Below are 271017 nucleotides of genomic sequence, written 5' to 3'. Positions count from 1 at the left end.
TATTGTTTCGAATATTTTAGAAACTGACCTATCATTTTATCTACCTTCTAACCTGGTGGTGACTGGCTATAAGTTCACGCCGTTATCATAAGGTAGCACAATTTATTTTAATCCGTTGTGCGATTATATTATTACTGTCATGTTTGGTTTTTTTTTCGGGTACGTTGGTTGTTGCCACGTTTTGATTACAATAAATAATTTAATACAGACTACCTTTTGTTTCTTGATATTTTATATCTGGCACCAGTTGAAGCATAGTCACCCTGACCAGTTTTGGATTCGGGACCTCACTCAAACAAGTATGTAGTAGAAATTTATTCAATAAACTACACGGTTCATACCTGATTCGTGGAATATCCAAGTTAGTATGAAACGCAACTTGAATCACTGTAATGGTGAAAACATCTTACCGTGTGTGTCAATTCATAGTATCAACGAAAACTTGTAGATAAACGTCAAACGATTTTTTATTAAAAAGTTACAAAAACAATCGGACGGAATTCTCATCATGTTTGTAGATATAATTTTATAATGAAAAAAAAAAAAAAATATGACATTGATATTTATTGGATTTTTTTTACAAGTTTGTTTAACATTTAATTTTAATTTTTTATTTAATTAAAATTAGGTATTATCGAATAATAATAGTACAAAAATAATGACACGAACGTGTACACTTTGATTAAACATTATTTTATTCTATATTTTATTCGGTATTATTTACTTTCAGATACGTACACAAGACTTACAATGGAAATTTAGCGTTTTTAAAATTCCAACTAAAACTATATGGTACCATCACAGATATACATAAGATAACTAGATTGCTAACTAGTATAAATTGACAAGCAACCCTGGAGACGCCTATTTCGCGCTATGTTGCTTGTGGGCTATGGTATTTTATCAATTCTTATCATTGTGATAATACCAGGAGGTGGACACAACACGGCGACAACGAAATAAGCAGCCATTTTAATTGAGGTACTTCTGTTATCAAATTATAATCAGTGATAACTGATATTCGTTATTAATTGTAATTTCAACTATGGTAATTGTTCAATATCTGATCTACCAAACAGTGTGAAACATGGTGACCTACTGGGTACCAAGAATTTTTTACGTGTGTATCATTTTTTAGATAGTATGTCTACCATAATACAGGCCCATTTGCCGGATTTCAGAATGGGAAGTGTTTAAAAAAAAAAAAAAATGTATAAAATAGATTCATTGATGATTAAATAGTATTATACAGGTATTTATATAAATTTTTAAGTATATTAAAAACGTTTATATCGATATAATACTATAAAATGCAAATCATTGTTGTAGTAAATTTATAAATACAATTGTAATACATTTACAAAAACACAATTTATATTCTTTTGGTAATGATGGGAGGTTGGTGGTTGATTCATGGTTATACCATATTATAAGACTTATAAGCCCCCAAATCTCAAACTCTTATTGCACCTAACACCTTGAAAAATAATACTATTATTAGTAACATTTGAAAATGCGCAGTTGCTTATAAAGAATATTACTACCGTTTCATGATGGAATAAAATGTTACTAACTTCCTACTGTACCTCAAATAAAATAGCTGACTGATTTCATTATTGTCCTATGCTGCCCATGTAATTTATTATCAGTGTCCATTCTGTATTATTCTGTGATAATACCACAGATAAGAACATAAAATAAATATTATCAGAACTCTTATTTCTCAATTAGTTTAAAATAATATTTTGTTTATGTATGAAGATATCTGTATATTAGTAATTTGTTTGTTCTGCCTTATAACTGTCTGTTACAATCTTTTAACTTTTTTTTTAAATCAAATTTAATCGGAGTTTCTTTAGCTATTTTCTTTTTTTTTCTTTTAATTCCACAAAAAGTTGTTTGTGGACTACAATCTATTAAAAATTTATCACTAGATTTAAAAAGCTCCCTTTTAGGGATTCTTGTTGGAGAAATCGATGGTAACACATTGTATAGTCCAGTGGCTCTAGGACTGAAATAAAATAATATTTAATATTGTTTGAGAAATTATGTTAGTGCTAATTTTCAGTCATTACAATTATTATTACTTTCAAACTTGGGTTTACTGAATTGGCAATAAGAATGTTCAATTTTAACCGTGTCGACATTAAATTTTTCTTGGCCAATAAATAAAGTAGGGACTGCGGTTTCTTTAAGCCGTTTAATATCTGGCCGTTCTACAAAATCATCTTGGGTAAAATGAATATTTCATATCCTGTGATATGTTGAGATAAAAGTATGACTTTTTATGGCAGCTATCCACTTTTATTTAAGAATGCTATTACTAGGCAATCTATACAAAAATGATTTTATAAAATAATTGTTAAGCTGTAAAATTGAATGTTTAGATGTCCAGGTTAAAAACTACTTTATCCCGACCATAACGATTAGCACATCCAAGGACACAGCAAGTTTGTGGCATTTTAAATTAAAATTATTATTATTATTTTATTCAATTAAAAAATTAAACAAAGTGATAATAAGTAACTTCTAGTTTTTTCCATGCTAAAGTTAAAGTACCATGAGATTTTAATTGCATGTGCTCAATTGTTGATTGTTGTTATTAAGATTTAAGGGTGTTGGATATAATTTATTTTTAGACACATATATTGATAATAGTTTTAGTTTATATCTGTGTTTTAAGATCATATTTACACCATATTTGTTTTTTTTTTGGTACAAGTTACTTTCTAATATTGTTTATTATTAATTAATAACTATAAATAATTTTCATTTATAATTATAAAAAACTTTATTTTTATACAAGCATATTTAAATTTCATTTTAATTAATGATATTATATATAATTAATACTTATTATTTAATTTATTTTGCACTATTTGTAATAGTCATTGCCTCAGTTTAAGACTGCAATAATTCAAAAAAACTTTTATTGAGATATCGATGCTTTAGTTCAAGATAGCAATTACTCAAAAATATTCAGAATTGAGTTATCTACGTGATATTATTTGCAAAGTTATGATGATTTCGAATCCATAACGAATAATTTTTATTTGTATTATTCGCCTCTAGAGGTCGTTTATTTCATTCTAAAATTAGTAGTTTCATAATTTGAGTTATTGCAGTCTTCAATTGAGGTGTCGATATATATGATTTGATTTGAAATACCCGCCAAATGATAAATATATTTGGTATCACATTAAACATGTTATGATAACACTACAGAGTCTACAACCAATGTTTATTGTTATTTAAAATTATAACGTTAAGAAAAATTTTGCGTTATTTAAATTAGCGTAAGATTTGAAACGTTTTCAAATGCAGTATTTAGCAATCAATACTATGTAAAATAACATTACATATTTTAAATATTATATTATATATATATGTATATATATATTAACTTTAACCAGTGGTGTTTTGGTAAATATATTTGTGGGTATATGCACTAAAAAAATATGGATATCAATCCTAAAATAAATTTTCTCACTTCGCTTGACAATTTTTTTCTCTGGATACGTACGAAAAAATTTAATTAATTCTTTGTAACTACATGTTTATAATTTCTATTAAGACTATAAAATATAACACCACAAGATATATACTTTCAGAAAGTTATAAATTGTATGATGCAGATTTAAGAACTATGGACTAAACGTCCACATTCAATACTATTTTATTAAATGTTATACAATAAAGTTAACAAAATACATTAAATTTACACTATAATCTTCAACAAATAAAAATTTCAATCAATTTGATAGTTCATAACAATTTTTTCCAATGTACTATTATAAAAATTAGTATTATTTTTTGTTTGTTTTTCAGTTATTTTAAAAGCGTATAACCATAAAATAATATTTTACATTATTTATACGCCGAAAATCAAAAATCTGATGATGGGTATTCGCCGTATTCCCGCGTATACGTACCAATATACCCTTGCCTTTAACGATATTTTCTTTTTGTAATTCTCATAATATATAACTTATAAATAAAGCAATCATATTTGTTGTAAAATAACAATAAAATGCACATACCACGTAAAATATGTATGTATTGTCAATTTATAACAAATGTATGGTATATTATTAATGTTTCATCGAAGTTCACCGAAATTATTTTTGATGAGGTTCCGCGCCTACAACATCCAACGTAATTTCAGAAAGCATATTTTTAAATTATAATTGTTAATGCCTATTTATATTTTATTAATTGATAAATATATTACTGTTTTAAACATCTTTTGTATGTATTTTATTTAGTTACCAAGTTTGTTATTTTTTTTTTTTTTTTTTTAGAACTTTTATTAAAACTATGATAGTTCGAAAATTATAATACATATACATACAATATTATATAACATATTATAGGTAATGATTAAAAATAATGAAATGAAAATATACAGAATGTTGTACAGATAAGAATATCAAATCGTAATTAGTGAATATATACAAAAATAGCGAGGAAAGATAATGCGTTGATAATGCGATAATGTTTCAATTGTTCTTGTAATTTTTTAATTTAATTGTAATTCTTTTCTGTAATGTTATTCGATATAAATTTTAATTGTTTTTCGTTTCTGTTTTGTTATCCGTTATCCGTTTTCAATCGTTTATCATTTACCGCAGTGTTTCCCAAAGGGTGTGCCGATACAACTTGAACTATTTTTATAAAAAAACATAAAATTATTATTTTTTAAATATTTAAATATAATTAATACAAAATGAACTTAAAAATTACAAAAAAAAATATATAATTATAAAATTTAGTGTGAAGCTTGTGCTTGATGTTGTTTGCATAATAATTCAATTCTATGAGGGATTGACAATAAAAATACCAGCTTTTCTTGTTCAACTGATAAAAGTCGTTCACGTTTCTTATTTTTAATATTCGTTAGTGCGAAAAACCCAAGTTCACAAAGGTATGTTGTAGAAAATGGTAATAATATATTTATTGCAATTTCTGTAATTATTGGATAAAATAAATTTAATAATTTTATTTTATTTTTTTTTTTATTTTTTGGTTAAAAAAATGTCAAAACTGGAACAGTTTAAGTTCATTAAATTTTAATTTCAATGAACGATCAATTTGAAGTTCTAAAAGTTGTTCTTGTTCAACTTATCCTAGATGTGATATTTCATCTGATGTTACTGCAAAATAAATGCGCACCCAATCATATTCGTTAATAGGCAAAGATGGAAAGTATTTTTTTATTTTTTCTTTTAACATTATGTGATGATTTATTATCAAATTAGATGTTACTTCTCCATCTGGATCAACCGGAAAATCTGCTGTTAGTAGAAATATTTGCAGTTGTTTTTTTTTTCTACGTGTGATATCCAAAGATTAATTTTCCGTAATAACCCATTTAATTTATCAGACGATATTAATATGTTTTCATCTTTACTTTGTATATTGAAATTAAGGATATTTAAATGGTTAAAAATATCAGCTAGATAAGCAAGTTTTGCAGACCATAACAGATTATTTAATCTAGTTACGAAATCGCTGTTTGGGTCTTTATTATTGAACAATTGCTACAATTCATTTTTCATTTCATAAAATCTGTTTAAAACCCTTTGCATTACCCTAACCACCGAATTTTAGTATGTAAAACTAAAACTTCATAACGAGAACCAGCTTCTTCACAAATTTTTTTAAGAATTCTAGTTTTAAGAGCTCTTGATTTAATATAATTTACCATTTTAATTACCAAATAAAGAACATTTTTAAGTTCATCTGGAATGGATTTAATCATCAAGGTTTTATGATGTATAAAATAATGGTTTGAAATAATATTTGGAAAATCTTGTTTTAATCTAGAAACAGAGCCTTTAAATTTTCCAGTCATGGCAGAAGCTCCATCTATGCATACGGATATTATACAATTAGTCCATAAGAGTTCATTTTTTTTTTTTTAGATTATAACTGACACAATTATATATATCTTGCCCGGTCGATGTTGTTAATAATTCAGTACAAGATAAAAATTGTTCAATAGTCTCATTATTTTCAAGAAATCGTATATAACTTAATAAATTACATTTTTGACTAATATCGGTCGATTCATCAATTTGTAATGAACATTTTTGGCTATCACATAATATTTCAGAGACGTGTTTTTGAATGTCGGAAGACATATCGTCAATTCGTCAAGATATTGTGTTATTTGATAATGGAACTCGAGAAACTTCTTCCTCAGCAATCTCACCTAACATTGATTTTACAATTTCTTTGCAAGCTGGTAATATTAAATTTTCAGCTATAGTACGAGGTTGCATTTATTTATCTATTAATTCAGCAACTTTATAACTAGCAATGTGAGCTTTATCAAATATATTTGTTAATTATCCAATTGTTTTAATTGTTTTACATTTGATGATAGATAATAAGCGACTAAAATAAGTTTTGTCTTTATTTAACAAATGACTGTATTTAGCAGTAAAATGCCTTTTTTTATTTTATTAAGTACCAAACTTTCATTACTAAGTTTTCTCCAAATACCAAACACTAAGAAATAGGATGAGTTTCTAATCCACAGAAAGTGAAACCAAAATTTAAATAATTATCATGGTACTTACGGCTAGCACCAGAAGATTGTGTACCAGATTTGATGGTTTCAGTAACCGACTTTTTTCTCTCTTATTCTCGCCAATATTTTCATCATATTTGTCAAGCTTTTTTTTTTTATATTTTAAAACTTATCTATATTTATTATATGACGAGCATCGTAAAAGTTCAATAAAATTCGAGCTTATCGTGTTGTAGTTTGAACGTGGCTGTTTTATACGACCAAACGAATTATCATTTAATATTGAAAGGACAAAAATGTATAATATACAGAGCAGTTCTGTGGTATATGTATACAAATATAGCTATCGAGAGATAATAATATTATTACCTAATAACGATAATAATTCTCGACATAATTATATACGTATTTTCCGATAAGTTGATAATATTTTGCCTAAGTGTGTCGTGAATTATAATAACTAATAATAATGTGCCACGATGGGAAAAAGTTTGGGAACCGCTGGTAAAATTAACCGATATGTTATCCGTTATACCTTTTCATCGTTTATTGTTTACCGATATGTTATCTGTTTTTGATTTCAAACGTTTTTTAACAGTTTAACGTTATACTCATAACGTTAATAACTTATAAAAACGTTTTGGCTTTCTGGATCTTATACTTATTTTGGTCTTTATCGATATTCTCCTTTGTTCAATCGTAGATGACGTATTTTATGCCCACACTAATTTTCATTCGAAAGCGAAGTACAAGATTTATATATTTATTTGTCATACTTCGTTTTTATACACACCGCGTTCACAATATTCCAAAAAAACCGAATAATATCGAAATCCCTATTCAATTACGTTATAAATGCATTTTAAGATAGAAAAATCAACTCTAGCCCTTTTGCGTATAACTTGTACATATAAAATTTAATTTTTCGTTTTAATACCGAATTCTATGGTAAAGCTAACTAATTTGAGCGTAAAACGCGTTCAACTGCTGTGTTTCGCGTCACCGATTTCGTACAGTATGATCACTGGTGCAGTGTAGCGTATGGTTCCCATGATCACGTGGTATTTTCGCCCTCTCATATTTCGCACCTCCATCGTAGGTGACGTTATAATAACATCTTTCTCACTATTGAAACATCGCGATCCCGAAACCGGTCAAACGATTGGGCCGACTGATAATACAGGTATCCGAAATCGCTTGTAAAACGAAACGCATTCGTGAGGCGAAAAAGCTTCACAGCAACCTAACATTGGCTGATTGGTTCAAAATCGGCGAAAACCGTTTGCTTGATCAACATTTTTATAAAAGATAAATATATTTTAGTCTATCTAGATATAGATAAAATATGAACACATTTTTATCTAGACGAAAAAAAATAAATAAATAAAGATATAACTCTGTAAAAAAAGTATTTAAAAGGTATTAGTAACTAAGTTAAGTATCAGTTAGTATTATAGTTTTTGCCGATTTTAAACCGATCGGACAATATCGGGATGCTGCATGAAGTTGACATCCTGAAGCTACTCGTATATTCGTCTGTATTACCGTAAATTTTTTTTTTTATTAACGTCGCAAATTGTTGCAAATTCGTTGCAGAAAAAATGATACCAGTTTGGAGCTGATCGGACAAAGTGCCAACTTCACATTCATCGACAAACTGTTAGAAAATAATTATCAATGGTTATCAGTTCTTAGTCTTGGATACATAGCGATATAACTATTGTCTGTTGATGGCGACACGCTGTTATGATTACGGCCGTTTGAGAAATTAACAGTTTCTCTCTAAACTTATTATTTTTTTTTTACTTTAAAAATTCTTAAAAAATTAGTGTATACGTTGTAATGTTGATATTTTCCGTAAAGTGGATATGTTATGTGCATAGTTATGGTACTCCCAAATGCATGATGTTCGCTGCAAAGCCCATACTTTGTTTTCAACCTTACTTAACTGCAGTTCATGTTCACAGAACACACCGATTTCAATAATTTAGAAATTAAAGTTGCCTTAAAAACGTCATTTTAATTTCACGTCGTTATGTGGTTCAATAAATAACGAATAATTTTAAAAATTTTAATTAATAAAAATAAAAAAGATTAATAAATGAAAACAATCAAATGAAAAATAAATGAATAAAGAATAATTTTTTGTTCGACTAATACTCAACTTTGGTCTCGGCATTATTCTTTACTTATTTATTTTTCATTTAATTATCAATAAGAATATAGTAGTTAAATATAAAAATAAATTATTATTTATAATTTTAATAATATTATCATTTTCATGTATTCGGCTTAGACGATTATATACGTAAAAATAAAGTAATATAGTTGTTGATACAAAGTGTACGACGGACGTCAAGAGAGAATGTGTGTCGACCTATTATCAACTGATGGCCTCCGTGATAGGCGACCATGCACGCCACCTCTTATTGTCATATAATAATTATCCATTATCGGGTAGCGATTGTTATAGGATTATATTCATAACAATTATTATTATTATTATTTGCATTATTATAATAATTATATCAATGCATGACCCATATAATTATTATATGGTTGTTATCGTTTTTCTATACAAAAATTGAATATTACTAACATTATTAATTATTAATTATTATTCACAAATTAAACTACAGTGGACGTATTTTATATATTTTATTTAATTCAATACTAAAACTATTTTAAATAAAACAATATTCTTCGAATACAAATATAACAATCGGTTTTTCACGATTTGGTTTTGTTTGTAATTTTGATTTGTTTTTATTCGCATCTAGTCGAGACGGTTAGCGGCTGTACCGATTAGTCTACATCAACATGGTGGCAATTAACCGTAAAGTTACTAACTGCAGGTCAAGTGGACCGACAAAGTACATAGAACATGAATAATATGATTGAGGACCGTAAGGCGAACGATCAAACCCAGAGACTCCACGGATCGAGATCGTAACACATATATAAGGAACACTGTAGGGGGTCGTAGTAGGTTTTAACAGGTCTTGGTGCATAATTTCGGCTGGGCCGTGAAACTATGTTCTCAACCGTTTACCCGAGAACATATTTTTAACTCGATACAACAATTATACTTTAAATCGCAGTACATTTTTCCGAATCGCCCAGGTGAGAATTTTGTTGTTAGAATTTGTATGTTTTGTATGTAACATACGTACGTTTAACCGTGGTAATCTTATTTCGTATGTGCACAGTATCTGGAAATTTCATATGTGACTTACGAAAATATGTAACCTCATGGTCGGTAAATTTGTGACATGATTATTTTTGGAACTTTTAGTTAGTCGAACGAAAATTGTTTTCAAAATGATCCGTGTGCGGTTCATTGTCGTATAAAACCGTTTCGAAAACCTTTTGACTCTCCATCGGACTCTGCATATTGCGCTCTATAGGCTGGGTCCTGTAAACAGTGCGATCGGGAAGAGTACTGCTGCCAAAATATTTTCGCTTGATCGTGTCCCAAAATACGTGCAAGCATCCGCGACCGCGTTGACGGCGAACTATATATTTTTCGTCCGTGCGTGCGTCCGAACCTCGTAACATCAGTCCCGCCGAACAATTTCGATCACCGCGTCGATGCCGTGCACATCGGAAGCGATTTGCAACTTATATTCGGTATACGGTTACACGATGTATACTGTAAATGTATCCTGTATCGATGTGTAGTCCTGTGTCCGGTCATGAATTACACCGTTCTCCACTGTAAATATAACTTCCACCACCTTCTTGTGCGTCTTTTTTTTCTATTTTTTATTTTTATTTTTTCTTTACCAATAACTCATTGCTAAACGGTACAGTTACAGCGGTTGTAATCACCGTATCGTCCGTTTTCATTTTATACTACTTTTTTAAGTTAGATTAAGTTTTCAAGTGTACACAAATCCGCGCATAAACGCACACTGTACAAAGTATGCGTCCAACGTCGGCCACGACGTGTAAGCTGCACTCGTAAGTCAAACATCGATTCCATTGTTCAACCGACGTTCGTCACATCGTGTATTTCATCCCATCCCCCATACATCCACCCACCACCGTTGGACCGTGGTCGGTCGGCACCCGGAGCGTTTGCAGCCGATGGCACTGCGACTGCGCGTGACTTTGCACACCGCGAATTTCAAAAGCACCAAACCGATCGTGACCCGCGTCTCATGTTTTCCGTTCGACTTCCGTTCGGTTCGGCGTGGAACGCTTTGGTGAATCGTATAAATTATACACGATTATCGCATATGGGTCCTAATTGAAAACGGTCGACTACTCGTCGTATTACAAGGGCCATCGGTATTGTATACGCGGTGCGTGTTTACCGCGATTCGCTCAGTTTCTCTTTGATATGCAAACGAATCGAACGCTCGAGATTAATAATAACAGAGAGAATTATTAATTGAACCCGTGCTGTATGTATGTTCATGCTTTACACATAGCGGTCAAACTACTCGAATTCGTCGGTGAAAGCAAGTAATGGCAGGTTAAATCGCTGCAGGCAGCGAATAAAAAATAAAAATGAATTATAATCGTTGTTTCAATCCCCAAATGTAATTCATACAATATTTGTTCGTTGTTATTAAAAGCTGTAGATAAACGCTTTTTCACTTAGTTATTGTAGTCACTCATAAAATATATTTGTAAAACCTTTAGTTCTTTTGGGATTCAGGGAAATATAGAAGTAACCGACTGATGAACTTGAACTTTAAATTTCAGCATATTATTTCCATATTTCATTTTCGTTATACCAAACAATATCATTTGAAAAGTCGAATTTAACACACAAGTTTTGAGTCTTTGATGAGAACAATTTAAGAGACTTTTTAGTGGCCCAGTTGGATAGGATCTGTAGTGTATTCCAAAAATGTCTTTCCCTCCTAAACAGCAAAGGCCTGAAGAATTGATGCTTGATAATTGAAATTTCTTAATTGAATTTTTAAACAATTAAATAAGTTGATTACGACTTTCTACGAAATCTCCCAACAATCCCATAATCGCATTCCCTTCTGCTTCTTTGATGAAATTATACGGGCACCGAAGTGTCACATATTCTACACAATTGCTCAAAAAATATATTTAATGAATCTCCGGGTTATCAATAGGCACTATACAACCACCTAATCTTATGGTACTCCTGGCCTAGTTTTTTAAATGAAACCTTATAATTACGTCTATTGGATGTGTAAGATCGCAAGTTTTGATTGCCCTAAATTACGTCATTTGGAAGCAAGATATTAATTTGCGTGTGTCTTACGCAAAAAAAAAAAAATAAAAATATTGCATTGTAGATTTGCTAGGCAAAAATTTAACTGTATAGGTTTCGGCGGGGTGGGATGAGTTAACAGTACAACATTATCTAATGCGTAACACATTTCGGGTGTTTCATTGCTAAATCTTAACGCCTGACAAAATTGGCATTGTTTGTCCATTGCACCGATAGTAATTTAAGAACTCGTAGAGTAATTAATATCTGGTATATGTTCAAATGCGAGACGAACATATGATACACATGTTGATGCGCGGCTGGTTCGCATTCTCTTTCGATCTCATGTTCTAAATGTGGTTATGTGCTGTTTACGTGCTATCCTTTTTCTCGATATTACACGTGCAGACGTTCATCACGCTGTTATCGAAATACTTGTGCAACATTACCTCCTGTTCTAATAATTTGAGCTGTGTTTGTTGCTATTTCTCGATCTAAGTTTTACAATACGTTTACGTCGTACCTCTTTAGTACTCCGATTAAGGAGGTTTCATTTTTTGAAAATGAAATAGGAATCATAAAACGAAAAGCAAGAAAATAATAATAATAATAATAATACGTTTTTAAAAGTTTTTGGTAGTACTTGCACTTTATTTTTACAGAGATAATAATAAAAGTGTCATTAAACTTATTCCACCGCCATCTGTTTTATTGAATACCGTGTTTCCGTTATCTTCCTGTTATGTTCCAAGTGTAATACATTGGTACCTCAACATACGGAGAAGTTCTTTGCAAATCAATCTCTTGTACAGATATCAAAAAAAGTGGTGTGTATCATTTTTGGACGAGAAGATAGTGGCTCTTAGAAATTATTTTCAGTAAAATAGACATTTCCACCATTTTATAGGTGCACACTGAAGCATTTTGGCATTTTCTAGGTACATATTGATGTGTGTGACGGTCGAGTTCCTCTTCGTATTTCTCGGTTGTTATAGCAATAATAAAATAATAACTGTCCGTTCAAGCCATTTCAAGTGTACTGATACTTCCCTTTCTATATTCTCGTGATATAAGGTAGCTTATGTCATTCTTGGAGGTTTAATTTACCTCTGTACCGAATTTAGTAAAAATTGGTTTAGTATTTTCCACCTTAGGTCCAATTATCGCCCATATTTTATTTTTTTTTTTGAATCCTTTATACGACTACCTGTATATGAAAATCATATATGAAATTAGATTTATCGCTTGTTTTTGTTTAGTTCTAGAACAATTCGATTTCTTTTCGCAAATAAGTAAAATAACTCTACATGAATAAATCCGATTTATGATACAACTTATGTTTTTTTCTTTTTTTAATGAACGGCATATTAATTTCTATGGAAGTAGTAAATTGTTTTTATATTTGACAATTGCAATAAATGGAGATTTAATTTTTGGCTGTTAGACTGAATTATTTTGTTAGAATAATAATTTAAAAAAAAAACACATCCTGTTAAACTTAACTTAACTCACAAGTCCTACTGGAAACTCGCAAAACCAATCCGAATCACTTTATCATTAAAATCATTTATCATTGCGATTTAACTATGAGAATACAAGTATAACTTGGTTACATTATTTACGTGAAGACGAAATTCCGAGAACCGAACACATCTATTAACTGTCAAAATATATATTATGGTTATGGCGAATACCTAACACATATTGCAAAAATTCAATTTTGTAGACAATATATTGATGTTGTAAGTGTAGCAGACTAAATAAATGATTTATCGAATTCAACTTTATCAACCTGGAATAACCACTAAGTTAGGTCCTTTTCACATATTCAACTCCTTCTTAAAAAAGAATTAAACCTTTATAAACGTTTTATCATCCAAATTTCCTATTTTATATTATGTAAACCACAAACCATAAAAAAACCAACTTTTAAAAAACGTCTATAGTTGTTTTATTTTATTTATTTCAATCACGAAATAGTTATTTTGGTTTTATAAACCGATAAGTATTAATTAAAATAAGACTTACTGGATTATCAAGAGAGTTAAGTAGTTAAATCTTTTCATAATACTAAATAACTAACTACATTTTTCACCTTATATGAAATATGTATTTAGGAGAATGGAATTTTTTCCCTCATTTATACATTTTGTTACGATATTCAACGAATTATTAATCATTTTCTAATCTATATTGTTTCATTTCGTCATTGCAATCTTAAATGCAAAATACAATTTTTGGCTGACGATTCGGGCATTTTTATGTTTAAGATTTACGTTTATTAATTTTATAAAAATCAAATTAATTATTAGAACTGTTAGTCTGAATAAACAATGGTACAAAATATCGTGATTTGTTTTGAAAAACTTGATACAGGGTTTGAATGTATAAAAAATAAATGCACGGTTAGTTGACCCATAGTAGTAATGAGATGATTTAAAGCACTAATGATTGTAAATCGATGAATTGAAACTGATAACCATAGAAATAATACGATTAAAGCGGAAAACATATTACAAAAGCTATATTCAAATTTTGCATTTTCAATCATTCGGTTTTAGCAGTTATAAAAATGTACCCATCTAAGTATAAAATCATAGATGGTCTTAACTCTAAAGTAGTTCCGATGGAACTGTATTTAAATGTACAGTAATGTATTGATATTTCTTTGCTTTGCACTTGTTTACGAATAACGACTACAATCAGTAGCATTCTCAGGAATTTCCAATGGGAAGGGGGTTGTGGGTAATTTCTAGAAAAATATCAAAGAGGCGATCGACGCCCTTATAGTCGTACTAGGTGAGGATTGTATTGATGAGACGTTTGCATTTTACCTATATATTACAGGTAGGCAAAAAGCCTCTGTTCCAGATTCATTAATCTACCGAATATATAATTCTATGACGTTACAATTTTTATTTCAATACATTTATTATTTTTTATATAAATGTTATTTTTAATCATAACTGAGAATTGCTGCTTTCTCTGTGTAATTTATATAAATATATACTTAATATGTAGAAAAATATAATAAAATACGTAGCATAATATGCTCTTTTATCTGAAATTTACACGCAAAATTATTAAAACCAATTATATTATTAATAAAAAAATATACGACCAATACATATCAATACATAAAGCCATATTGTAGATTTATTGATGGCAATTTAATTTTATTCGGAGGTTTAAATAGACAAGCAGAAAATTTAATTAGTGACTTAAACAAAATTAATATAAATATTCAACTTACACTCTAAACACAAGTAAATAATAAACTGAATTTATTAGATCTAAGAGTTTTCATAAAAAATGAAAACATTTAATTTAGTATTGACAGGAAACTTACTCAATCCAGTGCAGTAATACTACATGATTCTAATTATCCTTAATCTCAAAATATATAATTTTTTAATTCAATGTTTTATAGGCTCGAACATATTCCGTTAAATAAAAATAATTATTAACAAGAGTTCAACATAATCTATAAAATAACCCATAAAAATCATGTCAATTTAAATACTATTAAAAAAATCTATAAGATAAACCATGACACAAAACTCACAAAATAATATTGTTTTCAATTATAGTATTAAACATTAAATGAATATATCTAAAACTGTCGATAAAATTCCAAACAAAAATATAAATTATATAAAAATCATTTTTAAGACTAATAACAATTTAATCAAACATAAAAACAATAGCTAAAAACTTCAAAAAACTCTCCATTCTTTTTAAAATGCTAGTGTATACAATCGTGAATGTAATTATAATACATTTAAATAGGCAAGACAAATAGATATTATAAAATAAGATAGAAATAATACGTTTCCGAAGTTAAATTAAACAAAACTGCCCTTAGTTAAACTTCACTAAACATATTTTAGAAAATAACCATAAAATAAATTTTGATTTTATTAAAGACTTGGAAATATTAAATATCAAAAATAACATTTATAACTATTGTTTCGAAATAGTAATCATACACAATTTTAAATGTACAAACTAATTTAAAAACAATATTTTATATAATAATAAATAATAACCGAAAAAATATATATACAATAGATTCTCGTTATGTCGAATCTCAAGGGGAACAGAAAAAAGTTCGAGATATCGAAAACTTCGAGATATTGAGTTTTACTAACATTTTCTAGATTTTCTAGTTTAACTTTTCTATTAAAATTTAAAAGCCACTCACTAAATAATAACGAAGTTATCCAAGCCTTTTTATTTGACCTATAGTCAACTGGTAAAGATTTAATTCCTTTAAAACACCTGGCTTCTTTGCTTTACCAATGACAAATAATTTTAGTTTTTTAGTTCCAGCCATATTTGCTCCTAACATAATTGTAATGCGCTCTTTACCGTATTTTCTACCCAAACATTATTATCTTTTAATTTTTTATTTGGTAAGGTTTTATTTGATAAGCATTTAATGCATATGCTCGTTTCATCAACATTAAAAATATCATTAGAAGAATAACATGCTAAGACGTCAGGAAAATTTTTAATCAAATCTGAACAATAATGTGTGTCTACTGAAGCTTTATTTCTAACAAACAGTTCGAAAATCTACATCATTCCTTTATTTTTTTTTCCCCAATTTGTAAGCCATCCACTAGTAGCTATAAAATTAGTGTGTACTAGTTATTGTGCATATTCGTTTGCTTTTCCAAGTAAAATTTTTCCATTTAATGATATGATTTTATCTCGACACTGAATAAACCCTTTTAGCAAACATTTAACAATTTCCAAATAAGGAGTCATCCTCATTTTTTTTATATTTCCACAATTCAACTTCATTATTTTCTCTTTCTGTTTAATAATTGAAGATAATGTATTTGGTGGAATTTTGAATTCATTGGTGATTTTACATTTTTTATGGTCACCTTTTTCAACTAACTATATTAAACGAACTTTTTCCGAAATTGAAAGAACTTTTAATTTACACTCATTTTCTATTTCACTACAAACGAACAAACGAATAAACGAACTACGAAAGACTACAATCATGACTACCAACGTGCTAAATCACAATCGCCATACTGCAAAATGTATGCAATGTACTGCACTAACGTAATAGTAGTTTCAAGGGAAATTCAAAGTAGTTCGTTCGAGATAGCAACGTTCGACATATTAATAATCTACTGTACTTCCTTAAAAAATTATTTCTGATAAAAACATATTTTAGATAACATCTGCTATTAAAATTAAATATCCCTATATAAAACGATCAATTTTTCTTAATATATGCTTTCCTCTATTTTTTCATACTCAGTCGCGATATCGTGACGTTGTGATTTACCTGAAAATGAATTTTTAATACATATTATATTTTTTATAGTAAAATAAAAACCAACAATAGTCCTCGAGTTGCCTATGCGGTGCGCCGCTTAAATACGCTAAGGTGTTTTTTCAGTACTTCGATTATATAAGAAATGCATTGTGTACAATGAAATTATGAAAATTTAAATTCTTAATAAATATTTTTCCAATACTAGTAAATAACCAAGGAACATAAATAAATCCATAATTCTATGACAATAAGTCAATTAAAAAGAAAACAATAATCTCTTTTATTAAAACTATTATTCAATAATTTTGACCAAATTTTCTCTATGTAAAAATATAAACGATTATCGATTGTAATAATGTATTTATAAACAATACGCTAAGCATTATGTAGTATTTCTATCTCAGAGAAAACAATATATCACTTTGATGTATATGATTCGATTTCATGATTACGAATTGTGTACATGTTTTACAATAAATGGATTCGACGTTATAGAAAATTTGATACAGTTCATAATGCTATCGATGACTGTTTGCAAAAGACCGACGAACAAGATGATCAAAAAATAAAATGATGGATTCATAACTTGACCATGATCCAATAGAGCAGGGAAAGAAGTCTAAGGTCTCCGAGGGCAATACCACTGGGCATATATTAATTCATTAAATTTAATTATTATCATATTTCTTAGTTATTGAGGATCTAGGTGTTAAGAAAGTGGCATCCCCATCGCCAAATGCATTAATAATGCTTGCAATAGCCATAACTTCAACCAAAAACGGTTGATGTGTTCTGGTCCTCCATGTTGGGGGTTGGTCACAGGGAAGACAACCCTGCCTCGTAAAAAACACTTGTTATGAGATCATCATGGAATCAGTCTCGGATACAGATAAATGGAGTTAATACTGGACACAGAATTTGGAAAACTGGACTTAATATCGTGACTTAGAATACACTGAACCTTTACTGAACTGGAGCTTGTCAAAATCCTACTGATGAGCTAGAAACGTATGTAATACAGATAATAGGTCTCCAGTAGATAAGATGGTCAGGAAAAGGATATCTAAAAGTAGGAACTATATAGTGTATTTCACTGGTATGGAAAATGGGCACTCCTTTGGATGTGGCTTTGCTGAACATGAGACTCCGAAACCATATGTAAAATAATTTAATCCTATATCAGAAAGGATAACCTTACAACCAGTCGATACAAAATCATTAAATATAATATTGAAATGTGTATATCCATCAATGGAAACCGAGAAAGAGAGGACAAAGAGTATTTTCTACGAAGATATATCACAAATCTATGAAAACCTGGATGTGAGAATGAAACAAAACAACATAAAAATGAAATTATTGTCTTGTTTGTAAATGTAAGGATTTTAAGAGTAGGTACATTGAGACTACTATCGATAATATACTAGTATGTGAAAAAGAGAGATACTATTTGGGGAGAGATAGAACTTTGAACAAAGATAGCCGATCGGCAAGGGCTGCCTCGTTTGAGGATGCATACGGAGAGTGTTCGTAAGTCATGAAAAATCTGGTTGTATTGGACGTGTGAAGTTCATGCGCGAGGGATGGATAAAAGCTACGGTAACCAACTACCTAGAGGAGGAACTCACTTCATATTTGGAGCCGTACGATAGCTGAAGATTAGGCAGTCAAATTCCGAAGTTAGAGCGGTTCGTTTGTTTTGTAAAATATGGTCTAGTCTGGAAGTGTAAGGTTTTGAAGAGTGTGAGACTACTATTATTGTACTTGGATACTTGGATATACAGGATACTTGGACGAGGATGTGAGAAGTTTTTGAGTGAATGGAGCGAAGACACGATTTAAAAAAACCGGCTAATCGGTCTAAGTCTTTAAATGTTAACATTTCGTCTCGTTTATTGGTTTAGTGCACATGCATGTGTGCTACGACTTTGTGCGTGGATTGGGCGCACATTTGACGACCGTCTCTAATTTATCAAATAATAGGATCTTTAAGACATTTTACACATTTCTACCAAGTCCTTCATTTCTCATAATATTGTGCTATTTCCATCTTTATCCCATCGTCAATATCTCTTATGTCCTTAACTACTCTATCTATCCTTCGATGTCTGGGTCTTTCTATTGGTCACTTTTTGTTAATTTTCTTAGTTAAATACATTACGGATAATGTTTTCGTCAGCTTACTCCAGGTGTTTTGAAATACTGTTCAATTATTTTTTTAGTACACAGCTTTTTCATATCCCCATTTTTCTACTTTCATATTCTCCGTTTGGATTTCATTTGGGTCCATATATTTTCCTCAGAATTTTTCATTGAAATGTTAGTAGTTTTTCTTTATCGCCTTGCATATTAAATCGAGTTCCTCGTCTAATCATTGATACAGAGCGTATATAACAGATGTTATGTTTTTCTTTCGTAGTTTTCGATAGCACTCTACAGCTCAGCTTTTTGTTAATGGCAAAGTATGCTCGGTTTGTCGTACTTATCCTTATTTGTATCTTATTATGTGTATTATTTTATCATTGATATTAATTTCCAGGTACTTAAAATTATCTATCTGTTTAAAGAAATATGGTTCCATATTAGGTTAGAATTGTTTATCATATTTTTGGACATTATTAATTGTTTAGTTTTGTCTTCATTTATACTGTGGTCCATAGATTTACTAGAATTAATTAAATTTTTTGTAGTACTTATTTTTTGTTTTTTTGGTATCTTCCAGGACCAGGAATATAACATCCTCTTGTTATAACCTTGATTTTGTCTAAAACTGGTTAGATAGCTTTCCTCGATAATGAACTTTGCAATTTGTATTCGAGTTACAATTCCCAATCATCCTTTCTAACTTTTTCAAAATTTCTCAAAGGCTGTCCATAGTTGTTGACTGTTCACACTATCGTAAGCCTGTTTGAAATCTATAAAAACCATGTATACATTTTGACCATATTCATAGTACTTCTCCATGATTTGGTGTATAGCGAAGATATAGTCTGTAGTCGATTTACTCCTCATAAAGCTGCATTGTTATTCCCCAATATATCAGTGGCGTATTCTTCTTACCTTCTTAGGATTGCCAAAGATAACACTTTGTTGCATGTGTCTAATAGAGCAATACCTTGGTAGTTTTTTACCTTTACTGGATTAACCTTCTTGAATATTGGGCAGATAATAGCCAAATTTCAGTATTTTGGAATGGTCTCATTAATCTATATACTTACAATTAGTTATTGTATTTGTGTTACTTAAGTTACTCCAGTTAACTTGAGCAGTTCTGAATTTGTATTATCCTATCCTAGTGATTTGTTGTTTCTTAATGAGTTAATTATGTCTTAAATTTCATCCTGATAAGGTTCCTTGAACTTTGGCTCTACTATATCGTATACTATTTGTTGGTATTATTACTTGTTTCCACTACACATCTGTCGTTTAATATTCTTTTGAAATATTCCTGAAATAGATTTAGTACAGAATGTATTTCCGTCATTTAGTTGCCACCATGATCTGTTATGATGCAGTTTTACGCTTTATAACCTTCCTTTATGGATTTTATGTATTTGAAAAAAGTCTGGGGTTATTTTTATACTCTTAGATATCATCTACCACTCTTTTCTTTATTAATCTTTTAATATATTTTAATACTGATATTAAATTTGTACTAATATTGGTTGCAAAAAAAAAAAAAATACGACCAATGGAAGAGGCTTAAATCCCATACCCCCCTCCGTGAGTATACCTATTATTCTATTCATATATACAGAATTTTTAATACTTCATTTTTGTAAATTTACTAATTTTGACGGTTACTATCTGTAATATTACGTCATTTTAGTTTAGAGGTAGTTGGGAATGCAAAATGAACCGAGGAAAAACTTTATGTATTTAACTATATAAAAATAATTTTTAATGGAACCTCAGTTGTTACAAAGAGCTTTTGAAAAAAAAAATTAACGATTTATTTTTCAGTGTTATTCTACTGAATGATTAGATACTGATACATTTTATAAACTCAAAACTTCTTACTTTACTTACAAAATTTAAAACTTTAAAGTGATCGTACTGCAGCTTCGCATTTTAAAAATATTTATCATTACACCTAACTTACACCAAATGTCTGCATTGCATAAAATTGTTTGAAATATCTGAAGCTCTGGAACTCCACATTTATCAATAAACATATATACGAAACTTCAATTTTTAAAATTTTATGAGTTAGTCCGCTACGCCTTTCGGCTTCAATCACAAACACTTGATTACTACTGCGTGGCACTTTTCTCGAAAATGTGGCTTCGCCCCAAAGGAAATTATAGTCTATTAGTTCTTTAACTAACTCATCAATCGGGAACATTTATCCGGTTCGAAGAAAGGAAGAAATAGAAAAGTGAAGGATTAACTGACCGCAACAACGATGATGAATATGAGTAACAGATATAATCATTCGGACGTGGTATCGCAGGCGGAACATTATCTACAGCGACGGGCTGATGGGTTTATAGTACATCGTATTTACTCACGATGGCGAATACCTGCGGGACGACGAATCATTGGTCAGCCGATTGGCACGGAGGACAAACCACCAGTGCGGACCCGATCGCTCACGGAGTTATCCGGCAAGGATATAAATGAAAACGACCCTTTTCAAGGCTACCAGATTCCCACCAATCACCGATTATTTAATCGACGATGATCCAGGTCTTTCGGTACGTTGATAGAAACTTATTTAAGTTCTCTGAGCATTTCCAATGATCCCTTACATAATTCTATATAAATATCTCGCAATATAACCAATCTATTGCATTTCATAATTAATTATCCTCGCGGCCCGACTCTACCACTTATTTAAGTCTGTGGATAGTGACCAAGGCAAAATCTTCCCGTGCATTATAAATATATATATATATATATATACTTAAAAAATATAAATAACTTATTATTGAAAACCTTGTTTATTTTATTGACAACAAGTCAGCACGACTAGCACCATTTACCACATTGTACTTTATTCCAAGTTGATGATTAGACCTTAAGACTTTAAATTATAAATGCTGCATCACGTTTATTGTTTGAAAATTCGCAAACAACATTTTCAAATAAATTTAAATCTTTAATTTTCTGTTTATGCATACTAAGCGTTCATAGTTTAGATCCAGTGTCTGATCTGTCGTTGCAGAACTTTACTATGTTCTTATACGATGAAATATACTAAGTTATATCATTAAATATTATCGTAATAAGTTCTATTGAGATATAATCTCGATAGTACTTGTTATATTGGAGGTTTAGCATTGTAAATGATGATACCTCGATCGAAAAAAATCACAATCCTTCATATAGTAAAATATATTATACTCATCATTAATCTTAGTACATATGTCAGTACCTATTATCATGCCATGTTTTACTTTCTTCTAAAATACTATAAAGTGATATACGATTATCGACCTGTATAAATCATACACTTTTTCTAAGGCATTTATGTAGTCACGTTTGCTTCGTTTTACGAGTATCATTTTTTATGGATGTAGTTTATCCATACATAGTAGAATATCATTGGATTATTTGAAATAAGATTATAAGAAAAAATAAAATAAACTATTCTAAGTATACCAAAATACTAGATACTAACAAAACATTAATATTCTTTAGGCCTGACAAAATTATTATTTAATCAATTTTTTTAGTGGTTTAGATATTTTGGAATTTTAATCTCTATGTTTACATCATTGGGAGTATTTTTTAAAATTCTATAAATATTATGGAAATATGTATCAGCTTGAGTTATATGCACATTAAAAATCGTCATTAAATTAGTATTGCTGAGTTAATGTATGTTTAAAGTTTTGAATTGAATAAATTAAACCTAAAAAAAAAAATGAACTGATAACATCATAAAATACTATGTCTTTTAATGTATACAACCAATATTTAAGCCTAAAATAAACATATCATTCTTGTAAAATTTATAATTAATGACTTTGTATTTATATTTTCACATAACTGAGGTTCAATTGAAATATTAGAAATATTAGGCAACATCTTTTGTTTCATAATCGATCTATGATAGTTTTTAAATATCATTAACTTTAAAAAGTTATTTATCCTAAAGAACCAAAATAGAAGGCATTTTCAAACAAATTATTAAGAATTTCACTTTTTTTGTGAAAAAAATATGATAAATTATTTATATGAATAGCGTTAAAAATATTTTACGAAATAGAAATGGATTTAAAATCCAATTTTAAACGAATTCTTTATGATTTGACTTCTCCAATCTAATTCTTAAAAAATTCATAATTTGTTGGCCATCGTGGTTTTTCAAGCACCTCGTACTTGTGGTTAGGTGCATACTTAACAAGTTTGCTCGCAATATTGAACATAACTTGCTACGTACGTGTATATTTATATACATGAATAATTTCAAATGTAGTTCATTGGAGATATTATTAATGACGTGTGATTTTCACATTCGTAGTCTTAGATGCATTTCCCTCGTGTCCTAATTATTATGTATTGTATTCAACGCTGTAGTTACAAAACGTATATTAAATCAAATATTTTTAAACTTTCGACTACAATTGAACTTCAGATGGATCACGTTGGGATTTAATATAATATAAATTTGATTGTTGACTATTTGCCAAATTATCAATGTAATTATAAGATTAGTTAAATAAATGAGAATATAAAAAAAAGTAAGGTCATTGATGTAAGCATGTATAATGGGTAACTAAAATTTCAAACCTTTAAATAAAATGAATGTACCGTGACATCTATCGGAACCGCATATGTTACTATATAACTATATGGCAATATATTGACTAGATATAACAATGAAAAATATTTAATACAGTTTATTATCACGTCTATTAAAGTTGAAACGAGAGGAATCAAAAACAAGGGAAATTGAATAGTTTTTTTTTTCAGTTTATTTCAATAACATTACTTCAAAACGGCGCAAAATTTTAACACAGCAATATAAATGATTTTATATAATATTTGAAATGAATGCACAATTCTTCAATAGATACTTAACATTTATAAATCATTCGTATAATACATAATACAATAGTATTTATATTAAACAACAAACATAAAACCAATCTTCTTAAATATATTTATCGTAAGCATACACACAAGCACACACACACAAACACACATTACATTCGCAACGTCTGATATATATAACATGCATTCTCATATGTGCACTTAGGGTTTTACGGACAAGCCATTTAATAATCATTACAATTTTAACTATGAAACATGAATAAAAACAGACTTGAACGAATAAATAATCATATAATAACAATAAGACAACAGTTTTTAAAATAAAATATTTCTAAATCTGCAAAATAGCACTGACTACATTATTATGATTATTATCATAATATAGAAAACTCAAATCGATATTTCATATTTGTAAACAACTTATTCAATATGTTCTTTACAGAACAAATAAAAAAAAAAAAAACGATAAAACAAAAACTCAAGCCAGCTTACCGCACGAGGAACCTTAACAAATGATTATTATTACCGTCATTATCATAATTACGACTATACAATTTACGAGTAGAAACATTGTGTAACTCGATTATTATGTATTCCTGTTGCTATTATATTCACTAACAAACAAATATAGAATGCATTTCGGAACTTATTGTAGTCACACATTCTAATCTAAACGTTCCCTTCTGGTCGTAAAACCCGCCGCTATACGTGTGATAGAACACGACGTATTGCAGAAGTAGTTACGATAGTTAAGGTGGACGGATTTTGGCACTTCGGGCTCGAGTACAAATTATTATATTATATTTATTATAAAACATCGTGTTAAGCACAACACGACGAGAACGAAATGATTTATATATTTATCAAAACACAGCCAAATCATAGAAATCAACCGAAACGAGCGAGAACATGGAGATCAAATCATACCAAAAACTCGTCAATTCGAGTATGGTGAGACAGGTGCATACCGCCACGATATGATGACGAAGACGACAGAAACGCCTTATTACAAAAATGTCCACACACGCACGCACACACACATACACACACACACGCATGCTATATAATTTAATAATACAATTATATTATGAAATAAAATATTTTTAATTGGTAACATTCGGAAAAACTATCAATCAAATCAAATCAAAACGACAATATTATATATATTACCGTACATTCGTAATACAAATAAACCGTGTTTATTAGGTACTAATAAATTATTATTAATTTAATAACGTCAGCTAGATAATTGAAAAACATCATGATTAAATTACATTTTTTGTATTTAAATTATTATTCTCAGTCAATCGTTTAATAATTAAATTTTGGGTTATGAAGATTTGAAAAGAAATGGAAAAAGTGTCGTGATCATATTAATATAATAATCATTATTATTAAATAATATAATAGAACCACTTAAGTTATAATAAAAGTAGCAGTAGTAGAAGAGTATTAACATCAATAGTAATATAGACTATAACGTAGTCAAAATGTAGTAATTAATATTGTTTACGTATTATTCGTGTTAAGTTTAAAAAATAATAAAGCGTTGACAAAGTCAAAATGTTTTGAAAATTACATATACAAAACTGGAATGTACGTGTTGGTTGGAATTTGCGGGTATTCAAAAGAATAATTCAATATTAAAATTCAACGTCGGTCGGATGAAAAAATAAAATAAAATACGAGATGACTTCGAGCGAATATTTTAGGAATAAACGTTAAGATATTTCTGTAGAAATTAAAACGATAAAATCCAGAGAAATAAAATAGATCGTCAGAAGGCTTAATGGAAATATTTATCAGTCTGCAGTCACCTCATCGGTAGAACTCTTAACGTAAATAGCGATAAAAAAAAAAAAAAATTCATTACAAAATTAACATAAAATAATATTCATCATAAACAACAACATATCTAAAACATTTGCGATATTATATAATATATAAAAATACAATTTTACACAAAAAAAGATCCAAAAAGCGGGACACACATAATAATTTGTTTTTTATTATTTTCTTCATTGATTATTCCTTGTCGTCATAATTTGAAAATAACGAATTTTATTTATGCTATTTAGTTTTCTCTTCGATAACACGTTTGTACATATATAATATAACGTACCTAATAATAAAACACACACAGCAGTGTGAAACTATTTGTAACCGGGGCACAGTGGGAGGAATTGCACTTCTAGCTAGCCAAAAATTTAGCACCTATCAAATAAAGTTCGACACTCACAAATAAATATTTATTTTTTTATTGAATTAATATGCACAAACATTTTCTTACTTTAATTTTAATAACTTACTTCAATACTTATCTCGAGATAGATAACTGTTTAGAAAATACAGTTGAGGCTAGTAAACATTGAAATTATGAAGTTGGATAATATTACAAACAAAATAATTTTATTTTTTAACAATAAACATTTATGTAAGAAATTTAAAAAAAATGCATTATTTTCAAATATTTAATTTATCTGATACTTAATCGGATAACAAAAAAATTAATAAAAATAAAAAATTCAGAATAACTACTACTTTTCACTGTTACAAGTTTCTATTTTTTTCTGTTCTGAGCTTTCGATATCAAGTAAATTAATGGCTTTTAGAGGTAATTTAGTTTTTGATTTGTTAAGTTGTGTTCTTAAACTTGTAATTAATAGATCAGATGACACTAATAAGAAATTAAAAAGATATGTGTTTGTATAAATACGTTATGATTTTCGAGAATGATGTACTCTGAATCGATTATAGTTTTTATTACTTGCCTCTTGGGTATCTTCCCTTGCCTCTAAAGTGGAATTATTTCGCTTATAATAATATTTTCAGGTTATCATCTATCTTTAGCTAACTGAACTCTATCATACGAAGGATATATATCAGCCTCATGTTTTTTAGCACCTAATCTAGTTTTGTGATACGAATTTTTAGTCATGCGAGTATTAATGATAAATACTACATCCTTATCATCTGTGTAAGAACTATATTTATTTTTCGCTTCATTTTTATAAAATTTTCTAATCTTTATCACACGTTGAGGATAATACTTGGTTGCGTGAGAAACAAGATCGAATGCAGCACGTTTTTCTTCAACATACAATGTCAATTTTACTGCACAGATTCATTTATATGATGAAGTTATTTCTCTCGAGTTTTTTTATTTGTCTGCGCTTAGAACGATCACTTGACTTTAAAACAGATTAATGTAGCCTATCAGAACTTGTAAAAGGTTCATACGATTCTTTACATTTCTTTAATAAAAGAATTTTAAATTCTATATCCAACCACATCATTTTTTTTAAAAAAAAAATTTAGTCAAAAAGTGATTTGAGTCTAACTATTTCTTATTTAACTTACTACTAAATTCTTCAACTTTTTTTAATACATTAATCAAATTTCTCATTGCCTTCTAAACTCCCACTTTTCTCCCAGCCTATGAGTTTTGTAAGTACTCATTGCGTTTTGTGATTCATAAGTACTTGATGCAAAAACATTATTTTTCAAAACTTCGAATAAACAGCGATTTTTTACGTTGCTTATTTCATCTAGAAAAATATATTTATTTCAATAAGGGGCAAATTGGGGCAACTTATAAATGTCATATTTCAAAGTGTATATATATAAGCTTAAACTAAAAAAAAATTCACACCTCTAAGAGCCTCTAAAAAAAATGTCTACAAAATGAAAATTAAATAAATTTGAATTTCTTTAAATTCATGATATCTATGAATTTTTATTACGACATTTTAATTAATAAATAGTACTTAAAACAAATGTAACTTAATTATTTCTATTGGTTAATCTATTTTTGATTTAGCAAAAAACAATTAGATTTTTACAATTAGATGGACAAACTAAAATGAAAACTGCGTGAATAACAAGCGATTACCATATGATACGCTAAATTCAATAATCTTTCAGTACTTTTCCTACTCCTATCAGTTCATTAATTAACAATTATTACATAATGTGATATATTTACTATCGTCATATCAGTGGCAATAAATATTCCTGGTTGTAATCGTTAATCACCATACCTAAATTTTCTATTTTTGGCCAGCTAGAAATGCAATTCCTCCCACTGTGCGGGGTCGACATTGATTCCATAATTAATAAATTTAAAAAAAAAAAAAAAAACTTAAATCTAGATTAATATTTCTATACAATTTAATAATATATAATATAACATTATTTAATCCATAATAATAATAATATTTATCTACAATTCGGTTACAAAATTCAGAACCATTTCATTATAAACATACTGGGGAATACCACGTATGTTTCACTAAAGGAATGTATACATTTATAACTTTTTTAAAAGAATTATTATTTTTTCTAAAACCGAAAAGCATTTAATCAACACTTATTTCATACTTAATAGTCAATATAACACTTTATTGTTTACAATTTGTTTTATAAAAACCAATGCATTCTAATCTAAATTTATTCCACTAAACTTTAAAATAATTAATAGAACTAATGCAGTTAATATTTTAATAAGACTAAAATTTTGAATATTTAATTTTTAGAATTGAAAGCATTTTTTCCAAATCATCTAATTTGAAATATAAACTTATCCGAAGGCGAGTGTAAAACGATATAAATTTGTATCGATTGGTAGTTGCAGATGACGTCGTAGAATTGTGTACTTAAAATTTTATGGAAAAATTGAAAATTTGTTGAAGATAGTTATAATATACTATGTAACTGGTAAATAATTTGAATAATTTTGATTCTTGAATGTTTATAAAATTTTATTTATTTTTCTTATAAAAAACGAACTATTCAATACACGGGTGCTTACTTGAATATTACAATAATGACGCATATTATATTTTATTTTGAATCGAAGAAAATCCGGTGGTATTTTTCTATTATAAAATGGATGGATTTTGTAAATAAAATGTTATTTTAACAATTCAACTACCTAGTTGAACAAACAATCGTTTATCACAGTTACTTTGAGCCAATATTTTTATTTGATTTTCCGCAATCAAAAAAAGAAATAAAAATAGACTCTATATCTTTATATATATAAAAAAAAAAAAAAAACTTTTATTGTAATTTTATTTTAAGATAAATTAAACGAATTTATAGAGACAAACATAAAATCACTGGCATAAATTTGTTAGAAATACGAATTTAATCGTCACAGAAAGTTTCTATTGTATCCATTAATTCTAACATAGCGTAAATTAATGTTTTCTTTTTTTTTTTAAACAAACACAAAGGTTGAATTGTAAAGTATTTGTTGAAAATGGTTTAAAATATGGTACAATGATCGTTACGGTATAATATGTACGTGTTATTGTTGCATAAGCTACAAAGGATGACCTCATGGAACAGGGAGAGAACATAAACGGCTACCCACTGTTTTTTATTATTATTATCTTAGGATTACGCTTGTGTTCGGAGATGCGCACGGATTGTCGTTATTGCGGAATCACATTGTTTGCCATCACGTCCGGATTCGTTGGTGAAATGACACGTGAGTAGGCGTGGAAGAGCATTCACTTCGGTTTTCTCACGAGATTGTTCACCCTGTGAAACATGATCGGAAAGCACTTCTGAAGCCGTCGGCAGAAACATTTTGCTCGAAGCATTGGTAATATTTGTATTACTGTGTAAATGCGAAAAAGTTCAGGCTCTCGTCCCAGTCGTCGAAGTCCAACGGCCCGAAACACTCGTCCCAAAAATGCTCCATGGCATGCAGCAGATGTTTCATCGATCCATCGAAAGTGTGCCCTTCATCCGGATACGTCTGAAAATGGTTGGGGGAAAAATAAAAAACAAATGCTCATCATTATTGTTTTGTGCACGGGTGAAAGTGTTCGTTTTTCCTAGAGTTTGTCGGAAGTTTGTACCGCAAATTAACGTAATCATTTGCCATATTATGGCAAAAATATTTTAAATTATTTGCGAAATTGATCGGTGTTCGATGAGAATCTATACTGCGCACTTATTTTCCAACACTGTAAGGAAATACTGGGAAATATCTATTCATCGAGAACGCAATATTAATAACAAACGTTTGTTCATGAATATTAATTCGATTTATACATAGACGTAATAATAAATTATTAATTATTCAGTTTACTTTTTACCGTTAATATTTAAAATAATTGAATGATGCAATATTTCAATAGTATTTTTTTAGAGTTACTTTTTTTTTTTTCTAAATAATTTAAACATTTATTGAAATATTTTATGTTTCGTAGAATGAATAAACGTTTTAAATAATTTTATATATAATATTTTACGCACGAGAACAGCCAAATTATTACTGTTTTTGAAGGTTATGACCCTTTCCCCGGAATATGTAGTTAAACCCAATTAGTCTCATTATTCCTACTAGACACCATCCAAATTTAAATATTTTCAAATTTATAACCCTCCCCTTTCTCCTAAAACAAATTTTGGTTGCGTCATTGAAGGAATAAAAAAGTGATGTTTTTTGAAATTTCAGAAAAATGTAACACAGAAATTTCCCAAATTATAAATCAGTCGTATTTTTATATATTATTTTAATTCCTTCACTTACAGTTATTTTTGTTATTTTATTTCAAAGCTATTATTTTCGGAACAATGACGGACCTTGTAGTTTCACACGATAAAGTTAATAAGTTTAATTCAGCAAACACGATAAACTTAATGATAGTAATATAATCAGATTTGGGTAGTATTCTGAATATAATATTCGGAATACTTTTTAAATACTTTTTTTGAAAGTATTCAATAAAGTATTTGAATACTTATAACGAGTATTCTGATTACTGTATTTTGAATACCGTCAAATCATCTCTTTTTTAAATGATTTTATTACTTCTCCGTCGTATCTTGTATAAGCTAATATCAGGTATTCATTATTATTGTAAACCATAAACTATAACAGTTATGTAATATAAAAATACAATAAAATAACATATTTTTAGTCTACATTTTCAAATATTTCTGTTGAGTGGACATATATTATTTTTATAGTATAAAAACTAGAAGTATTTTAAAAGTATTCGGAATACTATTTTTTGTAAGTATTCAAGTATTTATTCTAAATACTTTTAAAAAGTATTTTACCCAAGTTTTAATATAATAAAATCGAAGATAACGAAGTTTTTTTGTAAAGCGGGCAGTAATAAATAATTTAACAATAATAATTAAAGCAACTAATAAGGTTAGAGTATTTATGGGTTGATGTTATTATATTTCTTTTCCGATAGTATATTTTTGTCTTCATTTGTATACTGACATTTCAAACGTATTACGATTCCAATCAACATAGCGTATATTGAATCTTTGAAGATTTCAATTGTACCGACTACTCTACTTATTTTTCAATCGCTATTTTTATAACTGTTTCGTTATGTTTTGATTGTAACACGCGCCATTCATTGTTTCCTCTTATGTGTTTGTGAATTTTCGTCAGCACACAAAGACGTGACAATATCCGAAAAAGAAAATATTCTATTTGTAATAATTTGTATTATTTTTTTGTTCGATAATAATTTATAAGGATATGTTCTGCAATTAAAAATACAAAAACAATAAGCTTTCGTTATTGTTAGCTATTGGTTTACTCTGCAACTCGTTTGCGCACGTTCAAAATTTTTTACCTGAAAATCGACGACTCGTTTGCACACAACGAAATCAGTCGTTTACTTGAAAATAGATAACTCGTTTGTGCACAACGACATATTCACACATATGACACGTGTATACATATATCGTCACAGAATGCAGTACAAATTATCAAATATATTATCTTATAATCGACTGTGTAGACTATAGATTATATAAATTTGAATTTTCCAAACAATTTTTAGTAAAGTTTCGGTAAGTATAGACTAAGGATATGAACGGTGCAATGGTAACTAGTGTGTTAACAACGTAAAATTTAATATGGCGTAGAAATCTCTAATATTTTTGAATATCGGTTAGAAAAACGATGTTTTAATATTGATAATTATAAATTCAGTAAATACCGTGTTTTAATGACTGGATGTTCAGATTTTAGATGCACTAATAAAAAATGTCCTGTGAGTATTATTGTTAATAAATCGAACAAAATAATAAAATTAACCAACTTTCATAATCATGAGGAGTATAAAAATCAAAGGTAATAAGCAAACGAGTACTGACACTATGGAATGTCGTCATAGGCAGCCAAAATATATGTGCGCAATCGAGTAGTGCATTTTTGCGAAAAAGTTGTAACAAGAGTTGTAAAAAAGGTAAATGTGTGCAAACGAGTTGTAGCCATTAGTTAATGTATATGTAGAAAATTATAGCTGTGTTCCTTTTGTTTTCATTACCATTAAATCATACGATTGTTGAGCAATATAATTTTACGGTGCTTGTGTTTTAAGTTTGTAATACATTTTTTATTTATTTCTTTTATTTACCACGGAAATTATTTCAAATTATAAAATATTTTGATTTAGTTCAAGATTTATTAGCCGGCTATATTTAACTTGTAATATGCGCTTGTGTGATGGATAATTAAAATTATACTACGCACTTGGTGTCTGAATAGTATCCCTTTTTCCGTTAATGCTCTTATCAACATCATACTGTGCTGATAATGGACCGTTTCGTCGGCACTGCCGTGAATTAACATTAATAATTTTTTGTCTAAAGTCGTAGCCTTTTTACTCAAATCCGAGTCTTCGTATCCCCGGTAGTTGTCCGTGACATTTGGGGTGCCCATTAGTTTTTCAGTCCACGCCGAGTCTAAAATACAATTATGATAATTAATATACGTTGTAACGAGAGATGAAGATTATTTAAATGTATGGGTTTAATGTGCGAGTATCAGTACATAATCATCAGATCAGCTGAAGCAATTAAAACATCAACGAAGTAATTTTTTTTGTTTTTAACATTGCGCATATGGCTTTATGTATTTTCTTGTATTTATCAATTTTAATTGATCTATTAAAGGAAATGTCACCAGAGAGTTTATACGCGTGTGCCAGTGAATGTCACACGATCGTACGTTAGTATTTACCGAAATGCGCCCAGTTTGTAACGGGTGACGTGGCTATACCGCATCGAAATACCTCCGGTTGGTTGGCCAGTATCATTCCAGTAGCGTATCCTCCATATCCCTTGCCCCAGATTCCTATGCGGTCCTTGTCTATGAACTTCAGCATGTCCTTGAGATACCTGTCCCCAGACGTACACGCATGATGGTTAACGCAAACACAAACAATAGTGCAAAATCGATTTCGATAATTACAACAAAACTGAGATCTGGTCCTGGATGTCCGTGATTCCCAGATTGTAATATATGGACGTTCTGGACCTGTCACCCTGACCGAGTGTGCCACGGCCATCTATGATGGCGATTATGATATTCTTGTTACTGCATAAGTACGTGGCCCAATCTACCGACCACTCTTCTGTTACTGATTGAGTGCCGGGTTTTCCTTTTCTAAACAACAGAAATGCAAAAATTTAATAAATTCTACGGGAAGTGTTAGGAGACACTATGTTAAAAAGAAGAGCTCTAATCAATGTTAAGGTGGCTTAGCAACTTCATTTATTTCATTTTTTTTTTTATGTAATCTATTGTGTTTCTTAATATGTTTCTTATTTTTTATTATTTATTACCCAACTATTGACAAGTTACCAGATTTTAGTATTTATTTATGTAGATATTTTGGTTACGTAAATACATATAGTCAGAACTCCAACAAATAACAATAAATTGTTGAAAAATGTCCTATACACATTCAATTGGAAATAAGTTATGTTTTTTTTTTTTTTTTTTTTTTTATAGAGAATAAAAACAAAAATGATTCAACAGCCGATAAATTATAACATTGTAAAGATAAAACCAAAGTCAATGATCTTTTTTGGCCTTTTTTCTAACTTATGAGAAATAAAACCCGCAATTAAGTTTAAAGCTATAAAAATTGAAAGAAGTGACTGAAATAGTTGATGACCCCACGTTGTGACGAGGAAAGAATATTCTTTTATTGTTAGTGAACACCCACCTTCTATTTTTCTTTTGACAATTCCAGCAGTAATCTTAAAAATAATCAAAAAATGAAAACATAAAAATAATAAAATTAATATTTAAGAACCAAAATTTCACGAGTAAAAAAAAAAAAAGTATATATAAATATATATATGTATATAGGGAAAATAATGTTGATAATGTTGATTAATTATTTGCAACAGAACGAAAATTTTAAATATTTACTAATTTAATTTTCTGACGGACGAATCAATTTTTGTCACGACAAAATCTAGTTAACAACCAGACCCAAGACAATCAGTCATAAAATACAACTGAGAAAAAAAAACGATTAAGGACCTTACATGTATAAAATAAACGGAAATGCTGTTTCGTCATATTCTTTAAATGCTGGAGGCAGCATGAGCTTCGTTTGAGCGATAAATCCATTCTCAATCTCAACCTGCAATTATTATTATTTTTTTTTAACAAAATAATTTTTCTATCCTTTATAATTGTTTTTAAATCTTACCTGCATAATTTGTACGTTTGGCTTAGCCATAGAAGAATATCTATTCGCTAATGCTGTATAATTGTTTAATATCATTATTTTTTGATCCGTTTGCCAGTTCATTAAGATAACTTTAGGCACTAGAGGGCCTGTGAAAATGACAAGTTATAATATTATTGCATGCCGTCATCAATAGCACTCAGTTTGTTCTGGCTTTTATACAAATGGAATAGTTTAATCAGCTATAATTTTATCCTTAATACTTTAGTATAGAAAATGACAAAGCTAAAAGAAGTTTTAACAAATTAATTAACAGATATTGTCCAGTGATTAATGATTTTTATTTATAATTTTAAGGACTTGAAAAACACCCGAATTCGATAGTAATTTTAAAATCTATTTTCATTTATGTCATGAAAGATAAGTGAAATATGTTATGTTTATGGTAGTTCGTATTTTATTGTGTTGTTGTACACAATGCATGAAAACAAATATAAATCTTCGGACGTCGCTTCAAAAGAAGCTTATTATTAGTATTATTATTAGGTACTATTATTTATTTTGTATTATTACTATCATAGTTGTTTATTTTATTTATAATTTTTTGAAATTCAAAATACGTTTTAAAATTGTATATACATTTGTACATTGTAAATTAAAAATATTCATAAACCTAAACCACCCCTACATTAAACGAAAAATATATTACGAGTACACAAATTAATGAAATTTATCGGCATATTACCAAAATACAACTACCGTTCTTAGTGTAACGACGAAAACGTTCCTAATATGCATATATATTAAAAATATAATATTTCTATTTTAAAGACGGATGTTGAATTTTGTTTCGTTTGTAATTAAATGTTGTGGAATTTTAACGACGAGAAGCAATACGTTAAAAAATATTGATCGTAAATTTTATCATTATAAGAGTATAAAATAATATATTCAGTGCATAATAATATAATATCCCATTTATATACAACTGACGATTCTGTGTACAGCTAAAATTACCTTACCCATAAATTTAAAATGTGGAGATAATGAGAACGTACAGATATACCAAGAAGAATTTTTGAAATTGTATTTTAAAGAATTAAAATACTTTTGGGTTCTGAACTGTATTAACAACTTTTTCAATTTTTTGTTACCACGGAAATATTTTATTTTATTTAACATGTTAATTTTAAAAATTGTCGATTGAGTATACGTATGTGAATTAATACGGTATAAATGAATAAAAATAAATTTTATTAACTTTTTTTATTTATTTATTATTTTTCGCAGGAATAATAATTACTCTAATTTGAAATAGTAAAATATGTAATTTTCTCAGTGAGACTGAATGATTCAAGTAGTGATATTATACTTATAATATTTCTTATTGAATCGTAATTAAATCGACAGTAGCTTGTTTGAACACGACATAATATTAATTGACGTTAAATTCACGAAAAACACGCAATTAATCAGAAAAGGTTCATTTTTACAAAATACCGGAGTGGATTGAACTAGTGCACGCCATATTTTTTACATTTCAGCGTTTCGTACGATCAATAATAGCCCAATTGCGATGTTATCGATATACCTCAGTGGACGAGCGTATAATAAATTTTATTGAAACGGAATTATTTTAAATCGAAGTTAGAAATACGTGCCCATTACTTTTAATGTACTTGAACTTTCACCAAGCGTTTATCATAATAATAAGCAATTTTTTTTCGTTTATCGATCGCATGGAACAAACAACAATTATTATTAGTCTTTTACGTCCAGATTTGCACAGATTGATTTTAACAACAGTTCTGTGTAATTATAAAATACAAAATAAATAAACACAATGTAGGTAAGCTGTTTATATTTTATTTACGTTTTTTATTTTTGTTAGTTTTTTTCGTGTGTACTTACCTAAACATTCCAAAACGTAATATTTGGAATTCTGATACGGACAAAAATGAGATCGGACATATAGACAAGAGTTGGTACGTACTGGCCAGGAGTCCTGTGGTAGTTTCGATGATTCTAATCCTTTAAGACTTAATCGGAACGAGTCACTGTGAAAATATAAATATTTACGCACCATCTAGCGAATAATGCATGAACTACCAATGACATTAAATAAACCAAGAAGAAAAACAACGCGAAGTTTCTTCGTCATGTTCGATTAACTTTCGAGGTGTTTACGATATATGTTATTTATAACGAGATTTTTAAATGAAAATAATATAATCAAAAAAAATATTAAATTTTGAGTTTCAATCAGAAAATGTGACGATTTTATCTCTCGAGTCATAATAATTATCGTACAAAAATATTACAAAATAACTTGTGTTCTACCTGATGTCCGAACTAGTAGAAATGTTGATTTTTGTTGTATTCTTTTGTGGTCCATTCGGTGGACATGTCAGGCACTCCCAGCCCGATGTACTGTTCACGTTATCAGGAACTTTGTATAGATGCCGCTGCGATGGTTTACCTTCTGGTATTGCTTCAAAATATCTGCAAATTAATCACAGTGAACAATTTATAATAATAATCGGAAATGAGACTGCAATCAAATTAGTTAATTAAAATACAAACCCACGCATACTTACAAATATATGGGCATTTTATTTATTTCAGACGGAACTATTGATTTTCTGAATCAACTCTATCAAGAAAGATAAAATGGATATAATCGAATCACATGAAAATTAAGTCCCGGTAAGATGATCAAATTAAATCTTTTGATATACGGAAAAACAAATAAACATTTATTTACATATTGTTTTTACCGTAGCGTTTAAAACCGGCAATATAAAAAAATCGTTCATTGGTGTTACATGTGAGCACGTCATAAAAATGCTAGTGACAATCGATCTAAAATGAACAAGCTGTCATTACAAAAGCGACGTACGATGTATGGAACGTTATATAATTTTATCATATAACATCGCAATATCATCCGAGATTTCAGACGTCCGTATTATTATGATAGCCTCACAAATTGTGTGTCTTTCCCTAAAGTAGTTATCCGCTCGGCGCAGTGTATGGTTAAAATATATAGGGACGCTTAGTTATCTACGTGCAATATGCAAAAATTAGTAACCCAACATTACTAAAATATAATTGATTTTTTTTTTTACAAATTAAATTTTTCGTTTTAAAAAACTTAATAATAAATATTAATGGTAGTCATGTTATCTAAGTAATGCACTTCGCTATAATGTGATTATGCATTGAAATAATGCAATGTGCGTATAGTAATTACACAGTGGATATCATTGTTTCAATTCATTAAAACTACCTATTGATATTATTATTGTAATCATCATATTATACAAGGATTTGATTTTATATTTATAATTACATTTTTAGTATAAATTTCAAATAATATAATAGCAATTTTTCTCGCAAAGTTTAAAATAATCTACACATTATATAGTTTTTTTTTTTTTATGGTATAAATATATTAGCTAGGCCTATTCAGGAAAAGGCAATTTTATGGAACAAATATTATGCTAAAAAGACATCTAGGTGAATAGATATTTTATTTAACGTTTGTTTTGGTTGAATAAGTTGAATAATTTAATATGAATATTGTACCGGTCAAATTAAAGAAGTAAAAAAATAATATTTTGAAATAAATTTCAACAATTTTCATATTCCATAATGTTAAGTCTATTTCATTATAATAATGAATTAAAAATCCAAGACAAAGAAAAATAGGCAAAAAATTGGAAATTTATACAGATAAGATTGGTACGTATAAAAATAAAATGATTTTTCGTTACAATGAATATCGGCTAATACACGTCCAAATAGAAGAATTGATAACATAGCCAAAATAGAAATCAATATCCTAATAGATTAAAGAGAAGACGTAAAATTATTCAAATGAGGGTATAATCGATGACTAATATAATAAAAAAAGAATCTATTTGTAGACGTTTTCTATTATTTAAGGGCATTCAATTAATTTTGACAGTCAACGATCATATCATCTTCTCACGTATATTTCCCTCATGATAGCGGCATATAGTGAACCATGCAAAGGGTCAACTACGGATTTTATTGTCATGCGGACCCGTAAATATGATATCATAGGTACAACTTTACTTACATTAGCTGGTTCGTCTTGTCCCACTGGACGATGCGAACGACGGAAAAACTTCCGCTTGTCAACGGGATCATGATCTTTGTGGAAATATCGACCAGGCAGATGTGCGGATATGTACCATGCGGACCGTCCAACACAGGCAGGATCGCTAAGTAGCTAGTGCCCTCGTCGTTGAATGCGATCTCGGTGTTCTCCAACCATCCCTGACCATCGGCGATTTTCTCCACAAAGGACTACGAACAAACGCAACCATGAATACCGAAACGAAATTTATGTTTACATTTATTTATTCTAATTATGAAGCGTTAAAATAAAACTAAAATTAGTAAATTAATATATTATATTATAATAGTATACGTATTGTAATAAATAAATAAATAAATGTATAGCCTAGAGTATTATTGTATTTGTAATATAAAACTAGTTTCAAATCAAAAATTCATCATTAGTTATATAAAAATTTGATTTGAGTCATTAACTTTGTACGTACCTGACGATGAATTTTTAATCCAAAACGGGTCCTAAATTACAAATATAATAATGCTTCAGGCTAAGAATTTATTTATTTCTATGAATAAATTTTTTTAATGTCAAAAAATTTAAGTTGCATTCAATTATCATTTTATTGAAATCCTTTTTTTCTATAAACTAAGCCTTGTCATAGTTTATCGAAGTACATATTATTACCTTTATTTCTTAATTATTATAACACACTATCTATATAATTTTATCGTACCAATAATAGGTTCTTATTTTATTTCATTATAATGGTAAAGAAATTTTTATTTTTTTTTCTCACAATCATAAAAGCAATAATAAAAAAATTAAAAAGTGGCATGAAAAATTCTCTGTACATTTGTATGACGTTTGTGGTAAAAAACTACTCCTAATTAGTATAATTTTTAATAATTTAACCATAACATTTCGTCTAAGTTTTATTAAATTTAAAACATTGGTTTTATGTCTAGTAAAATTTTTATATGTGGAAAAGGCTTTCAGGAAGCCCTCTAATCAAAATAGTTTATGCGCTCAATCAAATATTAACTACTTATACAACATATAAATGTTTCATAAATGAAATGTATGCTATGCGATTTAACCATTTTGCTGACTAACAGACCGTATTATTTTATATAACCATTATAAAAAAGAAACTTAGTTGTTATTTCTCTGAGATTTCTTTATAAGTTTCATGTACTATTATAATTATTTAATTATTAAAATAGGATTCATGAATTTAGCAATATTAAAAATTAAAGTTTTAAAAATGTTATGTCAAATATATATATAAATAAATAAATATATTCAACAATAATTTTATGTGTATCTTCCGATGGAATAAGAAAAAACAAATTTAACTAAATATTGATCCTATAAAATTATAATTGAGTGATTGAAAATAGCAATATTATAATTTCTTATTATAAATTGTAAGTTTGTAAGTAATATTATTCACGCTATATTATATTACTATTTATCAAATTATTATCGAAATATTCTCTTTATGAATGAAATATTTTTTTATTATTATTTGGTTTTATAATGTAATATTTTCACGACACATTCAAACATATAATTACAAGGATTTAAAAAATAAAAAAACGTACTATACCAACAAAAAAAAAAAAAAGTATAAATCAATGTTAAAAGATTAGACGTTCTATTTTGATATCGTCTAAAAAAAAAAAAAAATGATCTTACAGCTCGGTAGTTTATACCGTTTACGTAGCGATATACTCGTATTTGTTTTGTTTCGACTTACGTCTTGGCAATCCCATTTTGGTTCAGAGCACACAGAAATGACCATTACCGTTTGTTTTCTATTCATCCAAACGATTCCGATTTTTTTGTCATTTGCCCACTTAATGTGCATCAAATAGGGTTCTCTATAAAATCATAATAACAAAAAAATATTAGTCAGTTACCAGATCATAACGATTCAATTATAATCGGTCTTACTTTTCCAATTGTAAAGCTAGTGGTTTGCTTAGCATGGTAACATTTGATATACTGTCGTTTTTCAAATCTTTTATCCACACTGTCACAATTGGATTTGGTGTCCCTGCCTAGAATCAGTAATTATTCAAAGATTTTATTGCGTGAAAAATGAAAAACATAAAAAATTAATATTTTTGAATGAAAACCATATTATGCTTAATCATTTAAACTTTTAAGTTTGAAAAACGTTACATAATAAATATTTTATTAACATGATTACTGAATTATAAATTGTTTAGTTTAAATTATACATACAAATGTCACTGATTCTTTCTGAATTTTATCTATTTTTTATTTAACTATCAAACAAAATAAACATTTAAAAATTATAAATAAATAGTTGTTCTTGTTCTGTTCAACTATTTCATAATTATAATTAATTATAAAAAAGAGCATGGTCAAAATGTAATGGGATATCTTATGGTTATTTATATATAAAAAAATAATAATTTATTGATATTAATGATATATATATATATATATATATATATAGATCAATGGTATAAAAATTAATATTATATGTAGTGTATATTATACCAATCGGACCAAAACGATCAGAGAACTTATTAGACAATCTACATAGAAATAAATAAACAAACAAATACAATTATTTTAAAATTTAAAGAATTTATGTAATGCCTATTATAATATATACATATGAAGTCCGAATGGGTGCCCGGGAATTGGGTTACAATTAATCTTTTTTCAAAAAGGTTTACGCTAATTGGACCCCTACAGTTTTACATTTATAACAGGTAGACCCAATGATTGAGCCACTATTTTCAACTATTTTTTATTATTGTATCAGATAATTAGGCCACTAATAAATTAATATGTCATATATATAATAAATATTGCTACAATATGAATGGGACAGCAGAAATCGCATGAAACATTGGTCGGTGAAGTATTGGCCAAAAATACAGAACTTAGAACTGGGAACTAAAAATATAATATGTCATAATTTAATTGAACCACAAAAAGTTTTATTATTATACCTCCTTTGTACATAAAGTTAGGAATAATGAAGCAATTTGTAAAGGCCCTTGATAAAAATGGACATTGTTTCCAATATCTGTGTCATACATTTCCTGTATTATCTGGAAAAAAGCTCAAAGAAGGTATATTCAACGGGCAACAAATCAGAATACTAATGAAAGATACAGATTTTCAAAATAGTATAACCACCGTAGAAAAAAAATGCATGGTCTAGTTTTAAAAGCGTGGTGTCGAAATTTTTAGGTAATACGAAAAATCCAGATTATAAATCGATCGTAGCCGATTTATTGAAAAATTTACAAGTATTGGGCTGTAATATGAATATAAAATTGCATTTTTTAAATTCGCAAATTGACTGTTTTCCGGAAAATTTGGGTTCATTAAGTGAAGAACAAGGTGAACGTTTTCATCAAGACATCACAGAGATAGAAAGACGGTATCAAGGTAGAAAGGATGTTAGTATGATAGCCGATTACTGCTGGTTAGGTTAGGTTAGGTTAGGTTAGGTTAGGTTAGTTAGGTTTAAAACATGAAACTGAAAAACAAAGCTGCAAAAGAAAATCAAATAAATTTAGTTTTTACGATCCTGCAAAAAAAAAAGAACTAAAAACAAGTTACTTTAATATATTTTTTTTAATACTTTATAAGTAAGAATTAAAATAAACAATTTTTTTTTTAAATAAATTTACTTAGTAATTATTTTAATTTTATTTTAGTTAAATTTATAGCAATTAAAATATTTCAAATAAAATAATAACGTATATTATATATATGTAAATGTTATACTATCTTATATATCTCAATTGTAAAAAAACCTAGACGTGACAGAGACAAAATAATTTCAGATTTGAATTTTGCGCATGAAGATCTATAAGGACCAGGTATTATTATACAAACAACAAAAAAAAAAAATTTTCGCTAGACTGTGATATTTGGATTTGAATTACCGTGAAAATCGACTGTAATGAATTGACATATTTATAAAATTACCTTAGGGTATCGTATCGACTGATAATATGGATACTGATATCTAGTGTTGTAAATTGGATATTTGTATTCTCCAACTAATGAATCGTTAAACGTCACATAAGCTAAGTATCGTCCAGATGGTGAAAACCAAAATGCTTCGTCCGATTTGAATATTTCCTCTGAAAATCAATTTTAAAAAAAAAATCAATGACATTTTCATGATTCTAAATGTAATAGCAAAATAAATATTTTCTACTTTTATGTTTTGTAGAATACCAATGAAAAAAATAAAGTGTTTATATATAAAGTTGCGTAAAAGTTCTCAAGGAAAACCAAATTGGGTTTTTTTTTTTTTTTTTTAATAGATATTGAACAAAAAACATTTATTTGAAATGCAAAATAGTACAATATTTGTTCAACCTTTTCGTATCTATACTCGTATGTAACAAACTCGAGTGTACCGAAGAACGATTTAAATATTTGTTGAAAAAATATTATTGGAAAATGGTGTTTTAAATTTCAAAATATCTTAAAATAAATTATAACTTGAATTTAAATAACATTTTTGATTATATTTTGCCATTTTAATCTTTTTTTATTTCATAATGTTTAACTGTACTTTTTTATTGATATTTATTTTAGCTAACTTCATTCGTGTATGTCATTTATTGGAATTATATTATACGGAACAACATAAATAATTTGTGATAAATATGTATACACCTAAGTGTGATATGGATTTTATAAAGAAGTATTTTCAGAAATAAAAATTATGCTGTGTATACGTTTTTTTTTTTTTTATTTAGTAAGTAATCTACAATCTATACATATGTTTGTACATTAAATAGGTTTTTGAAATAGGTATATATATAAAATAACATGTATGACAGATAAGGGAAGGCACCCATTGGTGACACCCAGCATGTGTTTTACTTTACTATTTAGTTATTATTGTAATGTAGTGTAATGAAATGAATGAGTATGAATGTTAAGATGAAGTTAAATTTAGAGATCTTTGCACCATTTTCTTTTTAGCCTACGAATTGGGTTGTTAGGTTGTTTATTTGAAGACAATTTGGATATGAGAGGGTTCTTATTTGACTGGATTTTATTATGATATTTATTATAGAAGTTTTTTGCGATTTTGTTAAGGGGTTCCATTCTGAAATCCTTGTTTAAGTTTTTATTAGTGACGTACCAGGGAGATGAAGAGATAAGTCGAAGACATATTGATTGAAAGGATTGCAGAGTTGCTAAGTTTGATGGTTTTGCGGCTCCCCATAGTTGGATACCACAATTCCATAGTGGTTTAAGTAACAATTTATAAATAAATGTTTTGCTTTTGATGTTCATTTTGGAACGTAATAGAGGTTTGAAAAGATGAAGACGGGAGTTTAGAGCTTTGCGTTTGTTTTTGATATGTGAGGCCCAAGTCAGTCTCCTATCTAGGATCAGGCCAAGATATTTGGTTTCGGTGTAGACGGGAATGGGGATATTATTAAAAGTGACTGGTGGGCATGTTTCTCTTTTTAGGGTGAAAGTGATGTATGAGGATTTGGACTTGTTTATTTTTATTTTCCATCTCTTAGTCCATAAGTGAATTATGTTCAGGTGTTGTCGAATCATACTAGAAACTATAGTTGAATTTTCGTTAGACGCTGTGATAGCTGTATCATCTGCGTAAGTTACGAGTTCAGTGTAAGAGGTTTTTGGGATATTGTGAGTAAAGACACTGTATAAAAAAGGAGCAATGTCGCTGCCTCGAGGAACGTCGGCTTTATTATTAAAATATTTTGAGCGATTAGAGTTTTGCCGAACTACGAATGTGCGGTCGCTCAAGTAAGACTTTATGAGAAGAAAATAGGGCGCAGGAAGAAATTTTTTTAGTTTGTACAGAAGTCTGTCGAACCAGACTCGATCAAACGCTTGTGCTATATCTAAGAAAACAGCTGCACAAAAGTGTTTCTTTTCTAGAGTCGTTGCTATTGTATCTATTATACGATGAAGCTGATGAATGGTTGAGTAATCTTGCTTGAAACCGAATTGTGTATTTGGGATTATTTTTGCTTCGAAAGCTAAACGAAGAAGTCTTTTTAATAGAATTTTTCGAATATTTTAGATAATGATGGTAATAGGTTTATGGAGTGGTATGATGTAATTTTATCGAGGGATTTGTTCGGTTTAGGAATTAGTATGATTTCGGCAAATTTCCAAGTCGGTGGGTAGTAGGATAGGCGTAGCATTGCATTATAGATATTAGACAAGAGTAAAATTACAATTAAAAAGAAGATTAAGTAAGGTCAAATTAAGATTAGGTCAAATTAAAAAGAAGAAGCCAAAAACATAATCATATTTTCAAGTAATAAGACATCACGGTTTCGTTTACTAGGTTGGAATAGAGTGATCAGAAAGTTGTATGTTGAATAATAATTTACTTTTTCTGAAATACATTATCGAAACGAAAATACGGTTTTGACTGTCGGTAGTATAATGTATATAACGATTATACGTAAATTACATTACTTATTAGTTTATCTACATATGCATACAACAATCATAGTCAAAAACGTTTCGAACAAACGGACTGTGGTGATTATCTCTTTTATTCTTTTGTAAGGAGTTCGATAACGAAAATATTTGAATCAAAAAAAATATATTAGCTTACAAATGTTCAAAGTGAATCACGGTGTTCGTGAAAAGTCGAATTTAACTTCGAGCACTGATAATTTAGAAATATTATGCAGATTTACCATCGTTTTATTGAAATAAGTTGTGGTCGCGTGGATGCAGCCACTAGACGACGCTGCAATCGTTGGCGATCTGTCCAACGAGCACTCAAATGGAAAGGAATGTCAGATTTGTTTGCAAACGATCCCAGCGACGTCTAGCTGCTGCGCCCGCATAGGCGGTACAGTTTTTAATTTTAATTTTAAACGCGCGTACATCGTCGTGATGTCAAAATGATATCCCATCGGACACCACGCTTACCCTGGTACAGCCAGTCCGGTACGCCGTTGAACACGGTGGCCGAACCCGTGTCAGTGATCCTGAAAATCCTGCTGTGACGATTGCCGTGGATCTTGTAGTACAAATCGTTGCCGTGCACGAACACCAGTCCGCTGCCCGTCGGTGTCCACCGTGCCCTTTGGATGTACGTGTGCTCGGCATCATCCACCGTCTTTGAGACAGTCGTTAGCGGCACTCCGTTCCTGGGGGAACAATAACGGTCACATTAGAACTCGACTCGGCCGAACCTGTACGTGTATACTTACTGGGTTGCTACTTCGAACACGTGGTACCTGGCTTCTCGCGTGTTCGTGTAAATCTGAGGAAGAAAGGAAAAAATAAAATTTTTTTTAAAAAATCACTTGTATCCAGAATATTCAAATATCCATGCATTGTCACAAGACGATCTACAGATCTTTTCCGGATGGGAACGGGCTGTTCTCGACTTTCATTCACGAGCGCTCCCCTAAGCGGCTGTTCTCGACTTTCATCCACGAGCGCCCCCCCTAAGCGAATGAACTGAGTTTTTGTGGGCCTTTCAACCGAACGCACCCGGTCGAAGTTTGATTTATTCTAAGCCGATCATACTTTTGAACGTACTAAGAGATACAGTGAGTACGCGTAGGAACTTGGACTTGGCTCGATAATCATTATCGCCTGATGTATAGCGTTGATTATTATACTTTTGTTCGATGGCAGCTCATATGGACCATATACGTTTGAGTACAAATAATTTGTAACATACCTATGCAATCGGGTAAAATATATAGGTACAAACTCATTACGTATGAAACATGAACAAGAAATCTTGTTTTCATGCGATCGACGAATAAAAACGATCAAAACTAGTCCGGTACACACATAGATTGCACTTTAAACGACCAAGTATTATTAACCGACGTGTCCATATATGTAGTTAGTTTTTGCAAGACTGTCCAGAGCACAACAAATGTAAGCTCCGCTTATAAACACTTCTTGACATGAAAAGCTGCAGAACCTTTTATTTAAAAATACATTTTTCTGTTAATTACAGAATATGCGCATAATAACCAATCTAAATTTGCTATAGAAACCTAATAATTTTTTATATAATTTTCTTGGGTGGTTCCCGTGGCCCTGTGCACCATGGGATGAGCCGCCTCTAATGTCGCCAGATATGATATTATTCGTAATAATATTTTATTTATAATATCAATGAAAAAATAACCATATGGCCGATTGTACGTGAATAAGTAAAATATTTATTATTTATATGTATTATACTCAACCATTGTGAATAACCTATAGTATACTTGGGAAATAAAAAAGACAGGATTTTTTTTTTTTTTTTAATTGCTTGGTAACTTAAAGAAAAAACCGTAATCATCGTGCGTACAGTTCAAGCTAGTTGAAGTTTTACTGTGTTAAAAATATAATAAAACTTCGTATGCTGATTATTTTCTACCAACTGAAAAATTTTATATTATTAGTAAATTACATTGTACATTGTATATAATTCAACAATCCAAAATTCAGCGATTTCAACAACAGTAGGTATAAGGTATATATATTTTTATAATCCATTCTTGCCCTGCCTAATAGATGTATGCTTTAGAAGAATTACAAATAAATTACATTCCTTATTATTTAAATTGGATTATAGATTAATGTCTATCGTGAGAAATCATCATATTTGAATTACCTACCAATAGAAAAATAATATTTATATAACATATTATATATGATATTTATATTTATAAATTAGACTTTAAAAATGTTAATGTTCAATATTTATGTATTCTATACTTATTTTAAAAAGTGAAACATTACTTATTCTATTTAAAAAGTAAAATAAAAGAAGGCTAATAGTTAAGGTTAAAACCAGTTTAAACCGAAACCAATAATTTTTATTAACAAGAATCGAAACTGATACCGAAACAGAAATTTTTTTCCCTGGCCAGAACCGAAACAAATTAAATTGTATTAGTTCCAATCGCTGGTCTGTGTATACAATTTCAAGTACAATTATAACTTCGATCACCACCATAATATTTTATAATTCATTATTATCATAACGAAAAATTATAAAATAACGGCATATCGATTTTAAAGAAAATCAGAACAATGTTTTTATTGTAACTCAAAAAATAACAAATGAAGATTCTTGAAATTTTTTTTCGAGGCTTTTATATCATCATTCGCTATTGTTGGTATAGTTTTCAAAATAATTGATGAGTTATTTTTTTATATATTGAAAACTACTTATGTTTTCTTGTTTTTTATTTGAATATGACGATAAAATAATTTTAAATAAACCTAAATATTTAAAAATATAAAACCAATTTTCTCATACATTTATTGATTAATAAAAAAGTTGAATTTAATCAAAAAAAAAAAATAAATAAATAAATAAAAAATGTCCAAATATTTGAATATTAAACCATGCTAAAACTATAAAAATAAAGAAAACCCTTTTGATTTTAATGATTTAAATTCATTAAACTATCAATTTTATATATAAACTTTAAAATTGGAAACAAGGTTTTCAAAAGATTTTCTCTGAAGAAAAAAAAAGATAAAAATGATTTATAATCGCGAAATGTGCAATAAGAGTTATAAAATAAAATTTTAAAGAAATTGAATATATCAATTTCCATTAAATTATTTTCATTATTCAATCGGATATATTTTATAGTCAATAAATTTAAGTGAAACTATTTGTTTATAAATTGAACATAAAATATAATTTGTAAGAACTTGTAGAAACTTAAGTGGATTGAGCATTGAATTTTTTTCTTTTTATTCAATAATGGTTTTTTACTATGTGTTTCTATTGTAAAATGTATACTTTTAAAATCAACTATGCAGTAGGTTGTTGATTATTTTTTTGATATTTATTAATTATATAGTAAAAACATAAATCTTTTTTCTATCTCATAATTGTAAAAATGATTTAATTTTGTAATTTTGAAGTGTAATAAATTTCCATTTGATTAAAATCTTTGCTATTATTTAAATTTATCAGCGTATAATCCTGCAGAATTACTTTTCACGGCATAATGCTAAATTATGTGCAATTTAAATTCAATAAACTAAGCGAAAACTTCTAATTATTCCGTAATTGTTTCTCAAATAGGTGCATGGTAAACAAACAATTAAAATTTATACGCAAAGGAAAAAATATTCGTGTGGAATAAAAATTTCGAAAAAAAAACTCTAAAATGTAAGAAAAAGCGTTTCCATTAAGTGCAATGATGCGTCGTGACTGCATTTAATCGTCACGCGTTGCCTAATCGAGCACGGCTTAGAGTCCATATACCCACGTTCGTAAAAATGTAAATTCGTTCTAGGAAATATATTAAGCTGGCCCACCGGAAACGTTTCTCACAACGCGAACGGGCCTCTGTATAAATTATAAATGTCTGTAATGAAATGTACGTCGACGTGCCACGATAGCAATCAAGGTGCAATGAGTGTTTGGAGCATCGTTGTAAAGGTTGTACATTTCACGAGAGGTTGAACCTTTTTCTTCCCCTTCACTATTTGCAATGAGAAGACATGCGTAAAACAATTGGGTGCGGTACGTTTGGTGTAAAAATAAACGAACACAAATTTAGAAGAAAATATTATTTCCTTTTGAGTACTGCGAAAACAGGGTACTACACATAGTGTTGAATAAGCCACAGACAAAAGGACAAAAACGGTTCAATTTTGAAATATCCAATCCGAGTATACCTTTTTTTATTATATACATATCATATTAATATATGTTTGTCACCGAGATAATAAAATATCGGCAACTAGGCCTTTGACTGGTTCCATTAATAATTTATTAATTTTGCTAAGTGACGCACGCGCATGTCAGGGCGAAACATAAGCATTGAACACCATTGTAATATTTTTTGCACTGTTCCAGCTTTTGTCCTTACGTATTAACATTGTACATTTCATTGTCCACATTATCGAAATACTATTTTCAAAACAGTTACTTGACGTTAAAATAATAAATTAAAACAATTCCCATGGGCAAATATGATTCGACCAAATAGCGTTATGGTACCTAAACATTTCTTGAAAATAATTATATTTCATCAATGTTTTTGTAACAAATATATTATAACGTGTTCAAATAATTTTAATTGTTATTCAAGTTACACTGCCCATAACACACAAGAATCATTTTCATTCGAATAGTTTTTTCAATCCATGTACAGTGAAAAAGAATTGATTTTACAATGTTTATGTGCTTTTTCGGTGATCAAACTTTAAATTTGCACCCGAAAGGGCTTTCTCGCAGTTGTACTTTTGCCGAGAAAAAATAAATGGACAAAGTATACGTTACTCGATCATACCACTACGCTCAGCTTTAACTACAAATACTTCCGTGTAAGCCTTAGCCTTAAATTTAACATTATATAAATATTTTATCGAAATTCATTTGCTATTTAAGCTGCTTGAAGAGCAATTAATTAACCAAAGAAGTTTTTTTAATTTTACGTGTGTGTACTTAGGATTACAAAACAAACAACGGCTGTTGTATTTAAACACTGTAAAGTTTCGTTCGAAAAAAAATGTCTACAAAATAAAATGAAAAAACAAATATTATAAAGTATCCAAATGTACTATTTTAAACTACACAGAAACTCAAATCGATACCTACGCTCAGGATTGTATGAAACAGACTACTCGAGTATGTGACATTGGAAATGGCAGCAGATTAAATTTAAACTTTAAATGTTTGATATAGTATACATTGTACACGAACTGGAAAAAAAAAATGAAAGTAAAAAAAAGTTTCTCGTTCCATTTCAACGGTGCATATAGTTTATTATTTTTTACCGAGAAAAAAGTTTTGTTTTTTTTTCCTTTTCACATTTTCTATTTTCATTTACATTGGATCGCCACTCTTTGGATGTTGAATATATTGAAAAACTGACTTCATCATAAAACTTAGATATGATAAAAAACTTTATCGAAAACTTTGGTTTACGTGTCTATATACATCAAACTCCATGCATATTTCGACTCTTCAAATCTTGGCGTGTCGCTCGATAGTCGCGTTATAAAATGTATTCAAAATAAATTACTTCAATGTTGAATTATTTGAACGGAATCTAAATATTCATATGTTATATATATATATATATATATATATATATATTTATATTATACGTGTTTTGGTTTTATATATTTTATTGAGTTTACTGTGAAAATCATAATTATTCTCTTCAAGGGCGGAGTGGGAAGTTTATTCAGGCCGGGAAAATAATTTCATCCAGGCCACTCAACATTTTCATTTCTGGAATAGAAAATGTATTTCATCAATTTATGTAGTATATTTAGTACGTGAATGTGTATAAATAATAAATATTAAAATATTTTGTTTATTATGGTTTTAATTATTAATACAACTTTAAAACTAAAATCTACAAAAGAAAATATATTTGCATCAAATTGTTTTTGTATACTCGTAGTATTATATTAATACTTTAAATTCAAATAAAATTAAAATTAAAACTTCAACTTACAATGGTCAAATTAATTTAGCATTAATTATAATTTTGTTATTTTTACTTATAATAATAATTTGTTTAATAATTTACTCTTTTCTCCAATGGAGTTTATTATTTCGTCCTAATTAAGTTCGATTAATACCTTTGTCTCGGTGGCTATTAACATGAACGTTTCTAAGTCTTTATTGCTCATTGTACTTCTTATTCGGTTTTTTATATACTTTAATGTTGAAAATGATCTTTTACATGCAACTTGTGTTACGGGCAATGTCAATAAGAACTGCTAACGCTAGTGTCAAAGTTGGATATGTGTTCGAAAATACACTATATTTAATTAAGGCCTTGTAACAACAAAGAGGACAGTTTTGACAACTACTGCATTGTTTTATTTTATATGAATTTGAATCATCGTCATCTTCAGTATCTTCGCCATCCGCACAGTATTTCTTATTATATTTGTCATTTACTGATTTTTAAAATATTTCCTTCAAGTAGAAATATGTAATAATTGTTCACATAAACTACTTTCAATTTTATCTACACCATTGTCTCCTTCAATAAATTATTTAAGTTTCGAAGATAATATAGATAAAGTATAATTTGGCATTCCATTTTTGAATGATTCAACATTTTTTAGCAATAAAAGAAAAAAATTAAAGTACAATGCATTATTTTTAATAAATCTTGTAGTCATACTTTGTATAATAGCATCAAACACTTTATTATCTACCTAAACTTCAAATTTTTTTGCAACATCAATGATTGGGTCGTCTTCGTTTTCATAGTCAGCATCCTTTTTTTTTTCTCATACATTTATTTTCAAACTGGTCTCGAATAATACACATTTCTAAATCCTCCTTAATTTTTTCATCATCAGTATTTTCAATCTCTAGATCAATTAGGCGTTACGCCTTTTCTATGAACTTATCACATGTAATTTTTGTATTTTCCATATCTCGTTGGTGTTTCTTTATTTGTTCTAAATTCCCTTCGACCATTTGTTGACATTTTAATAAATCTAAACCACTTGATTGTAAATATCTGAATAAGGGGCCTGTTATGGAAAATATTTTTATAAATATATGTGCAATGAGAATATTTTCATACTTCAATAATGAAGATAATAAACCGTCAGCTTTAGATTTAATATTAGGTTTAAAACTTTCATTATTGGATATTTTAGATAGAGCAATAATCAACTCGGTATACAAAGCATCGTCAAATTTATCATAAGTACCGAAAATTCTGTTAAGGGCGGTTTGCTTTGCTGTCCATCTTGTTTCTCCGATAGTTTGTAGACGTTTATTTCGAATAATAGCATTATGATTATTATTTATTAACTTCCAAATATTCATACGCTTATATGAATCTTTAAAAAATACAGCACATAAATTAAAGATTGAAAAAAAACGTTGCTACTTTAACTGGGATTTTTTGTAGCGTCACATATTAACAAATTTAAAATGTGACTATAGCACCAAACATAAACTTATTTACGGGTGCTGTTTTGCTAAGCCAAGACAAAAAACCTTTATATATGCCTTGTATATTAGCTGCGCCGTTTGCAGCGTTCCTAATACAACGAGTAATGTGTACGTCTACTTCAAGTAATGTAGATTGTAATAATTTTATCATACCTTTCTCTGTAAAATCGGTACAGAACTTAACAGCGATTAATTTTTCATCTATTTCTCCATTTATTACGTACCATAGTATAACTGAACACTGGTAAATCACCGAAATATCCTGGGTAGTATCAATTAAAATAGAAAAAATATTTGATTGTTTCATTTGATATGAAATTGTCGACTTTATCATTGAAGAAATCGATGCAACAACATTATCTATTGAATAATGAATTAAAAGAGTAACAAAACTTTCACGCCTTTTAGATTCACGTTTATGCATTTTTTCTCTTGTATTTACAATTTTTTTCAGATGTTCATTTAAAACAGCGTCATATTTATTTAATGATGTAATCACTTCAAGAAAATTACCATGATCTATTATAGGATCATTGAGTTAATAAGCAGCTCCATTATTTTTACCTCGTATACTTAAACCACGTTTTCCAATAACTTTTATAATATCAATAATTCTATCATGAACTGCGCTATTTTTTTTTAAAATTCTTCTCTTTGTATTCTTTTAAGATCAACAAATAATAAACTTTCAATATTTTTTTTGTTGAACATGCATTAAATAAGCATCAGAGTACTGTACATATATGGCATTTACTTGCCTCGTGTTCTGAAATACGTTGATAAACATGTTTCCAGTCACTCATACCAATAGTAAATGCATTACTATCAACCAGACTTGGGTAAAATACTTTTTAAAAGTATTTAGAATAAATACTCGAATACTTACAAAAAATAGTATTTCAAATATGTATTCAAATACTATATACAAATTATATTCCGAATACATAATTTAGTATACTTCAAAAGTATTTCAAATACTTTTAAAGTACTTCTAGTTTTCATACTATAAAAATCATAGATGTCCACTGAATAGAAATATTTGAAATTTAAACTAAATATATGTTATTTTATTGTATTTTTATATAAAATAACTATTATAGTTTATGGTTTTCAATAATAATAAATACCTGATATTAGCTTATACAAGATATGATGGAAAGGTAATAAAATCATTTAAAAAAGAGATGATTTGATGGTATTTGAAATACAGTATTCAGAATACTACCCAAGTCTGCTATCAACTGAAAAAGCCAGACAAACCGAACAAAATATTTGTTTTTATTGCTCATTGTATGTACACCAATTTCTATTTAATTTGTTTTTGCGAAAAAATACCTTTTTACTTAAAAGTGGTAAAATTGAATCATCTCATGGTTGTACCGGGTGATTTTGAAAAAAATATAATATATTATGAGTATTTGGTTTCATAAATTTGTTTAATTCTTCAGTTTTTTCTGGATTGATAACCGGAGTATTACGTCGAATTTGAAGTTGAAAAGAACTACTATTTTTGAAATCGCATGATTTTTTATTTTTAATAGCTTTATTCATTTCAGTTTGAATTATATTCATTTTTGATTACATGCAAAAAAAAAAAAATAATTAAAACTGAATCGATATTGACTATCTATATTTTAGAAATGGAGATGTAGGAAATTTTTTATTGACTGAAAATTTTTTTAACAAAATTATCGATTATTATAACATTCATAAAATTTTTTTTTTTTTTAAATATTTTAAGTATAGGCTTTTGTTTTTCTCTCTTTTTTTATTTTAGCAACCATAATGCAAATATAGCATTTGAATTATTCTTATTTGTAATTTTTTTAATTTGTGTTGTTATTTAACTTTATTCTTTATTTAAAATATTTAAAAATACATTTTGTAAACCGTATTTTGAGGATACTTTTTTACATTGCCTTTTTAATAGTTGTGATGGAATTTTACTTGTTTCACAGTCTGCTTGGTACACATGTTAAGAATGATTATATTATGTAACTAAAGTTTGAATAACTTACAAAATTGGTTTTAATAATTTTATTTTTTTAATTTGGTGCAAATTTACCCTTTAACGCAAATTATCTTCAAACTTAAAGTATGTAGGTACTAACGTATAATAGTATCTTTATTACATGTTTTTTTTTTCTGTAATTATCATTGTCACCTGAATGTGCAATAATTTCTCTTATGAATTGTATATTAAGACTATATAATGTTATATAATAAAATAATTGAATTAATAAATTGATTATTTTCCTATTAGAATTATGATCGGTTTCAAATGATAAATCATTATGTCCAGAGATATTTTCAGCATCAGTTTTAAATGTATTTAAATTACTTTTAAAAAAAATTTGAATCCAATTTCACACATTTCTTTCCACTCAATATTAATAACTATTTATTTTTTCCCTATCTCTTTCACCACCACATTTTCTTTTCTGATTATCATTTATTTCGAATAGATATATGTAATTAATAAGATATTTAAAACAAACCTTGTTAATACGTTAGTAAAATATAAATATGTAGATACGCCACTAGTCCATCATATGTATGTTTAAACGATTACTGTAACACTAACAATAACTCATATAAAATATTTTGGTAATCTTGTTTTAGCGTTGATATCAAGACGACTATAATAAAATTTATTAGATTAATCTAAGTTAATTAGTTGTCCGCCTTAATAGTCATTTTTATATTTTAAATACATTTTATGTTTGTCTTATCTAACCCTATTCCCGGCATACAAAAAAATCCCGATACTGTTTATGGTCATCATTACTTATCGACCATATATATATTCATGCGCACGTAAGAATTATATATAAATACTCGTATATAAAAGAAACGATAGAAAATTTTCATATTATCTATGACTACATTATTTTCCTATCTTTTTAATCTATTTACACTCCCGGCTAACAGGCCATTTAGCTTCCAGGCCACCGGTATTTTTCCCGGTATCCCGGTTGGCCCCTGCACCCCCGATTCTCTTAATTTAATATTCAATAACATGCAATTTGCTTTATAACCAAACACTCACATTTCACTTTAAAAACTTGCAGAGAGTTGATAAATTTACTTCATGCAATATCTTCATTTGAAAATAACAGAAAAAGCAGGCTTTGCAAAAATGTTTAGGTATTTTTATAACTATAAAAAAGTATAATAAAACTTATTAGAAATGCTAATCGTAACGTTAAATCATTTTAACATGTAATTTGTATAGGTATATTACTTTTTATAGGTTAACTCGGTGATAGTGTTTATTCCCTAATACTACTATACCGTTATATTATTTAGAAAACATGTCGTTAAATCTATTTCAAAAGTTGGTTAGTAAACAAAACATGTAAAATGTATTTCTCTCGGCTCCAAACAAAAAATAAATAAAAACAAAACAATAGAAATCGGAAGCACGTAAAAGAATTGCCATCCGGTTAAATGTGACTTGGTAGAGTCTGGTGGAAATATTATGTGCGGCGGGCAGCAGCTGCATTATAACATAAACATCGTTACAATCGGCCTTTTAGTGGCCCTAAAAACGCGACGGCGAGTGTGTAGAATATAATAATTTAGTGTATCGAAATTGTACGTGTTAAACGGGGTGAAGTTTTCAACGACTACGTGATCAAACCGAAGCACTCCATCGAAATACCCTTATGTATTACAGTGGCCATACAATATTGAGGAAGATATTTAATATTAAGAACGTTTTTTTTTTTTTATTGAGTTAAACTCGTGAAGACTGAATTATTGGTGTCTGATATTATTTCATTTATTTCATTTAGTTCATAGGTTGAAAGTCGCCTACATGATAGTTTCCATGATTCACCCTGCATTGTATTTAACACTGCAAATTATAGTCTTATATGGTGTACAACAATTGATAGGTTCAAGAAGATATTGAAAATATCTTAACTTATAGAAAATCCAATTTTTACCCAAATTTGCGTGCTTTGAGGAGTTTCGAAGGAGGGGATATTTTACCGAATATTTTCAGCCAATCATCTCCAGACTGCCGAAACCAATAATTAGATTCACAACAATAATGTGATGTATTTATTGACGATAAACCAACTTGGAAAATCCATATGAACGAAAAACTCACACAGGTATATGTACCAGGATGGAAATTCTCTACACTTGTGTGAATGTCAAGTCTTCTGTACTCTTGAACTATCAGATCATCACTGCAATCACTGCAAAATGCGATCGCTTCATTAACTAAAATAAATAAGGTTCAAATTGTTCAATATAAATTTTCATGGATATGCCTAAAGAACCGCGGCTTATGAAAGTTTGCCAAATCTACAACGTTATGAAAAAAACCTCATGAATATCTGGACCAATATTCAATAATTTATGTACATGTCAAACTCAAATATTCGGGTGAAACTCGGAATTACAATCTGGGAAGAAAAACATCAAATAGATAACTGCGTCCTCGGCTACCGGAGGGCATTGTCTACTAATAAATAAGATCTGTCATCAAAAGATAAAAGTCAATCCTATTCACACAATATCATCATTATTCACTAATATATTACTATAACGTTATTATTAAAATTAAAAATAAATTGTTCACTAATATAACTGTTTAAAATTGCATTGATTGCACCTAGTAAGCTGAAAATGTTGATAATTCAAACAAATAAATTAAATCAAAAATAGCACAATAACAAATGATATTATCAACAATATACAAATTATATTGTACCAGTAACATGGTTTTACTTGTGCATGACTCGAATCACACATTGTTTATTAAAAATAAACCTTCAACTGAAATCGTAAGTAACGCTTGTAAAACTTACGTAATACATCTGGCCACTTGAGTCATCTAAGATTCAATAATATTCTGCGAGTGTGTAGCAAAACCATATGTTATTATTTTATTATTCGGCAAGAAAGGGCGGATGGTAGACAAATAATAATATAAGAAAAGTCGGAATAATAATATTTGCATTATTTTTAGTTTTTGTCCATGTAACCGTTACGAGGGACATTTACTGAAAGTAAAACAGTGGTTGGAGTAATATCAGTAACAGTACCCAATAGTTGAAATAATAGTAATTTCAGCAGATTATATTGTACTGCATTATTGATAAAGTATAATATAACAGTATACAGAAGCATCGGCAGTCGGTTTACCATATCGTATCCATCCAGACGACTATTTTCAATCGACCCGAACGTAGCCGACATGGCCGAGTAATTTGTTTCAGACTGCGTTCTCCAATTTCCAATAACCGCACAAACCCGTGTAACCGAAGACCGCACCGCACCGTTTCTACGTTTGCGTTTTATTTTTAAAACAATAACATGCGTTACTTTAACCTTTCGTTTTCTGAGAGGTATACACACGTATATACCACAGTGATGTCCGCATCAATGTTGTTAAGAAGTGTATGCCGACGAGTGTCCGAACATGGACAATGTTGTGATTTAGTTGGTGGTAGGAAAAGGTTGTAAATACTGACGAAAATTTAAATGCATTCATTTTTATTTTTATCCAGTAACAGAAATAAAAATGATTTTAATAGACTGATATTATCGTAAACACATAGTATACCGTCAATAATTACTACATACGCTAATCAATCGTCTGATAAAAAACTGAACGTCTATTGCGAAAAAAATAATGCCAAAATGAAAACCCGTAAGACTAATTACATTTCATAATCCCCCGCGAAGTGTTTGTTACTTGACAGTATGCGTAGTACACTCGTGAATATTCAAAATAATGTTGAATACATACGACGTATACAATATACACGTTTGTGAATAGGTATACGGTATTTACATATATTACAATATTTTCTTCTCCTGTACGAGTAGTAAGTTCCAAACGTTGTCGTATATATTATAAATACGCATATATACGCGTAGACGGACGAGAGAAAAAGTGCCAGTTGCGCGCGTGTGACAATGATCGAAAACTTTCGTTCGGCTTATGCAAATCAAACATCAATTTTAACTTTATCGTCTTTGGGTACAATATCTATCACATCCGCGCCACCGCGGTTTTTAGTGAGACAAATTATACCACCAGAGCCGTTCTTTCCACAGTACATTTTCTTTCGTTATTTTTTCATTCCCGTCCGGTTATCGAATTATTGTTGTTCATGATATTCACGTTTCGTTTGCCGTGAGATAAACGATATGACATTATTACTGCAGTGCATATACACGACTGTGTAGAATATTTTACTGTCGTACATGATAAATATTAATGATATAATACTTCACATAATTTGAAAACAGCATAATGGTATTAATAATAATTTTGTTCTCTTGAAAATTATGTAACATGTCGAGCAACAACTAAATATTATTAGATGTAAATACACGAAATAATATTTATAAAACGCACAATCCGTAAATACCGCCGTTTCTTGCACATGTGTTTCCGTCGTAGACAGTTAATTACGGCAAAACATATTAAATACCGTACTCCAAAACTTTTTAACAATTCATTAAATAATATTATACTTTTAATGGTTATTTGCTTAATGATTTTCTAAATGCATTTTTATAACCGATTTAAAGTGTTATCGGTAATTTATAACGATTTTTTTTTTTTTATCTCCATCAGGTACATTCCATTTCCTACAATTAATTTAAAAACGATTAATCTTATTAGTCCCTCTCCCAGTTCCCTACACAAAATATAATTTCTTTTTTGTATTACGATTTTATTTTTCGGGACAGATCAACTTTACAAAACTCATATTATTCATTCGTTGTATATGTTTTTGTAAAATGTTTCTTATTGACATATTTTCTGTTCATAACCATTATGCATTGTATCGAATTTGTTTTTTCAAAACCACCATTTATTTTAATCTTGGGAGTCTATCCAATTAAAATATAATTGCAGTTTGGTAACCATCGAATGTGTTATTTGACACATTCGACGAGGCCCCCCGAATATTTTCCCCAGAATAATAAACTGTCGATCAAACCCTGAAGCGAAAACCCAGTATTCATCCACACAGTAATTATTTTGTTTCTCGAACCATAAATATAATTTAATTGATACACAACTGTCCCAGGGGTTTAACAGTGGACAATTGTCAAGGGACGTGCAAACATTTTTGAATAGAAAATAGAAAAACAATTGTTATCGCTTCTGTGCCTGAACATCCCCTTCGAAACAAAGGTTTTTCCTCTCCCATTGATAATATATATATATAACCAAGTTCGCATGGTTACGAATGGAGCCCATCAGCCGATAAGTGGGGGTTAAATCGTTCAGAAAACGATAACTAATGATACCAAGAGGGTAACCGGCTAAAAACTTTTGTCTTTACAGTTCATTTGGTAAATTTAGAGTTTGAGGCGTATGGATTTTTGTGTACGTGTTTCCGGGGAATGAGGAAAATAATAGATAGACAGATAGTGAGAGAAAGAGAGATAGAGAAAGAAAAAAGGTTAGTAAAACAGGCGGGTGGAGCGGCCTGTGCAATTTTTCAAGGCGTAAATAACAACGGAAGGAAAAAAATAGGAAAAAAAGGTATAAGTGGCAATCTCTCGGTTCAATTGATGTGACTAGTAAAGGTGCGACGGGCTGAAAATGCGCGAGAAAACAACAAGGATGACGACGAAAAATCCGTCCCAACTTATCAAAAATGTTCAACCCATGTTATCTCGTCGGCTTCTTCCATAAATCAAACTTGGCCATTTACGATGCGATAGGAAGAGGGTTAGACGAAGGAGGAAACCAACGCGAAATCTTTTTTTTTTCATTTTTAAGGATTTCAAAGGCTCTGAGAAATACATATACAAGTAAGACGCGATTGCTTAAACATATATACACTCACATGTAAATTATAATTATCGTATTACACATTGTATTTGTCCGTTGTACATACTTTTTTTTTCATCCGACAATAGCAGCACGTATTTCTGATCACTTGACGTTTGAAATTCGTTCGCGTTCACTCGTTTCTGCACATAAATAACAAAAATATTATGTTTTGAAGTAGCGCGTAAGGCCATTAAAAAAATTTACTATGCTATATCAGCGGAAAGAAACAGTAAATTATGCAGCTACGTTGATTCGAATAAGAATTTTTTTCCCACGAGTTTGTTAAAATAAGAATGGAATAAATCAAACACTTCCAAAAAACTATAAATAAAATGTCATTTATCATAATACTACATAATAATTATATAGAACAAGATTTCATACCTATTTAATTTTTTTTTTTTGTTTTGCCTTGTTATTTTTTATATATAAGATTCGTTTACTTTGAATTTGATCAGTTGTTTTTTGTCTAAAAATGGGTTCGGATAATTAATATGTATTTTAAAATGATTAAATAATTTTTTAACATTAAATGTATTTATTTTTATTCGGATATTTCGTTTACCTACTGCCATAAATCATCGGTCTTAAATATTCAAAAACAAGTGGTTTCTAAATTGATACCGTCCACGATTTATTTTTTAGTATAGCTGTTGAGGGATAAAAATCTTGAATGAGGCAATAGTATTTTAACGAGATTGAAAAGACCGTCAGTTTTTCTAGACGTTCAACGTATAAAAGAAGCGTGATTTTATAATAATAACAAAAATAGTTTTTTTAAAGAAAAAAAAGATCACAACAACAATGTAATGAAAAAACCGTTATAAAAATCTGTTGTAAGGTTGAAAAAAAAACAATCTACACTGTCTTGTAAGATTTAAAATTGAATACAGTATCCGTATTATAACGAGAAAGTTATCACAAGAATTAGAATTTTGAGCCCCAAAAATATACAAAAAAAGCAAATTTTTATCAAAGCATTAAATTTTCTTTAAACATGGCATTAATTTATATTTAACGTTCCTCAAAAAAGAGTAGTAGGTTTGTAAAGTAATACATAAATCAATTTTAAAGCATCATTATAATTGAAAGTATTTTATGTACCAATAGTAAATTACATTTTAATTAAATCAACTAATTTACAAAAATATATTTTTAAAGCTGTGATTGAATGAAAATGCATTAATATTTCCTTTTTTGTATACTTTGCTTCTAATTAATTTTTTTAAAAATAAAAACTATAAATAATACCAATAAAACTAATAGTTCTTAATTAAATATTTTCCGCGTTCATATTTAACAAAAAGTGCTTCAAAAAACTATTTTATATGAAAACTGCATAAAAATAAATATAATATTACCTAGAACATTTTTTCACAAATAAAATTTTGTTTTATACATAAGAAGTATAAAATTTCCAGTACTAAATTGAACTGGAATGAATACGTGCATTGCAAAACTACTGTCCAGTGTAACTATATATCAGGGGCGGCCAAACGATCGATTGCGGAGATTTCAAAGTCGATCATGTTAGAATTTATTTTTAGGCCACGAGCACTTCAACAATGCCCAGATCAACAAAATAAATATTATTATGTTAATTAGACTTAAGTATTTAGATTTTAGAAATTATTTTATTATTTTTAATAATTAGTAATTCATTTGTAATACTTTATGTATTTTTATATACACTTTAAGCAAGTATGTTTCTTAATAATTATAATTATTTAATAATAAATCATTTTTCCAATAAAGTCGATCCTCAAAAGTGAAATATATTTTTAGTAGATTGTGGCCGAAAAAAAGTTTGGCCGTCTCTGCTATATATTATATATTATGAATAAAAAAAAGTAGGTCGATTCCGATTTAAGTTTAAAATATATAATTTTATTTTTATTCGTGAAATCGTGATCGGATTAAATAAAATAATAAATAATTGTCAACACGTTTGAGCCAACCATGAGCACTTATGGCCTATGATATGGACATATTGATGTAGAATCACTTGTCTTGTCGATTCAAGTGAGAGCTTACACGTATCAGGTTTCTTTCTGTGTATTGGGCATAAGTTGTCCTAGGTAATACAACTAACCACCGGTAAATTTGAAGACATGTGATATTTTAAAAATATTATTCGGCAATCATAGGTGTTCTTCATACAGTATGAAGTCGCAAGCGGGCCAAATATCAAAAAAATTTTAAATTTACGTTTTTAGTATCTCTGAATTCGTATTTTTTTTTCTTTAGAATGGTGCCATCTATGTAATTATATTTTTAAATATATATAATTATATAAATAAACTTATTACACTAAGACAGATCGAGAGGTAGCTGAAAACAATAAAGCCGTAATACGAAATGTGGCCTTTGAATTATACTTGTTAATAACAATATTATAAGAAAATGTCTAGTCTGATGTCAAAAATGTCATATTGATATTTAGCAGAAGAAAATTACAAACTTCTATAAATTATCAAACATAAGAAATGCTCTCCTGAACAATTTAATATTTTTGATATATGGCCCTCTTGCACTGATAGCGCGATTTACATATAGATAAATATATATAAATATGGACGTAAACAATATTAGCTTTCAAAAGTTGTGAAACTCAAAATTAGGGAGCCATCTAGAATAATCATCATCCAATAAAAACGGTGAGAAAAATAAGTACTAAAGAACTATAATCTCTTAATCCGTATGAAACATATTCTATCGGATATCAAACTAGGTATATAGTAACGTTTTAATAAGTGTAATGATGTGCATAATTCGATTGTAAAAGACGGCACAAATATTTTATTATGTATACTATTTATATGTACGTGATTTTTAAAACTATTTCAAATAAATAAATAACGGTATCTTCGATACCCGCGCGAACAACATGGGTCGAACAATAAATACTATTGACATCTCTACATTCAAAGGACCGCCCAAGATCCATGCCGCCGCGTGTCCCTATAAAACAGGGACACACACTACCCTTCACAGAGCTCTTGATCTTAGGTCGTCAGTGAATGCGCACCGATCATAAGATCAACGAAGAGTTTATACGTGCGATTTATTTTTGACTAATTTTAATTTTAATCCGTTTGACTTGTGTTCTTCGTACGAGTGTTGAAGAGTATCTGGTTCTCGTGCAATTAAATTCTGCATTTGTCGATTCTTTTTCAACCGCGCATTGACATCTGAAGGTCTACGGTACAGTAAGTAAGTACTACTTTATTTGGCTTGGCAGTCTGCATAATCGCGCTGATCGGCTCTCGAACCTTCTCAACCCTTAGAGCCCTCCCTTAAACAAGGAGGAAGGTAGCAACTCATTAATACCTCACCACCATTCACATAAATACCGTCTCCCCCATCTCATCTTACATCTCATCCTTACTTCTCTTATTTTATTCTTTGTATTTTTGGGTAATTACATAAGGAACCTCATTCTTTGAATGCATATTTTTAAATTTTATAAATTCATGATCATTATACTATCTATGATGATTTCCTCGTTTAATAACAAATAATTAAAGAAAAGAATTAACAATAATGTCATTAGTTCAAAAAGAATCATCTATTTTGAGATAACGTGTAAATTTTTATATCAGTTTGTATATATTTTGTATATTCACTTATATACAAACTATTATACTATTTCCATATCGAAAGTGTCAATTCATAGGCGTAATAAAACAATTTTAAGAAAAAATTCACTACGTTATTATAAAAAAATAGTAAATATTTATTTAAAGAAGTAATCATTTTGATAACAATGAATTTGAATAATTATTAATGTTTAGTTTTTTTTCTTTATTAATATTAAATTTAAAATTAATCCTCAAGACTTATAATACTATTAATTTTAAAAAATTTATTGTTGATACAATTGTAAGTAATTATAAAATACAGACTTGGATAGTATTCTGAATACAATATTCGGAATACTATTTTTTGTAAGTACTCGAGTATTTATTCTGCATATTATAAATATAAAGATAGATATTATATTATTGTTAAGATTTTCATTGTATGCATTTTATTAATTTATTTTACTATAGTTATAAGCCGATATTTCTTTTTATACATATTAAATTGAACATACATGTATTAAAAAATTAATTAATTTATGAGAATTCTGGCCTTCACACAACTATTGACTTGGAAATGATTCTTTTGGTTGTAACGATATATGTTTTATGTAAAACTGTTGTAATTGAATAAATAAAAACAAAAAGTACCGCTTAAGTAAGATATCTTAGCAATTTTCTACGATTGACTGAGTTGTTGATTTTGAATTTGAATAGATGGAGATACCGAAAATCATTACATTTATCGGTAAGTAATTATAGATAATCGGGTGCAAACTCGATTATACATATCACTTTATAACGGTATATCATAGTTATGCACACAATCAGTAACAATTAACTGCATTTCGGTCTAAACCATCTGTTTAAAACTTGTCATTTATGTTCCACATACAAATTGGCGTAATTATTATTTTCTATAAGCCTTTAAGCCAAAATGTAATCGAAAATTGAAAACGTGCGGGTTATTGGTAAACATCATCGATCCTGCAATGTGGTATCACGGAATTAGTGTTGATCTGAATTTATTTTCTTTTATTCTCGTTCATCTTCATTTCTTTTTATTTCTGTCCGTTTCATTTTCTTTCTCTTTCTCTCTCACTCTTTCCTCTCTTTATATTTCTAGATCCAAACCACGAACGTGAACTGGAATCCAAGCAATTCTAACAAAATCCTATTTCGTCGTACGAATTTCTTATTAGGTAGATGACAATAAATCAGTACTTACAAAAGAAGAACTCGTCAGGAGTACCCTGTATTTGTTGGTTTCGACATTGTAAACACTGACGCCACCTTGTGCATCTCGAATCACCATCTCCATGTCTGAAAATAAACAAATAAATGGTGATATTATTCTTTGACAGCCAACAGTTTATGACGAAGGAAAAAGGCAATTAATTTATTTTCCATTCGACGCGTGGAAAAAATAAGAAAAACAATACATATGTTCAAAAGAAGAAAGAAAAAAACGGTTCAAGACCAAATACCGTAAAATAAATAAAACATAAGAGTTTGTTGTCCTTTCGGGACTTGTTTGTACACGTAGTATTGTTTAAAGTTTGTTCGCAATTCATTTGTTCTTATACATACATACATATATACGTATATATAATATAAACTATTGATGTAGTAGTTAGATATAGTTTATCGGATACGAGTGTAATAAATATTTGAAAAATGGGTTAATTTAAAAAATATATATATCTCTGTCGTGCATTATGCAAGTGTTATATATTATATAATGTGGAAACTCACATCGAAAATCAGAGCTGATTGATTTGAAAATGATAAAAAAACAATAATACTTTTCAGATTTCGAATTTAATAATTTAAAGCACAAAATTGTATTGAACTTTTAATTTTGAGGTCGATTTGTGTTTAACTTACTGTTCAATCGTTACTTGGTAATACATTGCATTAAATTTTTTTTTATCCATACATTCCAATATAGACAATATATTGATTCCAAATACAACCGTTTGCTAAAATTTCATTTGGTAAGAATTGATTTAATATTCATTTGGATATAAATGCTCATATTTTATTATAAATAATTGAATAATCTTTATATAATCATTAAAAATATACTTGAATATCTTTCAAAATCTACGTGCTGATTCATTAAATTATTAGGTTATAAACCAACACATACAACTTATGTAATTTTAAAATTTAATTTATTTCAAGTTTTTATAATAAACTGAAATAAAATAAGTAAAAAAATAGTATTTGAACATTTATTTAAAATTAAAAATAACAATTTTATAGTGTTGTTCGTTATTTATGGTTACCATAAAAATGTTTATATATTTTCTTAAAATTATATTCAATACATTTATTAAAAATATATTTTTTTTTTGCAATAGATTTTTTTTTTTTTTTTTGTAGAAATTGTTCTACTCTCGTTAATACCTAAACTATTTTTTTAAACTAATGTTGTACATTTTTAGTAATTTATATCTGCCTTAATTTTTTAAATAAATATAAAAAAAAATATTATGAATAAAATATAAAGCAGTCAGATGTTTTATCATTAATAATAAAACAAATTTGAACAAATTAAGTTAAATTAAGTATTATATTATAAAATAAACTCTTATATGCACGGTAAAACTTGCTTTTTCATAAAAATAAAAAAAGGAATGATCATTAATTCAAATGTAGGATTTAAAACATTAAGTGACATAATAGCACATACATTTATCTTACAGAGGTTTTTTGTTTATTTATTTTTTTTTTTTTAAAGTTGTTTTTATCTAAATTCAACAATTTGATAATGTAATATATACTTAATACGATATAAATGTGCCGATAAAAAAAAATACTTGAACTTTTCATTGAAATGTATTGTTTATAATGAAAACCGATCTTATACCATGAAATTGATCAATATGTCATAAACCAGTGGTTCTCAAACTTTTTTTGTCCACGGAGGCCTTACGTTTTCAAAAAAATTTTCGAAGATCCAAAAATCAGAAATTTTTATTTAAGACAACAATAATTATTAATTTTCATATTGATAAAAACATACAGTTTAAAATTTAATTTTTTTTAAAGTTCGGATTTTGTCATTTGCTGTGAAAACTTTGGTCATTTTACGTTGTATTGATAAATTTACTTTATTTAATTTTATGATAATACCATCCAAGTTATGAAGTCGTAATAACCAAATTTTATCAGAAATCTTAGTTGTAAATAAAATTGGTGTCACTAAAACGTATAACTCGTTGTGTAATTCAAGAAATCATACCAGTGTTTTTCCTCAATAACTAAAAAAATATAATTATATTTAAATTTAGTTAATTAATATATACCCACGGAATCCCTAGACTTCTCCCGCAGAGCCCTAGAGATCCGCGGAGCACAGTTTGAGAACTACTGTCATAAACTATTGATGTGGTTCAACCCGAAATTGTGAAATAATATATTTACCTAACATGTAGTAACTGGAGACCACGGATCACTTACAAATAATGAAATAGGTAACTGTTGTTTACCGAGTATTTAATGGAATGATCAAGTGTGTCAAACTGACTATCATTTTATCTTGCCCAAATTTTAGGTATTAAATATCCAACATTAAGTAGATTATACATGTATTTACGAAACCCATACATAAAATAACCAATTACGAATTTTTTTGTTGAATTTTTATAATACTCGCTTTAACTCTTTGATAATATCGAGTGATTATAACATGGAAATATTTCTATCCCAAACTATTCATATCTCTACTCAACACGCATTAATGCATGCATATTATATATCATAAATGCATAATTAATTTACATAAGACATAAACCGTCTGATTTTTTAACAATATATAATCATTACATTACGCTTTGAACACTTATGAAACGCAAAAAATGTTTTAAATTTTAAATAATTCGTATAGATTATAAGATACCAAAAGTCAGAAATATATATTACCACAGTGTAATTCTAAACAAACATTTATTTTGAGTGGAACTTATTAAAGGCAACTGTAATAAAAAGAAAATTACTATATTATTTGCTAATACTGCAAACATAATCTCAATATTGAACTATTCATATATAAACAAATCCACATGCCCATTTGGACTTATTGCATCCAGCTATGGAGTGCAGGTAAATCATTAGACTTTAAAAAAAATACAAAGGTTCCAATCGATCACTTAATGAATAATAACTAAGATTCCTTTGAATTTTATATACATCTACCATAAAATCACTCAAATCTTCTAATTTCAGCACTTAACTTGGATTCAATAACTTCTAGATGAAGTTAAAAGAAATTATGGTGTTTTAATTTGAACTTTTAACTCTTATAAAAAAAAAAAAAATCATAAAATAATTAATTAAAAAATCAGCAAAAAAATATTGAAGTCTAGTGAGTTACTCATTTTCTCGCGAAATTCGTGTAGTTTTATCCTAAGGATAAATTATTTTTTTTTTGAAAATTAAATATTTATTAATAAAAATAAAAAGTTAAATAATAATTTTTTATCAATACTTTTGATTATAGTCGTAATGTGCTATATAAATCACGAGGAAAAATGTTGAAACTCTTAGAGACTATTTATAATTGTTTTTTTTTTTTTTTAAGTCTACTGTTGTAATAATCAACAATAGCTTGTTAATTTAAACCAAATTTTCAAAGAAACAAGTATAAAAGAAATAAAAATATGTATATAATCATTTTAATAATTATGTCTGTGTCGATAAGAATTTGAATGAAACATTTGTTACAATATGTGTAACTATACTTTTATAATTATGGAAAACCCCAATTGTTACACGTGAAAGTTGAGTTAAACTAATAAAATAATAGATATTTAATTTTTAACGGTTTTTATATTAAAAAAAAAAAAAAAAAAAAAAAATACGACAATTTAGACCAAAAAGTAAAATAAAATAAAATGAAATGTACATATTGATTGCGATTTTAACATTCTACCGATAGCCAAACTAAACTGCTCGAATAGAAATAAAACACACAAACGTGACTTGAACTTAACCTTTGGATTCAAACAAGACCACAAACAAAACCTATGCGTTAACTGCCTATTGTATTATTATGGAACACAAAGCATACGCGTAACTTATACGCCAGATACACTAAACGCGTTGTTGAGAGTATACCGAAAGTAGTGTATCGCTATAATAATGGGGCTTTGAACACGCCAAGTTTCCAATCAATACTCGACAACGTGTTGTGAAATACATCGATGCAATAGCTCGAATGTAATATGCGACATATGTTGCATACAATTAAATGGGATTTAATCAAACTGTAGGTCGATTTAGTAATTACGCGTCGTTTCTCAAACAAAGTGGTCTTCATACGAATTTTATGCCAAATTTACTGTGCAAGTATATGTTTATCGAACTGAAGTGGTATTCTTCAACCTTGGTTTAACGAACGATTTAACGGTCTACTAGAGATTATTTTTATGATGCAGTGGAATTTAATATTATTTTTTTGAGAAACGCAAAAAAACCATTTCAGTATAGTACCCGAATATGTATACAAGCAGACATCAATGGGTACTTTATTTTGAATGCCTGCAAAACACACCATATTTAATGGAATTGTTCTCGAACTCTAAACATTTTAATATTGTAGACACAAAGGGTTTTACACATAGAAACTCGCGTAAAAACTTTTTAAAGTATTATATGATATGTAGTATACGTAGGAATATCGTATTTATTATTTATCCATTCGAATAGAAATTGAAATAATATATTCGAATGTGACCGGATTTAATAGTTTTAAAATTAAGATTATTCAAAAAATCAGAAATTGGTCCTACCTTATAGAATCTAAAATAAATCATCAATACAAATGTACCATCCTCGCTTAAAGTTATTTATATTCACTGTTTGGAACGAATAGATTAATATTAAAAGCAGAGATGGGTAATTTAATTCAATTCAATTCGTATGGTTTATACGAAAAAATGAAATGATTAAAAAAAACTATAAAACGTCAACGTGGTGTACAAAAAGTAAATACGTTAAAATCATAAATAGTGATATCTGATTAAAATAGAATCCTTGACGTTGGCTATAAAAATTACATTCTTATAATGCAACCCATACTTATATTTTAAAGAATATTTTAAATAATTTTATGTTTCTACGGTTTCTCAATTTAATTGTGTACGACTTCATGAAGTGTATGCATATGTATTGAATACATTATAAGAATTATATAATGACATCAATGTTTGGTTATTTTGTTCTTCACGTGCATCGATCAGAGATTTTTTTTTTTTTAATGTGGATTATATGTGTACATTATTACTTAGTAATAATTGTTGGAATCTTAAATCATTAAAATATTGTCCGATCGCTTCAGAAATTTATATGAATTTCGCTTTTAATAACTTATGAAAGGATGGAAGGTCATAGCATTCATCTTTAAATAAATGTTCAAAGAGTTCGAAAAGGGGTCTGTTAAAAATACAGAACACACGCGAAGATTTTATTTATTCGTAAATATTGAATCCGATTAGATGAACTCAATTATAGTTAGATAACTATAATCGAATTCATCTAACTTTTTGTTTAGACCGATTAATAATTTTGAATTATACTTTACTTGAGCAAAAATTTTATAATTTATGATTGAAAGTTTTTTATTTTTTTTTCCCCATTTAATGACTTTTTTTTTAAAATAAATTCCACACTAAAATGTTTAAAAAAAAACCGAAAGCAATGCAATTTAGGGATTTCAAATTTACTCAAAGTGTTATAGGATTATTCCTTCATAATTCACTGACGTTAAATTAAAATTATAAGAAAGAATTGGTTTTTTGGGATTTAAGTACACCAAATGTTTGTTATTTACACACAGAAGGGGTTTATTTATGGCATTTATATAATTGTATTAATCATTACCCAATGCATACATTGAACACTTTTAATATAATCGGAGCTTATGTTCCTACCTGCCCATTTAAATCCAATAAATATATGTGGGTGGTACCAACCTAATTTTAATAATCTATACTAATCAAATATAAATTGAGTTGCGTATAAAAATAGAAATAAAATTTAAGGTTTTTTTTTTTTTTTTTATTTTAATACGTAATATACAATCTATATCAAACGACACAATAAGCATATATGATAAGGGGTACAGATAACATGAGTATACAAAATACAAAAAGTGAATAAAGAAGCCACCCAATGATGACACTTAAATGTTGATAGTTTATATGAAAAATGTAAATGAATTAAATATATTTAATAAGTTAGTATTTAAGGTAAAAAAAAAAAAACACGATATTTTTATTTAGTCTTCATTGGCCTATATTATAGTAAAATATATTTTTTAATACATCTACAAGTAAATTGCAAATAAACATAAACAATCAAAACCCTATTATATTTGTTGCAGATTTATATTGTTTTTTTTTTCTTTTACTGTCGAAAATCAATAAACAATATCTTTAAGTCATTATATACAGCAATTTTCTACTCATGAAGCATGTATAGTAATTATTAATAGTAAAAAATGTGAATTTGTTAAAAAAATTATCATACTCGTTGTTTATGATTAATTATTAGTCAGCTTTCGAACTAATCATAAGCGCTTCTTTAATTGTATAATTACAATATAATAGTAATACTATGAAAAGATTCATCATTTCTAACTACTATACGTTCTCAAATTTCACTTAAAATAGCCAAGCTTCAAAATTTGAATAAAATATTTGAGTTCAAAACATTGTTTTTAAAAACAGTTATTAATTGATCAGTTCGTGCCGAACCGCGATAGCATTCACATGTTGCGAAATCCGGTAAGCATAATTATATAATTTTTCCAACTTAATGCGTGTTATTTTTGATATGTATATTATGTTAAACGAAACAGCATAACATTTTGCATCTAATGCTAGTTTTGTTTTTTATAAAACAAAACAATTGTCTCGTAAAAGTGCGTTTTTTCATATATTCTAATTAACTTGTTCCCGACCTCGAGCCAGCCGCGCTCGCTAGCGCCGCCCGGCCGGCACATAGACGGTCGAAACCTTATCTGAAATAGGTAATTATAACAATGGATAACGACGATAGCAAGTCAATGTCTACTTCCACTGAGCACAAAACGGTATCGCCGATTAAAATTATAAACAATAAAGTCATTAGAACATCTACGTGCAGCGATGATACTAATGACCTACTTTATTCTTCAACAATTTTAAATACCACCAATGACACAGTTTTTTAACAACCAAAAAAATCCGATTAAACGTAGTGCTCCGAATTCTTTAACAACACACCAATCCAAAAAAAACCCCAATATTCATCTCCACCAACAAATTCAACTACCTCACCGTAGATGACAATGTTCAAATAGATAACTCCGAGCAAAACAAACAAACTCAGTCAAAAATTAACGAAAATACTGCCGAAGAAACGGAAAACCACACACAGAGTATTAAAAAACGTCCACCAATATTCGTTCGTGGTATTGGAAATATAACCAAATTAACAAACAAATTATCTAAATTAATTCGTTCGGAAAACTTCTTTTTTAAGGCTTCTCTTAACAGCCTTAAAATTCAAACTTCCATTCCTGACGCATACAAAAAAAACTATCCATTATCTAAAAGAAAATAATGCTCTATTTCACACCTACCAACTACAAGAAGAAAAATCATTTAGAATCGTTGTGAAAAACTTACACCCTGCTACTTGTATAAACGAAATAAAAAAAGAATTGGAGGACATTGGGTTTAATACCCGCCAAATAGTTAACATAAAACACAAACTTTCCAAAGCTCCACTACCGATGTTCTTTGTCGATTTGGAACCATCCGAATTTAACAAAGAAATATTCAACGTTACTGATCTGCTACATACCCGGATGAAGATAGAAGAACCTCATAAGCATCGAAACATTATACAGTGTTAAATCTGTCAGGAATATGGTCTCATTCAAGATCATACTGTGCTTACAAACCTCGTTGCGTACGCTGCGGACAAAATCATGTTTCTTCAGACTGCCAGAAAACCAGAGACACTCCTTCAACTACAAAGGATGCCGCGTGTACAAGGACCTCCAACGTCTACACTAACCAACACAAAAATATGCCAATTTTCCGACACTGCCAGCTTCTAAAAAAACAACCAATGCTCTCCACAGGTAAATCTAACTGACATTAAAAATTATTCAATCCCATCTTTTGCTCAAGTAACTTCAAATAATTCTAGTAATATTAACCCTCAAGACAACAACAAAATGCTCATTGAATTTTTAAATGAATTTAAATCACTAATTACTCCCCTCCTCGCTCTCCTTACCACAGTCTTAAACTAATATCAAAAAATAATAACTAATCACTTAAACCCTCAATATTTCATCATCCTCCGCTGGAACGCAAACAGTCTCTACAACCAAAAAAATGAACTAATAACAACTCTACACGAAAAAAATATCAATATAGCTTTAATAACAGAAACACATTTTACAGATCGATCCAAAATTTCCATACCTGGCTACAGCATAATACATACCAACCATCCTGACAATACTGCCCACGGAGGGGCAGCAATAATTATCAAATCCTCCATGCTATATTACCTCCAAACTCAATTTAAAGAACCTTTTCTTCAATCTGCAGCTATACAAATAACTTTAAACCATGTTCCTATAACAATCGCTTCTGTATATTGCCCCCCTAAGACACAATATCTCTACTATAATGTTTGATGATTATTTTTCCACCCTCGGTCATAATTTTATAGTAGGTGGTGATTTAAATGCAAAAAACATCGATTGGGGATGTCACTCTAATAATCCTAAAGGCATCTCTCAAAAACAAATTTCTCTCATCTAAAACATCTACATAATTGCACCCCCTGGTCCAACATACTGGCCAACGTCAGTTAGAAAACGCCCTGACATATTGGACATTTTTATTTCTAACATTCCCAACCATATTAATACTGAAATCAATAATCTTTCCGATCCCTGCTCCGACCACTCCCCAGTCCTCTTATCATTAAATGCCTGCGCTCTAAGCCGATTCAAATACCTTTCTTTCTTAAATGGTAAAATGAACTGGGAACAATTTAAAAAAAATCTAGATAACAAAATCAATCTTAACATTAGTCTCAAAACTCCAGAACAAATTGAAACGGCTGTAAAAAATTTTACTTCCTCTATACAAACATCAGCTTTGAGTTCCTCTTCAACCCCCACAACATCCATTCCTTATTACTCCATGCAACTTCCAACCTTCGCTCGTGATCTCATCTCCTTAAAACGCCACGCAAAATCCACGTGGCAGAGAACCAGATTACCGCCAGATAAACAAATTTATAATAACCTGTCTAATCGAGTAAAAAAAATGCTATCCGAATTACGGAAAGAATCCTTCGACAAATATACCGCTTCTTTAACAGTAAAAAACTGTTCTCTTTGGAAAGCTACCAAACGTATACTACGCAGTTATAAAACCATACCACCATTGAAAAAAGAAAATTTCAGTTGGGCAATAACTGATTACGACAAAGCGGTGTTATTTGGTACTCATCTTGCTAAAGTATTCTAACCACACAACGACATCCCAATATCTCCAATATTCAATAATATAGATGCCACTTTATCTACTCCATTACCCATGCACCTTCCCCCGAAACACTTTTCTCCCGGTGAAGTATATCAATGTATAAAATCTTTTCCTTTACAAAAGTCTCCTGTCTACAACCTAATAACGGCCGAAATCTCCTGTTAACTCTCTGAGAAAGCTATACTAATGCTAACATATATTTTAAACGCAACCATCCGACTTTCGTATTTGCCCTTACAATGGAAATTTTCCACAATAATACTTATTCATAAACCAAATAAGCCCCAGAACCTATCGTCCTCTTATAGACCAATAAGTTTACTCCCTTTTTTCTCAAAAGTATGCGAAAAATTGGTATTAAAACGCATACGCTCGAATATAGTGAATAAAATAATTATACCAGAATATCAATTTAGTTTTCGTGAAAGGCATTCCACCTTACACCAAATACACCATCTGGTAGATTTAATATCTTTAAGCCTGGAAAGAAAAATGTACTGCTCAACAATAATGCTTGATATAGCCTTTGATAGGATTTGGCATCCTGGTCTCCTCCTAAAACTTCGTAATATTCTCCCTCCCTCTTACTTTATTTTTTTTAAAAATTATCTCGAAAACCGCTCCTTTTCGACCAAAGTAGGTAATGATTTATCTCCTGTCTATCCCATTAATGCAGGAGTCCCCCAGGATGCCATTTCTTCTTCACTCCTTTTTAACATATACACATTTGACCAATCAACCAATCTAAATACCCACGTTGCAGACTATGCCGATGACAAAATATTCATTGCAGTAAACAAAGATCCTAACACCACATCCACTCACCTTCAATCGCATCTCAATGACATACACAACTGGTTCCTGAAATGGCGCGCAAAGTTAAATGAAAGTAAGTCATGTCACACAACCTTCTCTCTCCGTAAAAAAACCCTCCACAAATTTATATTATCAATATTCAAATTCCAACCAACACCCAATCTAAATACCTAGGCTTAATCTTAGACAAGCGACTGACATGGTCTCCATACATCCACTCAAAAAAACTTGCTATAAATCTCCGAACAAGAATGCTCCAAACTATTTTAAATAACCAAATAAAAACTAGTCTACACTCTAAACTAATAATTTATAAATCCTTAATAAAACCTATGTGGACTTACGGTATCGAACTCTGGGGTGCCGCTAAAATATCTAACACCAACAAAATTCAAACCGTCCAATCTAAAATAGTCCGCCGCATACTTAATGCTCCGCCATACATCTCCAACGAAACCATCCACAACGACCTTAACATACCTACAGTGAAACAAACCATCATAACTCGTTACAAACAATTCCATAACTGTCACGTTAATCATCCGAACACACTAATTAACGAATTATCATCCCTCACACTTCCTGGAAATCCTCCTCGCTGCCTAAAACTATCTTGGTGCAGAGATCTACTCTAATAAGTCAGGAAAAAAAAAAAACTTAATAATAAATAACTTAACATAATGTAGTTGTATTATTATTATTAATGTTAGTCGAAGTACTCCCAATGGCGAGCCTCTTCACAGGTTAAATCAAGCTATATTGAAAAAAAAAAAAAATGTCAACAAAAATTCTTATTGTACATATAATATTCATATTGTATTTTTTCTAAATAAAAAAAAATAAAAAAAAAAAAAAGTTATTAATTGAAAATATATAACACTGTTGTGCAATATAAAAAATCTTCAAAATAACATATATTTTATGAAGAAAAAAGCTATAAATATATATATATATATATATATTTGTATTATAAATATATGAATGTATAAGTTCAATGTTGTTAATTTTTTTTCTTTAAAGACATTCGCGGGGATTAAAAAAAAAAATCAACAAAATAAGTTTATACGAAACAAACTTATGGAAAAAAAATAAATAAAACAAGGCAATAAATAACGATTTCCGACCATCAGATATGATTAATTGCTTAACATGAAAGCAAACAATAAACATAAACCATGATATTGAGGCTTTTGGGTAGGTTTGCCGTATACGAAATAATGCATACAACTCGTAAATTACAACACAATGTATTTTAGCAAAACAGTAATGTCTTATTCAAAAATCAAAGAAATGATATATAAAAACAAGCAAACAGCAAAACATTTCTTAAAATAAAGATTTAGATTAAAATGCATTATATTACATTAATATTTAATAATTAATCTACTCGACGCAATACATATGTGTTACATAAAAATAAAATATTTTCAGTAAAAATATATTTCATTAATATTTGACTTTAGCGAAGAAAAGCTAACTTGTAGCGAGGAATGTATTTCATGTTAGTCTTAAATTGCTTACTAAAAACGTATTGTTTAAGATAATAAATAAAGGCATATTTTAAATAAAATAAAATCTTCTATATTTTATATAAATATACTTTTTGTACACATATTATATATAAACCGTATAATATATTGTATACCATTATACTATATGATTTTTATTTTTTCAATGCATCACATATGTATTTAGAACTAATGTTATATTTATATTTAATTCGTAACTCAGGGAATTTAATTCAACTAAAAATAATAACAATTGGTTATTTAATTTCACAGTTTAATAATATTAACATGGATTTTTTCTTGTATACATCCATGAATGTGAATTCGGTTTACAATAATTTAATTAAACCAGTAGAAAATAAAATAATCAGTAGATATTTGCTACTCGTGTTCAGGAGTTTCATGTAATTTACACATCGATAAAGGTATACAATATTTCTTATACAACATTTTTTTTGTTTAATACAAATTTAAAATAAATAATATAAAATTGTGTTTTCTAATAAAATATCGACCTACCATATTTTACGTAATTTAGTAACATCATAATTTATGATCAAAATATAATCAAAAAATATAAACAAAATATTTTATTATAACATATGAATAAGACTTATAATAATAATATATTTGATCAATTATGCATGATTGCGTCTTCCAATACATATTGGCATTGTTTTAGCCTATAAAGACACAGTTCTAATTTTACAATTATTTTTTTAATTTAATTTAGTTATGGTGAGTTAATAATAAATGGCAATGATAGAATTAAATACAGTTCAGCTATTGAGTTTTTAATTGTTTTAGAAAGATAAATGTTTTATTTTTTTATTATGATTATTACTATGTAACTAAAATAAATACCTGAAATAAATTAAATTTAACTATATAATTATTACAAACACGTAAAGTAAAAATTTATTTGATCGCTATGTATGTTCTGGAGTATAATTTAAATCGTAAAGCAAAAACAGTAATCATTAAAAAATGAGCTTTGTACATATAATACAATTTAAACTGATTAAATATGTTAGTTCTAAAATATTTTTTTAATATTCCTTGCATTGTATGGTATAATTTTATTTTAATGTGCTTTTCAACACCAAAAATGTAAAAAAAAAGACCATAATTTTTACTGTTGAAAACTCATAGGTACACTGTTTATAATTACTTCAAAAGTATTTCAATAATAATAATACAATTTAAAACATAGTTTTTAAATATAAAAAGCAGTTTCATTTCAACCGTTAAAATATATTATTGAAGAATATTATCAAATTCTAAAGCACATACTGTATAACTACTATAATATAATTATAATATTTCCTCTTTTTTTTTTCAATTATTCGTTCCAATGGTTTCTTTGTTGAAGTGCATAATATAGTTTATAGTAGGTACATTAATTTATTATATTTTCAAATGTTTAAATAATTTACTTTGTTGCAATTTACGTTTTATTTATCTAATTGTTTTCAATTGCAAATACCTTCATTTTTTAGTATATTTTGTTGGTTTTGTATATATAATATAAATATTCATTTAGTAAAATCAATATGGAAATACCTTTAGTCATCTTAAGCTTAGCTCAAGTTATTATTAATTATATGATTTAAGATACACAGAGGTATTTATGGAATTTATGGGACAAAAAAGGTTGTATTTTTTGAATATATTTTAAGTCCTAACATGTTTTTTACTGACAATATTACAAGCTTATAATGTAAACAGCAATTACATTTTAATTGCATAGAATTGTTCAATGCGAATATTTTTTTTAAATTAAAAAAAAAAAAAAAAAAACATTGAGTGATAAATACGATTTATGTTATAGAAGAGAATAGTTTGACGATGAAAATGATTAAATAATAAAAACAGTAAACTGATCTAAATTTCATGATATCCATGATATTATAAACCATTATTTACAATGAAAAAATAAATACATAACTAACAAATCGGGGGAATAAAGAAAATATAAATTAATGTTTACCTTTTTTTTTACTAAACTTAAAAAAAAAAAAATAAAAAAAAAACATTAATAAGACAAAATACGAGTGCAAAGTTATTGATTTTTATATGTCTAGATTAAAATAAAATATATATTAAATAAATGTTTAACTGAATAAAAAATGATAATATGCTCAAGTTATTTTGTAGAGACAACAATTACACATTTAAGTAACACGTTTGGATAATGTGATAATACTACATCTCAATATGTTGGCTAAAATATTGCAATATCTCCATTAACTCCATGCATTTTACTGATTCAATCCATCTTTTTCTGTAGTGGCCTTCAGGTCTTCTAGCGTTAATATCACCTATCAGTACTTGTTTACAGATACCATTATCTCTTCCGATAAATAGTCTTGTAGTTGGATTTTGAAATAAGTGGTAGATTTCCTCATTCACACTGGTTCAGTATTCTCTATTTTCGTCAATGAACCATAAATTCAACTGAGTACTTTCCTTTCGAAAACTTATCATTTCTATTCACCTATTTTTGTTCCCGACTACGTTTCACATCGATACACTAGAACTGGAAGCAGATAACTCAAATAACAAAAACATACGATTTTATACGAGTTTTAACTGTGTTTGATGTTGCAATATAATTACGAGTACCTGAAAGACGTATGGTGTAAATAATGTATATTTCATGGTGAAATAAATATGTTTTTAAAACTGTTTTGTGGAAAGTTCTAACGATTAAAAATCTATTACTCTAAAATAATTAACAATTTACTATATATTTTCCGTATTGGATAAATTTATTTTGTTTTAAAATGTTCATTGTTTCAGTCTTATACTAATCAAAACAATTGTAGATATGTAATTATCAGCTTTTCGTTTTAACGAAAGTATTGGTTTTTTTTCTTTAGAAAACAGTAAATATGACTAAATGCTTCATTTTCTATTCATATAAGACGAAAAATTACAAAAATAGTATACTAAATATTCTTTTGCAATTCTTTCAATATTCGTCATCAAATTAAATAACTTTTTGCTGCCCAAATGATACATGGAAATTAATATAATGCTCATCGTGTGATATATTTCCACTTTTATGCCTTCAAATTAATAAAAGTGCCAACTTAATGAAAGTAGCAGAAATGAATCATGTATTTTTTCCGGGACACCTTATAATAGCGAAAAAGTTTTCTCAAATTGTATGAAAATCTCGTGTGAATAGAATAACGAGAATTCATTTAAAAATTATCAATTTCATACACACACACACAATACACATACAATTACAAAAATAGTATACTAAATAGATAAATAGATACAATACACATACAATACACATACATCGATTTCATACACACACATACAAATTATATTCACATTGCGGTAGTATTGTGTGAAAAATCGAATTTATACGGCAGCTGACAGCATCGAAGAGACTTTTCCCGTAAACATTCTGCTTGTCAAGCAAACTGTTTAAATTAAAAAAAAAAAGTAATAAAATTACGAAAAACATATGTAGTTGCAGGATTTTCGAAAAAACCAAGATCGTCTGAAACAAAGGACACTTATTCGACGTTCACGACAATCGTATAAATTCATTTCATGCGCGCATAAGTCGTGGAATAAGTTTTCAGAGAATTACGGCTTTAAGGTTTTATTTTATTTTTCCCAGTCAGCAATAGATGTACAGATACATACACGCACACACATTCTCGCGCACAGCCATCGATTTCTCCTTCAGTGACCATCAAATTAACGACAGCGCGCGTATATTCACCCTATATAGGATGATTATTTTAAGTATACCCTTTTTATGCCTAAATAATGTAATTTTTCGAATTCTGATTTGCGCAGAATCAATTTGTACTAAAAGTCTAAATTTTCTGACACATAGATATTTTCTTATCTTGAGAATAGTATCCTATGGCAATTACAATTTTTGTTTTTTAAATGCGAATGTCGTTAGCTTTTACTTTTTTCCCCTCGCAAATAGTTACCATTGAAGCCAATACTTTTAGTATCATTCAAACTTGAACTTGCGTAGGAAAAAAAAGATAATTAGTATATTGTTATTTTACCACAGCAATAAGTTTTTGAGTTAAATCAGCGTTATCTTGAAGCAAAAACCAATAGTTGTTAAATGTAACGACAGTAATGAATTAATAATAATATAAATGTAACTATAATTTTTAGTTTATTACTTTTAATTCAGAGTTATTTTTTATATTATTTTATCTGTTTTTTGTTAGGTTTTACTACACTTATTTAGTTTTTAGTTTTTATCTGATACGTTTCCTTTATATAATTTGTAAAAGGGTATATACCCGTTGATATACAACAAAAATAAAAAAAAAAAAAATAAATCAACAGTTTAAAATAATTTTGCCGTACCGATCAAAAAGATTATATCAAGTCCTTTATAAATAGACTTGAATGTATTTACTGGTGAACATATTTTAAAAAGCACCCTGTATCGGGGAACAAAAAATGGGTACATTGTGCATATATTGCACGCGATACATTACTCAGTTTAACATTCCAAGATGAACGCTTGAGTGCGTTTGAACAGGACTTGGGCGAAAGAGAAATATCGAAACCATGTTTTATGCCGATTATATTAGACAGCCAATGTTCTTCCGAAGTATTACGTTGAGATATTTGATCATTTACCGTTTCCAATACAGATTTTCAAGATAGAAAATGGATTACAAACCAGGTACCGAGTATTGGCAGTGAAAACATTTCAATATTTCACTTAAATTAATAAGGATCAAGTAAAAATTTAGTTTTACGCCGAGTATCGGGTTTTAATTATGATATCGAGTACTTGGCTATCGATTAATTGCCGAGCAGTGCCGGATTATTAAAAATGTGTGGGGGGCTCCTAGGAAATTAACATTTTGGGCCCTACAAAATTATTTTTTTACATGCATCTTTAACATTACTATCCAATAATTAAATTAAACAGCTTTGATAATAGCCAACTATTAATCAATAGAATTATATTTATTAATTTTTTTATTTGCAAGAAAAAATAATTAATTATTATATTATTTCTATTTATTTCAAGGTAATTTTATTATTATTACTGCATATAACACCTACAACTTAATATATTTTATATTTCATACCTAATTACTTTTGTCCCGTAAATTCATAAATAATATACAGGTATTATTAAATAAATAAAAATATAGTTTTCAATTTTCACGGGGCCCCTTAGACGAGTGATATCCTAAGGTGGGTACTAACTTCGCCTAATGGGTAATCTGGCACTATTGCCGGGTACACTGATCATCCTTGGTTTCCACACACGAACTGAATTCTCGATTCAACTGTTTGCGTTTGACGCGGTTTAAAATTGTGACTTAAAACTATTAGATTTTCCCGTTTTAACTCTATGTGTTCTCCAGTGTAACTAATCTACTAGCGAATTTCCAATTCCAGTTATATCACCAGAAATGGTTACTAGGAGTTTTAAACGTTATATAACTTAACTTTGGCTTATAAAATATAAAATCATGAACCACTGTGGAATATATCATTCTAAATACTATTTTTTAATTTTACTCCTAATCGTTATCCTGGATAACTTACGGGACGATTTATATATTCAATAATACAATTAAAAATAATGTGAAAACACTATTGTAACACAAGCGTTCCAAAACTACAATACAATTATTTTTGCAATTCAAATCACGAATGAAATCAGCGATTATCAGTCTTACAATATTTACGATTTAATCAATATGTTTAATTCAATAATGTGAGTGTGTGATTACGAGAAACTTTAATCTTAAGGCAAACAAAACTAAAATTAGATCATTATTTATTTACAACCTACAATATTATACATTTCATTTCATATAGTCAAATATAATAATTTATGTTTTCATTTCGGTAAAAAATTATTTTAGAATTTTTTTAATTTTCCAATTAATTCACAACTTTAAATAATTATTTTACGTGTGAGACTTTCATATACACACACAGACACACAAAAACACACACACACATACAGTATACACTTATTGTAAGTGTAACTGTCTTCGGTAATAATTTATGATTTCCTGCTGAGTAATAAGTCGCTTTACATATATGATAAATCTATTTTGATGTAAGACGCGAAAGTTTACTAATCTTAATACTATTTTTAGGCTGTCTTAACTTACTCTATAATTAAAAATCTCCCAAGTGCGTTCATAAATAGTAAGTAGATTTAAGCACAAACACCGACTTTCCGTCGATTGTATAACCCTACAGTTGGTCCCGTGTGTCGTTTATTGTACGAGTTATCGTAAATCCCGAACACGCGGGCAAAATATAGTTTTCTTTATACGAGCACATATAAATCTCACGATAAATACGCCTACACTATTGTTGGAATACTTACGATACAAGCCATTCGTTTGAATTTTGAACATTAAAACGTTTCCGGGTTTTAAACACTTACTGAACAATACAAGTAGATTTATTAAATCTCCGAATGCTTAATACATAATTTTTCAAAGAATCCAATATGACGATTGCCGAGAACATATCAGTTAGTTTTTGATTTTAGTTTTTGTGATTTAATATTTGTCCAGATAAAAATTATTATGAAAAAAAAAAAAAAAGAAACAATTGCAAATAAGAGGGTATTTTTCACAACTAATTGACTATGGAGTTAATTATCTTACGGAAGAAGAAGCGTCTGTTTAACTATAAAATTTTTTACCTGAAATAACTATTTTATTATGTACAAGTATTTGTCACTGATTTATGAAAAATAAATAAACTTTATAAAAATTATTATAATAGATAATAAATTATATATAATAGACTATTATGTTGAATTGGTAGACATTTCATATTGAAACATCTTAATGTTAATTAATCTATGTTTTAATATAATAATAAATTATTTATTTATTTAAACAGGGCTGGATAAATAATTATATTAAATAAATGTCGAATCCAAATAATTAAATTAGTCCAAGCAATAATTTTAATAAATATAAAAATTGAAAAAATTCAGTACTGTTGATTTTACGATGTTATCAGAAATGTAATAGAGCCGTAATGTGAGCCGTCGATTTCCAATGGGTCTCTAGCAATTTATGCTTATATGCGGCCTGGTAATATGTTCGTTACGCACTCGCAGTCGGCGTCAGCGGGGCAGTTTTACGGATGCCCTTGAATCCTAGGGTACGTGCTCCGATCTTGACGACACGGGCAAGCAAAGTAGTACGTCCCAATCTCGAGCTCCCGGATACCTTGTCGCGACTCGTTAAGTTTTGGTTCTCCACATGACACTTTGAACTCAAAAAAACTTAACGGACGTCTGCACAACAATTATTGCACTGTGTGTGTCGAAAGGCAAGTTTTCGTCGGTATCGAACAATATGGTATTTTTCTTCTTATTTTCTTTTCCAACGGTAAAAAAAATGTAAAATAAAAATAAAATCACATCCCAGCATGGCCAACGCGCGGCAGTCCGTTCTTTGCGTGGCCATGTAATCGTTTTCTATAGGTTTTATTATTATTATTATTGTTATTATTTTTTTTAACAAAATTTTTCCATTGGATGTGCTACTTTCAATTGAACACTGTTTCGTCGAGTTTCAAAAGACCGAAATCGTAAAAAGCTTCAAAAGCACTTGGCTTATATAAAATCAATTATTTTCATTACTTAAAAAATAATCTCAAGTTCGAATAAATATTTAAACTTCAATCAGTAACGTCATTTTTTTTTTTTTTTACATATACAAAATTCAATTTCAATTATTTTTATAATAAGGTATAAAATCAACGTCGTATGCGTGTACAATATGACTTACAAATGTAGTCGCACTGTGTTTTTTTTAAATTCACCGCACAACCATACATTTTATTTCTATCATTTTTCAACGATTTTTTAATCTAATCTTAGTAAATAACATTTTGGCGGAAAACGAACACGGTGATAACGGTTGAATTGATTGGTAATTTTGGCAGAAAAGGGAAACTCCCTTTTCCTCAAAAAATCTTTTTGAATTTCTGTTTTTTATGTAATAAATAATGAGTTTGTTTTTTATGACTACTAAAATACTTATATATATAATATATTTTACATTAGATAGTAAATTGTCTTTCTGTAAAAGTTTTGGATGCGTTTTTATTTTATTTCAATAAATACATAAAGTATAACTGGGCTTGACAATTTCTAATAAGGATTTAGATTCATTCGATCAATTTTTAAGACACACTTCGCCGGACTTTAATGAAAACGAATTATCGTTATTCCTTGTTAGCTTGTCCCAAAAGTTGTACATTCTACCCCTGAAAACTTTATCATTATTTTTCTTTTGAGTAGTTTCCTTTTGAACCTACAGTTTGAAAACATAAATAACAATCAGAACACCATGTTAAATTGATCTAAACGCCAATAACGAATACCTCGATTATTATTTATAGAACAAATTACCCTTGTTTATCCTAGCGTTTTATCTCACGTGCGGCTAAATTTGTTTTAATTTTAAATAAAAATTAAAATATATTAATAATGATAATATTAAATTTGAGTCTAATATCTTATTTTAGCGCAGTTCCATATATTTATAAAAAATAATATCTCCCCTGAATAATCGCTATAAGCTCGTTTAGGCATTATTAAATGCTTAAAATGTGTTAATATTTTTTCATTAAATTTAAAAATTCTTTTTTATCAAAAACTGTAGGGAAAAATATAATATTTTTAAAAGATTATAAACACAGATTTAATTTCTTTCAAAAATATCCAAAGCGGCACGTACACATGATAATATTATGTATTCTAGAAAAAAATAAAATAAAATAAACCTCTAAAAAAAAATATTACAAATTACCCCCTCGCTTATTCGTACTATATATAGACGGTAATTAAGTTTTTGTGGTAATTTTCTTTGCCCGGGAAAAACATCAGATCATATAATATTGATTACGTTAGAATGTTTGTTTGTGGATGATAAATGTCCCGTTTAGTTTCCTTTTTTTTTTTCATTTTGAAGAGGGACACAATTTTATATTATGTTTACTTTCATATGGAGTTATGGCTATCAAGCTTTTAATATACGTTTCCGGTATACGATGTTTGTAGTGTTTCAGTATTTAGGTACTCGGTAGTTGGTAGTCCGTTGTTGACGTCAATTAATTCGCTGTAAGCATTAACTGTTACGAAGACGTAAGAATAAATACATTAGGTCCATGGAATTCGTTTTGAATCGTTTTTTCGGATATTTACTAAAATATAAGAAAAAAGAAAAACTTATCTAATTTTTCACGTATTTAATGCACACCGAATTTATTACTTATTTAAACAGTTGATTTTTTATTACGGTGTGACATTTCCAAAATAATAAAGTTGCAAAACACTTTTCGAAAGACGTGATTTTTTATTATTATATATTTTTATCATGAAAAAATGTACAGATGAAAACATCAATACTGCAAGATAAAAAACAGGTCATAATAAATAAATACAAAATTATAATATCCTACATCAGTAATTTCATGTTTGGTTTTTATTTTACATTTTTTTTTTTTTGTTCATGACTATAAAACAATGGTATATAGCTCAAATCAATTCCCGGTGAACAAATGTCTATATTTTAAGTGATGTACATTCTATAAAATTATCAACTTATTATAAATAATTTATATATTAAAAAAAAAAAAATAGAAAATAGTAAATTTAAAATATTTTTTCATTGCACTAATATTCTAATTTTTTTTCAATTATGTTTTATTTTTATTTGAAAACTGAAAACAGAAAATTTGTAAAAATTAGAACACTTAAACAAGATCAGTTATGTTAGTTTAATTTCATAAAACATTATCCTAATTGCTTATTTAAGTTTAAAAATCAGACGAAATAGCTTAAAATCAATTAGGCATTATAAAATAAATTTTGATGTTTTTGTTGTTTAAATTGGTCAGTAATCGAACATTTTTATAATTAATTTAAATGAAAATGTTTAGTATGCAATTTCATTAATCGTGGATGGTATTTCAACAAAACATTGATTCATCTTTTGCGTTTAAGATTTGGAACATAGTAAAAATACTACATGTTTTTTTCAGGGTGTTTAATTCCAATAATTGTATAGTATTAAAATTCAGATCCTTAATTCTGCACCAAAAACCACTCGGATCAAATATATTGTTTTCACAATTATTGTGTATTTTAATTTTTTTTTTTTTTTTATCGTAAAACTGTGGGTTTTATTATTTTATTTAACAAGAAAAATTTATACCAACATAATTTAGTGTTTTATGTATGTTATTTTACTAAAAACCGTAGAACTTTAAAGTTAAAACTATGTGAAATTGTTTATTGAACATAGTTTATAAACATCCGTCATGTACCTCGTATATTGAGCACAAAATCGTGCTCTGATAATGGCGATACATAATTATTTTATAACTTCTATAAAATCTGACCATCACTAAAATGAGTCTACACATCGAACTTGTAGTGTCTTCAGGTAACTATCGGTTTTTTCAATTTACATAAACATATCCTTACGATCAATACTCGTGTTCCAATCATCTCGTTCGAAGTTGTTATCAAACTGCATTCGATGCGAATCTCGGCATTTTGTTTTCTGTGGAAAAAATAGGTACATAGAAACTTTCTTTTTATCTCGTTCCAGTTACGTGTGCAAATTTTGCTTTTTGTCTGCAGCTTCGTATTATTTACAGGTCATTACAGGTGTTTAAAATATTTAACACGATACAGCGAACACCATGCTTGTGTTTTTCTATGCAGAGGGTTTGTAACCGGCTGCGGAGCTATTTATAATATAATTTCACGGGATCCCATCTCTAAGCTAAAAATTAATGTAATAATTACCATACACCACCCTGGAACACTTCGGGGGGGGGGGGGGGGGGGGGGGGGGGGGTAGGAAAAGGGTATACTTTAATTCAATAATATAAGTAATGATTGTCACATGTCCGTTCATCATCACGTTTTTGCTTCATAACTCGTTATTAATAATTTAAGAGCAGATCACCTTTCTCTATTTCGTATATCCGCCATTACAAGCATTCCATAAGCATCGTATTTCTCCGAATCGTCGACGAGCATAATATTTCAAAAATATTTCAAGTTTCGTAACTGACAATGGAAACAACAAGCTTGACCGATCATACTACGGTCGATTATACAAAAAAAAATTAAAAATATAAAATATCTTAGCTTATTTTGTTTTAGTCAATTTGATAACACAAAATTTGAATAAATTGAATGCATTTTTAGCGAATATCTAGATCATTAAATATATACGATAAACTGCAAGATTGTATTGCATGTATATTGTAAGTTATTACATACAAATAAACAAAAATGTATACAAATTTATATTAAAAAACTAAGTACAATAAAAATATCTAATTTTGAGATTATAAAAATTATAAAATATCAAAATCAGCCTGTAATATAACCTAACCATTACGGCATTTAAATATAATATATTATTGTTTGACTAATTATAAATTATATCCTATTACGTTGACTATTTATTAACATTTTATGTCGTATTATAATAATTGTACGTATATGTGTTATTCTGTGAGTTAATGTGTCTTCAAATACAATCGGAATTCTTATATTTGTGGTTAAATACGGCTTCCTGTGTAAGGACCACAATTGGGCGTCACCCCATCTACTGTCATTTTATAAGAAACATTGTATGATTAATTTTTTGTGTATAGACAGTTTTCATCGTCTAATATATTTATGATATGAATAATATATCTTATATGTTAATCATTCTATGGATTTACATATCATTGAAAACGTAAAAATCTCCTTTTTATTTATTAGACTCATTAGTCTGTGATTTTTTTTTTTTTTTTTTTTTTTTTTTTGTTATAAATAATCAATACACGCATTATGAAGAAACAAATGATTTTTGAATCGATGTGTACGGATAAAATTAATCAATGATTAGTATAAAACTCAACCAAGATAGAGACGAATTAAAAAGATTATATTTTATAGTTGGGTTTTAAAATTATATCATGGCCCATAAAAATCTCAATGTTAAGAATAATTTTCATAATCTCGTCATCGAAAATCTGAAATTGATAACGAATTAGAATTAAGAACTCTATTAGCAATATAATAAATATTAACTGTGTCACCATATTATTTAAATTTGTGTTCACACTATTATATTTCGATAATATCAACTTACCAATTTTATGTGTTAAATGTTGGAAAAAAACTATTTCTTATCTATTTTATGATTCACAAAAATAATTTATTTTTAAGTTAAAAAACCAATCAATCAAATTAATAATAGCCTACAGCAGAGACTCCGCGCAGAACGTATAAGACTAATATCGTATTTAAAATGTCTTGAGAATATTGGAACAATTTAATTATCAACAGCATAACTTAAATCAAATATTTTACCGGATGGACTAAACTAACTTGGCAGTGGAAATTCGATTAGGCGAACACTGTAAAATTTCAACGAATCAAACACTTGATAGGTACATGAAAACAAGTATTATATTATATTACATTGTATTATATTCGCCATGGAATTAATTTAACCTCGAATTACCGTCGTATATTATAAAGTAAAATTTTTCTTTAATACGACTTTTTTGCGAACCAACAGAAATATGAAATCTAATAATTTATGACTTCTCATAAATTGTAACGCATCATTATTTATATGCGTAGATTGGTTGTATTATTGCTCTCGACATATTTTCGCAAAGTTCTTGTAAAAAAAAAAAAAAAAAAAACAAGAACACTTTTTAGTTATACATTTATTTTAAATTGTTTAAGAGTGGTCTATTAAAAACTATATCTCCGACCAAGTGTGTTCCTTGTGAAGTCTGGTAAGTCAGCTAGTATTATAATATAATATAAACCAATAACCGTTAATATTTAAATTTCACTTTTTAAGAACTATTATTTTTTATCGATCAATTGCAATAAAAAATAAATTTAACGTACTAAACAAATATTTTACCTACATTAAATTTAAAAAAAGAATAATCTATCGAATATAAATGAGATTTAAAAAGTTTTATTTTCTCTTTCGTTCTAGTCTGAAATCATCGTTTAAATTGAATTTCATCGTAAGTAGAGCAACGATATTGATGTTGCTAAAATAATAATTATAACTACTTTATTTATAAAGAAAATTCAATAATTTCAACGACTTTAAATTACATAGAATTAGTTAAATCAGTATTTCAATGGTATATAAGAGTTATAAATTAAGTTGACTTCGAAGGGCAATTAAAGACATACTTTATTAATGCAAGAAAATAAAAAATAATCCACAAACCTTACTAATTATTTTTACGATTCATCCTGTATTATTTTCCCAACCCGTTCAGTGGTGATTACTGTATTGGCTAACAAGCGTTTTTATATGCATTCATAAGTAAAGCAACAGTATTTGTCATAAAATCATGCAAAATTCGTACCAGCATAGTTAGTAGGGTTTAAGTTAATAATATTAACAAAACATACACTTTTTGTGATAAATTTGATGTTATTTACCTTTATAAAGATAAAATCAAAAAATACATAGTAACATGGTTTTTTTTTCGGAACAGTAAATATTGACATACATCAAAATTTTTGTTGGTAAAAATAAAGTAAAAAAAATTTATTTATATAAATATGAATGAACCCAGACTTTGGTAAAATAATTCAAGGAACGACTTACATTAAAATGTATTTACAGACTTAAAATACGTTACCTGTCTTATAACAAAACATTTCATTCTTTGGAACAATAGCGAATTGAAGGAATATAAAACCATTCAAAGCTTATTAATAATGTGTATTATATAGTGATGTTTTATAAAATCATGCTTTCAGGTAAATACCTATATTATTAGAGAAGATCATAGGTAGTCAACTGAGCAATAAGAATTAATATATTGTAGACATTATATTTTAGTACCTACGTTTTATTCTTTAAAATTTTAATAAATGCTATAATTTTTTCAGCAAGATTTATAAAAAGTAAAATTATTACATTTATTTATTTATTTATTTTTTTTTTGATTGAAAATATTCCAATTAAAAAAAAAATAATAATAATAATAATTATAATACATTTTGTTAATTTTTATTTTAGCAGTCAAACATATAAGAAAATTAAATAAAAGAAAAGAAAACACTGTATTAATATATTATATAATATATGTTGTTGATATATATAAATATATATACAAGATAAATATGTGATAAATGTGTGACAAAGAGATCAGAAAATTTTGATTTAAACATAATTATTATTTCATAGGTATTTTAATGAATTCGTGTTTAGAAAAATATCCAAATTAGTTTTAAATTTCAGTTAAAATCAAATGCACGTACAGTAAATGCTGTTGTTTATTCGTATACATTAAAACATAAGATAGTTTCTACGATTTTTCAAAGTAAACACATATTGATAAAAATGTAGGAATTAGTTGTAACGACAAGAAATGTTTTTTTTTTATATTTTAAATATTTATCTTCCATCAACTCCGAGATTAAAGAATAGTAGTATATAGTAAAAAAAATATATATTGCAATGATTTAAACTTTATTGTAAAAAATGAAAAATTGGAAGACCAAATTATTTTTAATATTTTATCCTAATTATTTACAAACGATTAAAAAAAAAAAAAAATATTTCATTTAAAAATTATTTTAATTATGATTAATCTAAGTTTATAATTTTATTAATGTGATAATTTGTTTTTTGTTTTGATTCAAAGTAAATATTTTTAAATCATTGGGCAAAATTATACAAATTGACGAATTACAAAAAGTATAAATAAATTTAATATATTAGTTTTCTATTGGAAAAGGTTATAAATTAACATTTATTAACATTTAAGCCAATTTAACGGAAAACAACTACAGAACTAATGAAATTTGATAATTGATATAAGTTGGTCTATTTATACATTGATTTTTGAACTACCGACAAGAGGTTGGTATCTTGAGCGTTTTCCGGAAGTTAAGCTGTCATTTATATGTTATATGATAATGCATAAAAAGGAAAAAAAGAGTGATGATAAAGAGGTTCCTTTGAGGTACCCATTAGTATTTTAAAAGAGTTTGACATAATATTACCATGTTAAACCATATTAATTCTATTCAATATAGAATAAGTGATCAGTAAAAAATTGTAGTCATTATAGTTTTACTGCTGTATAATTATAATTAAGTTGTATAGATCACTGAAATATTCCTGATAGAAAATTGATTTTAAACCGGGTATCGAGTATTAGCTGAGTAAGCATTTCAATATTATAGAGCAGTGGTCTTCAAAATTTTTCGACCTCCGACCCACTTTTCTTACCAAACGTTTTTCGCTACCCATGTCAACTTCGTTAGCCATGAAAACCAAATAAAAAAAGTTAAAATCGCTTAATTTATATCATTGTAGAAGTGCTTTTATAACTGAATAAAATATGTACATTTTGAATAAATTTTATAGCTCAAGATCCACCGAATCGATTTCAATAAAAATGTTAGGGCATATTAAGATTGATATGTAGATGGTTTCTGTGAAGTTTGTACGCTGTGCGATATGTGGTTATGGCCTCTTAAATGTACAATATTAATCAGGCACGCACGTCATATGTGAAATTTTTTTTTTATTGATATTATATTGATGTATGCTACATCGTTGGATGTGCTCTGAACGTACGAACTAAGATATGAAAGAGAATTTCACTATTGTCGATAAATAACGATCTCGGAGAGATTTTAGTTTGCGACTAATTTGATGACGTCATATATGTATTATATTCGTTTGTTGCTAGGGGATCGAAAAAAGAAAGAAGGTAAATAATAAACATCTGATTTAAGAATTGCATTTAGAGAAAGCAATAACTGCACACGGGCGAATTCTATATATGGGCTACGAAGTGCACGGGTTCAGCTGTATTTTTTTTCTAGATATCTAGTAAATATTTTAATTTTTGCTATAGTAATGATACCAAAAAAAAATGCATGTAATGATACCAAAAAAAGTATACGTTATAGTACACAAAATAAATTAGTGCGATATTTGTCTCGGACTGTTTTTACACGAAATACCTCCACCTCAGCTCAATTTCACACAAATTAATAGATTTAATAAGTTAATATATATGAAAAATAAATTAGTTTTATGGATTAATTCGAGCTATACGATTACTTAATTTGATTGTTCATTCTATTTTTTTTTTTTTTTTTTTTTTTTATTTGAAAATGAAGGTTTCAACAGTAAAAATTATTAGTTAGGTATTGTTAGGATGTTATATATTAGATGCATTAGGTGTTAGATTTAAAATTACAATATTTTGTATGACACATTATATAGGTGATGTTAGATGTAAAATTAAGATTTACTAATAATATTTGTGATAGGTACTTAAGAATGTGACAATTTTCAGAGTTTGTTTTTCACTAAGTACTTTTACCATGATGGATGGCATGTTCAGGTCGGTGCGTATTGAGATATATTGTGTACACTCTTACACTACGTAATCAACAGTTAATGATTAGTGGCATGTGTCGCATATTGGTTTTTGTTTTTTTTTTCTAATTAGGTATGAGTGTATAAAAAAAAAAGTGTTCATTCTAATCTTCTACAAATTTAAAATTGTATAAAATAGAACGGTTTTGGGTTTATTCGAAAATATTTTTATGCAATATCATACGACATACATTATATAATATATATAAATAAAAATTTTCTAAATGTTAAACAAAAAATTTATCGCGACCTAATCTTAAAGCTAACGCGGCCCAAAATTAGGTTGCGATCCACCGGTTGAAGACCACTGTTATAGAGTATCGAGTAAGGCCTGAGTGAAAATGTAGCTATGTGATGGGTACTGGGTAAGGGCCAAGACTTAATAATGACATCGAGTATTCGACTATTGAGTAATTGTCAGGTACTCGATATATATCTATAGATTATTAAATATTTGATAAACAATAAGAGTAATTTGATAATTGCATAATCGTTTTACTTCAGATGTTAAAGTAGAGAATAAATGAAAATAAGAGTGCAGTAAAGTCAGTCAAGAAATAAAAATGTACAATATTTCCTGAATGCATCATTTGGTAAAAAGTGTCAGTGTCGTAAATAAAGTTTAAAACTGTCTGAATATGTTATCGATAATAAAAGTAAATTCAAAAAGCAATGAATGATATTTTTTTAACGTCATTATAATAACCAAAATAATAATATATATTTTAGTTTAATTTGAAATCGATACCTCAAAAATGAAAATTGTGTTGTATAATGTACCAAATGATCAAAAGAAAAAAAACATTCGACCACATTATATTTATTTATGAAAAATTAATATATAAAAATCTTTTGGTTCGTATCGATCTAGACAATGTATAGACAACCATAGAATAGATAATACCTAAATAATATTTATATATAGTATTTCATACCCTTTTATTACGGTACTGGTGTTGATAAAAAATAAAAAAATTAAATAATGATAAATAAATAAAAATTTGTTCCATTATACTTTTTCCTTGCAGTGACTTATCTGAGTCGATGGTTTGGTAATACTTATACATATATCGTTCAACCTTAACAATATTTTGAATCGACACGTATATTTACTGCATAGTTAGTAGTAAATGTGATTATATCACAAAAACACTATAATCGTTTACAGTAAGCGAATAACATGTGATTTTTCTCGATTTTTGTATTATTTCCGATTTTTGTAGTATATCATATCACGCGTTTATATTTAGCAGTTTAAATTTGAACTGAGTAAATTTATCATCATGAATCAAATGATTATAATATAGTATATAAGTAAATATGACAGGTACACGTATACTGCAGTCGAGATTACAATACGTCATGGATGTTATTATTATTATATTTTTTTTTTATCAAATACGACGATGCCAATTTATATCATTCGAAGAACATTTTCTATAATCCAAGTATTAATATTATGTTATATTAAATATTGTACTCGTTATAATAACATTTAATAATAGATCAAGGGGACTGCGCGAAAAACTGCAGTACGCAAACTAAAGATAAACTACGCGTATCTCCGACAATTTGACGCGAATTGTGATAAAATATTTGATTTTCACTCTCTGCTCATTTCGGGCTTAACTCGTGCGGTCGCGCGAAGCGAAAAAGCATTTATTTAATTCGATCGAACTTCTTTTGTTCTTTCAGTTTCTCCGTCACGAAACGAAAACAATACAAAACCTAATAACGTTAACGGGTGTACAACTTATGTAACAATAAGTATGTGATGATATTTTAACTCACTGGATATCCATGATCCGTTGAACGAGGGCGCTTTGAATGTGTCCCCGACGATTTGCTCGACCGTAAACTTACTGCCGAGATTCCGAGGACCTTGGTACGGCGGTGACAACAGTACGATGAAGAACACGATCAGTCCTAGCACAGCTACGATGACCAGAAGCGCGATTAGTATACCGCGCCAGTTCCTCTCGTTCGGCGTTATCACGACCAATTCCTGAAACCAGAACATACAATTCAATATTATTGTTCCTTTCCAAACCACCGCAGTATCGTTTAAAACTATATTTTCACGGGATTCATCATACCCCCTCCGACTCAACGTTCATGATACATCCAGACGCGTACACGAAAACATATATCTGGAGAGAGTTTTCATAGTTTTCAGAGGTTACGGTAACAAAAATGGTTCACTAGTAACAAATAACGATGGGAAATGAGATTTTCTTTACATATATATAAAGAAAATCAAATTATATATAATGCAATATCGATTCACGCGGATAAAAACATTTTCATTTATATTTTTGTTTTCTAAAAATTTTATGAAGAAGAGCGTTGAATCCTTGATTCCCTTCCCTTGTTATGCAGCTGAATATATTAACATCGCGAATCTAACGACCACGCGTTTCAATAATCACAAATTCATAATATAATATTATGATGTTTCGTAATCGTGTATACATGGTTGGCTGGATATACATTCAAAACTAATGTTATCACGCACTCATTGTTAAATTATAATACGGGCGCATCCGAACGAAATATTACACCTAGTATGTAAATCGACTATGTTAACCTTCACGCTCGAGTAGAACTCGAAATAATATATACCTATTGATCTGTTTTTAGCCGGATGAATCTAAAACAAATCGAAGTAAAATTCATTGGGCTATTAAGAAATCACGAGCTATCGTCATACATTCAATCGTTTTTGAATATATTTTCTTCACGATTCAGTTCAAATAATAAGTTATTTCAACTTTTACTCAAATCAAAGTATTAATGTGTAATTTATTTAAACTATGAACTCAACAAAAATAAAAATAAAATACCGATCCTTACTGTTCATCGTTATGATTTATTTTTCTCTTATTTTGAATGCATTATATCAATTTCGGAAAAATCTAATTTCTTGCGGTTTAATTATTTCTGTTTCGTATTTCTCGTAAATCAACAATGTATTCATTAGTGTCACTTTATTGAAAATAGATATCAATAAATCGGTCCGATAGCTTTGTTTGAAACATGGTTTTATTGCTTCATTAATAAAAATATAAATTTGATAATCAATCAAACACTTTTATTATTGGGTATTAAAAATTCGTGGTTGTATATATTTTTGTTATACGAATACAAATTATATTACATTGACAATTATTTAATAATGATGTGTTATTTATTTTCATTAATAATATGCTGAAAAAACTATTTGAAAAATGTTTGCATGCAACATCTCTATATAACAGTAACTTATATAAATCAGACTTATGGTATATGGTAATCGTATGCTTTTTGAAATATTTACAATTTTCATCTTGAATGAATGTTTTCGTTCAATCTAATTCAATACTGTAATACAGTCACGTTATACTGTACACAAAAATTATACAAAAATAATACAACTATATTTTGTGTATACCAAGGAAATACGTGATTCGGATTGTTAAAGGGGATTATTATGTGGATAATGTGACGTATTTGGCTAATTTGCTATATTTTTTTGTTAATTTGAAAAATGTATTATTTGATTTTATATTAGTTTAATAGTTTTTATGAGAAATATAATGCGTGATACAAATTTTAGATTTTAATTTATAAAACCAGAAATCAATTTATATGTACATATAGTAAATTAAATATTTCTTGGCAAGTTATTTGTATACGGTGTAGAACGTGTGGGTTTTCACGTATTAAATTTATCGGTACATCGCATTTTAATAACGTCAAACGGGTTATTGTTTAATAGTTTGTGAATACATGCAAATGAACTCGTTAATTTTAATTTCACTCTATATTTTATTTTCAAATATATTGAAGTTTACTGAAAATGTTTCATTACAGGTTAGATAATAATGGGTTATTTTGTAATTGGAACCATCTTCACTCCCGTACGTACTTTATAAAATAAGCTTATTTTATATACTTATTTGTATACTAGTATTCTTAATAAATACATGTTAAAATATTATTTTCTTAATTAGGAAGTTTATATTACTTTAGATGCAATGTACTAAAAGTTAAAATGTTTTGATTATTATTGCATGGTAGTAATATAAGTATAAATGTAATGGACTGTAGGTTATGAATAAAAATTTTAATCTAATATGCTAAATTTTGCTATTCTATCTATACTGATATATATATATATATATATATAATTTATATATCATATATTATACATTTTAAATATCGGTAATCATATTACATATTTATTTATAAATGTATTTGGAAAATCGTAGCAAATCGACGTATTGAAAAGAATGGATTCCTCTGAGTCAGAATGTATGTCATAACATTTAAGTAAAACTTAAATGTTTCATTTTAAATGCATATTTTAGTGACACCAATCATGTATTCCGTGTTACGTATATACGTGTTATGTATACATGTTTCTAATTCTACCACACAAACGTAATGATATTTGAATTGAACTCTAGAATTATAGCCAAGGGATGTCGTGTGATGATAGTGATATTAGTAGTAAAATGTTTTGTTTCTAACACCTTATTATATAATTCATAAGTTGCGTTAATGACATTTATTATTTTTCTTGATTCATAATTTATATACATCGAATGTATAGTGATAAATTGTATTATATCATAATAAAACCACGTAAGTTCATTTTATCAAACAATTATTTTATCCAAAGATATTATGACTGATATTTTTTTGTTGCTGGAGTTTTTCATATTCGTGAAATATGAACATATAAATATACCCTTTCATTGAAATAATCACAGTCATATATTCAATTAATTTAAAAGGAATATATAACTTTTTCTTTCAATGTTTCACTAAATTATCGTAACCTATAAACTGTAAAAAGCACTAAAAAAAAAAAAAAAAGATTATAAACTATTTATCTATCAACAAAAATTGTTAAGGATTCATTATTAATATATATATATATATATATATATATTTATATAAATGTATATCATGTATACCCGTATATATTTAGTGTAGGGGTTGTTTCCGAGAACCATTTATCCGTTGCGCGTAGCTTCGATTACATTAACGGATGCTGTAGTGGTCGAAGCTGGCCAAAAAAAGGACATTATTGTGTACGCGTGCTTGCATTCTTGCCCGTTTTAGTGATACGTACCTCATGATGATGAAAATTACGGCACACGCAAATATATGATTTTATTCGTTGTTTTCATCCGATTGTCTACCATGCATAAATCCACTTGTTTCCACGCGGTTTCCGTCGTGGTTAATTGCACGGCCAGCAATTCAATGTGATCAATTGCGATCCACCGTCCAGGCTATCGTCACAGCGTAGCGGCCGATTTCCTCCGGTTTCAGTGATGACCTGACTAGGGATCTGACGGAGCAACTGTTTGCTGACCAAAACGGGGCTGATAGGTGGTAATTGCGTATGACGAAAATATTCAACAAATAATTTGTGCGCATTCGATGCGAAAAACTATAACGTATAGTTTCGTCTGAACCTGTTAATCTTGATATTCACTCTGAATGTATAACTTTCATTTTGGTCTGTGCATTCGGCACGCGTAACTGCTTCATTGGAAAACGAACTTCCATCTACAATGATGCTCGTCGTGTTGGTGTATTGCGGGACAAATATCACGGGTTCGTACCATTGGTTTTTTTATGATTGGACCAGTCGTTCAAATTGACAATGGCCACGTCTTAAACGGCAGCTACCGGAGACGTCGGTATGTGTGTGATACCATTTACCATTAAACGGTGTAAACCGGTTTTCGACAACAAAAACATAAACTCTTAATAGAAAAGATTAATGGTAATCGTCAAACCATTAGAACGGGTTTTCAACAGTATAACGGGCAACTATTCACATTTTTTTTTTTTTAATAGTTGTTGTTTCCGTTTTTGAAGACTTGTTTTTATCGAGTTGAACGCGAACGATTCACAAAGACATTTTATCGCTGGTATCTCGAAACTGCTACCGATTTCAAAAAACATGTTAGCTATCACGAATCTGCGTGTTATTATATTTTTTAATCAAATAAATCAATATTATTGGGTAAAGTAAAAATCATATTCAAGAGAAAATATCAAACTGACGGTAAATATAAAATTTAATTGTACATTATTTTTTTATAATTATTTTAATCCGCTTAGAGTTACATCATAATTAATAAAATTCCATAACATCAGTTTTATTTTTATTAAATAATTTTTTTCGGTCGTGTGTTACATTCATTTTTGTGCTATGCAGTATATTGTACCCGCTACATGAATGTATTACTTTTGCCTATGCAAAATGCCGTGTTATTAATAATCATTTAATTTTCATACGTTTCAACGCGTGTATGCCAAAATTTACTATGATGTCTTACGATATCATAAAATTGTATGATAAAAACCTTTTTTACCAAAATTAAGCGAGAGCCGTTTGAAATATAACGGGACAAAAACGAAATGCATCCCGAAGGTGCCCTGAGTAAATGATGAAATAACGGACTCGTGTCACGAAGAAGATGTTTGTTATTATTATTTTATAAAATGACGTTCGGTAGGGGTAGTGAGTGGCGTGCGAACGACCGAGAGGTGCAGAGCAAAGGATAAAAACATAAATAAAATTGAAAAATCACAGAGATAAGATTATGTGTGTCCCGTCGAGCCCATCATTAATCTCTGGGCGCAACGACGAAACCCGGGTGTATTCACACGAACTGTTTTCCCCGGGAAATATTGCGTTATTTGAGTCGGACGACTACTATGGTAATTTTTCGATAACAAACGTTTCGGGGCCACTACTCGGGGATGGGAAACGGGCGCGCAACATGGTGTAAACAATTTTTTTTTTAACATCATCACACATAAATCATTATATTCTGATCTCGAATTATTTTCAAATCTAACTTTTTATATGAAGACACTATATTTCAACGTTAGATGGTGCTCAATGATAATTATTATGATAGTATTTTTCAGTAAAGCGCCTTATCAATGCACGCATACACTCAGAGCATCAGGTTTGCCGAGCGTACCTTGCATTATTCGAATAAATAATATTCTGTTCTTCGCTCAAATCAAACGCGTAACTTAGTTATTACTAATTTTTAAAAATTATTATAACATTACAATTTGGGACTAATCATTTTTAATTAAATTAGAAAACAACACCGAGTTAGGATTCTGATCTCATCCGGCTGGCGGATAATATTGTCATCGAAACGAAATAATATGTTGAACTATTGTGATGGAGTGAAATCGAATAAGAACGAATCCGAAATTTCGTTACAGATAACGCATTTAGGTGCGGCAGTGTTATCAATCTCTTTTACGCGGTATCCGGTATTTTTTGCACGTGATCATTTACTCGTGTAATATCATTATTGTATACAAGAACACCATAATTTAATACGCAATGAACTAAGACGTTGTTTCCGGGGAGTGTTGCGTAAGTGCGTTTCTGTGTATACTCGCTCAACCCAACTTGAAATGTTGGCGGCCGTGTAAAATGCAAAACGCCTCTTGTTGTGTATTAAGAAAACATTTTAGGCAATTAATAGATTTTTCTCGACTGGAATTATATTTTAATAAATATTACTCTGACAAATGAGTTAAGGGTTAATTATTATCAACGGAAAACATTAATCGTGATATAGAATCGTTTACGATTAAGAAACTCCTTTAATAAACTGCATATAGTTATACGAGACGAAACGTAATTAATTTCAAATTGGATATTTTTTCTTGTTTTAAATCGGAATTTTTATTTTATTTTATTAGGTATTTAGAAAATATTTTTTTTATAATATAATTAACAATAGTATCTAGGACCAATCACTTTATAACCACGACAACGAGTATTCAATAATTTCAATAGTTAAAACTTTTCAATAACAGTACTATACAATTTAAACAAATATTTTAAACAAAATTACGTCCCTACATATCGCCAACACTTGGCTTAATAATTTTTTACAGCAAAAAAAAAAAAAAATTCGAATTTTGGTTAAATTTAAATTAATTTTTTGATTATATTAAAAAAAGAGCTTTTACATTAATTATAGGTCTATTTTATATTATCCACCAAAAAAATTAAATAATAATTTAACTTAAGGTAATTTTCAACGACTAATTATAATTTCTTTTATAAATATAACAACTTTTGATAGCAACAAAAAAAACAGAACATTTATTTTTTTCAACTACTTAAAAATAAAGAATTATGATATTAATAAAATTACAGATTTAGAGTTATATTTTTTTAGTGTTTTATTAAAATAATAATAATAAGAAAATTTGATTTGTGTCATCAATTAAGGTAAATTATTTTATGAAATACAAAAAGTATAAAAACATAAACACAAAATAATTATCATGTTACTCACTCTCTTGTAATATAGATATGATATATATACAACATTTATTTTGTGATTATATATTTATATTTAATTTTAAAATATTTTTTAGCAATATGAGCAACTCTTTTCATTCTATGAACATAATATTATTAAATATTCGATAATATGAAAATAGACCCATTGTTAATCATTAATATTAAATTGTATTTTCTAAGTAAAAACAAAAAAATATGATGATTTATGATTCCTCGATAACTTATTTTGAATAAATCAACACTATAGTTATGTTTAATTTTGAATTTAATAAATAATATTCAATAAATGTCATTTATATATAATAGATGTTATATTTCACGACGGATTTTTTTTTTTTCTAACTGACAATCAATGCTGTTGCACAGTAGGTAATATGATAAAATAATTGAAAAAATCAAAAAAAAAATATCAGAGCATCTTTTAACCAAGTATTCACTAAAAAGGTTAGCTTTCTTGAGATCAGATATAGCTAAATTACCATTGAGTTTGACTAAAGAACTCAAACTTTAATTCTTATTAAATGGTTCGCGGTTTTTCATTTACATATTTTGTATATAACGACTAATATTTTGAATAAAAGTACTTTGATTAATTGTCTTGTATAAGTTTTTTAATCAGGTTTGATATGTGACTATATATATATATATTTTTTTTTTTATCAGACAATTATCTACTTAGTTGCCAATGAACACCAGCTCTGCGTTTAAGATGATAAGGTATTTTAAATTGTTAGGAAGTTCGGGTTCGGTTGTTTTTGAGAAGTGAATGATTGCTTACTGTATAGAAGCTACTAGATTCTGGGCTACATTTTCAATGTCACTGTTTGATTTTAATTTAATTTTTTGATTCGAAGAGATTTCCTTGCACTTTGAAAAGGAATCCCAATTTATAGGACCTTTTTATAACTAAGAACATGAAGAGTTCCAACTAAATAGGTTGATATGCTTTCGATATTTAAAATGACCAGTGTATGGTCAGAAGCTAGGGCAAATTTATATTTGAGATAGCATAATTAATTTTAGAAAATTCGAATTAAAAAAGTGAAGTGTATTTGGGTGTCTGTTAAGGTGAGTAGACCAGTACGATGGAGATTGTAGTGTATATTTTCTGTAAAATAATATGTTTGTAATCAAACAATATCCAGGACTTTTAGATAAATATCCGTATTGTTGGTGTTTCGAATTAAAATTGCCACATATCAAAATTTGTACAATTTGTTACTTAGTGGTTAAAATATTAAGAGAAAAATAGATTGGCGATATAGTTAAAGGTTTGTTATTGACCTTAATTGGGAAATTAGTTGCTCGAATAATTGGTAGTTGGACATTAATTAGAGGTTATGAATATTAAATGATATAATTATAGTTAATCCGATATGAGCTGCCTCAACGGAATGGTTAACTCTTTTTTATTTATTTCACGGAAAAAAATATTTAGTTATCAATGTGTTATGTGTTTCTTATATTAGAGCTATATATTTTATTTTCAATTAGTGAATGAGGAATTTTTGGTTCATATTATTTTAAACCATTTAAGTTCCACAAAAGAATTTGAGTGATATTAAATTTAGATAGTTAAACATTTTTTAATATGATTTTATTTATAATGGTTGTCAATTAAGTTCACACAACACTGATGCCATGATATTAATTTGCAAGCCACTGTTCAAAATGTAATGCCACAGTGTTATGCGTCATATACTGTTCACATGTATACACTAAAATAATGGTTGTGATAAGGATTTGTTATATTTTTATACTACTTTAAACGCAGAAGTGAATATTTTTGAATAGGAAAAAAAAAGAAAAAGAAAAAGAGAATGGGTTAGAAAATGTATAATAAATAGAAATACTTTAGGTGCATTTGAAAAGTTATTAAATAAATTGCGGATGGATGATCCCAGATAATTTTGTAACTTTTGTAACTGTCTTCGGATTGATTAAACAAGGAAGTGGTTTAGTAAATTGATAATATTTAGTAATTACTTATAACAGTGGCTCTACCGTGGTGTGTCTCACCAAGGTATGCGTATCAAATATTTTTGATCCGCAGAACTATGTAGTGATATCGTCAAATCGAGGCACTATATTTTTAAAATGGTGACACTTCCTGGACATTAAATGTCACGGGACCTTAAGTTACGCTTTAATATCACCTTGTGAAATAGGCTTAATTATGGTTTTAGATGGTTAATTAGATGGTTTTTTATTTGTTTACATTTTTTTAGTAATGATGAAAGTTGATTCATTATATTTTTTATCAAGAAGAGAAATTTTATGTGATTGATATTGGAAATGAATTTTATTTTTGGAATACGTCTGTAATACTTTGAGAGATATTCCAAAAGAGTTTGGTATTTTTAATATTAAGATGGACCATAAAAGGATCCTAACTGTTGGTTTTTCCTCGTTTAACATTAGGTGTTTAACTAATGTTTTTAAAATCATAATTGTGATGTATTTTTTTTTAGATCTCTGTGTACTGAGCTTTTATGATTTGCAAGATAAGATTCTCCACATGAGGCGTAAGTTTTTGGGTAGTTAATAAACTTTGTACATAGATGATTTAGATGATTTCCGTTGAAATGAACACATTTAGCAGGGTGAGTTCAGTAACTTTTAGAATGGACGCAATCCTGACATTTCTTTCATTAAATGATACTTCGGTGCTTATACGGTTATTCTATTTTTTAATTTTTGGATGCACCTATGATTTAAGTTGTAAGATATCTTTATTGATTTCTGCTGATTCCAGATCTATGAAAAATATTGGTAGGATTTTTTTTTTGGTTATTTTATATGCCACCTAAGATACTTGTCATATAGTAAAGCTGATTTCTCCAATTGCAATTCCTAATTAGTTTATATCGGTAGATGGGTATATATTTTTTATTATAACAAAGAATGATTTATTTCTATGAAGTTGATATGTATGATTTTTGATTTAGTTTTCCTTAAAATAACGAATTAGTTATTATTAACTATTACTGCTATATATTCTTTGAAGTTTTAGATTTTTTACAGAAAATATAAAAAAAATTCTGAGAGCCAATTAGAATCATTAGATTGGTTCACAATTTATTTGAAATATCAATGGACGAAAATTAATGATGGAGGTGAATGTGATGGTAATTGATGGTGGTATGTGTTAATTGTTCGTTTTTGGTAATTAACTGTAATTTTGGTGTCATCATTAATAGCAAGAGAAACATATTTGTTAGGAAAGATAAAGACAGTCTTCTTATTGTTATTGGAAAGGAGACTCGATGAGGATAGATTTCGTTTTTATTTGTATACTATTAATTAAATTTGGAATCGTTAAAATTATTATTAAAAACATCGCTTGAGTTGGTCTATATACGATACAAGTAAGTAGAATTATTGCACGTTTTATTGTTAATGACTTGGATTTGTTTGTTTTATTTACGTTAGTAGATGTGTTCTTATTATTGCAACTCGCAGCATACTTATTGTTATTTTATTGACTGCCGTCTGTTAGCCCGAAAAGCCTTCAAAATAAGATTTTGTTGTATAATTGTAACTTTATATCTAATTAACATTACCCAATGGTACGGAATATCCTGCTGGAGGAATATTGAAAACTCCAGCGCATTTTTTTTTTGTATGTTCAGGTTTGTTTTGTGCAATTAAACAGTATAACTCACTCTTTATATCGTAAAGTTTGCGGTTTCACAATAGAAAGCATGATACGCACGTGTATCTGAGATCATATTGCAACTACGAATGCGGAATTAATTTATGATTGTAAATGTGTTACTAACACAATAATCTCATGTTAAAATAAGTATTAATACGAATAAAACAAAGTTTATAATACTAAAATACATTTAATAAAAAATTCAAAACTGAATCAACTTAAGTATTTTGAAGCCTTAAAATGATTCGTTGGGGTGCACCGTAGTTTCAACATCAATAGCATGTAAACCATTGCGATTGGTTCACGTTTAACTAATTTAAAATTCAACACTATATTCAAATTTATCGTAACATTTTGCATTGTTTTCGGTTTATTTGAGTTCTCAATTTTGAGTTCCATTGATCAGATTACCACATACCTTGGTGATGGATACACATCGTAGAGATCACTCGATTTTGTACGTAAAATGAGTTAGGTTTTCGATATAGTTTCGTGTGAAAAGAAAAACAAATAATGAAATATTTACTATACAATAACGGTGAGAATGCAACGTTGTTGGTGCTCCGGCTATATAAATGGGAGCGCCCATTCGGTTCAATTAATTTTCAGGGTGCGTATACTGGAATCGCGAGTTACATATTAATTCATCATGCCCCGTGATGTTGCGCGTATATGGAATAATCTATTCAGCCGTTCTCCCGCGTCGTCGTTTAGTAGTATTGCCGGAAAATAATAAAATTTCACACCAAAGGATTTCATGAAACCCCGTTCCTCACTTACTGCGACACCTGTACAAAAACTAATACATCACCGGTGTTTTCCCGTCTTAATATCGTTATCGACTTCCTCCGCACTCAAAATATTGGTCGGCAGAATGACAAAGTATTGCGGACCAACGGGTCCATAGTCATCGCGAGTTGTTTTGTTCTTAATTAAATTGTTACATTTCAACATTAATCTTGTATATTTACTCGTTATTTTTGACTTTGGAAATAACTCGCAAACATTTCGCCAAAAGTAATAATAATTAATAATAATTACTAATAATAAATTATTATCACCACGTGATATGATTGATCATATCTAAAGGCTATACCAAAACAATTGGGGTTTTTAATGTGTGTCAATAACAATAGTTTACCGAAGTAAAATTGCAACTAAATCATTGAAATTTTTGTTAAAATTGTTTACTCGTACGTTTATTACAACAAAAAAATGAATTGAATTTTTTTTATAAAAAAAATAAAGTCATTATAATTACAAATTTAACATCGATGTAATACGTGAATCGTTGGGATATAAGCAACATCAATGGACAAACCAAATAAAGGATTCCTAAATTAAGGACTCACATGTGTTCACCGAATTGAAGTTTATATTAACAAAATAGTAAATGTTTTTAATCGACTTCGTTGATTGTTTAAAAGAAAGAACGTGACGTGTAATTGTTAAAATGTTTTTATATTTTTCACGAATATCATATTCTTATAAATCCACCATGCACAAAATATTTTATTTACAGACTTTATACAACTATACGTGTGTCCATGATTCATATCACATTCCACCGAAATTCATTAATACTATTCAATCAAATATCTAAATCAGAAAATACAATTTAAGTACAATTAAAAAAAAAAAAAAAAAAAAAAAAAAATGTATTTACAAATATATTAGTTCACATGTATACTAGTATAAGGTAATTTAAGAATCAATTTTTAAAATAAATATTATAAGTACTAAACACAAATTTTCAATGGAATAAGCATTGCTTTTATTTTGAATAATAAATACATTTTCTTTATTAACTATTAAGCCCTTAAGTTGGTTACAAACAATACCATTGTTTTGGAAAGGCAGCTTTAAAAGTAGTTGATGACCTTTTATCGAACATTTTATAAGGGTCTGAGGTTATAGAGATAATTTTGATGAAAATGTACCTACAGAATTACACTCAATCTAAAGTAAGCCTTAAACTTAAAAATCTGTATTATACATCACGATCCAAATAAATACATCATTACCTAGTTTAAAAAGTTTGAAAACAATGAAAATTGACAAGAAAAGGGCAATATTATACTCTAGTTCATCTACTTTAGTTTTAGTTATAACTGCATATACTTTTATCACTTACACTGATTAGTATAATAGAAATATTATATATAGTAGGCACCTAAACATATACTCGTACTTTTAAATGTTAAATATATTTTAATTTTTTCTTTATTTTTCTTTCTAATGTATATAATATTTTATCCACGTGTACCAATTGTATTTTTGATTTTATTTAAAAAAAAAGTAGTAAAGCTCATCACCTTATCATATTCTTGCGGTATTATATACATTTACTATTTAAACAATATTCGATTTGATATATAAATTAAATTTTTTTATTAAAACATTTTTTTTTATCGTTTATTAATAATGAATATATAAGAAAATTATAAACTAGTGGAAAAAGGTTTAAAAGGTTATATAAATGGTATAAAAAGCACGCAGTGAATAATTTAATAAAATGAAAAATAAACCATAGAATTTTCACTTTAATCGATAGGATATTTTATTTTTTTATTTCATATTATGTTCTCGCGTGTTAATATTACATCACGCCATTTAGACGCCGGAACAATTGCTTACATTTTCAACAATAATCGCTGATATAATGTTTCGTTCAACTCAATAAACGTATTTATTAAAGAATAGGTACCATTTATATGGTTTAAAAAGTTAATAAAAATATATTTCTACAATATATGTTGAAAATTTAACAGAACATAATATATGAATAAATCTTTTGAATTGATGCCATTTAGACAATACAAAATTTAAATAGGATTTATTTTTAAGTATAATTAAATTTAAATCAATTATAATAATTTATGTTTCTGTATACATTTTAATATTAAAGGTCAATAAATTAAGAACTAAATTAATATTCATCTAAATTACGTATACAAAAATAAAAAGGAGTGTTAAATTTCAAGCATACGCACTTAGAAATGTAACGTTAAAGGTGGCCTTTACCTTGCAGCGTGGAGAGTTAAATAATAAAAAAAACACAATCATTTTAAAAGATGAATTATGTAAACTCCGAAAATATCAATACAGGAGTTTGAAAAATTCTAAATATAGATATATTCTATTAATATTACATGATGACTAACAAAAAATAAATAAAAATAAACATTTTAAATTAGGTAATTAAATAATAAATAGTTATATTAATACTAATAATTAGTTATAATAATTTTTACAATAATAATATTAGATATAACAATTACATTGTAAAACAATATGTTATACGAATTTCACTTTGATTTTTGATACATTACATGTCTATATTAAATAATTGGAATGATAATGATAGTAAGATAATAGCTACAAATAATAACTAAAATCTTGGAATAAATGACATTTTGATAAAGCATTCAATTATTGGTGTAATACAATAAAATGAGGTATAACTATGTAATACACATATGCGATAATCATGTAATATTGTTAACTTATTCGCAAACTTTAAAAAATCATAGATGTTTAACAAATCAACCTATTTTCATTATTAACAATTATATATTTTAAAAATCTGGTTAACAAAATGGATATGTTGTATTTTTTTTAAAATGATAGAATAAAATTTTCAAACTTGAGTTTAAAATTTTGTTGTAAGTCTTTTGTGTTAATTAAAATTAAAATTAAAGTTAAAAATAATAAATATAACAAAATTTATAACATTAGCAGAATCATCCTGGAACATCTTGCATATACATGTATTGATAATACACTGAGAAACAATCTTAGCAAGATGGGGTTAGTTACTATAGTCGTCGTCATCGTATGTGCTCGAATGGCTATAGTATAAATAAGGGGAGCAGTTATTTCTCGTCCTTCTAACCTCTATAACAATATTAAATAACGTAACGCAGGCAAATTCAATCGGCGCTTGTCGTCATTTCCGGGAAATGCATAAATTACATTTTGAGATTATACTCGCATTCGCTCCACCCCATGTTCTCCGGATTATTCTGGCCAAACCCGTGCTCACATAATCTACCTATACATAAAAGGAGTGTATGCATAAACTCGCTTGAGGAGTTTGCCCCACTTCCGGTATAGGCACGGTAGCGGTAGTGGTAGTAGTTTTCGACCCTGTCTCGGTCACGTCCGTATGGTCTAGGACAGTTTCAGGATCAAACGTGCCCCCATCGAGTAAGGTTTACCGTGGGGTAGTTTAAGGGTTTGCAAGCCGATCGAATCAACGTCATAAACGCTCAGGTATTAAAATCAACACATCTTCTGTTTTGGTGTTTCACCTCTTGAATTTCGCGACCAAAATGTCATCCCGTATGTAATGTTATTCAACTACCAGGGGTAGAATAAAACGAACAACTCTGACTGGGATAACTTTTAATAACTACTATTATCCTCGCCAATAATACGCACGTCTTTACTGTAATTTAATAACTATAATCATTTGAGAAAAATGTTCTGTACGTTAACGAACATGAATGACTCGTTTCGGTGAATGTCATTTGAATAGAAAAATGATTGACTACATTTTTAGATGGTTTTACATGAAATTTTAACACTACTACTGTATATCAGAAAAATCTATCAATCTTTGAAAAATAATTTTTTCAACATAATATAAGCCTCTTTTAATTTAAATTAATTAGATTTATACACGTCACGAATATACAAAACGACAACGTTCGCTATAATGAAACGTTCTAAATAGAAAAACATTTATAAAGGTAGATCCGACCAATAATAAATGTGAATATTACTTTTATGGGATTATAATGGTTTTTTTTTAATGATACCTTGTACTAAATAACACTTGTGTATTCAAATTATGCATAAGATTATGAATATACATTGAAATGCAAAATAATTTATAAATTTCTAGGGGAAACTTCTTTATGTTGCTAAATAATCAGCGGTGTGAAATAAATGAAATTTTTTGTAATTTAACTATGGTATATGTTAGTACATAAACAAAATACGCATGCAAAATTAAAAAGTTCACGTGATTAATACCATTTCATAAAATTACCATGAGAAATATCTATAGCATATCAAACACTATAACGATCACGGTAGATGATAATGAAATAAAATACCGATAAGTAAAATTAATTTTTTAATTCAACAATTATCAACGTTTTTTAGATGTGTCAATTTAGTATTTTGTAACCACGTTGTCTGTTATATATTGCATCCAACTGTAAAAAATCTTTTGAAAAAAAAATAATATCATATGATATTATTGCAAGCAGTTTATTTAAAAAACAAATCAACCAACTAAACATAATCTTGTATAAATATCGAACCCCTATTGAGCAAATATAATCACAAGTCCCAATGATTTGCCTGAATTCAAAGTTCTTGGTATATAAACAAATGTAATAATATTTTATTCTCGGTTTATTCCAATTACGATAGGGTTTAATGTATCCACGCATTATTGAGTGAACAGTTAAAAATTATTTATAGTTATCAAAGTATAATAGCATGTTAAACTTTTAAATTGAATTAAGTGTTTTGGTTTTAATAATACTGCGATAATTATAACGCCACCCTTAACTCACTGCCATAAATATTGATATAGCGCAGAAATAAATCATATATGTGTGAACCAAAACTCGTTAACGTACATTGTTGTTTTCGGATAAATTACGGGTTATTATCAGTATCCGTATGTAGAAAATAAAATTATCCAAATAATCTTTATGTTATAAATTCTCTATCCATTCGTTATCCCTGGAATTATTTGTAAAACTTGGGATATTTTAGCGCTCACTTTTGAATGATTAAAATTTGTCAACTATCAATAGTTTTATTAAATCATATTTTAAGAACTTGAAATTTATCTAGAATAAGAGTACCGATGTATTTTAAAAATTTAATTTTCCTTTATTATGATAAAATGAGGAATAAATATATTTACAATTTATCAATTAATTTCCAATTAAAATAGCTCGAAGTACAAAATCCATATTATTCATTTATTTTCTAAAAATTATAACATACATTTTCTCCGAATTTTAAAGTGATAATTTCTGTATTATAATAAGAAATAATATTTTATCGAATAAAGCCCATCGAATCATCAACAACTTTATTTTAACTGATGGCTTAATAAAATTGAATATAAAATGAAGCATTACTAATATACTATAATATACTATATACTATAATTATTATCTTCATATGTAAAGATGTATAAATTTGTTTTTATTTACTCAAAACCTCTTCAAAACCCGTCACATTTAATTTAAAATGTTTAAGAACAATTCACATAAATTGGTTTTCCATCTCTCTATCTCATCCAAACTCTGTACCTAGCCCATTTTATAAAGATCAAATAATAAATAAAAATAAAAATAAATATTGATTATTTTAGAAAACATTCGAATGAATATTTATATATTCTAATAACTTATAATATGATCCACAAGTTTAAACAATTCCTTCATTCACAACAACATTATGAATATAAATTTCATGTTAAATGTTATGATTAGTGAATTTAAAATATTATGTTTAAAGCTTTTAAGCCAAAACTGTCATATACATAGATGCTACTTATCCTTTGAGTATAATTATAACAACAGCAGTTCAAGAGAAACATAATTTAATTATTTACTTGAACATTATAACGCTGCTAATATAATGGAAAATAATAACATTTTACTGTATAATATACTTTCGTAAATTGTGTTGCAAAATTCTCATAACATCAACCTAGTACTGTATTTTTATATTTTATTCGCAGTGAAACTATAAAGTAGTTTAAAAAGTAAGTTGTTTCTCCACATCTATGACAATATATATTATTTCCGCACATTGTGCGTATATACGTATCTGCGCATGTATGCCAAATGGAATTTGTAAATAAGGTGCGATTTTTAGAAAATAAAAAATAAAAATATCCGTTTGCTGAATGAGTAAGTAGAGAATAATGTCAGGATCACTTTTGTGTAGGTTTTTGTTGTGTTTGAATGAGGTATATTTGTCTTGCCTGTAGACGAAAAAATATATTTCCGTTAACTATGTGCCCATGTTTTTTTTTTTTTTTTTGCGCGTAATGCATTTATAGTTCACGTCGTTAAGGTGTATATGTCGCTTTTTAACAAAGAGAGATAAAAAAAAAAAAATTGATACGATCACGCCTCTAAAAGCACTTCCAAGACGAACGAGCCGAATGACTGTACGGAGAAATGCGTAATTCACATAGTGCAGTTATAAAATGTTCCCATAAAAACGATTATGATTATTATTCTGCGGACCATAAACTTAATTTACCCATATCTCTAATGGTAAGTGCAAATCAACTACGTGAAAATTTCGAATTCTTAAAATAATAATCCATACGAACCATTTTCGAGGTCTGTAAATGGTTGTCTACGAATACGCAACAAAGCGTAAAATAAACAGCCGTAACACTGTCCGTAATATAATATAGTTTCTGAGATACTATCTCGCAGAGAACTTCTGTTGGATATTATATTTTTGAGCAACAATAAAGTTACCAAGAGTTCTACATAGACATAGTTATATGTATTGATTTCCATTGTAATGAATTTACCGTGGAAAAAGCCTCATAGCAACTCTTGTAGCAGCAGCATAGTAGGAGGTACAAAATTACTTGCATGACGATAAGATCACGTTGAATCTCGAAAGACACGGGGGCAGAAATCGTGAGCGTTTATCATTCGTTAAGTGCACGTGTAGGTACTGCACAAAGAGCTCGAAACGAACAAATTATTTCCGAAAGTTATTCCGCCCCTCAAAACCGTACCTGACGTTTTCACGCACTCAAACGGTTTTCTTTTTTTTTTCGGAAATCATGTAATTAAAACTCCGGGCGCGCTATAAATTTAATTCAACACCATGTAATATATATATATATATATGTATGTTATACAGATATACTTAAGGACCGAACGATATTGTCGGATTTCAACAGAAGTCCCATTTTAACAGCAGTAGCAGTCGGTCGGCTGATCCGTCGTTCGAGCATCATCCGAAAGGGATAGAATTCGATTTGAAATATAAAACATCCGTACGCGGTATGCTGGCAGAAGTTCAAATATTTTTCATCATCCAGACAGGATTTCCGAAAGAAGAATACACCGGTGGCTAAAGTAACAAAGGTACTACAAACTTCTATGCGTCGAGTTTGTATCAAACTCATACAATGACTAAACAATTTGTCGCGGAAGTCGAATCGTATCACTAGTTCGGCAAATATGATAATGGATGTACCGGATATTACAGTGGAAAAAAAAAACAATCGATCCAAAACCGACAGCAGTAATTGTATTATGCATTATTTATTAGTTTGTATATTTGTGATAAACTATTGTATCTATCGCGATTTTTTTTTTTATTCTTTTTTATAGCAATAGTTACATTAGATATCATTTAAATTCAAAATTATAAAACAGCAATACGTTTATAAACAAAAACAAGTCAGCCTTATCTTCATAATTTCATTGAATTTTATTAATAATTATTTATTCATAAGTTTTTAATTTTTATACAATATATAAAATTATAATAACGATAAATTAAAAATATAATTGGTAATTTCTTATTTCAAAAATCAATTCGATCTGTCACCATTCATAAGTTGAAATTAAAAACGATCATTTTTAACCCAAATCAAAAGTCAAATTCATATATATATATATTAAATGGGTTCTAGATATATCAAACCTAAATAAGAAAGAACATATATTATCACCATAAATTAGTATAGAACAGAGACATACAAGCCTTCCCAGAGCTCTTAATCTTAGGTCATCAGTGCATGCGCACCGATCGTAAGATCAACGAGAGAGCTTATACGTGCAATTTATTTTGATTTGTGATTTTAATCCGTTTGACTTGTGTTCTTTGCTCGAGTGTTGAAGAGTATCCGGTCCCAGTGCAATTAAATTCTGCATTTATCCTTTTTTTTCAACCTCGTATCTATATCTGAAGGTCTACGGTAAAACAAGTAGGTGCTGCTTTATTTAGCTTGGCAATCTGTATAATTGCGCTGATCGGCTCTCGAACCTTCACAACCCTAAGAACCCTCCCTTAAATAAGGAGGAAGGTAACAACCCTTTAATACATTCATATCTCACCACCATTTATATATATACCACCATCCCCTATACCATTATATTATTTTTTGTATTTTTGGGTTATTACAATACATTAATACATTATGCAACAGTAAAATTGTCATTATTTCCTAAAAACTATTACAAACAATTTCCATCAACAATATGTAGGATTGTACCAGTGAAATGAATCAACTATAGCGCAGGGAAATCTCAACATCGAGTATGTGTACTTTTGAAATACAGTAACGGTAAATAATTCTGAAGTAGTAGTGCTTCAAAAAATAAAATGAAAAATATAAGGACAACTTAAGAAGTATTGGAATAATATTAGATTTCACAAATATCACAATATAACAATGAATATGAAAGCTGCATGAAAAAAAAAATATTATAATGATTATAATTTTATATGAAACTTATAAATGTCAAAATATATTTGGAACTATTTATAAAAAATTTGTGGATCAAAATGAAAATTCAACTATTCAAATATCGTGTGATATTTATAATTTAGATATAATTAAAATTTATTTTTCATGAAAAGTATAACATAAGATAATGCTATATCACGTCAAATTATCTAAGCCAGTATTTTTTAAAACAAAATTATAAATCCATAATGCTGGTATTAATAGCAGACGAAAACTAAATTGATTTATTTGTGTATTTTATGGTATACAAAGTTATCTCACAAACACATTATTATTTTCTATCAATAATTATATACGATAACTACTATACTTAAAATGTTTGTATTTCTACTAAAAACTGAATATATATACAAATAATATATCATCACAATAAATAAAGTAAAATCATAAAGTAAATAAGACATTACAATTTACAGTGAATATTCTTGAGAAATGCCGTATAAATATTTTATTATTTTATTTTATTCAATCATCAAACAATCTGTAGTCAATTAAGATTAGTGATGACATGGTATACTTACTAGTGATGTGATAAAAATCTGGATCTCTTATTTCGGATTTCAAGCTACAAAATCCGGATTTTGTGATTAGTTACGAAACCTTATATATACGTGATTACGTGATGGACCACCCGATCAATGATGGAGCTACGGATGAAATATTTATTTTTATTGCTTCCGTAATCATTTTATACATAAATACTATTTACCATCAAAAAATAGCTCAAGTATAAAATTGGTAAGGTGAAAAATGAAAATATTCCGAGGGACAATACGCCAAAATCAAAATAAATGAAATTGAATAATAGGCAGTTTAATTTTATGCTCACTCGACGATTGATGGTTCATACGAACTTTGAGATTATTAGAAACCACATTTATTTTTACATTATTGTAATATGCCATAGGCAGGTTGTGCTGATGCATTTATCATTGCGAAAATTCATTTGATTTGTTCATTCGTCGTAATTTTTCTCTCTCGGTAAACGCCTACCCAAAACGTACAATATATTGTTAAACCTCAAAATGTTTCGAGAGTAAATCAAAACAAAATCATTCGATTGTTATCGGTTTTAACACAAACATATTTTTACGGCTACTATATAATTACAAAAATTGATTTATAAGTTATATAATTCAAAAAATTTTACTCCACCGTTATTTCATGTTCTATCATAATACATGGTAATAAATAACTAACACATCTGTAGTTATGAAACCCTTTCAAAAAAATTAATTTATTTTATAAAATATCTAAATGAAATAAAAATTAAAAAATCCATGTTTCTAAATAACTAATATAATTCATTCTGATCAACAAATTCTAACCAAAGGAAATACAGCTACTGTTTTGTAGTTATCTCACCTATATTATACCTTCTAAATCCTTTTAAAACTTACAAGTTAAAATGTTAAATGCGAAAACCATGCCAGAACCTCTTTCAACAATTGTCTTAAATGAAAGCCATCCCTTGACCTAACAAACTAACATTTAGCCCTTGGAAGAACAATCTGTCTTACTCTGTATGCTACATTATTCCAACACCGTCCAACATAGTATATGGATGAAATAAATACAGACTACAGTGCACCACAAAACTGGAAAAATATTGACTATAAAAATGCCACGTTATTTGTTCACTAAACAAATGGTTAAAACCACACCTCCCTTAAGACGTTCTGCTTTCATCATCATATTAGCATCACCTCCTCTTTACCACAATAAATGTAACTGTGCATTTGCATATATAATCATTATTATTATAAAAATTTAGTTATTTTTTTCTTAATTTAAGATGTAAAACCTGAAATTACAAAATATTTGAATGATCAAACAATGAATATCGTTAACACAAAAATATAATTTATAATAACATTAGGTAATGGACTTCTTAATATGAGTACACACGCAAAATTAATCCGTTATTCTGACGATACAGTTATTCTAGTTAATAATTATAATATAAATGATTTATAAAAAATAGCAGAGAATAGTTTTGCATTAATTAAAAATTGAACAGAAAATAACTGTTTATTAATAAACATGGAAAAAATTTAATTTATTAATTTCAGAATAATAAAAACTTTGTCAACTGCAGTCCAAAAAATTACCATTCATTCGCACAACTGCCTTATTAGTATTAACCCAACAATTATTTGTAACTGTGTTTCATTACATCAAGTAGTTTCAATTAAATATCTGGTTATTTTCATTTACGAAAACCTAAAATGGAATATTCATATCAATAATTACATTTTCAAATCGCTGAAACATATTCTAAATTATAAACTAAAAAAATTAACATACAATCTATTATTTCTTATGATATTTCATTTTGGAGCGGTACATACGTAACACATGTCTACGACCTTGGTGCAACGCTGAATTAATTTTTCAAATTAATTTTTAATATGTCTCACTTGTTTCAAACCTCTAAATTATATAGGTAATTAAATATACTAAGTAAAATATCATTGTACCTTAAACATTTTTGTTTATTAATGTATAATTTTAAATATGACATCACTGTACTAAGTCATAATTACTCTATAAAACTTAAATTTAAGTCCTATGTCATTGTTCCAAAAATTAGAACGGTTTTCAGATAGCAATGCCCTCAATACAAGTTTATTCAATTTTATTGTTATCATGATTTCAATGTACATTACTTAAAACAATATTCAATGTTTAAAAATTATAATAATACTTTATTCTAGTAATTTTTTTTTTTCTTATTTATTATTCAAATAAATAGATTTGTTAAATTCTTATAGTTAAAATTTGTTTCTAACCGCATATTATTATCTAAGGAACTCCCTCATATAGCACAGCCATATAACACGGCCATAACAGGCCCTCATAAAGCCTCATTGGCTTTTGAGGATATCAATCAATAATTAAATTTAGCATATAATAATACTCGTATTGAAAATTTATTTTTTTACGATAGCAATAAACTTATTATTATAATAGTTATTAAACAAAATCGTGACTATAACATCATATAATATATGATATGGTAATTTATTTTTAAATCATTTTTTCCACACGTAAGTGAATACGTGAAGCTTAACCGTGTACAGTATACGTTAGCATAACTCGTGTTTAATATTTGTGTGCAAGCATAGACCACACGCATTTAATATTACTTTCTGTACGATATTTATCAACTACACAGACCAACAGTGAGCGAGTTCGATTATTCCATGTCCTTAAACTATGACGTTTAATCGTTCCATTTTAACACCGTCGAATTTGAATGATATCATTTTGTCGGTTGCGGAAAAAATGTCTAAACGTTGTTTTACCAATTAAACGACAGCCAAAGTGGAAACGACGGTCATGAGGTAATTTTTATAGAGCGGTATGATTCTCGAGCACTTGTATTTTCTGACACCGTCTGAACAGGGGATTCCCAATTTTGTGCGCTGCCATTTACAGGTTGGCGTGTGTGAATCGATTCGAGAACAAAGAGCGGAAACGTTTGGGTCTACCAAAACGTGCGTCTATAAACTTGAAATTAACCGATTCGAATTTTTTAAAATACAGAAACATACGACGAATAAGGTCGCCAATAAGATCCAAGTCGGAAAAACTTGATTTTCAGACCGTGCACGGTTGTCGCGATTGTCGCATTTTACCGAAATCCCGTACGTGAACCGTACAACCACCACCGGTTAGCGACGTGCGAGCACAAACCAACGGAAGGACTTAACGATCAATCCTGATCGTTAAGCCGAGAGGTTTTCCGTTTTTGGGATAGCCTTTTTCAATACTACCAATCAATACTACCCGGTATAAACGATTTGCAACGTCGTTATTCCGTTCGAAACGCGTTTCTTCCGAATTCACATCCTCCCACTTTCTCGCACCGCACGCACGCGCCCGCGTACGCGCGACACGAGACATTATGACCGACTTCGATTTCGCACGCGGGTTCCGTCGACGCTTCGGCGGCAATCTCAACGGTGCTACGGCACAATGGATCCATTTCATCTGTCAAAACAACGGCGATATCATCTCCCGCACGCACCGGCCATAACAACAGTAATGTTGCACGTCGCACGCACCTCTCGGAGTTTCCCGGGAAACGCGACCGAAGCCGCTGCGCACGAACCCCGCCTCGATCGCAACGTCAACCACCTCGTATCATTCAACTCCCCCTAACATCCACCTTGTGTCCGAGCCCACCACCAATTGTTTCGCTTAAAAGGACGATCTGGTGCAATTATACGCGTCCTCCTCCCCTCCGCTCGCCACGGAATGTGTCATCCCTAATAGCCAGTAGTTTAAAAACAGCTCTCCGGCGTCGCCCGGGACGAACGCCACAAATCGTACTGCCGGAGCACTTGCGCGGGGCCCCGACGCACGGTTTCACGTTTTCGAATATTTGTCCAGACTGCCAAACATTTCTCGTACAAGCGCATGCGCGCGCGCACTCAACGTTTGTCGTTGATGGCGAAATTATTCAAAACAAACGAGTACCGTGAATTAAACGTCATACGTCTGCCTCGCACGTGCTTCCGACGTTTTTCATGCGTCAAAATGTGTTTTCCTAAAAACTTCCCGATAGTCACCAAGATAGATAGCCTCGTACGCATTCGCGTAGTCCGTACGTAACGCACGTGTGTAATATTTTATACCGCAGTTGTATTAAATAATTTGAACCAGCTTTTGCCGCGAAAAGCTTCGAAGAAATAAACAAAAACGAAACAATAATAATAATAATAATTATGATAATAGTACCTCTACGATGCCAAACACTTCAAGGAGCGACCGTCTCGGTGTTTCATTGTGTTGCGTCAGAGTTTGCAAAACACGAGAAATGATAATGAAATATTGTTATTATTATTATTATGTTGTACCTAACCCGACAACGAAATCACCGGCATTCGTAAAGCGGCGAAATGTTATTAGCGCAGTCGTGTGCACGGTGTTGGACTATAGGCACTGAAAGTAAGGTTAAACGGAATGTTTGAAAGTTGTAAGAGTGAGAATTTGTGTATGCGTGCGTGTAAATAAGTTAACAAAAGCCAAGTTGATAGTAATAATAATGAATGTATAGTGTACATGTTACCCGCAGTGCATTAAATTTAAATACGGACTTACATGTACGCACACCATAAACGGTAGTACAAGCACGTGTATTTTATGCACACGCACACACACATACGCGTTTAGATATGTATAATGTATGGTTTTTAGCAAGTGTGAGTATTGTTCAGTTGTCTCGTATATATGCGTCAAATATATTAATAAACCAAATTGCAAGCGCCAACATCAAAATAATAATTTACCAATAATTTTTCTCAAACGGTTAGGTAAACGAGTACATATTCAAGAAATTTAAATTTTGAAATTTACTTCTAAACATTTGTACGTTCGTAACTTCTTACAGCTATTATCTATTTTGATAACTTATGACACTTAAAAATAACTCTTAAGTGCCTACTAAATGCTTTTTATATTTATTTTTTTAACACAAAAGTTAAGTCTCGTTTTGATTACTCTGTATAGTTCTCTCTAAATAAGATAATATTATAAATTAAATATACTATTTTATGAATGTAATATATATATATATATATTAACGGCAATATGGATAATCCGGTATTTTGCATAATGCCTAGGTACTTTATAAATAATAAGTTTTATTTACATTGCCTAAAATGGGTCAACAATTTGAATAATGCCGAGTCATTTTGCAAAATACCTGAATCATTCATATCACCAGTGACATACATGTATATATATTAAATATAAATTATATTTTCATTTTTAAAATAGTAACTAGATTGTTACTAGAATAATAATTTCACTTATACTCGATTCAGAAATATTAAGTTTTTACAGATTAAAATAAAATACTTTAAGAAGTATTATTTCGACTTTTCTAAAATATTGCCTAAATGTATTGGAATTTTCAACCAAAATAACGATTGTTAAAGTTACTTCGGTTTATTATTTAAAATATGATTAAAATAAAAGATTTTATTTATTTTGTTTCATATAGTACAATAAACCTACAATTTTTCAACTCCATATAAATTGAGACATTTAGTGTAATTATTTTGTAATTTATATTTATTCTCTTACTAGGAAAACTCATTATATTCTATTGTTCTTATACTATATTATAAACGTAATAAATTAAAAAAAAAATAAGTGTTTTGGTATTTTATTAAGTAAAATACTTCAATTAATTAAATTAGATAGTATAAAAATTAAAAATAACACCTTATTTATTCTGATAACCAAAATTATCCATTATATTGATTGTCATGTTTTTCTTATCACTTTAAAGAATATTGTTCTACTTTTTTTTATTATATTATAGAATTATTTCTTTATAATTGTAATTTATTGTGATTCATATCATAGTTCAATATATAATTTTTTAAAAATAGATATGATATTTATTGAAAAATATTTTCGTATAATTATGCCGACTACTATAATATTAATTAAGGCGCAATAATCTTTTACTATATTGTTGTTATAGATGAAAACATATATTAACGAAGTTCTTTGTGTTAATCATTGAAACAGAACGAAATATTTAGCTTGTATGTTGAATTATTTTAAATTGTAAAGCATGGTGTTAACGTTTATAACTCTACAACACAGATGTGATGATATATTTTACTGATATATATGATTTTATGATATCTGTTAATTTTGAAAAATATATGAAATATAGAATCTCCAGTATAAATATCGGTTTGATCATATAATACCTTGGAAATAAAAAAATAGTAATATCCAAATGTATATTTTTTATATAATTTATAATTTTTATATCTCTTTTTTATACCCTTTTTTTTATACGTCAGATATAATAATAATATGTACTGGGTAGCATAAGTTGAAATTTTGCTTTTAAAATTAATTAGATAAAAATATTGACTATGTTTTTCAATCATGGATCTTACTTCCGCGAATTTAATAAAAGCTTAATCACAATAGCGTGCAATAATTACGTAGTTTACATTTACATACAGATTATTTTTTTCATAGACCTTGGGCGTTTCGTAAAAGCTTATGTTTTATGTCTTGTCAAGACTAAATTTCATTGAAGAAAAGTCGGTATTGTATAATTATTTTCAGGTGAAAATTAAAAGAATATTAGTTTCACAGATTTGTAATACCGAATCAGAGTATACATAAATAATAAGGTACTACTCCGTTCTTTGTACTATTATAATATCACACACGTACGCCTGAATGAAACCCCGTGGCAAACATTTCGTAATCCTGATCACGTTAGCGAGGATAATAATAAAACACCGAATGTATGTACAAATAATATGCAGATCGTAACATATTATTCACAGTGCAAGGGAGACATTTGGAACGCGGTAAATCGAATTGCATATTACGATTTCAGGCCATTAAACACTATATATATTATATATAAACGCATATACGTACGATACATATGCGCGTTGTATACGATAATAAACTTATAATATTATGTACACGTATGCGTGATAATAATACAGTTTGTGCATATTAATATTATTATTATTATTATTATCATCATTATTACCTACTGCATATGTATCCTGACGGACGTATGCGTTTATACACATTGCAGGAAAATATTATTTTTTTTTGTATATCGACCAAAACCACTAACGTTACACCCTCGCAAATGTGCAGATAATATATAATGCATTAAATTTATAATAATGTAATAACGCGAACACAATTTCAAAATGGGAGGTGCCAGTAAACATGAAATTAATTAAAACCACATTTTTGTCATCATTAGTTATTTTCATTTACACCCTTCTTTCGGCATCGACGCAAAAGGTATAATATTAAAATTGTATATTTTGTAGATCGTGCCTTTATAGGTCATTGAAGAACTAATTTTATATGGGAATAATTTCCGTAAAATTAATTTTCCTTACATTTAAGTATATACATTTATATTTTTTATTTTAATATTATTATTATATATGTCTTATATATAATAATAATAATAATAATAACAGATTTACAATCTCAACAAAAAAGTTACAAATTCAATATTTAACATTAAATTGACATGAATATATGATAAGGAATCAACCCATTGATAACACTTATTTAATTAATTTAATAATTTATCTCTACGCCATTTTCGTTTTAGTTTGAGCAGCGAATTTTTCGGTAGAATTATGGTGGACATATGTGATATTAGTATGTAACTATACTTGCTTAAATTTGGATGAAAGCGTTTGTAGATTATTTTAGCTAGTTCAATGATAGTTCTAGATTTAAGTCATCGTGTATTTTCATTTGCATCATAAAAAATAACGAAAATACCAAAATTGTCGTTATAATAAATTAACAAAAAAAATAAATATTTCTTACTAAATTCAATATATTTTCTTTGAAAAAAAAAAACCATTGAAGTATCTAATGGAAACGTATATATATATATATATATATATAGAGTAATATTAATGTCTACTTTTTGGAAGTATTGAAAACAATTACAATGAAAGCTTCAAAGGGTATTAACCTTTAAGTAGAAAACAATTTAATCAACATTTGATTATTATTAATAGACATCGACTGTAATACAATTTTGGTTGGGAATTTCTCTCTATTTATATTATTTTTTTTTACAATTAATTTATTATATACATTTATATTAATTCGAGATGATGAATTTTACTTACACGAACAATTATGTAATTATATTAAAGCATATTATTTTATTTCTAGTATAAGTATTGATTACATAGATACATTATTATACATTAAAGACCCTGGTTTTAAACGAAAATGTAATTTATTAAAAGGATTCATTATTGGAAATTTAGCAGTTTGGTTATTTAATTGAAACTCAATTCTATGAAAATTAATTAACAAGTTAAATTTTAATTACAATTAAATTCTCTACATAAATGTTGATTATTTTGTTTCCTCTCGTTGATGGTCCAACTTTCCTTCAATATACGATAACAGCAATTAAATGTGTGTGGGCTGCACGCAAAATATATGTAAGCATGTTCTACCATTTTCGTTGTGACGAGTTTATTATACTGTTATAATCGTCAAAGTATTCAGCAATCCTTCTGCTCTACTCACCTTCTTCCCTAGCCCAACGTCACCAAGACAATAATCGAACCGAGGCGATGTGCCAAGGGTTTATTGTTTAACCGTCATCGAGTGACAAAGCCATAAAACCCATATTACGTTGACAATATTAGGTACCGACCATCATGCACACATAACTCACCAAAATTAGATTAACTACCCGAGAATCGACGAACAAGAGAGGTGAATAGTTTGTGTGGACATTACGCATTGCGTGGCGGTCGAGATGGTTTATTATGCGATTTCCATCACCACGCATATGATGTAGGTGGGGAAGAAACGAGAAAAATTAGGTGAGTACTGTGAGTGAGTGTGATAGGGTTGCGGGTCAACTATACCTACAGGGGAGTGAGAAGAAAGAGATGCGAGAGCGTATGAGAAGCACAGAGAAATATGAGAATATCGAATGAATTCTTTTCTCTCTCGACGATTCATATGTATTGTGGTCCTTGCGAACGATCACAGGTTTGAGGGATATCGTTATCCGCGTATATATTATAATAAAATATATTATTATAAGCATTTATTATTCAATACATAAATAAATAAATGTACAAACGGTTTTAAACTAAAGATTTATCATTAGATATACATAATATCAATAAAATTGCAACTATGTATTGAATTTGTATGTACCTGACGATGAATTTTTAATTTGAAACCGATCATACTTTACAACTATAACAATAATCCAGGCCTAAACTATTTATTCGCATATTTATAAATGAGTATTAACTATTTACAATTTTTTTTTTTTTCATTATTTTATTATTGATTATCCAACGTGTAGTTCAGACAAATACCTATAAAAATTGTTTTTTTTTTGTCCCAGATAGATACGCATGCTTAAATGTTCATATTGCACCTTGTGGACATAGCTCCATAAATTATACATGTTTTTAAAGAGCTAATTTCGTCGTCACTCAAAATTGCAAGTTTTTCTCAGAACGAATGTAATTATAAGTTCTAGGAGGAAAATTGGCAACTGAGCTCTCATTTCCTGCCCCTGGATCAGTCTCTTCAGAATTCCAGCGTAAAAGTGAACTGAATATCAGTTAAACATTTTACTGTCACTTTGCCACAGGATGCAGATTTCGGATATCATAATTAATATTTCTTTCCTCTCTCATTGTTCTTGAAAAATCTATTATTATATATTACAAATCGTATTATAGACTATTATTCTGGGACTAATGTGTTTCTCGCGTTATTAATCGTTTATAATCGTTTAGTGCACTTTTCATAGACGAACAGTCGTGACCAATATTTAATCTATAACCGAGGTTCAGTCCTCGCTTTAATATTGGTTTAATAGAACGGATAACGAGCATCCGTACAACATTATAAGCCTTGTTTTTGGGAATAAGCCAGAACGACGTTTGATGTACGCAATTGTGAGTTTGTTTAAAAAATCCTCCTCGGGGACCTGTTTAATTTACATATAAACTCCAAATGACAATTTGCTAGCCGATGGTTGATATTCAGTTTTATTCATCGGTACCACAACAAACTATTATAATATACCAACAATACCAGTGGTTGTATAAAGCGAGAATAAAGTAGTCCCAAAAGGCAGATCCCCAGATATTGCGTCGTCATGAAGCACAAATAAATAAAACGCAAGTGTTCATAAGGTCGAACCCTTATAAAATGGCAAAGCACTCCTGGGAAACTCAGATTGGTGTAAATAAAATGGAAATCAACAACGATAATCACAGAGTAAATAAAACTGATATACACAATTATTTGTGTACACACACATGGACCACGCAATTATTGTTCATATTGTCAAGTCCATCTGCGGAAAAATATTATATTGTTAAAATCAAAAATGAATTTACACAGTTTCTTATTGTATGAAATGTCATCAGGTTAAGAGAATTGTATATTCAAATACGATATTTTTTTCGATCGTTATCCGCAAAATGTCAAACAAAATTAGTTTTTATTCTGAACAAAATCGTATAAAATAGTTATTATTAAAAAAAATTCATAACTTTTACAAAGTTTATGCATAGATACATACTTTATCGTTAGTTATACTGAACTCTATATATAAACAGGAATTAAAATAATAGCTGAAAATAACTCTAATGATATATCTGAGTCGACCCATTCTATCAATAAAATTAATTTGCTTAAACATTATGACGATATTACGTGACTTTATCCTTCCACGTTAGTCATTTGTGCCAACTAAGTCATTATTGCAGTGCAGTTTCTGCGGTTTATATAGACATAATACAAAATATCATAAACATATACTATCTATAATGATAGATAATAATAGCTACAAAAGGTAGTAGTTATTATTTTTGAACTCTAACCTATATACTTCAAATGCTTAGATTTATTTTAAGACAATATATATGGTTTTAACTATCTTAATTGCCAGATGTGACATTACCATAATTATCTATGAAATATATTTGTTAATAAATATTTATTATTTTAATGTATTTACTTGTATATAAATGTAGCTAAAATTATAAAGCTTTATGTACAAATTATTTATCACTTAATACAAGATAATATTATTAGTTCCTTTTTAAAAATTTATATAAACGAATATAAAATATATAATAAGAATGTTTAAAAATTGAAAATATTAACAATGGAAAACGTATAGTTAAATATTCTTAGTACATTTTTTTTTTAAACCAATACAATAATAACTATAAACGAAGTATTTTTATTAACTATAACTTTTTTTATAACTATTAATCATTTCTAAAAAAAAAAAAAAAACAATCACTTTTTATCATTTCCCGTGATATTTTCGATTATTTTAAAACGTCTGTTTATTATGGAATCCATTGAAAGTATAAACTTTGCAACTAAAATCCGTAATGACACTAGAGGTAAATGTTTCTTTATGTGACATTAAAACCACTAAAAATACTTTAACCTTAGATCATGAACTTTCCAATTGGAATATAGTTTAAAAAGTTTAAATTCAGCGATTTAAGTATTGTTAAACTACAAAAATCCTGTATTATATTTAATACTATTTATGTTGATTAACAATTTGAATATAAAATAGAATTGAATTTTAAAATAAAATATAATTTTTTTCTTTCCATTTTTTTTACTCAAACAACCAAAACTATGTCAATTTAATTACTCAATACTAGATTGACATAAATACTATATATAAGAATAAGTTTTAAGTTATAAATTAATGAATACGCACAATCAAATTTGAACAAAATATTTACTCAAGTATATTATAGATAACTAGGGAATAACGTTTTTATTATTAATATTTTAAAATTTATTTTTGGAAAACCATTTTTTATTTTATTTGTCAAACATATATAAAAATGCAAATATAAAAACATATGGCATCAAAAAGTGCCTTTATTATTATATTTACAATATAAATGAAAATAAATAAACACTTTTTTTTTTTTTTTTTAATTGTATTTAGTTTTTGATTATTAATTAATGACTTACCTTTTCGTGAAATATAAATTCAACTCTACTTAGTGTACTAGATACATTTCGAAATTATTGATCAAAAACGAATAAAATATTTATTATAATTATGTGAAAGACCTCGTTTTCAAGAACGCTATGGGTAATAAGGCAGAAAATACAGTACATTTTAATTGCCATATTGTTAAAGGAAACAAAGCAAACTCTCATCCACTTCTCTCCTACTTCAACCCCCCCGCCTTCAATGGTTTCCCTAAGACTATAAAAGCTACATAATTTAATTCTGATCAGGTGATTTTCAACTGTCTTTGGAACATGGTAATTAAGTTATTTTTGAGTTAATAAAGTGAATACGCTTCCGTTATAATGTTACAGTTTAGATAAATAGGGATTTCTCTTCAGCGAACATACAGCTAGTGTTTATGTAGCTACCGTAGTAAGTATAAAATATAGTATTAATATTTACAATAACAATATATAAATATTAATAAATTATATTACCCATTAAGTCAATATAGTAAAACATATAACTTACACTATTTAAACTTAATAGCTGTATGATTTACGTCCGTGAAGTTGCCCCCCCACCATGTTCAATCGAATCCGGACCTGTCCTCAAATTTAGTAACCTTTTAGTAACTAATAGAAACTCATACTTTTCCTTCGAGGGAAATATTAATTTTGCAAGTAAAATAAGTCTTGTGAATCAGTTGCAAATGATAAACTATAAGTAGGTACTAATATATTTTTTTATTTAGCAATTACAAGAGTTTCAAACTTTCAAAGTACTGCAATTTTGGAAAATTTCGCAATTGCTATAGGTATAATAAAATACAATACATATAAATAGGTACAAAAAAAAAAAAAAAAATTAAAGGAATTATAATTTATCTATCGTAGCAAATTAAAAGTATTTATATTTGCGTTACGTATCGAACATTGAAAGTTAATAAAATGTTAACCCTTCCGAAATAAAAATTGGATTTTTTCAGAAACTGTTTGGTTGAAAATTGTTTGGTGTCGGTTACATTTAGTTAATAAAAAGTTACTAAATTTGTAAACAAGTCCGGATTCTATTGGACATGGTGGGAGGGGCTATCTTCCCAAACGTGTATGATTTGTTGTAATTATTTCTCATAATTTACAACGTAACGTTTATTGTTTTAGATCTCAAATATAAAAAAATTATAATACGTATTATAATAGATTAACAATAATTTAATTATACTTAAAGCATTTTTATATTATCATATTATTTAATATCACATTAAAATCCATCATCATAATATAAAAAAAAACCATAAAACTTTTATAATACACTGTACAACCTCTATGGATTTACAATATTTTACAAATTAAATTTTATAAATAATTGAATACTTCACATATTTTCTATTACATAAATTATGATGAAATAAATATTTTTTAATTGTATTTATAAATTTTATAGTTAAATTATACTCAAAAAAAAAAGAAAACATTAAAAATTAAAATAAAATAATAAATGACAAAAACATGATAATTTTAAAAATAATCTTAATATACGTATACATATACAATTTTAAACCACATATATTTTTAAATTATTTTATATTACTTGTATTTATTGAAATATATAAATCCGTTCTATATAAATAACAAAATATGTTTATATTTATTAATTTTATATATTATTTGAGATTTTTCGATACATTAATGAACCTTTAACCAGCTAACATAAGATAATATTATGATTGCTTTTTAATAATATTATAATGATTCAACATAATGTAACTTTATCAAAGAGTTCTTAAAAAAAAACTGACAATTTAAATTTATTAATAGTTAGTAAATATGAAATTGTATTAAATTGTAAATAATTCAAATTGCAATGATAAATACTATTTATGTAAATTATTTTGATTCCAATTAACTGTATTTCATAATAATATGAATATAATTAAATGTATAAACACTACATAAACCAACACTGAGTTTAAATAGTAATGGCTATTAAATAACAATCTTACCTCTTTTTCTGCAATAGAGACTGATTTCCTAGCTTGTCTCAAAGATGTAAATTTGTGTGACTCCGTCGACATGATTTTAAATTTCTGATATCTATTTAAGAGGAATGACACTGATAGTTATAAATTAAATTATATATTCTTAATCCAGAGCACAACTTAAGTAAATTTGTAAAATGTTATACCATTTAGATGTAACTTCAATTAATATTCTTTATTTATTACCATCATCTTCATCTTAAAATATATAAAGTAATTTGATACAAAATAAACTAATACTATAATTCTTAGCTATAGTTTCATTATCAAATTATGTTATTCTCGAAAAATGAGAACTAGTCAATTTCGTGTTATTGCATATCAGATTCTAGTCTTAAAATTAGAAAAATTAAAAAAAAAATCACCTTTTTTACATTTCAATTTAATTTCGTTTCTTTATTTTATTATAATTAAATAATATAATATTAAAGCAATAAACATTTTATATTAATAAATAAAAAACTCACAATATCGTCATAAAATAGGTTCATTTTTACTTTATTTTGTGTCAACATAATAATATTATAACAACAATAGATTCATGTGTACACATTGTAAACTATTATATATGGTACGTTAAGTCAGTTTTTATAAGTTCTGTTCGTGGCAGTTTAGTTATTAAACACATATAATGTGCTGCCTTATTGGGGCACAAAAAATACTCTTTGAACAGACGGTTGGAGAAAAAAATGATTGAAATTAAATCGATGTTAAGGCAATGGTAATAATATATTATTATTTTGAACCACTTAGATGAAAAAAAAAAAAGTGCAGATTTAATCAATAAAATGATTCACAAAGCCGTGAAAACGAGAATCAATAGTCGGTTTACAAACATTTACAAACGTTAATCATTACAACAAAACCAATTTATCAGTACATAAATTGTTGGATTTTAATTCTCTTTTGTACAGAGGAAATAAAATCTAAAATCTTACATGATTAAATTCACAACAGACTATTAAATTCGTATCTTTCTTATATCTCACCACTCCCGTTCCGCAGAAAAATAATAACGAAAGTTTAATTCAGAATATTTTTTTTTTTTTATCGTACACTTATTTAGTGTGATACACATACGAGTATGATAGAATATACAAAAAAATGACATATTTTAGTTTTAGTTTTTCATTCGATAAATCGGGAGAGCAAAGATTAAAAAAACCTATTAATTTAAGACCAAATATTTGTGCCCTTTTACTAATTTTTATTATATTGTAATTTATTTATTAAAAAACTTAAAGATATATTTTATCAAGATATTTTATCCACCTCGATGTTTAAAATTAGTTGTTTAATCAGAACTATTGTTTGAAAGTAGCTCAAAATTAATTAATTCAATACAAATTTTTAAATATTCACTATATTAATTTCATCATCAATAATATTTTTAAAAAACAAGTGCTCCAGTTGAAAAAAAAAAAACCATCGCTTCTAGAAACGAAAATATAAAAAACTAGTAGGAACAATTATGGTATTTTTCTATGTTATCTTTTAATTATATTATAACATGAATGAAAATTTCCAATTTTTATAAAAATGAAGAAAAATTGATATCTTACATAGGTATTTAATTTGAAAAATTAATTTTTAGAGTTATAAGGGGATTGGAAACGCATTATCTACTTTACCACTCCATAAATACGTCCCTGACGTATTCTAAAGGAGCAACAATTAGTTAAAATAATATTGTCGACATCAATTGTACTTTCGAAATAACAATATCGTCATACTATTATAATATATTATGACCAAAACACAAATCGTGACGAGAATATATTTCGTACTCTAAGGAAAGCTATTCACGTTTATCTTAACATGTAAATGATACAGTGGAAAAATTTATTTATATTTTTGTAGATGAAGTGGGTGGTGGAATCCCACACATATTCATATAAAAAATAAATAATTATTCACATATATACAAATTTATGTTCAGAATAAATATTTATAAAAATAATATTTTGACGATTTTTGGTTCCTATTACTTATATGTACATCAGTAATACGAGTACACAATAATGTGATGTTCAAGAATAATAATATGGATATATATACATTTTTTTAATGATCAACTTTTTCGAACTCTTCTTTTTCTTTTTTATGCATACCGAATACACTATGATATAATAAATATATAATTGACATTCCATCGAAAATATAGAAGTGTTAATATTAGCACTCAAACATTGCATTGATCAAATCAATAAAGAGTATTAATTTTTAAAATAATATGATTATAAAATTAATTTAAACAATATGATCTTAAAATCAATAACAAATTTTGTTTTTTTTTTTTTTATTTAAATCAATTGATATTTTCTGGATTCTTACAGTAAAACACTTGTTAATCAGTATTGAAACCATACTAGAAATGATGGATCATTTTACAATTTTTTTATAATATATTGTATTATAATTAATAAGATAGAAAATATTGGTTTACAGTAACTTGTAAACAAGTATTTGGGTATGATATATCATGATATATCTTTTCCAGAAAGTCTATTACTGATCCGGTAAAGAAATTAATAGATTTCGACATTTGTGTCTGTTTTTTATTTTTCAATATATTGAAACGAATTACTGAAAATTAAAATTTTAGACAAAAATATTTTTTACATTTTTAGTAAAAACTGAAATAACTGTAGCAATTAAAAAATCAAAGATGTTTCCTACATATTACATATATAAAATATATAATGAACACTAAAATGCTTTACAGCTATTTTCACAAATTCAAGAATTCCACAATATTTGCCATGCTCAACTTACATCTCTCTCTGCATCTTTTAATGAATTTAAATCTATGGTATTTATGGTATCTCCAATGATCGAGTTTCTAATATTCACTTCGAAGCTCTAATTTTTAATTATTTTCTTTGGTAAATCTTTATCGCTTCAAATTGACGGTTCAATTATATATACTGAATCAATCAATATCTATATTATACTTTCTTAGTAATTAAATAACTATCATTGTTTAACTTGCGAAATATGAATATATTTATAGAAATAATATTATATGAGAAAAATAACTATGTGTATATTACTAATAAGCACAGGGTATGATTTTTATTAAACAACGAACATTATTTCGGTTGACTCATATCATTAACAAAAAAAAAAAAAAATGTTTTGATCAGTCGAAGTAATTGCCATAATTACAGTAAATTAAAAAATATTACAATTTTTAACAAGTAATAAAATGAAATATCAGATGTGAAACGTGAAATAAAGTGACACTACTATACGCTCGTTTAAGCTTTAAATACTCACAATTTTTCTTTTCTCGATATTCGATTTCATACATTAAAATATAAATATAATTATTTTTCTTTTTAGTTTGTAATTAAAAATGCATTTTTCCTTTAGAAGAAAGAGAAATTATATTTAAAATTTGATTTATATATAATTATAATTTTTTTTTGCCATAACAATTTACATCAAGTTCGGTAAGTTTACATATCCGATCATTAGCTCTAGGACGGTCAATATCCCCGGTCTCTAAATTGTACGTTTTTAAAAAATAATAATAATCTTCTAGATCTAATATTATAGTACTAAAAATATTGTAATAAAAAAAAAAAAATGAACCTTATTTGAAATATATCACGTGCGATAGACATTTGCTCCGAAACGCGTCGTTAAAAACTATATACTCGTATTTTCCCAAACGTACAGATACGTGACAAGAGACAACAGTCGTTGAAACATTCTTTGCCATGCACGACTCCACCACAGGACCGGAACATTGGGTTTATCTGGGTGAATCGTCTTACACTTATGACTCCACTTGGTGTGAACACTTTACGGATCGCAACTTCGCCGACCCGATTTTATCAGGTGGGCGGACCACGCAGATGAGTTTATGTGGCTCGTCAGTCAATTTTAGCAACGGGCGCATATGGCCACCGCAATGGCCCGTGTCAACCCGGCCGAACGGCGATGAACAGGAGGAAACAAGGCCAGACCGTGAGGTGATTAATGGATGGCGTGGCACGGTGTATGCCGTCGGAATAAAACAAAAGACGACGGCGCGAATCTGGAGAGACCTCATCGCACGTGCACAAAAGAGACACTTTTAGTTGAACGAGGGTCGGCAAGGTATCGGGGCAGGTGATATAGGGATGGGGAAGAAACGTTCCATTCGAGGGTGATGGTGTATGCAGGGAATTGACTGCCATGAGGTTTTATAGCGTTACTACATGTGCACTAATAAAACGCCGCCGTGCACAGGACGTATAGTGTTTTTTTCTTTCCACTCCTACCACCGTGTCCCATGACACCACCGCCGATACTGGACGCACTCGTGAAAACACTCCCCCCGTGAGCTGAGATAGCGCATTACGTGTGCCACTACGCTCAAAGTCAATTTTGACCTTTCCTTTTCGTCCAGATCCCTCAGGAAAAACCGTTCAACTGCGTTAACCCTTACAGTGGCATAGTCAAGGGAAAGGACTAAGAGGCCTATTGTCTCCTCCCTTATGGATCATGTTTATAGATATGTACTATACTAGTACATTACTATTTGATATTTAAGTATTTTAAAACTATAGTACTAACTAAATGTTGACGAATAACTGGCTTTTTTCTTTGATACCTTCATAATCGTATTTACTTCTACCGTGATAACAATCATTCATTGTTATGTTGCGGCGATGCTACCGCAACTAACCACCGATAATTTATTACGATTGTTAATTATAATTGATCTAATATTATTAATACTATTTTAAAATGCTGGAAATACAATTATAAACTTGATGTTGAGGGGACGAAGGGTAAAAACTTAAATCTTCTTTTACCTAATCTGCCTAAAAAAGTGTTCAGCCTTTCCCATTTAAAAATCTTGGCTATGCCACTGAACCCTTGAGTACCATAACCGCTGCCACAGCCTATGCATAAGCTACAAATCGTGAATCTTCTGTTTATCTCAGTGACTAATTTTAGAGATATAGTATTCACGTGAACGTTAGTGATGTAACGATACAATGTGCATGTTTGTATACGTGTATGTGTGTGAAAATAAGAAGACAAGGAAAATATCACAACAGGATTGTGGTTTGTAGTGAGATACCGATGACCGGAGAAGCTGTTAAATGCTGATCGGTCTAACAATGATGTGTTTATTTGTATTGTTTTGTTTTGCTCGTAATAAACGTTTTTGCACAGTTAAACCGAAATCCGTATCAGAAGTATTGCACTTTGTGTTACTAGGGATATTTTCGAATTACTTTAACCCAGTGTGTTGCTTTCTATCAATTACATTATTTTAATAAAATTAGAGAATTTGCTTTCGAACACTTCAGCATTATTAAAATAAAAACTTGAATATAATAAAAGCCAATCGTACTACGATATAGGTATTAAAAATCTAAACGTTTTCTCATTCGATTTACAGGTATTTATTTTACTTTTTTTTTGCATTCATTTGAAGCATAAAACAAAGCGAAATCGATGAATTTCAAGAATAATGGAAACCATGGTCGATGAATGATGTGATGAAGAATAGACCATCGGTTTCAGTGGCGAACCCAACTTTTGTACGTGGATCGTATTTTCATTTTATACGCAATCTGGGCGGAAGCAATAACCTTCCGCCAGTCAGTAGCGTAGCTAAAATTGAACAAGAAGTCTATACCCCTCTGCTTGTCGTATATTTTTATTTGAGTAAACACATTTTATTTTTTTAATTTAGAAAGAAAAATTAATCATGTCTAAAATGTAATTTTGTCCTATAATTTGTACAGCCTTTCTGGTTTTTTTTTTAAATTCTCCAAACAACGCCTCCTCCACCGTTAATTTTCATTCTTTACTCGTTGCTTAGAGTAACAGAACATACCACTTTTTTCATATATTTATTCACTATTGATAATCAACAGATGTTTGCGGTTGGATGTGATATTGCACGTCTCATACACGTAGCTGTTACGACGCATTAGGTCGACACACGTTATAATCGATTGGTGAGCGCCACACACGAACCTCCTCCCTACATGAATGCATCCGTCCATCACTAAACTCACAAAAAATACTTACTATGCCTACGAGCGCACGTCGCGGAATTTTCCGAAATGACCTTCTCTTTACTAACACTGGCTGGTAGGCAATCTATCATTACTCGTGAGCTGTCCAAACTTTTGAATCCATTCAAAAAATTAAATAAAAATAAAAATGTGTACGTATATATATAAATTTATAATCTGAAAGTCTTACTTAATGAAACGTGCAATTATAAACACAGACCTGCGTGAAGTACACATCACGATTCGACGGAAATGTTGATATATCAGATCAGTATGAATAATATTGTTTTAGGATTATTGATTCGTTCGTGAATTTGAAACATGTGTAAATAAACTATGAACTCTAAACAAATCCCCCATCATATTATATTCTTATAAACTTCTCTGTATACTTTAATATATTTGATATGTACTACATGAAATTGCAAAGAGTATACTTCCAACTCGTTGGCTAATCTAGATACTAATAATTCGTTGTGGATTTTAAAAAAATCAAATTATGCTTGGAGTTCTGGAAGTAATGATTTTAAATTATTAAAGACTAGTAAACTTATTCATACTTTTTGAAGGACAATTATTAATTATTAACATTTGAAATACTATAGTAAAAATATTCATTGATATTTGATTAACACTTGATAATAAATAGTGGCCATATGTAATAGAAAATAATATAAAATGATAATAATATACTTACTAACAAACAACTGTATAAGATATTATATTTGTATAAATAAATAAATAGAAGGAACTATAAAAAAAATTAGAAATATACAATTAACTAAAAGTTTCAACTTCTAAAAAGCTATTAATCTTAATAAAACTAAATACATATAGTTAGTACTCTCTAAAAGTATTTAGTATAATATACCGTATATCTAATAAATACTGAATACGAGTATATATTTTTTTTCTATAAATATTGAAACTAAAATATGCTAAAGAATTTATTATATAAAGAGAACTAAATTTTGATTTACTACGTATAAGATAAAAGACTCTACTATCTTTAAAACAGTTAATGCACTTGAGTACAACTTAAGGAAAAAAGTTTTTTGTACAACAATCATCTTTCTCGTTGTTATAATATAAAGTCCTCTTTGAGTTTTTCTTGTACCGATGATGTATATTAGACACATCAAAGAAACTTAACAATATTAACTCTCGTTTACTTAAGTAAGATTTTTATGAAGAATATTAATACATAGAGTGTTCAATACATATTTAAAATATGTTTTACTAATACATGTATCTTGTTTGAATGATTTGACAAAAAATGCCTCTTTATGTTGAACCTTGTATATTATTGAACCTTGTCACAAGTTATATTTTTGCTATGATTGTGATTTTGACGGTAAAAATTTACCAAGAAGTATGGAACAGTTTAAAACAATAAATACAATGTGATTTAAATATTATATTTTTATCACCAACCTAAAAAATTTCTTTGGCTTTTTTTAAGGATATAATTTTGAATTAGAAATATTTTCAGATTTTAATAATTGAATAAAAAGTAAAATTATGGTTATACTTTACACATGAATATTATTACTTGTATAAAACATATTTACCTACTCGTATTGTTTCTTTAAATAATATATTATTACATCGCATTTATTAATGTGCATTTTAATTTTAATTTATTAAGTTTTAATAATGTATGATTGAAGCGAATGAATATAAAACTTAAGTGATTACAATTAAATTTCACAAGATTATATATCTATTATGTAATCTTTCATTCGTTGTGTCTTTTTTTTTTTTTTTTTTATCCCAAAGTAATATATTTAGTTAAATTACCAACTATATTTCTGTTTGTAATAACCATTCAAATAGTTAAAGAATGTCAGTTTAATTAACATAACTTCTAGTTATTTAATATTAATAAATATTTAATTTCTTCGCAAAGAATTTTAATTTAATTGAAAAATTAATAGGTAAATATAATTCAGTATGTTGTATTAATTTAAATTTTAATTAAATTTTAAATGTTTAATCCATATACTATTTATAATTTTTTAACTACATTTGAGGGTACCTACTATTAAATCCTGAGATTATTTTGAATTTGCGATTTGCATATTAATACTAAGTACGTATTATATCAAGGCAGTTAGTAATGTATTTTGGTAATATTGAGTCTATAAACAAATCTGGTCTTCTAAATAATTATTTATTACTTACATGAAAATTTTAACTTGTTGTTTCTATCAATTTGCTAATTTAATAAACTTTTTCAGATCACAGTATTTTTTTTACTTAATACTTTAGGAAAAAATTCTATTAACATAAAAATATTATTAAAGATTATTACATAATTGTAGATTTCCAGGAATATTTTGTAACTAAAATAATATTTATTAAAAATAAAAAAAAAAATAAAGATTAAAAAGCTATTAATAATTTTATTTCATAATTAAAATAATTCTATTCTTGTTTACTGTATTAAAAATCCTTTTTAAGTTTTTAAAAAAAATATTTTTCCATCAATATAATGTAATGTATGTGTGTGTGATCGTAACAACGTTATTAGTGTCTAACCCTACAAAGTATAGTACATTTGAAAAAATTTCGATTTATAAAAATAGAAGTAACTATTATAATGAAATGCAAAACAACACAATTTAACTTTAATATTATATATTTTATAGTAAATTTCATAAGTTAAATATATTTTTTGATATTTTAATTCTCTTTTATTAACAGGTATATAAGTTTGACAATATTATGAAAAAAAAATAATCGTTTTGTTGGTCTAGCAACCAATCATTATTCATAATTTATAGACTAGGTAAAATGTCAATATTTTTTTATCCAGATAATAATTATGATAATGAATTATTTTTTTGTCTACTCTGAGTGATTATACGGAGTTTATATACTTGTGAGTGGTTGGATAGGGTCCGTTTTTAATAAGTCAATTGAAAATATATTTAGGTGGTAACTTAATCGTTTTGTTTTAGATACTTTAAACCGTGTTTACCCCATGTAATATACATAATTATTATTTTACCATTTTCATCAGAAAATGTTACATTTTTATCTATTCAATTATTATTTATCAACACTTATTTGTATAACTATTTTGCTGTTTTGTAGATAAAGCTTGTCGTCAAACGTACATAAAATCAAAATGTGTGGCAATGGGAAGTTTCAATAACTCGCTTTGATTTATTATACAGACCAGAATCCGAAAAGAATACCAAAAGTAAATTTTATATTTTTTTTTTCTATAATGCTATACTATTTTTCTACTGTTTTCCACGTAGTAGTTTCAAAAACATCTCACTTTAGATCGAAAATAATATTGTTGTTTGAGAATTTTTTACATCATCAGTACCTTGTTAATATTAACAATATTGTTTGTACACGACAATGTCATCATGAAATTACCACGGCACATAATTAATTATAAATGCAATTTCTACTCAAGCAGTTGTCGCCTGAGACGAGCACGTTGATCACTACAGGGAAATAGTATTACGTAAAACCTGAACATGGTACGGTAGGAAGAATGTTCATTTAGCGGAATACCAGGTATCCGGTTTACTAAAATTAAATCGCGTCGAAAATTAAAAGCGCACGACGGCAGCTTACACGAAGCGTAATGGTATATACATTTTAGAGAACTGTGGCGGCAAGCGCTTGTATGATATATGTTTATAAAAATATACATTTATGAAATTGTCGTGATACAAGCCAACTTTTTTTTTTTCTCTACTTCTACACGTAACTTTAGTTGTGCTCGAGATTAAACATGTCTATCAGCAAATGAAAAAAAAAAATAAATAAATAAATAATAATATTATAAACAATCAAACGAACGGAATAACGTTACGACGTTAAAGGGATTACAAAGTATGCGAATAACGAGTCCTTACGTCTTGCAGGAACCGGTCGTCCATGTTACAACGGTACAACGGGCGTACGGCAGCTGCGGCGGCGGCGGCGGCGGCAGCGGCAGCGGCGGTGTCGGTGAATGATCGCGACCGATTCGGCCATCTCGACGGAGTCCAGATCAGTTCATCGTTCGTCGCGACACCACGACCACGAACACTGTTGACGCGATACTATCGCTGTTATTACTATCGTTCCGGACGACAACCACGGAAAATCACCGACAGAGTGGTAGGTGAAAACGATTTCCGCGACCGTTATTCTTGCGATCCCGCCACGACGACGTTGTTCCGACGGCGAGAACGACACGCCGCTGTTGTACGGACCGGAATGCGAGTCGCCCGTTTGCCGGACGGAGCACGCCCGGCGCGACGATATCGCGGGAAACTCGACACCACCCGACCGCGAACGACCCCCACCGACCAGCCGAGCGCCCCGGGGTTTTCCGGTACCCGGTAATACACCTACTTTTTTCCCCGGTTTTCTTTTTTCCTTTCTCTCTCTCTCTCTCTCTCTCTCTCACTCTCTCTCTCACTCTCTCACTCTCTTTTTCTCTCCCTCTCTTTTTAACACCCAATTCATTACTAGATGCCCCCTTCAACCACCGGTCCTTCGTCGTCACCCTTCACATGCCCGGTCGAACAATACTCCGAATTATTATTATTATTATTATTATTATTACTATTATTATTTTCGTTATCCATACAGTTGTTATGTACCTGACGACGAAACTCAAAACCATTATAAACACCTCGTATAAATTATTTGGCAAATTTATATTTTATCTTAAAAAAAAAAAAAAAAAAAAAATAATGACTAGGTCCACTATCTGGAATTTTTTGTTCGCGTATTAGTATTCAATCCAAATCGAAAGCTTCGTGGACATAGAAAAATAATTATTTTCTATTTTTTTTATACTAGTATAGAAAATTTATAGGTTTAAATATCTGTCACACTCAAAAAATATAGGTGCTCTCCAATAAAACGAAAATATGTTCTTAACAGCATACGGCACCATACTTTTTTAAAATAAATAAGGATTTATTTTTTTCATTCGAGCATTGTATAGTTATTATTTATATTTTGAATTTGAAAAAATGGAACTAGTCTTGACTTATAATAATTTATATGAGTATTTAATGATATATCTCTACAAAAAATTACCTAAAGTAATACTTTTTATTTTGAATTATTAACACTCTACCAATTAATTAAACTGTAAAATAGAAAAAAAAAAAGAATAGTTTTGAACTGCCAGCTGTATAACTGAAATACTTAATTTTAATAAATAATGTCGATTTTACCAGATAGTTTACAACATATAGGTATATACAATGTTACGATAAAGAGTAATTGAATCTGGAGGTTTAATTTTTTTTTTCAAAATCATAATAATAAAATATGTGAACTTAAAAAATATCATAATAAACAGTAATGGTTATTTCCATTAAAAAATATTATCGATGACTGTTTAATTTATAATATATTTTATCTAAAACAGAAATAAAAATAAATAAATAATTTTAAATTTCACTCAAATTAATTAATACTGTTAATTAAATATTGTAAGAACATAAACTTTTATCCAAATCCATTTTTTAATTTATTAATGTAAATGTTAGTGAAACTATTAGCAGAAGGATATAATTACCAGTCCTAAATTTTTCATCGCACTGACTAAGAAAAAAAAATATTTAAAATTATACTTGTTGGTTATGCCAAACTCAATTATGAGTAGTATTATCTTTTATATTATAAAGACACAAAAAACAGATTTGTGAGTTAGAAAATTCAAAAATTTGGTGATCTTCAATGATATATAAGTACAATTGTATGCGAAGGATACTTTTCACACTGATACACTAAATGTAACTGAAATACGATAATCGATGTTAACAATTAAAAATTCAAATTAAAAACATGTTAAAATACAATTATGGAACATAAAATATATGGTATTTGATACAAAAATAATATATGTACAGAATATTGGTATCTCATTATTTATACAGTCAATTTCATAACTTTGATTGTGAAAAATAGAAATAAGTGGATATTAGGAATAAATCACAGCCAACATACTGTAAAAATTTTAAAACTTTCCAAGTTCTTAATTTCTATTCGAATCGAGTCCTGCCGCATGAAAATGTGTGTTATCGCAGTCATTACCATTTGTGCTTGTGTTAGTTGCACTAAAAACGCATGCCGTTGCAACTTACTCGGTACGTGATGTCTAGAATTCACATGACTTCGCAGAAGCTTAGGGTTATTAAATATATGAAAACTTATAAATACAAATGCGGAAAAATCTCAACTTTTCAACATACCTTTTTTAATAATATGCTCTTCGTATATTCCGATAAAATCGTACGTATAGACACAAGCACACAACATAAATGATGGTAACACTTGAAATAACAAAATTGAAGTCACACGATCACCACGGAATAAACTGTTAATTCACGCGTCTTCTACATTTCATCGATGTAATTAACCTCATTAAACATTTATACACATTTGCTTTCATGCTTTTTCACAGTATTTTGTAAAATTATTATTCCACATTATTTTTTTTATTCTAAAATATTATATTTATCTATTTCCTATCGTGACATGAATATACAGTTATTTTTAATATATATTATATTTTATGTGACCTGGATTTATTGTTATTAATACAACATAATACTACTAAGTACACAGCACTTTAAACTTTAGATGGCTGTGTATCTTAGACCATTTGGTAAAATAGAATGCAATAGAATTGCAATAGAATTCATTATCTTACATAAAATTAAAAACAAATGAAGAGAAAACGTTATAACAAAATAAATAATAAATTAAATAAATCATTTTATAACAAATAATGTAAAAAATAAATTATAATTTATCACTTTATCAACGAGATCAATAATATGATTAATCAATTTATTTAAACCATTAAAACAACATTTACTAACTCTCGTGTCTTAGGTAAATCCCACCCCCTAAGTCAATGTATAGCACAGGAAACTACGATAATTTTGAAGAATCAATATGTATTTATCTATATATATACGTATTTATCAGTGATGGGAATTATTCGACCATTCGAAAATCAGTATTCCATGCTGCAATACAATACGTAACAAAAATTATTCGTTTAATTTTTCGCGCAACACAAAACGTTTAATAATAATATTATATGGCTTATGACGTATAAAGGCCTGCGAGAAATGGATTCGAAGCCAGCGTTATTTACTATTTGACATGGCAATTAAAATACAAAAATAAAAACTGTGCAAAATACTCGAATATCATAATTAAATTATTTTTAATATAGTATAAACTATAAATCACTATAGCGAGCATCGCTTAAAACGAGATACTGCTTACAATAAACAAAACGTTAGGTCCCGGCACGGCACATATGTTTGTTAAAATATACGTCTACAACGAGTAAAATAAAGCTAACTACGAACAGGTACCTGCATGATAAGAACTATTTTTGTATTTAGGTCGATTAATCATTGACATACATTATCTTTAGTTGTGTAGATATGGATTACTTATTAATAATAAATAGTATAAAAATCTTGTCATGGAAAAACTGATAAAACAAATAAGGTATTGTAGCATCGAATATACATTACATCTCTAGTATTTATATTTATAAAAGTTCAATAGACCAAAGGTGTATTTATTGAAGTCTTGTCGTGATTTTTTATAATGATAATAATATGTATTTTTTTAACTCGTGATAAATACAAAGTACAAACATAAAAGAAAAGTAATTGAAAACGTGTAACTTCGTCTATGTAACATTGCAATCACAACATTATAATACACATGTATGTATATATTGACAAAAGATCACATATAAATCAAAGAGTATTATGTTATTTTTACTTTCATAAAACTTAAATATATCTTAAATAGATACATGACGACATAGCTCAGCTATTTTTATAATTTTTAAAAAATGTTTATCCCGTGTCTTATATTTTTTTAAATTTAAATTTTAGAATTTTTAATTAATAAAATTAAACTCAACAATTATAAAAATACAATAGAAATAAACCTAATACAGGTGTCGTATACGTCACGCAAATGTTTGACGTATATAACAGATATATTTCGGTTATTGAGTCTCAGACCGTTAAACGAATAAATATCTATTTCTTTGGTTAAAACTTATTTAATTCGCCTTTTGATGACCACGATAACGAGTAATGCACAAATAGATAAATTAACAAGTGCCACAGGATTTATACTTTATAACTCTAACGTATCTTTACTTTTGAACAACTGACCACGATAACGAGTACTGGATGTACGAGGGTGAGATCTCTTTAACCTAGACCTTATCGTACTCTTTCTCAACTGACCACGATAACTGTACTGGATTAGAAAGTAAGTACAGAGACGTCTTACTACTTTACAAAAGTGTTTTCTTGCTACAAACGCTTCAGTACATACACTAGAGATTTTATATTCCTAAAATATTAGAAAATAAAAATGAAAAACAAATATTTTGTTTCATATAAAAATGGATTATAATAATTTAAATCTTACAATAAAACAAATTAAAATTAATACATTTTAATATACGTGTGAAATTAAATCTGTTCCTTACCATTTAGATATACTTTAACTAAATTATAATTATTTGCACTAAAAGTATGAATGATCAAATGGTTTGGTGTATTTTAAAACATATGCTCGAAGGGTTGACAAAGTCAACTAATGTTTCAATAAATATAATAAATAGTTGGTTTGATTTTTCTCTATGAATTTTTGTTTTTCAATACAATTCTTACTTATTTACTATGCAAATATCTACTTTCTATCAAATAATTATATGCTTTGTTGAACAACAACATAACAGAATATTATTAAAATTTAAAGTAATAGAAATATATTGACGAAAAAATATTTGTTATTTATGTAATATTTTTTAATTTTAGAAATAATATTAAATTAAATTTAAGATACATAATATATAATTATATATAACTATGGTTTGAATTTATATTATTATTGAGTTTCAACAAATATGTAAATCAAACATCCATAAATTGCAAATGTTATTTGAAAGTAACTACCAAAATTTTCATTAAAAAAAAAAAAATAAGTAAATAGAAATATCGTCAAAATATTATTATTATTAAACAAGGAACAATTATTATTATATGTATTTTATTGATAAATATTAGAAAAAACTACAAAGCACAAAAAATAATATTTTACAAACAATATACCTTGAGGATCAGTGGGATAAGGTGTCTGCATCTAAACTTACAGATCTCCGGTTCACACCAGGTCATAAGCACAATTTTTTATTTCTGGCTGGATGATGGTATTGAGAAAAAAACTACCACAACCCGTACACAATAATAACACAATGTATATAATACCTCTAAATTAACAAACCTGACTAAAAAGAACATACCATATTTAAAATCCACACGTTGGGCTGTAATGGTCACAGTTACTACATTTTGTAAAAAAAAAAAAAACCGACGTAAATAAAATTATAGCAGAAAATGTTTTTAAAGCACATGGAAGTTAACTGTCTTATAATTTCATCACTATTTCTAATTTGTAAGCTTCATATATACAACGCTAATAATTCTAACAGGATATTAATAGAACACAAGATCAATAATATTAAGATATTTTATTATGTTTATTTTTGCAGTATGACTCGTAAAATATACACACTACAGCTTCCTCTATTTAAACATCTTTTCATCACATCGAAAATATTGCAAGAGTACGTGTCATAAGTATTACATTTTAAGCTATTGAAAAAAATGTAAATAAAAAGTAAGCATTTTTATACCTTTAGTGATCAAGAAAAAAAAGTTAATATTAAGTTATAAAACTTACTCAATTATAAAAATTCTCACTTAATTATTAGTTATAGGTCTGCGTTTTAAGGAAAAAAACAATATAAAAGTAAATTCAACAGTGAATCATTTTCAAATTTCAAACATTTATTTTTAACAACAATTATAATAATAATACGCAGTTAAATAATGTTATACTAATAGTTATAATATACCTAACATATTAATACAGACCAATAAATAATATGAATATTTTTAAATGTATTGAAGAAGTAATAATCATCAAATATGATCTATGTTAATAAGTATAAATATGTGGTCCAATTAGAACAAAATTAAAGAGGTAAAAATTAATGTCCGAAACACTTGCACATAATAATTAAACTTAGAAAAAAAATATATGATTTTATCGAAATCGAGATAGATTCTGTTTCATGATAATTTTGATAGTAAAATATTAAGAAAACAAATATGCGTTTTTAGAAAGCAAAAACTGTAAGATGGTTTTTTATTTCCGAGGAAAAAACATCCTTGTCATAGATAATGATGTTTGTACGTCGAGAATACATATTATATTCTTATAATATTTCGTATCAAAACATCCAGATTGCTCCATACACATTTGTATTCTCAAGTCGATTTTATCGTAACCGTGTTTTATCAGCTATTTGATTGCTTGACTATAATAATATTCAACTTGGTGTACATCACCGAAAATCGTGAAAATAGTGATGTAAGACTGTGTTGTTTTCTTTAAACAACTAACTGAATCCGTCGAACACAATTCTTTCTATATAAATAGTTAATACGAACAAATTAATATCCAAGGAAAGAAATAGTAATGACGTACATTCTGAAAATTCTTATGCGAATTCGAATCTACAGAAAGACGATATATTTAAATCTAAAAAGAAACTTACTGTTTTTACCCTTAAAAATATTTAAAAACATTTAAAAAACAATAAATACGTCTTCAAACAAAACTTTTATGTTTTTAAAATAGTTTTGTATCCTGCCCGATGTTAGCTAGTTTTGGATTTTTTTTCTTGAATTTTATGAAAGCACAAAATACAATTTTCGACAGAATTTTGAGCATTTAGAAATTTTGAAATAAACATTCAATCCATAGTACAGTATAGAACTATTTGTTTATATATTTATTATTTTATACATTTATCATATTATCATATTTATTATTCATAAACTAATTCTAGAAATGTATACATAACATTATCATATAAATATATACTTGTTAAATATAATAATATGATAATCATAATAATAACAATATAATCCGTTAAAACTGCTCAAACAATAAAAATATTAATTTAAAGCACCAATATTTTTGAACTAGTTATTTTTAAACCATGAGAAAATGAGTGTGTTATGAAATAAAAAAAATGCCAACAAAATGTATTGATAATAAGCACTATATAAAATTTATATTACAAGTATAGATCAAAAATATTCTGATGTCCATTGATAAAAATATACAAAAAGTACGGATAAAAATTCAGAACATTCGATTAAATAGATAACAAAATGAAAATATTTATTATAATGTTTAATAAATATTGATTTAGTGGGTGAAACATTTAATCATCCTTATGTACATTTAAAATAATTTACTGATTACAATCAATTATATTATATGGATTATAGTTCTAAAATTGAAGAATTTAAATTTATATAAATCATAAAAACTACTATTCCTTTATTGAACAGATGCAATATCCTTAAGAAATTACTAAATCCAATTTAGTAAAAATAATTTAATTGAAATACAACCATTTATCTTTTTTAATTTTGAAATACAGACCAACTTTATTTCTACTATTGATTGATGTTTTTTTGTAGTGACATAGAATATGTTGAAATATGCTGTGAACCATATGATTATAAATATATTTTATTAATTTTAATATTTTTAATGTTTGGTTATAACTATGGTATGTACCTACGTTATAACAAGATTTTTTTCGTGTGTTCAAATTTTATGTGGTAATATTATAAAAGTACCAATCCACTACCTGATACTGGTGCCAACGTAAGCATAGATACATTGATACATTTTGATATTTATTTAGAAGAACACGCCCAGCATTAATTTAGCTCCCATTTGTCTGTGGCTACAAATTATACTCGTGATAGAGTGTAGGTTTAAAATGTATATAGAACCATAAAAGCTTAAACCGACCGAAATGCGTCGGTGAATGTTTCATTAAAGGCTGAGTTATTTTAATTAACTTCACAATCCACAAGCTTCAAATTAAATAATATAAATTTATTAGTATATCCACTAAAAGTGTATAAAATTTAATTTGCATTCCAAATAAAGTGTCTGATTAAAAACAGTAGGTACGAATATTCTTTTTTTTGAAATATAATATTATATTCATTGTTTACTACTACAAAGTCAAGCAGATAGATATAGTTTTAAGAACTATTTTCACACTCTAGTATGTTCATAAGTTAATAAATATTTTTTTAAAACACTTTTTTATAGCTATTCATAAGGCGTTAAAAATAACCCATGAGCAGAGCAATAAATATCCATACAAAATAAACCGTTCAATTTGAAATGGTAAAAAATAACACAAAAACGATGTATTATTTAAACTGATTAGGGATTATGGGTTAAACATTTTGACATTAATAATGTGTTCAGTTTTCAGAATAATCTTGTTTGAATATCTTTGGACTAGTTTAAAATCGAGTTTATGGGTACGGTTATACAGGATTATGAAAAGAAACGAAAATTGATGAGCATAACGAAAATTCTCTTAATGGCCAGAAAATACAGGCCTCAAAACTATTGGGATAGCCATTAGATCAGATAACCTTTGAATTGAATAGTATTAAAGTAGATTGTATGGCCTGAATACCCTTTGCCTTATATTCCACCAATATCTAGGTTTTCATCCTCATAAAGTATACTGAATATACTACTATAGTATAAATGTTAATATATTAACATTTATTTTTTTATAATTTTTGTAAATTAATTTTTTTTACAATATATATTTTTATTAGTTTTATAAATCAAAATATTAATACTAAAATCCAAATTTGAATATTATCATTCACAATATAAAATGTATAATTTCAATACAAAATCTATAAAAACTTATAAACATTTAAACACCAAGTCAGTTTTCATTCATAATTTAAATTGTATTGATTTAAAATCCTTTAACTTATAATAAAAACTTTCAATTTTCATTCGTATTTAAATATTTTTATGATTTTCAAGAATTATTAAAAAAAGTGTTATTAATTTACTCATATATATAATGATTTTCTTTAGATGCAAAACTACATTCTTATTTTATTATAAATTATACTATAGAAACTGATTTAGTTAAATGTTATGTAGAGCTTTTTTATATGAATAAATTATATAACACAATCAATACAAATATATTTATTACGAAAATCTATACTATTAAGATATATTAAACTTATTAGTATAGATTTTAAACATATAAACGATATAAGATATATTATATTTTTTTTATTTTTTTAATTTTTATTTTTAAGATATATTACACTTAATAAACTAAAATAAATTAGGTTTTTAACTTACGTATTTTAAAAGTATACCAACAATTTGTTTAATTTATTTTTAGTTAATTTTAGTTAATCCTAAAATATATTAATGTTTTTCAATAAAATGGAATTTTATTTTGAAATCATAGATTGAAAACTAAAACTCATATGACTATGAATAAAAATATTAACTGATACCTTCAGAGAAAAATTCACATATAGCATACAATTATAATTGTATACAATGAAATGTACATAATTAATTGGATATTATAAATTTCTTTAACTATCACCAAAAGTGTTACCCGGGAAATTACTATAATTAATAAATTTCATTACCGTCGTTTCATCTTTGAAAGATTTAAATTTCGTAATATGATTAAATATTTATCATCATTATAACTATCTGGATTTAAACCTACATTGACTAAAGCTTACTTTAAGGCGAAGTCGATACAATTCTTTTTTTGTTTTCGTTTATATCATACCAATATTTTTTCTGAGTTTTCACACTACAAAACTTATGCGTTGCTAAGGAAAAACAAAGACTAATCCTTTTAACGAAGAGGTGATAAATTGCCCAACAACCAATGTCAATTCCGATACATCTACATGGGAAGACCAACAATAAATAAATACTATACAAAATGAAATGACATTCGGCCACCCACATTGTTTTATCATATATTTTTTTTTATGTCTCCCATTTTCACATTTTATCGTCTTGAAAAAAGCCAAAAATCTCATTTTGAAAATAAATACGCAAGATAAATATATGGCCAACCTGATACTATTAAATTTAATTAAAAGTTGTAATGCATTTTTGACTTAACAGAGGACATTTTTTCTTATATTGAGGTATTAAAAATAAATTAAGTACAGTAAATGTAATTATACAAGTAAAATTAGAATAGAATCAGTAATAAAAAACTTTAAGAAGTTGATAAAATATTTAAAATAAACCAACAATCTCATAGTATGGGGAATAAATATGATTTAATGAATACTATTTGAAATGAAAAATAACCACTTGACATGATATTAAAAATTTGATTAATTTCCCTGACATCATATCCTCTATTTCTTACATGACTGTTTCCACGAAAAATCTTTCGTGAATTTCGTTTTTAAAAAGAATACTAAAATTATAAAACTAACTCTCAACGGAAGAAAATTATATCGATCATTAAAGCACTTTTTGTAAATTCAAATTAAAATACTTACAGTATTAGTAATAGTAAAGTATAGTTACTTACAGGTCTGAGTGAAAATAAAATCATCAAACAAAAGATTTATTTTTGAGAATTATATCAATTAGTTATTAAATAATATGTATATATTTTATGTATTAAATGCAATAACTGATGATACTCATCAATTACAATATATGTGGAAACTCATGGATCGACTATCAATGAAAAATAAAAATATTATTTTCCGAATTTTTTTTTTTCCCGAAAACTGAACTTAGAAAATGTTGAACCATTAAAAAAAAAATGAGTTTTATAAAATATCAACTAGAAAAATTTCCAATCAGTCGATGAACTAAAACATTTTACGTATATCTACTCTTTCTAATTAAAACACCTGATGGTCACGGACTTAAATATTCAATTAAAATACAAAACTTCATCATTACACACTCTATTCTATCATACCTGATTATTCGAAATCAAAATTGTGGCTCATTGACATTATTCCAAATCTATAGTATTTTATTTGTAAATGTGTGTATTAATGTAGTGTTCTCATTCATTTACAGTCATAGTCACGCAGAAAGCTGGCTACATTCCAACACTTTTAATTCTAAAAAGATTTTAATTTTTTATTCACTTCCAAAAAAGAAAAATGTATAATTGTCCTTCAATTCTTTGGCAAATATGCCAATGTATCAGTATATCAATTAGAAGCTAGTTGATGACCTGAACATTTATATTGCACTTATTTTTAACTCACTTATGTGTCAACAACAATTACCGATAGTCAAAGTAGCAAATTAATGATATAGAATTAATATATCACATATTTACAACTTCATTATTTAATAATATTCATAATAATAATAACTCATAAATATTAATAGCTGACACTATAGATTATGACTTCATATATCATGTTAAAATAATATTCAGAACTATAGAAATTCAGTATATAAATTAGTATATTATTCTTACTTTATTTAAAATAGTTGCTTGTGTTCAATGTAATTCAATGAAATGGTTTCAATAAAATCCATTAAAATTATAAATTACTTAAAAAAATAATAACCATAGAATAGTTAGTAATAAATTTTTTTTATCTTATTCCGGTATAGGGTGACTGAATACAATTGATTTTTTATTAAGGTATTATAAATCTCAGGAACTTTAGGTGGACAAATTGATCCTTCAGGATGTGAACTTCGTCACAGTTATATTTTCTCATTTAAAAAGATATTTGAACATTTAGAAATACTAACAAATTTATAATTTTTTTTCCCCAGTTATTTTTTTAAATTTTCATCAACGTTTAGTAAAAAGTTATCAATTTACATAAATCAAAATGTATAAATTACTGTGATAAATGTCATTACTTATATTTTAAAAGAAAAGCTATTGCTTGGGGAGACTTTGGCTATGGTTACTATGGATGCGAATTCTGACGAAAATGTGTTCTGACGAATTTGTCCAAACAAACAAACACGTATTTTCCAATGAGAGTGTTTACCAATGTAAACACTGTAAATATGTAAATAATGTAAACACATGGCAGCGATGATCACGTCAAAATATACACGATATCGTCAGAAACAGTTGAGCGTTCAAACAAGTTTGATTTTTTCATGTGAACTGAGTCTGTTTCAATGTTATTGAGATTAACAAATTTGATATTTTACAATTATTATATAATTTATTAATATATTAATTTATTTGAATCATGGATTCTGATAAATTAATCAGTTTTGTGTACGATAACAGGTGTTTGTGGGACATGAGAAAAAAAAATTATCACAACAGAGATATCTTTTCGTCTCTTCTAAAAAATAACTGGTTAACTTGCTTTGTTTTTCACCATTTAACAATGATAACTTCATTAACGGACTTTCGAGAACATAAATTCATCAAGTTCATCCATCTTTGCTGGGTGGTAGAAACGTATTGACTGTCAGAATATCAGAAAACCCTCACAGTGTAACCATTTTGTGTTCTGACGAGGATTTCGGATGTACACATCAGAATACATTTTCGTCAGAATTCGCATCCATAGTAACAATAGCCTTAAAATAAGAAGTTAAGTTGTTTAGCACAGCACGCTCTTGTGATGAAATATAACCAATGTTAAATACATGCTTTCGTGGCTCTATCTGGTTAAGAACTTTCTTATATGACAATACAATTATCCACAGAACTATACGAAAAAAAAAAACGTTTTAAGTGCGGCATTATTTTAAGCACAATGAATTATTGACCAAAAATTACTCATCGATTATTCGTTAAAATTATCATTAAATGTTTAAAATATAATGTTATCAAAACTAACGGGTTAACGTGCAATTTTATATTAATTTGGTGTCAATTTTTTATGGTAATTTTCAATACATTTTTACTGTCATCGGACATAATTTAAGGTCAAACTAAAAATTAGTGTTCGGTATGTTCACTTAAATTTGGTTTTATCGTTTGTTTTTTGATAATCGATCGAGTATTTATTAATCAAAAGGTTAGACACAATTTTGATGATAACCGTAAAATCAACTCGAATATTGGATGAATATCTTCTAAATAATTCAAATATTCTTTTGCTCAATTTCCCAACTCTAACTTGACAGATAAAAAGCGTTTAAATACATAATAACTGCGAGTAAGTAAATTCGTAAATCGTTGCTAACCTTAAAAGAATAATTGGGGTTTTGTTCTTAATGTTTAACATTAGTCAAAAAGCAATGTATTCAATGATACTAATAAAACACTCGCGAGAAATACAAAGGACATTTTATGTTTTTTCAAATTTATTTTAAATTGGATTTTCATAATTTATACGAAAATATTATACTGGTAATTTGTGAGACAAAACGTGACTATAAATTATAACATTATAAGCTAGGCAAGGTATTCGATAACGGATTATTTTAGATCAAGGGAAACATTTTCAAAATTCAATTAGGAATAGAACAAATTAGACTTTTTAGTAAACTTGCTATATCGATTTTAAAGTAAATTTTTTTTTTAAAATCTATGATTATGATAAGAAGATATAATGAAGATAATATGAAAATGTAATATATTGGATTGACATAGCACGTTTGTAAATACACGAGTAGGTAAAATTTTTTTCGCGTGTTACAATAAATTTCAAAACTTATAGTTTACTGGAAAATTATTCAAAAATGTAAAATGTACGAAGGAAGAAATTTTTTGATATAAAATTTCCTTTTAAATAGTTTTACGTAATTAATAGTTTTACGTAAAATAAAATTTATAAATTTTAAATTAATACTCTTGTTTGCACCTTATTTTTTTAATTTTGATTTATTAAATTTGTCTACAAACAGTATTTTATAAAATCAATCAACTGGATAATGTAGATACCTAAGGTAAATATATTGTTCTCCTAAGGAAATTAATTATTCTTTAGACTTATCGTAATATACGTAACTTTATAAATACTGGTGTCTTAATATTTTAATTTCGTGTAATATTTTCATTTATGAGTATGGACAGATTTTTGTGTATTATAAAATAATTTTGTATAAACAAATTCTGTAAATAACGTATAAGCTATGCATGTAAAATGGCTATTAAAGTTTATTAAAAAAAGCCTAAAGTGAACGAGTTTTAATTTAAAAAGTTACACTATTTTTTCGATAGCGTTCCAAGATATTTATTGATACAAATATATTAATACAAATATTTTGTTTCGGTTTTTTAGTTTTTTTATTGATAATAACTACCTCGGCAACTAGAGCCATTGGCTACAAGAAATTTAACATACTTATAACATTAGTAGATAGATTTTTTGCATTAACATAACTTATAATTAAATTTATGGAAAAGAGATATTCAATTAATATACACTTTAATAATAAATAGACGTTATATTATGTATTTATAATATTCATATATATAATTTCCTGGTAAATTGATGCTCGTAACATGCAGTCAAAAATAATAGGTTGATTAAAATTATCGAATGGTCGAGTACAGTCTCCCGAATTTCGGGAAAATGATAACAAAGGGATGAAATCGAGTTACATGATTAATGTGATCATATCATATAAAGATTATAATTATTATCATTCTTATTTTTTATTTTTGCTTCATATATTATCGTATTATATAATATATTATATATTACGATGATGATGGTATCAGTGAATGCAGTATTGCAGTTGAGTGTACAAATAATTATTTAATGTATTTTTTTGCATGGCCAACAACATTCAGTATACACGCAATTAGTGGACGCACATAAGCGTTTTGACGAGCTACTGAATCAGTTACGTATGACGGGAACCATCGAGCAGCTCTTTGTTCTTTTCACCGAAGCTCATCACCATCGATTCGTCAGTCGCTCGATAGTTGACGGTCGGTTCGTATTCGTTGCGACCACTTAGTAACTGCTCAGGACTGCTCAGGACTTTGCGTCTATGTCAACAACCCTATCCAATCCTCGTTGACATTACCTTCATCACCCACGAAACACTAAAGTGTTAGATTAAAATCCGTCAATATAGTAGTAAAATAAATAGCCTACGTATTTGGCAGTAAAATGTTTATTCCAATATCCTAGGAAAACAAGAATATATTCGTCTAGTAAGTATTTGTATTGACTTTAAAACCCTGATCGAAAAAACGTCAGTTCTAATTTAGCTTTCGCTAAAACGACCCATTTTAGAGAATTATTTGATATTGTTTGCATATTTTTTCGTGAATCGAAAAAATGTTTGTGTTTCACAGTGGTGAATACAGTACGACAATTATGGCTCATGGTAATTTGTCGAAAAACACCATAACTAGATGCTGATTCGAAGGAAAACCACTTCCACACTGGAATGATTTAAAAATATGGTAATATCTGTAGCTTGTTATTGCATATTTTTTTTTCCAGAAAAAGAGGATAAGAGGAAGCGAAGCGGGAAGATTATGGAGACAAGACGATTTGCCAAAACCCTCCAAAAAGGATTAGCGTTGTGGACCGTAGAACAGATACAAGGGTCGTCAATTCACTCACCGATCCTATGGAGTAAGTAAAACATGTTCAGTTGCTGTGTGCTCATAACGGTTGCTGTACTAGTGTCATCATCGTAATAGTCGATAAAAATAAAACTGCTAATATTGTAAGGCATCTATAGAGTAGAAGTATGAGTGAAAATCCGTGCTAATGTTCGATGGACACCTTTGAATAAAATATTAAAAAGCGACAAATAACGGCCATTTTAATACGGACATTGATTACCAGCTCTCCCATACCGAACAATTCCGTCTAGTTGACAAGGGATGTGTAGGAACGTACATAGAATCCCCATTCCCAGATTGAACAATCCCATCTGGTTGTCGATGGGGCTTTTTGTATGGAAATGAGTTATTCCTATGCCAAGACCAAACAATTTAATGATGCCGGCGATAACGTGCTTATGTGGAACTATGAACCACTACCAACTACGGGTCTAGGTATGGACTACAGGTCTACATTCTGGAAGCCACTGAATATTGACGAGGAAGAAAATGAAGAAAATGTGGAGGAGGAGAAGAATGTAAAGGAAGAACTAAGTGACGTATTATTAATGAACACCGAGAAGTATAGCCGAACTATGGATATAGACTCACATTTAAATGATACTAAACGAAAACATTTGATGGAAAACCCAACTGAGGAGTATATGCAAGTCATCCATGAAAATCCATATGTGAATCCGGATTTGACAATAGAGGACATGGATAAGTTGGATAATGAAGAGGAGAAGAAGGAGAATTATGAGGATGAGAATTTTGAAGAGGATGAAAACGAGATATAATGAAAAATGGTATTTATATATTGATGACAATTACTTTAATAGCTTTATATTACTAATAGCAATAGAAGGGCATCAAACTCATCGTAAGGTCATGATTGATTTTTCGAATGTTTTTCTTAATTTTGATTTTAATATCTTGTTTTCAGTCAACTTATTATTTGTTTGTTTCTGGAGTAGACATTACTAAACATTGAATTGACCTATTCATCTCCTCGTTAACGTCACTTTCACCGTCCACGGAACTATTAGTATTAATTAAATATTCTTATTGATTACACAAAATAGTTAACAATGGTAATTTATTTATTTCATATACATTCTATTTATTCACTGTCTTTGAAATATAATTATAATAATATAAAACAATATAACTAAAAATTGATTGGAGACTTGAATCCCTTTGATGTCTAAAGGAAAATAAATCAAATAAATCACCTTCGTGCACCATTTGATCGTAATTCCAATCACTAATCCATACACACGTTCTTTTAAAGAGTGACGAAAAACTAGTTCAAAAACATATATTCTCATATCGTTGCAGATTTAATACAGAACTTCAAGCAACAGTAATGATCGGGCTACCTACACCAAACAAAGCCCACGTATAATGAGCGATAATATTGTAATATTTATTCGTTCAAGTACGGTTCAAGTATTATACAAGTATATGGTATACACATTTTACATAAAATACATACGATATTTGCGTGAATTATGTATAGAAGATATCTATCATCATACATCACTATCCGATGATTTCGGTGTTTGGCCTGGTTACTTAAAGCATTCAAGATATTACGCTCATCGTATTTACGTATGCGTATTATTGTAGTTTATTGGATAATCATCTAAATAATAATAATAACAATAAAATCATTATTTAAAAACATAATTGTTGCATAAATTTAATATTTATTAAATTTCGAAGAAAAAAAAAGGTTTACTGTAACGGTACGAATTAGTATTTGTTTATATTATATTCGATCTGTTTTTTATATGCACACGTAAATCTGTTGCAACCCGATGAAATGTAACTATAATCTACCGTCTCTAAGGTTATATAACAAGATGAATTATTTGTTGTTTTGCATTTTTTTAGTAACGGCCAATAAATCAGCAACGACGATAAAATAATTAAGTGGAGGAAAAGTATTTGAAAACCATTTAGAATATTTAAATTATTCTCAATAACGTTATTTGGAATACTATTTCTCATAAGTATTTAATTATTTGTTCCAAATACTTTTAAAAAACTATTTTACTAGAGTCCTAGAGTCTGGCTGTAATATACAGTGTCACAGACTCTTAAGTATAAACATTAATAACTACAATAATTCGCATTTATCTTTTTCTTGAAATACACTTAATGCATCGTTAATTGTTTCGTCCTTGACAAAGACTGCAAAACAAGTGTCTCTGGCACCAACAATCACGACAATCTGGTTAACGAATATTAGCGCAACTATATACATGTATTCCATACATCTTTAAATGAATCGACTGTGATGCCTGGTTCTTCCAGTTTCCACAATAAATGGTAATGTCTGTTTCGTAATGGTTTTATTAGCAGCATTACACTACTTCCTTGGTACACTGTTATAATAATTGTGATTGCAGTTGTAAATAAATCCAACAACGGAAAAGCCGTTTCACTGTTAAACACAGTACACTTGAGTATACGCGATTGCGATAAAATATATTTACTCGAAGAGAATCATCTCTGCATTTAATTCATATCCCATCACCGAATCCCATTCATACAGCCCTATAAATCTTGCGTTTTTTTTTTTACGCAGCACACAATGAACATTGTGTGTTACGCCCGTATATGTCTACCCGCCACTAATCTCTTATGGAAATTCTGATAGAACAAAATTAACGCGTTTTTTCCAGTACATCACATTATTTAAATTTTAAGAGTATCTGTTTTAAAAATTTAAAAACCGTATAAAAAAAATGAATCCATACAGCAGTGAACATTAAAAATGTAATTCACGTGATGCAAGTATTATAATACTCAATTCTCAGCAACGAAAATGAAAAAAAATAAAAAATAAAAAAAAAGCACCACTACTTAAAACAGAATTTTAATTGTAAATATAAGCGATTGATATGAATAAAAAAAGCTTGTATTTTTCTCCCGGTGTATACTATTTGCGGTCATTCAAAATATGTATCTAGTATATGTTTTATATAACATGCTATTTTATTTACAATAAAGTTTCAACATTTTTCTTTCCATTTTATAAACAGACTTAGGACTGTCTACACTATTTTTATTGTATAGGTTCGAAATCACTGAAGATTCTATTTAGGATATAGTCAGACAAATAACCTTTGAGGTGGTCTAATATAGTCCTGTATGCATTACAAGACAATTTACAAGGCATTAACGAAAAAAACAAAGATACGTATGAGCTGCTTTTATTTTCATATCCATGCATCACAAAAAATTGTTTAAAAGGAAAATGGCAATTTGAAAAAGTACCGTCCATAAAAATTGAATCACATTGTTTTAAAAAATTAAGGTTTATCTGGTATGTAAAATATATTACATTGTTCTGAACATCGTTTGTAAAAATCCAATTTTCATTATTTTTGGTTCGCATTTTATTAATTACGTTAGGAAGCGTAATTGTGAAAAGTCACGCGACAACTTCGGATGAACATTCATTTTTGCATTATGTATATTTTTTCTGATCAGTGTAACGCCATTTGACCCCAGTACACTGAGTACTGTACTTGACATCTCAGAATGAATAATTTTGGAGGATTTATTAATAATTTATATATATATATATATATTATTTATTATTTAAACGTGCAAGTACTTAGGTTTAGGAATTTTCCTTCCGTAATAATGTATTTGCAACTGATCCCCCAAAACAAAAATTATATGTTCGCCATTGTACTATTGGACTATACAATCTTATTTAATTTATATATAAACTTTACAGATATGTAATAGGTATATGACTGTAATTAGGATATTATCTACAATTCGCGTAACCGCAACTGTTATGTGTCCTTATCACAAACATCGTCTCTGACCGCAACTCGGATGCAGCCTTTTCTTCGACAAAAATATGTATGTAAACATAACAATTTAAGAAACACGTATCCATTATATATTTTTATGTTTTTGGATCGTTCTTATTCGGTTATCGGCACGCAAATAAAATACAATACGACAGTCGTACGCATTGTTTATCAGAAACCTATATATATATTTTATACTGAACCAAGGGATAGTCCAAACGTTCGGCTGATAAGGGCGAGCGGGAGTCCTCTCAGCGCACTGAAATAACAAGCGTACAATCATCATACGTTTTTATTTATGGCAATATTTCCATAAAACGCTGATAGTTTATTGACACAATAAAAACGTGGACCGGCATAAAGACATTTCTGTTGGAAATAAAAAAAAAAAAATGAAAGAAAATAATGTTTTACACAAAACAGAAAACACAAAACTTCCTAAACAAAATTTCACATCAACGGCATTTTTATGTTCCATCGTATATTTGTTTAATATAATATATTCAGTGGTGTCGATCATTGTTGAATAAATAATAATTTTACTCGAAGATTCGAACCATTTGCTCACCGTCGTACAATTTTACGAATTGAATCGCTTAAATGTATTTTAATTGTCAATACTAATATTGTAAAATCACTATCTTAGTCACAAAAATTTTCTGTATTACCAAAATTGATGAAACAATAAGAAACACTATCGTGACTCCCTTTTGTGCCATGCTATTTTACGTTTATATATATTCTAATATAAAAACGGATAGTTTTTAATAATAATAATATAAATATAATTTCGATTGTAACGTTTTATCATTCTTTCTACTATCAGAAATTATGTCTACGCTCTAGTTAATTAACCAAATCATACAATTATACCTTCTGATTTTTATGTTATTTTTTATATGGATATTTGTATATTACACATATTTCCAAACCAATTTATGGTTCATGAATACTTCTTCCATCAAATCCTATTATTATGAAACTAATTAATATGTAAATAAATTCATTTTTTGTCATGTACTTATGTAATATTACATTTCGTGTTGTAAAATAATAATATAACAACTGCGGAAAATCCTAATAACTTTCCCGACTATAATGTTACATGTTATAATTATACTCTTTGTAACTTATTTATTATTACCATGTGCAATAATAATAATTACAGTAATAAAAAAAATACAACGTATTATTTTCATTGGACAGTACTATACATTGATTTGGCGACATTTAATGTGATCGATATGAAGATATTAATTTATTTGAATTAAAAACGTTATAATTTAAAGTTTCCAAATTTAACAACATTCACTTATTATTTTATTATTAATATTACATTAATTGTTATTGTGATTTAGTTTACTAGATTTTCATTAAACACTCAGATCAATAAAATGGACGAGAAAAAAAAAAATTAAACCACCCATAATACAAATTGAGAAAAAAACCGTTTTTTAGTACAGGTGAAATCTGCTATGAATATATGTATATTATACATACTACGTTTTTTAAAACTGTACTTACGATTCTTTACGAAAACATTCACATTGCTATACAGTCATCCAGAAATATTTTTAAATTATATAAATATTTTTTTTTAATTTTTTACTTCTCGACGAATTTCATTTCGATTCAAAATAATACCTAATTTTATAATTTATTGTATGATATTTCTAGAAAGAATTTACATAATGGTGTGGAAAAAATATTGGGATAGTTGATACATATAATATTTCCTTACATTAATAAAATTATTTTTTTGTACAATTTTTGTATTCCCAGAACACCGGAATCTTTATTTTACATAACGTTACTCAACATTATATTGTGGAAACAAAATATAGCTTTATTTCAAATATTTTATCTCGTATAAAGTATGTTCTATACACGCAATTATAAATTCTATAATATAATATAAAGGATTTATTTTATGTTACAAAAATTCAAATTTATACTTTAGTGAATACAATATTTGTATATTATAATATTTGATTATAAGGTAAAAATATTTCGACACTATATGCCCTGAAAATTTTTCATCTTCTCTATAGCATATATTAGACAATTAATAATAAGAATTTTTCATACTCTTTGTTTAGACTTTACAAATGTTTGAGATACATAATTTATATGTGACAAATAAAGGAAAAAATTCAAAAAATATTCGTCTGAAAAACATAAAGTTAAAAATTAACTTTGTAATTATTTTTATAAGTCCATGGTTTTGAGTATTATTTTTCGTTTTATTATGGCAGTAGGATATTTCACGAAGTCGAATATCGCTGAACATTTTCTTCCTTTGTAATTAACCCCAGTTAATATTTTAGATTCTGAAGGAATTACTTTTTTTTCTTTACATGTGTCAAAAATAGTAGAAGAACGTGAAGCTCAGAGGATTTTTTTATTTGTATAACAGAGAACGTGAGTTTGATGTGAAAACACATAGAATAATTTCAATGTCATCCAGATATATTATTTAGCATTGTAAATTGAGTTAATAATACAAATAAATCAAAATATGAACGATATTTTCTAGTGTATACTTAAGAAACTGATTATGTAGTATAGTTTCTAAAACAGTATCCGTTATGCGCTAACAATATTTCATGCCTATACATAAAAAAAAAAATTTAAAACAAAATACAATTTGATAAAAATTAACCCTGTACTCATTTTCATTCATATAAGAGGAAATTATTCAAAAATATGGATAGTAAATTAATTCTTACTAAATTATCAATTAAAAAACGTGTTATGAAAACGTTACGAAGTGTGTGCCTACTTAGATCTCAGTATAACACTTTCCTACTATTAAATAGAAATAGAGTTAAAATTATTTTTTTTACTGTACAACTATTATTAATAACAAGAGAAACATGTTTTAAATTAAAAATATTTCAAATATACTATTATTATGTACACTCATTGTATTTATAACATTTTTGTCGGAAAAAAATATATCAGAGTAGTATGCTGAGTTATGAGTTAGGTGAATTTTCTAAACTTTAAAATTCACAAAAAATGTTTAATATAATTCTTAATATGTAAGAATGTTGATGTGAAATAATTTCTTTTAATTTTATAGTAAAAAAATTCTACCAGTGCAGTAAAACAATTTTCTATAATTACATTTATTAAATAACCTTAAGATATTTTATTCTTTTCCTTAAGCGCCAGTAAATTATTCGATGTTTTCCAGAGATAAATTGAAATTATCGCGTGTATATGATTAACGGACTTGAATAAGTTTTGGACTACATCCATCATTTTAGATAATTGTAATTGAATATAGTTCCAAAGGACCGAATCATAGTTATTCTTAACTAAAATGAACAAATAGTTCGATAAATTAACATAAAAATTATGAATCACTAAAAAATTTAATTCGGCTTCCCATTTTAAAATCTTTATAATAATTATTATATTACTATAACTATATTATTATTAATCTTTTTACTATTATTGAAGAGTTTATCGTGAATAATATAAATTGATCATTGAAATAACTAGGTATTTAAAAATTAAGTACACCTTTACGTTTTACACCAATATTATCTTTGTGGTTCGATTCGCATAATATAATTTGTACCTGACTAACTATACGAGCACAAGCCTCAGTTTGAGTATACTTTAAATCGTTATGGAATGGAATTAATTTATTAAATCGAGACTATTGTATTATTAATTCTATATTATCTGTCATTAATATTTTAATTAAGTTTCCTTAACGCCATGGGAAAATCAATCAAAATATAATTTAATGAAATCGAATTCTGATTCAAACTTTTTGATTTTTTTTTAAAAAAAAAAACCAAAATTGTTATTAATATGTATATTAAAAACTAAGGATTTCTTGCCAAAGCATATTTAATATATATTATAAATTATGTAACGCAGTATATTATTTTTTGTACTTTTTTTTTAAAAAAAAACTATTTTTCTTTTCCTTTTTCTCATTACAGAAAATAAATAATAATACACACAAAATTAATGATTTTAAACAGAATTTTGATTAAATTATTTTTTTAAATTATAGTTTTGATTAAATAATTGATTAAACGAATTCATTTTTTATTCACTTATTCATATTATTTTATTTATAAATAAGTACATACACATAAAAATCAAAAACAATGCTTATAATATATAATCTGCTTTGATTTATTTGTATTTTTTTTTGTTTTATTATTACTCTGAGTTTTCTCTATTTGAATCTAATTAAATCTTATAGTCGTTTTATTTGTAATAATGAATTTTAGAAAAAACTGTATACTCAATTTAATCCACTGTTAACGGACATGCCTCAATTTGGATTTACATTATACATTCTCGACTCTTAGAAATTCTACATCCATGATAATATTATTCATATAAATTCTTTTTAATAAAATATAAGAATTTTGGTAAATTAAAGTATAATATTTTTCTTGATGATAACTCTCTAGGTATTAATTTAAAATAATAAGAAAAAGTATAATAATTATAATATTGTATTGCAAAAAATTGATTGTCAACAATTCGTATTACAAGTTAAATTACATATTAGCTATTAGATTCTGGGATAAATCATCATTTATCATTTTTTAAAGACCTCTACAACTAACACAAAATAATTACATTAGTCAATGGGTATAAAAATTATGAAAAAAATCCAATTAAGTGAAATTTTACAAATAACTGTCCAAAATTAAAACACATCTGTACGTGCTCAACTAACAGAATCATGATTGTATCTGATTTACATAATATTCAGCAATATTTGTGGTCCACATTATAAATATTAAATCGAAGAAGTTATGGTAATTTAAAATTATTGTAAATTTGTGTATGCCTATTAAATCCAATGTGAAAACCCAAAACAAAGAAAATAATTCACTATAATCTTTAGAAATTAACATCTTGATTTAAATACGTTGTACATATTGTACAAATACACTATAGGCAACATTCCAAAATCAAATGATACCCAGTTATAGAGCCTTAATATTATCTAGTGTTGACTTTTCTGAGCAATTCTAGTTTACAAATAGTCTACGTTGAAAAGCGTCATAAACTTATAAACCTTAACTTTATAAAGTTAATAAACTTAAATAAATAAACTTAATAAACCTTATACATGAATATATTTACTGTTAACATACAAAGTCTACGATTTGTTTGCTCAACCCTTTTTAGACGCCCTACGATGATGTTTTTAATCACCACGGAGTCACTTAATTTGTTCGTCATCTTCGAAATACTTCTTTTGTCAGAGGAATTGGGTAGATCTGGATAAATCCAATTGATATAAATTGTCTTAATGTGTATTTATCCTTCTACAAAAAATTCATATGGATAGTTTAGAACAAAATTATTATAATAACGCATTTCAGTAAATCTATCTTAGGCGAATTTCAGCCCTCGTTCTATAGTATTTATCATTATTACTAATCTGATCAGTCATGGAATATGCCTCGCGTAACAGGTACTTTGAATGTAGTACCTACTGATAATATAAAATTAATAGGAATAATTACTCTTAGGGCAGCGTTTCCCAAATTGTGTCCCGCGGAACATTAGGGTTCCGTGGGACAATGCTAAGGGTTCCACCAAATGTATGTGATTATTGAGAAAATTATTTTATATTATATTTGGGAAAAATATTATTTTATATTATTTAAAAGGAATTGTGTTTTAAACTAATTTTAATAAAAAGTAATCATTAACACTATCAACAGTATCATTAAAAACATTTTTTAAAGAATTGATTTTTTTTTTTTTTTTAGAAAAATTAGAGTTGAATTGGAATTAAAGGCATTAGGGTTCCGTGATTATAAAAGTTTAGGAACTGCTGCCCTAAGGTATGTAACCCTAAGGTAACGAGGTATTAAAAGTATATTAAATTCCTAAAGTTGATTTTCTTGATTCACTGAGTCAATCTCATAATGGTGACATTGTGTAAATAAGTACTACAATTGAGGTTTACCTAAAACCGCTTATTGGGCTGAAATACAATATAATCTTATAAAATTGAGTAATTATAAAGTTGGGAATTATCGCAATGACGAAATCTTGAGTACATATTTAGGATGGTTTATATTCTGTTTGAGTTCATTAAAAATTAACTACATGTAAATTATAAATTAAAAAAGAAATCTATAGGATAAAACCTAATTTAAAATTAAGTTTATAGTATGTGCTATTTTCAAATATTTTTCAAAACAATATTGTGAGTGTGTGTACTTAACTTTAATATATGAAATCACATTTATTTTGATGTATAGCAAGAAAACAAATCGCTAGTACACGATTTTCTCTACGTCATCCAATGATCTAATGACCTTATTTTATATATACAGGTTCAGAACAAACAAGGAAATAACTTACTAAACAGTACCAAGTAATTCATTTAAATATCAAAGCATCAAATGTATTCAAATTGTAAAGTGTAGTGATACTGGCGGCAAGCAACCATAAACCATTCAAACTCATGGCTATAATGCCTGTGAATGCAGTTTGGCATAACGAAGAGTCTTTTACGCTACTTTATAACGTAACTTTTCAAAGTTGTCACAATATTTCTCGACGTCATCATTCGATCCGTTTACATTGATTGGATTTCGAGTTCGTTAAAAGTCGTTCTCTTGACATTCACACACTTTGGTCCTGAGTTAATCGTTATTGGCGTCATCCCAATCGGCTGCGTAACCACCACTACAGATTGTTCATTTATGCAAACATTTAGCAGCTGGCTACGTTATGGTGCAGGTTTATTTAATAATAGACCCATTATCACAATATCTAAAAAAAAAAAACTATTTCAGAATTTTTAAAATAGAACTGTCAAACATTTGAAGTACAGCGGTCCATGATGAAATTTCAGTCGGAAAATGAAATAAAATGAATTCGTTGATTTGCAAGATTAACTCACAGATCCAAATTAAAACTGTTTCGTAGCCCAGTTATTTACCGATTAGATCATCATATTTAGTAAAATTTCCACGCATTTAATTTGTTTTATTTAAATGTTTATCTTTTGGCTTTTTGGGCTGAATACACAAGTACTGTGTATGATATATACACATACATATGTATACAGTTTATATTATGAAAATATACTAAAGTGATCGCCAACGTTTTGATATTTTTCAATACGTTAGAATTTGCAAATGCAAATAATCCAAGTTTGACATACTTCACTTGTGGGTAGAATCGTAAATTATGACGATGCTACTGTCAGAATGTTTAAGTGGTTGTGGTTAAAATGCATATAATTTATATTCAAATTGTGATAGTAAATAATTTTGTGAACATTGTACACGATTTACATTAGTAATTTGCATAATGCATAATGCAATAAATTCGTAAGAAGGATTCATAATTAGTTTGAAATTTGTGTTCGGAGCATTGATAATCACAATAATTCAGTGACTATTATATTAATAATAATCGACTCACGATCAACAGCATTTTCGAGTGCGACCAATAATATACATATATTTAATAAAAATAATAAATAAAATTATTTTATGTGTACTTTAAAAGTAGCATAGGACATTTTTCGATAAGTAAATTTTGTTAGCAAATCTTATATTTGTATTTATAATTCATTTACAAACAAAAACAATTATTTTCTGTTTGTGTGTAACCTTTAACTAAACTAATTTAATTAAACTTTTTCACACAAGACCTGAGTCATAATTCAAAAATATTTTTTATAAATAATAAATTAATTAGTTACAATAAAACATAAATATTGTAAACCAAGTATTTAACAAACAATGTCAATATTGAAAAACTTAAATAATTATATTTAAGATTTTAAATCATTTTTTCGATTTAATCAAATTATACTGAATTATAAAAATTACTGTACAAAGTAGACAAATTCAAATTGATCTTATTATGGATTATGTAAATACACATAAACACTTAAGTATGAGTTTTTTTTTCCTTTTGACTTATTACGACCGAGGACCGAGATTTTCCGCCTATATGTTTCAATTATATTTCGGAAAAGATGATCATTCATACATGTTATCAATTATACATGGTGTCAGTCATCTTTTGGATAAATAACTTACATTATTCAATTTTAGTGAAATATTTTCCGCTACGGTAAGCATTTTTTCAAATTTATACTTAAATTTCAATCCATGTTACACAAAAATATGTACATTATACGATTTATGTTGACCCATACATCATATGAACATATTGTTTCGCGTTATCGCAGTCATTAATATTTTGAATAATAATTATTCAACACACACAAACAAATAAATTATAAATTAATTAATTAAATACATATATAATATTTTATAAATTTAACAACCTATTAATTTTACATTTTTGTGCGAAATATTATTCTAAAAATGTTCACAAATAAAAATGATATCTAAAAATTATGATTAAATTGTTTAAATTTAATATTTTATGTAAATGTGAGTTCGACAGAAAAGTGGTATTCCCTACATCAAAAATGTTGGTGTTTTACTCTGCTTAGGAATTATAAATATTCAATATATTTTCGGTTAATGATAACCACGATCGAAAGAATAAACATTCTTAAAAATATTATCAAATAATAAGAATCCATCACTTCAAGTATAGATGTTGTTAGTATTACGAAAAGCATAATTTGTCAAAAATATCAAAACAAATTAAAACTTTCTGCAATACTTCTTAGGTCCCCACAAATTATAATTTAAATCCAATATGTCCTACGACTAAAATATTTAGTGTTAGTTGAAGACTGAGCCACATTGTATACTATATAAGAATATGAAAAAAACAAGTATCATGAACATGTATCGCATGTGTGTGGACTTTTATTGAATTTATTCGTTTTATCAAATAAATGCGGCAGTCAATGATTTATTATTGTAATAAATATAATTTCAATATCGAACAGTGGCGCAGCAAAAACGAATATAAAAGTGTTTTCGAACAAGAAAGTACGCTCCTCTTCCCATAAGGATCAACTATAGTCCAACCGTCGAGGTATTATAAAATAATATTAATAATAATTTTAGTTGAGTATATTAAATAAACATAATAACGACCAAAATATACTCTACCAGACACAAACGCGCATCTACAATTTAGACTCGCAATAATTCCCACCAAGTCGTTTTTATTTAGCCGCGATTTTTACATCGTTCTCGAAATCATCCCGCAGAAACACGTATGTAGATTTGCACGATATTAAAAAAAGACCACAGTGGTGAACATTCGGAAACCAATTTCGACGTACGTATTGCATGTAATGTTGGTAAGTGATCTGACGATTAAATTACATTTTATACATAAAAGATTTTCAAATGATTTTATTATGTATACTTACACATTTTTTTTATTTTTTTTCGTCAAATAATGTGGAATGAAAAAAAAAATTATGACTTTCTTAGAACACAAAGGAATTATTTTTTCTTGTTTTCTGCCGTTTTGAATGTTTGAAACAAAATTACTGATATACTTAAACGGTTCAGTATTATTACGATATTATGATTATGGGCCAAAGTAAGTAAACTGTGCATTTAATGCGTAATTAAATTACGATACGTTCTAGGAACAAAGTATATTAAATAATATACCATTAAAAACATACTTCGATGACTACATTATAATGTATATTTGGCATGAAATCCCTGTTGAATTATGCAAGGCCGTATCTAGAAATTTTTTTCGGGAGGGGTCCAAAACATGTATTTTGTAATTTTATTGAATTAAGATTTTAACTTTGGATATTTGGTTAAAAATAAGACAGAAAAAGATTTAATCTTCTTTTATTAAAATTAATATCATATTTTCATATGATATTATGATATAAAATTAAAAGCAGTCAATGATTAATTGGAGCTCAAGTCATTTTTGACTGAAAGTATTTATGTTGGTATTAAAACTAAATAAGTATTTTAAACATTCGTAAAATATTGAAGAAATTTTGGAGGGGGGGTCCAGACACCCTGAATCCACCCCAGATACGGCCTTGAAATTGTGTAACTGTTGGACATATCAAAAAGTAATTGCGATTTTTTCATCGCGTTCTTGCTCGTTTCATCTTCAATATTATAATACATGAAAACATTAAGTACATCAATGGAATCGTTTTTAATGTATAGTAAATCGAGTATACTATTTGATACATAATACTGTCAAGTTGTACTAATAGTATCATATTATATAAATAGAAACTTTTGTTAAGCCATTCTTTAGTGAGCGTATGCTCTCATAATGCGTAATGCAATTAACGGACATCATTTGCGAGAAAAATTAATGTGGTTCCATCATTCAAATAAAATAACCCGTAAAATACTCTATCGGCTTCAGTGATAATGTACCGGTAATATTGAAAAAAAAATCTACTAGGAATTGAAATTAATCCGATTTCGGAATGGCAAAATTTACCGAAAGGTCGTTATTTTTCTTCTCCAAGTTTTTAATTGCATCAATTTATACTGTTCAGGATTTCAATTATGTTGTCGGATTTATATTTGCGGCTCAACACTATACCACTTTACACCAAACAATAATAATAATATTATCGTCCACTGTCGTTTTGACACACAAATAATCACGTGTCATAAATCCAAACAGGATCGATAATAAAACGCCCATAAAACTTCTTCCGTAAAGCTTTTGCCGCTCCCACCCTGGCCTCAATTTACCTAGACGTCGACTACGAATATGTCTGATGGAATCCGCATCATTATATGACATCTTAAATTAATACCATTTGTCACCTTTCATACGATATTATGCACAGAACATGACGAAATCGCGCTACGCCGTCGGTTAGTGAGATCGCAAACAACTATTGCAACGACTCGACACGATAACCGGTAAAAAGAAAATAACCGCAGTATCGGAGGATATCCTTTTTCGGTACGGCCTTTGATACCACATGACCCTAGTGCAACCCGTAATGTATAATATAATGGTACGCGGTATAGTGTATTTTGGTACGAAAATTAATCGATTAGAACTGCCGACAATAGGTTTATTATGCAACCGTCTGGCCCTAACGATTTATTTGGATTGCGGATATTATTATACAAAAAACGAGCACAGGTAACTCGAATAAATAGACGTAACGACGAAACCTAATGCAGTCAGTTCTGTTTTTAATTTTATAAACGTATATGATTTATTATTCGGTCGCGTGTTCAACGTGTCCGACTATGAAATTCTATGTCGGAGCTGCAATATTATTTCATTTTTTTTTTCAACGGTAGTAAAAATTCTTACGAGCGGATAATGCGTTCTAACCGATGGTTATATACATAACGTCTCATAGTTATACATCTATACTTATAGTACATTTTATATCAGTAAAATAATAAATTGTTGGATATCATTTGAAAACTGTTTGAGTAATTATAATGACTTGCTCAGTTTATATGCGAAATGTTTGTATTTAAAATATATCAGAATTTAATGAAATCAAAAAGATAGAGGATCCAACAAAACTATCTCACAGAATACGCAGAAAAAAATGTATAATAATAATCGCATGTACGTGAAGTTGGCCCTCCTAAATCAAGCCATCTAACTCCAAACCTTCACAGTAACTTTGTAATTAATTTGCTATAACTTGCTAAATAGTTTTCAAAATTTGTATACCTATGATTTTTCTCGAAATTAATGTATGAAAATCTACATTTTACAAAGCACTCCCCATCCGATTTCAAGCTATGTAATAATTTGAATCTATGATTAAAAAAAAGCATCCTGATATTGTTTAATTAATATTATATTGATTTCATTTTTTTTGGTAAATAATTTGCATTGCAATATTGATTTAAAAAAGTGTAACCAGTGGTGGTGCCACGATTTATTATTGGAAGGGTCAAAAAGGAGGTAAAGTCAAGATATTTAAAAATTATTTTTTAGCAAAACCCACTTTTCTGAAAATAAAATCTATGAGCAATATGTATTATCTAGTTAGGTACTACATTTAGTTAAAAACATAACGAACGAATATTTATTTTATTATAAATATCAAACTGGAATTCTGGGGAATTTTGGTGCATTGTGTTTAAACTACTTTTCATTATTATATTATTGCATTTAATAGAAAATAATTTTTACTCAATAAACATTTAAAAAAAGTTATACTCATATATCAATTACGTGAAGATTAATGTATAGATTTATTTTATTTTGCATAATAGAAAGAACTCATTTATATTACGGTATTTTAAAATTTAATACGAGTTGTGAGTTGAACTGGTGTTGTGTACAATGCACTTATAGTATATTGTATAAGTATATAATATAATTATAGTAACATTAATATTCATTGTAACTAAAATATATTACAAAAATAGATGAATTTTGAGTATACTCTATACAGCACTTGGTAATTTTGGTTTCTTGGTTTTGTCTTGTGTATCCAGTGGATTCGTATAATAATATCCACACAGTGTTTCTAAATTTACACATGCGTGCAGTTAATATTATTTTATATAAAATGATATTTGATAGTGTTCAAATCGTTTTTCTTATTATAAGTTATTCAGTGGTCTGTGTTTCTACTGATATAGTATTCAGTATAGTTTTCAAAAACTATTTATTTCATTTTATTATGGTCAACATAATGATAAATGACATTGGGAAATGCACAATGATCTAATTAAAGAAATTCAGAAATTATCAAATCCTGAAAAAATTCAGATAACTCCACATTTAATTAAATATGTAAAAATATAAAATTGTTTTTTTCAAAAATTATTATTTCATACCTTATTTTTTTTTTTTTAAAAAAAATTATTATTTTAAGTTAATATTAAATAAAAATATGAAATGTTTAAAAAACTAAATTGTTTGAGATATGTTTGTAAATAATTTATGATTAAAAAAAAAAGTTATAAGAAAAACAGTAATAAACAATCTATAATTTAATTTATTACTTAAACGTGGGATAACTTTTAAATATTTTGTACGATTTAATTCTAAAACGAAGTTAAAAAATAACTAGGAATTTTATCATAAACAAAGTATTACATCGATAAAAAGTAATATTGGCATTTTGACCAAATTAATTTTACTTTCATGGAAAAAATATAGAGAGAAGACTTAAAAAATGATACTTAAATTAATTCTAATATTAAAACTTTTTTGAAAATGGGGGGGGGCATAATAGGAATTATTTGAAAATTATGGGTTTGTTTTCTTCAAAACGTTTTACATTAAATCTTAATAAAAACATTTTTTAGTGTTTCAAAATGAATTTAAAATTAATATAGTATATATACAGTGTGTTATAAAACTATTGAGGTGTGATCTATCATTTTTCTACTTAAAATTTTTAGATTCTGAGTAAAGTGGGATGAATTTGAATCGTAATAGAATTGTTTTAATTTGTGTACACAATTTTGACCAGAAAGAGTGCTCCGATACTTAAAAACCTAGTACTCGTCAAATTAATCTAAAACACTTTGATTAGATGAAAAGGTGTATGTAAAATTGTAACCATACAAGGGTTTTTACTTGATAACTAAGAAATATAATAATATTTAAACTTAATTAATTTAGATATACCCACGAAGCCCCCAAACCTTAGCCTTAAGGCTCCACGGAGCATAGTTTGAGAACCACTTATCAATTGTAACCAAATAATTTTAAATTTAGATTATACAAACCGTCAAAGAAACGTTGATGTACGATAAAGTGTACAAAACAAAATCAATCAATTATTGTTCAAACTCCACGAATAATTATTATTTTAAATGGTTTAATTTTCTTGCTTTCTACATATTTTTAAAATATTATCAATGGGGCCCTTTTATAGATTGAGGCTATGAGCCCGTGTATTTTTCACTCGCAACATACATGGTTATTGCGAAACTGATTCTGATATATTATAAAATAAAATGTATTGTAATAAATAAATTATTGTTGTATTGAACATCCGAATATTTTCAGGATCTTACAACAGGAAAAATTTTATGAATTTAAAATATATATATTTATTTATGCAAATATTACTAATATCATTACCTCTTATATTTAAATATTGCATTTCCTTTATACCTCTAAATTTTTTACATTAAACCACTAAGGCTTTTTTTAAATTTTTTAATTTTATATTTTATGAATATATGATATATTTTTCTAACCTATCTAATTACTATAACTACATAGATATTTAATTCATAAATATATATTTATATATTTACATGTATTTATTCATAAAAAAAAAATCACGCATAATATGAAAATAATATAATATATAACATCATTACAAATAATAATTGTTATCTTTGGAATTACAGAAATTACAACAGAACAGTAAAAATTGAAACCAAGATGTTATATATTATATTTTTAAAACGTGCATAGTAATATTTTGTTTGATTTCTAGATATCACTTGAAAAAATACCTAAATTACGGTACGTTTTGATAAAAACATATTACATATAATTTATTTTTATAGTATTTTAAAAAAAAAAAAAAAACTTTAGTTGAGTATTCTATAAATAAGTACTTATATGTTATAGGATTCATCTTTTGAGAAATATTTTAAACTATAAGTTTAACTATGAGTATTCATTTTACAAGTTTAAAATACTTCTACTATTAGTTTTCCAATATTTCTTAACCAATATTTGTACTGAAAGTCTTAGGAAATCTCATACTCGAATAAAATGTTTAGATTTTCCAATCTTCAATAATTTATGACTGATACAACTAATCGTATAACAATACCAAATGTTTTATAATAAACACATTTACATTTTAAAACTATACTATATTCATTCACCAATATACTTAACATATTTAATTTCATTGATCTAAATAAGGTTTCACTTTATTTTTATTAATGTATCCTGTGTTGCCGAATATAAATTTTGAAAATAAAATCATCAGACGTCAAATTCTACTCAGATGATAGGAGTAACAATATTATTGACTAAAATGTATTTAATTAGTAAACAATATTACTAAAACCATAAGACTCGTTGATATCTAAAATTATAATACAATTTATTTTTGAAAACAACGTTTTTTACTTGAAAATCATTGTATTAATTATCTTATATAATTAATTTTAATAATAAATAAAAATAATAATGCATGAATGATGATTTAAATTTTTTTTTTTCGACCATACTCAATCTTCTTGTATAGAATATGGTAAATAGTCGTAACTATAATATATAAGTATAATTGAATATACAAATCTATCAATATCTATTATTCACGTAAATGTAAATGTTGACAATTTGAAGTGATATTCTTATTTTATTTATCCCACTGAACTTATCCGAATATTAAACGTCTACAAGATAAATAATATGTATTCAGTAGCGGCCTAGATACATTTTTTTTTGGTCGATTGAAATATAAAAGGACCAATGAGGCCAATAGAAAATGGTAATGGGACTTTTTACAGTTTTATATTTTTAAAGATAACTAGTTAATTGTTTTGAAGTTCTAAAAACCTTTTCCAAAAAAAATGTTTATGTACCTAACTATTTTTGTAAGTACCTTATTCTACTTTAGGTTCCATTTAAACTTTTACCCCTTGGGTATAATGATAAAATTTATATTGATAAAAATAAATAACAAAGTATCTATTATGCTACTCATTCAATAGTAGTGTTGTTGCATATACTATAAAATAACATAAATATATATTTGTATTATTCTCATTATCGCTACGTAACTGTTACGTAAAGTCTACTTATTAGATCCTTATATATTATAATAAGGATCTGGTTTAGTATTTTATTAATATTAATTAGTGTGTGATAAGCCATGTTTCTTCAATGTCTCCCACCGTATTGTTAAATAAATCAAATTTTTTTTTTACTTTAAATCTTGTATAAAATTAATGTACTACACTATATAAATTTATGACTATTTTAAAACAAATATTTAAATAAATGACATAATATTTTATTTAATGTTATAATAAATAATAGTAATTAATTTAGTTAAATAGTAAAGTAATTTTTGTAATTCTGAAGACGACCGTTCACAATAACTTGAGTACATGAAAGTGATAAAATATACTTACATGTAAATTTATCACTTTCGTGTATACCCAGTATAAATTATTAAATACATATGATTATATGCGCAACTAGAGTTCAATTTCTAGATGGGTTAAATTTTAATGATACTAGCGACCTATCGGGGGGTTCGTCCCCACACCACCAATATTGATTGTCAACACTAACATTTATATTTATATTAATTAGAAGTCCTTACGACCTAATCATGACTATACTACGTAACTATAGTCGTTAATAGATTTTTTCGAAGTAAAATTTTGTCACTTAGTCACTTTCTACTTACAGACTAGCTACCTAAAAAAATATGAATAAGAATGATATACATATATAATCAATAAAATATACAGTTCATAGCTATTAAATGTTTATTATAAAAACCAATTAAATTAACATTATTTTTCTATTTTTTTCAGCAAATTTATTTACAATTTCATTTTCGTCTAATATGTTGGTTACATATCTTTATATTTAAAATAGATAAATTTGTAAATTGATCTTGATTTATGGAAAATTTAAGCCAATGTTCTATTAGTCTCATTGAAGAGGACAACTTTTCACAGGTGGCTGAACAACATAAAGTCACCTGTAAAAGTTTAAAAGGTTTGGAAATATTTGTTTTTCGGCAATTTATTTGACATCATTCATATTGAAATATTCTTTTACTACTTAAAATACATAATGCCACTCTCATTTCTGCTTCTAAGCTACTCTTTGAAATGTGTAGTAATTCCTATAATTATAATTATTATTATTAAATAGTTAGTTATCATTAATCTTCCATTATTATTAATATTTTGTTATTTATACCTGTAAATTTATTGGGGTCAAAAAATTTTAATGTTTACAAAATATTCTTATTTGTCAATTATTGAACGAAAAATGTGTATTCTATGCTGCTATAGGGTCATTTTCTGCAACTTCATTATCCAATGGTTCTATTCTCCTGATATTTTTTTTTATTTTGCGTTTCCGTTATTCAAGTATCTATTTAGTTTCATAGTATTAATAATTAATATATATTTATATATTAATATTATAATATTATTATACTTTTCATAATATTAGTATTTTATCGCACGGTATTTATTTTAAAAATACAATGCGATTGCCAACCATGATTTAAAATAATATCAACAAAAAAAAAGACGCTCAATTGGATATGGAGGCAAGGGCCCAGTCGTCGATCGCCGATTTGCCAACCTAGCCAAGCCGCCACTTTATGTATTAATATATAAACAAATAGTTTATATGTACAAATAAATAAAATCATAGTCTGGAGTATTATAATATTTGAAAAGTACGATTGGTTGCAAATCAATAGTTCATCTAAAGATAAATACAAGCCAATAAAATCGCGACTGAATATGAAAAAATAAAATCGTGACTCTTTTTTCATATTTTCATTAGATAATTATGTTTTCTGGTAGTTCATGACTCTTTATGACTTTATGACTTCCATGACTCTAACTGAGAAGAATCTTTCTTTGCTAGCATTTGAACATGGTATAAATATAAAAAGTTTTAAAGCTATTTCCACAATAGGAAATGAATCGTTTAACTTTGATACAGTTAATAGTTCAAGAAAACTGTGCATAGATAATTTTTCATTTCTAAAAAATAATTCATTATTGTTTTAAATTGTATAATCTCACTCTCAAGTTCCTGTTATAATCACTATAAATATTTACTAATCGCTTTGATTTTTCTCGTAAAATATCATCGTCAATTCCTTCTTTCTACATTTAAAAAAAAAGACAAACAAATAATTTATTTCAATATATACATCTGTATACACTTTCCACTCATATTGATTGAAATCAAAATATTAGGCACGTTTGTTTTCCAGTCAATCGTGATTTGTGAATCGAACTTAACAATGACGACAACTATGACCACGAGAATTGAGAGAGAGAGAGAGAGAGAGAGATACTAAAAATTATTACTTGGTAGTGTGTAAATAAATTATTTGAAACTATTAATATCAAATGGAAAAAAATAATCTGATGGTTATTAATTATAATACATATAAAGATAGATAACACTTTGCTAATCAATCAAAGCGGTAAAGTGGTCGTTAAAATTCATACAAATTACGTACTAATTATTTGCAAAATAAATTTTTGTAAAACGTGTATTTTTACTGGTAAGAGGGGCTGGAATAGCGTAATTCTAGCCCCTCCCGCGAAAATGAATTTTTCTCGGTGAACGAGCTCAGTACAAATTTTGAAAATAGTCGTACAAATTCATACAAATTGCGTACTAATTATAAGCATAAAAAAAATATACAAATATATAAATATCAAACAAATATAAATTAAATTTCATTTAAGATAATGAATCTAAATCCGTATCGCTCTTCATTCACACCCAAACCATATAATATAATATAATTGTCCTACTATTACACTGATAATAATCTTATTCAACCTATTACACATAATGTTTATAAATTAAGCCTATGCTTATACCATAAATCAAATCGGGAACCCGTATGTGTTACACAGATCAAATATTAACACAAATAATAACAGTAAATTACAATATCAATAATCACGTATTCACACGGAATTCGGAGCTAAACGTTAAACGAAGATAATACGAAAAACTAATAGCTTCGTATGAAATTTAAACAGCCACTTCAAATTAATAGATTAAATAATCCTAGCCTTCGAATTTACAACCCTTTAAAATACATAAATATTTTATTTATTTTAAACATATATAAAGAAATATACTATTATAAATATAAAACTTTTTCTAAGTAATACACAAAACAATTTATTTTATTTTGTTTATGATAACTTTTTTTTTTTTTAAATATTTCAATTTTCTTGAAAGTTCAATTAAACGGTCAGGAGTGCGTGATCTGTGCCATTGCAAAAAACAACATACGCTCCTCATTGCATTCAGTAATATTCAGTAAATATTCATAAATAATTGTATTATTTAATATGATTAACAACGAAAAATCTTGTAAAAATGAAATGGTATAATGTCAGTAACGTGAAAATATTCATTATTCAAAAAGACACATATAGAATTTATCTCAGCATATGTAGATTTGTTATTATCACTTCAGAAACATATTTTTATAATTTTTAGGAATAGGAAAAAAATAATACCATTTTATCATGTTAACTTACGCGGTGATAGAATCCTTGTGATACTGATAAACACTATAAATGTATACAAACTCTTCCAAGAATAGTATTTAAAATTATTTAAATTATATATTTACTACCGATCAGAAGACTACTTAAGAACTATTTGAACGATTTTTGATCTACTTATGGGATGCAACAAATGAATATATAATATTTATATAATATTATGTACTTATAAATAATATATATGTACGTAAACTGGCTTTTTATTTAATTATTAAGTAAAAACTTCTTTGATTATCAAAATGTTGATCAACGAAAAAATTATCGTGCTTTAAATTGTAAATAATTTTCGTTATATCTCTGCAGTGATTAGCATAAAACACGTATCACTCACGATCATAGTGAATAGTACTATTTTACTCCAACTAAATATATATATTCGTAATACGTTATGATGTGCAAAGCCGAAAACAGCCAAAATCTACCTATCTGTCTCGTTTGTTCGATAAATAACTGATTTTTGTCCGAAACAGACTCGTCGATAATCTTCTAATCGCCTCGTTCCGTTTTCACAAGACATGCGCAGGACGTATACTCGTACAGCCTGTATCCATCGTTAATCATGGCGCAGCATAGTATATTCGGAGAAACAACTCGTTATTTATGAATTCAGCATTTATCATGTATATGCGCGCGTTATCCTCACCGAATAACAGTCTATCGCATTACACACATCTCACCTCTGAAGTGTATCGTGTTTCCGAGCAACTTCCAACAAGTATCTTTATACTTAGCACTCACTTCGCTATTTCCAGGATAACATAATCGTACTATATAATATATATATATATATATATATATATTCTACACGACTTTGTGCAGCAGCACCATAGTATACAAATTAAATCACTGCGCACAATCATTATTGCTTCCTAAACTAATTTAAGTTTGATGTACGCACGCAGGGCCGACGAGAACTTTTGAGGGCCCCAAGGCTGATTGGTTGCAGGCCTCTTTACTTACACTTGTTTGGCCAAAATATACATACCTACTAGTTGTATATACTTTAGTAAAATAAAAGTATTCAAATGTGCGTCTTATAATATTGGAAATGAAACTATAAAATAATTTTGTATAAAAGGCTGAGATGACAGGCCCTTTCGGAGGTATGGGCCCCGGGGCTGTAGCCATCTCTGCTCCATCCTCTCGCCATACCTGTACGTATGCTCACACATATAAATATACACATTTAAAATATATAATTATAATATTGATTAACGCTGATATAAAATAACTATCTGAAAATGACGTCTTGGAATAGTTTACTAGTTGTAATACTTTCAAGATAAAATAAAAAACATTATGCGATGGTATTCAATTTACAACCCATAACATATTAATAATTATTATTAAATAATAATTATCTAAACTTTTAATGATAATGTTTAGAAAATTTCTATGAAGCGGCAGATTTAGATAGATTCTGATAGAAACAGGTATCAAAAATTTTCAAAAATACTTAAAATCACAGTATTTAAGTTGTAATTGCACTATCATTGGAAAAGATGAATATTTTTAGGACTTAATGCACATGGAATTGCGAAAAATTAAAAAAAAAAGTAAATCTAAAATTGTATGCATTTCGTTCAATAAAAAATATACTTAGCATCTATACAAATGTAACGGCATGTATTTTTCTTCTTAGTTGAAAGATTTACAATTTTAATATTATGCGGTCGTTTAATTTTGTATTTACATGTGTACACTAAGTGAGGAGGTATCATCAACTTTAATTAATGACCAAATGCAATAACAAAATCTGAAAAACTTTTTCACTGTAAAATACGCAGGAATATATTATGACATATTTATAATATTTCGAGCAATAAATATCCATAATATTAAAATTACCTACTCTGGTTGCAACTTACTTTCTTATGACACGGTTCATAACAAATCATACACTTCCTATTTACGTATATTTTAATTTTAATTAAAGCATCGTATTATTTTTAAAACGATATCCTACAAATATTATACGTGTCAAGTTGTGACCAACCGATCAGGATTTTATGTGTTTCCATTATAATAAAATTCAATATGGTTGTTTTATAAAATATAGTATAATATGATTATCGTCAAGGTAATGGATGTATTGAGTTTGTAGCTTGTATGCTTTACAAAAAATAAACCCATTGAAATGATTGGGTAATGTTGCACTATTTCTGTTATCCTACGGACTTTCAGTGCGCAATAAAAACTTGTAAATGGATCGGACTTTAAATAAATAGTTTTAAAATGTATAAATTGTTTATTTTCATTGCATATTTTACATAACCACGCCCCAATAAAATTTATAAAATTTACCTCGTATTAAACATAGACGCAAATAGCCAAAAATGTTTAGGGTGCCTCAAGCTTCTCCCTATTAAACTGATAAAAAAAAATCATTATATTTCTTATAACTTACTTTATACTTTATTTGGGGGGGAGGAGGAGTTTTACAGTAATTCAAGAGTGTTAGACTTCAAGCCCTACTTATTTGTATCGATGGTATTATACCACTTAAGTGATTGACCTACCGGTACACAATATCAAACCTATTTGATTATCATTCTTTATTGCGTTTGATATACCTATTTTAATTATTGTATTATATAAATTAGCCACAATAAGTTAAAAATATAATTTCTTGTATTATATTAAAAATGTAATAATTGAAAATCTGAAACTCAAATGGTTTGTAAAAAAAGAAGTGTTGTACAATGGAATTTGGTATTTTTTTTTTTATTAGGTAAACTTCAACAATATCCGAAGTAAATATAGTACATTATTTTCACATTGAATATAGAATTTAACACCGAAATAAAACATGTTGTGTTACCAGGATTCGAGTATTTGAATAAAACGAAATAAACCATCAATTAAAATTGAAATATTTCCATCAGTCAACTATGTGCTCCTGATGTTTTAATTAAACTTTACCGTGATATTATAATTTAATGAACAATATCAATGGGATTACGATATGATCAAAATCATAAAAATGATGATACTTCTTTTATTCTATTTTAATTGAAACGATTTAATTCGTCTCATAAAAAATAAGTGTATTCGTTTCATAAATTTTGTTCTTTAATTATCTTAGAACTTTATTTTTTTTTATAATAGTAACTGTATTTAGATTTTAAAATATATACATACTACAATATAATAATAATATACAATTTTAATATATACATATTTTTATATTCATTGAAATCGGTACAATGGATATAATTAGATTAATTTTATAACAATAATAATTTCATTAAAACTGCTGTTATTACAATAATATTTTTTTTATTTATTTACATAAATGTGTCAACTATGATTGTACACGTATATATTTGCTTATAAATGTAAATTATTATATGGTATTGTTTGTAGGCTTAATACATGCATTTGCACTGTGATCTTCAAAGAGCTTATAGTTCAAATGTTTTAAAATTAATATCCAAGACCTTTTGAAATATAATAACTTAATATAGACAGTTAGATTTCTGATAATAAATTAGGAAACTAATCGACTTTGAATTCCATAACTATACTATATTATTACTAATGAACGATGAGGTTATTTATTTGTTTGGTTTTTTCCTCGTCGTTTTTCAATTAACAGAGAATACATTGTAGCAAATGCAGATAGAATAAATGTATGTAACACTATCTATGACAAAGTCTTATTCTTAACAATTTATTTAGGTTATTTTTCTCACAAAAGAGAACATCATTATAAAACAAAATACTACCCACGCACGCATTTGACCTCGTTGAAATATTCAGACAATAATAATTACAAAAACGGTGAAAATATATCTGAATTATAATTCTCCGATTGAAACTCTCATTTCGACAAAACATTTGATAAATAATTTTTCTAAATCATTACAGTAAGTGTCATAATACTCCAATTGAAAAATTATAATATGTAAGGTATCCAACGTATTTTACTTCAATGTGCACAAAGGAAAACTGGTACGAAAAAAGTACATCAAATATAATGTATTTATTGAATATGAATTAGTTGAATGGGTAAATTATTGTTCACTAATACGGTAGTATGTAAATTTAATGCTTTGTATAACATTATTAATGGTATTAAACAAGTCAGTTGCTTAAAGACTTTTGTTTGGGAGTTGTGCCACACGATTTCATCTTAGTTAAAGTCGCCGGTCGTAAATTATTCGAGTTAATGCATTGCTATTGGGCTGAAGGAAGTGAGATAAAAATAATTTCGAAATGTTGAAGTATTACAATTTTTATCTTTAAATCATGTGATTATTACTGCTGAATAAATATTTATAACAATGGTTACACCGTAAAAACTGTAATAGGCCCGTTCAAGTATTATGGTGATACTTCGAATGTAGCTAACTATAAGTCAATAACTATCATCAGTCACATAGGTAAACTGTTTGAATCTTTAGTCTTAAGTTGTATCCAACCTACGGTAAATCAAATCATAATAGATGAGCAACATGGGTTTCGCCCTAACTGGTCAGTTAGCACGTGCAATCATGTGTTTACTAATTATGTGTTTGATGCTTTTGCAAAAAAGAATCAGGTTGACGTCATTTACACCGACTTCATTTAAGCTTTTGATAGGGTTAACCATTCTGTCCTTATGAAAGTTCTTGCTAGCAGTGGTTTGGGGAGCCTTTGTTATCATGGTTCAGATCTTATCTATCCGATCGCAAACAATTCGTAAAAATATTTGGTAACAAATCTAACAAATCACAGGTATTAAACACGCCGTCAGGGGTACCTCAGGGTGGCCATTTTTCCCCATTGCTTTTTATATTGTTTATTAATGACATAAAAAAAGTTATTCGCCACAGTAAATTCTTACTATTTGCAGATGACTTAAAGCTATTTATAGAAATTCCTTCAGTACATGACTGTCAATTACTTCAAAGTGACTTGTGCACACTTGATGCCTGGGTTGTAAATATTGGTTTGGACTTCAATGTCTCCAAATGTTGCTCAAAATCATTTTACAGAGGTCAGACTCAAGACAGACTGCAAGCAATATGAATCAACTTGAAAGGGTCCAACGAAAGTTTTTCAGTTTTGCAGCATATCTATTAAATATTGAACATAGACCTCATGATTATGATGCAGTAATACACAGGTTAGGTTTACAATCTTTGGCCAATAGACGTATCACGATTAACAATGTCTTCCTAATCAAACTCATCAATGGGTCGATCGACTGTCCTGAACTTCTATCCAAAGTCAACTTTAAAATTCCCTGTGTCCAGGCCCGTTCTTCCTATTCTTTCAGTATTCCACTATGTACTACAAATTATTCCCGTAACAAACCACTAAATAGGATGATGCGTATTGCCAATGAGGATCCGTCTTTTAGTTTTTAGATCACGTTTGATATTTTTCTCTATCTATTTCCTTTTTTATTTTAATTTTTATGTCTACTACACTTTTATATTAAGTTAAATTTATATTCTGTTCTTTGGGCTGCGGCCCGTATTAAAATAAAATTAATTAATTAATTAATTATAAATACTTCCTTGACAAAAACGAAATCTTTAACTCGCAAATGCTATTATGATAAATTTTAGTTAGTTGAATTTGAACCTTAAAATATTTTTTTTTCCATTTACTAAAATATTTCATATGAAAAAGTATTTGAGGCGTAAACAGTGCGTGTATGGGGGGAAATATTCTGACACGATTGTTTAAACTTATAACGATAATAGTGGTTTTATACGATTTATATAACTCCAGAAACCAATAAGAATAAAAAATAAATACATAAATTATCCCACATTCTATTTCATACACGTTTATGTAAACGTTTTTAATAAATAAAAAATAGTTTCGTTTGATTTTGTTTTTCACAAAATTTTCATTTTGCCATCGATTAATTTATTTGTTCTGCGAGCAAATCAGTTAGTTTCCCTATAGAAAAGTTGCACTCGATACTGGTTATCGTAGTTTACATAAGAAGATGACGAATCCGGGCGTGAACATTCATTTGAATTCAAGATATACCAATATGCTTTTTTTTCTTTCGTGAAAACCATCGGAATAAACATTTTCCAAGGCTCGTATTCGTTTGTATCCGACCACCGCCACGGTGCGTTTACGTATTGAACCGAATTTGTGGGTACGTGAGTAGTACGTGTTTTGTTCGTTTTGATTGAATTATCTCGTTTACAATCGATGAAACGGATGACTGACTTATCCGTCCGAATAAAAACGAAACTTGACTATCCAGCCTTATTTAGACGCAACAACGAAACATACCCTCGGCAACTTTTCTTCCATCTCTCATCTCCACACACATACACACACAGTCACATTGTGTTAGCGACGTAATGGGTTTTTTTGGTCGTAAAAAAAGTATTCTGATGCACCACGACGACTACTGCATACGTTTGATTTTAATCAAAACGACCCAAGTACGCACGAGGAATTATATCGATTCATTACAATGTATTACAGCATTTATATTAGGATCATGTATTTATTGCGACGTTATTGACATCAAGCCGTGCAGTATTTTTAAGATTTACGTATAATACTATAATTTATTGTTCAGTCTTGAAAAATCGTAATATTACATTGATCGAACACGTTCAGTTTTTCTTATAATGTAAGTTATACGGCAGAATATACGAACATTTTATACAAATATAAGTTTATACGTTTACATTTCTAGGAAAGGACTTGATGATTCTTCACAATACATTCGATGGCTTATAGTTATAGATAATAACAATGGAAATCCCGTAGGACACATAAACAATAGAGACATTGATTGAAAATCGTCATTTCTTATAGTTCGAGATAGTTTCAATAGTTTCATAGTTATTATTCCTATCGGTGAAGCGCCAATGTCTTACCGTGACGGTCAGTGCTATTATATAGACGTTTTTATACTGTATTATATTCGTTAAACGTATTCAAGCTGATTTTATAGAACAGTATTCTTAGTAAGAATGAGATTTTTTTTTTTTGACAAAAGAATTATTCATAAGTTATATTTAAATGAAAAGGATTTGATAACAGAAAAAGGAAGTAAACCATGGGAAGAAGCAAATATTGAAAAAGGAGTTCGATAAGTGTGTAACTTATCACCAACACTATTTAATATGTATATTTAAAGTATTCTAAATCAATTAAAGGTCGAAAAAATTGGAGGAATAAAAATTAATGGTATGCTAGTACAAAGGTTGCGTTTTACAAATAACATATCAATGATAGCGGAAAGTGAAGAAGATTTAGGTAACATGTTAATAAAAATGAATGATAGCTGTAGAGAGTATTAAATGAAAATAAATAAGAGCAAAGCAATAATATTATTATGCAGCAAGCAAGAATTATTTTCAAATATAACGATTGAAAATGAGAAGCAGGGAACTGATCAATGTTTCACATATTTAGGAAGCAAAGTAAGACATGATGGAAAAAGCGAGATGGACTTAAAGAGCAGAATAACACAAGCAAAAGAGGTATTTAACAAGAAGAAGTACCTATTTACGACAAATACTGTTAGCTTAAATACCAGAAAAACTCTTATAAAGGATTTTGTATGGAGTATAGCAATCTATGGGGCAGAAACATGGACGATACTCAAAGTGGAAAGAAAAAGAATTGAAGCATTTGAAACATGGTGTTGGAGAAGAACACTGAATTAAGACTGAAAGAATATTACTTGGACAGAGAAAGTTAATGAGGCAGTATACCTAAGAATGAACGAACAAAAAACAATATGGAAGACAATCAGAGAAAGGAGGAAAAAATGGATCGGACATATTATGAGAAACAATGAATGGATAACGACAATAATAGAAGGAAAGATAGAAGGAAAAGCTGGAATAAGTAGACCAAGAACACCATTTATGAAACTGAACATAGAAGAAAACAGTGAAAACCAATTATAAGGAATTAAAAGTAGCTATAATGGATAGGGACAAATAGAGAGCCATTGAATAAATTTAATCAATCTTAGGATTTAAAAAAAAAAAAATGTCAACTGTAGCAAGAAATATATTTAAAAATTAATTTTTTTTTTTTCGTATTCATTCCTTTTTTTTTTTTTTGAAATTATAATTTATTATATCAACCTACATGTCATCAACTCGTTTATAATTGAATTTAGTTCCGATGAAATTGAATTAGATAAAAATCGTATTGACGTTTGATTTACCCCCTTCGATTCATGTAATTTTCGAGAATTATTTATAGTAAATCGACGAGTGGGAAGTTAGGAATCCGAGGTATATTTGTGTAACGGACATAGTTTATACGTCGTATCAAATATAGTGTTTTCGCCATTTTTGATCGTTATAAATTAAAAACAATTGGCTCCCCAATGTTTTTTATGTGTATACACATGTATGTAGTTTAATTCTTGATTACAATTTTATTTTCACAATCGAAATTAATGTTTCCATTAAAATCGACAAAACAGTAATAGTATATATGAAACTATATATATTTTTTAACTATTTAGATTACGGAAAAAATTTTGATATTAAAAGTGGATGCAATTATTCAAATTTAGGACTTTCAGACTTGAAGTTGGACATATACTCCTAACTGAACATTTATTTCAAATTCAGAAAATAATCATATAAAAAAAATTGAATAAAAAATATCACTGAATTGAAAAAACAAAATTTAACTTTTCACCATCAATAATCCGTCGAAACTGACTAATTTAGTTTAGATCAGTTAAATCTTATCAGCAAAGTTTTCGAAAAAGGCCATCGTAATATCATTATTTCCAAAGCTCCAAACTAGACTTAAAAAAATATTGTTTTAAAATAAATTGGATTTGGCTAACTCGTTTTCTACTTCTCTTCGTAGACTTATAAGAAATTTAAACACTTTTTTACTCAAATTATGCAGTTTTAGTAATTTCTACTCTCTAAACAATATTAAGTTGATCGGAATAACTTCGAGATCAATTTTACGAAGCTAAACACCTGTAATGGCGGATATTTCTTCAGTATTTTATCAGTATTATCTGCAAAAGGTTACCAAGAAAAGAAAAGAAACACAACACAAACTGGCATATTTTCCGCATTTCGATGCATTGGATATAAATCAAAGTACCTTATTTTTATTAAATTTGACCAACTTTAAATAATTTTGATATTGTTTAATTTTCTATTTTTTATATCTAAAAAACAAACACGTTCCAATAAATTGTATAAATGTAATTAGTATTATTTATGTACCCGCTATTGTAGGTATTCGTGTTGACGTATTTAGATAATTTTAATAGTGTTGTTCGTTAGTAACAAATAACTTTTCGTATTCTATAAGTTATTATTTATTTTCTAAATGAGATTTTAACCATATTATGCATCTAGTCACGTTCCTTTTTATTTTTTTCTTCTGATTTTCTCAGTAGAACTCAATTTCATAAGAATTTACTTAATTTTTTTACCTTTTAATTTGTATAATTTTACACTCAATCACTACGATTTGTTATGATTTTTTCTCTTCCAGTTTGGCCTGTGTTTGTATCATTTGACATTTTTTCTCTGTTTGTTTTATTATCCACTGTTATTTATTTTCTCAATAATCACATCTGTTTAACCGATATACCGGCCAATACAATATACTTCTATGACTTGTAGAATTATTGGTAGAATTCAAATTTTCTTCGAACACAAATTATCTTACTCGCAAATGATATGAATCATTTTATTATTCGGATTGTGAAATGCAATTTGTTTTCCAACTGTATTGATTGATTTTATACCAATTTCAGTTTTAATTTTTCTCATCGTTATAATAAAGTTTAACCAATGGGAGATAATTATAGTCCACATCAAAACCAAGAAGACTTAGAATAATTCGGATTATGCAACTAGCATGAAACTACACATATAGGACAAATGACGCGCTGTGTACATATTCATAGTATTACTCGAAATGTTTTGAAATATACAAGATTCTACTCTTGTTAGTGCGAAATAATCAGAAACAGAAAGTGAAAAAATCTCGGTAATCCGTTACAGGCCAAACTACTACGCTTTACCAGTAGTTATATGTTTCAGACGACAACAATGCATAAGACAGATTCAATTTGTCAAGCTTAAATTATAAATATTTTCCTTCAGAAATTGTATCTAGTACTCCATTTTTCCAAATGAGTTGCTGAATTTTTTAGTTGCTATCTATTGAATGATATATTCATATACGTATTACATAAATACACCTATTTGTATTCGTAATCTTGTTTTTAAAATTTACATTATGCAAACTTGAAAAATCAATACGAACTTAATCATAACATTATGCTGTTTTCTTGATTGGCGCAAGTCAATTTCTAAAAATAATAACAGTTATTTGAAACTGTTTCCAAACTCATTGGCAATTTAAGACTGCAATACTATACAGCCAACCGAATAATGTTTAACTAGTTCTTGATGACTTTTCCAAATATTCGTATTAAAAATGTATTAAATACCTATACCGACAATATGTTAGAGTTACAATCAATTAATTATTTCTAAAATGATTTAAAAATCGTTATTCAAGAACATTTCAACAGCTCAAAGAGAATTTTATCCTAACCAGGATGACCGTTTCAAGAGCTGAAGATAATAGACAAATATATTTAATTCCTTTTTGGCATCTGATTACGGTGAATATTATGCACACTTCTCCGCCACAGTTTCTTCTTCTTCTCTCACTGTCTTTTTATTATTTACAATTCGAGTTTTTGGAAGAACTGCTATTATAAAACCATTAATTGATAAAGTGATGTTTGTACTTGACAGTAAAATTTAATATCATTTCGATTGTATCGACATTTTTAAGCCAAAATCGATTGAATTTCACGGCAGGCATTAACAAACGGGTATTGACGATAAAGAGCATTGTATATTTTTACAGCTCTTACATTATTTACTTGTTCTGAGTGACTTCGATTCGTAAATTCAACCAGGTCGTGTATTACGAATAATTTTTTATTTATTTCATCGCTATCGGTCGGATCAAATTTTTAAATCTCGCATGCATATGAGTTTTTGATAGACATCCAGAAATCAATTAATATTGAGTTGATTGAACCATATTAGATGTGATTTTAAGTTCAATACACGTAATTGGTATCGCTACTACGAGATTTTCATAAAATCCTATTAAATATTTATCACGGTGATCTTTTGGGCAAACCACAGTAGTAATAAAATAATATTACGATGAGAGAAAACAAAATGAAAAAATTGAAAAGATGTCTCATACAGCATGAAAAAATGTTTCGTCGCTTATTTCTTTAATTTTAATATAGTTTATACAAATTTCCTGCAATATCGAGAACTAAAAATTAAAAATTATTCTAAACTAACCATTTATATTATTCATATTTTTACCATGACTTCATGATATTTCTACATTATATTTTTTATGACTGCATTTTATATAATGCAAATATACTTCGAGGAGACTTGCAGTAGTAAAAATATAACCACGAGGAGATTAAAACTTAACTGTGAAAAAACTTACGATATTATAATTTAAAAGCCTACGCGATTTTCGTATATTTATTTTTATTACGTTTTTCATAGTATACGATTTATTTTAATTAAGTTTTGATTTAATTTATGGATAGATCAATTTCTGCAACGTTGAAGATATTATATATACAGCCGTTAAACCTGAAAAAAACTTGGACCTTATAGAAAAAATTCAACCAGGTTGGGTTCTTTTTAGTTTTTTCAAATAAAAGTCTAAAAAACCCAATAAAATGGTAGATTTTATTGTAAAAGCAATAATAAGTGATCTTATAGGTTATTTTCTGAAAAAACCAATCCGAAAAAAATCAAAATTTTTTTTTTGTTAATTATAAAATTTTATTAGTATTTGTTATTTTGTTAACTGTTAATTTTTGTCGGGATTATTCATTAACTATTTACAGGAAAGTTACATAATACCATTGATTAAATATATATTTAATTAATAATAATACCTTATTAAAAATAAAATATTGTTAACATTTCTATTAACCGTAGGTGTGTAACTTTTCACTTCTAATTGTATCTAATTAATTAAAAAAATAATTATTAAATTGTTTTCAAATAATTTTAATACTTTAATTGAAAAAATAAATAACACTTATATGATAAATTTTCTTGAAAATTAACAATAGTTAAAAAAAATAAGAGTGAATTTATATTTTATTTAAAAAAGCAGCCGGGGTATGGTCAAAATAATTAGTGGGCTTAAACCAGAAAAGCTACCCGGGTTTTTTCGTGCATACCCTGCGTTAAGCGGACCGTTTTCAGTTTACTTTAAATGTTATTGGTAAAAACTAGGATAATCATGACATTGCTTAATTTTATAGAATTCTCAAATACTTAAATTATGTTTAATCTTTTGTCGATCTCGTAAAACCAAATTGTATTGTATAAGATTGATTATAATTTTATAATATTCATATATTTTAAATATGTAACGAAGACACGATGAGAAATATTTTTTTTATAACAATAAAAGTTAGTACATACATATTTTTTGCCGTGTTTATGTTACTTAAGAATTAAAATATCATTTGTCTATTGAAAACTATCTTCGATACCAGGACGACGGGTGTTTTTCTATCTCAATATAATAACGTTGTGCAAGTCATTAGATGTTTGGACGTGTTCAACAAAATTTGCTGGTTTTTCGTTTGTTTTATAAAACTCCTAACTTTTGCGAATGATTGATGGACTACACCCAATGCGTGTATTAATAATTACACCGTAATAACTCAAAACCAAAATCCCAAACTCATTTGTCGAAGAAATTAATTTACCCTTAAATATTGTGTTCGTTGATCATGCAACCCATAAAGTTTTCCCTTACACGCTTTAACGTTTACGAACATTATTTCATAATTTTATTATATTATACGAAAATTGAGTTCAAATAAGTTAAGTTGTAAACGTATCCTCCATTCTGTACGAAAGAAATCGGGATAATAACATTACTTTTCAATATTTCAAATTTTTAACACTTTTAATATAATTAATAATTTAACAATATAATCAAAATAATTTGTTTTTTCTTTCGGTTAAATACAGAAAATTCTATTCGTATTTTTCTAAATTATTTTAATAAATACTTACATATATCTCCTCGAGTATTTTAATTGTAAAGAATTTTATAACTTTCTTAATAATATCTAATGCATTTTCAACGGTGTATCGGGATGCTTTTTCTATTCAGTTCCATTTATAAACAATGAAAAACATAATATACAACTTAAAAAACTTGAAACTATTTAAATATAACATAACTTGCTACAATGTGTTATTATTCTTGGATGTTCAATTATAAACAACATTTACTTACTCATAATATTATTTCGTGTTATTTTTTCAATTTATCATATATTAAAAAAAATTGTACGTTTTAACGACAGATTTGGAATAAAAATTCTATGTGTAAACAATTGATCGGTTCACTGTAAAATTAGTTTTTCCTTATTTACACACATTACATTTAATATATTCCATTCAAAACAATGAAGCTCGTACTGAATTTTAAGTTTTTCTACAAAACTTATCTTAGCTTTTTTATATTTAAGAAACATAAATATGGATTGCGTATTTTAAAACACTACATTTTCTTAGATATAACAAAAAAACTAAGCTCAAATGAATAAGATGTTTTTAGAACATAATCAACCCATTTTATATGCTATATTTTAGGTTATTTTTTCAATTTCTAGAATCAATGTCCATAAAATAATGATGTTATAAAAACGAACTCATTAAAGCATTAGATCAAATATAAGTAACTTAACCTAACAAAATATTATGCATAATAAACATAAGTTAAACATAAGCATATATATAAATTGAATATGAAAATATTAAATTTACATTACGTTGCACTACGAACGATTACGTTTTACTTTTTATGTGTAACCCGCAAGTGCATATAAAAATTTAGTATATTATATTTACGCATATATACACACACACATACATTTCTATAGTAACAATATTTTTTTTTTTTAATTCATAAAACTACAAAGTCCATTTCAAAAATAATGGCCGTACTTAAGCAAACAATTGCTGTTATTTTAACGTCGAAATGTATGGTTTCACAGCGCAATTTTAAATGTATATTTTTAAAAGGAGATTTTCATGTGTATCATTTTCGTTGGTTTATAATGTTTGATAATACTTCAAATTCCTAGCCACGACAGTTCTAGTTGAAATTCTCGTAAAACGCCAACCAATGAAACCGTCAGATTGAGATATTTGCTTTTTTGACAATTCCTCGGAATGAACTTAATATACAAGCAGCTGTAACTATTTTAAGTCATTTTCAAAACATTTGTTGGTAATGTAAAAATCAATTAATAGTCATCGCTAAAACATTTTTTTTATTTTATTAGTTATGAGAAAAAGGATTCCATAACGTGATAATGTAAATCGCTTTTTGAACACTCAATGAGTTTTCAATGAAACCTACCGCACTGCAATACAATACTATGTGTACACACCAGTGATGCTCCACCTTTCTTCCTTGGCAGGCCATTTTGGTAAATAATTGTCTTTGAAAGGGCCAATAAATATTTAAGTACAAATAATGTCAATATTAATCTAATAATACAAAAAACATGCATTTTTAAATACTCTTGAACTTGTTTTCATTTATTTTATTGGCTATTGAAAAGATTATGGATTGAGGTAAACGTTTTAGGTATACATTAATTTGATCAGTTCGCTTTTTAAGTCCACGGATCATATCAATATTAATTGTAAAGTATCTATTTGGAAATTTCTGAAAATAAAATTAATAAAATAATAAAATACTGTTTTTTTATAATCATATTATTTTTTTTTTTAATTATTTGTTTTATTTAAAAAAATTGTCACGGGCCACATAGATACCTTAGATAACCTTCGCAGGCCACATGTGGTTCACGGGCGGTAGGTTGGGTACCACTAATATATACGATTAATCAGAACTTCTAGTTTTAAAAATACAACGCACATTTTTTATTGAAACGTTGAGGGATTTTTTTTTTTTTTTTGTTCGTGTTCAGTGAAGTGCCGAGTTTTTCTCGCAAAGTTTTCTAACAAATCGACATAACAACACATAGATGACTTTGAAATGTTCCTACAAGAATATATGTTACGCTAAAAGAGTCACATAACCGAACCACATCGACTCCCAGTCATAATACATTTTGATTAATAGGAGATATCCAAACTTATGTTGTTTTATTTTGTCAAAATAACATTTAAAGATTTTTGGTATACGCTGAATAGCAACGATACTATCTAGTCCACATTTCTAGAGTCGTAAACATTTTAAACTTCAATGGTTTGTATTATTTTCTTTCACCCTTTAAAGACAATCGCACATAACTCGTGTATTTTGTGAGCGTATACTCGACGAGTGTACTTGCTGCCAAGTTTGTACGATGCACAGTATTTATAATTATGTCATCGCCGATTATTTGTCAATCGTAAGCACTTTGTTCGTCGTCACTGGTGCTCCTACACGACTCGTAATCGCCAAATACATTTTGTTCAAAATAATGACTACAACCAAAATAATGATATTAATAATGATAAATTGAAGATTTCATTTCTTATCAGCACGAGTCCCTCGTGTTGCATCCGAAACCGACAGAAAATGATCAGTGGACTCAGCGAATAAAAAATTAATCACCATCCTTGACATTTAAACACCTCCTACATAACTCGTAAAGCATACAAATTAACGGCTATTCGTCGAGTACACAAGTCGGGCGGTCGGCAATTGGGTCACATTTTATGTACCTGCTTTGTATAAAATATTTGTTTAAATTTTACTACCCGAAGATTGGGCCACAAATTAAAGCTATATTTTTAAATTGTATCCGGAGATTGGTCCATAAATTAACAGCATAAAAATATACGAATATACAACGTATATTAACTATTAATTATTATTATTTTTTATTTTATAAAAATATTATTATTATATTATATTATGTTATATATATTTTTTTTTTTAATAATGCTATGTAGGATTCACAAAATTTAATATAATGTAAAAAGTATAATATTAATAATATAATAATATAATATTTTATAATATAAAAAACATCGCCAACAAAGTTTGCCACATTGACTTTTGTGAGCAAAAGAAAATTTATAATCATTAAAAATTAATAATTTTTTTCTTGTCATATTATAAATTCCAATAATTCCAATTTATTCGTATATTACCGAACCAGCATATATTACTAACGTGGATCGTATAGTTTTCAATCAACTAAACAATCGTGACGTTCTATCTATAATCTTTTTAAATTACACTTTTGGCTACTTTTATCCATTTAATTTGATGAGACTACGGCACACAGTGGTCGAAAAACTAAAAAAGGTGGCCAAAAATAAATAACTGAAACTATGATATTTATATATATACAATTATCATTGAAATACATTTTTATTGATATAAAATATATTACAATTTGTTTTAATTATTATTTTTTATTCTGAAATGTATTCTGGTTCCCCATCACTGCAATAATTTATGTCTAGCAATAAATCTTCGACTTCTGGAAGCAGTTTTTTTATATTATGTTTATCAACTTTTCTGAAACTGCTTATAAGAGGATCCGATGATAGTAACAGCCTTTGAAAAATGTCAGTATTAATATTAATCCTGGAAGACTTTCGGCTGTAAGACTCTCTATACCTCTTAATGTCTTTATTGCGTGATTCTTGAGCCTCCTCACTCAAAATTCCAACTGGCAAAACAAACGATTTTATTATTGGTGAGCCATGTATTAATATCTTGTGTACACTTGGTGACATGTAATAACCGCGGCAGCCCCTGATAATTCTATATCATTTCATTACATTTTGATAAGACACACGGTCGCTTCAATTAAAATTTTGTGTGCACTGTTAGGTATTGTAGCAATATTTATATGTGACAATTAATTTAATAGTGGCCCAATTACCGTATACTTTTTTGAAAAAAGGTTAATTGTGGCCCAATTCCTGGGCACCCCAGAAGTCGTGTGGGACCGGCTTAAGAGAAATAGTAAACAGATACAAATAACCGTGATCGTCGATCATGGTTTTTATCTGATTTTCTTAATAATATTAAGAAAATATTATGTAATGATTAATGTTCTTAATGATCATTAATGTTATTTTTTATGAGATTCTAAATATTTCAATACATTTGTTATGATGTGTTATAATTTAAGTACAGTAATTGTTTTAGTACAATTAGATGTACACGATAAGTATAGTTACTTGTAACAAAAAACATCAAATAATACTATTTTTTTCTTCTTCTTTATTTTTCATTTACATATGTAACTACCATGCGTAGAACCGTGAAATTTAATTTTATCAATTATTAATACATTTATAAAACATTATTGTTATCATTGGTCAGACGGTTACAAGACCGCACATTCAGCGTTTTCATAAATGATCACGGTGTGCATTAATTACCGTGCATTAAAACCGTATTATATAATTTGTAAACATTCGCACAGTTGATTGCACCGGGGATGATTTCAACGTATTATTTAATCACTTCGGTCAGACGGCGGCGTACCCGGTCGCGTAAACGATTAATACAACTTGTCACTCGGCTTGTTAGCCTGGACGCGATAATCTCATTATTATTTCAATAATGTTACAACGGTCGGAGAACTGATAACTGTACGTATGCATAACGACGCACACCGACGTCCTGGGAATGTACGTAACAGTACCGTTTCGTAGCGCGTCGCGACAACGCACTGTGCAACAAAGAATATGTAACTACCATTGTTACTATTGAAATTATTATCATGTGCACTTGAATATATTTTCGGGCTTTTGAAAGCTATCCGACCAGAAAGTTCAAACGAACGTTTTCCCCGCACTCGCCCGGATTTTTGAGAGGTCCCGGACGGTTCGAACTACGACGACGCGTCCAGTCGCTCCACTCATACATTTCCTCCGATCCGGGTCGATGCAAGGGGGTGGTGAACCGGGTACACATGTCCGGGACTTCACGCAACGAATTTTAATTGTTATTCCCATAGAAATGCATACGTTACGTACTGTAAATAATTAAAATATTACGCGCACGATAACAAGACCTTTCCACAGTATGTGGTAAAAAGTGAAATTATATTTTCGTTCACGTATTTATTCCTTGAAATACAGAAATATCCGATTGTTGTGCAAACAATGTTCGTATTCTTACGAATTGTTTATTTGTTATATCAAAAAATTTTACATTAGATATAACTAAGACAAGGACTTTAAAGTAGGCCTGTTTTGCTATTATTGTTTTAATATATATGTTTCCTGTGAAAAATATCGAAAATCTTGCCTAGAATCTCGCAAAATCTAACGATGGCATCGGTTTGAATAGCACGTGCGAAACACCACTATAACGAAGAGCAGGGGTCTTCAACCCCCGGCCCACCCTATCATAATATGCGGCCCACGATCACATTTTAAAATTAGCATTTACATTTTCTAGTTCAATAAAATTATAACAGTTAAGCTATCGCTATCAGAAATATGTGATAATATAAATTGAATTACCTACCAATATATAATTATTATTGTATATGGGTTCGTAATCGATTGTGGAACGAGCGCAATATTCTCCTTTATGTGTAAAAATTTCAATTTCATACTTTTTCTTCGTAATATTTGTACAATATGTCGGTGAGTAAAAAACGTAAAATCTCGGATGAAAAACGCGTTTTTCAAGAAAAATGGTCCAATAACAATTTTTTTAAATTATTAAATTTATTAATTTGTAATTTTTAATGTACCTACCTAATTTTAAAAATTTTAAGAATAAAACTGAATTTTTATATATAATACATGTTTTTACAACGAATGCGGCTCGCAAGATTTAAACAAATAATATGTGGCCCGCTGCATAAAAAGGTTGAAGACCCTTGACGTAGAGCGTGATCGGCTACAACACGGTTCTTGTACACCGTTCAGATCTCGTGTCAGCAGGACCGTCCGGGGAAGTCGAAAACGAATTATTCTAAGGACACAGTAACACGGGTATGACGTGCGTCTCGATTACATTCCGTTCGTGCGGGGACGTGGAGATGAATTTTTTTCTTTATTTTTTCTCTACGTCATTATCCGCGGCCGTTTGCGATGAATAAATTTGCATCCGTAAGACCAGTACGTTTGGATACAAGTTCGCAGTAGGTGCTGTAAATCTCGAGGTCTCGTTTTATTATTCCGTCGTCTTTTTGTGATCCATACGCTGATCTTCTCGGTAAATATGAACCACTTTACGGCTCCGTTAATGGCGCAACAATTTCTCAACGAAAATAATATGATACGCGTATCCTGATACGTGATATTGTGTTGATAAATACAATATAACATAGTCATTCGATATAAATATGACGATGAACAGATTAGTTTTCTACGACGACATTAACTTCCTCTATTCATTATTGTAGTTATTATTATTATTATTATTTAGTTTATAACTAGCCACTTATTTCGGCTTCGGCAGTCAGGAGAAATGCCCTCCTAAACGAGAATCATCTGGCAAAATAGGATTAGTGAAAAATGATTGACATGCCCCGTTGACAAAAATGTAATTCCTATATTTCAACCGGCACCAATAATTTTGATACACAGTATTAATGCCTTACATTTTATCGATATTGAATAGCAAACACATTCGATAACAAATTATTATAATACAATTAATACTATTATAATCATATATTATTTTAAATTATTATTTTTAATCTAGAATCGTACAATACGGATACATACAAAATTATAAGTAATTAAACATATTTTAGTTGCGTGTATCCATATAATATCTTTCCTCGAAGAGGAATACGATTATATAACCATAAAATTTAACAAAATTTCAATATTCATTTTAAAACACTCTTAACTCATCGTTTCATTTATTTTTCAGAAGCAGATGTTAAATATGCACATACCTTTTTATATAGTCATTTCAGTACTTTAATAGAAGTTAACATACCTGAAACAAAAAATAAATTATTTTGATATAAATCAGATTAAATAAATATATTTATTTCTTTTTTTTTTATAAACATTTTCTTACGGAAATAGTTTTCTATACATTAATGCAATACAATTAATACAATAAAATCGATATAAAATATAACTGTAAAACCAAATATACCATAGAAATTAGAAATATACATATAAATAATTATAACACGTGCTACAAAACGACGCTGATAATTGAAATTATAACGTATTGTTGATATGCACTACTTTTTTATTTCTTTAAAAGCAATATTATTTACCAAGTGGTAACCCTGAGAATTTCTAGAGTGAAGGTTAAGAGTTCTCGGCCACTTAAATCCGAAGTTTTTTCCTCTTTTCATTTATGATTTTCATGTTAACTAAACGTAAAATTAATAAAAACCCATGTCTCGAAAAATCTTTGTAATAAAATAGATTATCATGGTGGCAATTTCTTTTTTACCTAATTATCAGCGTTTACGGTCAGAATATGACTTTTATAATTACGACATACACACGGTTAAATTTTTTTGTATAATCATAACGAGGGATCATAACTTATAGCATTTATGTATATATATTTTTTTTTTTTTTTTGTGAGGACCTAGAAATACCTAAATAAGCTATACATTTGTTTTAGATAACTAAGAACTAAATGTGAAATTTTATGTTGCATTTTTTTTGCATATTTCAAAGTATAATTGCTGTTTTGCAGACTTATTCTTGCATATTTAGAAATTTGCTATTTGTTATTTTGCTTTTTTAAGACTTTTTCAACTTTTTAGCATTTAAAATATTTTTTCTTAATGATAAAAAGTAATTATAGTAGTATTAATTTTTATATTTATGATTAATTCTTGTTAATTAACTAATTTTTCTTCTTTTGGTTTAAATTATATATTTATTTATATAATATGGCAACGCGATCGAAATTTTAATAATAGGAGTTTATATTTTTTTTATACATAAAATATGTTTTTTTAAAGAAGTGAAAATTGTTTTTTAAATAATAAATAAAAATAGTGTTTTTTACATGATACATTTTTTTTTTTTTTGTATATTTTGGTATTTTTAATGAATATTTAAGCACTTATAACTACTTTTTTTAAAGCTATAAGTTATGAACCCTGATCATAACCGTCAAAATAATAATCGTAACTATAGCAAAATTATTCACTCCCGCAATCGATTATGTATTCCTTTTTTACCAGTACGTAGAGTATGGTTCAATATTCATGGTTTATAATTAATATAAAATATGTATTTATTTTCTTTTAAGAGAGACAAATTGCATAATAAACGATGATGTACATACTATTATACAAGTTTGATACACTTGAAGTAATGCTTGTCTGAGCAAATACGGACGAGGGCCCCGTTTTCGTGTATATATGTCACGTGCTATAGAATCGATGAACCGGAGAATAAAAAGAGGTTTGCGTTTTGAGGAGAAAATCGTAGAAATTTACATGTTTATACTGCGCGTGTGTATATCAATGTGTTACGTATATCGTCGAAGGTGGGCGCAGGGTTGTTTCCCGTGCAGGTAATGTGATTTTGTAATTTTTAGCCAACACGTAATACAATGTAATAATATATGCGTATCCACAGATAACAACAACTGTAGTAACTACTGAAAATATTTATAAGTGCAAATGTACACAGAGGTGTATGAAAACCAAGTATATTGCTCTACAGCCAGGTATAAAAATGTCAACCTTGTCTATTTTTTTTTTTTTGTTAGTTTATATATTTATTTTTTTTTTTTTTTTTGCGTGACTTTATGAATTATCACCGAGCATATCAAAAAGTCAGTAATATTTTAGTTTCGCTTCGTTCACCTTTTTTCCTCCGCGTTCAGCAGAAATCTTTTTTCTTATAACAATAAACGCGCTTTGCAATTGTAATTGCTCGTTATGGTTGGTTTTGACACACAAGCCTGTTTCCGACTCTGGGGGAATTGTAAAGATCATAAAGAAGTATCGTTCATATCGTTCACTGTAATTGTTGTTGACTTAAATAAAAATACCTCGAGGACGTAATAAAAGTTTTGAAAATTCGAAAGATATTGTTATTATTACTATTATTATTTTGAATGACTGTATATGTTATTATCATTATTATTATTTTCGCATAGCCTCTGAAGGTATTATTAGAGTATTCTCTTTTTTCTAATAATGGTATCATTTTTATTTCACCCAAGCCATTATTTACTTACACCCTCTCATTTGTCCGTCACTCAACTACACTACACTTCTTCTTTTTATTGTATTTATCATCTAATTTACGCGGAATTTATCTCGAGTTGAATTATTTTCAAAATATCATTACTTCTCCATTGATCTCTTGGTGGTTTCACCATTATTTAAATGTTTTTCAACGTTTACGGATACGTCTTCATTATTATATTTCAGAACAATACAATACAACGCGTTGAATATTATTTATGACTGTTATTATAAATCAAACAGTAATTAAAGTACTTTAATTCAATTTTAAACCATACCATACTATAAAATTTTACCGTAAATACAATTTTTTGTTTTGATTTTTCAGTTTATAAAAATCAATCACATTTTTTTACGATTATGGTCCGTTGTAAATCTACCGAGACGTAATGCGCGTTTTATTCAAATCTTACAACATTGATGCGAATTGCATGATATAAGATAAAATGTAGAAAAAATTAGCAACTCTTATTGAAATATACATTGATCATTGTACGAACGCATATGTTACGGTATTTCTTAGTGCGCAAGTGTCAATAAAATATTATAATGCTAAGGAACGAGAGACTACATCGACTCGGATATTGTGTTGAAATCGTACAATAACCTGTGTAACATATAATCCACAATCGTCAGAAAGTACAATAAATATACCGGTACAAGTCCTACTTTAGAGCGAACTGGTAATTTTACCAGTAAGTGGCACTTGACGTTTACATGCCATTCATTACGTTTATTGGTTACAAAGTATTATTTTTCTATCTGAGCTCTAGCTATATACCGTACTATCATTTTACAATATAACTATAACGCTTACAAGAGACTATAATATTATTAAATGTGATCGGTCATATATATATATATATGAGGTAAAAATAAAAAGGTAAAAATATAGAACACGTTGTACAACATCAACAGGATGAGCAGAAGAAAAATTGATCTATTGATAGAGGATCACTGCACGCTAGCCAATGATTTACGCAAATACGAATAAAATACAAATACATATACAAAAATACATATACATATATACATATACTTATACAAATACAAATACAAATACAAATACTCGTACGTTACAATTAATTACTTTACAGTGCAATATTATTAGATTTTAGAGACCCAAAAAGGATCAAAGGTACATTTAACTTAAAAGGTTATCATACACTTATAGGTATATTTTTGTATTACCTATGCATTAAATAGGAAATTTTAAGTTCCATAAAATCCATACGTCTTTGCACTCTTTGATATTGGAGTCGATTCACTTTTAATTAAATTCAAAAATTATTACATTGTCTGCGTTTTATCATTATATTTTTCTTGAAATTTAAGCTTTAAAGAAAAGTACATTTATTTTTTTGATCGTTTGTTTTTAAGTGCGTTTCTTTCCATAGAAAAAACGAACTTTACCAACAAACTTAATGAAAAAAATGAAGATTGTAATCTCGTTTTGAAATTTAGTTACGGATAAATTTAATCCCACACAAAGAACTTCTAAACCATGTCGACCCAGTGGAAAATAAATTTACTAAATGTTTCACGTACTCGTATACAAGGTAACACAGAAAACGTATACGTATTAAACGTGCATAGTATCAACACTAACCTCTAGGGGTAGGCAAATTTTGAAACAAATGCAGTGTTTTCCAAGATTCGATATATTTTCAATGAGCATGAACGTACCACGTTTATGCTTCATTCATAAATATTTTATCATAAAAGCGGTACAAGCAGGACACAGACCGGGTGAGTGTACGGTAAATTTTAATATGCAATCATGACACATCGACTTTACCACGACGCCGAGTACATTACAATGCATTTAGATCGTTTTGGACATGATAACGTTTCTAGTACTCGAAGTTGGCGTCACATAATAACTGTACAGCAATGCGTTGACTTGTTCAAATCGATTTGCATGTGATAACGTTTTTTTTTTTCTTTTTACACGGTTCATTGCAAAATATGCTAGCCATGAACTTTGGCTTCAATACGGGGTAGTTGAAATAAATGGTTTCCGACAGCCCCCAGCGAGTGTCCAACATCGTGCGATAAGTCATTGTGCACGCAATGTATTATGTTTTCCGCAAGATAACACTGTATTGATTCAAGTTACTGGGTGTCTCATTCAAAAACATAAGTATGGTGTACACGCGCCGTAATAATTGAAATAATATTTTAACAAATCTCACGGCCGGAAACAGAACTTCATCCATACATCCGAATCGCCTTGTAAATGTATCAAACACTATACGTAACGATATGATGTTTCCACATTATAGAAATACTTTTCATTCAGATACGTTTAACTCGAAAAATACATATACCGTGGATTTTGTTTTCGCGATATATCATACTAATTGCTTTTGATCATTTCGCGAAATAACAATTTAGAAAAATGAAATACTCGTTCTCTTCGCAGCGCTTTCGCAGAACTCGTCACGGTCCTTATTCTACGTCTTCAAAAGCTTTCCGCTCCCCTCCATACATGCATATGAAAACGACCTATTCAAATCTCTCGCACAACTCGTTATTTTCTTTTTCAGTCACTATTTGTTCTTAACTTACAAATAAATATGCAAATGCTATTTCTGTAGTACGAGACAAATAAGTGTACACGTAACGACACCGTAAATTTATATTATACGTAATATTAAAAGTTTAAATTAGGAACAACCCATTACAAATAGTTTGTGCGTACGTCGACACGTTAATCTTTGTACGCTACAATATAAAAATAATGATCGTGGCTCAATTAAATAGAATCCGATATAAAATACATCAACGATTAGCTGATTGTTCAATAATATAAGAGCACATAATTGGAATATTAAACGTCGGATTACCACGTGAGCGGTTCTGTCAATGAAAAATCAATTCGTTATCGTATTATCGAAATAATATTTTAATGTTATTATAACTGCAACTGCTTTATATGATATCCAACTGTAATCCCAATGCTTTGTTGACTGTCATAATTTAAAGGGCTTCAAAAAACTAAGTTTTTATCAAATTATTACGATCCATTATTATTGATTTAAAAAAAAAAAATAAAAACAAATAAAGAAACAGTCGATATTTAATAACTGTGATAATCACGTATCAATGAAAATATAATTTACTTCGTCTGTTTACCTATAAAAACATAGTATTGCAATATTTTACAATCCATAAATTATGTATTCGAATATTTCAAAGGAAAAATAATGAGTATGAAAATGCATAAGGGATAGCTCAAACAGAGCACTGAAAAATTATAAATTATACACCAGTAACAAAAAAAAAAAAAACTATACGCATGTTTTATGGTAAAAAAAAAAATGGAGTCGGTAAATTTCACTGGCAAATTTAATCACGAGGCTACAATCAGAATTACACGTGGCGTCGAAACAGTTGATTCTTATGATAATTACGAACAGTAAACTGCGTATATTGCACGGTTTGCATGAAAACCACGTAGACAATGGGGACCGAGCCCTGATTGGGTGTTCGAGGACTAGAAGTTTAATGGAAATTGGCCGTTAAATTGGTCCTTCGAATTTCTTATTCATCAATTTCGCTTCGCTATCCAGTTCACGTAGCCGAGGAGTTCATTTCTCTGGGGATCACATTGATATAGTTTTCAATTTACATAAATTAATGTCAAAAATAGAGGGTGATATGGTTAAAAAAATACTCTACTCGACCGAAAACCATTATCTGAGTTACCGTTACTCGTTGTCCTTGATTTTACAAGGGATAAACGATTCCGGAAAATCGTCAACGCAAATGTTTTGTATAAAAATATATAAGTATAATGTTACATGTGAATAGGTATCTAGGATGTTTCGGGATGATTTGAAAAGTGCAAAAGCATTTTTCCTATTATTTTATTTATTTTTATTTAAATATTAAAACACAGCAATGTATTATTAATATTCATCAATTTATTTTTTTTTTTTTAATTTGAAATTAAAATCACATTTTATAAACCCAAATTGTTGTATCTTTTGTTCCTTTATATAGTACTTACAGGAGGTTATAGAACATCCATAATTGTTCTAACACTGTAAAAGTTTAATATCTCATGTAGTCATTCATAGTTATATATATATATATATATATATATATATATATATATAAAAATCTCGTGTCACAGTGTTTGTGACCATACTCCTCCAAAACGACTTAGGCCGCATATACATTGGATCCGTATTTCTTCCGATCCGATCCGATCCGTCGTCATCCGATTGTCGGAGAAAAAACAAACACCTAACCGATTTTAATGAAATTTTGTATATACATTTAGTAGATCAGTGAATAGGTTTTTATCAATTTTTTATACTCCTAAGTGCTATTGTTTAATAAATCGTAGTTTAATTTAATAATTTTTGACCCGATTGATGACTGCACAATTGAAAATGAATTATTAAATGATACTATTAAAAAACGATTAAAAAACTATTAATAACTATTTAAAAGCTATTAATTTTATTTTTGATATTAAATGACGGGTATTGCATAAATATTAAACAATAAGGTCCCGCAACAGGAGCCAAATCAAGTATGTTAGTTCGAAAGATTATTATGCATATCGATTGATGATTAGATGCGATCAGGATAACGTTATTCTACGATGTCGTGATATGTCGTGAGCTTTTTTAACAATTCATGGTTGACATGTATGTAAAGATGGAGAGCGAACGATTACGATCTTGCGATTCAATCAAAAAAAGCTGCGTGCGGAAGATTCTCAAAACAATTGTTAGATATCGGTGATGGGAAAGTTATTACAGATGAAACGAGATGCATAAAATTACCAACCGATTTCTGCGCAATCATTGATTTGCAAGATGCTCTCATTGACGAGATATTTCCCAATGTACATAGATAATACACAAATAGCTACGGAAGCTGTGAATTATCCAACAGAGTTTTGAAGCTCATTGAATTTCCCAGACATGCCACCGCATAATTTACAACTGAAGGTTGGATATCCGGTTATTTTTTTTTGTAACTTGAACCCACCACGGTTGTGCAACGGCACGTGATTAGTCATTAAAAAATTAATGAAAAATGTTATCGAAGCCCTAATTTTATATGGCAAATTCCGAGGTGGAAATATATTATTACCACGAATCCCTATTATACCCACATATATGCCAATATAATTTAAACTCCTTCAATTTTCAATTAGATTGGCATTTGCAATGACTATCAATAAGTCTCAAGGCTACACGATGTCTGTCTGTGGCTTAAATTTGAGCACATCATGTTTTTCATACGGACAATTAACGTGGCATACTCTCGAACCATCCAGTTTGTTTGTGTTGGCGAAAGATGGGATAAAAATAAATATTGTACACTCTGATGTATTAAGGGATTGATATAGTTTTTTATTAATATTGTCATAATTAGCGATAAATATAATTTTAATGGATCAATTTTAATAAATTATTAAAAAAATAAATGTTTGATGATTTTTCATTTTTATATTTTGTCACCGTTCACAGCACTCCATAACTCTTTCAATTATATACCACATCCTTTCACGCCTATATTAAATTACTTATTTTTTTCTAGCAAAATATTCTCTAGAAATAATTTATATGACAAAACAACGTTTGTCAAGTCAACTAGTATATATATATATATAACCAATAATAGTCGATTACGTATGATTTATCAATATACTAATTAAATCTTCACAAAATTAAGGCAATTACATTTTTATTTTCGAACAATTTGTAGAATTATAATAAGTAAATGTCTTTTTATTAATAAGAAATTTTAATACCCACAATTTTTGTCCCCAAAATCCGGTTTACATGCGAGACTATTTTGATTTTCGTATAAAACGATAACATTTAATTTTAAATTTTAAGATCCAAAAATTAAAATTTAACCCTTAATCATTATACAGTTGCAGAACAGTGTTATAATAATGAGTGAAAAAATATTTAGTTTGATTATTGAACTGAACAATAGTGATTGTATTTGTCAAACATTACCGATACACGCTGTGTTATAATGATATGTAGGTACACAGCGATTTTGTTTCATTTCTAAACCTTCCGTCCCTCACCCACGCTCCTTGAAAATGACAATATTTTAAAAGCAATGCACTACGTTAATCCGGTTTCATGGACATCGAAAGGTTCCCAATTGTATTTTTCTTGTGCTACACGGTTCGTTACGGAAGGGTTTCAGGATGAGGTTGAGGATTACCGATGTGGGCGAACTCGAACGAATGTTTTCCCGTCACCGCGTCCTGACACTTGATTGCACAAACCCATTTCTCAATTATCAGTAACACACCGTTACAATATGATGGATACCAAATCGAGAACCGTACAAACCTTGTGTCTCGGCACAACGGTCAAATATCACCATTACCTAGGACCGTGATGATATCATCAATCGCATACGGTGTCCTCGAATGTGTATAAATACACGTTTATAGACGGCCAAATGTTTTAAACGAATTTCTGTCAGAATCGTTTCAACTGCGTTTTAATCGAAGCGGGTTTTTCATAGTCAAAATGCTAATTACCAATTAGATTTACAAGAGCTGCTTGACGGGAACGAAATGTAATTTAAATAAATTATACAATTTTATTACGAATCATTTAAGAAGTTTTTCGAGATATCGTCTATTTCATCTCAATTTAAAAAATTTACCAAAATCCAATTAGCTATTTTCCGTGATATTAATCCTATAAAATACCACAGTAATCAAATTATATTACGAGACGGTATCGGTTGGTTATAAATTGCAACGCATTGATATTGTAATAATTAAACCATAGGATCTTCCAATTCACTTAATAAATCGAGTAGAAAATAGAAAACTGTTATAATTCCACAACACCCACAAAACGTATTTTGCTTTTCTTGCCTTATCTCATTATCAATAGTTGCATAATTTCAAGTGCATAGATCATCTATCATGTGATACAATTAATCAAAGATATTTTTTCTAATTACGTTTTATCAGTAAATTGAATATTTATTTATTTTTAACCACATATTAATTAACTACAGATTAACAACAATATTTCAAAGGAACATTTTTTATTGATTTCAGAATTCGCTCGACCGTAATTGTGCAGCGAAAATCACTTGTACATCGGCATTTAAATGTACAGACGAAACTGTTCACCTTTATCGATTTATTTAAGAAAATAGTTTTACATTTGTAGAATTGTCAAATAAGCAACAGTCACCTTTATTATTTGTACATCATGATATCGATGAATAACAAGCAAGATTTTAAATACGTTATTTTAAATACGCACCGTGAACTTAATGCGCTACGCTTAACGAGATCGAAATCTAAAGAAGAAACCGTGTACAGATTAAACTTATATTACGATATTTTCCTGATATAAAATATGGATGTATTTGAGTAAACAGCGCCTGCAAAGTATAAATTATTTGAATTGACTATAAAACGATATTTTTAGTAGTTTTTTAAAAAATGTTAATGAATAAAGTTAAAAAATCTCCTATTTTCTGTTCTAAATCGAAATATAATTTTACACTTAAATACAAACTTGGTTCGATTTTAAAACAACCTAGTAGCACTTCAATTTCTATATTATTAGGTTTAATATAATAACGCGCTTTTATTCACGTAATATCATTTAAAATTACAAAAGAACAATATCCGTTCTAAAAACAATGTACGGTTTTATAATTTTGCATACATAGATAACATAATATTGTTTTTCAATGAATTTATTTCAACATTCGCTAACCAGTATTTAAATTAATTCAAACTAGATAGTTCTTGTCCAATGACTATAGGAAGGTAAATAATTGAACATTATATGAATCCATCTCGAGTTTCCAAACGATTTCAAATTAGAATATGATGTTTACTTGGATAATACATTTTTAATTTATAACATAAAATAACACGTTTTATGAGATTTTGAGTAATAACTAAACCATTCTACGTAATAGTATTTATTTTGAAAACATTAAATACTTTATAAAAATGTCCTTATGAATTGTTAATTAAAAATGTTAAACATAGTAATTTACTTACAGAAAATTCAATTAGTTTTATTATAAAATTAGTGTATTTGGTTTATACTATAATGTAATGTTATTTATTTGGTTGCAGTAATATACATATATTCTACATATTCTGAAAATAAGTGTATTGTTATTTGATATTATTGAAAATTACAAGTATGGTAAAGTACTGAAAATCCATTTGTTAAGATACTTTCCATTTAAATATAAAATGGAAATCCTAAGTTAGTTTTTGGCTTTTGGAACTTCTCATAATACGTTTTTTGTTTCAATGCCAGAAACCAAAATAAAAACTATTTTTTTTTATAAGGTACAGTGAATTATACTACCATAAGTTTCACATTAAGATTTAACTTTACAACTTCCATTAAATCAGTTACATTTTTAGGTTATGTTAATTTGTTCTTCGATACTGTGTTTCGGTTTAAAATAAATCATCCTGAACACATTAATATTGTGTGTAGCATAGTGCGTTTTTTTTTCTTGAGAGCTTTTTTTTACTAGTACATATATCTAGAAGAAGATTAAAAGAAACTAAGTTTTCTATAACATATTTTAGATTCTTTTCAACCTCATTCAATTTTTTTTTGGCATTTTTCATCGTCATCATATACATTTAAAAAAGGTTCATCCATTTTCAAAAATATTTTTCTTAAAATGTTTAAGTGCTACAAAAAATACTTTTAGATTTAAAATCAGACTATATAAAGCCTGAGATAAACTAGAAACTTTCAATTGATTAGTTAAATTTTAAGAACAGTGTTATACAAATAAATTATTAAAAGAAAGAAATATTTCGGAGGTGTTCCTTTTTTTTAAATCCATTGGAATTTAAGAACAGCTAATCAGAAAAAAAAAAATTGAAAAATTAAATTAAAACAAACCTTTTGATATTTATTATTTAATATATATATATTTTATTATACAATGTCACTTAGACACGTACAAGATATTTTTTCGTTCACTACATATTTTTAATCGGCCTAAAAGAACAAAAATCAGACCCAATACTTCCCTCGTTATCAATATATAAAATATGATAAATAAAAAAATAATCATCTTTATATATTATATATTATAATATACTTTTATAATAATATTAATTGAAGAATTGTAGGAATTATATAAATTGAAAATAAATAAATAGTCTTACAATATACCACATTGCTACCCTGATTAGTGATTGAGCTATTGTGTGTCTTTGTTCTGCTCAGAATCGAAATATAAGAATCTATTAACTATATTTTATACATAATATATGTATATATATAAATGTATGTTTTAATAGATAAATAATTATAAATTATGACTAATAAAAATGTAAATTTATAATACTTTGTCGTCAATGAAATATTATTACAAAGAGATAATATGCTTTTTTGGCCCTAACGATGTTTATTTTCGTCTTAATTTTGAGGTTATCGTAAAAAAATTGTGTATTTACATTTATACGAAATTTCAGTGATGTTATATTATGATGTTGATAAAAGAGTTAATTGTGAATTATGTTTAAGCTTATCTTTACCATAAAAGTTTGTCCCCATTAGTTACTGAGTAAACGAAAAATGGTATGAGCTCTAAAACTTTATTAAAACAAACGAAAATTTAATTTAGTTAATTTATTTAGACTGCAACTAAGCAACAACCTTGAGAACCACTACGTAAGATGTAATTTTAGAAATTATTGTAATTTAAACGAAATGAGTACAAATTTGTTTAATGATACAAACTCAATGATATTTCTTATTTTATTTTTCCTTTTTCCTTTCATTTTTTACAACGGTACAGTAATAAATTTAAAAATGGCAAACACAAAACAAATAATATCCATTGAATATTATATCTAAAATAACACTACCGCAGTAATCAAATCCACAGATAAATGAAAAAAGTTCGACGACTTTTGGTGCTTCTTAAAAATAAAAATATAAAAATGTGTACCCCGTGAAACATTCTCAGGACGCCGAGACGAGGAACGTAGCTGGTTATTAATGCCGCGTGCTGAACTATGTGCCATCAACTATCAAATTTCGGAATTCCTTTGATGTTACAGTTACAAACGGATTGCTTCTGTACATTTATCGGTGAAAAAATTCAAATGATTACAAAATTGTTTCTGTGATACAACAATGTCATATCATAAACCAGACAAGCACAGCATTGTTTATAAAACTTTAACATAGACAACTCTGAAAAGTTCTGTACGTGCCTTGCACATTGTAGGGAACAATTATTTTCTAAATGTATAAAAACCTTTTTTTTCTCTTGCAAAATAATTTTTCTATTCACATAGTAAATTAAGTTCTTAAGTATTACCTACTTATTGATGAAATTTATAAAAGAATATTTTATCCAAAAACTCGGAATTTGAATATTGGTTGGCTCTGATAGTACGGGGAAGAATTTCTTTCGTGTATAACTGAGGAAACAGTGATTTATGCCTTACATGCTATTTACATTTATTACATGTACAATATATATATATAATATATTTGTGTGTGTGTGTGTATCATGTGTATAGGCAATGCATAAATACAGTATCTATAAATAGATTGTCGAAATTAGCTAATGACGTCTAGGTTGATTTTTTTAAATTTCTTTCTTTTGATTGTCTCTTTAGGTTACTACAGAAACTTACTATTAGTTATTATACACAATTTATATTATATATTGTATTTTTATAACAATAATGTTGTTGTATTGTTTTGTCATTATTTTTTCTGCATTTAGTCTAAATATATTTAAGTCATACAGATTTAATGACTAAAAATTATTATTGGGTTCATCCCGATTGAATAAATAAATACATAAATATATAAATCAATGCATTTTTACAAAGGCTGGGCAAATTAATGATTTTTTTTTAACTCAGTTAAGTTAATTTTCACCAATCACAAAAAGTTAAGAGTTAAAAATTAATACACATTTTTTTAAACTTTTTAGTTAAAAAAAAAAAGTTAATATTTTTATACAACGCTAAATTAATTTTTACAAGCCCAAAACTAATTTATAGACTATGACTATAGTGTTTTATACTTTATAAAAATACAGTATATATAATACAATTTCATTTTTAAAATAAGAACAGTAGTGACTTAGTGACTTATCTTAAAACTTTATAAGTAATGAATTATAAATAATAATTAATACCTAAAAGACTAAAAATAATGTATTAATATTATTTATGAGTGTGCGTTTGTAATAGAGTATTATTAGTATTACTGATTGTTTAATAATCACAAAATATTTTATTAAATAGATACTTAAGTATTTAATACTTAGTAAAATACTAAAATATTGAAATCAGCTTAGTAGCTTAAATTTATATAATTTAATAATTATATATTTATAGTTTATACCCATTTCATACAAACTAACTTAAAATTATATAAGAAATAAAAATATAATAAGTTATAATAATTGGATGATATTTTAACATATACATTTATTCATATAGATATACTTTATTAATTTATTAATTTATTAATTTATAACATTAAACCTTTTATTAGAAAATATTTTCTTATATATGTATACAGGGTGTTCCTTTAGAGTACAGAGTGAAATACAAAATATTTAATTTTCACAGTAAATATTTTTTAAATAAAAACTAAATAGACTGAAATGGTGAAATATAAAAAATTAAAAACAAAATAAATTAACTTAACTTATTTTTTAAAATTAAAAATGAATTCGTTAATTTTGCGTTAATTAAGAAACACATTTAATAAGTTAATAGTTAAGTTAATAAAATTCCAAAATTAACTATTTAAGTTAAAAAGTTAAAATTAAATTAAATTTTTAACTTAACTTTAACTTTTTAACTCGTTAATGCCCGGCCTTGATTTTTACCAAGAAAGCATTTCTACCTTCACATTATCCGAGATTCATATTTACAAAAAAAAATGTTCCATTATTATTATTATTATTATTATTTTTTTTTTTTTGCAAATTAGCCTACATTTTATAAATTAACTAATGAATAATAAGCATTAAATAAGTCATGACGTTACCGAATACCCGTTCACCATTTACTCAATAAAAATAATATTAGTATTGTTTGCATGAATAATTTTTGTTTTCAAAATATAAATAAATAAAATAATTGATGTACTATATTGTTTACTTAAAACGACAAGAAAATTTAAAAAAATTCTTCAAACAGTTGAATTTCGTACCTTTATATTAGTAAAAACTTTGACTCGGTTATAATTTCTAGACTTTAAATGATCATGAACTTCCAACTGTCAGTTTAAATAGAATTGACGGAAAATATGCTCGAAAATGAACGATTATTGTATACCTACCGTCAAGGTTAGAGAAAAAAGCTATCAAGGTCCAAGCTATCCATGTCATGTTTGCACCCCAAAATATGAGTAACATTATAAAAAAAAGAGACGTCCATATAGTCTGACTCTAAGTTTAATAGATATCGATTTACTCATCGGTATGCTGAGTTCGTTTTATATATCAGCATATATTACAGTAAACACTATGAACCGGAAAATATGTTATATCATAAATCGTTTCTTAATTATATTTTAAATCGGTGTAAGAATTATGGCCGCTTTAATATTTCTACGAAGTTTGGATCTACACTTTTGACGGATCAGCCGAACCTAACCTATATAATAACCATATAGTAATATGATCTTGCAATCGTTTATTTAGTTCGGAATTGATGGAGATGCTGAACATTATCGTGTAACTCCGTCAAAATCTCTAATATTGGTCTTAAGGTTTTTAACTTTACCAATCTAAAGTTTTGACCGAAGGAATGTAGATAGAGATACTTATCAAATTTGGAAAAACATTTTCTAATCCACCAAATTTAACTTTAAATTGAATTTAAGAAGAAATAGCTATGATAAAAACGCAATTAGTTTAAACTTTACAGACATTACGCCACATAAGCCAAATGGTTTATGAAAAATATATACGTATTGACGTACTTAATTCAAATAACAAAATCCACCTAAAAACCTTAAGACATCATTTCTACCAGTTAAACAAATCTAATTTATATCTTAAAACTTTATAATTATAAGCGCATGTAACAGTGACAGCCAAACAGCAATTTTATAAATTACAACTCGAGTAGAGCTTTCCTAAATAAAATATGTTATTTATATAATATACTTAATTTTATTTTTATTTTTTTCATTATCTTACACTTTTAAATCATACAACCACTAAAATTTTAGAAAAAGATAATACCGATTGACAATTTTATGGTAAAATTCGTCTGGTATATAATATCATTTTTCGTAATTTATAACTTTCTAACCTATCCTTCACTATTATAAGACAAACATGTTTAATCAATTTATTTTCAAGTTATATTGTTTAAAGATGATAATAGAAATATTATGCACACTAAGTACATTGAAACTATTTCTAGTTAAATTCAATAAGTTCACCCTTCTAAGTTTACAGTAAACGATGAATTTCACTTACAATGCATTCAAAAAGTTTCACGACGTTATTGAAAATCATAAGCTTGTTCAAAATATTGTCAAGTCATTTAGTGCCAAAAGGGATTTTCCTAATTATAAATTACTACTTACCATAATGCTCGAATAATGGAAAATCATAACGTTCGCATTTGATAAGGTCGTGCCTTTCACAGGCATTGGAAAATAGTTATTAATTAAGTAAAATAAAATATGTCGGAAAAATGCCCAAAATATGAGTGTTAAAAAACCATCAAAGATGTATACACACAATATATGTATAATACATGTGTATTTGAAAAATTGTTGTTTAGTCCTGAATGTTTTATAGGTAGGTGACTGAAGTGTAGCAATTTATTTTTAATTTCAAAGACGATGACTCATACATTTGATACAAAATAAAAATAACATATTTTTGTTGGTTAATTATTACTTTTTTTCTTATTTTCCCCTCCTGTCATGGATAAATATTTTAAATAAAATAAAAAAATACAAAATATTTTTTTATCTTTTTTTATTAGGTTTATTGATGATTTAATAACTAACCTAACCGTATTTTTTCTTAGAAAAATTATATTTCAAACATAAAATGTATTCAAACGTGGTTTGAAAATTTTATTTTCGAGCAAAAATAACATTTAATATTATATATATAATTAATTTAAAAATTCAACTTATAGGTCCAACATTATCAAAAATAATAAAAAAGCAAATCTTATACATTAAAACGATTGTACAAACTGTTTTATGTAATTAAACATATATGAGTTTTAACTAAAGTATAAAATGCACTTGTTTAGATACTAACGTCGTATTGGTAGGCACAAACTACTCTTAAGGGATACGATAATGTAATTCAAATTACTATGTATAATCTAATCTAAACTTTTCTATTATACTCTAAAATAGTGAATCAAAACTAATAAATTACGTTACGTAATCTAAATTTACTAAAAACATTAAATCCGATAAAATAGTATAAGATAATGTTTTAATACTTTATAACCTATTATATCTAACGTCCACTGGTATGCGTTCACCGACTATTTATTATATTTTAATTTTGATTCTCATCATAATTTTTTTTTTTTTTTTTTCAGCTACAGTCTAATAATTTGATGTCAAATATTTACGTATTGATACGAATTATCATTTATAAATAGTACAAACCTATTAATAAGTAGATAATTTGGTCCGTTACAGGCATAAAAAATAAAAAATAAATCATTGTACAACGCACGATATAAATAACGATAATAAATATAATATTTAAAAAAGTAAAACACCTATATGATTTCAATATTCTTTCCTACACTACGCATATTATATTTAAGCTTAATGATTAATCCCATCAATTCACAATAAAATCGTAAGTGTTAGCACGTTGCATCGCATCTACCAACATTTTTAAGTAAATTTTCTATAATTTATGCGTGGTTCATGTGTATGCTATGCGAGGGCATTTTATACCAAGACAATTGTTTCGTAAACGACAGTAAAAATTGTACATAATATTCTCGGGAATATGACTACTTAAATACCTTACGTATTGGGTTCTTACAGTATATCAGCAAAAGTGTTGAGCCCTTCGTCATCTTAACGATATAATTCTTTATAAATGTAATTTTTTCAAATCAATATCATCACTTGATCGCTAATCACCACAAAACCCAATTCAAGTGACGTAGTATACACACAGACAGATGAATACTGATCGGTAGAACAAAATGCCAGCCACAATTTTCTTGATTTTGTTTTTAAAAAAACTATTTCATACGCATATCGGAGGTTTATTGTGTATTAAATAATTTTTATGGGTATTATAATACACGTATATATCAACAAAATCGAATGGATTAACATACATACAAGTAGATTGATATATTTTTTCTACGTTGCATATCGCCCACACACTTCTTAGGGTTTATTACGTGATTTAGTGTTATTATGTTTAGCATAAATTTCAATTTATCGTTTGAGGACAATACAAAATATACTTAATACAATTAGCATCACAAATAACATGATGAAGAAACTTTTAAAGTTATTTTTACTTTTCAATCTTAGTTTTTATATTATCTTTGTTATTACAATTCTAACTAGATTGAAATATTATTTTATTCGTATAAAATGTATAATTTATTTAACATTTTTTATGGTTTGACACGTTTAAATATTTACTACTCATAATTGCATTTAATACTTGAAGATAATATGAATATTTATACCTTACATTCCATAAATCATTATATAAAATATCTATTATGTTATAATTATCGTTACTTTTATATAACATTTAACTAATATTATAGATTCTATAAAATGGGTATGAAGTTATATAAAAATAACAAAAATTAAAAAATAAAAAGTATATGAAATTTTATGACTATAATTTAGAACCCTAAAATTTAATACAAACCGAAATAGTTGTTAGGTATTTGATGAAAAAACTCATTCCACCAACATTATTATGAACTATTATAAGTATTTTACTTAATATAAGAAATGTATTTCTCGTACACAGAACGACGAAATTAAATTCCTCAGATGTACCACCTCGATGAACAAACTAAAACAGAAGCCAATAAAATAGACTGTATTGTATATTATTATAATTCTTATGAGAAAGTGATATTATTATTATCATTATTATAATTATTATGGCATTAATTATCTTTGCACCATGTATTCAAATCGAAAGATAAATCTGGTGTAGAAGTCCGTGTTCTGCAATACTACCAATATATCATTGTTTTGGTGCAACCATCAATTTGTGTAAATATATAAATGAAAACTTTTGAAAATTATTCCAGATAACTATGAGAATAAATAAATTAAAAACGTCGTTGAAATAAATTTAAAAAATAAATTTAATCGATTTCAGATAGTGGTATACACCAATTATTGTTAAATTTATTTTTATTTTTAACATATCCATTCTTGATTCAACTCTCTGGAAATTGGTCGAAACTATTTATTTTACCTTAAAGAAAATAAGTACCATAACATCAAAGGGTCTTTTATCTGAACCGTGTGCCCTCGTCAAGTACATAATAATGAATGTGATTCGAAAACAAATCTGAATCACAATCAACCCGTAAATTCTCGATACGCATAAACATATACGCACAACAAAATTTAGAGTTCTTAGAACTAGTGTGTTGGTGTAACGCATACGTTTACTCGACATCGAAGAGAATATAACATTATACATGGCCGAGATGAGTGTGTTTACAGTTACATCCGCTACACGTTGGCACTGAAAACACCGAGAGGGAAACATGACGCGCCAAGATACAAGGGATGGAAAATGAAAACAAACTTGGATTAAGACGTTATTATGTATTATACCTGAGCTGTGATTACGTTCCGCAGCCAATCGTGAGTATAATACCAAACGAGAAGAGTCAACATGTTCTGTTATTATAAACATTTGAAAAACAAGGTGCAGATACTTTATGCAAAGATTTATTTTAGAAAAAGAAAAAAATTATCTAATATAATTTTAATAATACGTTTCCCGTTTAGTTCGGGATATTGAATAAAACGTGAGAAAAATGTTACATTAGACATTACATTTAATATTACACTTTTCCCTGCATCTTATTAAATGATTAAAAGAAAAAATACTAGTAATCGTGTCGAAAAATCATTGTAGTGACAGTCAAATACATAAGAAATTATTGGTTGAGCCGTTTGAAGGTTGGAAAATAAATTAAATTACATCTCTAATAACGAAAATTGGTATATATATTCAAATTTTATGTTATTTTTTATTAGATCTACGAATAGTACTTATATTATTATACCTTATTAAAGTTTTATGGAAATATGCTATGGTAAACACATGCCTTTTTTATTGTTTTTCCAATTCAATTTACAAAAATAGAAACAATATGATATTATACAAGAAACAAACCAGCCGTTGAATTTTAATTTTACATAATTGAAATATTTGTTTAAAATTATCAGTTCTTAAGGAATTTTTCCATCGATTATTTTTGGCCAGAGCCAATTTAATTATGACATATAAATTATAACTGTTATCGAAATTCAGGCCAAGTATTTCATTTTTTTTTTTTTTAAGAAAATCAACCAAGTAATAATTTTTATGAATTGAAAAGACGTGAGAGTACGTGTCATAGTTTTGAAAAATTAACATTTGTCATGGTTTGATTGACTGATATACGTAAAAATATCTTAGATAATCTATGTTAAAATACATTACATACTTCTTAGTAAAAAATAATTTAGAACAAATTAAAAAAAAAAAAAACATTTCTATACATTTTATTCGAAAAAAAAAAATTACTATTTTTATAAGATTTAACAAACGATTAAGATAATAATACAAGAAATTTTATCTTTTAGGTAGAAATAAAATAAATGTACACTATTAAACGGGAAAATGCCTTAGGCCTTCAACGTGATACGGCTATATAAAATAAAACGATAACATCGCGTACATATTATTTAAAATATATATTATTAAAATCTTATTTGGTAAATAAAAGTTACGTTGTTTTTGGAAAATTGGTCTAAGCTCTGAAGCACTGAAAAACAAGTCAAAATTATTTATATTTATTATTTATTATATATTATTATTATATATATTATTCATTATATATTTATTATTTATTATATATATTATATACATTATTATTATTTATTATTTATATTTATAGTTATTTAATCCAAACCATTAAGTATATTAATTTTTAAATGCTTAAGATTACTAGCTTATGTTTTATTTCTAGATAAATAATATTTAAATACATTTAGAAACAACATTTTAAGCATAAACTTACTACCTTCAACAGAAGCAAATAAGTTTTGAATTTTAATTTTACAATCAACAAAATGTTATCAATGTCTATAACAATGTAGTATTATAATAACTTAAAATAAGATAATATACATTTTTATGGGAACTAATTATTGCTCATCAATAAATTGCTTTATCAAAAAAGTTTTTTTCTAATTATAATTAAAAGCGAGTCGATATTAAACAGATAGCACTCTAAATCATAGTGTTTTAATAATATTGCAATGAAAATAAAACACAATATTAAGATACCGTAAATGGTTATATTCTTGCTGACCTAACAAACTATTAACACTTTCGATTTATTATTATTTCATGATGGAGTTTTTATTTATTTTTTCCTAGAAGACGTATAGATTTCGATTAAAATGGTAAAATCTACTAGATTATATCATATAGTAGTGTGCCTGATTGACCCAGGAAGACCATAAACTACACGTGTAAGCCGATTAAAAATATTCCACTGATGTTCTCAATAAACCACCTATGGTGGCCGTAGAAAATCTAATATAGTTTTTCCATTTAGTCGCCACATGATTAGAACCGATAAAATTAAATATACTCCAATAATCTACTACGAATTTTAGGAAAATCTATACACAACGAGTGAATATAACGTACGAAATAATTATTTATTTATAATTTATGCGAACGAGAGTGTAAACGTATGAAGAATTATGAAAAATAAATAACAGGAAAAAAAAATCAATCATTAATTTCTTTTATTTGTTCTATAAATCCATATTAAAGCATTAAGAGCAAAAATATTAGTGAAATATTTTATTGGTCGAATAAATTTCACGATTAAACGTAAAAAAAAATTAAGAATCATTTTGAAAAAATTATTATAAATATTTGAAAATAAACATTGGTAGAAAATAAAGTATAAAGTATTCAGGCAAACTTAAATTGCATCCGGTATTTTTTAGCTATAAAGTTTTGTGTAGTAAATTGCGCTCTGTATTTTTCAGGTAGAAAATTCTGCATAGTAAATTGTGCCCAATAAAAATATTATTTTTATGATAGTCATTTAGCATTATCTAGAGTACACCACGAGAAGGCGACCATCACTGTCCTCCAAAAATGTTTTTTTAGTTTACTTGTTTGTGAATAGAATCAAGCAAAAATTAATCGGGCACGCGCCACCTTCTATATCAGTTCCGTGGTCTTATTGCAAACACGCGCGCACGCGATTATCATCTATATCTTAACTGTCAACACGTGCTCCCGCGAAATCTTCCATCAATTTCAAAATAGAATCGTTGCCGTATTGCAGACAAGTTCGGCCTATAAAAGAGCCACCGGGAGCACCAACAATTCATTCTCTCTTCTGTCTCGATAGTAGTAAGACCTCACGGAGTTGACTTATGCTATTCAAGGCGGGAAAATCCTCTACTAAACTATCGTGGTGTAGCAAGACCTTACGGAGCTGACTTGCGCACCAAACGCGGCAATTTTAGTTTCGCTACATATCGCGGGCAGTCTGGACCCTTGTCACCGGCCGCCAGATATACACACGATTTCTCTATTTCCGCTAAAAAACCACCATAGCGATCACCACCAGAGTGCCGTCAACACTGTCTGCCAGCCATCGTCTTCACTACCGTTTGGAGAACAGCAGCGAATACCACCATCACTCATAGACACGCAGCCGGCAGTCACTTACTCTGGAAAACTGCAGCATCACTGGCCACTTGTGCAATCATTTCTATTTCTATAATTATAATTATTTAACAAAAATTGTTTGTTATATTTTCATTCGCTACAACACTCGGTTAATTCTGTCATCCTAGCTTTAACATTACTCGAGATGAATAAATTATTTAATAAAAATAGGAAAATTCATTTTTTTTTTTTTTTTTTTTTTTTTTTTTTTTAATATTATGATATTAACTATAGATTTTAAATATTTTTTGTAAGGTTAAAAATATTAATAATATAAAATACAATTATAACTTACAATTGTATTTTATATTATAATACTATGCAGATAACTTATAATTTATAAGTTATCTGCATGATAATGATACAAAATCTTAACATATTCATAATTCACTTAAAAATAAGAAAATTCATTTTTTTTTTTTAAATATTATGATATAAACTAGTTTTTTTTATAATAATTTTGGTTAGGTTAAAAATGTTAATAATAAAAAATACAGTGAATACAGGAAAGATTCACAAGCCGAGTTATCATTTAGTTGTCTAAGTTAATGTTGCGGAAGCTGATGCTCAAATACTCAGAGGAAAGTCAGCGAATAAAATATACGTGTTTTAAACATAACAAGAAAATTGTCTAAGTCGATTATCTTCAGGCATTGTAGGTATCAATTCATAGTTAAAATAATTGAAAAAATTTTCTGGCTCTAAAAATACAAGGTAATGATAAAATCAAGGTCACTTAGATAGTAGATACTATGGGCGCAATTTACTATACCCATTTTAGACCCCGAAAAATCCCGGGTGTAATTTACTATAGTATTTTTACTACCTACTTAATGTGGGCGCAATTTACAAATGCCCAAGTATTCAGGGGTTAATTTGGTTTTTGGACATAAGGTTTTATTGTTTCAATTTTATATTAACATGATAAATTAATGATACGTGAATAATAACTTTTGGCTGTTCTTAAAAACAATGAAATAATAAATAACACACTTTCGTGATAAATATAGAATTCAAAAGAATATCTTACCAAATATTTACATATATAAGTTATTTTTTTTTTTTTTTGTATTTATTTTATTTGTATTGTATTTTTATTTTATTGATAATTCTGTATTTTAAAATAAATTCTTGCCACATTGGTCTAGGATCACAGGCTTACAGATAAATGTAATTTTATATTCGATTACAGATATCGAATTTTTGTTTTAAAATTAACAGGTACAATTTATGTGCATTTTTTTATATATTTTTCGAATTTTTACGGGCACTAAAATCAACTTACATTAAATATACTCTTATCAATTAATTTAAAATCATTCGACACACGTTTTGCTTGAAGTATTAAAAGTTAAAAAAGATACGCCAAACGTTTTCCAAGAAAATCGCAATAAACAATGATAAAAAAATAGAGAGAAATAAACGCAATGAGTTCGTTTTTAATAAAACCTTTTTTACCATTATTTTTATATTAATTTTTTCCTAGTGAACCAAGCTTTGCTAACAATCATTTATTAATTACAATGATTTATTACCACTTTCAAAATTTAATTAATAGTGTACTATTATTCCGGCGCGACAAGGTAAGCAAAACAAAAAAGGAAAGTGCCCTTCGCCCAGTCTCCGAAAAATTTCCAATTTTATGACAAGGTGAATTAAGCACCTACATAGTATTATACAATTTGGTTCAACACGAAGTTTATTGGTTTTGAACAATAAGTACATAAAAAAGTAAATAAAAATATAAGTCCTCGATAGACAATGTATTTGTTTTACACATTTATTTTTTAACCGACCCTTGTGAAAGTACATTAAGAAAGGGTTTTGAACGAAAACGAAAAATTTCGCAATGTGTGTTAAAATTTCAAATAAGAAAATGTATATCTTAAAATATAACCATGAACAACGTACTGTTAAAAATCTTTGAAATCGCAGGAAATCTTTTAGTGAATAATTAAATAATAATAAACTTTAAATAAAATAAACTTTTGGCGATTTACTTGGATTTATTTGAAACTTAAGGTATAATACGAATGTCGAGCACCAGGATAATGAATATTCATCCAAACAATTTATAAAGACACAAAATATTCACTTTGAACGTACTTTGATTCAAGTACAACCGCATCGTAGCATTAGATAACCTCCTTTAATTATATTTATCCGACATATTCAAGTTCAAAAATATTTTGTGGTTTTTGTACAAGTAAATATTTTGAAACTATTATAATATAACGCTGTATATTCTCAACTTGGATTCCGAAAAATTCGAACATATATTACATATGTGCCACATTTACTTATTTACGATAAGAAAAGCTAAGTATTTAAAAAAATATATATTTAATGTTCGATCAATTTCGTAAAAAAAAAAAAAAATACACCGATCGTATAATAGCAGATATCAAAAATATATTAATTATAGTTACATAATATTTATTGTATATAAGTTATATAGTTAAAAAAAATAAATTGAAAGAACATTTACAAAATCGTAATAATTGGAATGACATCTAACGGATTATTGTATATGTATATTATTCGTAGGATCAGATCATCGATGGCTGTCCTTCCAGCAGCTAACGGTTAAATGCTTCTGTTTATTAACTTCGAAAATTACCAAAACCTATAAAACCGTGGATTAGATATTTTGATACCAATAATAAAATCATGAACATCATTATTACCTTTAATGTAAAGAAGTATTATTAGGAATATCAACAGAGATTAATAATAAGGAGTTCTATCGAAATAACTATGTGATAATCAATAGAGAATTCTAACGAAATGGAATATTACAATTTAAAAACACAAAAAACAAAAATTTTTAAGTGCGCTGAATAAAATATATTTTTACATGTAAATCATTTTTTGAAAATATATTTACGACATGCACAAAAAATGGCTCTCTTCCCTCTATTCTGTTTGTATATCAAACATATTACCAGGATATTTTCTTTCAGTTCTATTCATAACCATATTATATTTTTTATCATGATCAATTATTGCAGTTTATCTACATTTTTTTTTTTTTTTCATTTCGCAAAATTATCGGATGACGTCGAATCGACTCCCACTAAACTTTAAGGAGCCCGTATCGACTCCTGGTCGTTTCCCATTACCATCGGTTAAGTGGTCCCATTACGATAACGAATTGTAATAGTTAGTTAATCGCATATATTATCAGTAATATAAAATTATAAAATATTACTCGCCATATATAAATTTGGCATTGTGGAATGTAGTAGAAGTTTACGAAATGTGGGTGTAGGTACTGCTTTCGTAAAACTGTTGAATGAAATGATAGTGGAACAGAATCTTGACCATGACCATATAGCCATCCTAAAATTTTCAATCTTATAGATATTTTGAAGCAGATACAGGCTGACACGAATATAAAGCTTCACAGTACGAATATAAGGAATAAAACTAAAAACCAGCAGAACATATGTAATGTTATTCAAAAATCTATTGATCAATTTAAACAAGGAAAAATTACTAGTGAGGAAAACAAAAAAAAGTTTCCTACAAGTACAAACCATAGGTTTTTATAATTTTTAATTTTTTTAAGTCAACACTATTTTTATTGAAAACGCCAACATTTTTAAAGGAAATTGTTATTGATTGGGAGCCGATATGTACATACCGATGACATCTGATGAGAGCAAATATGGCTACTGTCAAGTGAAATGAAAGAGCCGAAGCGGACAGACGGGAGCCGATGCAGATACTTCGAAATGATCAACGAATTATTCATGAATATTAAATAGTTCGTCTTAAAAAAACCATAAGCAACAAATCATTTTATTTACAAGATTATTATCGGAGAGATGAATATACTTATTTCACCGTTGAAATGATCAGATCATTAACTGATTTTTTTTTTTTTTTTTTTATTTGTTTCTGATACCATATTACATATATTTTTTATATCCGAGAGATATATTTTAAAATTTTTCAACAGTTTTATTCTCATTCATTAAAAAAAACTGATGAAAATTATAAAAAATATTAGCAAATATTGATTTTCAACAAATTCGATTTTTTTTTTCATTACTCAAAAATTAATAATCGTAGAGAATTAAAACTTTCACCTAATACTAATATTACAGATAATCCACAAATTATATTTTATCACTAAAATAAAACACTTTAGAAAAATAATGTTTAATTTTTAAAAAATCATAAAATAAAATAATATTTTTATATTATAACATCTTCTATTCATGTTTTCCTAAAATGCACTTAATAATAAATTGTAAGTTGAACTAATTATGCAATACGTACACAAAGATACACCGTTTAAGCCTATATATTACAAAATATATATAAACATAATTAATGGGAAAATAAGGGAATTATATAAATTAGTTAATTTATAGTCATAACAAAGTGAAAAATATTTTTTAAAAAAATCCCTTAAATAGATACTAATTTTTTTTCTTTATATGAACGTTTTGTATGAAATAAGCTTCAGTATAACATAATGAATCCATTCATTATTTATCTACGCTAAATAGGTATTTTTATTTTTATCACAAAAACTACTTCATTATTTATTGAAATCTGTTAATTAAAATATAAATAAATAGTTAAATTGCTTATGTAGAAATATTTAAAAATAAAAAAAATATTTTTATATGTAATCTATTTGTTTATATATTTATGAATTTTAACTGTTTACTAATTTTTAATTTTAATTACATTTTTTTATTTATTGTTTCTAATTTTTGATGATTTAGAGAAAATAATACATTTTTTTCTATAATCAAACCAAAGTTTAATATACTATTTTATCTACTGTTAAAAAAATTAAGTTCAATAATATATATTAATATTATGAGTATAATATATTCTATTCTCCAATTTCAATTTCATCGATTTATTTTTTCTTTCATAATTATCAAATTATTCCATAAAATATTATATAAATAATCAATACTTAATGAGAACTCATTTACAATAAACATTATTATATATACATTACAGTACGTTCTAGAGATATATTTGTTTCTATATAATATTACATGCTTTGAATAAAAACACAAATTATCGAACAAATATTTATATAAATACATTCATTGATTAGTTTATCCCATTTAATTGATAGATATTAATAATTCGAAAACGAAACAATAATTTGTTCTAAATATGTAAAGTTGATATAATTTAAAATTTTTTTTGATTATTTTTTTACATGTTTAAAAAGTATCTTTCACTAAGAATGGTTTTATTGAAAAATAGCACGCTGATTCAATTCATAGGATTCTTTAAATTCTTGTTCGTTGATTGTGTATATCTTTAATATTCGTTTTCATTTCATGAATTTAAATTAAAACTAAAAAGTTCTCGTATCTTCCGTACTTTTATATACGTATATATTCTGAATAATATTACTTACGAAACAAATATTTAGAGAGTAAAAAGCAATACTAGTATATTAGATGGTAAAAAAAAAGCTATAGAAAAAGAAACTTTCAAATTACAAAAAGAGAGATGGTAATTTCATTTGGATTTGATCCCTACTTCGGTGAAATGCGAGTAGAATGAATGAGGGGAAGCCCAACAGTGTAGCTCTCATTAGAAATACACAACCAGATGAGAATTCGTCGGTATTATGCATCAAAACGTAATTAAAGTTGCGAAAAAGAAAAAAAATTGGATCTACCAATTGGAAAATCACGTTTATAATTTTTTTCTTTTTTTTCATTACGGCATCATTTTTCTCCGTGAGCAAAAATATTCGTTTAGTTAGTCATTAATTAAATGCGTAAAAAAAAAAAAAAACCCGATTGAAATGTTCAATCATAGTGAAGCTTACTTTGCAAATGCAAAGAGAAATGTATGAAAAAAAGACAAAAAATATAAACGTCGGGCAACAGTAAAGAGACACAACAAATAGGTAATGTAGACCTAACTCGAAGAATTATACATAATAATAATATGTATAAATATATAATAACTTCGCTCTTTGTTTGGTTAATGTTTTATTTGGCATCACATCGAATTCCGTTAAGTCGGTTGAATTGGACACGAAATAATCACAAAACGTTTTAACTGCGGTCTTTCTCCAAACTCGGATAATTGGCGGGTAACTCTACCAGTTTTAATTAAAAACTTGAATTCATTCTGATATAATTCGTTTAATTGGACTCTTGGGGGTATTTTTAGTTCACATCGAGCACAGCACGAATTCACTACTACAGGTTACATCGCTGAAGTTTATCGATCCACCTCGAGCCAGTTCAAAGAAATGATACGTATAACTACTTAAGCACGCATCACACGTGAAAAGAATCACATTTACATAAATACACACACACACACACACACACATTCATACACTAGTGTAATATACAAATATTCAAATAATGACAGTGTTGTAGACCAAAAACTATTTGAAAACTTCAAGTGTGTAAAATGTAATTTTTTTATCTTACTATGTTTTGTATGTATAAGTTATATTGAAAGAAGCGTTTATTATAAAAGTTCAAAAACGTAAGAAACAAAAAACATAATTATATCCTAAAACATGAAGTGTAATGATACCATTTAAAACCTATAAAGCATGTTATGTAGGTAAGTTATGATTTTATTTATTATTTTGTAACTTATCAGGTGACAATATATATGTACGTAAATTTCATCACAGAGTTACTGTAATTTAAATAAAGTAACAAATAATTGAGAATATTACAACGTACCTTCTATTAAAAGTGATATGTATATAATTTGCAACGTTTTAAAAATATCATCACATTACACTAAACATACGACTTTTTTCTTTGCTTTATAATACAGAATTTCAGTTATAAAACATATAATTATGTTGTAATCATATGTTAAGTAAATCCGTGGCTGTTTTAAAATTTTTCCCAATATTAAAATCCAAAATTATTTTATCACCATGTTTTTTTTCTCCATGGTTCGATTTTGTGATTTTAAGGATGATTACGTCTTTTTAATGCACATTTTCAAAAGCCATTAAAAATTTGACCAACTGTACAAACGTTTCTGCTAACATTTATGTTCACGTTGTTCTTAAATTCTTAACTATATCATTGAACTATAAGATGATATTTGAGTAGTAATAAATAAATCGATTTTGGATTAATAATAATCATTATTATATTTAAAGTTAAATTTATTTATTTTTTTCAGATTATGATAGTTATTATTAATGTTCTAACAAAAATTGTAATGCAATTAAAATGAAATAGGTCAATTCTCCGAGGCCATTTCGCCATAGCCGTTTTGTCATGGTAATTTCGCCAAGAAAACATTTCGCCGTAGAGACATTTCGCTGTGGTTGAAAAATTGTGTATAAACTCAAGTACTATATGTTATGTTATTGTTGAAATTATTGGATTTTTCTTACTTATCTTATCTTATTTTAAAATCTCTCGTGGCCTACGAAAACAACTATATTGGAAGGTTAAATAGAAATAGTAGAGGTAAACGCCTCGCATATTTTCCAGCTGATATTTGGAACCATTAAAATGGAGTATTAAATTCCCGAGGTTTAAAACTAATAATCACGCAGAAACTGCGAATAGACGATTTAATATTGAAATGGGAGTATACCATCCATCAATCTGGGCTTTTATTAATTGTTTAAAAAAAGTTCAATCTGGTCTTGATTATTTTTATTCTCAGTTAACCGCAGGAAAAAGTCCACCCAAAAAATTTAAAAAATTGGCCAATCTAGATAGACACATATAAAAAAATAATACAATAATATGGCAGTAGAGACTACATTTCATATTTAAAATACATAGCATATAATATCTCACTGCCATGATTATCGATAACCTTTATTATAATTATATATATGACAAAATATACTATAAATGTATTATTATTTTATAACCATTTATTATTATTATTATTATTATGTTTTTTAAAATTATGAATATGACGAAAAAAATAGCCATGGCTACTTATTATCTTTCCGGTGAAATTTCCTCCAGGGGAAATAGCCACGGCGAATTGTTTTAGATCCAAATTTACAACCATTAACACCTATAGGTGAAAAATATATACATTATTTGGTGATTGCCTTTATTCAATCACATACACAAAAATACCAAAAAAAAATCCTTTTAACGAAAACAATATTGAAATTTTACTTAAATCGATAGTTTCACATAACGATTTCAAACATAAAATAATTTAAGCCGACTTTCCAGTAAAATGCAGTGCGTATGTGTTTGACCAACAACTTATAGACAACAAATTGTAATGTTTGATAACTAATATTTCCTCAGCCGTTGAATATAGTCTCTCCTCCCTAGTTTTACGTTTTCATAAAGTTAGCGTGTGAATTAGAAATTAGTCATATGAGATTCTCAAATGGGCGTCATTGCGAAATCGTTCGTCTCTGTCTTACACACGCAACCATATAATATATTGTCTAACTACTCTCCTTACACTTCACCTGTACTCATCATCGCTCTTCTTATATATAATAAAACGCTTTCGATAATAAAACTACATCGATGTTTTATCGAAAACTGTAACTTCACCTATAAAATAGTAACAGAAAAATGGAAAAATCACACAATTTAAATACCTTATAAAAACAAAATTTTAAAATGTGATAAAATGTTGGAGTTATTTTTTTTTTTTTTGATACGTTTTGCAGTAGTTTCAACTAATTAGCGTAAACGAGTGAAGTTAAGAGACAAATTTACTTATAACAAAAACTTCTAGATATCAATTCTTAATCAATAAAATAAAACTAAAAATAAATAAATAAAAAAAATAAGAATAAATAAAAAGAAAAATAAATAAAAATTAATAAATAACTAAAAATTTACTAAATAAATAAATAAAAATTTAAGAATATACAAGTCTGTTATCAGAATTTACAAACCGTCCCGATGATTCATACAGCATTTTAAAGCATTGAAGTGAATTTGTTGTATAACAATTACAAAGCTTAGAATATCAAACTCACACTATGCACATTTATGTAGAAAATCTCTAGCATAAATAGTAGTTACAACTTAGAAAGTTTCTCGGAAACTTGGAAATGCCCTATGGCATTTGTTGTTTCAAGCGAAGCTTCATGCCGATCAAATCCGAAACACAAGCTCACAATTGCTCACAAATCATCGTGAAACGGCTTTTATTTATCATAACAGTACTCTTCCGCATTATGATAACTAGAAACGCTGACTTGTAAACGCCTTCTACAAGGATGATGTCCAGGTAAAAAAATTAGGTGCGTAGAAGAATTCACTATTTTTAGGTGAGTTTAGATAAAATAAATTACAATATATAATACAATAATATTTATTATATTATAAACAAGTTGATTTATGAACATATTTATTAATAAATTAGGATCGTATTTACGTTCAATTAGAGCTATGAAGTAAATCGAGTGAAGCAATTTGTAGGCGGTGGTTTTATTTGGTCTGCTAAAATATATATTTATGTTCAAAGCACCTCTAGGCTGCAGACATAAACAGCAATTTAAGTGTCTTACTTCATTAAATATTTCAACTTCGGTCACTTCTCCTGCTCATTAACATCATACCGCGATAATGGAAAATAGCACGATACGCTCCGTGCTGGTCGTCTGGATCACAGAGTTTAGTGATGCTTTTACAGGGTTAGAGTTCGACCTGTCCAATTTTTCGTTAGAATGTTACAATTTGTTATTATGTTTTTTTTTTTTTTTTTTTTTGTCGCATTTTATACTTATCTATCAATCACAACAGACCCGTGGTCAAGGTTTACAGATGAAAAATTCGAAAATGCACTCTACCCATGCTGTAGTGAGTTGGCTTCAAAAGCTCAAATCAAAAAGTTTTAAAGACAAAATCCTTCTTTGTCTTTTATTCACTTCCAAAAGAAGTTGTTGAAGTTACAGAATGTGTTTGGTAATTAGTAGGAGGAGAGTAATATAATTTGATAAAAGTAAAAATGGCGCCACTAATTCCTTGGATATTCCGAAAAAAATAGAAGTAGCAATAAACAGGCTTCACATCTGCCATTCTCAAATATCCCACAGCATTTTAGCATACAAAGATGACCCTCCAATTTGTTTCTCATGCAGAGTCCAACTGAGTTTTATACATATTTTAACAGAATGCCTTACCTAAATAAATTTCAGAATCAAGCCAATTTGTCAGAACAACAACTCGCCAAACTCGCGTAACTTAATAGTAGAGAATTCGTCACGTGTGAAAAGTACCGCACGACAAGAACGTGTGCACGTCTAACAATATGTGCTTATGTTATGCTATACTATGTTAGTTGCTATGTGGAACGCATGCGATTTATATTAATCGCAAACGTTCAGGAATATATCGGATTGTCCTGGTTGCGTTTAATTCACAATAACGCACCACATTCACAAGTTTTAAATATAAAATAACTGGTTTTTCGTCACGTGCGATATGTATCATCACACCCGAAAATAGATGACAAATAGTTTTTTAATTTAATTTGTTATTTGTTAATCACATTTTTGTACCCCATGCCATAATCAGTTTTTGTAAATAACATTTGGAGAAGATCTCTTAGATTTTTTACTCGTTTTAAGTAATTTATAATTCAGATAATTATTTTCTATTAAGAATAAGCTTCGTTATCTTTGAATTTTTCCGTTATTACGGGTACTAGAATTCAATGCCGTGCAATCAAACATCGCACCGTCTCCACGCATTACGTGCACGCACTAGTTAGGACATAGTGTAAGGTTTTTTTCCTTGTTCTGTTATCCGATGAGTGCGTTTAAGGACGAAAATGCATGAACACGCGCGCGTGCCACTGTGATATCGATGTATCTCTCGACCGACTGATGCGCAAAAGTATTATCGTTATTAACGCGTGTACACGTGTATGTGCATTGAGCAGCAACTGCTCGTCGAGATCGCACTACTCACCTCGATGCCCTTCTCCTTGCCGGATCCTCCGCCACCGTGAGAGCTCTGCACCGTGTTCATGGCCGACTATCCTTTATCATCCCTCCGCGGCCTATAGACACCGTCGCCCGCGACTGACACGAACCCCCGCAACGATATACCTCTATTATTATTACTGTAGTCCGGTTTCAAACTCGCCCCGGAAACCAGCTATTTTTGATCAGTGAAACTCAAAATTTCATTCGAGTAAAGGTAAAATTTTCCATCGGTAACTGTCACTAACCGCAGTAATCCTTTAAAACCTTGAGAACCCCACTAGAACATATTTCTGCTCACGCGTTTATTTAATTTGTTAATACTGTTTTGTAACATTGTTTTTTCTATTCTTGGTTTTTGTGAGTATATCATTGATGCGATACTATTCCAATTATGGTGACAGCGTTATCTCGTCAACGTGTGACGTTACCACGTCCGCTGATGATCGTCGTGAAAGCGGACCAGCAGGTCAATATCCATGCCATACGAGGAGAGAGTGTAAAAAAAAAAATCGTCAAATTCACCATCCGATACGATGACGGGCTCACTTGATGAGTTGAAAACTTTAATATATATGCATATGACCAATAATTGTATTTTACACGCGCATTAGCGCAGAAATCACTTCACCTAAAAAAAACATATTAATATTAATATATGCTTTACGACAGGGTATTTTAATTGCACTGCACGTTAGCTAGCTGGACGACAGTCTCGATGCGAACGGAACTAGGAAGATTTTCACGAGTTTTTGTCACGTCGTATACATAGTTTTACACCTAGATCTATATACCTGTCTCTGGAAAACCTATTGTCTCACTAAATACGTTTTCAGCTCTCCATTGGTGTGTGATGCTAACTTATTATTTTACTTAATTTTGATTTTAATCAATTATAATATAATTCATTTTTTAATAAATACAAACAATTTGTATGTCAACTTCATCGTCAACACAATTATTTCAAATGGACTTTTGAGATGTATATTATTTTTCATATATAACTTGAAAAATATTCATTAAAATCATTACCCAATCCTCAAAATATGCCTTTGTGTATGCTAGTTCCTTTATTACCCAAGGAAAATTCTGTTAGAGATGAGTAAAACATATCACTCAATAAAACGTTTTGTATACTAAACACAGAACAAGGTATATTATATATGTTTCTATTTCTATATTTTAGGTGTTTAATGTAAGATGACATGTGGTTTATGATTACTTCATCATAGTGTGAATAAATATTTAAAGAATTTAAGTAATTAATATAAACATATATTTAATTAAATTAACTTTATAGAAATATAATATTTTAAATCGTACCAAACATTATAATATTATATCAAGGACGGTAAACTTTTTTTGGGCAAAATTCCATATTTCGGTTACTGTTAGGTCAAAAATAATTGAGTATTATCGAATATGAGTATTTTAAATTTTAATACAATTATGAATAAATGTTTATTTTCACTGTCGTTATTCAACACAAAATAAACGTTTCATCCACTAAACAGTTATAATATTATAATTATATTATTTTATAACTATTAACACAAGTAATACTTTTACAGAATACTTTTATATCTCTTTATATAGAGCTTACATTTCAATTCAACTTTTAAATTAAATAGTATAATTTCATAAAATATTGGCATTTTTTTAAATTAATTTAATAACTACTACTAACGTTATTGTCACCACTATAGTATACTATTTTAACTACAAGATAAACTTAATCAAAAATAAGCAATCCATTATGATCTACAATTAAAATAAGTTTTCGGTAATTATCTATAATTATAAATATGTTCTATAATAATTTATAAAAATGTATTATTATTTTTTTCAGTTTTCAACAAAACATATTCAATTTTGATACTATAATAATCCACCATTTTAATATCACATACTTCGATTATATTTTAAATATTTCTCACAGCAAGCAAATACCTTTTTTTAATTGTAAAATGACTAACGCAATGTGCATTTTTTAGTGCATTAATATATCATTAAGTTAATTAATACAATATCATGACTGAACAAACGAATATATGTGTGAGCGGATTATACGTTATAGACGAAACCATAAAATAAAAATTATAAATTCATACGACGTGTAAGTAATTGATTTACATTTAAATTCACAAGAACTGTGTATAGTGAACAATTCGTTTAGTGACTGTTAACTTTCTCTTGAAGACTACGGGAGAAGTCGAAATGTGTTTTCATGTGAAGTAAACGCGTAGGATTAAGAAATAAATTAAATTGTGTATAATTCCTTTATTCGAGAAATTATAAAAATATGATAAGAAATCTCACATCAAAAACTAAGTGGATTTAGATTCTCATCTTAAGGTCTGTAGACAAAATTAATTTATGCAAATCCATTATAAAGCTTTAGTTCTCGAGTTTTCAATCAATCAATCAATAACCTCTGGGATATTAATAAATAATAAAAATCTTAAAATAATTAAATTTATAAAAAATAAGTATAATATAGCAAAGCGATTTGGTCATACGTAAATTATACGTTAGTATTTACAATATTTATGTCATAATTTTATACTTGTAGCAATTTTAACTTAATTTATTTTCGAAAAAATATTTTAAAAATTAACAAACTAAATAAATAGTTGTAGGAATATTTTTGAAATCATTTTTAACGATATGAATTTATTTGGATCGAATAATTCTTATATAAACTAATAATAACAATATTGTTGAAAATCTTAATGATGACATTTAAAATTAAATTTAGTTGAACTTGACACATAAATTCAAACTATTTACATAATTTATAATTCAGTAAAATAATAGTTAAATGAACCGTACCTAGAATTAATGGTTGGGCGGCGAATATACTTTTCATTTTTTTATCTTATGAATGTACATTAAGTTTGTACTAGGTTGATCTTATATTTAGACACATTACATCACTATTTCTCAATGGTTTCGTGCATGGTTCAGATTAAATATGGCGTGCATTGCCGCCCATTGCGTTAATTAAAGGAGTGAAGTATGCCAAGTTTGATTTTCCATCCCTCCTATCCTATGTCACTTTGTCAGCAATTGAAAATATGTAATGCCATCGAATCGAATCATGTTACCTGACCCGAAAGTTCTACCAATACCAATAAGAACAACAACTATTAATAATAATACTTCACACTAAACAAAAACAGAAAAGTCACATTGAAACTTCATTAGTTACTCGTATTTCTTCCGTCCCGTAAAAAAAAATACGTGCCAAGACTTTTTGAGTGCATTTCACACAGTGGAGTGAGTGATTTGTACGAAATATGTTTTGTTCCTTCGGCCTCCTGAATATTTACTGAGCAACACACCACGCGCAAGTTATCTTGGCCGCGGTCAAACGAAATCGTACAATGTTTCCCTGAATGAATGGACTTTTCACACATACGACGTAATAGCTTTTTTCAAATATTTAGTGCACGTAGCGAATCGTCGTAGGTTTAATACGTGTTCAGACGGAAACAAAGCACGAATCGCATACCGTCTCTAAATTATGTGCTTTCCGAACGTTCCGGATTCGTCAATGAATGCTACAATACCATGTTATAATATTATGGTAAGCTTTTAGCTCGTCGCGGTTATGATAACATTCGATAATAATAATCGACCAACGATAATAACAGACTGCCACCCGTTCGAAATAAACGACGCCAGTGCTCAATACAAGCAAAATATACAATTACGATTTCCATTCCAACTTCAGTAACGAGTAAAATCATTATATTCCAACAGCGTGTCATATCTACGACGTTTTTATGACAAAAAAAAGAAAAAATACACTATACTCGTAATTATTTTCTTATTTTATTTGCACGTCACACGGTATATATACATATGTACTCGACGAACAATGGGAATAAGCTGAAAGGACCTGAATCGCATACATGCAATTTATACACGTATACCATACACAGGGATCATAGATAAGAGCTTTTATTAGGGCAAGTTTATGTCTGCACCGTGGCCGAAGGACACACAGGATTTCACAATAAATACGAGTAAATACACATTGCACCCGAGAAGTTTTAAGCGGGTTGTAATCTCACGAGAAAAAAAATAATAACGATACTTACAAACAAAAGCGCTCAAGTCTTCATCTAGTTCAGGTCTGTAATATGCCGCGAAAATTTGACCTAAACGCCGCATTGCGAGATATAAATCCAAGAAAAACAGTGCACCACGATCTCGACGCAGCCGTTGATTCTCGCGTTCCCGTGCGAGAAACTATATGCACCACGCGCCCGCCGTAGTAGATGGCTGTATAATATTTCGGAAGGATACCGTGTATTTTTATTGAAAATCCTAACAAATTTTGACGGGAGGAAGAATAGTTTCTTAACGAGCCGAAAAAATATGTCGTCGCGCGACTTAAGGTATAAACTCGAGCGCCTACATTTATCGCGGAACACCTACGGCTTGCACGTGGAAACGGAACTGTACAAACAACGCTCACAGAACGTTATATTCATAGTTTCACTATTTAAACATTAACAACTCGTGGGGCATGCAGTGTATTTTAGTAGCAGTGGAACTACCGATCCGCGGCTAATGAAACGGCTGCTGTTTTGAATTTAGCATCATCAGACCGGAAAATGTTATCGTTAACGGGAAGACGGTCGAAGGGTGAATTATAATACACAAGCGGAGAGAAGAAAAAGAAAAACTCGACGATAAAATGCTTTCGATTGATGATAAAACGAACTCCTGCGAAGACGAATAAGGTCGAGTGCGAAGAGCAAAGAGCAACTCCTCGAAGATACAAATTTCTTAAAACAGAATGAAATTATGTAAATAGTATGCTACACTGAGCAATACGTGTTCATGTATAAGACAATTCAGTTATTCGTATTAGTAGTAAATTTTGGACGGCGCATGACCAATATTTTGGCAAACTCTGTAAAGTTCCTATCCCAACGCGACTCGTGTAGTACAACTATTGTGCTTTGAATGGTTTGAAAACTGTTATTTTTGATATCAAAAAACACAGACTCATACATACGCACACGAATATACGAACATTAGTATTAGTAACGACATCGAGACTGGACATTTCGGTCAAATTAATAAATGGTAATAATAACAATAATAATTGCTACAAAAACATATTTAAATGTAAGCGCACAATGCACTCTATCACCGTAAACGCTAATTTATCGCCATTCCTATTGAAATTATGTTTGCATGCATCATTTATATGAATTTATAAACACGTATGTTGGATTTAATGATGCGTTTATTGACGGTTTATTATTGGTAAATACAAAACTCGCCTGTATAGGGTCTATTACACAAAACAACAATGACATTTTTTTTATACCCTACACCCTGTATTTTTTACCTGTGTGTTACTGATATATATTTTCGCCTCTCGTACCACTGTTTTCATTTTATTATTGTTATTTCTTTTTTGTGCGTTTGATCAAATAAACATAAACTTAGATGGCACACGAATTTCGATTCATTAGGCACAACTTTTATCTATCGGTTCAAAATCATTTAAAATTTCAAAATTCATTTTTGAAACAATAACAAATTAGAAAAATACGCTTCGACGAATTCGCCACCATAAGAAATTTAATAAAAACTATAAAGATAGGTACAATTTATATAACCGTGATTCAGAAGAAATCCAATGGCAATAACTACGGGACAGATTTTAGTCATCAAATCGTCGTACTAGTGTGTTTTTGTGCATCACGCGCTTTGAAAATAACCTTGGAGAGGAAGAGAAGAAGAACGCAAAACTTTGTACAGTGCTAGAAATCTATTAGCCATTTAAACAATATATTGTTCAAGCAGTCTACGATCGGGTCAAATCAAGGATGGGCAGCCGAGATTGGACACAATTTATACAAAAGCCAATTCTAGTTTATTGCATTTTGGCGGTGCAATTAATCATTTTATTCCCGTTCTCCATTCCGCCCGCGTAGGGGAACGCCGATTTTATTATCGTTAGCGATGAACGATACGCAAGTTATCAGCGGTAATGCTTTAATAGCCATACAGAAAAAAAAGAATAGAAAGAAAAACTTTTCCTGTTTTGTGGTACGCAATTGTTGTTGTCGTTGGGTATGCGAACCAATCAATTTCGAAATTGCTGGTCACGACTGAACCGATACCATGCAAAGGCGTCAACGTCGTATTTACGTCTGGCACCACTCCTACGCTCGCAAAAGTGTATATGTTTTAGTAATGACTAAAATCTTGAACAATACATAACAGTGTTTGTTGTATTGTGATAATGACAATTTTTTTAAAAACAAACTGCAAATTTTAAATTATTTTCTATGTAAACTATTATTATAAATATGAATGTTAAATTAACTGCTATTGTTATTATTTTAACACCAAGTAATAATCAATATCAAATATATTCATAATAATCAACATTTTATTAATGTATGACATTATTTACGACCGAGGATAACAGTTCACAGTCATAACGAAATGATATAAACGTATACACGTAGTGTAATGAGTATTTTTAGATTATCTAAGACACACGAAAAAAAACTAACTCAAACGTATCCTAAAAATAAATATGTTACGTTAATTTGATCCCACCACATGTATGGCCCATAAAACAAATGCCAATATGTTACAAATTTTGCCAAGTTGTGATTTACGTAAATATTAATTACGTATAGTAATAATAATAATAATATGATGTTCGTGTTTTACGGTATTTGATATATCATACAAACAATAGCAGTAATGTAATGTTAGGTTTTTGACGGTTACCGATGTACAAATAAATTCAGAACGATTTAAGATTTCACAAAAAAGTTTATTCGGAGTAAATTTCGGTTTTGTTTCAACATTCAAATCCGATATAACTAGAACAAACACATTACTGTAAATATAAACTGCGATTAAAACATACAAGTTCAAACAAAAATATTGAAACATCAATTACGTGAATATATTAATCTATTATTTTATTGTTTGATATATTCACGTTAACTATTATTAAGTTAACGTATTATTTATTATATTATATTATTATTATTATTATTATTATTATTATTATTATTATTTTATTATATCATTTATTTTATTTTATTTATTTTATTATCTATTTATTATTTATTATTTTTTATTATTATTTTAAGTTAACTATTATTTTATTCTTAACTTTTTCCTCCGAAAATACATTATTTTTGATTTTAATTTTTATGTGTATTGATACGTGAAAAAAAAAACCCATTCACTACGATATAGTAATCTTGCTCCATCAGCTGAATAAGATAATAATATGGTAAATGACAAGAACAATATCATTATGAATATGGTTGAATACGAATTATAGTTTAAACTAAAATATTTCACTTTTAATGTTCGACTTATGTTTTATACCTAAATACTTTTCATAACATTTGATAAAGAAAATTCGGCAACCACTGTTCAAAGCAATATCGATTATGGCTATAATCATTGATAACAATTTGAATATATGCCTTTATTACTATGAAACAATAAAAATAAACGTCGATCGCTACTGTACTTCGGTGATTATAATAATTACAAATATATAGACATTTTAACGATTCCAAAAAGTTTTAATTTAAATATAGCTGAGTATATGATCGTTAAATTAATTTAAATAATTGGTTTATTATTCCCTTCCTCGATTGCAGTTTGAACTTCAGCGTTTGTTTTCATTATTTTAAACGGAACGACAGAAAAGAAAAAAATCATATTTCGTCGAGCTAATATACCTACTGTTTAAGTATCATTTATATTTGTGTTCTAAAATATTATTTCATTTTCATCATATCAAAATACTGTACAAAGTTAATACTTTAAAATTATAACAGAAACGTTTTGTAGGGATTAGAACATTGGATAGTAATCGAAAAAAATTTACGACAACAGTCAATTATTTCCAATACAATTTTTTCACCAACAAAAATTAATAAATAAAAATTTTCTGTTTATTTTCCACTTAATTTTTACTAATTTGAATATTACTTTATAACTATTGTGGTGTTCCCTGTAAAAAATATTTATCCGAAGTGATTTTAAGAATATTTTAAAATTGATTCGGATGATCGAATCTCGGCTGAGCTTAGCAGTCAAAATCATTCAATTTTATCGACGGTTTCCTTGTGGATCGGTAATAGACTTTCTGATAAATATGTGACTCTTTAACGCGCTTATGTTTCACATATAAAAAGTAGTACGGAATAAACACATCATCAGTGGTTCTTCAGCACGCATTTGTATATCGTTTGCCATCATCTTTACCCTTTAATATCTATACATCATTTTTCGTACAAAGTATTCATCTTTTTCATTTTGCATTCGCAACAGATTCGTATGCGTGTGTGTGTGTGTGTGTGTGTGTGTGTGTGTGTGATGTTAAACACATTAACTGAGTTGTACAGTAACAATTTAGTAAACTTATAACTCTTTTTTATACCGTTACTTTATAAAAAATTATGTCTACGTATCGTTTCTGTTTTTAATATTTATCGTAGATATATATATATATAGATATAATGTGCACCCATATTAGCGTTATGCAATCTACGTATCCTATAAAGAACAAAATATTTTTATGCCATATTCGCAGTAATTACCTTGGAAAAATTGTTAACTAAATGGTCTTGACAAAAAACTGTTTTTCTCTTTCCTTTCTTGACGATTTCCAAACGCTGTACGCGCTTTGTACACAGGTATATAAGTCGTACTATACATAAGGTATAAAATAACGATAACAATGAACGCCTGACGTTTCACGTCGTTCACTTGAAAAAGTTACGAGTGTGATTACGAAGGGTAACAATACGCAGGAAAATCAATAAGGCAAAAGTCTAAATCGGATAAGATCAGAAAAATGTAAACTCATCAATTGCTGAGGCGAACCTTTGTCCTTGAATGCCATCGGCTGATGGAGAAGAACACGACACGTACAATGACGTTATCCCACTAAAAGCCACATACCTTTGAGTATCATCAATCAGCCATTGCGGTCAGTGATTACATAAATGCTTGTAATTAATTTTTTCGAAAGTATTGATTTCAATAACATTCGGAAATCCGTCGCGTGTTTGGATAAACTCCACTTCTGAAAAAAATCCTCCGGTCAAAATTCTTCTCGTTGCCTTAAAATTTTTCGAACAAATTGAAAATGAACGTAGCGGATTTTCGCTCCAATACGTATAGCGTATATTTATATATCTGGATGTGATGATAAATCAGAGTAACAACTTAAAATCGGTACTTTAGGTGAACAGCACGAAAGAGAAGGTCAATGCGAACGTGATCTATTCATTATTTATTATGCGCTTAAAACGTGTTAAAATCAGTTCATAAAATCACAGGCTCCAAGTCAAACATAAAAGTGATGTATTATCAAGACGATAGATGTCTGAATATAAAATTTACACATTTCAATTTAAGTAAACACTATAATTTTAACCACTCTTTCAGAAACATGGTTCATGTGATTAACAGTTATCATATTTTGATATAAATAATGCAAGGTAGGGGACATTTGTTGATGTGATATATATATAATTAAAATAAACGTGTAATCGAAACGTTATTATTGTTAATGTTTCCATGCTTTTATAGTGACATATATTGTAATATAGATGTATCTTTAATATTATTGATCCCATAATACTAAATAATCTTTTTCCTATATACCTGTTAATAACTTGGTGAATTAAATTCGTTCAGCATAAGTTCGTAAACGTGTTTGGCCTAAGCCCAATAAGGAACTATATATATCAACGTAATACGTAGATTAATATCAACTAAAATCGTACCCAAACTAAAAGCCAAATTATAATTGTAGTTTGTTTAATTGCATGAAATCGTAAAAATAATATGTTCAGTATAAAATCTGAAACACACATAATCTATCTAGCACCGCCTTCCTAATAATTTTTCCTTTTTATAAGTATTTATTTATAATTAAATATATTAAACATTAAAATTGTTTAGTTTTAAGTTATAAAATATCCAACCCTATTATAATATTTTTAAGTTCATATAATTCCTAAAATAATCAAACAATCGAATAGTTATAGGTTTTAAGTAATTCTAATAAATCTTTACATTTGACTATAAATGACTATAAAAAAGAGAATAATCAAACATTTTAATGAGTTTTAAAACTTTTTTAAAACTTACATTTTTTTCTAGCAGTCTTTTGTTCGTTAATAATTAAGCGATTTATGGGAGAATCAGTTTGACTTTATTTACTTTATTTATTTTATAATTTTTATATTAAACTAATGTTCATATTTTGTTTTTAATTACTTTTGTTCGTTTGATATAGTATATTTTATTTTATTGATTGCAAAACATTTATTTACGAAAACTTATAATATACGAACTTGAAATATTTTTCTTTTTTCAGTTTTACCAAAAACGTTTGAAGATTTATGAATTGCTGATTAGTGTTATTTTTGAATTTTCAGGTTAATGAAATTGTAATAGATATCACACTGGCACTCAAGACAAAATATAATGACATCTTAATTTCAAGAAAAGTTGATTTATTACATGTTTGTAATTTTTATGTTAGTTTTGATTCATTTTAATGATCATAGTTAATATTTTATGATTATAGGTTATTATCCGCAATATAAAATTTTCCTAAATTTAAATTTCATATGGGGCATTTCCTTATATTTAATGTAAATAAAAACTTTTTAAAATTTTTTATATTTATATTTACTCATATTTATAGACGATTTAAAACTTTTCATGTCATGAAGATATTTATAACGATTTCACCTTGGCAGAAAAAATTCAACTTTCCGTAATTACAATTATAACATGTTGTGAATTTTTAAGTAATGGAAATAAAAATATACATTTCTTAAAATAAACTATTATAATTATATTGGATGTATCATTAAAAACAGAGTACTACTTAACTAAATAAACTGTGTTTTATTAGTTAAATAAAGAGGTTAATAATGAATTGTTTTTAAAGAAAAAGTCATCAAAGGAATTTTAATGGGTTTAAAATTAAGGATTCTAAAAATACATCGATTGGACCCGTACTTACAGGGTAATCTATATGAATAATAGAACTGTAATTGAAATAACACTGCGCACGCAGCATTATTAGGTGGCAGTGCATGCACCAGACGATATTATTACCGGATAGCACGTATATTCAGAAACCACCTCCGGTAGAATGTTCTTTGTTACTTACGGCACGACGCGAGAGATAGTGACAACGGTTTTTCACGTGAAAGTATTCCTGAAACTATTGCTGCACTGGGTAGTGAGAAGGACAATGGATTTTTCTTGGTATTTTCCTTACTTTGATCATTAAAAGAAAAATATTTGACTTTTGTTGAACTTAAAATGCATTTGTTTTGAATGCAAACGAATGAGAAATTATGTCTTTTAAAATCTCAAAAATCAATTTCTGAAGAGAATATTGTCATCGAAATAGCCTTAAAATTACCAATCGAAATCCGGTCCCAAGAATAAAGGACATTATTTCTAATCTTAGTACTTGAAGAACCGAAAAACACAAGAAAGAATTTAACTTTTGTAAAACGATGTGTTTTTTTACATACTGTGAAAAATTTAAAAATTTCTATGTACGTCGATTTCGACTCGATAACCACTACTATACGGTTCATGCTGTGCATTACAATTACGAATTTCAATTAAAATATCGGGTGGTCGGTAATTGAGCCACATTTTATGTACATGCTTCGTACAAAATATTTGTTTACATTTTACCACCCGGAGATTGGGCCATAAATGAACAGTATAAAAATATACGAATATACATTGTTTATTAACTAATAATTATTTTTATAATGCATAAAATACAATAATTTTTTTTAATAATGCCATACGCAAGATATACAAACTAAATATAATATAAAAAGTATAATACTAATAATATAATAATAGTGTAATAATATTATGTAATGTATAATATAATAGTTTATAATATAAAAAACATCGCCAACGAATTTTGTCACATTGACTCTCGTGAACAAAAGAAAATTTATAATTATTAAAAATTAATAATTTTTTTCCTGTCTCCAACGTTATAAATTCCAATAATTCCATTTTACTCATATATTACCGAACCAACATATATTACTAAACGTGGATCGTATAGTTTTCAATCAACTAAACGATCGCGACGTTCTATAATCTTTTTAAATTAAACTTTTAGCTATTTTTATCCATTTATTTTGATAAGACTATGGTAGCCCCTATTAATTCTATATGATTTCATTACATTTTTATAAGAGAAACGATCACTTCAATTAAAGTTTTGTGTGCACTGTTAGGTATTGTAGCAATATTTATATATGACATATTAAATTAATAATGGCCCGATAACCGTATACCTTTTTGAAAAAAGGTTAATTGTGGCCCAATTCCTGGTTACCTAAAATATCAATAACAATTAAACATGAACGCATTCGTACAGAAATATTGTAGTATGTATCAGTTATATATATATAATATTTTAGTTATATATAGTCAAGCTTACAATAGTATTTAATACACAAACTATCATTAGCATCATAAAGCCTGTCAGAATTTGTATATACAATAGGATAAGGACCTGGATAAACAACCATCAAGACAGGAAAGATTATATAGATCTTAAAATGTTAACTTGTCAAGGTTGAAATATCAAAAGAAAACACATGTTTCAACGAACCACCTGTTTTGTATACAAACAAAATTATCTTCATGGCACCAAAAACCCATACATTACAGAACTATGACATCGAAATCAAATGCAATGATATATAACCACCCGTATTAAACATGGAGCATGAATGGTTTGCTATTACCCCAAATATAAGGGACACTAGATCTCCCGAAATATTAAAACCTTCCACAGTCTAGACTTGAAACTATAGAAGTCCTGAATACTTGATAACTACTGGAATTTACAATTACAAAACCATGAATGCACTCGAAAAGGACCTTTTATTTCAACAAGAAATATAAACAGCACAAAAGAAAAAAATCACAATGCGATCTTTAGGATATACGTTTATTGACTAAGGATTATGATTGGATAGTTTTCTAAATAAAAAAATAAAAAAAAATTCGGATTGATGGTCGAAGATTAAATACAAAAAATGTGAGGGTGATTCACAAGTTTTGGAACTTTTATATCCGGCCTTCTAGGGATTTTTATCATATGGAAAATAATTATTACCACAATCAATACTGGAATCAATTTATCACTATTTTATAAAACATTTGGATAGAGCTTCATACTTTTAGCAGGACTCTTTTCAAACATAACTTACATCATAATGCACAACTCTTATTCTAAACAATTAAAAAAAAAAAAACAGCATATCTGAACCAATAGAAAACTTCGATGATATCAACGATATATTAATAAAAAAGAAGACAGCAAAAATATACATAAACAAAAACACGAACTATATAGAAGAACACTATTCATTAATATTATAACTTACTACTGATTTATGCACAAAATCACATATTAGCAAGATCAATAAGGTTGATTCATAACTAAAAATAGAAATAACATTAAATAATAAATATAATTATAATTTAGATGTTTCGTTATGAGGGTATAAAAAAAAAGAAGTTTGAATGGCATATGATTTGTATGACCATGTACAATACTTATAATATATTGTAACCATACCCTAGTAATACATGTAATAGATTTTAATTAGATTGTAATTATTTTAATAATTATCATATATTATATAGTAAATAACATATACATACCTAGTCATAGTTACGATAGCATTTAATCAAATTAATATTAGTAAATTATATACATTAAGAAATTAACCAAGTTTAGTTATTATTCTATTACGATAATATTTGGAAACCATGATCCATACGTGCGCGGGGAGAGTCTTAATTTTCTCGATGCCCAACGAGCGATGCTTCGATTGGCGCGACGAAGTCATCTTAGTCCGATGTTACGGCTGCGTCGCGCAAAACAACTGTCAACTAAACGTGCACAGCGAAGGGATATGATGATCACGAGCTACAAATGTACGTTACCGCAATGTGGATTCTATCCGAACACGCGCCTTTGTCCGACTTCAGTAAGATAAAACAATCGACGATTGACATACGGCCCCAGAACGCATACGTAGCGCTCGACAGTGTATGTTTAAAAATGGACCCGCCGCGACGTAAAGGTAGCCACACACTACAGTTCTATTTGTCCGTATACGGTGTATGGTGTAGTTCGAACTTTTTTTGTTCGTACCCCGATGGACAACACACACAGCACAGAGCACCATCCTCGGTGATCATTTTATCGAAAAGACAAAAAAAAAAAATTAAAAAGTCAATTATTAACTAAAATTTGAAATTTATTAATTATTGTTGATTTTTAAAATCGAATTATGGCATTTAATATTAATTGTTTTATTGCACACATTAATTTATGAATAAACACGAAGGATCTTATTTTAATGGTTTTTTTTTAAAGTAATGATTTTTGTGACATCTCCCCCTCTTGGATCTGCATCTGAATGAAAGATAAGTAATGTCAGAGTAACCGTGCACGTAAACATACACGGATGCACGACTCGCGTATTCTAACCAACCCGTTTGACCATTTATAATATTAGAAATGTCTATAGATACAAACAAAAAATAAATATAAATTTTAATGAAATAAAAAATAATACACTTTTAGGAATTACAAATCAAATTAAATGTTAAAATATTTTTAATTCATTTTTAAATATATATAGTAAAATGTGTAACGTCAATTCTTAATAAGGAGTATAATTGTTCATCACTTAGTGTAATTTATGCGGAAAAACATTTGTTCGTAAATAAAAGTAGAACCATTCATTTAATTGTATACTCTAAATATATTTTTAGATTATGATATATACCAAAATCAATGGTAGAACTAAAAAATGTAAATATACACATATTGTTTTATTTTTGGAAAATCATCAGGAAGTTTTCACACGTGCAGTTTTAAATGACAAAAACAATCTAGTGACCAGCGAGGAAATACTCAGTACTTTAAACATATACGATAGCAGTTATAAATTTGATTAGTGATCAAAGATAATATTATACAAAATAATTTATCTATTGAATATTTTATTAAAATGATCCGATATATAAAGCCCGCAGTATAAATATAAATTTCGAATATAGTTCACAAGTTGAAAAAGGTTAGGCACGTCTATATGAGTGAACAAGTATAGCGACGGTCTTCGTAAGGGTCCTTTCAATGCTAATGTGAAACACGGCGTTAAAATGATCCAGACAACTCTTCTTAAAAAATAGAAATATAATAAACTAATACACTTCCTCACAACCTGAAGTCTTTCACATTTTTCTTTTTAATATATTACCTGAGTTTGTAACATGTAGAATTCTCATATTTGTCTTAAAAAATCCTACTAGGTATAAATATTTAAGTGAGTTAAAAATTATAATATATTACATATGCCGAAGTTAAAATGAAATCATATTATTTTTATAATTTTTTTTACGAATATATTGACATCTCAATAAAAGAAAAGAAAAAAACAATTTAAAAAATCGCAAAAATTATACGTATTAATAATTATAATTTGTTTTTTCACTATCAATATAATTTTTTTTTTTTTAATTTAACCTTTTTTAATGTGTATATAATTTCCTTTATGCACATTAAAATGTAAATATCATTACGTTTGTCATAACCTATTTTAGAGCTACAACTTACGAACCCTGGTAATTTCATATATTATGTTTTCTAGTATTTATTTTACAGCATGTTATAATAACAAGACTTTCTGAAACTAGTCACACGTGCTGACCGCAATGTGCCGACTCCGGCACAAATACACAAATAATATCATCAAAACAGATGATAACGCTGCACAAGTGCCCTTTTTTTCGGATTTATAGACTCTCAAGCTGAAATCATATCAGGCATCTGATGCCACGTCACAGATAAGTCTCATAAAGGACTCTACAATCCCATTGTAATGAGTGATCCGTTTAAATCCATATTCATCTTATCGTTGCATATTATATTCGTTTTGTGATGTAAAATGTGAAATAGACATAATGTTGTTTATCTTTAGCCTAACATATCGAGCGCACGCGTTCATTTGTGTTAAATAAATAATACAACACTATTTATTATGAGACTTCAGTTTTTTTATTGCTTCCTCGCAAATTATACTGCTGTTATATTATAGCCCAGGGGCTGTATCTAGTATTGTGTGTACCATTTAATATTGAAACTCATATAAACATGGTTTGTGTATTTGGAGAATTGGATGATAATTATACAAACGCATTCGATAAGCATAATAATGTTCTAAAGTACCTCAAAACAATAATTCCGTATATCATGATAATGAAAGATACGAGTATATAATTAAAAATTCTTTGAAATATGAGGATATTATGTTATTTCGTTTGTTCCATTCACCGATATATCCGTTCGCTGATTTATCCATTCGCCGATGTATCCATTCACCAATATACATATTCGTCGAGATGTCCTAAATTTGTTTTATAGCCAATAGACAATTTTTTTAAGTTACATACTAGTTCATAGTGTACGATTGGATGATTCTATATATGACGTATTTATTTATTATAAATTACTTAAGGATAATTCATAGCAAAGTACGCTATGATAGTTAAATTACTGAAAACAATAGATAAGTGAAATTTCTTGAAATGATATTTCGATATTCTAAATGAGGTATGAAATAAAACTTACATATCAATTAATATTCATAAATGTCAAATCACCACTGGAATTCAAATAGCATAAATATTTAAGAGTATAAATACATTATGGTAACATATGCATGTGCTTTTATTATATTTGACGAAAACCAAGTATGAAATAAAGCTGTAACTGAATATTGTTTTCTACATAGGTGAAACTTGTAAAAGTAATTTTAAGTTGAAGAATTTTCTCTGCAATAAACTTGAGAAAAGTTTATTTCTCAAACATAATTATTATTTTATAATTTATCGAGTATGTAACTAACTAAATTACCTTCTAGTTCTAGTATGTAAAAATATTAATGCTTCAGAAAAGTTAATTAGATTAAAAATCATTAAGGATAGTGTTGATAAGAAGTTTTAAGCTTAATAAAAACATTTTACGTTTATTAAAGTCGTAAAAACAACTTATTTCAAAAGTTGCAATATGGTGAAAAGGTGTAAGGTAGATTTAAATAATTTTGGTGTACTAACAATTTCGTATTTCTTTCGTTCACTAATTAACAAAGTACAAATTAAAAAACGTTTCTAATGTCTGTATAATAAACGACAGTGGAAATGTTGATGTTACAATGAAAAATACTCGTCTACACGTACAGTTAGCTTAAATGTTTTGATAATTTATCGTAGTATCATATATCAGTATCACAGTCTCACAATGATATTGTAACTGAACCATACACCATTTAACAAATAAAATAAATGTATTGGTTTGACGAAATCTTACACGTCAGAGTTTATTTGTTATAAATCAATATCATATTATAATGATAGAAATTGTTCGATTTTAAAGGATTTCATATGATTGAAAATATGTTGTAATATTATTACTGGATTCAACGTGTAGGGAAAAAATAACATCAAAAACCAAAATGAATGATCGTTCGAAAGTAACTAGACAGCTGAAATCCGAGTAATACTACTCGAAGTGTGGGAATTTCTGCAAAAGTTGCCAAAGTGATTAAAAGGGTACAGATCTGGATGAATGATCCACTCTTAAATATTTTAGAAAACTAGTATATTTACTTAATCAAAAATGATTGTAAGAGAGAAATAATATAAAAATAAATAAATATGAAAAAAATGGACGTAACTGACACCAAAAGGTAAAGTAACATTGTATTATGCTACGTGACACAGAACAAATGGCTAAGGAAATTTTAGAATACTCGTATTTTCAAACGTATAAAAAATATCAATTTATAATCCATTATAATTCGTAATAAGTATTTATTAGTAACATAAAATCAGTATTTTTCATTATTTGGGCAAAATATAAAACATTTTTCTTTATTTATAATTGCTCTAAAATTTTTATTCATTTTTCTGTGCAACAAATAGGTACTTCAATATTTTAATAAAACGAAACAAACATTTTAATTGTACAAATATTTATGTTTAAAAAACGATGGTGTAAGTGTTTAATGATGTCTAAACTATTTCAAATATTTTTCCGTTAATTAAATATAAAGACAATAATAACAGTGAATATGTCCTGTAATTATAAACGGAATCATGAACGTTGACAACAGAATAAAAAAATAAAAGAACTTGTTCAACGTTTAATTGTCGTTCAGAAGAGGCCTGCGACAACGATGACAAATGAAAGTAATATACTTTAAAACTATACTTTGGACGCAGCTGCACAATTTCAGAAGATAAAATATCCGCTTGAAACGTCAGCGGAAAATATCAAGAATACACCTACATACTAAATGAAAACAAAAACTTTACATCAAAACAGTTTATCGTTGTAACTCCCGCCGATTTCTCTCAGACGGCTAAAATAAAATCGGTCGGAATAGTTTCAGAACGCGACTGCTGCGACAGTCTGAGAGCATTTATCCTCGAACAAGTTTTGCGCGTCTACTTACAAATATAATAGTATCGCGCAGAAGGTACCGACGAAATTATTGGCGGAAGAAGCGGATTCACGTGGTTTTCCATCGGTTTTATATAAAATGCGTTTTAAACAGTTACGAGTATTCAAACCGTTTAAACTTTTCTTCTAGTAAAAACTCGAACATCATAACCGTACGTGCGAACGATAGTCTTAGACATACATCTCTTCCTATTCAAAAGACAAACATTCCAATTGCCATGACGTATAAATAAACAGTTAACGTTTCCCAGCGCACTGCACATTATTTATATGGTTTGAATTAGCACGGTTCAGTTGATTCGCTGGTTCGACACCTGCGAAACGAAGCCACGAAACATACACGTTTCGTACGGAATAGCTTACCTAACTCGGCACGCGTGACCTACACTTGTCCCTCTGGTTTTTATTCTCCGAAGGGCATACACCACGTAAGAGTTGTATGGCGATCACCCCACGTGTGCCCCGACGCCGTCATCATCATAACGAGTACGAGGCAATTATTATTCATTTCGATCGTTCCCGCTGCACGTCGTCGCGGTCGTCCGGTGATTTAAACCGTACACCACCGTACGTTCGGTCCGAAACTTGGAAGTGATGAAATTATTCGCCCTGGGATGAAATTCAAATGTTATGAATTACAGCATTAAAAAAAACGTTCCAAGCCAACCGATATAATATGCGAGGATCTTCACAGTGTTGATGGCTTACTCAGTGAATCATTTGGTGTTCATTAGAAACCGTTACTCATATCGTACCCGTGTATTCGTTCTAACGTTCTTAACTGTCATGGCACTACTAATTGGAACCGGGATAAACGCGTTGAACTATAATCATTATCGTATTTGAACAATATTTTTAGTTAAAATTAAACCGAGGGAGTTAATTTACAACTTCGGGGGGGGGGGGGGGGGGCTTAGCAACCCTGGGAATCTCCATGTACACGTCAATGGTTGTGTACTGCATCCGTGTACGTTATTTTTCAACGTGCCATACAAGTATATCTCATTATATGCGCGACAGAAAACCACAAGGAAAAGAAAAATAATTTTCTCTTTTCCCGTGGGAAGTGACCCGACTTCAAAGAAATCATTGACGCACAGTAAAATATATGCATTCAAACTATATACATATAAATAAATCTGCACGTAAAAGTATTATATGGGTCGGGTTCGAAATCATTGCAAAAAACTGGAACGCGAACGAAACGACATGGGAGTTCGAGAGATAAGAAATCAATTTAAATATTTCTTGTCAGTAAAGTACTCAATTTACAACAAACGTTCGACAAAAAAACAGTATTAAAATCAAGACCTAACATATCCTATGCAATAATTATAAAATTAATTAGAACTTAATTGTTTTTCCATTTTATTTGTAAGTGATGACGAAACGAGTGATATTCATTTGATAAGATACTGGACTATTATTCATAGTTATAACAGATACATTAAGCATTTTATTAATTCCATTATACTGAGTGAGAAAACAAATAAAAATCGATGAAACATTCAAAAAACTTATTACACGTTGAAATAATTCTTATACCGGTTTAATCCATTAGCTTTTATCAAAATGACTGTACTCTACCTCATTTTTAATGTTTCTTCCTATTTCTACTAAAACCCTACTGCATCAAATAAAATTCATCGATTTATATTAAAATTTTCATTAAAATAAATCACTCTGCAACAATTCCATCATCATCCATATAGAAACTTTCAAAAGAAAATACATTTTTTTCCTATAATATTTTTAAATCAGACCTACAATTCCAAATATTTACAATAATTCTAGTACATAAACCGAATTCTAACCACAAATTGTCAATACACTATTTCTCATTTAAAAAATCCATAATATATTATAAAAATAAGAATTTTAGTAAAATACAGCAATATATTATTTATTCTTAATTTTAAATTTGAATCAACGTCTCAACTCTACACTAATCAATTTTAAATTTGTTTCCAAATTTGAATAGTTCAGTTTCTTGATTGTTAAACTAATGCTTGATTGACTTAGCACGTGATATCTCTTATATATAATAAAAAAATAATGTACATACTTTTGTAAATTAAATAAAATTATTAATATAATAAAATGTACAAAAATTTGTTTAATTTATCCAACCTAGTTTCTTTTGTTTTTATTTTATTTTAAAAGAAGTTTACAATCTGTACTTCTAAAAAAAACAAGAAGTAAATATGATAAATATTATGAATAACAATGGCACGAATAGCATGATTGGGAAAGAGGCCCATTGGCAACACCCTGATAATTTGTAATTCAGCAATTTATTATAATAGGTCACGGGACCAGTTCCTTTTTAAACGTCCTTTTGGATTTCCAGATAGGGTGTGAGAAGACACATTTTTTATATGAAGATTATTGTGGGAGTCGAATTTGGAATGGAATCTTTTGTAGTGAGTGGTAGCTAGTTCTTTAACAGTTGTGATGTTGAGGTCTCTGTAAAGTGAAGCATTACTTATGTACCATGGTGCACTGTGATTAGTCGAAGAGTGATGTTCTGATGAGTTGTATTGGACGAATGTTGGAAAGTTTAGCCGGTCCCCAAATTTGGATTTCATAAGACCAGACGGGTCTTATTATTGTTTTGAAAATTAATAATTTTGTTTTGAGGCTTAGTTTGGATTTTAGTAGTGGACGAAGTTTGTAAAGCCTCATGTTTGCTGCTTATCTTTTTTGTTTTAAATTGGGTCCCTATGTGAAGTGCTTATCTAATGTTATACATATGTATTTTATTTGATCAGATGATGGTATGACTTTATTGTTGACAGTAATATTAGGGTAGTGATATTTTTTTTAAGGTAAATTTAATATGGATATATTTTTTTTCATTTATTTTTGTTTTCCATTTTTTTGACCAAGTTTCAGTTTTAGAAGTATGTTTCTGTAAGTTGTCAGAAGCAGTGATGGAATTTTTGTTGATGGACAGAATAGCAGCGTCATTGGCATAAGTTGCTAGTGTCGTATTTGGGTTGATGGGTATATCGGAAGTAAATATATTGTATAAATCCAGGGATAGATCACTATCTTGTGGAACCCCTGCATGTACATCAAAAGAGTCAGAATTTTCATTACCTTGGCGTACTTGAAAAATTCTGTCTTTTAAGTATGATTTGAGTATAGAAAGTAAAGTATAGATATTTTTTTGAGTTTATAGATTAAGCCCTCGTACCAAACTCGATCAAACGCTTGTTTTATGTCTAGGAATAAGGCTGTACAATATTGGTTTTTTTCGAGGGCTGATACTATTGAATCAGTTAAGCGATGAATTTGATGAATGGTTGAATTTTTTGGACGAAAACTGAATTGGATATTTGGAATGATACCTTTTTTTAACATAATTGGGCGAATTGTTTTAAGCAAATTTTTTCGAAAAGTTTACCGAGTGCAGGGAGTAAACTTGTGGATCTGTATGAGGTAGGAAAGTGTTTTGGCTTACCAGACTTATGGATTAAGATTATTATTGCGGATTTCCATATCAAGAGAAAATATGATAATCTTAGCATTCCATTATAAATGTATGTTAGATAAATTATACATTTTTTGGGGAGATAATACAAATAATATCTTATTTGTAATGAGATCGTTACCGGGGGATTCACAAGCAGGCAATTTTTTTAAGGTATATTCAATTTCGCCTGATTAAATTGGTTTTGCTGGTAGAGACATTGGCAGGGGGCTATCAAGAAAATTATATATATCATTGAGGTGGGTATTATTGTTGACGATAGCTTGGTGTAGTTTAAAAATTTCATGGAGTTGGTTAGCGAAAGTATTAGTCTTCTGTTTGTCGGTTAAACTATATATGCCGTTAGTAAATCGAAGTGATGGGACATTTTCCCTAGTTTTTGTTAAATTTTTTGTTGGTCTTCATAGTGAGCCATTTTGAGGATTTAAATTGTTTAGGTATGATTGATATTCCTCTGACTTGAATTGTTTTATTTTATTTTTAAGTACATTTTTCGTTTGATTAAGTTGTTGTTTAAGACTGGGATATCTGTATTGTTGCCAGTTCTAATTCTACGCTTTATTTCTATTAATTTTTGGATGTTTTGAGGTAATCTATCATTTTCATAGGTAGTTTGATTTTTATTCAGGTAAGAACTAATATTTGCTGATTTTTGAATGGATTTTACCATAAGTGTAACTGCACATTCAATTTCATTGCAAGTTTCCAGGGATATATTAAAATTTATTCTATTGTCTAAGTGATTTTTAAATTTAGTCCAATTTATTGGTCCGTCTGTTAGTGAAAGTCTAATGTTATGAGCGGGGTTTCCTCCTAGTGTTAATATAACAGATGAATGGTCACTTGAGAGGTCGCATATATTATTTGCTAAAATAGTTAAGTGATTTGGTAGTTTCGTAACAAAATAGTCTAATATGTCTGGATGTTTATTTAAATATGTGGACCAGTAGGTTGGACTAGGGGGGAAATAACTGAAAAGTGGTTGTCCGTTATGGTTTGAAAAATTGTTTTACCTTTTTGATTTTCGATCCTGCATCCCCAAGAGTTATGTTTTGCGTTGAAGTTACCTAATGCTATAAGTGTATTACCTAAAGAGCTGAAAAGTGAGTTGAATTTGTTTTTACTTATATTATGGTTTGGGGGATAGTATACTGAAGAAAGAATAATTGGGATGCTATCAACGTTAATTTAAATGTTTATTGCTTGAATTGCGTGTTCCTGAAACGGTGGTAATAAACAGTGGCGTATTCTTGAAGAGACGACAATTGTGATACCGGCATGGACTGCATATAAGGGTAATTTGTTACGTGAGTGGTAAGTCCATGTAATTTAAAGTTAGTACATGGTGTAAAATGAGTTATAGCTATGAAGCTATGTCCATTTTTTTTTCGTATAATAAGTTATGAAGTTCATGTTTGTGTTGAATGGCACCGTTTGCGTTCAAAAGTAAAATGTTTAATGAGAGATGAGTTTGGGTGGAGTTATTTATTATTTTTTATTAAGAGTTTGTTGATAACCGTTGTGAGTAGTGAAATCGGTGGATTAATAATTAATTTAAAATCATCGAAAAATGAGGTGAATTGTTTAAAAAAATAATTTGGGGTTTGTTCATAGATTTTTGTATTATTAAATTGACGAGATGCGTCTGTGTATGATTGAGTGTGAGGCTGATTATTAGTACTGATATTATCATTTAGAGTGATACAATAGACCTCTTTAACAGGTATGGTATTATTGTTATTTAATAGTTTAATATCAGATTGAAAATCTTGGTTAATTTTTTTTTATTATTATTCTGGTGTCTTTGTTGTAGATTTGTATACACAATGCAACCTCGATAACTTGCTGGGTGTTGTCCTTCCCATAATACGCATTTTGGTGATTAGTCAGTGGGTTTTAAACAGGCAGAGGTATTGTGGTTTTCCCCACATTTTACGCATCGGGGTGCGTGATTACAGTATGATCTCGAGTGACCAAAATCTTGGCATCTAGGACATTGTATTATTTGGCGTCGAGGGTGTGATTTTTTAACTTTAATTTTGGTGTAGCATATTGAAGTTAATTTAAATATTTCTTTGTTATTTTGGTCAGGTTCAATGTCTATGAAAAATAAGGGTAGTGGGTAATTTTTGTTATTTTATTTTTTACATATGCAACTTGTCTTGCAATGAATCCATTTTCACTTAATTCTTGGATAATAAAATCGATAGTCGTGGTATGATATAGGTTCCGAAAAACGACTCTGTATGGTTTATCTTGTTTAATTTGATAAGTGTAAAAATCAACTTCTTTTTCTTTGAGCAGTTTAGTTACTTTTCGGAATGAATCGGCTAATTTTGTTTGAAGTTTTATGTTATTGATAAGACTATTGCAAAAGAATTCTTCGGGACTGATTGATAGTTTGATAGCGTCGCAGAAATTTTTGTAGTTTAATTCAGATTTGATAAAAATTGAAAGTGGTAATTGTGGTTTGGTATTTGATAAATCCGACATTGATCAGTATCCATTTCCTGAGTGGATAAGTTTTCAGAAAGTGAGGCGTAACGATTTTTTGTTGTGAACTGGCTTGATGTATTGCTTTGTTTGGTTTTGAGAGACGTAATAGGTGTGCTGACGTTTTTGGGAGTCAGAAGACAATATCAATGTCCAATTAACAGATGATAAATCGTCTGCGTCGGCGTTTATTATTTTGTTTTGTTTAATTATTTGATTGCCATTTACAATTTTAATTGGAGTTATCGGTTTGTTGTTGTATGGCTTCTTTTGTGGCGGCGATCGTAGTGACGTGTTATTTTGGTTAGATAACGAGCGTAGCAGCGTATTATTTTGGTTAGACATTTTATGTAATGGTAATTAAAAATGCGATTTTTCTTACCTTGAGGCTGCACAGACTCCCGTAGTGAGTGAGACCTGAAACACTGATAGTTCGTCTTTTTTCCCTTTTCAACGGTATTAATTTTGTTAAAAATCGACAATGTTATATAAGTGAAACATAAAAAGAATTGCGGAAGTTTAATAAGCATGTTTGCTCGATAAGAGCTGAGTACGGAGTGCCAACCTAGTTAAACATTATATATTTTACAAAATAATTTATAAAAAAAAAATAAAATATTTCGACTAATTAAACATATAAAATTGAATCGTTACTAAATAAATTAATCAAATATTATAATTAACAACTGAATAAACTAAAGATAGTATGCACACCATTTAAAATTCATATTTCTTGTAGTGATATAATAATATGGGACGTAAATCTGATTTTTTTTTTTTGCACATCTAAATTTCACACAGTAATTTGAATAACACGAAAGTGAGCTAAAAACAAACTTTCCCATTCATAATATATAAAAATGAAATAATATTGAACAAGTGTTGCTTAATTTTTTTGTAATATGTTTGTACACAATATGTTTTGGTTAAAAACAAATCCTGTACATATCAATGAATATTTTTATAGCGTTATAATCAATGACTGTCATCATGTTTCCCTCGACTCAGAGTTAATTTGCTATGATAATAATTACAATTTGTAACAATAACTTAAAAAAATAATATAATTTTAATTAATTTTAAGTTCATAGTTTATTTTTTAGATAACAGTTTATTTTTACATTTCAGTGCAAACGCGATATATAAATCGTATAAAAATTTAAAAATTGATAGACTGATACGAAAATAAGACAAGGGACAGTAAGGGTCCAAGCAGATGATATATCAGTGATATTTGTACGCATCAAACGAATAAATATATATCTTCGTATGACGTATTGAAGTTGTTTAAAATTTTCAAAAGTCGTTTGGTGTCGCGACGGGGAGGTTGAAGAAATAAAGAAAATAAGCGATTGGTCGGAGAAATCTATACGTGATTTGAAACTGAAATAACGTCGTGGAAAACATCTATCCCGGATAGCGATAGCTACTCCTTCGTTCGAACGAGATGTGTGTAGAATTTATTTCCATCCAAACGCAGTATCGAATTTAGCAAGGGTACAATATATTGAGGGCTAATGTTTTAAAGTGTTTTAAATTTAGATTCTAGACTATATTAACGACATAAAATAATACATTACAACAAATTTAATATTTATACATTACATTGTAATACATAAAAAAAATTGTACTACCAAATATTGAATAATAATTCAACGAATTGCATAAATTTTAAACAAAATAACAAAATAAATTATTTTATATATTCATCGTTTATTATATAATTATGATGTGCATTAATGAAATAAATTTAAAAAATTAAAATAAAAATCGATATAAACTCAAACAATTTTTTTTTTTAAGAGGCCGTCGCTTAGTAGTTTTCAATTTTGACCTCTCAAGACTTAAGTCTACCATTGTTTCGTAAGGTGGGGGGAACTTGAACATGATGTACACTATATGCGGGTACGTAACTCTGCGGAATTTCATCCTATTCATATTTTTTCGACGCTTTTCCCCAGGCTAGGACAATTTTCGTGCAGTAATTTATGTTTACGACTTCCCGCGGGGGTCTTGGCCGCCGTTCAATTGCGATACGCGAATGATTTTCTAGTACACATCGTCCGACAGAATCGTCGAGAGAGATGTGTCAGTGCGATAGAGACGCTAATTTATAGGTTGTCCTGTAGAAATGAAAAGGATCACATAACTCGATGAAGATCCCAGCCAAGGGAGGGTAGGCAGAATGACGGGCTCACGAAGAAATTGAACAATGCCGGTCGCTCCGTGATAATGCATCGTGCACACGTTTTAAATGCGATGCGTGGTGGCAAAAGTTTTTCTTCCGCATTTCCAAACACCACATTGTCCTGATGTAGGTTCCTTACAGCCTCCAACAATGTGAGGTTAGTCCATGGCTCTGGATGTCTGAATCTAAGATCGTCCTCCTCCCCTCCCTTTGGTTTGAATGCTGTAATCGTTATCGAAACACTTTTTGTCGCCCCATCGGTCCCCAAACGGTAATTTAATCTTTTCACAATGTGACATACTATCATACCGTAGTCGCGTCGTTCGTACTGATTAATAGCAAGACAATGCCATTCCCACATACGAGAGTTATGCACCGCTCTCGAGTGTATTAAACTGACGTGACTATATCTTATCGCCGGTGGTCATAAATAAAATGGTCTAAATGTTATTCAAAACGACACGCCACTCGTCGAGTTAAAAGAACAAACGAGTAAAGAACTCTTTTTCATGTTCAACAATATGTTTATCACAGTTAATTTATAGTAAAACCATGGACCAAAATCATAGTGAATGTTGTAGATATATTTTATTAAAAACAGACTCTGTTAATACTGTAACTTGACTAAAAATTTACTATGAAAATCAAAATTAAATTATGGAAACGGTGCATTTAATTCGTTTGTGTTGTGTGTAGTGATGTGCCATGGGTAAATAGCCGATGGGTAGGTAAATATTTTGAGTATTTACCCACAAGTTTATTTACCTGCCAAAAATTTGGTTTAATATTATTTTATTTTAATCTGGTCAAACTGTATATTTTTATTTTCTACTGATAGGTAAGGATATCATTATCATATAACTGACATCAGTTGTACGATAATAACGAGTTCTTTTGTCAAATGAGAGTACGAGTGAAGAATTTAACTTTTATATAGTTTGTTAATTAGTTTAGTATCTAAAAGTTTATTTTAGTCATGTGTTGGATAAAAAATCCTGTGTGGTAGTATAACCATCGCGGTGAAGACAATAAAAGTGTGATATGTGATTTCTGTGATAAAATATTCAAATTTGCCAATGTAAATAAAATGAAACATATAGTTTTATTTCTATAGTCATTATAATCACACTATAGTTATTGTCAAAAATAATCATTTTTATTAAATAAATTGCACTTTAAAATTTGAAGCATTTAGATTAGTTGTTAAATTCTTAGATTTATTTGTTTTTCAATTAAAAGTAGTATTGGTTTCAAAGGGAATAAAATTAACAAAAACATAATAAATATAATATATTCACTCTGATTATCAGTCTTGAAATCAGTAAGTCAGGAAACAATCATAAAAAAGTATTGTGATATCCATGAATTGGTTTTAGCATTAAAAATAAATTTACCCAATTTACCGAATAAATACCCTGTATTTACCTGAAATTATATTTACCGGTATTTACCCATCACTATCTGTATGTAAGACATATTCATGTGCCAATGTATCCGTCCATACCGTCTATACTCGATGACGAGTGTAATGTCTGCCGTCATGTTTAGGACATATATTTATGAACACGAGAATGAGAGTTAATACAATAAAAACGTATTTATAATGTTTATTATTATAAAATGTATTAAGGATCGAGTTCCACGATTTAAATTTAAAACAATATCAGCTGTTAAATTCGTACAGAATATGAATTTATTTGTGGAATACGAAACACAATTTAATAATTTAATTCGTTTCATTGTAAACGACAGGAACAGCTTAAATCACAAAATAATATTATTCAAAGTTTTACTAGGAAAAAAGTAATTAAGTAATAACAATTAAATATTATATTGAAGGTAAAATTTGCATTAGCGTGAAAATTAAAACAAAAATCGTAATTATTTTATTATGATAAATATAGAAGACATTTTAAAATACATTTTCCTGCTGTTTATGGTAACATGTGTTGAAAATTTACACATAGCAACGAGTATGAGAAAAATAAAATTTTACCAGCATAGTTATAAAATATAAAAATATTTGAAAAATTTTAATATAATTTAAAGGTAGAAGTGTCAATAATATAATTTTCTTATTAAAAAAACATATGAGTTTCGTCCAAATATTTAAGACAGTGAAATATAAAACAATTATAAACCGAATACAATATACATTATTGGGAAAATTTTATATTCATCAAAAGCATATCTAGAAGCATTAGTTAGCCGCAGTTCTGAATGGGTGTTTCTAGTTTCCGAAAAGGTCATCCGGGCTCTCAGAAATAAAACCATGTCTCAGCAAATAAAGGATAAGTGCCAAAAAATAACTACCAAAAAGAAGACCTGTACCGATGTACCTACCGTTACAATAACCTAGTCTATAGCCGTTTGATAAATGATTGAAATTCTACCTTTATAGTCAAAATTAATAAAAAAAAAAAGATCAACAAAAAACAAATACGTAACAGCCGTGGTTCCATATTACACATAATAAAATTTTGAGAAAATAACAGTGTACTTTAATAAATCAACTTCAATCGAAATAGGGAATGAGAATAGAAGAAACGATTTAAACGATTTTATTACTACGATAAATATATATTGTTCGAACAACAGTTAATATTGGCTGTTTTTTTTTTCAAAATCTTAAGTCAAAAAAACCTTTGAACTTATTGTAATAGTAAACAATTTAAATTCAGAAAATATTTTATCTAATTTCACAAACCAATAAAAAACATTAGGCTTACTAGCACTATATGTTAAAAAAACTGTTTATAATGATATTTTAATAATAACATTATACGAAAAAAAATATTCTTTAAGAAAATCATGTGTTTAATAAGAAATAAAAAAAAAGTATGAAATAAATTAAAAATAAATACCATATAATAAAAGAATAGATACGTTTCAGATGTTATAAAACATACATTAAAAATTGTAATAAATAATTAATCAAAAATAATAACCTAATAAGGAATCGTAATTTATTAATAATCATATTTTAAATTTAATTTTAATTTACTGCAAGAAAATAAACTACAGTGAAACTTTGATAACTCGAACCTCTATAAGTCGAATTTTCGATAGCTCAATTTTTTTTTTTTTTTTTTGTCCCTAACCGATTCGAGTTATCGAGGTTTTACTGTATTTTGAAAAAAAATCACTGTAATTTTGTTATGTGCATTGCCCAATCAATATTATTACCATAGGGGAACATGGAATTTAATGTAAATCAGTATTTTTAGGGTAAGCGATAAAACATAGAATAAATAGAACAGTAAAATGGATAACATCTCAACCGTCGTGACATACTTGTGTACTAATACTAAGGTCGTATCTGGGAGGTCCAGGGTGTCTGGACTCCCCCCCTCGAATTTCTTAATAATAATAATTATTTATTTTTAATATCAACATAAATATTTTCAGTCAAAAATGACTTAAGCTCCAATTAATCATTGACTGCTATTAATTTTATATCATATTATCATATAAAAATTTGATATTAATATTAATAAAAGAAGATTAAATCTTTTTCTGCTTTATTTTTAACCAAATATCAAAAGTTAAAATCGAAATTCAATAAAATTACTATATACATGTTTTGGACCCCTCCCAAAAAAAATGTCTAGGTATGGCCTTGACTAATGCAGACCGAAAAGAAAAAAATTTGGATAACTAAGTGTACATGTAAAGTAATATAACCAGTTTATTGTCTCACATAAAATAAAATAATTCATAGTTTATGGTTCTCGTGTATGCTTAAGACTAAATGAACAAGTTAAATACTAATTGCTTGTACAACGTAATACGAAATTTAAAATACATATACAAAACTACTTTTACAAACTAATATTCACGATTTATCATGTCAGCAAATGTTAATAATTAACAATAAAACATCCAGTCGAACATAAAAGAAACCAAAATTCCAATGAAACTATTCACTATATCTTAAATTCAACTCTTAATTCGATTATCAACAATAAAAGTGAAGAATAATTCAATTCTATTGTTTTGAAACTTGAACGAAATAAAGTTTTTAGGGGGTGATTAAATTTGTCACTGATGACGGAAAACAGAAAACTTTTTAAAGCGTTGAATAACGACTGTGATAATTGTATATAATTGCTATAAAATATGTCAGCGTCAAAATGATATTCATCGTGCGGCCAAAAGTGCAAGACCACTTTTATTCTAAACTATTTCCTCTTCAAAATTAGCGTTAGAATAAAATCATGTTTGCATGATGTTTTTATCAACATAAAATAATAATTGTTTGAATTCGCGTATCTAAATGTCTATTATTTTATTTTGTATGCGTTTATTGTCAATCATTTACTCTATGACTTGACTCAGTGTTATCTTAATTTTTGCCACGCCAAAGGTGTTTCTACTTAGTTAACGAAAAAGGTACTATAATAGTAATTTCTTAAATAACATTTTCATTAAACACATTTTTAAAAGAAAAAATATCCTATTTCCTTTTCGAATAGTATATGCACCTCCGAATAGATTTAATAATAGTTATTTTTATTTATTTTTATTCTTTTGAAGGATTATAGAATTATTTTTAAATTATTACACACATCCAATAGCCACTAGATATTTTTAAAATTATGTAACCTCAAATCTGAAACGTTTGACGGATTTGTGGTTTTTTTGTCAAACACTCGTCAAAAAATCTAAATCTTAAAAATGTATTTATTTTATATTTTTATAATCGTTTAAATGTATTTTTATATTATGACATATATATTTGAAACGAAAAACACGTATTAAATAAAAAAAAACCAATCGTGATGACTTATTAATGGTTACTACTATTATATACTATGTATATAGTATATATGGTATTGGCATATTTATACGTCGTGAATTTGACATGAGTAATATTTAAATGTTTATGCACACACAGTAATTTGTTTTATATTTTTCATTCAGCTTTGATCGTGTGAAAAACGCATCGAGAGTCCGTCGCCTGCAGTTACGTACGACAATTAACCACGAATGATCGAATATAATTTTATACGTACCGAGTATGCGGTTTGCGATCGACGGAGGGGTTTCGACTGCGAATCAAAGATATTATTTTTCGTAATGAATTTGAAATGCACTACGGATACAACGTCCGGTGTAAAAGTAATGAGAGAAAAAATACCGAAACCTTTTTTTATCTTTGTTTTTTAAATTCAAAATAAAAAAACGCGAAAACACCACGAAAACGAGCGGCGTATTAAACCCGATGGTCAGAGGGCGGAGGCGTGCAGCAGTGGGAGACACGTGGAAACGGCACGCGCACACACCTTCACGCAAACACACACACGCACAAACGCACACGTGCAAATGCACACACACACACACACACACACACACACACACACACACGCACACACACACTAACTGCACGTCTGTCTGTCACGAAAAGTCCGTACGAACTGGCTGGCTCTCTACGCGGCGGCGGTCTCGTCGACCACAACAACGCGTGTAGGCGCCACACGATTCTCAAACTACCGGCGGCGGCGTGATCCGAGACGGTCAGAGGGGGTGTGCGTCCTCGGGGTGGCTGCGCGCGAGCGATTGTTTGGTGGGCAGGTGGTGGTGGTGGTGGCGTCTGCGTGTTCCGGTTGCGCGCGCGCGCGTGTATGTGAAAGCGGTGACGGGGTGGTGGTCGTCGTACAGGGGAGGAAGCGACACGTTTTTAAAATTTATGACACTTTCATCCATTGTGCTGACCTCCTCTTCCGTTGCTGTGTACATCTGACACGCCGTATTAACATGTCCGCGTGCCAAGAGTACCACCCCCCCCCCAGTTGTTATATTACAAAAATTCGGTACTGATAAACACACTCTCGCCTCCGACTACGCATTAGCTGTGTAATAGATATACATAGAAAAAGAAAGAGAGAGAGAGAGAGAGAGAAAAGGGAGGGACAAATGTTTGATGATATAGTTTTCGCCGCACTAAGTAATGTGACGATGTTTGATCTGCAGAAATGTCGAAAAATACCGAAAAGAAAAAACCTCTTCACTATTTCGTATTCGTGTGTATTAACGTAACCGCGTATACTCGTACGCCCGTCTTATAAAAATTTCCGAATTTTCTGAGACGAGTTTCACTACAATGTTAAAAATAATTTATGTTTTCTATTCATTTTTTAACATGTTATGTTAAATAACGTATGTACCATATTATACCGGATCGAAAATATCCTATGCTCTCAATCTTGACCTTTCCACATTGCCGCACCGCAATATTAACTTTTCCGCTTACGAAAAATGCCGTACCCAGCTCTTCGAATTTCAAAGATTCGTTTTTTCAATGTTTTGAATTTGTAAAAAATGATTTCTTCGCTATTTTGATCTTTATTATTTGGTCTACATTTATATATATATATATATATATATATATATATATATATATATATATATGTATACACATATAATCTGACGTTTTTTGGATATCGAAAAGAAATTATATTAAAAAGCAAAAAAAAGTTTTCACAATATTTACCAAGATAAACTTTTCTCGATCGTCCATATGAGCACCTCGTACGCAGTAGTGCACCCGTCAAAACGCATCTTTCGTTTTTATTACCCGATACACACATTATACACTGGAGTTTTCTGTTTGAAACAGATGAAGGATAAAAAAAAAAACTGAAACCAATCATTCTTATTGTCGGCGACCAATAGATGGTTGAGAATAAACGCGGCTGCTGCCGCCACCACCGTCTGTGGTCAGACGATTAAATCCTCTTGGTTTATAAATAGTAATTCGTATACGAACGCTTTTAAGCTCTAAAAATAATTGTATGATTGTTCTTGTAGAATACCTAATTATTGAATACGAAAAACCCTGTTGTAAAGCCATCAGTTCAAATTTAAATGTCAAATCGAGTAATGAAACGATTATTATGTGATTCATTATTAAAATATGACGCGTAAATACGAATGGAATCTGACACATCTCACACTGCATTAAAATGTTAACAAACCACAACATACTATAATGTATAATATTCGATTTGAAAATTAAAATCCATAAACAATATTTTATATAATACAGTAATCCCTCGTTATCCACGAAGATTACGTTCCAGCAAACCTGCGCGGATAACGAATCCGCGGATAACGAGACCATAAATCAATGTAAAATGGGGGGTTAGGTTTAATTTTTTTTAATTCCTACAACTAATTTATTTATTATCTATCATATTATTTCTTCATTTTTACGTACTTCTCGAACACTAGACTCATTTATTTTGTACGTTCTAACAAGTGACGCTCAGTATCACTATTTTTTAATTTGTCCAAAATTTCAATTTTTTGAACGATTAATAAAAAAACATTTCTTCTCCTTTTTATTGACATTTTACATTGAGAAGCCATTTAAAAATATTTTCACTTCATAATTTATTAAACACTGCTATACATGCGTCACGCACAAATATCACCTTACAAATGAGCAATTGACGATTATTAATCGTGCATGTGTAGGTAACTTTTTGTGGTTTATCTGCAATAAGTATAAATATGTATAATGTATATGTGTTATACCTATAGCGATATAAAAACAATTATCATCTACAATTATTGTCAAAAATAAATTTCTAGTGTTCGTGCAATAACGGTAAAACGTTATCGCAATCGCAATCACATTAATAATATGTTATCGTGGACCCAACCGCGAATGATCGAAACCAGGGATAAAAAAAACGTGGATAACGAGGGATTACTGTATATATCTTTGAAAATTTTTAATCATTTCAATAAATTGATCTAATGATTTAAATTGCATGACGTGTAAATGAAAATACTAACTTTGCATTATTCTTCCGTTACACGAGTATACATGTTTAGTTCACTCGCGGATGGTGGGTAATTGTGTCACATTTAAGTACCTGCTTCGTATAAAATATTTGTTTAAATTTTACCACCCGGAGATTGGGCCACAAATTAAATCTATATTTTTAAAGTGTACCCGGATATTGGACCATAAATGAACAGCATAAAAATATACGAATATACAATACTTATTACTAATAATTATTTTTATAATACATAAAATACAATAATTTTTTTTTAATAATACCATACGCAAGATCCATAAATTTAATATAATATAGAAATATAATACTAATAATATAATAATATAATATACATAATATATATTATAATATAATATAATAATATAATACTTTATAATATAAAAAAACATTGCCAACGAATTTTGTCACATTGACTCTCGTGAGCAAAAAAAAATTTATAATTATTAAAAATTAATAATTTTTTTCCTGTCTCCATTGTTATAAATTCAAATAATTCCATTTTACTCATATATTACCGAACCAGCATATATTACTAAATATGGATCGTATAGTTTGCAATTAACTAAACGATCGCGACGTTCCATAATCTTTGTAAATTATGCTTTTAGCTATTTTTATCCATTTAATTTTATGAGACTTTGGCAGCCCCTGATAATTCTATATCATTTCATTACATTTTTATAAGACACACGGTCGCTTCGATTAAAATTCCGTGTATCCTGTTAAGTATTGTAGCATTATTTATATGTGACATATTAATTTAATAGTGGCCCAATCACTGGGTCTACCTGTTATAAATGTAAAACTGTAGTGGCCCAATTACATTATATCTTTTTGAAAAAAGGTTAACTGTGGCCCAATTCCCGGACGCCTCACTGCACATGTCATAATCAAAATAATTCAGTCTTAGGTATATTAATGTATACAGTATATAGCACACGTTACCGTACATTTATGTTACTTAATGGAAATCTTATTTCATTAAAATATAAAATATAAAAAATGTTTGAACTAAACAACGTGAAACATAAAATAGCATCATTATTATTCTTAAGTGTTAATTAACAGCATTACAAAATAAAAGTTTATAGTAAGAGTTAAGTAATTTTAGATGTAAAGATAATTATTATAGTGATACAATCATCCCCCCGAAACTGAATATGACACTGTATTAATTATGAATTTTACGGTACATATGAAATACACTCCTATGTAACTTTGAATTACTGAACACAATATTCTTCGACGTAACTATACTACGTGAATTTTAACATCGTTAAACATATTTACCATACGATTTATAACTATACATTTTTCTCATATTTAAAATGTATTTATATACATTCCATGATTTTAAGTATTTCGTTGACATAAAATTTTTGCTTACAAGAACAACTATGAAATTTTTTTTTTTTGCCTCGTGGAATTCAATGTTATTATAAGTTATAATGGAATATTATATAACGACATTAATTCTTTTATAATATAAATTTAATAAAATAATTTTTCAGCAGATACGCTATATTTCCCGAGATTTATTTTGGATACATCACAAATACGAATCGTTCATTGTAAAAATGGTTAAAATGAAATATTGCTCAGTCATAATATCAGCATTGAATAAATTACACTGTAATTTTAAATTATTATCAGTTATTGTTTTCGAATTTAATACCTATCTACAGCGTTCGACTTATCTACCAATTAAAATTATTGTCGAACAAAATGATTCAGAAATATATCGACGTCGAAGATTGCAGATAATAATTTTACGAAACAATGTACAGCGAATTTTCGTAGTAAAAAGTTTTTACTAAAAACTGTATTGTTTACTGTGCATCGTAGGCTAATAGTATAATACTATATAAATATATAAATTAACAGTTTACACAAAGATAATTATAATAACACACATTAAACTATTATTTGTTAACAAATTTTATATTGCAAATAATTATTGTTTCTTATTAAAAATGAATAGTATCAAATCATAGTTCAATATTGCTTTGTACGATCATCGTATAAAGTTATTGTGCTAATTTAAATGCGATTGTTATTAGCACATCGTGGTATGTCTGATAAAATAAGCATTCGAACAATATTATTACAACGACAACAATTGAAAGCATGTATATAATAAAGTAACAGTATTTATAAAAGCGATTCAATGTCATTTGATTATTTATGTTCGTCCATTTTTTTTGGCATTTCGAATTCCAAATTAATTTCCAGTGTTCATTTCGTCTGAACCAAAATAATTAACGTACCTCTACAATACTTAAGATGACGTGTATTGAAAACAATGTATTTGGTTGATTTAATATGTTTTACCATGATATCAAATTGAGGAAAAAAATCGAAAACAATACATTTTAGTTAATAAAAAAATAAAATTAAAATTAAAAACTATTAAATGGTTAATACTCGTAATTTATTAAACAAATAGTGTATATATAGAAATAAAAAAATAAATACTTAGCCTGAAGTATTATTATATTTGTGAAATACGACCGGGTTCAAATTAAAAATGTATCGTCAGGTATATACAAAGACAAACAATGGTGGTTGAATATGAAAAAATAAAGGAAGGAATAAATCCAGAAAAATTGTTTATTTTTTTATTTATTTTCAATAATATTTTTTTTCAGATACATTATATAACATTTCAAAATCGGAAAAAAATATATAAATAATGAAATTTCTATGATATATTGTTATATAACATTATATATCTGTGGAATCAATACACTTTTTCAACAATTACATTTTCAAGATTCGTTAATATTCTTTATGAATTATACTCGTACTATAGGTGACTTATGGAAGACACATAAATATAGGTACTTAATGAATTACATTTTTTCTTTTTTTCTTTTTAATTTTTATTCACTATCTGCTATACGTGAAATACATATATTTATATTTGTATATTCACCAGTGGTTACAATAGTATTTTTTATCTGAGAAATGTGCATATTTTTACTTGATTCTAAGAAAATAATAATCGTTTGTGAAATGTGTCAACAGTAAAACACGGAGTATGTTTTAACTTCAAACCGTTATTACAGGAAAATTATAGGTTAAGACTAACAAGAATTTAAATGCTTTATAGAACATAATCATAATTATTGTTGTGCATGAAGTATATTAATATTATTAATAATACTTTAAGTTTATAACATAACCTTAGTCCTTGCAACAAAAGATCCCTTGTTGAGACTTAAATAGAGGTATAGCCCGAAGTATTAAAGCCTTTTGCTTCAACCAACACCGTGAACGTTTAGTGATATTGCAATAACTATGTTGTAACTAATAAATTATGTATTGTATACATTGTAGAGAGAAATATTAAATTGTTATTGCTATTGTTAAAAAAAAATGTCTTAATAATAAGTATAAAAATAATAATAAATAATAAAAAATATCTTATAAATCGTTATTTTTTACCAAATCATGTAGTTTGATAGGCTAACGGAATCATATGAAATGAATATAATCATTACAATTAAATTCAAATTAAAAATTTTCAACATTTTTGAATTAGAATAAATTCGTTGTTATATTTTTACAAAAATAGAAGGTATTAATTATAAAAATTACTTATATAACTATCAAACGATTTATTTAAATGTATAAAAATGTGTATTCCATTTTATATTAGTCGTTAATTTTGTACATTGGATAAATAATAATATTATTTTATAAACCCTAATTAAAAAACGATTTATGTGAGAAAAGAATAAATAATTTTTGTGTAGCTAGGGTTTCAACCAAATTTCCTTATATACGGAGAAAAATATAATATAAATAATATGAAGAAAAATAAATTGTACGAGTAAATTCAAATTTCCAAACTCGAGTTAAATTTGTATTTCATCACTGCTAACATTATATATTATTATTGTATGTTAAAATAACTCGTTTTTTTTTTGTTTTATTTTATAATTTAATTTTTAATTTTTAATTTATTTAAATAAAATCTAATAAAATACCAAAAATTATTAGGCATTTGAGATGTTTGTTGTATAACATACCATGATAAAATACGAGTACAACGTGTTTTCAGTTAATTATATTTTTAATAACTTTAAACATGACACAGTGGATTATGTTATATTATTGTATTATACAAGATTATTTTTCTACAAAATAAATTAAACTAATTTATGATTCCAATTCTATTTAGTGTTGTTATTGGTTCACGACCATGACTTACTGATAAACTACAATAATCACAATTCAATACGAAAGTTTGTCGTAAGTATTACTCAGAGCAATAACCTATAAACAAACAACAAAATAAACTAAATATATAGGTTTTATGATTCAATATTAGAAAATCAAAACTGGATATTTCGTCTATATTCAATTTTTAACATAAACATTATGTTTAACTTTGTTTTAACTCCAGATTTCAGATATATTTAATATTTTTAGTTTTTAACGTTTCTCGATAACGAGTTCACTATACTTAATATCAATTGACGAGTATGCATATTTAAAAACTATAAAACCAACCAACTCTCTTGTGTTATCAGATAAATGTTCTCACTTAACCTGTGACCAAACGAAAAAAAGGATAAAGCAAGTGGCAACGGTACTAAGTGCTTCGAATTCGACATACCCGTACTATAATAAATGCTCTTATAACAACAGATTACCTTACATTTTCATTTTTGTTATTGAAGAAAATCTCCGGAAAAACTGACACTGAGTATTAAGGCTTATGCTTTATTCACCGCACACATATTTTGTATAATCCAAGGACCATCGTAAATATACGCACGGGTTTGTGATATCCTAACGGATAATGTTATGTAATAAATGCAGTGACAAAACTGCACTTGGATAATATGCAAAATCAGCCACTCGGCTAATTACAAAGGTTGTGATAGGTATACACACTCATACCGCGCGAACGTATGATTATTGTTAAAAAAAACTCCTTAACAATCAGTGTTAGATATCAACAAAAGACAAAGTTCTATCCTTCCTTCCTTCTCATATTTCACATGGTTCTGTAACGCGAGGGTCTCGGTATCGCCTGTTTCTTAACTTTACACATAACATCTGATTAATGTTTTCTATGTTTAATCAACTTTCAAAATCTTATTAATTCCTTTTCTTGTATTATCTCTTATTTGTTTTAGATACGTCGTATTTTTTTTAAAATCATTATTTCTCTTTTTCGGTCTTTTTTATCACTTCAGCGTATAAATATTGTTTCTAAACAAACACTGTATACAAGTACTATTGCTTTATATTTTTCGCATCTAACTAATTTCCACACAAATTATGTTCTTAAAATATGATCGCTCAGTGTTGTAATATTAATTGC

The 271017-nt window shown here is 28.1% G+C and overlaps 1 protein-coding gene across 4 annotated transcripts; it reads right to left on the bottom strand.

Annotated features, from left to right (window-relative positions):
* Positions 1 to 29121: 29121 nt before the first annotated feature.
* Positions 29122 to 263296, bottom strand: LOC112684458 (prolyl endopeptidase FAP). Of its 4 annotated transcripts, none has more exons than XM_025556001.1 (20): positions 139376 to 139503; positions 129430 to 129520; positions 95120 to 95333; positions 65193 to 65287; positions 60449 to 60523; positions 45855 to 45907; positions 45571 to 45791; positions 42604 to 42761; positions 40576 to 40682; positions 40379 to 40502; positions 38620 to 38849; positions 36855 to 37016; positions 36426 to 36571; positions 34536 to 34663; positions 34369 to 34466; positions 33281 to 33475; positions 33050 to 33207; positions 32561 to 32772; positions 29667 to 29806; positions 29122 to 29586 (listed from the first exon to the last, which is right to left on the bottom strand). In XM_025556001.1, exons 2-20 carry the CDS (start codon positions 129499 to 129501, stop codon positions 29556 to 29558), a joined length of 2619 nt encoding a protein of 872 aa, XP_025411786.1. In that variant the 5' UTR covers positions 129502 to 129520; positions 139376 to 139503; the 3' UTR covers positions 29122 to 29555. The 4 variants fall into 4 exon arrangements, with proteins under 4 accessions (XP_025411786.1, XP_025411783.1, XP_025411784.1 ...); XM_025555998.1 differs by lacking the exons at positions 129430 to 129520; positions 139376 to 139503 and adding exons at positions 231044 to 231688; positions 262884 to 263296 and having other exon boundaries at positions 29124 to 29586; XM_025555999.1 differs by lacking the exon at positions 129430 to 129520 and having other exon boundaries at positions 29124 to 29586; positions 139376 to 139737.
* Between the last annotated feature and the right edge of the window lie 7721 nt (positions 263297 to 271017).

This window comes from Sipha flava, unplaced genomic scaffold (genome assembly GCF_003268045.1).
Source record: "Sipha flava isolate LNK unplaced genomic scaffold, YSA_version1 24_pilon_pilon, whole genome shotgun sequence".
Taxonomy (NCBI): Eukaryota; Metazoa; Arthropoda; class Insecta; order Hemiptera; family Aphididae; genus Sipha; species Sipha flava.
Note: the sequence above shows the minus strand (reverse complement) of the source record. Positions and strands in the feature narration are given on the sequence as shown.

Excerpts from the sequence above, each read along its gene's own strand:
- LOC112684458 (XM_025556001.1), bottom strand. The coding sequence starts at position 129,501 with ATGTCGACGGAGTCACACAAATTTACATCTTTGAGACAAGCTAGGAAA. Across the intron at positions 37,017-38,619 it reads GACAAGACGAACCAGCTAAT|ATATTTTGAAGCAATACCAG; the intron begins GTAAGTAAAGTT and ends ATTAATTTGCAG. Across the intron at positions 34,467-34,535 it reads CAAACGTACAAATTATGCAG|GTTGAGATTGAGAATGGATT; the intron begins GTAAGATTTAAA and ends TAATAATTGCAG.